The 280,172-nt window shown below is 44.9% G+C and overlaps 2 protein-coding genes, 2 long non-coding RNA genes and 1 other non-coding gene across 28 annotated transcripts; 2 read left to right on the top strand and 3 right to left on the bottom strand.

The window, feature by feature from the left end:
* Positions 1 to 8,544: 8,544 nt before the first annotated feature.
* TNFSF8 (TNF superfamily member 8) lies at positions 8,545 to 38,584 on the bottom strand. Its single transcript, XM_004003977.6, has 4 exons — positions 38,165 to 38,584; positions 26,221 to 26,263; positions 13,868 to 13,939; positions 8,545 to 12,411 (listed from the first exon to the last, which is right to left on the bottom strand). Exons 1-4 carry the CDS (start codon positions 38,357 to 38,359, stop codon positions 12,017 to 12,019), a joined length of 705 nt encoding a protein of 234 aa, XP_004004026.1. The 5' UTR covers positions 38,360 to 38,584; the 3' UTR covers positions 8,545 to 12,016.
* Positions 38,585 to 39,788: 1,204 nt separating this feature from the next.
* Positions 39,789 to 44,221, top strand: LOC132659278 (uncharacterized). The gene is made up of 2 exons (XR_009599508.1): positions 39,789 to 40,345; positions 41,772 to 44,221. It is a non-coding gene; the product is annotated as an uncharacterized LOC132659278 (long non-coding RNA).
* A 61,355-nt stretch (positions 44,222 to 105,576) lies between these two features.
* LOC121818580 (uncharacterized) lies at positions 105,577 to 135,559 on the top strand. 5 transcript variants are annotated; one of them, XR_009599506.1, is made up of 7 exons: positions 105,577 to 106,041; positions 116,136 to 125,108; positions 125,718 to 125,926; positions 126,552 to 126,683; positions 131,414 to 131,598; positions 131,875 to 134,500; positions 135,000 to 135,559. It is a non-coding gene; the product is annotated as an uncharacterized LOC121818580 (long non-coding RNA). The 5 variants fall into 5 exon arrangements; XR_009599507.1 differs by having other exon boundaries at positions 116,136 to 116,272; positions 123,936 to 125,926; positions 131,414 to 134,500; XR_009599505.1 differs by having other exon boundaries at positions 131,414 to 134,500.
* TNC (tenascin C) lies at positions 132,508 to 233,724 on the bottom strand. 20 transcript variants are annotated; one of them, XM_042242806.2, is made up of 31 exons: positions 233,529 to 233,724; positions 214,750 to 214,842; positions 202,820 to 203,413; positions 198,150 to 199,559; positions 196,660 to 196,923; positions 195,408 to 195,523; positions 194,203 to 194,359; positions 190,534 to 190,803; positions 189,603 to 189,788; positions 189,269 to 189,358; positions 187,474 to 187,737; positions 178,824 to 179,096; positions 177,990 to 178,262; positions 177,137 to 177,409; positions 173,960 to 174,232; positions 171,426 to 171,698; positions 169,883 to 170,155; positions 166,990 to 167,265; positions 163,081 to 163,353; positions 161,273 to 161,545; positions 155,287 to 155,409; positions 154,050 to 154,193; positions 151,784 to 151,903; positions 149,554 to 149,697; positions 148,433 to 148,563; positions 144,901 to 145,033; positions 143,175 to 143,326; positions 142,101 to 142,197; positions 141,085 to 141,246; positions 137,217 to 137,380; positions 132,508 to 133,218 (listed from the first exon to the last, which is right to left on the bottom strand). In XM_042242806.2, the coding sequence occupies exons 3-31, from the start codon at positions 203,274 to 203,276 to the stop codon at positions 133,108 to 133,110; spliced, it is 7,155 nt and encodes a 2,384-aa protein (XP_042098740.1). In that variant the 5' UTR covers positions 203,277 to 203,413; positions 214,750 to 214,842; positions 233,529 to 233,724; the 3' UTR covers positions 132,508 to 133,107. The 20 variants fall into 20 exon arrangements, with proteins under 20 accessions (XP_042098740.1, XP_042098739.1, XP_042098741.1 ...); XM_042242805.2 differs by lacking the exon at positions 214,750 to 214,842; XM_042242807.2 differs by lacking the exon at positions 214,750 to 214,842 and having other exon boundaries at positions 169,883 to 170,152.
* Positions 233,725 to 274,050: 40,326 nt separating this feature from the next.
* On the bottom strand, positions 274,051 to 274,122 carry TRNAS-GGA (transfer RNA serine (anticodon GGA)). Its single transcript has one exon. It is a non-coding gene; the product is annotated as a tRNA-Ser (tRNA).
* Between the last annotated feature and the right edge of the window lie 6,050 nt (positions 274,123 to 280,172).

Below are 280,172 nucleotides of genomic sequence, written 5' to 3'. Positions count from 1 at the left end.
AAGGTGCAGTGGGATATAACAAAGAAGGTACTTAACTCAAAGATCTAATGTTGCTAATACAAGGTCTACTACTTGTTTTTCTGTATACCAACTATATCTACAAATAAAGGATGTGAAAATTTGGCAGCAAATATTGACTCAACAAATGAAACCTTTAATCAGTCCTATTCTAAAGATTTTGACTCCTCGGAAGCCCCTACATTCTTAGGATGTTTTAAGCTTCCTGTGCCTCCTGCGGTCAGGAGGCCTCAAACAATCACACGCGCAGCTGTACGAGTCCTGCAGGCAGGCTAGAAAGCCATCAGAGGAGTATTTGGATTGAAACATTCTTTCAAATGCAGAAGACTAAAGCCCTGAATTGACTTTTTCCAGAAAATGTCAAAAGAGTGGAAAAGCAGAGCACAAAAGCCGGCAGATTTTTGTTGGGGTACATGCTTAGGAATTTCCAGAGGGTCCCTGAAGTCTGAGCACGCCTTGCGTATGTCAGCTTCCTTCCTCATGACCTTGTCACGGGCGGGATTCCTCACACTGGCTCCCGGCATTGAGCTAAGTGTGAACAAGGAGAATAGACAAATCAGGTCCAACTGAGACTGTGTTTCCAAGGGTAAGACTGTAACTTTGGCCATAGAAATTAAGCCTCCTTCAGCGTTTTCTTAATTTTCCTCATCTTGCTGGGTCAGCCCCATGACGGGTGCCCTTTCTTCTCTTGTCATCCTCCGTACCCAGTGCTGTGTGCATCAGGCCAGCTGGTACAAGGAAACTAACCATGAGAGCAGAAGGCAGAGTCAGGTCCTGGCAGTTCTGTCTCTGGTGCCCGTGCCCTTGGTAGAGGGAACGGAATGTTGAAATACTTGAGCTGGTTTTCCCTTGGAGCCTTCCAGTGGCAAGAAGAAGCTTCAATTCAGCATTTTCCTGCTTCAAACCAACTGCAATGATAGCCTCACCCACTGATTCCCTGTCTTGCTGCGGGTGAAATTTACTTTTTCGAGTGCTGTCTTTGTGCCAGACACAGATCCAGGTACTGGGGGTTCAGAGAAGGATTCTTGCTTTCCAGATGCTCTATACTCAATGGGGAAAAAGACTCACCGACACTGGTAGTCCAGTGCTGCCATGAGGGAGACCAGGGAAGGGACCCCCAACACTCTGTCTCCAAGTATTCCTTTGGCTTATGCAGGCCAGTTTTCCCCAAAGCAGCGGTCCACAACCTTTTTGGCACCAGGGACTGATTTCATGAGAGACAGTTTTTCCATGGACGGGGGGTGGGAGGGAGGTTTGGGGATGATTCAAGTGCATCAGGTGTATTGTGGACTTTGAAAGACGCTTACTTCTTGGAGGAAAAGTTATGACCAACCTAGATAGCATATTCAAAAGCAGAGACATGACTTTGCCGACTAAGGTCTGTCTAGTCAAGGCTATGGTTTTTCCTGTGGTCATGTATGGATGTGAGAGTTGGACTGGGAAGAAGGCTGAGCGCTGAAGAATTGATGCTTTTGAACTGTGGTGCTGGAGAAGACTCTTGAGAGTCCCTTGGACTGCAAGGAGATCCAACCAGTCCATTCTGAAGGAGATCAGCCCTGGGATTTCCTTGGAAGGAATGATGCTCAAGCTGAAACTCCAGTACTTTGGCCACCTCATGGGAAGAGCTGACTGATTGGAAAAGACTCTGATGCTGGGAGAGATTAGGGGCAGGAGAAGAAGGGGACGACCGAGGATGAGACGGCTGGATGGCATCACTGACTCCATGGACGTGAGTCTGAGTGAACTCCGGGAGTTTGTGATGGACAGGGAGGCCTGGTGTGCTGCGATTCATGGGGTCGCAAAAAGTCGGACACGACTGAGCGACTGAACTGAACTGAACTGAATGCTACCGCTGATCTGACAGGAGGTACAGGTATGTAGCCTGGAGATTGGGAACCCCTGCCCCAAAGTATAAAAGCACCCCCGGGTGTCTGTGTCACGGACACCTTTGCTGGTCAATGGCTAGCTTTTCTGGCCGCAGATGAGCGATGGCTCCGGTGAGTTTGAGGAACCTTCATTCACCTTCATTCCCCTTAAGCGTTTCCTCTCCCCACCGTCAGACGCCCCTGTGAATGTGAAATGCAATACAATTACTTCACGTTTGTGTGCTTTTCAAGCTTGTGGTGTGTTTGTTCTCCCACAGCCCTGGGAAGGATTATGCTTCTCATTTTTCAGCAGAAGAAATTTCAGTTTAAAGAGTGTTTGTAACTCATGAAGCTCCTCATGTCAATGATTGCCTGGCTCAGGATTCAGACTCAGGTTCTAAGCTGCCCTTTCTCACCTGCTGACCTCAGACTTGTTTTCTGTGTTTCCTGGCCACAGGGAAAATACGGTACATCCCCATCTCTCTACCATGGCCCGAGCTTTCGACATATTGGCCAGAACTCTGTCCCAGCTCTTGCCTAAGATTCTCGGGGGAGAGAGCTGGGCCAGAAAAGCAAATGTGAAAAACTCAGTGATAGTCATTTCAAATAAATACCGTCATAGTCACTTAATGATGCCCTTGGCAGTGTCCAGACCTTCACATTTGTCTATACAGCAGAAGGGAAGGAAGAGTTAATTTCCCAAAATCAATTTGGGGGAAACTGGGAAGCATAATGGGTTCAGAGTATTCTCCACTTACCAGGGAAAGTCATGGAAACCAGTGTTGCTCAAACCATTAGGTGCCTGTGAATCTCTTTTGGATCTTATTAAAATGCACATTCTGTTTTAATATGTCTGGTTGAGTGTGAAAGTCTGCATTTTAGTAACTATCTTGTGATGCTGAGGTTGCTAGTCCCAGGGCACAATATGGATACCATGGATTTAAACCACTGACTTTTAAACTTAGTTTACATTGTGGGAGCTCAATCCTGGGGCCTGGGGCCTAACCCTAGAGATTCTAATTTAACAGATATGAGATGTGGCTTGGGCATGAGGAGTTTAAGAAGTCTTCCGTTTGGCTCTAAGGTGCACTAAAATTTGATTTAAACTCTCTAGGCAGAGTGTCACCAGCTATGACAGGATTCCAATAGCATATAGTCTTATAGAGATAGTAAGAGAATAGCAAGAAGAGATAAGCAAGCCTTCCTCAGTGATCAGTGCAAAGAAATAGAGGAAAGCAATAGAATGGGAAAGACTAGAGATCTCTTCAAGAAAATTAGAGATAACAAGGGAACATTTCATGCAAAGATGGGTACAATAAGGGACAGAGATGGTATGGACCTAACAGAAGCCAAAGATATTAAGAAGAGGTGGCAAGAATACACAGAAGAACTATACAAAAAAGATCTTCATGACCCAGATAACCACGATGGTGTGATCACTCACCTAGAGCCAGACACCCTGGAATGCTAAGTCAAGTGGGCCTTATGAAGCATAACTACAAACAAAGCTAGTGGAGGTGATGGAATTCCAGCTGAGCTATTTCAAGTCCTAAAAGATGATACTGTGAAAGTCCTTCACTCAATATGCCAGCAAATTTGGAAAACTCAGCCGTGGCCACAGGACTGGAAAAGGTCAGTTTTCATTCCAATCCCAAAGAAAGGCAGTGCCCCAAATTTTCAAACTAACACACAATTGCGTCCATCTCACATGCTAGCAAAGTAATGCTTAAAATTCTCCAAGCCAGGCTTCAACAGTATGTGAACTGTGAACCTCCAGATGTTCAAGCTGGTTTTAGAAAAGGCAGAGGAACCAGAGATCAAATTGCCAACATCCACTGGATCATTGAAAAAGCAAGAGAGTTCCAGAAAAACATCTACTTCTGCTTAATTGACTATGCCAAAGCCTTTAATAAACTGTGGAAAATTCTTCAAGAGATGGGAATACCAGGCCACCTTGCCTGCCTTCTGAGACATCTGTATGCAGGTCAAGAAGCAACAGTGAGAACTGGACATGGAACAGCAGACTGGTTCCAAATTGGGAAAGGAGTACATCAAGGCTATATATTGTCACCCTGCTTATTTAACTTATACGTAGAGTACATCATGTGAAATGCCAGGCTAGATGAAGCACAAGCTGGAATCAAGATTTCTGGGAGAAATATCAATAACCTCAGATATTAGGTTGGACCTAACAGAAGCCAAAGATATTAAGAAGAGGTGGCAAGAATACACAGAAGAACTATACAAAAAAGATCTTCATGACCCAGATAACCACGATGGTGTGATCACTCACCTAGAGCCAGACATCCTGGAATGCTAAGTCAAGTGGGCCTTACGAAGCATAACTACAAACAAAGCTAGTGGAGGTGATGGAATTCCAGCTGACACCACCCTTATGGCAGAAAGCAATGAAAAACTAAAGAGCCTCTTGATGAAAGTGAAAGAAGAGAGTGAAAAAGTTGGCTTAATAGTTAGCATTCAGAAAACTAAGATCATGGCATGCAGTCCCATCACTTCATGGTAACTAGATGGGGAAATAATGGAAACAGTGAGAGACTTTATTTTGGGGGGGCTCCAAAATCATTGGCAGGTGGTGATTGCAGCCGTGAAATTAAAAGACACTTGCTCCTTGGAAGAAAAACTATAACCAACCCAGAGAGCATATTAAGAAGCAGAGACATTACTTTGCTGACAAACATCCCTCTAGTCAAAGCTATGGCTTTTCCAGTGGTAATGTATGGATGTGAGAGTTGGACTATAAAGAAAGCTGAGTGCTGAAGAATTGATGGTTTTGAACTGTGGTACTGGAGAAGACTCTTGAGAGTCCCTTGGACAGCAAGGAGTTCCAACCAGTCCATACTAAAGGAAATCAGTCCTGAATATTCACTGGAAGGACTGATGCTGAAGCTGAAACTCCAATACTTTGACCACCTGATGTGAAGAACTGACTCATTGTACAAGACCCCAATGCTGGGAAAGATTGAAGGTGGGAGAAGAAGGGGACAACAGAGGATGAGATGGTTGGATGACATCACCGACTCCATGGACATGAGTTTGAGCAAGCTCTGGGAGTTGGTGATGGACAGGGAAGCCTGGCATGCTGCAGTCCATGGGGTTGCAAAGAGTCGGACACGACTGAGCAACTGAACTGAACTGAACTGAAGAGATGGATTATATAGCAAATATTACACCTGACTTATAGAAAAGGTTTAATGAAATAAGTCAAGGTTTGTTTTTTCCCAAATTCTCTAATGGCAGGGGTGGATTTTGTCTTTTGAAAATTTGCCCTCTCTTTAATCAGCATTCTTGACCCTCTTGAGTGCTATATAACATTCGTAAGAGAGAAGATGGCTTTCAATCTTTTTAATTTTTTTTTTTTTGGTGGCTTATTTGGTATTTTTTCTCTAGAATAGGGCCCATGTTCGAAGAGATTTTCTTTGGTTACTTATTTAAGAAATATTGCTATGGAACAGCTGTCTGGTATATCAGGAACTGTGCTAGACTATGAGGACTGAACACTGAATAAGACTGACGGGGTCCCTGCCGTTGAGGACTTTGGATGTTGGAGAGGAGCTATAGGGAAAACCAGGGGTGGACAGTAAAGTGTCATGCAGTTAGGGTTGGGGCAAGAATGAGAGCAGACAGCCCGGGATCAGGTTCGGCCAGAAGAGCCAGAAGGACTTTGTTGAGGAGCTCAGAACAATGATAGGAGTTAATCAAGTAAAAGGGAGTGAAATGAGCATTCCAGGAAGAAGGAAAAAACATATGCAAATACTTGGTGGGAAGGCTGAACACAGAAGGTTTGAGGAATTGGGAGAAGTTCAGTGTCATTTGAGTGGAGGACGCAGGAGGTGGGAGGTGAGTATAAAAGTGTGGTGCTGAAGAGAAAGGCAGGCTCTAGAGAGAGACAGGGAGAAGGCGATGGCACCCCACTCCAGCACTCTTGCCTGGAAAATCCCGTGGATGGAGGAGCCTCGTGGGCTGCAGTCCATGGGGTCGCTAGGAGTTGGACACAACTGAGCGACTTCACTTTCACTTTCCACTTTGATGCATTGGAGGAGGAAATGGCCAACCCCTCCAGTGTTCTTGCCTGGAGAATCCCAGGGACGGGGGAGCCTGGTGGGCTGCTGTCTCTAGGGTCGCGCAGAGTCGGACATGCCTGAAGCGACTTAGCAGCAGCAGCAGCAGAGAAAGACAGAGCTGGTTTGGAAAGCCTGGATTTTAGGTAGGCTGGGCTCATAGCAGCTGGTGCGTGGATGTTGCAAAGTGAGTGTTCACAAGCCAGGGCTTGGATCCCAACTCTGCCACCCCTGGCCTGTGTGATGTTGACCACACCGCTGTGTCTCAGAGTCTCAGTGTCACTGTTGCCTGCAGTGCGGGGGTAATAATGCCTCCCTCCTAGGGCCGATTTGAGGATTGAATGAGAGAGTGCATGACAAGTGTATAACATATAAGAGCTTGATAAGTGATCATTATTGCTGTCAGTTCCAAGAACAATGGAAAGCTGTTCTGTCTGGAGGTGTAATTTGTAAAGAGTGAGACAAGGAGGTGAGTTAGGAGGGGAAGGGAATAGTGCACATGAGCTGGAACCAGAGGACCCACACATATTGGACAGATATTGATTGGATGGGAGGTAGGAAACAAGGGTCATGGGAGTCTCGGGTAGTCCTTGGAACTTGGACATGGGGATGGTGACAAGTGTGGGATGTGTATCATGAGGTCGGTGGTATACATGTTGAGTTTGTATCCATCAGGGATCAGTTGCAGGGAGCAGACTTCAGTCCAGCTTGTCTAGCAGGAAGGCATTTATCTCAGTGTATTAAACGGCTTGGGCTTCCCAGGTGGTGCTAGGGGTAAAGAACCTGCCTGTCAGTGCAGAAGACTTAAGAGATGTGGGTTCAATCCCTGGATCGGGAAGATCCCCTGGAGGAGGTCATGGCAACCCACTCCAGTATTCTTGCCTGGTGAATCCCATGGACAGAGGAGCCTGGTGGGCTACAGTCCATTTGGTCGCAAAGAGTTGGACATGACTGAAGCAACTTAGCGTTCATGCATTAAATGGCTTATGGATTGTCAAGGGCTGAGGAAGCAGAATCCAGGTTGAGCTCTCAGGAGCAACCTCTAAGGCTGCTCCTAGGAACTGAGCCTCTGTGGTCCCTACTGTCTCTTCAACAGTCTTGCAGTCATGAAGTTGCCCCCTCTACAGCCACAGCATCACCATTTCAAACAGGAAACCACCCCCAGTAAGGAAGCCGCCGGTACTGCCAGCTCTAGAACCAACGCGAATCTGGAACAGACCATGTCAGCAGAATGCATACTCCTCTCCTTACAGCCAGGCTCGCCACACCTGCAAAGCTGGACGCTGGAACCCCGGCAGACCCCTGCAGCTACAAGATAACCACAGCACTCCACAGCTGTGCGTGCTGAGTGAGTGGATGAACATTCCAAAACCTAAGACCAAACCATTCTAAAGCCTGAGCTGCAAGGGAATAAGGAAAGTCTGTTTTTAACTTTCCCACCTGTGGGGCAGGGAAAAGCAAGCTTGAACAGTTGTGGAATGTGACTCACGAGAACATTATAAAATCAATTCAGGTGATCACAACAAGATTATTTCCTTAGTCACAAATAAGGGTAAGTTTACTTAATGAAATGTTTGTCTTTGGGGTGTGTGTGTGTGTGTGTGTTGTTTATATGTACACACACACATGCAGTTGTTTGCAAAGGAAGGTGTTTTTTTTTCTCCCCCCCTGGGTCATGGTAAAAAAGTGAAACAAAGCTTGAGAGCCACTGCGCTAGTCATTGAGTTCAGCCTTCCACTGCAAGGTCTCAGAGAGAACTAGAGCGCAGTAGCTACTGTACTGGACTGGATTTTCAGAAAAGAACCAAACTGAATGTAGAGATGATGTAGTCATTGGCAAGAAAATGTCATTTGAAGGCAAGGGGGTTGGTTCAGTCACCCAGAGAGACAGTGTGGAGTGTGAAGAGAAAAGGGACTTGAGCCCAAGGAACATGGACGTTTGGTCTCGGGAGAAATTTCCTTCTGGTGTTGTGCTTACCCCTCTTGCAGACTGGATTTTTCATTCATTCTCCAGAAAGAGAACCAGGTCCAGGGGAGCCCTGGAGTGTTTTGGCAAGACGTTCCAAGCACACGCTAACTAGAGCTGATTTTGCAGTATCCTGGCAGAGCTGTGGCACACAGGCTGGCACCTGGCCTGGGGCCTGACACCACACTGGCACTCTGGACTTTGTGTGGGATGGTAGTACAAAGCAGAGAGGTTCTTAGGAAATACAGAAATGGCTCTTTAGATATCAAGGCTCCAGCTTGTGAGTTGTGACCACAGAGGAGTCTAAACCCTCACTGGTGAAGGTGAACTTAGTAGCTTTAGGGTACTGTTTCTAATTTTTAAAGAGAACTCTTTTGCTATATTGAAAAATGGCAACAAGGGATGGGAACTAGGCAGGAAGATCCTTACTGCAGCAAGATCAGAAGGCAAGCTACATCCTTATCCATAGGAGAATGAGCATACTCTGATGTATTCAAACAATGAAATAGTATAATAGCACTTAGATGAATGAGCTACTAATAGAGCTCTGTGTGTTAGCTTAGATAAATCTCAGAACCTTAATGCTATATGAAAATTTCAAGTCACAAAATGCCATATAAAGTAGGATATCATTTATTGAAAATTTAAAAAACACACAGACTTGTACTATATATTTCTATGGGAAAACAAATATAAAACTATATAAGTGAAAGTATTAGTCACTCATTTCAGTCACGTCCAACTCTTTGTGACCCCATGGACTATAGCCCCCCCAAGCTCCTCTGTCCATGGAATTCTGCAGGCAAGAATACTGGAGTGGGTAGCCATTCCCTTCTCCAGGGAATCTTCCTGACCCAGGAATCAAACCCAGGTCTCCTGCAGAATAACAGGTGGATTCTTTACCATCTGAGCCACCAAGTGAAGGGGACATGACTCCCAGGCTGTAGGGGAGGGCACAGGGATGTGAACAGAGCAGGGAGGCTTCAGCTCTACCTGTATTTTTTATTGTTTAAAAGAAGCAGAAGCAAATATAGTAAAATATTAATAGTTATTAAATATTGGTGAGTCATGGGAGAAATACTACTCTGTTCTTTTCATAATTAAAAATAAATACAAGAATATATAAATTTTGCAGTGCCCAGAGCAATAATCAGGCTTCTTCCCCTGACCCCAGGTTAAGCAGGTGTCCTGTAAAACAATTATTAGGGGAAAGTGTATACACACACACATACACATATGCATATATAGAGTATACATATATGTACATGCATACAAACATACCTACTCACACACACATATATGTACACTCACCTATCTATGTAACCTCAAATAAAACAAAAAACTTTTAATTTTTTTTACTGCAAAATATTATTCGTATCATATATTTCTTCATTTTCTGAGAGATTAAACATTTACATCATGGGACCCTAAACTTTTTCCATGATTTGACCATGTACAAAAGTCTACAGACCACCCGTCTCACATTAGAATGATGACCCTGGATTGTTTTGAGAGAGTCAGGGAGAAACACAAGAATCCCCGAGGACTGAAGCCTGCTGCAGGGCAGAGCTCCTTTGTGCTCTCAACGGCCTTGTCCCCCAGTGCCAGGAGAGTCAGTGGTGTTCCAGGGATTCCGGAAGCCTCCTCTGCTCGGTGAATCCTGCCCACTTTTTCCTGCACTCCTTTCTTTAGTGCCTGATCCTATCAGCAGCCCCCTGGACGTGCAGGGCCCTTCTCCCAGCCAAGAATTGTGTGATGCGGGGATTCTGAGAAGGAATTGGATGAGGAAGTCACAGAGGCATCCATGTGTGATGGAGAAATGGGGTGAGGAAGAAGTCACCAAATGTGGAGAAAGACAGTCCTGTGAATTCTCCCAAAGGCAGAAATACATTTACACTCACTTGTTATTATTCATCAACTTGTCCGTCACCCTCCTCTGCAAGTTCTACAAGTACAGTGTGTGTGTGTGTGTGTGTGTGTGTGTGTGTGTGTGTTGGGGATGGGAGAGGGCAGAATGAGGGAGCACCAGAGGAGTTTTTACCAAAGAGGCATACGTTTAGGCAGCCTGGAGTCCCAGTTTGAAAAATGACTTATTTTACTTGCGTAGATGGTGTCATTTGCACACAGCATTTCCAGGGGGGTTGGTAACCCTCAGGGAGCCGCAGAATTCCATTTTAAACTTTCTAGGCCATCTACTCCCTATGGGTAGCCGTTCCCTTCTCCAGGGGGTCTTCCCAACCCAAGGACTGAATCCAGGTCTCCTGCATTGCAGGCAGATTCTATACCATCTGAGCCACCAGGGATTCTCTATTATCCCTACGTTGGGTTATTAATGATTATTACTATGATTATTCTCTTATAATTGTTTGTCTTGCTACTGGATTCCTTTAAATCCTGTGTCTTCATATGCTGGCTTTCAGGCCATTGCTCGACAGAGACTGAGATTAGGAACCCCTCAGGAGGTAAATATCAGGTACCACTGCTCTGGAGTGTTGGTTAAAAATGAAAATGGAAACTTTCTCAAGTTAATTTATGAGACAGTAGAAAATTTACATAGCTTCCACACCCTTAGGTTGCAGATACTTTTTCCAGAATGCATGAGCTGGTTTAAGCAGGATACGTTTGTCCTACAGACTTAGGGTGTAAATGCCACGTGCCCCCTTATTCTGTGGCTTCAGGTCCTCAAAACCTATGTTTTTTTTATCACTGACCACTTGACTTGCTGAATTCAACATCTCTTCCAATGCCCACTCCTCCCAAAGAATCTACTCCAGAAAGTGTTGAAGAGAGATGTAGACTTTACTGAACATTTCTCAGTGGAGACCTAGGAAGCAGTCAATGTAATACCTGGCTCAGCACATTACTTTAATCTTTCCCTTAGCCATTTTTATTCTCCGAAATCCCTCTCATCCATACCACCACTGCTGTTCTTTTATTTCCCTTCTTTTAAATCATTTCTAGCCCTTCTCTGACAAACTTTCCCAAGTTGCTACTCCTTTCTCTTCTTTCCTCCTAATTGAGAAAAATGCAAATTTTACTCCCTTCCTTTACATAGCAGTTAAGGCATTCCTTTTTCCTCTGAGGCATAACTTCATGAGGGTATATTTCAAGTCAGTGGTCCTTCTCTCAAACAAACAAGGTGCTCCCTCGCAGACGGACAAATGTAAACGTAGGTTGAAATGTCCTGACGGTCCAGATCAGGAGAGGAGGCGGCCGTTCATCATAAGTCCTCACCATTTTCAGAGTTATCATTGTCTGTCAACAACACAGTGAGGCCTTAAAAACCCTCCACAGAATGGTTTCCTGTGAGCTGTTTGAAGTGGGGAAAGAGTTCATGTGGGAGACAGCAGCCGCTCTTACCAAACGGCTGATCACCTTGACGGCTGCGCGCTGAGTGCTTGCCGAACTCGCGGCACTTTCCTGACGGGAAACAAAAGCTGTCTGTTGCCTTATTGTCAGTCTCAGTTCCGGCAGAGTCAAGCCTGGCCGGGTGGTTTTCCAAATACCCACAAGGTATTAGATTCAGGATGGTCAGTTTCGCACACTTTAGATCCTACTGTTCACTCCATTTGCCAAGCAAGGTGCCCTGAACCTCGTCCCCAAATCCTGACTCTGCTGAGGTGACACGGCAGCCAGTAAGTACCATCAGTTTTATGCCAATGTGGGGGCCTTTCCTCTGGCTGGGGGCTTCGGGAACAGCGCCTGGAACCTTAGTTCTCAGGTATGTGATGAGAGAGGCTTGGCTTTTCTGACATGAAATCCAAGTTCCAGGGAAGGGAGAGGACTAGCTCCAGGTCACACAGTGAGTTAGTGATTGGGCTGGGCCTAAATCCATCCCTTCTGGTTCCCGTGTGTGGCTCTGTCCGCCAGGCCACATTGAGTCCCCGCCTTCTATCTGGAAGATACTTCACTCAGAAGTCTCTTTTTAACCCTGAGTTGGATCTTCCCAGGGGATGGAAGTGTACTATTTAATTCCCTTTGTGTTTTTCAGTCTTGGCCTAAAGTTTTCTTTTTTTCCCCCAAGTGTCTGGAAGGATAAGTGCTGTGTGGTAGGGAGTTGCTTTCTTCCCAAAGGCCAGGAGGGGTGGTTCAGTCTGAACTACTGTATAAGAAGATGGACAACACATTCTCAAGGGGAAAGGTGTTTGTATCCACATACTGGAATTTATCCACCTTGACTGATATGGTGGTGTTGACCTGGAGGTGTTCCAACAAGAACTGGGAGAGGTTCTGGTATATGTTTTTGGCTTGTGCTCCAGACTCACACACTGTCACCAGGGTCTGCTTTTTAACGTCTTTGTTGATGAGGAGCTCCAGCTTCAGGTCGACGGAATGCTCTGGGCATTTCACAAGAAACTGCAGTTGGCAGATGATGAAGTACCAACCTGGGAACTGGATCACCAGGTTCTCATCCTGATATCTGACTCCATGGATGATGCCATCTTTGTTCCAAGACAACTTGGTTTTGTTTATATGCTTTGACACTGGAAGGAGAAAGACAAAAGGACCTCAGAGTCATTAGGCAAATTTCGGATGCAGATTGGAAAATTTGAAATCTTTATTCAAGGTTCCCCATTCAAGCCCCGTGTTTTCTGTAATATTTTCCGCTGGTTCAGCCATCTGGAATATCTTCCAGATATTATGTCACTGCTAGGCACTGCTGAGTGTTCAAGGTACAGGTACAAAACCATCCCTCTGCTTTTGTAAAGCATAAAGCTGGAGGGTCAGAAAACACACAGTCCTAGACCTTTACCCCCTGCAGAGGTAACTGTTTTCCACTTAATCATTTTATCATCCTGTTATTATTATTATAAGTTCTACTGTTCCCTTTTCAGACTATAAGTTCCTGGACTGTATTCCTTATAAGTTTTGGGCTATCATGGACATATATTCAATCAATCAATGAACATTTGATCAACAGGGGACTGCTATTGGGTAAGCACTGCACAAAATATCAGAGAAAAAGCATTCAGTTTGGTTCAGTTAGTAAGCAATTCAGGCATCAAGAAGTCTAGGAGAACCTCAGTCTGTTCTTTCACATTCAGATGTGCCCCTTAACTATTCATTTTCTGAAGTTTTAAATGTCTTCCTCTCTTTAAAAGGGCAGCCAGACATCATTGTATAGAATAAGTTCACATTAAGGGATTCCTCCCAGCTGGGATTTATAGAGGAGCAGAGAATTAGCAGGCCCTCTAAACAGACATGTTGGTGTCAGAAGCCAAGTCTGAGTCTTTTCACTGACAAGTTAAAATCAGCCCTGATGGGTCCAGGTGTCTTTCAGAATTGGGAAGCTGGTGTGTTCATTTTAATTGCTTCCCTTTAAACCTCATTGCAATTCAACTGAAGAATGAGAACTAATCTAACTGCAAAATTGAATTTTGAAAATGAGCAGGATGGCTATTGCAGAGAATCTTGGCCATCTCCTCTGTACCTCATCTTTCCTAGCATAAATGCCTCTTATTATTTCGTCTCTAAGGGACCTCTTACCTGAAGCATGCTGCAATACGCAAATGGGGCCTGTGCCAACATGGTCATCAAGCTATCAGTCTGGACACCAGGAAGTTTTGTGACTCTCTTGTGAATGACTTGATAGAGGCAGAGATTAAGAGCCTGCTTCCCACGTACGAGGGAAAGGACAGTACCCTTGGCCTGCAGCCAGTAGGTGAATGAAGAGGGGTGGGGGTGGAGCACCGATTCCCCCACAGGCCAGGGAGGCAAACTTCAAGGAGTGGATGAGGCTTAGGAAGCAGGAATCTTGCCGCTTTTGAGAGTAATGCTCTCCCCTCTCCCCCAAGCCATTTAAATTCAAATTATAAAAATTATCACACAGGTTAAACAAAATACACATGCAGGTCACATTTGCCCGTGAGCCTCTGCTTGTGACCTCTGGCCATAGGAGTGACCCTCATATGGTTGGGGTTCCTGGTGTTGGTTACTGACCTTGGAGGTAGGCCCATGATTTCTTGAATGGAGCTCTTTTCAGGATACATGAGATGTCCTCTGAGCAATTCCCTAAAAGTAAGACCACATGTTAAATGCCTGTCTCTGCTCTGGTAACTGGAGACACCAGATCTTTTCCCATGACCCTTTGATGGAGACAGTTACTATTCTGTTTCCATTTGGGGGATAAAAGGAAAACCTGTTTATTTCTCATTTTGCCATCAAGTACCTTAGGAGTTTTTTTTCTTTAAACTTGATTGCTTCCACATGGACTTTTACAAAAGATTGTGGAAGTTGGAGGAAGGAAACCAACAGGGCCTGAGTTCCTGTATGTACCTGGTGCCATTCTTGTCGCTTCATGTACTCCACCTCACTGGATCTCTGCAACAGCTCTGTGAGAGAGGGCTGGCTAAGCCCCTTTGAGAGATGGAAAGGAGCATGGGCACTAGGCAAATTCAGTGCGCTGTCCTATGTCACTCAGCCAGGCAGTGTGGACAGCACACTGAGGCTGCTAGGAATTATCGCCATCCTTCCTTTAAGGGTGCATGTCTGTGTATTCCAGCTGACTGAATGCTCAGAATAGCTCTGCAAGGCTCACCCTGATGTCCAGACATGATCAGCAATACAAGGTCACTGCAAGTTGGAGGAAACCCTGATATCCACTCCCATGTCTATCTGATTTCAGAGACCAGGCTTCCTCCTCAAGGCCATTTTGCCAGACAGGAGGTAAACACATCCTAGCATTCAATTTTAAAAGGATATAAGATCATAGAGACCTAAGCAGGGAGCCTGCTATATGGAGCTTCCTTGGCTGGGAGAAAAGACAAGGTTTATGTCATTGTGGAATTTAAGAAATCAGAATATTTTAAATGCATTCACTGGTGATGGCAGCTTCATTTCTTAGTATAGTCATTATTTTGTATGCACAGAACCAAACCATACATTTCCTGCAACGACTCATGAATTCAGCTTATTCTGGGCATTTTTTCCTTCTCATTGAGTCTTGGTTTCCCTAATCTACAGAACTGGCAGATCTAGGATCTGACATTGACATCTTTTTGATGGTGTCACCAGAGATGACAAAGACGACCAATGATTCCATCTGTCAGAGACTAGGCGGCCATTCAGTCGAGGTGACCACATCCTAGCCGGCTTGCTCACGGGGATTTTAGAGTAGCATCTGTTGGACTCACAGTCTTCCCCATCGCCCTCTGTCCTGGCCTGGGAAAATCCCTCCTGGCATTCCTTACAGTGGGGGCTTGCAGTGGTAGAAAGTTAAGTGAAGAGTTCCCCCTGCTGTCTGAACATGCTCACTGCTAGAGGCACCCCCAGCAGAAGCAGGGCTCTCTCTTCACTCTTATCTCCCCTGGAGGCATGAAGAGGCTCTGGTCCACAGGTCTCTTGGGTGAGGAGGGCTGGAGGGCCAGCTGCCCTTGTTCTTTCGTTCTTTTGATTTCATCTCTCACTCATCCTCCAGCTAGGGAATCTTGTCCTGCCTGCAGCCCACACTCTTGGGGTGTGTACAGTCATAGCAAGGAGGCAATGAGGACTGCTCCTTTTTTTTTTTTTTTTTTTTTTTTTGAGCCATGCCCCACAGGGCTTGTGGAATTTCAGTTTCCTGACAAGGGATTGAACCTGGGCCAAGGTAGTGAAAGCCCGAATTCTAACCACTAGACCACCAGGGAACAGAGGGGTTCATTCTTAAATGTGCTGTGGCTATAAGTAGAAGGCCCAGCCTTCTCTTTTTGGGGCATGGAACATCAGGTCCAGAGAATTGCAGAGAGACATGTCTGGCTGTGTCTCTTTGCTCGGAACCGCTTTCTGACCCACTGTGACTTCGGGATCGGGACCAAGCTCCTCCCCATGGCATTTGTGTTCCATTGTGTTCTAATCCCTAATGAACTCTGCAGTCTCCCCGCTCGCCTTCCCTCTTCCCGCTGTTGCCTCTTGTACTTGTTCCAGCAGTAGCAGTGGTGGTGCTGGGAATAATAATGCTAGCTAGTACATAGTGACTAATGGCTATTTTCTTTTTACTCAGCTAAGCCTGTTACATGCATTATTTTATTTCAGTCTCACCATCATCCCACAAGAAAGGTGCTCTAGAAACTTCCCTCTTGTATATAAGGAAATTGAGTCTTTAAAAAGTTACGTGGCTTGTCACATTTTCAAAGCTAGTCAGTGGTAGAGGGGCAATTCAAGCTGAGGCTGTCTGACTCTTATGCCTGAGTGGATTTTTGACCATTCTACTAGAGGTTGGGCCCTTGGGATGCCCCTAGTTACACCATGCTGGTTTTCCATTTCATCTGGAATCCCCCTCTTCACTGGCAAGTTGTGCCTTGTTTAAAGCACTGCCTGGCAGCTATCTCCTCTGGGAACCCTTCTCTGACCTCTCTTTCCATTTATTTGCCTTCTCCATTGGACCATGAATCCTCAGGGCAGTGACTGGGCAGATATGTTTCCATATCCCCACTGCCAGCCCAGAAGATACTCTGTAAATGTTTGTCGAGCTGAATCATGTAGTCTGTCTCTGCTCCTTCCCTCTGTGGATGTCAGCTCAGCTCTCAGGGCTTGAGGAAGGGAATGTGGATGCTTGGCCTGGTCTCCCCTTCCGGGCTGGATGACACCTGGCCTCATTCTGTCCTTGGTTCTGCAGGTCAGGTTAGATTCCATGGGAGGTTAAGGTTCAAGCCCTTGGCTCAGGCCAGCACGTCACACCATGAACAGCTCTCCTCCTCGGCCAAGGACCCCCTCACACCTGTCACTCGTGGCAACTGTCAGATGAGCTTCTCGTAACAGGGGGATGTAGAAGTACAAGCCTGGACTCGCCTCTCACACATGTAGGTTCTTTTTCTTTTTTTTTCCTTTCCCCTTTGGTCTTTGTATGTTGTTGGGTTGACCTCAGCTGTAATTCTGAGAAACCCAAGGATGGAAAAAAAAAAAAACTTATTTTGAAGCTTTTGCATTTCCTGAAGTCAAATGCCATGCTGTATCTCAGTTTTTCTTAAAGAATCTGTTAGATGTTTCGAAAAGAAAGGAAAACAGAGGCAACTCTCTTGAAGAATGACATCACTGAGTTGGCTAAGGGAAGGGACTGGGGAAGCAGGGCTCCAGAGGAGCTCTCGGTGGAATGGAACTGCTGAACGTGGAGAGGAGCCTGGAGAAGGCACGCTGCTGGTGCCTAGTGACTTTCAAGGCTGTTAGGAGGGCCAGGGCTGATAGGGGCTGGCTCTGTGGGCCCAAACAGCATAGCTCCTGGAAGTTTAAGGAGATGATGCACTCAGCTGACGGCGAATACTGCTCTTGTCCCCGTTTCCCGGATGACGCAGTGGGAAGACTTTCATTAAGGACATACAACACACATTGCAAGTCACAGTTCTGGCAGCTCAAATACTGGACCAGTTAGTGCTGTTCAGAGATGTGTTGGGTTGGTGTGAGAGTCATGTGGCTCTTGTCCAGTCCTAGATGAATATTCCATGGGTCATCAGCCATGTGGCTTTGAGTCTCCTTATCACCCTGTGAGCCCATGATGTAATCATTTTTGGTTATGAGACAGGAATCCTATAGTATTCCTGGAAGTTTGAATTTGGGGAGCATTGGGAGCAAAACACACCTCTGTTTCATTTATTTCCCAACCAAATTAGCTACACCGAGGGGTTTAATTTGAAGAACTAAAGACTAGGGAGGGGAGGGGAGGGGAGAACAGTCCACACATCACGGCAAGTAGATCGCCTGGAGTTAAAATCTAGGACTTTTTTTCCGGTGGTTGTGTCTCAAGCTAGAGGAAGAGCAGGGTGGGCCAGATGATCCAGAAGGGCCCTTCTAGCTGATTTTAGATGGCTGGGTGGACTCAGCTGTACACTGCCAGGCCTGCTGCAGGGACACGACGAAGTCAGTCCCAGCTCCGACTATCTATCTTTTGAGCATGTTGCTCTACCCCAGCTAGGAGTCTGTCTACACGCATTAAAATTTCTGGACACCTGCAGCAGAACAGAGTGTTTTAGGTCTGGGACTAACCTAAGTTAGGGTTTTCATGGTTCATAGAACTGGAAGTTCTCTGAGAAATCATTTGGCCCAGCCTTGGTAACTACATAACACACGTGCTCCCCAATGTTACCCCCACAGCAGGCTTGTCTGAGCTCACCCCACGAATCAGTGGTGGGGCCAGGCCACAGTCTGGGACCCCTTGCTTCTGTCGGGCATTCCATCTTTCAGACAACTCAGGTTCTCTGTGAGTACTCCTGAGAACCAAGGCCTTCAGTTGGGCAAGATTTGTAAGCCATCCTCTCAAGCTTTGGTCTCTAGAAGGATCATTAAATTTTCTTGGGCTTTGTTAGGAAGCCTGGAGAGAAATTTTGTCAACAAAACCCTCCTGGTCAGGTGCATAGAAGACAGAGATAGGGAGAGAGATGTTGCTTTAGGTGGTTGGAAGGGTCATGTTCTAGATAGAAGTCAGAATAATGCAACATGAAGATGGGAACCCTCCTTGAGATCTCAAAATATTAGACCCCAAAGGACCATTGGATGCCAAGTTAACTGTGACCCTAGATTTAGGAGTGGAGAGGCTGAATCCAGAGGGACTAAGGGTCTGGCTCAAAACCCCACAGTAGGTTAAGTGGCAGAGCTGGGTTCAGAAAACAGAGTTCCTGACTCCTAGTCCTGGGCTCTGCCCTGGTTTTTAGTCTTCCCATGGAGCAGAGAAGCTTTAAATGTAGGAATAAGTGGGTTTGCAGCCACCATACACACTGGCCTGAAAACTGACTAGACAGCTATGGGTGCCTGGAAAACAAGCACTGATGAACCATCTGGACTTCCTCTTCCCAGGGGAATGCCAGCAGGTGACTTCAGGTTCATGGGCTGAACCTTGCCAAGCAATAAGTCAGGGGCTCTCAGGCTTCCATTAAGATGCAACAATGCCCAATGGGGCAAAACAAGCCACACCTACCGTTCCAGCCAGAAAGTATGTGGTCTGAGTGCCAGGTACCTTCCAGGTTAATATCGGAGCAAAACAGACACAGTGCATCTCAAAGAAAGCACCTGGGTTTTGGTCAAGGCCTCTAACGTCAGACTTGTTACTCCCCGTTACTGACCCTCAATTACTGCATCTGTTAAGTGGGGATAGTAACAGGCAACCCCAGCGTGTGCGTGTTGCGAAGATGCAGTGAGGTTATGGATGTCAAATGACCTGTACAGCACACGGCTTGGAGGAGATAACCCGGCACGCGGTAGCCCCCTCTTCCCCGACTCTCTCCTTGGTTCTTAAGTAGCACAGATTAGCAGCACTCTTAGCAGACTCATCTGGCCAATGAGATGCTCATTAAGCCAGAGCTTGGTGGACTGAAGTTTCTTAATTATGTATCTAAGTGTTTGAGGCCATTGGATGCTCTCAGGAAAGTGTGAATAGCCCTCGTCATCTGTTGAAAATATTTTAATCCTTCCAACAAGGAGAGGAATTATCCTCATGACTCTGCGTCTACCATGTCCTGGCTTCTGAGTTCCACCCTTTTGGCGCGATATCCAGGAGAGTCGCAATAGCGACATCTAGGGAAGAGCCTCGCCATTGTCAGTGGAATTCGGAATCACAGTGAATCCCTAACTTAAGGGTCATTTCAGCTGACTTCAGTGTGACGGTTTCCTTGGCTAACTCGCCATGGAGAAACTCCAGACTAGGCCCTTCGTTAAACAAAGGACTAGGTAGCCTTGGGTTTACAGATGGCATTTGAGGAGTAGCTATTCTGGCATGCTCAGTGTTAAACACATCGAAAGTCATCAGTAAATACAAGTTGAGATCAAGTGAAAATTCATTTGAATCCCTTGAAGGTTCCTTGGGATTTTGAGGGTGTGTGTGTGTTTTTTTTTTTTTTTGGCCACATGGCACAACTTGTGGGATCTTAGTTCCTGACCAGGTATTGAACAGGGCCCACAGCTGTGACGGCACAGAGGCCTATTCACTGGACCACCAGGGAATTCCCTTGGGGTCTCTTCAATCCTGACCTGTTGCAGTATGTAAGATAAAGCTATCTGACTTGATGTGTAATTCCTCGAAATTCACTTATACTAAGTGCAGATTGAATTGATATTATTGGAGGGTATTTAAGAAGCACCTTTAAAGTCTAATTGAAAAGGCAAAGAGAGATCTGCTCATGTCTAGCTCCCATTTTCTGGCCCGCGGCTTGCACAGTGGGGCTTGTAGAAATTTAAGACAACACGTGTGGCATCCAGAGAGCTTGGGTGAAACATGTAGTGAAGCCAGTTTGAGAAACAAACTTGCTTTCCTTCCCTCCTTCCCTTCTTCCTTCTGTCCTTCCCTCCTTTCCCCGCCTGTTTCTTTTTTTCTCCTCTTCCCCAAAGTGAAAGACGGGGATTTTTCTCCTGGATTTAAAGACTTGTGACATGTGTATGTGCAGAATTCAAGTATAAATGTTAGTATGCTTCTCGATGATGGAATTCTTTTCCTTTTCCTTCCCCTTCTCCTGTCCCCCACCCCCCACATCGCCCCCTCCCTCTCCTCTCCTCTGGGTGACAAGGGGCAGGGATTAGACACAGATGGCTTTAGCACTCTGATGGCCTCTCCAGGACTCTGTCTCACCTTATTCTGTGTGGCCCATTTTCTAGTTTATTTCTGTTAGAGAGAGTCCTGATCCTGGTTAGCTCTGCCTTAAGAAAAAGACACATTCAGAGTGAGCTTTGAGTGAATAGGTTTAAAGTAAACATAGAGGCAAATAAGTTCTTTGAGGCCTGTGACTACATGAAAAGCAGTGACTGCTGAGCAGTTATATCCCCACTTAGTGTGTGGTGGGGGGGAACTACGACAACCAGCGGACCGGGCAGTAGATCCAGCTCTGTCCACCTGACAGATGTGAGGTCTCTGCTGTTTTCAGCCCTTCTAGAGGAGGATGCTGCTGCACCTCCACCTGCCTCTGTGCAGCCTGCATCCAGTCCCAGCTGCACGACACCAGGCACAGCGGGCGATCGGCGAGCAGCCAGCTCCTTCGTTTAGTTTCACTGCCTTCCATGGGCAGCTTGTATTGTTTCTTTGGGGGTGGGCTCACTAGCTGCAATTAGCCAACCTTATTTGATCTCTTTTAAATGCCCACGTTTTCTTTTTAGCAGAGGGAGTGGGGGAGGAGGGTAGCTTGCAAGCCAGGCAAACATGGGACATTGTTGGAATGGTATTAATAAAGTGGTGAGAGAATCCTAAGATCCTTGTTTGCGAGATGGGGAACACACAAGAGGGGTTCAGGACTCCTCCAGGTGGTCTATCCACTATTTCCACCTCCTCAGGGCCCCCAGGAACCTCTGGATATTAGGGGGCCCGTGACACTCACAGGAAAGGCAGACTATCTTAACTGGCCCGCAGTGAGGGTGGGGGGAGGATCCTCCCAGTTCTCAGGATCCTCCACTGTGAACCTGGGGCCTGAATTTGGCCTCCAGATCCCCTGCCGTGGGCTGTTCACGCTCCCCACAGCCCTGCCTCTTGCGCAGAGCCATGTGCGGAGGTGCCCTAGTGGCCCCCTCTGGCCCGGAGCTCAACACCAGAGAGCAGGCTCCCGTGACAGCAGGACAGACAGCCACGGGAGCAGGTGTGGGGGAGGGACAGAGAGCCCTGGGGGGGTTCCTGGCCTTGGCGCCCTGGGGGGGACACTAAGGAAGCATGGTCATGTTGCACTCAGCATCTTGACCATGACATCCTGGGTAAGCCAGAGAGCTCGCAGGCACGTCAACTTGGATTTTGAGGTCAGGCCCCACTCCTTGCTAATTGTGCAATCTTAGGCAAGTCGGTAAATCTCTCTGTTTCCCTACTTACAATTATCAAGGGGCCAATAATTATCCTGGGGTTTGCTGTGAGACTGCACGAGTGAATCACAAAGCCCTCAGCCCAAAGCAAAGGCCCCATCAGTGTTTGTTATCTTCATCCCATCACATCCTCACACCTGCCTAGCTGGGGAATAAAAGAAAAACTGATTTACAAGTCATCTATGGAATTCCTCCAGCGCAGGTAAGAACTGATATTTGGTTGTTGGGATGTTGGAAATGCCTGGGGCTGAGGTGATCAAAATTATTTTGCGATGAAGTCAGGAGTTTGAATTTCTGCCGAGTTTCTGAGGGGAAACGATGGGTGGTGAAATTGGGAAGAAGGACATGGAAGCGGGTGGGGGTGGGTCAGTACGTGTGCTAGAGGGCTGAACCCAAGAGAAGAGTGCTGTCTCCTAGAGCGCAGAGGCTTCAGGATCACATAGGATCTGAAACTCCATTCTGCTTCCATATTGGAAGGCACCACCCCACCAGCCTCTCCACATTCCCTAAATCCTGCTGTCCGCTTTGCTGCACACAAACGTGGGTGCTTCTGGAATCTGGGGAGATCAGGCATGGGGGCTTGTTCTGGGGTTGGGACAAATACGGCACGTACATGAGAACACGTGGGATTCAGAGTGTGGGAGAGGCAGGAGACAGGAACGAGGATGTCGAGAGGCAGCACAGCTGCCCTCTCCTGGCCGCCCAGCCCCTGTGCCCAGCCGCGTGGCGGGTGAGGCTCATATTTGTGGTCCCATCCCGCCCTCGGAGCAGCTCCGTGAGGGAGCGCTTAGTGACTCTGTTTGCTAGAGGAAGGGAGAAGGTCCTCCTCCTGGGGCCCTGCCTGGCTGCCCGCAGTCCCAGCTGAGGCCAGGCCACTGGGTCCTAAGCACGAGGGAGTGGTGGCGAGCTGGCGGTCTGCCGGTGACAAGTCTCCTGGCCAGGAGTGAGAGGTGAGTGCTGGGACTCAGACATCCTCTCCTTACAGAAAAGGCTTGGCGTTCTGTGGTTTCCCTGCAGCTAAGTGTCGTCCTGTGTTAACGTTACTTGGGTGTGTGTGCCTGGCCCTCTTTGCCAAGCTCTGGGCTGCTGCTGGCTTCCTGGTGGACAGTTTCCACTGGCCGGTGGCACAGGGCTCCCTGGTAAGAGTCCAGTTTCCGCTCTCATCCATCCGGGGGGCAAACCACAGGCTGCCCCCTAGAGCCTCCCCCCTGGGGCCCCTGGGAGACAGCGCCCCTCTGCCTGGAGTGTCTTGCCATGGCTTTTCCAAGGGGAGTTCACTGCCTCCGTCTGCTCACAGGGGGTTTGTTGGGGAGGAGGCTATGCCTCCTGCAGGAAGCCTGCAGACTTCCTCAAGATTATTAGGAATCGTCTTTTTAGACTTTTTTTTCTGTATTTACATATATACAGGAAAGGTTAGAATATCATAAAGCATCGCAGCTGGAAGGACCCTTCCAGTTCGTTCAGTGCACCGTCCTTTTCTGTTACAGACTTGCCCTGAGAAACGCAGCCTGCTAGTGTGGAGGTCAACTCTGGAGCCCAGGTCTTGCTCCAAGGTGGTATTCTTTCCACCTCATCTGACCACTGTGTCTGTAGGTGGGCCAAGTTAAGACAGGTGGAGACTTTCATTAAAAAGCAAGAGAAAGTCAAGGACCACACACAGTAGGTCACTGACATTTTATGGCCGAAACACATCATGAAACTGTGTACAAGCCCCTGTGTCCTTGTCTTAAAATGCCGACTCAAGAGTCAGTGATTGGGAAACGTGAAGATGTAGAAGCAAGGCATAGCTGTTGGGCCAAGAAACTGGTAACAATCTATAGACTATAATTCAGCCACATGACAGAATCACTAAACTCCCAATTTCCTGAAAGATACAGATAAAGGCCTGACACGCATTCCTAAGTGCTTTTACAGGAAGCAGACCCCTTTCCAGATGAAAACTGCTGACCACAAGAACAGAGACCCTAGACTGCTTGAAACCAGAAGGTTGACGATGCTTGAAATTTCACCTTGTTGCTAACCAATCCAAAAATGAGCTGATCACGCCCTGCTCTTTGAACACAACTCCTCACTACCGCCTCCAGGGTGGGTCACATAGTCTTCAGGGCATGGACCCACTGTGGCCCACTATGCCCAGCAAAGCAGTAAAAGCTTTTCTCTTTTCTACTTCACCCAAAACTCTGTCCTCGTGTTTCTATTCAGCACCAGTGAACAGAGGCTGAGTTTCGGCAACAATCATGTGGGGGCTAGAGGGGAGCCCTGGATTCTGACTCCTGCTCTGCCATCAGTTCCCTAGACAACCTTCCAAAAGTCACCTTGATTCCCTGGGCCTCAGCTCACCACCTGCCAAACAGGACTATTAATCCCCAAGTTGTTTGCTTATAGGATGTAGGCTAAGATAAATCCACGGTAAGTGTGGGAAGGTCTTTAACAAGAGTTTCATGGCCCTAGGGAGAATTATTAGCATTTTTTAATCTGGTTGCAAAGACACTGAATTGGGAACTGTGGTTGGTTTTGAATTAGTTTGTGTTCTGATATCCACAGTGACGGCCCATTTAAGAAGGGATCTGATAAGTGTTCTAGTCCATGGCTGCCAAAATTTTAAATTTCTATGGACCAAAATAATTACTTCAAAACCAAAATTAAGGACTCCAAAATGTAAATTCAGTGACCAGTACAGAATGGGCAGCTTCTTATTTTGCCTGTTGTTGTTCAAACAGACAATATAACTGAGTAAAAAGCAAACCAACCTGATTCCCATCTGTATCAACCTTGTGTTGTAAAAGAAAGGACATTTTCACACAAAAGTAACATGGAAAAGGACATGCTCTCAGAGGAAAGTATAGTTGACTGCAGGAAAAGGGGATCACTTGTGAGACCCCCTGTAGCTGACAATCTACAATGATGGAAGTGCAGAAACCAAGACCCAGAATGACTGAGGTCACATTGCCTGGTCAAAACTGTCCTTGTCATTGAGGTCATGCTATCCTTAAAGAGCCACTCCTAACCTTGAAAAGTGAAGCTCTTGTCAAAGCTTGGAGAATCTGGATGGATGTGGAACAACGGGGCAGGGGAAGGGAAAATGACATTTACTCAGTGTGTTTGGTTTGTGCAAGGCTTCGTATTTTGATTCCAGAGCTGGTACTGTTTCCATGAAGGTGGGCGGCAAACCCTGACCTGTGGGTGAGATCCTGGCCACCACCTCACTTTGTGAATGAAGTTTGGTGGGACCGCAAATGTGCCTGCTCATTTGCACAGAGTCTGTGGCCTCTTCTGCTCTACACCAGTGGGCTCGTTGTAACAGGGACCTCGTGGCCTGCAAAGCCTAAAATGTTTACTGTCTGGTCGTTTACAGAAGCAGCTTGCTAGCTTCTGCATTATGCTGTGCTCCCTTCACCTTGATGTGACTGTCTACAAAGGCTTGGTGGAAATCAAGGTCACATGCTAAGTAATTCCAGCCAAAGTTCAGCTATTGTTGACAAAGCTGTAATTATCTGTCTGCCTTGAATTACGCAGAGTGCTACTCCATTTAGGGGATTCTGCCCTTGCTTTCCAAGTTTCTGGGTGACAGAAGGAGAAGCAGAGCTCAGGGTGTCCTGAAGGAACTCCAGTGTGCTTGCTGTTGGTGTGAGGAACTGTATCCACACACGTGTGTCCTCTGGTCCCAAGCATGCCCTGGTGTGTCTGTCCAGGTGCCTATGATGACTCACTCTTTCTTTCTTAGTTTTTCCTTCTGAGCTGGCTGGTCACCCAACTGTGCTTGCTATCTAAGTTCTAAAGGTGACAGGACTGAAGGTTAGTGTTCTGAAATGAGGACATCTGGGTTCTAAGTTTGACTCCATAATACCCTGAACAAGATCCCCTTCACTTGGTCTTACTTTTCCTTTTCTGTGCAATGAAACATACATCAGATGGTCTCAAAGTTTTTCACTTTTCCATGTTAACCTAACTCTGCATGTCACCAATCTGGGGCTAGTAGAGACAACCCATTGATTAGTGACTTTAGTGATAGAAAAATATGGGGCATGGGAAGGTCTATTTGACAAATCCTGAACTTCATTGTGCATTTTCTTCTATGTTTGATTCAGTTATTTAATGATTACTATATGTTGGTCACCATGCAAAGCAGTTTCCAGAAGAGATCTAATAGTTTCTCCAATACCTTCGTGAGGTCGTTATTATTACTCTCATTTCATAGATAAGGAACTGAGTTTCTCAGGTGGGATGTAGGGCCAAGATTCAGCTCCACACCATCTGACTCTAGATTTTAAGCTCCTAACACAATACCGCTTTGTGTTCCCCTCTGGGTCCGTGGGCCAGCCTGTCCAGAGCCAGACTTTTCACTAGTGGGAGAGCTGAGGGCTGGTGGGAGAACCTGGGGACATGAGCACAGCTCAGAAGCCGCTCAGAGCAACGCAGATGCACCAGCTTGGCCTGACAGCCCACCTCCGCCCCCACCGCCTCTGTTGGACACTCATGATGTTTCTGGTAGTTAATCATCTGTGATGTGATATGGACTATCCCCTCCTGCACAGTTACTCCTAATTCCAAAGTCTTACCTCCTTTAAGGGGGAATTGGCCTGGCGGGTTGGGAATAGAGTCCTGAAAGAGAAGAAAGAGAAAAGTTTAAAAAAAAAAAAGGATGAGGATGTCATCAGATTGAAACAGCTAGTCTTTTTCTTTTCCACTTTGGTTGCCCTCAAAGTATTGTGTAATTTAGAATTTCTGTTCCATCTGACTCTAAGATTTAAAAAAAAAAAACAACAACGAATTCACTGACTTAGTTTACATGAGCTTTACGACCTGTTTATCAGAAATAATATTGGAGGATTACTCTGCACATTTCACAGGTGAGGAACTGGAAGCTGAGAGGTAGAAAGCTTATGGCCATCGGGGCGGGAATCTGCAACTCCTAACTTTCAGGCAGTGCCTTTTTCTTTTCACCACCTATTTTTTCTTACTTTGGTTAGCATAAGGCAAACAACTATAATGTATAAATATATGTGGGCTCTTTTCTTCTATGTTTGATTCAGCAAACAGTGAGAGTGTGTTGTAAATATACCTGGGAAGGCACTATTTCTCCTGTGGTTGGAAATTCTGAATTGATAGAATGACTATGTGCCAAGCATTCTGAAGATACCATAAATGATTAAATTGGGTCCCTGTCCTTGTGGATTTATTGCAGATTTACATTTGACTCTAATATCTAAATACTTATATAACATAAATAAGCATAAATGTATATTATTTATGTTAACATTCAATATGTTTTATTTATTCTAGAATAAGCATAACTGTATATATAAATAATCACACAGTTAAGTAAGAGCTTGCTGGCAGACAATCTGAGAGCAGATTGGCTCCTGAAGAAGGACCTGCGGGGTTGGGGAATGGAGGGGAGGAAAGGAGGTCTTGTTCACATGTTCTGGGCAAGTAAGCAACAGAAGCAGACGGGCAGTTTTTCACCCCAATACATTTTTCAGAAGCTTTTCTCTATGTCTACGTCTCTATGTCTTCCCTGTAAATAGGTTAATCAGTGCTATTTTTCTAGATTCCATATATATGCCTGAATATGTGATATTTGCTTTTCTTTTTCTGACTTACCTCCCTCTGTATAACAGGCCCTATATACATCCCCTTTGCTGCAACTGGCTCAAATGGGGGAAGGAGAGGGTAGGGCAAATTGAGAAAGTAGCACGGACATATATATACACACACACAGACTCTCATGTGTAAAACAGATGGCGAGCATGGGGCTCTGTGTAATAGAGGGAGCCTAGCCTGGCACACTGTGATTGACCTAGAGGGGTATAATAGGGAGCAGGGGAAGAAGGCTCAAGAAGGAGTGGGTGTATATATATATATATATACACACATACATGCATGCTAAGGTACTTTAGTTGTGTCTGACTCTTTGTGACCCTATGGACTGTTGTAGCATACTAGGCTCCTCTGTCCATGAAATTCTCTAGGCAAGAACATTGGAGTAGGTTGCCATGCCCTTTTCCAGGGGATCTTCCTGGCCCAGGGATCGAACCTGCATCTGTCTCCTGCATTGGCAGTTGTGTTCTTCACCACTAACGCCACTTGGGAAGCCTATATATATATATAGCATATACATATATATATATATGACTGATTCTCATTGATATACAGCAGAGACCACCACAACATTGTAAAGCAATAATCCTCCAATTAAAAAAATGAAGATAAATGAAATTTAAAAAATTCTTCAGCGACTAGTTTTCCCACCTTGGGCTCTCTCCCCCTTTCCCCCACCTCAACCTTGGAGACACTCCTCATTGTCCTGCCAATAAGGAATGAAGTGTCTCATTTGTCTTTTGACCTACCCAGATTGAGGTCTCCTGTACTGTATTGGATTGAGATATTAATAAAGCCCTAAAAAATGTAAGCATTTTCATGGATGAAAACAACTTCCCAGCATCTAATGGAGCAAGCAATTAGTTGCTGCCTGCATCTTATTTTCTTAGTGTTGTGTCAGAACACCTAGGACCACCTAGAGTTCTCTTTTTATTCTGCCACTGCCCTAGGGACTCTGTCCTTTTCCTTCCACTGACAGCTCTTCCGATCAGTGACTCTCCTCTTTAGCCCAAGTGGATGGTCCTGAGTCGAGGAGGTCTCCTGAGGCACAGCCCTGCAGAGCACTGATCTGGAGGAGGAAGTCAATATAAACTCGGGGGGTTCAGCTTATCAGGGGAAAAGAAATGAACTTGGCTTGGAAGGTCCTTTCCTATTTGCTCCCCTAGTCTATGATTTTATTGCCTTGGCTGAAAGCTCTTAACCTAATAAACAGTGCTGTACCTCTGTGATCTCTCAAGTACACACACACAGTTCAAAGGAAAATCTGATGTTATAGAGTCCCCTCCTGGTTGCCTCCTGAGAAAACAAACAGCCTTTCATAAGTTAATAAACATCTGGCTTACTGCCAAGCACGTCCATCGATTAGTACGATGTGCACACACATGAAGAAAAAAATCTACATTTAAGTGTGGTGCTAAGATGGTGGACTTCATTGGCTGCCCTGGAACATATCCAGGGACAAGGAGAGAATGCCAGAGCAACAACCCCTGAGGAGCCGTTGCCGTGGCTCCTGGCAATTGGGAAATACCAGAGAATTGTACATTCAGCACGTGTCAAATGGGCACACAGTGTGTGCCGAGCTCTAAGTCACCGGAAGACATCCTGCGGGTTTATGGCTCAATTGTAAAGCAGTTGTTCAGAACATATAGATAAATATAGACTAGAATTACAAGGCAAGAGCTACGGGGGAGGCAGGCAGCATGTTTCCAGATAGCACTTGAACATGTGTACGAATCACTTGGGCAGTTGTTAAAATAAAAATTCTGATTCAGCAGGTGTGGGTGGAGCCTGAGAGTCTATTTCTGATAAACTCCCAAGTGACAGCAGAGCTCCTGGCCCACAGAACACAATTTGAGTAGCAAGGTTGTAAGAAATACGATCTGAGAAGAGATCTAATTTACATGGGGTGTCTGGGTTGGTGAGGTGGGGGTGTGGTCATTTGAAGGCTTTCTGGTTTTCTAGCTTCAGACAGAGGATGTCAAAAACAAAGCATCATAGTACAGGGAAGAATCCTGTTGCTTAAACCTTAGCCCAGGACCCATGGCATCTAAGACAGAAGTGTGACTATTGCTGCCTTGAAGAGCTCCTGGCATGAGGGCATGAGAACAGGTCTCCATAGCTTTCCTTAGCTACCCCCAGTAGACAGGATCAAAGGATCAGGGCCAGAGGGGAGCCAAGGCATCCTTTAGTCCATCAAGCCAATTTTCACAGACAAGGAGACTGAGATACTCGTGAGTTGGTGGCAGATCCTAGAATGAAATTCTCTAGTGCTCCTTCTATGCCCCAAGAGAGATGCTGTCTTCAGAAGCCAAGGATAGACCTGCTCCTTCTCCTCCCCTGCCACCCCATGCGCCCTACTGTTGGCAGTCTTTGCATTTGGAGGTGGAGAAGTAGGGTATAAAGAGATGACAAATTAAACTTTGTTGAGGACCCTCTATGCCCTTGACACTATGCTGAGTGCTGTCCATTTATCTACTCCTCTTTAGTAAGGTACCTCCCAGTCTAAGAATTCTTTCCCAAACCTAGCCTGGGGATCTGGGTCTTGGCTGGAGAAATGTGAACCACCATGCTTAGCAACTTGGCTTTGAGGTAAACAGTAAACAGGCTAGACACAGACAGAAGCAAATGGGCCCTCCCAGGTTTTCATTCTCAGCTCCATTGAGTAGCTCCCTCATAAGCTCAGTTGGTAAAGAATCCGCCTGCAATGCAGGAGACCCTGATTCCATTCCTGGGTTGGGAAGATCTGCTGGAGAAGGGACAGGCTACCCACTCCAGTATTCTTGGGCTTCCTTTGTGGTTCAGCTGGTAAAGAATCCTCTGGCAATGTGGGAGACCTGGGTTCGATCCCTGGGTTGGGAAGATCCCCTGGAGAAGGGAAAGGGTACCCACTCCAGTATTCTGGCCTGGAGAATTCCAAGGACTATACAGTCCATGGGGTTGCAGAGTCAGCACGACTAAGCTACTTTCACTTACACTTGAGCTCAGGAAACTTGGTTTCCATGGATACCAACCAGCTACACTTCCTTAAGTATGCTTCTCTCTCTGTCTCTTTTGTTTTTCAGACTCTGAGTATCTCATGGGTATCCTCCACAATGTTCCTGTGTATGGAGGGAGGAACCCTCCCTACATTTAACCTTTTTGTTCCCAGGTGAAATGAGCTGTTCCAGTCATCTTCTCTGCCTAGGACTCTTTGTTTTCCCATTTCCTTTAATCACTGTGATTGCAAGGCTAATAATCCCTACCTCTGCTGGATTATTGACATAATAAGATATTATATATAAAGTTATGGACATTGTAAGATATTATGCATTAAGTGTTAGCAAGTGGTTGGAAATGGTGGCTATTTTGGTTACCCTCTTAATCCTAATGAAGTGTGTAATTTGTCGCAATACCTTGAAAGGTTTATTTCTTTTCACAGAGCAGTCCTGTGCAGGGAAATCAGCTCCTAAATCTACTTTGACAAAAGATGCCCTCTCTTATAGAAAATGGCCAAAGACAACCGATGTTTGGACTATGCCAGGTGGTCTCACATCTTGTAAGGTGAGCCATGGAGATCTTTACCAGGAAAGCCTCTCTTATTTTTGAATGTGATTAAGCACTTAATGAGGGTATTTCAGAGGGGTCGACAGAGGATGAGACGGTTGGGTGGTATCACTGACTCAATGGCTATGAGTTTGAGCAAGCTCCAGGAGTTGATGATGGACAGGGAAGCCTGGCGTGCTGCAGTCCATGGGGTCGCAAAGAGTCAGACAAGACTGAGCCACTGAACTGACTGACTGAGGGTACTGAATCATCAGGGGCTAAATGCTTTACGTGCATTATCTTATTTTATCTTTACCCCAAGAATTAGTGATTGACTGAGACTTAGAGAAATAGCTTAGTGACTATAGAAGGTCCCTTAGATGGTGAATAGGAGGGAAAGGATTCAACTGGGGCATATTGACTTCAAAGGCAATGCTCTTCAATCCCAAGCCATGTCGCCCCTCTAGGATAGGGCAGGATGCAGCTGGGGCAGGAAATTCTCCTGAGACTCCATGAGAAAGTGGATTGCGGTCCTAGAAAATTTTCCTCGGTAGTCTTGGTTTTGCTAATGTTAGTGAAAGTGGTCATTGGAATACAGGGGCTTAAAGCAGTGCTTCTCTCACTAGGGGTCTTGTTAAAATGCTAATTATGATTCTGTAGGTTTTACATTTATAATGAAATGATGAAATCATCTTCCAGATGATGCCAATGTTTTGGAACCAGGGAGCACACTTTGAATAACAAGGGCTTAAAGACAAGTGAACTCCAGGAGTTGGTGATGGACAGGGAGGCCTGGCATGCTGCAGTTCATGGGGTTGCAAAGAGTTGGACACGACTGAGCGACTGAACTGAACTGAACTGAACTGAACTGAAAGACATTACTCAACAGACAGTCGGAACACTGAGGTCTCCCTGTCCACAGGAATGGGGGAAATGGCTACTGGAGGCTAGCGTGGAGCTGAGCTTATGGATGGGTTCGGAAAACCTTCCTAGTCTGTTGATGGGGTGGCTTCCTGTCATCTTCTATCTGTGCTTCTTGCCACCTGGCTCCAAGTCCTGCCACTCCCTGGTGCAGTCTGGACTGATCTCTGTTTTGCGCCTCGCCTTACTCCGGCCCCACCTAGAATGCCTGGCACCATCTCCTCTTGCTCCCATCCTTTCAATAGTGAGCTCTTCTCCACTGACGCATGCCAGCTAGCAAATACAGAAGAAGTGAAAGAATCACTGGGTCAGGAATATCTCCTGGAGAAGGAAATGGCACCCCACTCCAGTACTCTTGCCTAGAAAAATCCCATGGATGGAGGAGCCTGGTAGGCTACAGTCCATGGGGTTGCAAAGAGACACGACTGAGTGACTGCACTTTCACTTTCACTATGAAGGCAGACAGTGGTCATGCCTTGAATCAACTGACTAAATGTTATTGCCAATAATGGAGCAACCTGACATATGCTTCTAGCTCTGCTGTGAAAAGGAAGGATATAACATTGCCTATGTCCTTTCCTTGCCCAAAATGTTTCATCTGAATATTATTGTGAGTAGACACTGACAGTCCCAAAACATGACCATAGAACTGTCCTGGATCCTTTTAAAAAGTCAGTGTCGTGAAAAGCAACAGAGAGCAGAGGAGATTGTTAGATCATTGCTTCTCAAACTTTAATGAGCATATAGATCACCAAAAAAAAAGTGAAGTTGCTCAATCGTGTCTGACTCTTTGTGACCCCATGAACTGTAGCCTGCCCAGCTCCTCCATCCATGGGATTTTCCAGGCAAGAGTACTGGAGTGGGTTGCCATTTCCTTCTCCAATAACCTTATTAAAATGCAGACTTAGATTCATCATGTCTAAGGTGGGGCCCGAGAGTCTGCATTTCTAATAAGCTCCCAGAGCCACCTTTTAAATAGTAACATTCCAAGTTAAAACAGGTGAAACCAACTCCGTATGTGACCTAAGAGTAGATTCTGGATTGAGAAACAAAAGGCACAACAGCTATAAAAACATTTTAGAACAAGTGGAGGAAATTAAAATATGGACTATGTCTTATTATAAACTGATGTTGCCAAGATAACATTAACTTTCTTGGCCATGATAATGGCACACAGTAAGTAGGAGATGGGTGCTGAAATACGTGTGGGTGAAAGGTCACCCTGACCGAACCTTACTTTCATATATATAGAAAGAAGCAGAAATATGGCAAGATGTTAACACTTATTGAATTTAGGTGAAAGATTATATGGGTATTTACCATTCTATTTTTCAGTAGGTTTAAATTTTTCCAAAACAAAACTTCGGGAATCAGACACGATCCTTTTCATTCTTGGAGGAGGTTCAGCTTCCCTTCTAACCTCTCTTGCAAACCCCTTCCTCACCCCGAGTGGCAACTGTCTTCCTCTCTTCTAGTCTATGGCACTGAGTACAGCACATGCATGCTAAGTCACTTCAGTCATGTCTGACTCTTTGTGACCTTATGGACTGTAGCCCACCCGGCTCCTCTGTCCCTGGGGATTCTCCAGGCAAAAATACTGGGGTGGGTTGCCATGCTGTCTTCCAGGGGATCTTCCCACCCAGGGATCAAACCTGCATCTCTTGCATCTGCTGCATTGGCAGGTGGGTTCTTCACCGCTAGCGCCACCTGGGAAGCCCACATTTAGTGCCATTCTGCCCCAGATTCAAGCACTTGAGGGTTTGGGCTCACCTCTCCAACTTAGAGACTCCCAGAAAACAGGGCTCCCACCTTGTCCACTTGGGTTCTTCCCTTACAGCTTAGCCTAGGGCTTTCCCTGGAGAAGCTGCTCAGTGGACTTCTTTGGATAAATAATTGACTGTATTGGAGAGAGTAAGCTGGGTAGAGAGAAGTATCACTGGGCATTTCAGTTCACCCTATATTTTATCTGGAGTGAAAACAAACCTAAAACCTTACCACCATCACCGCCAATCACTGCCCCTAAATTCAGCTCTTGGTGGGGAAGTTGAGTGGTATTGGAAGGGTAATTTTTTTTTGTTTGTAATAAAAGGAGTTTTCTTTGTTGATAAAGGGAAAGAAGGCAGTTGCTTTCTCTTCTTTCTAGAATACACGAGCCCTTCTTTACTCTAACATTGTGAAATGTAAATAGATATCTCCAGGGGCTAAACAAGACCAGGCTTCTGGTTTATAACAGAAACATTTCTTAAGATTGAAGGCCTCCAAGCCACCTGAACTGTGAACACCTCTAGTGTCAACCTTATTGCTGTTGTTTAGTTGCTGAGTTCTGTCTAACTCTTTTATGACCCCATAGACTGTAGCTCGCTAGGCTTCTCTGTCCATGGGATTTCACAGGTAATAATACTGGAGTGGGTTGCCATTTCCAGGGGATTGTCCTAATCCAGGGATCAAACCCTCATCTCCCACTTGGCGGGTGGATTCTTTATCACTGAACCATGTGGGAAGCCTGTCCACCTTATAGCCCATGTGCTCAGTCGGTCAGTCGTGTCCGACTCTTTGTGACCCCATGGATTGTAGCCCTCCAGGCTCCTCTGTTTACGGGACTTTCCAGGCAAGAATACGGGAGTGGGTTGCCATTTCCTTCTCTTCCTTATTATAGCCTATATATGACCTATTTATAACCCTTTGTCTCTGGAGGAGATACGAGAAATTTTTTTCTCTTTGCTTTGCTGTATAAGTTGTGTGACATTTCATTGTGACACAAACGCATATACTCTGTTGTAATTACTTCATAAGAAATCAATTTTCTTTCTTTTCCACGGAGATCTGTCTCTTTGTTGGTAGGACTTCTACTTCTTCAAGAGTACTGAGTACAATCTCTTAAAAAATACACATTGTATTCCCACTTCTAGGGGTTTATCCCACAGACAGACTTGCAGATGTGCACAGTGAGCAAAACTTCTAGAGAAAAACTCGTGTCCTTCACTAGACACAGATGAAATATGAAGTACAATAAAATGCTATGTGACTCTTCAAAAGAATGAGATAGACGTCCATGTATTGACATGGAAGGATTTCCAAGATTTATCAAGTCAATGAAGCAGGCTGCACATTTATGGGTTTGCTATAATGACATCTGTGTACTATGTATTTACAGAGCATAGATTTTTGGAAGGACAGGAAAGAATCTGTCAATTGTCCTTATCTCAGGAAAGAGGGATTGGTGGTTGGGTGGAGAGGGTGTGAGAGATTTCTACTTTTTTCTTTGCCCTTGTTTACTATTTACTTTTCTTAAACCATGTGGATATAATATTTTAAATGAATATAATGGTTTAAAGGTAAGTAAAATACAGCCACTGCAGAGACTTAAGACATCAGTAGGCAATAAGTTCCATAAGTAACATGAAAACAGAGATATTTTTGGCTTTGATCAAGGTTCTATATCCCTTACTTAGAACATTACTGTCCTGCACACAGTAGATGCTCAATAAATCTTTAAGGTTGAAACCTAAGTTCTTTGCCTCTCCCAAGGAATTTGACTTTGGAGTTATTTGGTTTTCAAACCAAAGCTCAAGGCGATCTTTGTTGATTTTCCTACCTGTCCTACACTTCTCACTTTTCTCATTCTGATCCATTGGCCAGGAATACTCTCTCCTCTGATCTCAGGAGACCTGTTTGAAATTGTGCACATTTCTCAAGCCAAACTGAGACTCCAATCTCCAGTGAAGTTTTTCTCAGATCTGCCTGTGGTTTCATGGTAGCCCTATGTGCCTACATTCCATCACATATTCCATATTATAAGTTAATTTTGGTTTACATTTTGCCTGTACATGTGTCTTTTTATTTAGAACTGTGACTTCTGGGGGCTGCCCACATGGTTGAGTGGCTAAGAATCCACCTGTCAATGCAAGAGATTCAGGAGACCTGTGTTCAATCCCTGGGTCAGGGAGATTCCCCTGAAGGGGGAAATGGCAACTCACTCCAGTATTCTTGCCTGGAAAATTTCATGGACAGAGGAGCCTGGAGGGCTACTGTCTACGGGGATGCAAAGAGTCAGACACGACCGAGCACACACACAGTAATGGTGGGGACTTCTTAGGCCAGTAGAACCAGCTCATGGTTCTCAGCCTTGCCCCCATCCACCCTCACAAGACTGCTGGGTGGCCATCAATCCATTTCACTTTTAATAATTGGGCTATGAGTTTAAGGTCCTTAGGCATCTCCCATTGATTCCTTTATCGCGGGTCCTGTTAAGAGTTGATTCATTTGTCTAACTTGTACCTGTACTAAAGCCTCTTCCCGCAGGAACCTGATAACTCAAGTTCAAGGAGATAACTCTCTCTTCTTAGCTTTTCTGACAGTTAATATCTGAATGAATTATTGGAAATGATATGTATAAAACACTTTACTTGTATATCACAATACTTTTAAGCAAGTTACTGATATTTCTCAGGCTAAGAAATCATAGGACATCAAACCCTAGAGTCAGACTGTGAAGTGAATCTTTTCATTTCCCAGAGTGAGGGGAAGTCAAGGAACTGGACGCCAGGAAGGGCACACTCCCAAGAGAAGAGGAGGAAGGGAGATTTTTTAGTGCGGCTGTGGCTGTGTCCTCAAAGGGAACAGTGGCCTCATTAAATAGCCAAGCAGTCTTGACTCCCACTTTCTCAGGACAACTTAGGTCAAGCCCTGTCCCCTTTCTGTTTCTCGTTTTCCACATTTACAAAAATGAGGCAGAAAGATCCGCTCCAGTTCCTTCATGGAAAGAATCAATTCAACCAAATGTGGGACTTGGATTAGGAGAATTCTGGAGCTCTTGCTCGCTTCCTATGTCATCACCACACCATGTACCACGACCATATATTTCTCTCTCTCTTTTCCCCTCTTTCTTTCTTTCTTTCTCTGTCTCTCTCATACCAGTTCTAGCTACAATCTAACTGAAGACATTTTCTAAGGCCACTTTAATTTCCTTTCTTTGGCTCTTGCTGTAGAATGATACACCTCTGGTTTACTTCAGATTAGAATTACAGAAGTTATAGAGTCTGTACAGAATAAAAAGGGTCCTAGAATATTCTCAAGTGTGTTATTCCCAGTAGGTGTAGATGAGCCCAATAAATGATGAGTTTCATAAACTTTACAGTCTAAGTCTCAAATGCTAGCAATTCTGTTATCTTTCACTTTTATGGAGGTATGAGTTTCAAAGCTTCATTTAAATGTCAGTTCTTGAGGACACTTGAGAAGCAGATAACCAAGCCTTTTAAAGCCTGGTTCTTTTCAGCAATCAATAAGGTAAAGAGCATTCAACCTAAGACAACTGAAGGAAGCCAGAACAAATTCTGCAGGATTGCAATACTCTGAAAAATGAGAGCTTTGAAGGAATAAATAGAAATGTACGTACTTTGAAGGGGTAGTAGTATTGGGGGTACAGTTCTTTTTTTGGGGGGTACAGTTCTTAAACTATCAAAATTACTTCATTAAAAAATTCATGAGCAATATATACTATTAGTACAGTATTTTCTTTAAAATACATCCTGGTGGATTTGCTGTAAACACCAATTTCCTAAAATATGAATAAGCTTTCTCCTTCACCTCCTCTGTTTTCATAGTAATTCTTAACCATTTACTTAAAAAAAAAAGGTAAATTTCCTGAGACCGCTCAGCTTCACAGTGTGTACCCATAATTGCTTATAGTTTTAGGGTTCTGAGCAGTCTCAGAGGGAACAGGTGTGAAAAACATTTCTACCTTCTGCTTCTATGTGTTATGTTTTTGTGACACACCAAGCTCTTCAAAGCAGTGGCTCAGGAGGAAGCTTTGAACTTGTCTTGTGAGCTTTAACACTGACATGCCCAAGCTCTAAAGAGCCCTGGTCTTCTCTCTGGCCTCCTTTCCTTGCTCCCTTTCCTTGTTTTGGCCTCTGGAACTTAACTCCTGGCTAAAAAAAGTGCCTAGCACTGGCTGAGGCCTCTGAAATCTCAGGAACATCTGGACTGAGAGTACAGAATCCTGCAATCTGGTTTGAAGTCATCAAAGACAAGACACTGGCTGTACAAATGTGTTATTAAGTCTCCTTGTCTCTTCCATCTTTAATAGAAGTCTTTAGATCAGCAACAGTTATTATTTTTTATTGCAGTATAATTTCTTTAAAAGTGTTGCATTCATTTCTGCTGTACAATGAAGTGAATCAGCTATAGGTGTATATATATCCCCTTCCTCTAGGAAAATTTCTCAAGGCTAATAGCTCCTCTCCCTTCTTTGGCTCAGGTGTATATAGAAAGTTTGGAGGTGATGGCTCAAGAAAATTTTCCCTCAAAGAGCCAAATTATTTGAGAGGACTGAGTTTCCAGTTTCTTTGCTCCCTCTCTCTGTTGATGTCGGTTCTCTGCTTCGTTTATCCCCAAGTCTCTGTGGAGAAAACTGAACATAAATCAGAAAGGAAAGGCAAAGAAGAGAAGTCCACTCACCGTCTTCTGAACTACCAGCACCATAATGGTCGCCACAGCAAAGACGAGACACAGCGCCAGCGAGGCCGTGGTGAAGCAGAAGTACCCGCGGCCCGTGGTTCCCCAGTGGCTGGTGACGGAGCCTGCGGGCACATGCATGGCTGTGTCTTGAGACGGGGCCAGTGGGTTGAGTGCTCGCTGCAGCCCTGGGTCCATTCTTATATAGGCTTCCCCACATCACACCTTATCTCTCCTCATCTGATTCGGTTCTGGGCCCATCTCTGTTCCAAGAAGGATTCTTCCCCTGCATCCTGGATCATGTGACTTGGAAAAAAACCTTCACCGGCTGCCTCACGAAGAAACTCTTCTCTGGGGGCGTGAGGCGAAAGGCAGCGGGACGGGTGGGGGACAGGCTCATTTTTCATCGCCAGGGATCAGTTTGAGTGAAAAGAAACTGTAGCTATAGAGAAGGTGGCTGATGTCAGAGGGCGAGTAGGAAAATGACGGTTTCCCTACGCTGCTCTGTGTGTGTGTGTGTGTGTGTGTGTGTGTGTGCGCGTGTGTGTGTGCGCGCGCGCTCGCGCGAGCGTACACCCAAAGCAACTGCTGTTTCAGTCAGACTCAGCCACAAAACGCCTTCCGGCTTGAGAAACTGCACATTCTCCTCAGCGGGGCCTGTGGCTCAAAAGTCCTCATCAGAAAATATCTCTTTGCTGGGGCATGGCAGCCCCTACTCCAGTATTCTTGCCTGGAGAATCCCATGGACAGAGGAGCCTGGTGGACTAGCGTCCGCGGGGTCACACAGAGTCAGACACAACTGAAGCGACTTAGCACACACAGGGAGGCTGGATCCCCTGGACCGTGGTAGAATGACTCAGAGGGGTTGATGATATTGGCTCCTCTTAAGAACTGGAAATGCTACCAGATCTCTGGCAAGGAAGAGCCCACAATCGTGGAAGTTTCTCCACAGGGAGACAAGCTTAATGGCAGGATGAAATTGGGGGACAGGTTCAAAGGTACTGTCCGGGAGCAGCAAACTGGCAGCACTGATCTCCTGAACAAAAACATCCTCCAGAGTATATTGGGATCTGTTAAATTTGCATACAAAGTTGGGCCTGCCGTGAAACTCAGAAAAAGGGGAAGCAGCTGGCAGTGAGGGTGGGGGCAGGGAAGTGGTATGGTGAAGAGCATAGGGGCGTGTGTGTCCTGGGTGGTGTGTGCATGTGGGTGGTGGGTGTGTGGTATGTGTGTGCTGTGCATGTGCGGTGTATCCGCATGCTGTGTGTGGCGAGTTGTATATTGTATGTGCTGTGTGTGTGTGTGTATGTGTGTGTGTGCGTGCGTGTGACTACTACAGTTGAGCCTCTTCTGTCTCGGATTGACACAGTGCCTCACTTCATCCTCACCTCTGGACTCTGAGGCAGCTAAGATTTTATTTTTTTACAGATATGGGAAAATTGAGAATCAGAGAGGGTAGACACTGTCTCAATCAAAGTTGCATATGTTGATCAATGGAATCACTTGGGTAAATAGTTAAACCCTGCTGGCCCCGGAATCCCTGCTACTGTCATGTACCTGAAGGTTGAAAACCTGAGGTCCTCTCTCAGCCCTCCCCCCCTCCCTTATGGTCTTCGGTCCTTGTGCAAACCCTTATGCCCCTCTCTTTTTTCCCTGTCTGCACTGACAGCCACCATACTGATCAAATGAGAGTGTGATATAAGAGTACTTCTTGAATGGGAATAGACTTGGCAGAGGGTATTGGACTATTCTAGTTAAATGTTCCAAATAGCCTGGAATTTAGACAGAGTGGATAGATTCTCAAGGCAGGCAGAGCTGGCCACATCTGTGGCTACTAAGCATCTCCATTTCAAAAGACCATTTAAAAAGTGAATTGCTGCATAACCGGTGCCTCCGGATGTAGCTCTTTGAAAAGTTCATTTGGAAGTACCCAGTCTTTGCAGCACCTCTCCCCTTTCTGCTCACTTTTCAGCTGCTGGGTATCTGCGAGCCCACAGAAATCCCAGAGCTCCCCAAGGAACTGTTCTGTGTCCAGAGCCGAACTTGGATTACTGCGACTTTGGCCTTTGCAGAGACCCCACTACTGAGCATCACCTGACTTGGGTCACTCTTAAGAACTGGATATTCCTTCCCAGTGAATCCATAAAATCATAGGGATCCTGGAGATGGAAGAGCCAAAAAGAGGTAAATTCGGGGGGGGGGGTGGTGCTACGTAGAGTGGCATAAAATGTACCATCAGTTCAGGTCAGTCGCTCAGTTGGGTCCAACTCTTTGCGACCCATGGACTGCAGCATGCTTGGCTTCCCTATCCATCACCAACTCCTGGAGCTTATTCAAACTTATGTCCATCGAGTCGGTGATGCCATCCGACCACTTCATCTTCTGTCATCCCTCTTTCCTCCCGCCTTCAAGTGCACCATAGACAAGGAAGATGAGGTCCCCTTGATCCCAAGTGGGACTTGGTTTGGGAAGAAGCGGGTGCACACATCCATTGGATCTGTCACTGAGGTGGGAATAAAGCAAGCCAGTGTCTTCGGGGGTACGCACCTGGCTGATTCAGGGAGAAGACTGTGTCCTGTGGTGGGCCCGGGGCAGTGAGTGGGAAGCAGAGGGCTCTGTCGTCCGCCCAGAGCCGCTGAGAACCGGCTGCTCCCTCGGCCTTTCTCTGCAGTCTCTTTGATGAAAGTGGAAAACTTCTGATTGTTGAATGGAAGCTGTGGGTGTTGAAAAATAAAAAGACTTTGCTTGAAGTGCAGGTCTTCCTGAAGGCCTGCGGGGCTCAGAAGGGCAGTGGAAAAAAATGTTTGTCTTACAGTCACACGTTTTGCATACAGTATAATGTCCTGGGAGGGAAGGCTGACAAGGGGGAAAAAAAATCTTTGTTTTTTATTCAAAGATTTTTATTTTGTTTTTATTCAAAACCCTTTGTTTTTATTCAAAACCTTCTGAGCAGTTGAGATTTTCACATCAGTTCGGTTCCCTGTCAGACTGTGGACCCAGTTTCGCTCCTCTCCGTGCGGCGCTCCTCTCCGTATGGCTCTCCTCTACTGTTGAACCATCCGTGGTTCTCTGTTCTCAGCCCCGCTGGTCTAAGCTCCCCTCTGCTGTCAAGCTTTGCCTGGAGCTAGCCCGGCCCACCTGGTGGTCCCATCTCTTGGGCTAACTGGCTTTTTTCTCCTCTCTATTCGGCCACCTAGTGCACAAATGGAAAGATTTTTTTACAGAGCTTCGTGTTGAGTGATTTTCAAATCCTTTCTAGAAGCACCAGCTGTACAGTGAGTGTAAAAACTCATGAAAATGGAGTTCTCCGGCTAGAGCAGAGTCAGGAGAAGAAGGGCTGACTGCAGACTGCTCATTCATCATTTAATAGCCAGAAGTCTCTCCAAGGTGGAACAACATTGGGAAACTTGTGATTTAGCTCAAAACCCTCAATCCTCAAACCAGGAAACTGAGCTAAAGGAATGGAAGTGACCGAGATGGAGTGGGGTAGGGGAGTTTCCCTGGGGAGGGGTAGACAGCTTAGAAGTCTCTGTGCTCGGTCTCATCCGCTTCCTTCTGATGTTCCAGGCACACTCAGGCTTCTTGTCACATTCTCCTCGTCCTTCCACAGCTTCATGTGCTTCCTGTCCCTGGAGGCCCCTGCCAGCCTGTCTCCATCCTCTGGGAAAGTCTATCCAGACCTCTCGGGTCCAGCATCCTCACTCCAGAGCCCACTGTCTTCATGGCACATGACACTGCGTCTCATTATCTGCTTGTCTGGACACCTGTCAAGTATGTGAACATGTGTGAATTTTGCCTCCCCCGTAAGACTGAGAGTTCCTGGGACCAGTCTGCACCTTTCTAGGCTTCTGAGTCCTTGCATCCCACCCTGTATTACTTGATGCAGGGGTTACCTATGGTCAATCTGCACTCAGTGATTGAGTTGATCTTATGTTTATAGAAAGAGAAAGTTCTAGAAGTTTGGCTTATGCGAAAGAACTGTGTGATGGCATAGGTATCCCTGACTTTTCAGTGGTCCCGCCTTTCCCTGTCCTGCTCCAGATGGCTCACCCATTGACTTTTACGTTCTACCGCACCTGCATGAAAGTCACCACCAGCCTCCTTTCAGCCTGTAGGTGCTGAGTGGCTGCAGCACCTGAGACTCAGTGAGCAAACAGACCTAATCTCTCATCCCTTCAAGAAGGAATCCCATTTAAAAACACAAATAGGAGCCAGCTGTAGGATTCCCCTACGCTTCATTGTTTCCCCATGAGAGAGACTGAGATTGTTACCATGTAGACACCTAGTCGTTCCCAAAGGGTGGTCCCTTAACCAGTGATAGCAGAACTTAGTGGCTGGCACTGCAAATTTTGGGGTTCCACTTTACACCTTCTGAGTTAGAAACTCAGGCTGGGGTATGGTAATCTGTGTTTTAACAAGCACCCAAGGGAATTCTGACTTCTGAAACCATTTGGAAATCACTGGTTTAGGGAAATAACTTCTCTAGCTTCTAGAAAGAACCTAGAAGAGATCATCTTGTCCAGACTCTGGCCTTTAGGCAGGTGAAATCCTGCCCCTATTTTGTAGATGAGAAAACTGAAGCTCATAAAGAGAAGAAGAGTGTTGCCATGAAGACTCGTTTTTTAAATCCCTTGATTGAACCCTCTTTCTAACCTCAAATATGGCTATACACTACAGAAATACTATTCCTTATGCAGATAGAGATATATTTGTAGTACTTATCTAAACTTCTCTTGTGATGATCACTGTATGTAGTAGAAACAGATCTTTAAAAAAAAAGAAAAACCCAAAACTCCTGGTGTAAAAATACCCCCAGGGTATTTTAAAGCAATAAAACTGGCAGTGAAACTACCTACTGAGGATAGTGGGTCCTGTCCTGTTAACCGGAGTGGCCTTTATCTTGCTGAAGGGAAATAACTTGAATACATCAGACACTGGTGTTGGCCAGAGTGATTGTTCCCTAAGAGGATCCAGTGATGACAGAAATAGTCAGGGTAGGTTTAGGGCAGGGTCAGCAAACTGTGGTCACTGGCCAGTTTCAACCCACCACCTATTTTAACAAATGCAGTTTTATTAAAACAGTCATGCATGTTTGTTTATGCACCATCTGTGGCTCTGTTTGCATTGTAATGGCAGAATTAAGTAGCTGTAACAGAGATCTCAGGGCCCATAAAGTCTAAATTATGGCTATCTAGCGCTTCACTGGAAAAGTTTAGTGATCCCTGGTTTAGTGTATTAAGCTCAGGGCAGGATAACCAAAGAAGGGATCTGGAGAAAGGAATAGAAATGTGTTTCCCAAGACTCCTCTATAAAATTTTCACTTATGTTTACATTATTAAGTCATGCTTGCATAAGAACTGAGTGTGAGGTGTGGCAGAAAACACCTAAGAAATACATAGATAGATATACTTTCAGTATTGGATATGTCCACATGTGTGTGTTTATAAACACTAAATAATACACATGTATACAAGAATACACACATGTTACTTCTGCCTACTTTAAAAAGGGTTTGAGGCAACTTGAAATAAATGCACAAATATGTAAGAACTGAAGCCATTACAACAAGGCAAACAGTAGGAGCCAGGATATGAAGGTAGAGTGTAAAGTGAATGGATTAAGGAATCCTGCTGATGACATTGTCATTGAGCACAACACACATACGCCTGAGCTTCCTGGTAACCAGGGCAAAGAAGAAAGAAAGCACACTGGGTTGCAGAACTCTTTGATTGTAAAAAGCAGATGAGTTCAAACGGAGACGTGGACCCTTTGCTGCTTGTATAGGTGCTTTGAAATATACACTCTCTGACTTAGGATAATTCAACTGACAATTTTTTGACTTGACGATGATGTGAAAGTAATATGAATTTAGTAGAAACCTCCCTTTGAGTTTTGGATTTTGATCTTTTCTCGGGCTAGCAACACAGTCCTGATGCTGGGCAGTGGTGGCGGCAGTTCCCAGTCGGCCTCAAGATCACCAGGGGAAACGACAATTCTGTTCTGTACTTTCAGGGTAGTTTTCAATAAATTACCTGAGATACTCAGCACTTATTATAAAATAGGCTCTGTGTCAGGTGATTTTGTCCAACTATAGGCTAATGTAAGAGTTCAAGCACGTTTAAGGTAGGCTTGTCTAAGCTATGATTCTTGGCAGGTTAGGTGTATCAAATACATTTTCGATTTTCAAATTATAAAAATTACTTTCAATTTACGATGGGTTTATCAGAGCATAATTCTACTCTAGTTCAGCAAATGATTGTAACCTATGAATTGAAAGTATGACATGGCAGTGACTTAGGATAAAAGCATTTTAACAAGTGGAAAATACTGAAATATTTAAAAAGACATGTTGTTTTATGATTTTCAGTGACACAGAACTAATGATAGGTAAATACTAGGGAAGCAAGAGATTCAAGGGAAAAAAAGAAGGAGAAGTAAATGGCAACCCACTTCAGTATTCTTGCCTAGAGAATTCTCTGGACAAAGGAGCCTTGCTGGCTACAGTCCATGGGATTGCAAAGAATCGGACACAACTGAACGACTAATGCTTTCACTTTTACTTTCCTAACCTCTAGGGTCTTCCAGTAGAGTTGAAGGACTAGAAAGCTCTTTAATTTACACGGTGCTTAACGACTCAATTATGGGCTGATGTGCTGGAGTCCAAGGGGTCGAAAAGAGATGGGACTGGGCAACTGAACAACAACAGTAAGGACTCAGTTGTCATTCAAAGAAGAGAGGTGGGTCTGTACTTTTTTGCAAAGCTGAGGAAAGGTCTTTCCATTATCAATAAAAAAGACACGAGAAGATAAAGAATGATGTGGTCCACATCATCCATTGGGTGTACGGGAGCTTACTATGCTGCCCTCAGGAAGCTTATAGTTGGGTGAGATGGCAATTAAATAAGTGATTAAAATATAACATGGCTGATGTTAATAACAGATGATTCAAGGCGCTACACGTGCACAGTGGGAATACTCGAACTCACCTGTCCCTCTCTAGGACTTCCTTGAGGTGACCTCTTTGATGTCTGCATTAGTTTAATGAGCAAAAATCCACCCAAACTCTACTAGGTTGTCTTATTGCCTTTCTTTTCCAGTTTAAAATATTTTAGCATCCCTCCTGGCCTGTGGAACCCTGGTTGTGTTTCCTTTGCAAGGCATCCCTGGCCTTCCCCTAAGTTTCATTTTCAACCTCTGATCCCACATAAACCTTCCCGCCACTCCAGGTGCAGTTTATGCTGATCCCCTGACCTGCTAATCTCTCTCCTGAATCCATTTCTCTGCAGGCAGCATCCTCACTTCAACATAAAATTCCCTGTCTTATATCTCTTGCTCCAACAATTCAACAGGTTTTTTTTTTTTTTTTTTTAAGTTGCTGTTCAAATGTTATCTCTTCTCTGAGCTTCCACTCCCAACTTCTAGTAAGAAATATTAATATATCCCTCTTTTCTCTGTAGGACTTCATAGCACACTTATATCTCCAAGCAATAATGATGAGAGTAATAATTATTTTATGATTACAACTACCACTTACACTTAATGAGTTCATATTGTATGCCACACACATTACATTGATAATGTCATATGTTAGTTTTTACAACTATCCCATAAATGGTGTTATTCCCATTTGGCAGATAAGGAAGCTTAGACTTGGAGCTGGCATTCTGACACAGGTCTGCCTGATGGCAGAGCAAGTTGCTGTAAGCACTGTGTGATTATATTGCCTGTACTCTAGGAAGCTAGGCTTCCCTGATGGCTCAGAGGCTTCCCTGATGGCTCAGTGGGTAAATAATCTGTCTGCAGTGCAGAAGACTCAAGGAGATGTGAGTTAGATCCCTGGGTCAGGAAGATTCCTGGAGGAGGAAATGGCAACCAGCTCCAGTATTCTTGCCTGAAAAATTCCGTGGACATAGTAGACTGGCAGGCTACAGCCCAAAACGGTCACAAAGAGTTGGACACGACTGAGCATCTGAGCACTCTGGGTAGCTACCGAGGGCTTCGTTCCCCTAGATGGACTGTAATCACCTTGAGAACACAGCGTGTCCCTGCAGGAAATGACTTACACGTGTCCGCAACTAGCAGGCACCCAATAAATGCTTAATCTATGATCTACCTACCCAACCCATTTAAAATACATAATATTGCTGAAAAACACCATTTAAAAAGTTTTTCGTAAATGAGTTCTAAACATGAGCCTGTCTCAGAGAAGAGATCCCAGGCCTGGTCCCCTCCCCAGTTCTTGCTGCCTTCCGTCTTCCAAATTCCTGCCTCTCTCCCTACCCCAGTCCTTGCTTCTAAGCATATGTGTCTAGAAATGGAAGCAGAGAGAAACTCTGACGTAGAGATGTCAAAGGACATTAGGGAGTTCTTGGAATGTACTCGGTGAATGAAGAATCAGATGAACAGATGTTATTTGGAGGAAAGGAGAAAGAGAAAGTGTGGAGAGGGAGCAGCAGAAGTCTGGAAACTTTTCAGAAGGTCAGGATCTGTTCTTTTGAAGAGAAGAATGCCTTGTTTCTGAGATAGTCAAACTTTTTTCATGTAAGTCCAGCCCCTATTCTGATTGTGTTAGATTTTCGGACTTCACTGAGGGTGGAGATTGACACTGAAAGATGTCCCAAAGTGTTGTTTCCTGATGTTAACAAAACCAGGAAATGACCTTTTCTTTTCTCTTTAAAGTGAGCTAACTTTTTTTTTTTCAATTTCTACGAAATCTGCAGCTCAATTGGTCTTTGTTTTGAAGTAAAAATCGATTTATCCCTGGAATAAACAATTCAAATTAAATAGGTGCTTTAACCGGTGCAGTGCTGCATACTTTTAGTTGTAAAGAGCCAAGCAAAGGAGAAAAGATGTGGACCACAGCAGAATGCACCAATCCATTTTTTGTGGCTGTTATTTTTACTAGAAAGGAGAGCAGAGAAGTCCGAACCTAATCTAACTTCTCAACACCAACTTTTCAGTTGTGCAAAGAAAGAGGGTATTGGCAGATGAAAAATGCCAAAATGTGAGTGCTTGCACAGGGCATAATCCAGGAAGTGGGGCGATAAGGGTGTGAAAAAACAGAAAAGTGGGTAGTGGAGCACTCTCCGGGAAAGGCATTGACGGTGAAGCTACAGAGGAGGGCAGATGTTTGGAGAGGGCTTAGAGAAGTGTCCTGAAAACACATGCCCGACTTCAAATCCCTTCTCCTTCCTTCTACTCAAAAATGAACATCTGTTGAGCACTTGCAGTAAGATGCTTGTGATTTTTGAGAGGGAGCCTACGTAGTCACCCCAAGTCTCAGCTGTTTTTGTTGGTAATATGACAATAATCATTGTCACTTTTAGGGTAGTTAAAAGATCTTGGAACACCTCCTGGTACACAGCGGGTACTTGGTTTACATTTGTTGGAAAGATCTGAACTTTTCTTCTGTTGACTTGAAGTGTTAGATGCTAGTTTAGTGAAATACACCACTGGGTGCATAGGCAGGCAACAGAACTCTTCCTCCATCGTCCCCCGTCCCTCACCAAAGATGTCTATTCTCTTTCCTTTCTTCTGCTTTCTCTCCTCCCAAACTCTTTCCCTTTCTTTTCTCATCTGTCCTTGTGCCCTTCTTGGTTTAACTTCCCAGCTGCAATTTAACCAAGCATATTTTATCTCTTTTATTTTCATGTTGCGTGTCTTTTTGTTGGTCCCTAATTGTTTATAATGAATATGTATTGCTTTTTGTAAAGAAGATACTGGAAACAACCTATAATCCACATCCATAGGGAGATCACTAGCAGTACTTGGGATTGTATTAAATATATATTATACTGTTGTTTGCTTTTTAAATGTGTGTAGTTTCCCATAGGTCATAGGAAATATGTTATTTTCTTGTCTGAATATCATACTATCTTTCACTACCTCTTTCCAGGGAATGTGGAATATATAAAAAATAAAATTAAGTTTCTCCCTCTGAAACCAGCCTACAAGGTGGTTAGCATCTGCTCTGTGCCCTTTCCTTCCTGACTTGTACAGTTGCTCTCTGGGATATCCCATTCTGTCCTTCAGGTCAAGAAATGTAGGCAGTAACTGACAAATAGCTGGACAAGCTGAAAATCTTCTATAGGAACTGAGAAAGCACAGTGCATCAGTATAAGGGGGCTTCCCAGGTGGCACTAGTGGTAAAGAATCTGCCTGCCAATGCAGGAGGCGTAAGGGACTCTGGTTCAGTCCCTGGGACAGAAAAATCCCTTGGAGGAGGGCATGGCAACCTACTCCAGTATTCTTGCCTGGAGAATTCCATGGACAGAGGAGCCTGGCAAGCTACAGACCATAGGGTCACAAAGAACCAGGCATGACTAAAGTGACTTAGCACACACACACACATAGGTACAAGAGACTCATCTGCCAGTTTGGCAAAACTTTAGAATATGCCCTACACTTAAAGGACTGATACCCAGGTGTGGCTTGGTAAGGTGTACTTAATGGTAAGCTCCTCCCATGAGGTCCTGCCTTTGATTTCCCTGTGAATGCCCGTTGGAGCATCCAGACTGAGCAAAATCAGCCCAGCTCTCCTGGACTTTCATGGGACCAGAGAGGCCTGTACCCCAGAGGCCATATGGCTTTGCCTTTCTTTCCTCTTTTTCTTCTTTGAAGTGATGGAACTTGATAAGCACTTTTGGGGGGAGAAAATAAAGCTCCGAATTGGATACATTTAAAACACTGTGGAAGCTGTAGTCCCTGTTGCATTGGGCAAAGAGTTACTTGATTAATTAGGTGAAAATAAAAGGACCTCATCATTCTTATAGGGTTATCTGGAAAACATCATAATGTTGTGATTAAAGAATTACAAATAAAAAGTGGAAACAACAAGGGGAAAATATGCACGGATGTTGATTTGATCTGGGAATGTATAAGAGCTTCTTAGAAGCGGCAGCAATTGGTTATGACCGTGCTACCTGACCACTGGTTCTAGTCCTGGGCTCATCTGTACTACTGCTTCTCAAACTTTAATTATGCATAGGAATTGCCAGAGGATTTTGTTAAAATGCTGATTCTAATTCAGGAGATCTGGACTGGGGCTGACTCTTAACGAGTTCTGGGTAATGTTGATGCTATCTCTCCAAGGGCCATGCTTTGAATAGCAAGGAAAAATAACCGGATCTACACAACCACAGAGACATGCCTCAGCTAGAATATAGCAGAGGAAATATAGCAGGCTGAGAGGCGGCACCATATGTCTCTTCACTAAGCCTTCATGGCAGCTCCCCAGCAACACCAGTATTGGCCCTGTAATGACTGCACAGTTGGGTATAGGGGCCACTCTGGTTTAAAAGCCCAAAGCTCCACCGGAACCAGTGTCTGTACGCACAGCTTCCACGTCCCACATGGTGAGAAGCCTAAATCTATGGCTTTCCACCCAGCATTCATAGCTCGTTCACAGTTGCCCCAGTCTAGAGGCAGTTTATCATTTAAAGATCATTTTCCCATTCACAGTGTCATTCCGCCTTCATCGGGGAGTAGTGCTTTGAAGTTAATGTGTAGTCACTTTCCTGTGGAGAAAACAAAGGCATTTTGTTAAACGTTTGCTCATGCTCCCCAAATTGTTTTTGTTTCTGAAGATCGTCATGAAGTCTATGACAGTCTGTTGCCCTTACAGAGAGAGTGGAGCCATGTGGCTAGTTTGAAGCGATGAAATATGATGAGGAGGTACGAGTTGGCATATTTCTCTGAGCTCCTTCTTAGCTACTGGGGTGGGGACAGAGGATACAGCAAAGGACCCCAGGGAAGATGTTGGGGGTGGGGTGGAAGATGGTGGAGTCTCAAGGTGAAAGGAGAATAAAAGTTTGAACAGAGAGATGTCTGGTAAGTGTTGCTTTATATTGTGTGAGATATAACCAGCTTACCCTGCAATGTATTGTTTAAACCAGGAAACCTAACAGGAAAAGGGGGTCTTCTAATATTAATTTCACTGAAATACACTGGGACAATAGGTCTAAAGGAGCACTGTCCTAGCTAAACCTCAATACATATGGTCTGTCTAGATATAATCCATTTTGTGATCAGCCAACAGATTTGTCGATAAAGCAGTATGGTTAAGCATTGCTTTTGGAGCTGTGTGAATGTGTGGGAGTGAGGAATTTAATGAAATGCTGAGTTCAGCTTCCAGGTAATATGCAAAGTCAAGGACCGTCCATGGTAATCTGTTCATGTTTGAGAAAATGCAGAGCTAAACAGGTGAATTTCCCATGTCATCTCATAAGCTAAGGGAGGAGTAGGGCCTCAAACACTTGTTGCCTTCATTTCTTTTCCTGTTGTTCTACTCTGCCTCTCTGTATTAGCAGGATACTACTCGGATATGCAGCAGGAACAAGTTAGCCCCAGACTGTCAGGAACTTAACAAAATCAGAATTTCTCACTTATGTGAACTCTTATGAGTGACAGATGGCCCTCGCGGCCTCCAAGCACTGGAAGATTGCACACGGGATATTGATGGGTCAGGCCAGGGAGTGGCTTATGCCACTGCTGCCTGCAATTCTGTCGGTCAGAACTCAGTCATAGGACCACAATCTAAATACAGGGGAGGCTGAAAAATGTAGCCTTTCTGTGTGTACAGGAAGTAGAGTGGCGAACAAAAAGCCTTTTCTCCACACACTCTCTCAGAACTATGTTTAACAGTTGGTGTTAACAGTTGCACAGGAAACTATATAGATGAGACCGAAGGCCTCATGAGTATAGCCTGGTATCCCCCATTTCCACTCCTGCTCTCCATAGAAGACTGTATTAGTCTGCTCTGGCTGCTAAAACAAAACACCACAGACTGCGAGGCTTAAACACCAGGCATCTATTTCTTACATCTCTGGAGACTGGGAAGTCCAAAATCAAGGTGCCACCAAGGTTGGGTCTGATGAGAGCACCCTTCCTGTACTGCAGATGGCTGCTTTTTTGCTGTGCCTCACACAGCAGAGAGAAAGAGAAAACCCGCTGTTCTCGTCTTAAAAGATCACTAATCCCATCATAAGGAACCTGCCCACATAGTCTCATCTCAATCTAATTATCTCCAAAGTTCCCATCTCCTAATAGTATCACACTTAGGGTTAGGACTTCAACATATTAATTTTGGGAGGACATAAACATTCAGTCCAGGGCTTCCCAGGTGGCTCAGTGGTAAAGAATCCACCTGCCAATGCAGGAGACACAGGTTCGATCCCTAGTCCAGGAAAATCCCCTGGAGAAGGAAATGGCAATGCACTTCAGTATTACTGCCTGGGAAATCCCATGGACAGAGGAGCCTGGCAGGCTAAGGTTCATGGGGTAGCAAAAGAGCTGGACACAGACTTAATCACTAAACAGCAACACAACAAACATTCAGTCCATAACAGAGACCTTCTGCCAAGACCCAGGATATACAGTTGGAAATAGAGATATGTGGGTTCTGGCCCACTTGTGACTCTGGGAACTGGGATCTCTGGTCATGTGGTACTCAATGCATCAACTTCCTCAAATACTTACTTTTAGAGCTCTGGAAATAATGAACGTGAAAAAGTGTAAGGAAAGGAGTGGTGATTACTGTGCCACAGAGGAGGCAAGATTGTCTGTTCATCTTTTCCTTTAACATGTCTTTTGACCACTAAGTGTGAAACAGTTTGCCTAGAAACTAGGAATACAATGGTGATTAACAATAAATTCGCTTGCTGCTCAAATCCTCACAGAATTTCTTTTGCCTATTTAGAGCACATGCATTGTTTTGTGATGACAGTTGACCCTTGAAAAACTCAGCTTTGAGCTGCATGGTCCGCTTACATGCAGAGTTTTAAATACTGCAGTGCTACATGCTTTCCGGTTGGGTGACTCTGAGGATGCAGAACAGCAGATATGGAGGAACTGGATTCTAGAGGGTGCACCACAAGCTGTACTCGGATTTTCAACTGCACATTGGATTGGCGCCTCCATCCCTTCGTGTTGTCCAAGGGTTAATGATATTCGGATCATACCGATTGTGGTTAGTGCAGTGAGAGAAAGTTACCCAGTTACATGAATGGGCGTGCTTGGGTCACTTGATCTTGTTTAGGGGACATAAAATCTTCCTGGAGCAAGTGATATATGATTAGAGATCTGAAGGATAATTTGGAAGTAATCACTAATGATGATGATAATACTTCTTGAGCTTTTACTGTGTGTCAGGAGCTATTGTATGTGCCTTACATGTATGATATCAGTTATCTTACTGCCTTGATTCTTCCTCCAACCAATTTAAGATTCAGGTGTTAACTTTAGCCTGTTTTTTACAGAACAAGTTGGAGAAAAGAGGGGTGCATCTTCCAGTAAAATGGGCCCCAAACACAAGAATCTTGTGGTTGCAGAGAATTGGCACATGAGTCATTTGAGGAGCTGAGAGAAAGATGAAGTGTTTGGAATCATATTGTGTAAAATGCTATCAGGAAAAAGACCTCTCCTCTTCTCATGAAAGTGTGAATGTGTTGGGGGATAGGGGAGAGAAGCAAATGTGAACATTTGTGTTTTGGTATCAGATTCAGCTATCAATAAAATACACTTACCAGGTAATATGTAGAACTCCATTTAAAAGCTTTGTCTGTGTTCTTCAGAATGGGACTGCAAGAGCTCAGAGAAATTGAGGCTTTTGGAAGATGCAGAAAACCCTTAGGCCAGGAGGAGGGAATTTAGAGTTTTCTACCACTTACCTTCTTTTGAAGCTATTAAGCTGGATATGGGAGCTACTGACTTTTATTGAGAAGAAAGGGTGGCAGGGAGGAATTCTTCCACTTGACCTTATTTCAATCTGCAATGTGGATTGGGGGTGATAACAATTTTGAATAATACAGCGATAGCTTATCTAGTCTGGCTCAGCTTGTTTTCACAGCAAGTTAATAGGAAGGACATTTTTTCTTCTCTTCTTAGAAAATGATCAGCTCTTTTTGAAGTTAGAGTGATTTTTCTATGCTAGGCAGCATTTTGTTTTCATCGAATTGACTTTGATGTGAAATTTCCTGGCATTTCTTAATTCTGTAAAGAAGGTTTCTCCCTTTGAAATTGAAATGTGTACGTGCGTAATTATATGTGCTACCGTGTCTCTGGCTGATGAATGCGTTCACACATTCACTAGCAAGTATTTATTCAGCACCTCCTATATGTTAGATTTTGAGAGTGCTGCAGTGGGCACAAGGGATTTCCGTGGCCATGGAGTTTACCATCTGAAAGTGCTTATAGACATTCAGCAAAAAGATATGAAAGTGAAAATTGTATCAAACACTAAAAAGGAAAAGAATGTATTTCTATGAGGCAGAATAAAATAGGAGGATCTACCTGAGAATGGATGGCATGCTGGTTAGTTTCTGCTCATCTCTGCCATCTTTTTTCCCACCTTTCTTCATCCTTCTGGGGAGGCTAGCCTTCAGGGACTGCCTTAAAAGGCTCCTTTGCTCCCAGTGGGAGGCTGGCTATTTGGATGGTGGGAGAAGAATGAAGCTGGGGTATTTACTTCCTTAGTTGCTTTCTCTACAGACCCCCCTGCTTAGTTGTGGCTCTCTACAGAGGGCCACCAAAACTTTAAGGTAACCTTCTCTTACCTCCTCTCTCCAGGTTCTGGTACATCCTCCCTTCCTGCGTCCGGCCTGAGAGAGGTAATGGACCCCTCCTGTTGGTGTCCCTAAAGCCTGTCCAGACCTCTGGATTGTTGTTGTTCAGTTGCTCAGTTGTGTTTGACTCTTTGAGATTCCATGGACTGCAGCATGCCAGGCTTCCCTGTCCTTCACCATCTCCTGGAGCTTGCTCCAACTCATGTCCATGGAGTCAGTGATGCCATCCAACCATCTCATCCTCTGTTGTCCCCTTCTCCTCCTGCCTTCAATCTTTCCCAGCGTCAGGGTCTTTTCCAATAAGTTGACTCTTCGCATCAGGTAGCCAAAGTATTGGAGCTTCAGCTTCACCATCAGTTCTTCTAATGAATATTCAGGATTGATTTCCTTTAGGATTGACTAGTTTGATCTCCTTGCAGGCCAAGGGACTCTGTATAGAGCCCCTCTATCACCTTTTTAGCTGCCTTAACATGTGACACCTGCTTCCTGCCAGGGTCCAGACTGATAGGTATCCAAAAGGGTTTTTCTGAGGATGTGGCTTTTAAGTTGAAACCTGAAGTGCCAAAAACTGTGGACTAGGAAATTAATGGGAGGAAGTGGGTTTTAGAAGAGGGAAGAGTGTGTGTGAAAGCCCTGAAGCCAGACAGAGTTTTATATGCTCAAGGGACTTATCAGGGAGAGACACACATATAAGGCAAAGGGAAGGTAGCACCAAATGAGGCTGGAGAAGTGAACAGGGACAATCACTCCTGGCTTTATAGCTGCTATTAGGGAGTTTGGGTTTAATCTGAGTGCAGTGGAAGTCATTGATGGAGTTTAGTCAGGGATCAGATATGTCAGGATCAGATACGGTATACCTGTCTGTTAGTTTGTTTGAGGCCATTAGTTGACGCTAACACTAACTGTATGCCAGGACCTGTGCAGAGGGTGGGGGTGAGAGAGGCAGGTGTAGAGGCATAAAGACATAGCCCTTCCCTCAGGTAGGAAGAGGACTGGGAACACTGGCAGAGTTATTTGTACATGTTCGTGAGTGTATGCTGAGTCGCTTCAGTTGTGTCTGACTCTTTAAAACCCCATGGGCTGGAGCCAGCCAGGCTCCTCTGTCCATGGGATTCTCCAAGCAAGAAGATTGGAGTGGGTTGCCGTTTCCTCTTCCAGGGGTTCTTCTCAGCCCAGGAATTGAACCTGTGTCTCCTGTGGCTCCTGCCTTGCAGACGGACTCTACCGCTGGGCCACCGAGAAAACCCAGAATATGTACATACAGAATGATAATAAGAAGACATGATTCAAGTAGTGTAAGAGGGCGCACCAGAGACAGTGGAGATGAGTAGAGAAGAATTCCTGGGGATGGTAGCATTTGAATGGGGCTTTAAAGAATAGATAGATCTTAGATATTGATGATGGGGAGGCATTCCAGGGAAAGAGAACTGTATTGGCAATACTGTTCAAAGTAGCTAGTATGTGTACCAGTGACAGAGAAACTTCTGTCTGAATGTAAACCAATCCTTTGCTTCTTTCATAAAGAGAGTTTTGCGATGGACTGCATGAATCGCAAGTTGGAATCAATCAATCAAATCTTGCCAGGAGAAATATCAATAACCTCAGATATGCAGATGACACCACTCTATATAATGGTTGAAAGTAAAAAGGAACTGAAGAGCCTCTTGCTGAGGGTAAAAGAGGAGAGTGAAAATGCTGGCTTGAAATTCAACATCAAAAAAACAAAGATCATGTCATCCAATCCCATCACTTCATGGCAAATAGAAGGAGAAAAAGTGGAAGCTGTGACAGATTTTATTTCCTTGGACTCCAAAATCTGTGCAGATGATGACTGCTGTCATGAAATTAAAAGATGCTCCTCAGAAGAACAAGCTATGACAAAGCTAGACAGTGTATTAAAAAACAGAAACATCACTTTGCTGAAAAAGTCCCTATAGTCAAAGCTATGATTTTTCCAGTTGTCACGTACAGATATGAGAGTTGGGCCATAAAGAAGACCGAAGACTGAAGAACTGATGTTTTTGAATTGTGGTGCTGGAGAAGACTCTTGAGAGTCCCTTGGACAGCAAGGAGATCAAAGTGGTCAATCCTAAAGAAAATCAACCCTGAATATGCATTGGAAGGACTGATGCTGAAGCTAAAGCTCCAATACTTTGGCAACCTGATGTGAAGAGTCATTAGATAGCATCGCAGACTCAATGGACATGAATTTAAGCAAACTGAGAGATAGTGGAGGACAGAGTGGCCTGGTGTACTACAGTCCATGGGGTCACAAAGAGTCAGACACGACTTAGCGACTGAACGGCAACAACACCTCTGGCATTCGGAAGTAAAGGAGTTTGGTAAAGTGGGCTGTAGCCAGATCACAGAAAGACGCAAACAGCAGGGTAAAGAGTTGGGATTCTAGGCTGTGGACAGGGATGGGATGGACACTGGGCATTTTTGAGAAGAATGGCAAGTTTAGAGCTGTGTTTAGAAACGTAGTGAAGCAGAACAAGGCAGGATAACTCTAAGGGGAAAAGTGTGAGGCAGTGATTAGAGATCCAGTTCTCTCTTATGTGGTCTTATTAATTTTTTAATAGTTGATTTGCAAAATTCTGAGTTAGTTTCTGCTGTACAGCAAATTGATTCTGTTAATTTCAGAAATCACAGCAAATTGATTCATATAAATACATTCTTTTCTATGTTCTTTTCCATTATGGTTTACGCCAGGACGTTGAATGTAGTTCCCTGCACTGTACAGTTCAGTTCAGTTCAGTTGCTCAGTTGTGTTCGACTCTTTGCGACCCCATGAATCGCAGCACGCCAGGCCTCCCTGTTCATCACCAACTCCCGGAGTTCACTCAGACTCACGTCCATCGAGTCCGTGATGCCATCCAGCCATCTCATCCTCGGTCATCCTCTTCTCCTCCTGCCCTCAATCCCTCCCAGCATCAGAGTCTTTTCCAATGAGTCAACTCTTCGCATGAGGTGGCCAAAGTAATGGAGTTTCAGCTTTAGCATCATTCCCTCCAAAAGAAATCCCAGGGCTGATCTCCTTCAGAATGGACTGGTTGGATCTCCTTGCGGTCCAAGGGACTCTCAAGAGTCTTCTCCAATATCACAGTTCAAAAGCATCAATTCTTTGGCACTCTGCCTTCTTCCCAGTCCAACTCTCACATCCATACATGACCACAGGAAAAACCATAGCCTTGACTAGACGGATCTTAGTCGGCAAAGTCATGTCTCTGCTTTTGAATATGCTGTCTAGGTTGATCATAACTTTTCTTCCAAGGAGTAAGCGTCTTTTAATTTCACAGCTGCAATCACCATCTGCAGTGATTTTGGAGCCCCCAAAAATAAAGTCTGACACCATTTCCACTGTTTCCCCATCTATTTCCCATGAAATGATGGGACCAGATGCCATGATCTTCGTTTTCCGAATGTTGAGCTTTAGGTCAACTTTTTCACTCTCCACTTTCACTTTCATCAAGTGGCTTTTTAATTCCTCTTCACTTTCTGCCGTAAGGGTGGTGTCATCTGCATATCTGAGGTTATTGATATTTCTCCCGGCCATCTTGATTCCAGCTTGTGTTTCTTCCAGTCCAGCGTTTCTCATGATGTACTCTGCATAGAAGTTAAATAAGCAGGATGACAATATACAGCCTTGACGTACTCCTTTTCCTATTTGGAACCAGTCTGTTCCGTGTCCAGTTCTAACTGCTGCTTCCTGGCCCACTGCACAGTAGCGCCTCGCTTTCCATCCGTTCTATTGTGCATAACAGTTTGCGTTCGCTATCCCCCAAACTCCCAGTCTGCTCCTCTCCCAACCTCCTCCCCGCTGGCTACCATTCTGTTAGTCTGTTTCTCCTTTGTAGACCTGTTCATTTGTGTCGTATTTTAGGTTCCATATACACGTGATTTCATGCGGTATTTGTCTTTATCTGACTTGCGTGATGACCTCTAGTTGCATGCATGTTGCTGCAGGTGGCATCATTCAGCTCTTCTTCGTGGCTGAGCAGTATTCCATTATACACATAGGCACTGCCTCTTCTTTATCCACCCACCTGTCGATGGACTTTAGGTTGTCTCCACATCTTGGCTACTGTGAATAGTGCTGCCAGAAACATAGGTGGGAACGTATCTTATCAAATTATAGTTTCGTCTGGGTATATGCCTAGGAGTGGGATTGCTGGGTCATATGGTAATTCTGTTTTTTATCTTCTGAGGAACCTCCACAATATTTTACACAGTGGTGAGACCAAATTAAATTCTTATCAATAGTGTCAGAGGGTTCCCTTTTCTCCACATCCTCTCCAGAGTGTGTTATTAATAGGCATTTTAATGATGGCCATTCTGACTGGTGTGAGGTGATACCTAACTGTAGTTTTGATTTATATTTATCTAATGATTATTGATGTTGACCGTCTTTTCATGTACCTCCTGGCCATATGTATGTCTTCTTTGGAGAAATGTCTATTTAGGTGTTCTGCCCATTTTTTGATTGAGTTGTTTGGGTTTTTTGGTAGTTGTGGAGTTGTATGAGCTGTCTGTATATTTTGGAAGTTAAACCTTGGTCGGTCGCATCATTTGCAAGTAATTTCTCTCATTCTGTAGGTTGTCTTTTCTTTGTTTATGGCTTCCTTTTCAGTACAGAAGTTTGTAAGTTTGATTATGTCCCACTTGTTAATTTTTGCTGTTATTTCTATTGCCTTTGGAGACTGACCTAAGAAAACTTTGGTACAACTTATGTTTTGCCTATCATCTCGTCTAAGAATTTTAACATGTGATATATTTCGGTCTTTAAGCCACTTCGTGTTTATTTCTGTATACAGTGTGAGGATGTGTTCTAACTTCATTGATTTACATGCAGCTGGCTGACTTTCCCAACACCATTTGCTGAAGAAACTACCTTGTTCCCATTTTATATTCTTTCCTCCTCCAAGATTAATTGCCCACAGGTGTGCGGATATGTTTCTGGGCTCTCTGCTCTATTCCACTGATCCATGTGTCTATTTTTGTGCCAATACTATAATGTTTTGATTACTGTTGTTGTTGTTTATTTTTTTGAATGATGTTAACATAATTTATTCATCTGATAGTTTATGCAGCACAGTTTCTTACTAAGTCATGTCCAACTCTTTTGTGACCCCATGGACTATAGCCCACCAGGCTCCTCTGTCCATGGGATTTCACAGGGAAGGATACTTTAGATGCCCTTCTCCAGGGGATCTTCCTGACCCAGGGATCAAACTTGAGTTTCCTGCATTGGCAGGTGGATTCTTTACTGATGAACCATTCGGGAAGTCCCTTTGATTACTATAGCTTTGTAGTTTTATCTGAGGTCTGGGAAGGTTATGCCTCCTGCCTTATTCTTCTCCTCAGGATTGCCTTGACAATTTTGTGTTGTTTATGGTTCCATATAAATTTTAGGATTATCTGTTCTAGTTCTGTGAAAAATGTCATGAGTGATTTAATAGGGATCATGTTAAATCTGTAGATTGCTTCAGTATTATGGCCATTTTAACAATATTATTTCTTCCGATCCAAGATCATGGCATATCTTTCCATGTATGAATCATCTTCAGTTTCCTCCATCACTGTTTTATAGTTCTCAGCACATATGTCTTTCACCTCTTTGGTCAGATTTATTCCTAATTTTTAATTCCTAATTTTTTAAAAAAATTTTTTCTTTATTTTTTATTAACATTCCCTTTCTAATATATCATTGTTAGTGTAAAAAATGCAACTGATTTCTGTATCCTGCTACCTTGCTGAATTAATTTATCAAGTTTTATTCATTTAACAACAGTTGTTTCTATCTTTGAAATGATGGCTGTGGCCTAAAATGTGGTGTTATTTTCTCAGTCCTTTTTCCATGCTAATTTTTGATATTCTGGAACAAAGTGAGATATCTTCAATGAAATAAAACAATATTCTTGATGGCAAAAGTGAATTGTAGTCGCTAATTTTTGGCTTGTTAATTTGGTGGCGAGAAGGAGGGTATAGTGCTCTATTCTGTAACCTTTGTGAACTTTGGCACTTTACAGAATTTTACTAGAACCCATCACTTCCTAAGCAATGTCAGAGAATCATGCAGAGAAACTTGGTGGATTAACAGCACTGTGCTTATTTGTAGATAAAAGGGAGCAGTCATTTTAATTAACAAAGGTCCAGAGTAGGATTTATAGAAGAGAAGGAAGAGAGGGGGAGGGAAACAGAAGCAAGCAAAACTGCAGGCAATCTAGGAAAGAGAACTCAGGGGCACATTTTCTGGGCAAACTGATTGGCTGGCATCAAGCAGATAGTCAGTGTGAACGGTATCCTTGAGAAGACTGGGTAGGGATGACCAAAAAAAAAAACCCCAAAAAACCAAACCCAAAACCCCTTCCAGTTGTTGACAAATTCTCTGGAAAACCTAAAGAGTTTAGCTGTGGAACATACACGACAGACTGGGTGCCTGTGCGTTTGGAGTGATTCAGAGTGCTTCTGAGCAGAGGCAATAGCATTTACGAAAGCACTGAGGCTGGGATGAACCTGGCATGATTGAGGATCTGAAAGATGGCTCTGTGGCAGGAATACAGGGAGAGGAGGAAGGCTATAGCTTCAGCCTGGAGGCCCCTCTGTGGGTCCTGGAATCAACTGGCTGCCAACATCATCATTACTATGGTCCACATCATCACAGCTGCCGTTTTTGGAGCTCTCAGTATATCAGGCTCAGCGGTAGTACTTTCCATATATTATCCTATATGAACTTCCCTCAAACCCATGGAGACTGCCATTGTCATCCCCATTTTGCCAGTGAAGATACTGAGGTTCACAGAAGATACTGAGATTCGCTCACTTGCCCAGGTTCCACAGTTAGTAAGTGGCAGAAAGGAACCAATTCCAACTTAATGTACAACCTCAGACTTTATACGCATTGCTTATTGCCATGGTCCTCTATTCCTCCTTGACTCCAGCTCTCAGCTAAGTGTAAATCCATGTTTATTCAGCTGATTATTGCTCTGATTATCATTTTGCTCAGCAGATGCCAGTTTTAGGTCAGTGCTTTCCCCAAAAGTGGCACCCAAATAAGACACTCTGCTTCCTTAAATAGGAATCTATATTCTAGACAATGAAATAGAACTGAGCTAAGCTATTGAATGAATGATGGAGCCAAATGAATTGCTCACAGATGACTATTCAAGAACAGGGAGAACTGCTTCCTTTTTTTAACTTTTTATTTTGTATTGGGATGTAGATAATTAACAATGTTGTGAGAGTTTCCAGTGAACGTGTAGAGACTGGGCCATACATATACATGTATCCCTTCTTCCCTCAAACTCCCCTCCCGTCCAGGATGCCACATAGCATTGCCCAGGCTGCCACATAGCATTGAGCAGAGCTCGCGAGAATAGGATGAACCACTTCTGAAGTCTAGCACCTTCCTTTGCAGCTCATCACTTTGGCCATTGGCTGTCCCAGTGAGTCCTGCAGACCCTGAGATATGGCTTATGCATCTAAATGCTTTGAAACAAATTTGCCAATGTCCTTACTTACTAACAAACACTTTCTTATGTGGAATAGGCTTTAAACATACCTTCTGCTTGCTTGATTGGTAATATTAAGACAAACTTCTCATGTGAAAACACTAGCATTTGAATAAATAAATATATTTTGCTTTTAAAATTTTAATTAAGCCAGCAGTTCTCAAAGTGTGGTCCAGGACTACTGAGGTCAGTAAGGTGCCCGTGAAGACAGAGCTCCTCTCATGACCATACCAAGATGACTTTGGGCTTTTCCCAGCTCTTTTTATCATCAGTGTAAGTGGAGCATTCCAGAGACCACATGATGCGTTTTATTCACATCCCAATGAAGAAACAGATGTGAGAATCCAACTGACAACTATTAATCCAGACACGAGAGAGATTTGCAAAAATGTAAAACCAATGTGACTCTTCTCAGTACTTTCTTTTTTACATATAGTTTTTTTTTAATAAAAAATATAATTTATATTTGTATGGAGTGGGATTTACTGTTGGCATTTTAGAAGAAATTAATAAGATTCTTAAAGTTTCTCAGGTTTTACTTCTAAGAATGTTTATAAATAAACGCATACAAACACACACTTTGGGGTCTTTGGTTTTTGAAAACCTGAGGAGTTTTGAGATAAAGTGACTGAGAACCACAGACTAATAAATGTTTCAGTTCAGTTCAGCCGCTCAGTCGTGTCCAATTCTTTGTGATCTTATGAATTGCAGCATGCCAGGCCTCCCTGTCCATCACCAACTCCTGGAGTTCACTCAGACTCAGGTCCATCAGTCAGAGATGCCATCCACCATCTCATCTTCTGCCATCTCCTTCTCCTCCTGCCCCCAATCCCTCCCAGCATCAGAGTCTTTTCCAATGAGTCAACTCTTCACATGAGGTGGCCAAAGTATTGGAGTTTCAGCTTTAACATCAGTCCTATCAAAGGACACCAAGGACTGATCTCCTTTAGAATGGACTGGTTGGATCTCCTTGCAGGCCAAGGGACTCTCAAGAGTCTTCTCCAACACCACAGTTCAACAGCATCAATTCTTCAGTGCTCAGCTTTCTTTACAGTTCAACTCTCACATCCATACATGACCACAGGAAAAACCATAGCCTTGACTAGATGGACATTTCTTGGCAAAGTAATGTCTCTGATTTTCAATATGCTATCTAGGTTGGTCATAACTTTCCTTCCAAAGAGTAAGTGTCTTTTAATTTCATGGCTGCAGTCACTGTCTGCAGTGATTTTGGAGCCCCCAAAATAAAGTCTGACACTGTTTCCCCATTTATATCCCATGAAGTGATGGGACCAGATGCCATGATCTTCGTTTTCTGAATGTTGAGCTTTAAGCCAACGTTTTCACTCTCCTCTTTCACTTTCATCAAGAGGCTCTTTTGCTCCTCTTCACTTTCTGCCATAAGGATGGTGTCATCTGCATATCTGAGGTGATTGATATTTCTCCCGGCAATCTTGATTCCAGATTGTGTTTCTTCCAGCCCAGCGTTTCTCATGATGTACTCTGCATAGAAGTTAAATAAGCAGGGTGACAATAAACAGCCTTGACGTACTCCTTTTCCTATTTGGAACCAGTCTGTGGTTCCATGTCCAGTTCTAACTGTTGCTTCCTGACCTGCATACAAATTTCTCAAGAGGCAGGTCAGGTGGTCTGTATTCCCATCTCTTTCAGAATTTTCCACAGTTTATTATGGTCCACACAGTCAAAGCCTTTGGCAGTCAATAAAGCAGAATTAGATGTTTTTCTGGAGCTCTCTTTCTTATTCCATGATCCAGCGGATGTCGGCAAATTGATCTCTGGTTCCTCTGCCTTCTCTAAAACCAGGTTGAACATCTGGAAGTTCATGGTTCAGGTATTGCTGAAGCCTGGCTTGGAGAATTTTGAGCATTTCTTTACTAGTGCGTGAGATGAGTGCAATTGTGCGGTAGTTTGAGCATTCTTTGGCATTGCCTTTCTTTGGGATTGGAATGAAAACTGACCTTTTCCAGTCCTGTGGCCACTGCTGAGTTTTCCAAATTTGCTGGCATATTGAGTGCAGCACTTTCACAGCATCATCTCTTAGGATTTGAAATAGCTCCACTGGAATTCCATCACCTCCACTAGCTTTGATGATGATGCTTTCTAAGGCCCACTTGACTTCACATTCCAGGATGTCTGGCTCTAGGTGAGTGATAACACCATCGTGATTATCTGGGTCATGAAGCTCTTTTTTGTACAATTCTTCTGTGTATTCTTGCCACCTCTTCTTAATATCTTCTGCTTCTGTTAGGTCCATACCATTTCTGTCCTTTCTCGAGCCCATCTTTGCATGAAATATTCCCTTGGAATCTGTAATTTTCTTGAAGAGATCTCTAGTCTTTCCCATTCTTTTGTTTTCCTCTATTTCTTTGCATTGATCGCTGAGGAAGGCTTTCTTATCTCTCCTTGCTATTCTTTGGAACTCTGCATTCAGATGCTTATATCTTTCCTTTTCTCTTTCGCTTTTCACTTCTCTTTTCACAGCTATTTGTAAGGGCTCCTTGGACAGTCATTATGCTTTTTAGCGTTTCTTTTCCATGGGGATGGTCTTGATCCCTGTCTCCTGTACAATGTCACGAACCACTGTCCATAGTTCATCAGGCACTCTATCTATCAGATCTAGTCCCTTAAATCTATTTCTCACTTCTACTGTATAATCATAAGGGATTTGATTTAGGTCATACCTGAATGGTCTAGTGGTTTTCCCTACACTCCCAGCTGTGACGGATCGCGCAGAAGCCTGGCCGAGAGGAGCTACCCCCTACCCAAAGCCAGGGGCAGTGGCCGGGAGGAGCAACCCCACGCCTGAAGTCAAGGGCGGCAACCGAGAGAAGCAACTCCACATCCAAGCAGTGGTGGCTGCGCGGGCACAGGAGGGCCAAGAGGAGCTACTCCACGTTTAAGGTCAGGAGGGGTGGCGGTGAGGAGATACCCCTCGTCCAAGGTAAGGAGCAGTGGCTGCGTTTTGGTGGAGCAGCTGTGAAGAGATACCCCATGTCCAAGGTAAGAGAAACCCAAGTAAGAAGGTAGGTGTTGTGAGAGGGCATCAGAGGGCAGACACACTGAAACCATAATCACAGAAAAATAGTCAATCTAATCACACTAGGACCACAGCCTTGTCTAACTCAATGAAACTAAGCCATGCTGTGTGGGACCACCCAAGATGGGCAGGTCATGGTGGAGAGGTCTGACAGAATGTGGTCCACTGGAGAAGGGAATGGCAAACCACTTCAGTATTCTTGCCTTGAGAACCCCATGAACAGTATGAAAAGGCAAAATGATAGGATACTGAAGGAGGAACTCCCCAGGTCGGCAGGTGCCCAATATGTTACTGGAGATCAGTGGAGAAATAACTCCAGAAAGAATGAAGGGATGGAGCCAAAGCAAAAACAATAACCAGCTGTGGATGTGACTGGTGATAGAAGCAAGGTCCGATGCTGTAAAGAGCAATATTGCATAGGAACCTGGAATGTCAGGTCCATGAATCAAGGCAAATTGGAAGTGGTCAAACAAGAGATGGCAAGAGTGAATGTCGACATTTTAGGAATCAATGAACTAAAATGGACTGGAATGGGTGAATTTAACTCAGATGACCATTATATCTACTACTGCGGGCAGGAATCTCTCAGAAGAAATGGAGTAGCCATCATGGTCAACAAAAGAGTCCAAAATGCAGTACTTGGATGCAGTCTCAAAGATGACAGAATGATCTCTGTTCATTTCCAAGGCAAACCACTCAATATCATAGTAATCCAGGTCTATGCCCCAACCAGTAACGATGAAGAAGCTGAAGTTGAATACCTCTATGAAGACGTACAAGACCTTTTAGAACTAACACCCCCCAAAGATGTCCTTTTCATTATAGGGGACTGGAATGCAAAAGTAGGAAGTCAAGAAACACCTGGGGTAACAGGCAAATTTGGCCTTGGAATACGGAATGAAGCAGGGCAAAGGCTAATAGAGTTTTCCAAGAGAACGCACTGGTCATAGCAAACACCCTCTTGCAACAACACAAGAGAAGACTCTACACATGGACATCACCAAATGGGCAACACTGAAATCAGATTGATTATATTCTTTGCAGCCAAAGATGGAGAAGCTCTATACAGTCAGCAAAAACAATACCGAGAGCTGACTGTGGCTCAGATCATGAGTTCCTTATTGCCAAATTCAGACTTAAATTGAAGAAAGTAGGGCAAACCACTAGACCAACTTAATGTTTAGGACATATTATTAATTCAGTGCTGTACAATAAAAATAACTTGTAATTAATCTTTAGTAATGACTTCAAGAAAATGTGAGCAGCAATAATGTAGAGGCTTCCTGATGCTTCTTAGAAGGTGAGTTAGTGCATGGAGAATAATTGCTATTAAACAAGAACATTTAAATCTGGGTCCATGTTAACAGAAGGGCATGAACTGCAGAATGTAATTAGAACAGGTTTCCTTATTATTAATCATAATTTTTAAAATAAAATCCTCTATTAATAGAGGCTACAAAAAGGAAATTTCTCCTCTTAAAATTTCATAGTTCAGGCGCCTGCTCATAGATGTGTAGTATCTGTGTTTGGGGTTTTTTAAGAATTATTCCTATAAGGTCTTGGAAGAAGGACCTCACCAACCTAAAGAGATGAAGTCTGCTTTGTGTCCTGGTTTTCTGTCATCAGCTTGTTGCCTGAGGTTGCGAAGATGCATCCAGGGTCCATTTTCCTCATGACAATATGGAGAAAGCATCTCTTGGGTCCTTCCTTGGAAATCCAAATCTGTTTCGTGACATTTGGGACAGAATGTTGAGAGGGTGGAGAATAGGGCACTTAAGAAGTCAATCACGTGATGGCAAACCCCAAGACTTTGGAATTTGATTAAAGAGAGATAAATAGGAGCCAGAGAAGAGATTAGAGAAAACTTTGCACCCAGAATTCCTGGAGGGATTGAGGGAATTGAATAGGAAGATATAGGAGCAGAAGTTTAGTGGAGAAAGGCTGGTCACTTGCAAAGCCCACAGGGACATAGGAAAGTCACCTTACTCCTTGTGGGTGAGTCTAACACATCATCTTGAAGGAAACAGATACAGTCTGGCTCCACTTTCTGACTGCCCAGTAGCTTCTTCTATCAGGTTGTGGATTTGAATCTGTTTTTTTTTTTTTTATACAAAAATAATGAAAAGAAGAAATGTGCTCCAAGTGTTTGTCATGGTCTTGCAACACATTCTTATGAATGAATTGATGGTATCATCAATCAGTGAGTCAACAATCTCTTTGCCAGACTTCATGGGGGCTTTATGATCTCCTTCTTGCTGTCTTGGTTAGTTGCTCCTAAACATTTTTGACCCTCAGCCAATCATGTCCACTTCAAGTCTTTTAAATCATCCTGCTTGATCTTACCCTGGTCCTTTGCTTATGCTGGTCCATTACCCGGGAGTCCCCTTTGCCTAAATTGGCTGGCTGGCTAGCTTGCAAGTTCTCAGTGTAAAGTGCAGCTTCTTAGAACCCACTTCTCTGAAGATGAATGTAAATGTATATAGTTTATCCTCGTTCATTATTCTTTTTCATGACATCTAGTTTGGGGGCTTTATAACACCTATTATCTTCTGTAATTTTTGAGACTGTGTTTTTGAAAGTTAACTGTCATTTTATTAAATAATATAACCTCAGATATGCAGATGACACCACCCTAATGGCGGAAAGAGAAGAGGAACTAAAGACCCTTTTGATGAATGTGAAAGAGGAGAGTGAAACAGCTGGCCTAAAACTCAAAATTCAAAAAACTAAGATCATGGCATATGGCCCCATCAGGTCAGTTCAGTTCAGTTCAGTCACTCAGTCGTGTCCGACTCTTTGAGACCCCATGAATTGCAGCATGCCAGGCCTCCCTGTCCATCACCAACTCCCGGAGTTCACTCAGACTCACATCCATCGAGTCAGTGATGCCCTCCAACCATCTCATCCTCTGTCTTCCCCTTCTTCTCTTGCCCCCAGTCCCTCCCAGCATCAGAGTCTTTTCCAATGAGTCAACTCTTCACATGAGGTGTCCAAAGCACTGGACTTTCAGCTTCAGCATCATTCCTTCCAAAGGACACCCAGGACTGATCTCCTTCAGAATGGACTGGTTGGATCTCCCTGCAGTCCAAGGGACTCTCAAGAGTCTTCTCCAACACCACAGTTCAAAAGCATCAATTCTTCAGTGCTCAGCTTTCTTCACAGTCCGACTGTCACATCCATACATGACCACAGGAAAAACCATAGCCTTGACTAGACAAACCTTAGTCGACAAAGTAATGTCTCTGCTTTTCAATATGCTATCTAGGTTGGTCTTAACTTTTCTTCCAAGGAGTAAGCGTCTTTTAATTTCATGGCTGCAGTCACTGTCTGCAGTGATTTTGGAGCCCCCCAAAATAAAGTCTAACACTGTTTCCACTGTTTCCCATCTATTTCCCATGAAGTGATGGGACCAGATGCCATGATCTTTGTTTTCTGAATGTTGAGCTTTAAGCTAACTTTTTCACTCTCTTCTTTCATTTTCATTGAGAGGTTTTTTAGTTCTTCACTTTCTGCCATAAGGGTGGTGTCATCTGCATATCTGAGGTGATTGATATTTCTCCCGGCAATCTTGATTCCAGCTTGTGCTTCTTCCAGTCCAGCATTTCTCATGATGTACTCTGCATAGAAGTTAAATAAGCAGGATGACAATATACAGCCTTGACGTACTCCTTTTCCTATTTGGAACCAGTCTGTGATTCCATGTTCAGTTCTAACTGTTGCTTCCTGACCTGCACACAAATTTCTCAAGAGGCAGGTCAGGTGGTCTGTATTCCCATCTCTTTCAGAATTTTCCACAGTTTATTGTGATCCACACAGTCAAAGGCTTTGGCATAGTCAATAAAGCAGAAATAGATGTTTTCTGGAACTCTCTTGCTTTTTCCATGATCCAGCGGATGTTGGCAATTTGCTCTCTGGTTCCTCTGCCTTTTCTAAAACCAGCTTGGACATCTGGAAGTTCATGGTTCAGGTATTGCTGAAGCCTGGCTTGGAGAATTTTGAGCATTATCTTACTAGTGTGTGAAATGAGTGCAATTGTGCGGTAGTTTGAGCATTCTTTAGCACGGCCTTTCTTTTGGACTGGAATGAAAACTGACCTTTCCCAGTCCTATGGCCACTGCTGAGTTTGCCAAATTTGTTGGTATATTGAGTGCAACACTTTCACAGCATCATCTTTCAGGATTTGAAATAGCTCCACTGGAATTCCATCACCTCCACTAGCTTTGATGATAGTGATGCTTTCTATGGCCCAGTTGACTTCACATTCCAGGATGTCTGGCTTTAGGTGGCCCCAGTGTCTAGCCCCATCACTTCATGGCAAATAGATGGGGAAAAATGGAAACAATGACAGACTTTATTTTCCTGGACTCCAAAATCTCTATGGCCGATGATTGCGGCCATAAAACTACAAGACGCTTGTTCCTTGGAAGAAAAACTATGACAAACCTAGACAGAGTATTAAAAGCAGAGACATCACTTTGCCGACAAAGGTCAGTCTAGTCAAAGCTATGGTGTTTCCAGTAGATGTGAGAGCTGGACCACAAAGAAGGCTGAATGCCAAAGAATTGATGCTTTTGAACTGTGGTGCTGGAAGACTCTTGAGAGTCCCTTGGACAGCAAGGAAATCAAAATGGTCAATCAGGACATCAACCCTAAAGGAAATTTACTAAAGGAAATCAATCCTGAACATTCTTTGGAAGGACTGTTGCTGAAGCTGAAGCTCCAATACTTTGGCCACCTGATGCAAAGAGCTGACTCATTGGAAAAGACCCTGATGTTGGGAAAGATTGAGGGCAGGAAGAGAAGGAGGTGACAGAGGTTGAGATGGTTGGATGGCATCATCGACTCAATGGATAGGAGTTTGAGCAAACTTCGGGAGATAGTGAAGGACAGTGAAGCCTGGCGTACTGCAGTCCTGGGGTCACAAAGAGACGGACACAACTGAGCGACTGAACAACAACAACACACAGGTAAAAGCAGAAAACAATGTTGAAAGGTTTATAATGAAAATAGCGATGCCTGTTTCTAAACCCTTCCTTATGTTGTTCTGCTCACCAGACAAATCACTTTTTAACTCTTTTAGTTGTTCCTTATGACAGATAGTTCTAACATTTCTAGCAAATATACTTACATTGTTGTCTATTGATTGTTTTTTTTTTTTCCTTTTTAAATCTGGATTGGCAAACATCTTCTTAGTAAAGGAGTCAAGGCTATGGTTTTTCCTGTGATCATGTATGGTTGTGAGAGTTGGACTGGGAAGAAGGCTGAGTGCCGAAGAATTGATGCTTTTGAACTGTGGTGTTGGAGAAGACTCTTGAGAGTCCCTTGGACTGCAAGGAGATCCAACCAGTCCATTCTGAAGGAAATCAACCCTGGGAGTTCTTTGGAAGGAATGATGCTGAAGCTGAAGCTCCAGTACTTTGGCCACCTCATGCGAAGAGTTGACTCATTGGAAAAGACTCTGATGCTGGGAGGGATTGGGGGCAGGAGGAGAAGAGGACGACCGAGGATGAGATGGCTGGATGGCATCACTGACTCCATGGATGTGAGTCTGAGTGAACTCCGGGAGTTGGTGATGGACAGGGAGGCCTGGCGTGCTGCAATTCATGTGATCGCAAGGAGTCAGACACGACTGAGCAACTGAACTGAACTGAACTGATATAGTCAAAATTTTACACTTTTCAGTCTAGACAATCTCTGTCGCAATGGCTCAACTCAGCTGTTACAGAGGAAGAGGTCATGGGCAATATGTAAATGAACGGGTAGGGCTGTGTGTCAATGCAACTTTATTTATAAAAGTAAGTGGCAGGCAAAATTGGGTCCATGATCTGGTGTTTGCAATGCCCTGTTCTAATTGGTAAATATATATTGGATTTTAGTGTATGCCATTTTCAATTTTCTTGCAGCCCTTGTCCTGAAGCCCTCCACCCTATGCTGACTGTACAGCTTGTTTTCTTTATGTCTTGCTCTGCTGGTGTCCTGGAACTTCCCTTCCTTGCTTTCCTGTTTTGGACCCCTTATTTCTTGGGTCTCTACATCTTCCTCTTTTTTGGGTTATTCCTCTGCTGAGCAGGAGGAGGTTCTCAAGTAACTTCCTAAAACAGAGGGTTTGTATGGGAGAAAATATTTTTGAGCCTTCATATGCCTGAAAATGATATACATCCCCTGATGTTTGTTGATAAGGCAGCAAAGTGATGGATTCTAGATGAACAATTTCCTTAGAACCTGAAGGCTTTCTCCAGTTCTTTTCCACCTTCTAGCATTTCTGGTAGAAGCCTCGTTGCACGTGTGATTCCTGCTTGTTTGTATACAATCATCTTCTCTCCCTACCAACCCTACCTGGAGCTTTTAGGATCATCTTGTTTTCCATGGACTTCTGGAGTGTCGCAGCGCTGGGCCCTGGCACAGTCATCTTCAGACCCACGCATCTCTGCTCTGCTCTGTGCCTAATGCTCATGAGTCTGGATAGTCTTCAGGAAATTTCTCCAGACACTCACTCTTCTGTCTTCTGCCTAGAGGGTGGCTGTCAGGCTCTGCAGGGCAAAAGGGGAACCTAAGTGTTTAATCCTCTCTGTCTCCAGATGTGGAGCCTTATGACTCTGCAGAAGATAGGTCTGTGAGAGCCTCAACTTGCCAGTTATTCTAGAGAGTCCATGACTGATCACATTCTTAATATGCCTCTCCAGGTTGTGAAGGCTACAGTTTTTTGTTTTTTTTTTCCCACTCTGTTAACAATCACTGCTCATCTATCTATAACCTGTCTTCCAAAGTTTCATTATGATGTGTTGTTATACTCTAAACAGGTTTTTGTTATTCTTGTTGTTATTTATTTTATTGGAGGAAGAAAAATATAAATGCTGTGGTCAATTTGTCCTGCTTAACCAAGAGTTCACAATTTGTCATCAAGCATGTATTTACATGTATGAAGATTGTTCTACTACAGAGAGACACTGTCTGTCTATTTACTCCCTGTATCTTCATGACCCAGATAGTCATGATGGTGTGATCACTCACCTAGAGCCAGACATCCTGGAATGTGAAGTCAAATGTCCCTTAGGAGGCATCACTACGAACAAGGCTAGTGGAGGTTATGGAATTCTAATTGAGCTATTTCAAATCCTAAAAGATGATGCTGTGAAAGTGCTGCACTCAATATGCCAGCACATTTGGAAAACTTAGCAGTGGCCAGAGGACTGGAAAAGGTCAGTTTTCATTCCAATCCCAAAGAAAGGCAATGCCAAAGAATGCTCAAACTACCACACAATTGAACTCATCTCACATGCTAGCAAAGTAATGCTCAAAATTCTCCAAGCCAGGCTTCAACAGTACATGAGCCATGGACTTCCAGATGTTCAAGCTGGAGTTAGGAAGGCAGGGGAACCAGAGATCAAATTCCCAACATCTGCTGGATCATTGAAAAAGCAAGAGTGTTCCAGGAAAAACATCTCTTTCTGCTTTATTGACTATACCAAAGCCTTTGACTGTGTGGATCACAAGTTGTGAAAAATTCTTCAAGAGATGGGAATACCAGACCACCTGACCTGCCTCCTGCAAAACCTGTATACAGATCAAGAAGCAACGGTTAGAACCGGACATGGAACAACAGACTGGTTCCAAATCGGGAAAGGAGCACGCCAAGGCTGTATATTGTCACCCTGCTTATTTAACTTATATGCAGAGTACATCATGAGAAATGCTTGGCTGGATGAAGCACAAGCTGGAATCAAGATTTCTGGGAGAAATAGCAATAATCTCAGATACTAAGATGACACCACCCTTACAGCAGAAAGTGAAGAACTAAAGAGCCTCTTGATGAAAGTGAAAAAGGAGAGTGAAAAAGCTGACTTAAAACTCAGTATTCAAAAAGCTAAGATCATGGCACCTGGTCCCATCACTTCATGGCAAATAGATGGGGAAACAATGGAAACAATGACAGATTTTATTTGGGGGATCTCTAAAATCACTGCAGATGGTGACTGCAGCCTTGAAATTAAAAGATGCTTGCTCCTTGAAAGAAAAGATATGACCAACGTAGACAACAGATTAAGAAGCAGAGATATTACTTTGCCAACAAAGGTCCATATAGTCAAAGCTATGGGTTTTCCAGTAGTCATGTATGGATATGAGATTTGGCCTATAAAGGAAGCTGAGTGCCTAAGAATTGATGCTTTTGAACTGTGGTATTGGAGAAGACTCTTGAGAGTCCCTTGGGCTGTAAGGAGATCAAACCAATCAATCCTAAAGGAAATCAGTCCTGAATATTCATTGAAAGGACTGATGCTGAAGCTGAAACTCCATTACTTTGGCCACCTGATGCAAAGAACTGACTTATTTGAAAAGACCCTCATGCTGGGAAAGATAGAAGGCAGTAAGAGAAAGGCTTGATAGAGGATGAGATTGTTGGATGGTATCACTGGCTCGATATACATGAGTTTGAGCGACCTCCAGGAGTTGGTGATGGACAGGGTGCTGCAGTGCATGGGGTCGCAAAGAGTCAGACCTGACAACAAATGAACTGAACTGATCCCTAATACTTGGCTCAATGTGGGCATTCCACTAATATTTAGTGAATGGAATGTGTATGTGATGAGTGAAATATCTGATGGGAGAAGAGGCCTTAGGTGGGGTGCCCTGGGAGATGCTGGAAAAAATTGAGCCCAGATATGGAGACCCTTGAGTAGCAGGCTTAGGAGTATGTACTTTTCCAGTTGGAATTTTGTTGATGGCTCTTCAATGGTGGTGAAGGCGGTGATGGAAGGGTAGTTTTGTCAAGGTGATTTCAGAAAAAATTTTTCTAGTTGTGGAATAAAGGTTGGTCTGAAAGTGAAACTGGGTAACTTAGACTGAGACTTGAATCCAGGTGCCAGGACTCAAACCTGGACAAATCCAGGTTGGGACTTGAACTTATGGCCATTTAATTGAGATCATACACCTGGTCTCAAGACTTAAAGAAACTCAGACTCTTGATGTCTTGTTGCAGAAAGAATTCAGTGAGAGACAAAGTCATAGGTAAGAATGAATCTTTTTTACCGAGAAACACACTCCAAAGACAGAGTGTAGGCTGTCTCTGAAGGTGAGAGACTCCAAAGTATAAGTTCAAAAGTTCAGTTGCTCAGTCATGTCCAACTATTTGCAACCCCATGAATCGCAGCACACCAGGCCTCCCTGTTCATCACCAACTCCCGGAGTTCACTCAGACTCACGTCCATCAAGTCCGTGATGCCATCCACCATCTCATCTTCAGTCGTCCCCTTCTCCTCCTGCCCCCAATCCCTCCCAGCATCAGAGTCTTTTCCAATGAGTCAACTATTCTCATGAGGTGGCCAAAGTACTGGAGTTTCAGCTTTAGCATCATTCCTTCCAAGGAAATCCCAGGGTTGATCTCCTTCAGAATGGACTGGTTGGATCTCCTTGCAGTCCAAGGGACTCTCAAGAGTCTTCTCCAACACCACAGTTCAAAAGCATCAATTCTTTGGCATTCTGCCTTCTTCACAGTCCAACTCTCACATCCGTACGAGACTACAGGAAAAACCATAGCCTTGACTAGACGGACCTTAGTCGGCAAAGTAACGTCCCTACTTTTGAATACGCTATCTAGGCTGGTCATAACTTTTCTTCCAAGGAGTAAGCATCTTTTAATTTCATGGCTGCAGTCACCATCTGCAGTGATTCTGGAGCCCCAAGAAATAAAGTCTGACACCGTTTCCACTGTTTCCCCATCTATTTCCCATGAAGTGATGGGACCAGATGCCATGATCTTCGTTTTCTGAATGTTGAGCTTTAAGCCAACTTTTCGCTCTCCTCTTTCACTTTCATCAAGAGGCTTTTTAGCTCCTCTTCGCTTTCTGCCATAAGGGTGGTGTCATCTGCATATCTGAGGTCATTGATATTTCTCCCGGCAATCTTGATTCCAGCTTGTGTTTCTTCCAGCCCAGCGTTTCTCATGATGTACTCTGCATAGAAGTTTGATAAGCAGGGTGACAATATACAGCCTTGACATACTCCTTTTCCTATTTGGAACCAGTCTGTTGTTCCATGTCCAGTTCTAACTGTTGCTTCCTGACCTGCATACAGATTTCTCAAGAGGCAGGTCAGGTGGTCTGTATTCCCATCTCTTGAAGAATTTTCCACAGTTTATTGTAATCCACACAGTCAAAGGTTTTGGCATATTCAATAAAGCAGAAATAGATGTTTTTCTGGAACTCTCTTGCTTTTTCCATGATCCAGTGGATGTTGGCAATTTGATCTCTGGTTCCTCTGCCTTTTCTAAAACCAGCTTGAATGTCAGGGAGTTCATGGTTCACGTATTGCTGAAGCCTGGCTTGGAGAATTTAGAGCATTACTTTACTAGCATGTGAGATGAGTGCAATTGTGCGGTAGTTTGAGCATTCTCTGGCATTGCCTTTCTTTTCGATTGGAATGGAAACTGACCTTTTCCAGTCCTCTGGCCACTGCTGAGTTTTCCAAATTTGCTGGCATATTGAGTGCAGCACTTTCACAGCATCATCTTTCAGGATTTGAAACAGCTCAACTGGAATTCCATCACCTCCACTAGCTTTGTTCATAGTGATGCTTTCTAAGGCCCACTTGACTTCACGTTCCAAGATGTCTGGTTCTAGATTAGTGATCACATTATCATGACTATCTGGGTCATGAAGATCTTTTTGTACAGTTCTTCTGTGTATTCTTGCCACCTCTTCTTAATATCTTCTGCTTCTGTTAGGTCCATACCATTTCTGTCCTTTATCAAGCCCATCCTTGCATGAAATGTTCCCTTGGTATCTCTAATTTTCTTGAAGAGATCTCTAGTCTTTCCCAATCTGTTGTTTTCCTCTATTTCTTTGCATTGATCACTGAAGAAGGCTATCTTATCTCTTCTTGCTATTCTTTGGAACTCTGCATTTAGATGCCTATATCTTTCCTTTTCTCCTTTGTTTTTCACCTCTCTTCTCTTCACAGCTATTTGTAAGGCCTCCCCAGACAGCCATTTTGCTTTTTTGCATTTCTTCTCCAAAGTATAGCATGGTTAATTTTCACAGACTGTGTAATTTCATAGGCTAATGAGTGGGAGGATTATTCCAACTATTTCAGAGAAGGGGCAGGAATTTCTAAGAATTGAACCATGGTCCACTTTTGGGCCTTTTATTGTTATCCTTACAACTGTCATGGTACTGAGAGGTGTGTTATTTAGATAGTAATGTATTACAGCGGAGAAGGCAATGGCACCCCACTCCAATACTCTTGCCTGGAAAATCCCATGGATGGAGGAGCTTGGAAGGCTGCAGTCCATGGGGTCACTAAGAGTCGGACACGAGTGAGTGACTTCACTTTCACTTTTCACTTTCCTGCATTGGAGAAGGAAATGGCAACCCACTCCAGTGTTCTTCCCTGGAGAATCCCAGGGACAGGGGAGCCTGGTGGGCTGCTGTCTATGGGGTTGCACAGAGTCAGACAGGACTGAAGTGACTTAGCATGTATTAGTGAATGAGCAGATAATGAGGCTCAAGATCCACTGGAAGTCAAATGTTTTGCCATCTTGAACCTAGTTGGTTCTAAACAGTTTTTTGTTCTGTCCTATAGCTACATCATTCTTTTGAAGGTTGTGCCCTGCCGCTTTCCCTCCTATGTCAAAGGGAGTACACATATAGGGCAGTAACATGTCATAAACTGACCCAAACCTGTGAGGAAGGAAGAGTTGGACTGAAGAAAACTATATGGAGCAAGAATCAAAAAGATTTATGTTCTAATTCAATATGGAAAGTTAAAAATGGATCTCAAGGACTGGTGGTTTCATTAGCAGAAAGAAAGAACAGTACAAAGGCTTTGGGGAGATGGGGAAGTATAAGAGAAGCTTTCAGTTCATCATATGTAAGGCAATCAAGAAATATCTAAGTAGAAGTGTTTAGAAGGCAGTTGGTTATATTAAACGTAGGGAATAAAAACATAGATTAGGGTGTTCTCACAGAGAAGTCAAAGGAGAGACTGACATGAAGAAAGATCTCTAGTTGCTTAAAAGCACATGGATGTCAATAGACAGACCTAGAATTTGAAGTCAGATCTTCTTAAATCCACAGCCCATGTTCAACCACAATAGTATACTAACTTGCCAAGATCCAGCCCAGAAGAGTAGAGGTTTAGGGATTGCTCTTGGAAAAGACTAACATTTAATGGGACATGTGACTTTTTAAGAATGAAGGTAAAATTTAATAGGAAGCTAATGAGGTGTGAGAGAAGAACACTGATGCTACAAACCTCCTCCTCCCCCATCCCAAGACTGGATGGGGGCAGGCTTGACAGCCTTGCTTAGCTGGTCACCTTGGGCTTGGCCTTTACTAGAGCTGAGGTCGCCTGCAGACCCCACTAAGTTTGACTCCCCCAAGGACATCAGTTGCCCTGACGTAAAACTTTCCACCTTGCCTGCTGTTATGGTTCAAGCCGGAGAAAACTATGGCCAAGTAGCAATTCTCAGAACCCAAGTGGGGCTAACATCCTGCCTGGTTTCCTTGTCTTCTTGCTTAGACCAGAGCTGCTTGAGAGAATCGTAGAGAGGTGGTATTTAGAGAGTCTCAGAAGCGCCACATGCAGGGAAGGACTCCGGGGCCCCTCCCTGCTGGCCCCTCCCTGTAGCATGCCTTCGGGTTCATGGCATGGAGGAAGAGGAAGCAGACTCATGAGAGTGGGGGCGTGGGGAGTGTAGGTTGTGAAACAATACGAGAAACCTCCAGAGCTAGCAAAGAAAGTTTTGTTTCTGGAATTTCAAATTCAAACTTTTTTCACAGTCAACATTTCTGTGACTAGAAGGTGAGATAAAAATCTATGTCATTCCACTGGTTTTCACCTTTGTTTTAAATTATCAGATTTTAAACAGAAATTATTATCAGTCTGATATTGTTTCCTTTTCTAAAATGTGGTTTAATTTTGTAAAGAGCCGAGTAAGACGGCAGAGCTGAATCATAGGAAGTGTCAGCAGGCAAGCTCTACACCCGTGATTACAAAACCATGGCCGAGTAACCTTTTTCATTCTCCTTGAAAAGTGTTTTTTAATCCTGTTGGTTTTTTAGCTAGGGGAATTTCCTCTTCCTTTCTCCTACCATTATGGCTTCTTTGATTTCACGTGACAAAGTGTTTAATCCAGTTGAGAAAGTATGTGCCTTGAATTTGAATCTCACCTTCTTTTCCTTACTGAGTAGTACTGGGACAGTCACTTAACCTCTCTGAGCCTCAGTGGTCTTCCTCTAATTGCAGATAATAAGAGGAGGATATTTGATTAATTAATGACTGAGGGACTAACACTTTCACATTTGATTAATTATTAATATACAATTAATTATTGTGCTAGTTGCTCAGTTGTGTCCGACTCTTTGTGACCCCATGAACTGTAGCCCACCAGGCCCCTCTGTCTATGGAGTTCTCTAGGAAGAATACTGGAATGAGTAGATATAGGTAGCCTTCTCCAGAGGATCTTCATGACCCAGGGATCCAAACCATTGCAGACCAATTCTTTACTGTCTGAGCCACCAGGGAAGCCTAATTATTAGTATACAATTAATGTTTAATATATATTAATAATCATTGTATATTTATGAATCATGCATTGCTGGTACTTAGTAGGTGCTGAAATCATTAATTCCTACCATCAAACAGGGTTGGATCATTTTTTCCCTATTGATAGTCACTGACTCACCAAAAAATGAAAAAAAAAAAGAATTTAATTCAAGGGAGAGAGTTGTGGGTGTTTTTGTTTTGGATCTTATTTTTAGACATTACAAATATGTTCCATCCACTTTATTTTGAATTTAAGAATGGGGAACATTATTTATATCTGAATCATATATTATAACAAATGAAAATATTACATGAATGATTTCAGCTCTATATTATAGGCATTTAAAAGAAAGAGAGAGACACAGAGAGGAAGGGAGGGAGAGGGAAAAGGAAGGGAAGAGAATAAAGGAAAGGAGAAATGGGGGTGGTAGGAGATATGCAAAACTGGCAGAGATATAAAAGAAATAGTGACAGCAAGATTCAGTGGGCTTAAGCACCAGTGTTTTTAGATAAATAGCTTTTGTTTATCCCTGATTAACACTTGAGCTATGTATACTAAAATCATGCATTTCAGGGGGTTTCCCATTCATCTATCCATCCATCAACAGACAGCTACTAAATTCACCCTATGTGTTTAGCCCTGCACTAGGTGGTAGTGATGCAGGCGATCAAGCCAACCTTATCTTCTAAGAGCTCACAGTTTTGTGGGAGACATGTACAGGTAAACAGATAAACTAAGTGACTGACTCAGATTTGGGGTGGTGGGAAAGCTTCATAAAGGAGGTGATACATTACTGTGCCTTGAAGAAAATGCAATAATTTGTTAGGCAGATAAGATTGCTTGGTGGGTGGGCAGAGATTAAGGTGTATTCTGGGCAGAGTAAAGCTCTGGATAGCTTGTAGAGTAACCCAGTTCTGTCTGAACTGGGAACTGGTTTCTCTGAAACATAGCTCTGTGTGTTCATGGAGCCAGTGTGGCTGGTGGTTAAGGTCAGGAATGATTCAGGCAGATAAACATGGGTTTAATCTTGATTTACTAGCTGTGTAACCTCGATTTACTTGATCTACTAGCTTTGGTCAAGCTGTTCATCCTTTCTGAAACCTAGCTTCCTCATATTTGAAAGGAGGACAAAACTGATGAATGTTTTAAACTTTAAGTGAATCGACAGAATGCATGTAAAAGCTTTGCACGTTTTTGGGCACACTGTAGACCCTCAAACTGAAGACATTATTTTCCTTTCAAAATATTGGATCTTTGGTATACTAGAATCTTAGTGGCTCTCTGAGCAAGTTGGGTTGGGGATGAGAAGCAATGCCCTTATGACAAAAAGATTTTTTTATATATGACTTTTAAACTGTCCTCTTGGAACTTCTTTTTAAATTGTCCTCTTGGAACTTCTTAGAAACTTTTCTGAATCATAATAACTCAGGTATCAATCAAAATTAAATTTTTTCTTTGGGTTGTCCCTCCCTCTATATTTTCTTTTTTTTTCCTTCTTTCTTTTTTTTTTCAGTTTAAATGCACTTTATTTTAGAGAATAAAATAGATAATACAGTGAGAATATAATGTATGACATTTAAGTCTTCTCGATATTAATTTTAAAGTTTTAATCAATTATTTTCAGACTGTGGGGAAAATATAACAGCCTTTCAAACTACATGGTTGTTAATGCATTCAAAAACTCTGGAGAAATTAAAGATAACATCACAGACAACATCACTTATTTATTTATTTATTAAATATTAATTTATTTATTTTAATTGGAAGCTAATTACTTTACAATATTGTATTGGTTTTGCCATATATTGACATGAATCTGCCACGGGTGTACACGTGTTCTCCATCCTGAACCCCCCTCCCACCTCCCTCCCCATACCATCCCTCTGGGTCATCCCAATGCACCAGCCCTGAGCATCCTGTATCCTGCATCGAACCTGGACTGGTGATTGGTTCATTTCACATATGATAATATACATGTTTCAATGCCATTCTCCCAAATCATCCCACCCTCGCCCTCTCCCACAGAGTACGAAAGACTGTTCTATACATCTGTGTCTCTTTTGCTGTCTCGTATTCGGGGTTATCGTTACCATCTTTCTAAATTCCATATATATGCGTTAGTATACTGTATTGGTGTTTTTCTTTTTGGCTTACTTTACTCTGTATAGTAGGCTCCAGTTTCATCCACCTCATTAGAACTGATTCAAACGTATTCTTTTTAATGGCTGAGTAATACTTCATTGTGTATATGTACCACAGCTTTCTTATCCATTCATCTGTTGATGGACGTCTAGGTTGCTTCCACATCCTGGCTATTATAAACAGTGCTGCGATGAACACTGGGGTACGTGTGTCTCTTTCAATTTTGGTTTCCTTGGTGTGTATGCCCAGCAGTGGGATTGCTGGGTCATATGGCCATTCTATTTCCAATTTGTTAAGGAATCTCCACACTAAGTCAAACCAAAGATAAGAGATTCACTGTCTTTGTTGTAGATTGTTGTTGTTGTTTAGTCCCTAAGCCGTGTCTGACGCTTTGACACCTTATGGACTCTGGAGTCTGCCAGGCTTCCCATGGAAGTCCATGGGATTTCCCAGCTAAGAATGGAGTGGGTTGCCATTTCCTTCACCAGGGGATCTTCCCAACCCAGGATCGAGCCTGTGTTTCCTGCATTGGCAGGCAGATTCTCTACCACTGAGCCACCAGGGAAATCTTTGCTATAGATTATCTTACTAAAAAAAAAAAAAAAAAACAAAAAACAAAACAAAACATTAAACCACTAGCTTCTGAGAGCAAAACTCTTTGGAAGGCTATCAGCCATACCTTCAGTGCAAAGCTGCTTTTTAAGGCTGTATTATTAATAGCACCATGGATGCCCCGTGGTGAGAATGCTGTAGACTTGGGTCAGCTCTTTTAGGATAGACACAGGATATAGAGAGAACAAGTGAAAAACAAGACTAAAATGTGATGGATGGAAGTCATTTTCAACACAGATCAACTAGAAGTTAGCTGTCTCTTCCATAGAACTACTATTTATGACTGGTGGTTGGAGTGTAATTCATATCAACTTGCATATCAACTTGGAGATTGACTCTCCGATTTATAATCAGTTTTTCTCTGGGAACACAATGGCCTGCAACACTGTGGCCAGATTTGTTCTTGATCCCCCTGTGCCCTTGGCCATAACTAATCCTAAGGCAGTTGTTTCCAGACTTGAGTGTCTCTCAGAACCTTCCTGTTAATGGGATTGCTGGGTCCCAAACCCCAGACTTTCTGTAGGTCTAGGGTGGGGCTTAAGAATTTGCGGTTCAGCAAGTTCTCAAGTATGCTGCTGCTGCTGCTCTGGGAGCATGTGTTGAAAACTACTGACCTGTGGAGTAGGCAGCTGTAAGCTATCTCAGTATTCTTGCTTCCAATGCACTGGTCTCCTCTCAACCTTTTTTTGTGTGTCTGCTGGCTGTTGTTTCTATCTCACACAAATAAAAAATTGGGTTGGCCAAAAAGTTCATTTGGGTTTTTCCATAGCATCTTATGGAAAACCCAAATATACTTTTGACCAATGAATCCAGTACTTTTAATGAATACTGTAGGGGAGTTTGTCTTTATCCTGAAGAGAGGAATCAAAGTGTAAAGGAGATGTGAAGGTGTTTTCTGAATAACTGAAGATTTGCTGTGTCAAAACAAGAATAGGAGATGGATCTTGTCAGGTTGATTGTTTTCCTCAAACTAAGACATTTTCAACTATTTAAATTGTTTGAGAATGGGTGGCTTTTGCTTAAAGATAATAAATTGAACACACTCATTTATCCCTGTTCTCTCCTACAACACCAATAAAATGACAGTGACTGGACTTTTAACATAATGTATGGTCTCAAGGATGCCAGGTATAATGGGAAGCAAGATTATCTAGAAAATGCATGGTGGGGGGAATTCAGTGGGAATCAACACATGGAACCTTTATACTTCAGTCTTCTGTCCATACTGAACTCCAAGGATCTGAACCTTCAAGTGAGTACCTTCTACTTAGTAGTATAGTGTTGGGATTTAGAAGGCACTCAATAACTGGTAGCTGTCAACACAGGAAGGTTGGGAAAGGAGGACATGCAAGGAGCTCTACTGAGGGTGTCTAAGCTGAGTTCAAGTCAACAGTATGTACTGAGCAGCTACGCAGCACCAAATAGCAAGCTGCAAATTCTGATGATTCAGTAGAGAGTAAGGTTCAGTGTGCCCATCCCTCAGTGAACCAGATGGCAGGGTTGGGCGAAGGAGGAGCATGTACAGAGGCAGAGACAGTGAAACAGCGTGCTGAGTTTGTGGAACTACAAGAGATTCAGTATTGTTGGCATGGAAAGTGTAGACACACAAGGAGTGTGGGAGGAGGAAAGGCCAAAGAGATGCTGTTGGGTTTATGTCACTCTCTTCTCTTGTGTGAATTCTCTCAAAATGCATATTCTTTTATATGCATGAATTTTGGATTTTTATAAACATATCTATTCTGGTTTTCCCTTTTTTTTCCCCCATCAAGGGCAATGTGTTTTAAGATCCATCAGTGTGCTCTACCAATCACACAAGCCATTCCTATGAACTCCTATCTGATATTTCATGGAATTTCATGCTGTGTCTTTCTGTACTTTTGTCTATTCAGTCTCTCAGGAGTGAGCATCACAATTATTTTCCATCCCATATTCCCACTTGCTCCAAAAAAGAAATGCAACAATAAACATCCCCAGGCATGTGCTCTGATGAACCTTTGTGAGAATTTCTTGTGCTTTATGCCCTGGAGGGAGATTGGTGGGTATGTGTGGATATAATGGGAGTAAGTATTGTGAGTCTGCCTCCCAGGATGACCCACCATTGGGACACGATGCCATTACATTCCTACATTGTTGCTAATTCACTTTTTTTGTTGTTCTGCTTTGTTTTAATTCACTTGACTGTGCTGGGTCTTAGTTGCAGCATGCAGGATTTTCAGTTGCAGCGTGTGGACTCTTAGCTGTGACATGTGGGGACTAGTTTCCTGACCAGGGATCCAACCTGGGAGCCTTGCATTGGGAGCATGGAGTCTTAGCCACTGAATCACCAGGGACGTCCTGCTGCTAATTCAGTTTTATTTTTTTGTTTTTCTTTCATCCGCAAAAGTTTCCTTGTGCCTCTTGGTATTATTATAATTATTGTGAGAATACTTACTATATGGGATCTACCTTCCTAACAAATCTTTAAATATATAACCCTGATGCTGGGAAAGACTGAGGCCAGAAGAAGAAGTGGGTAACAGAGGATAAGAGAGTTGGGGTGCTTCACTGAGTCAATGGACGTGAGTGTCAGCAAACTCCAGGAGTTAGTAAAGGACAGGGAAGCCTGGCACAGCAGTCCATGGGGTCACCAAGAGTCAGACATGACTTAGTTAACTGAACAGCAAAAACAAGAACAGCAGAACTGTTGACTGTGTTGTACAGCAGAGCTCTAGAACTTACCCATCCTTCACAACTGAAACTTTATCCCCACTGAATAGCTCTTTGTTTCCCCCTCTCCCCAACCTCTGGCAACCATCATTCTAGTATCTGCTTCTGAGTCTGGCCTTGTTTTTGGCCACACCATGCAGCTTATGCAATCTTAGTTCCCCAGCCAGGGATTGAACTCACACCCTTGACAGTGAAAGCAAGGAGTCCTAACCATTGGGCAACCCGGGGATTCCCCAAGTTTGACTGTTTTAAATACTTCATATAAGCAGCATCCTGCAGCATTTGTTCTGTGACTGGCTTATTTCATTTAGCATGATGTAGTCCAGGTTCGTCCATGTTACCATGTGTGGCAGGATTTCCTTCTTTTGTTAATGCTGAATAATGTTTTATTGCATGTTTATGCCATGTTTTCCTTACCTATTCACGTGTCAGTGAATGTGTAGGTTGTCCCCATGTCTTAGTTTTTGTGAATAATGTTGCCTTGAACATGGGACAGCAGATAATTCTTCCAGATCCTGATTTCAGTTCTTTCTGTTATAAACCCAGAAGCGGGACTCCTGGACCATATGCTACTTTATATTTTTAATTTTTTGAGGGACCTCCATCTTCTTTTCCATAGTGGCTGCACCATTTTGCATTCCAACCAACAATGTAGAGTTCCAGTTTCTGCACATCCTCACCAACAAAGTTTTTAACACAGTTTTGTTAAATCATTTTTGTTAGTGCAAAATGTCTGTAATTTTTCTTAGGTTCAAAATGTCATTTGTATTTCTTTAATTGCTGATGATTTTGAACCTCTCTTTACAAGCTTGTTAGCTTTTGAGGCTTCCTCTTCTGTAAATTGACTCTTTGTATCCTGTTACCTTATTTCTCTTGGGGCAACTTTCTGTTTCTTGATTTGCATGATTTTGTGATATATTTTACATCCGAATCTCGTGTTGGCTGCTTATTTTAGAGCTGAGGGGTTCCCTTCAATTGCAAGCCCAGCCTCAAGATGTAGCCACAGATTCTCAGAAACAGAAAAACAACCTTAGGACTTGAGACAGAATGAACTGGCAGTGATCCCTATCGGTGACATATACTTTCTTATGTCCCTAAGGACCACTGGAATTATCTTGTCATTAAATTTCCAAAAATCAGACGTCCCCAATCATTAGTTCCTTCAACTAGAGACATGACATTCTGTTATCATTATTATATTACTTTTATTACACTGATGAAAAATGTTTCCCTGCTGAAAAATTGTAAAATGCCAAACTAATAATGAAATTATTAAAACCCACGTACAACTCTGCCACCTAGCAATGACCACAGTTAATCTTTTAGAATGTGTTCCAGTCCCTGAAATGGAATGGCTGAGATGTACACCATCATGACAAATGAACCTCCCCTGTCCACCCCAGGGCTCTATATTAATCTCTCTTGTAGAACTTTGTGCATTTTAGTATAGCTACTTGTTCAGGGATTATTAGAAAAGGAGTCAGTTGACTTATGTTTGAATTCCATCTTGAATTTGCCAAAGCTTCTTTAAAAAAAAAAATTAAGAAAGACCTTGAAAAGCATGCTGAGGTCTTGGACTTTCTTTTGTAAGTAATTGGGAGCCATTAACAGAGTTGAGGTGGTGAATCATCCAATATAGTTCTGGTAAAACATGTTTTTCCTGGAAGCAATGATACGTGAAGTTAAGTGAATAAAAGTTTCATTTATCAAGGAGCAGGTACTGTGCTCAAGGTATTATCTGTGGTATTTCACTAGATTATTTTAGTGCTATAGCATAGGATTGATCACCCTCAAGTGAGAGGTAAGAAATTTGAAATTCAGTGGAGTTAAGCCGTGTACTCCCAAAGAAATGGCACTGCTAAAGAATACTCAAACTACCACACAATTACACTCATCTTACATGCTAGTAAAGTAATGCTCAAAATTCTCCAAGCCAGGCTTCAGCAATATGTGAACTGTGAACTTCCAGATGTTCAAGCTGGATTTAGAAAAGGCAGAGGAACCAGAGATCAAATTGCCAACATCCACTGAGTCATCAAAAAATCAAGAGAGTTCCAGAAAAACATCTATTTCTGCTTTATTGACTATGCCAAAGCCTTTGACTGTGTGGATCACAATAAACTGTGGAAAATTCTTCAAGAGATGGGAATATCAGACCACCTGACCTGCCTCTTAAGAAACCTGTATGCAGGTCAGGAAGCAACAGTTAGAACTGGACATGGAACAACAGACTGGTTCCAAATAGGAAAAGGAGTACGTCAAGGCTGTATATTGTCACCCTACTTATTAACTTATATGCAGAGTACATCATGAGAAACCCTGGGCTGGATGAAGCACAAGCTGGAATCAAGATTGCCGGGAGAAGTATCAATCACCTCAGATATACTGATGACACCACCCTTATGGCAGAAAGCGAAGAAGAACTAAAGAGCCTCTTGATGAAAGTGAAAAAGGAGAGTGAAAAAGCTGGCTTAAAACTTAACATTCAGAAAACTAAGATCATGGCATCTGGTCCCATCACTTCATGGCAAATAGATGGGAAAACAGTGGAAACAGTGTCAGAATTTATTTTGGGGGGCTCAAAAATCACTGCAGATGGTGATTGCAGCCATGAAATTAAAAGATGCTTGCTCCTTGGAAGAAAAGTTATGACCAACCTAGACAGCATATTAAAAAATAAAGACATTATTTTGCCAACAAAGGTCTGTCTAGTCAAAGCTGTGCTTTTTCCAGTAGTCAGGTATGGGTGTGAGAGTTGCCCTATAAAGAAAGCTGAGCACTGAAGAATTGATGCTTTTGAACTGTGATGTTGGAGGAAACTCTTGAGGCTCCTTGGACAGGAGCCATCCTAGAGGAAATCAGTCCTGCATATTCATTGGAAGGACCGATGCTGAATCTGAAACTCCAATACTTTGGCCACCTGATGCAAAGAACTGACTCATTGAAAAGACCCTGATTCTGGGGAAGATTGAGGGCAGGAGGAAAAGGGGACGACAGAGGATGAGCTGGTTGGGTGGCATCACTGACTCAATGAACATGAGTTTGAGTAAATAAACTCCAGGAGTTGGTGATGGACAGGGAGGCCTGGCGTGTTGCATCCATGGGGTCGCAAAGAATCAGACACACCTGAAGGACTGAACTGAACTAAGCCGTGTACTCAAGGACACGCAGCTACTGTGGGATCAGGGAGTTAAATCCAGCACATCCCTTTAACTGGTTTCTTTCCAGGTACAGATGCTCGTATGATAGATACCTCGGCAGTCTAGGTGGGATCAATTTCCATTTAATTATGAGAAGTTCAAGCACCTAGCAAGCTACTTTCTTACAGCAGCAGCTTTGTTATTTGCTGACTGTCCCCAGGGGGTTTTCTCTATGACTCATACAGCAGGGGAATCCTGAGGGAAGCTCAGCTTTTACTTCTTGAATTTCAGAGTCCCAACAAACTCTGTAGTGATTGCAGATAGAGATCTGAGTTCTTGCCAACAAAGAGACTGAAGCAGGGATCTTGGGTAAGTCCCTTGTTTCTGGATCTCAGTTTTCTTAACCACAAAGGATTAAACGATCTCTGAGGTTTTCTTTCATTCTAACACTCAAGGATCTCTCTTGGTGCGTGATGCAGTGCTGAGTCCTCTGTGGAGCTTAGTAATGGTGATTAGTAGGAACTAAACCAACAAAATCTAATTACACGAACTAGCTAAAAATAGACTGTAGGCAGGGAATAAGAGATATGTGTTCTCAACATTGCTAATCTGCAATACTCCAATATAATAGAAAAAGTTTGTTAAATAAAGATATGTGTTCTTAGTTCATGTGGGAGGAACTGCATGTTCATTCTTACAGTCTGTCACTAGTGCCTTTTATATTGGTGGCAAGACAGTTTTGTTGAAGGAAAGAATGAGCCAGGAGGAAACAAAGGCTGTTTGTCCCCTAATATCTGTCTCCCTCGGTTGTCAATAATGGAGGGTCTAAAAGTCACTTGGAAGCAGTAACCTGGGACAAAAACCTCATTTCCCAGACTTCCTTGTAGTTAATGTGACCGTGTTATTACATTCTGACTGACAGGGTGTAAATGGAATTAGTATGGACATTTTTTCAGGACATATTTTTAAAGGCAGGTGCATGATTTTCTCCTCCTGACTGTCATGGAGTCTGTGGGTATGTCATATAGCTTACTGATATGTTATAGTGAGTGTGTACTGAGGCTCAAGGTCTAGAGGAAAATGACTCATCCACCATCTTGGACCTATTTGGTTCTGATCAGTTTATGTCGTTTCCTCTGGCTATGTCATTCTTTTAAAGGTTGTGCCCTGCCCCTTCTCCTCCTGTTTCAGTTCCAAATCATTTATCTCATAGGATATATGATTGCCAGGAGAAATATCAACAACCTCAGAGATGCAGATGATAACACTCTAAGGGCAGAAAGTGATGAGGAACTGAAGAGCCTCTTGATGAGGGTGAAAGAGGAGAGTGAAAAAACTACCTTGAGACTCAACATTAAAGAAAAACAAAAAAGACCATGGCATCCAGTCCCATCACTTCATGGCAAACAGAAGGGGGAAAAATGGAAACAGCGGCAGATTTTATTTTCTTGCCTACAAAGTCACTGCTGACAGTGACTTCAGCCATGAAATTAAAAGACACTTGCTCCTTGGAAGGAAAGCTATGAAAAACCTAGGCAGCATATTAAGAAGCAGAGGTGTCACTTTACTAACAAAGGTCTGTATAGTCCAAGCTATGGTTTTTCCAGGAACCATGTATGGATGTAAAAGTATGGATCATAAAGAAGACAGAGTCCCAAAGACTTGATGCTTTCAAGCTGCGGTGCTGGAGAAGACTCTTGAGAGTCCCTTGGACTGCAAGGAAATCAAACCACTCAATCCTAAGTGAAATTAATCCTGAATATTCGTTGGAGGGTCTGATGCTGAAGCTGAAACTCCAATACTTTGGCCACCTGATGCGAAGAGCTGACTCGTTTGAAAAGACCCCGATGCAGGGAAAGAATGAAGGCAAAAGGAGAAGAGAGCAGCAGAGGATGAGATGGTTAGATAGCATTACCAATTCAATGGACATGAATCTGAGCAAGCTCTGGGAGATAGGGAAAGACAGGGGACCCTGATGGGCTGCAGTCCACGGGGGCCTCAAAAAGTTGGATGGTACTTAGCAACTGAACATCAACAGTGTTTGCCACTGATTTAACAAAAACATTTGTCATATATTAAATTCATATCTATACAGAAACATTAGAAGAATAATGACGAGAAACTTCACAAATATGATTTAAAAATAAATATCTACAGATCCAATACGTTCATCAAATCTCAAGCTGGAAAAACACAGAGAAAACCACAAAAAGGAGCATATTAATTTAATTTCTGAAAACAAAAGATACAGAGAAAAATCTTAAAAACATCCAAAAAAGTTTGAATAAATGGACAAATATATTAATACAATTTCTCCTGAAAGACTAATGATGTCAGAAGAAGAGAAAAAAAATTTCAAGGTGTTGAAAGAAAAAAAGAAACTGTAAAACTAGATTTACATATCTGAGAAAATATTCTTCAATAGTGAAAGGAAAATAAAGACTTTTTCAGGAAAAAAACAGTAAAATTTTGGCTAACAAATCCGGATTATAAGAAGTATTAAAAATAAAGTTCTTCACATGAAAGGAATATGATGAAAATTTGGATCTACAGAGAGAAATGAAAAGCTGCAGAAATGGTATATATAAAATAATTTTTATTTAAGTATGTTAAATTTCTAAAACTATTGATTAATGAAAGCAAAATCAAACCAATATATTGTGGATTTTAATCTATGTACAAATACGGTTTACCATAAAATAGCACAAAGTACGTGAAGAGGTGAATGGAAGAATACTATTACAAGGTTTTTAATTTGTATGTGAATTAGAATATATATTGAAGATAGATTGCAGAGGAGCTAGAGATCAAATTGCCAATATCCATTGGATCATCGAAAAAGCAAGAGTTCCAGAAAAACATCTACTTCTGCTTTATTGACTATGCCAAAGCCTTTAACTGTGTGGATCACAATAAACTATGGAAAATTCTTCAGTTCAGTTCAGTTCAGTCGCTCAGTCACGTCCGACTCTTTGCGACCCCACGAACTGCAGCATGCCAGGCCTCCTGTCCATCACCAACTCCTGGAGTCCGCCCAAACCCATGTCCATCGAGTCAATGATGCCATCCAACCATCTCATCCTCTGTCGTCCCCTTCTCCTCCTGCCCTCAATCTTTCCCAGCATCAGGGTCTTTTCCAATGAGTCAGCTCTTTGCATCAGGTGGCCAAAGTATTGGAGTTTCAGCTTCAACATCAGTCCTTCCAAAGAAATCCCAGGGCCGATCTCCTTCAGGATGGACTGGTTGGATCTCCTTGCAGTCTAAGGGACTCTCAAGAGTCTTCTCCAACACCACAGTTCAAAAGCATCAATTCTTCGGCATTCAGCTTCCTTTATAGTCCAACTCTCACACCCATACATGACCACTGGAAAAACCATAGCCTTGACTAGATGGACCTTTGTTGGCAAAGTAATGTCTCTGCTTTTTAATATGCTGTCTAGATTGGTCATAATTTTCCTTCCAAGGAGTAAGCGTCTTTTAATTTCATGGCTGCAATCACCATCTACAGTGATTTTGGAGCCCAGAAAAATAAAGTCAGCCACTGTTTCCAGTGTTTCCCCATCTATTTGCCCTGAAGTGATGGGACTGGATGCCATGATCTTAGTTTTCTGAATGTTGAGACAAGGGATGGGAATACTAGACCACCTGACCTGCCTCCTGTGAAATCTGTATGCAGGTCAGGAAGCACCAGTTAGAACTGGACATGGGACAACAAACTGGTTTCAAATCAGGAAAGGAGTGTATCAAAGCTGTATATTGTCACCCTGCTTATTTAACTTCTATGCAGAGTACATTATGCAAAATGCTGGGCTGGATGAAGCACAAGCTGGAATCAAGATTTCTGGGAGAAATATCAATAACCTCAGATACACAGATGACACCACCCTTATGGCAGAAAGGGAATAAGAACTGAAGAGCCTCTTGATGAAAGTGAAAGAGGAGAGTGAAAAAAGTAGGCTTAAAACTCAACAGTCAGAAAACTAAGATCATGGCATCCGGTCCCATCACTTCATGGCAAATAGAGGGGGAAACAGTGACAGACTTAATTTTGGGGGGGTTCCAAAATCACTGCAGATGGTGACTGCAGCAATGAAATTAAAAGATGCTTGCTTCTTGGAAGAAAAGTTATGACCAACCTAGACAGCATACTAAGAAGCAGAGACATTACTTTGCCAACAAATATCCGTCTACTCAAAGCTATGGTTTTTCCAGTAGTCATGTATGGATGTGAGATTTGGACTACAAAGAAAGTTGAATGCCAAAGAATTGATGCTTTTGAACTGTGATGTTGGAGAAGACTCTTGAGAGTCCCTTGAACTGCAAGATCAAACCAATCAATCCTAAAAGAAATCAGCCCTGAATATTCATTGAAAGGACTGATGCTGAAGCTGAAACGCCATTACTTTGGCCACCTGATGCGAAGAACTGACTTATTTGAAAAGACCCTGAAGCTGGGAAAGATTGAAGGCGCTAGGAGAAGAGGCTAACAGGATGAGATGTTTGGATGGCATCCCAGCTCGATGGATATGAGTTTGAGCAAGCTCTGGGAGTTGGTGATGAACAGGGAAAGCTGGTGTGCTGCAGTCCGTGGGGTCGCAAAGAGGCGGACACAACTGAGTGACTGAGCTGAACTGAAGCTTTGCTCTTCCTATGACTGATAGAAATTTAGACAGAAAGTGACTAAAGATATAGAAGAACCAAACAGCATCAACGAAACTGACCTATAAATAACAGTTATAGATGTTATGACATTCTATAAATGACATTTATAGAACACTACCCACGACAGCAGAATTTACATTTAAGAACTTACGGCGCATTTACCAAGATAGTCTTGTCTGTATGCTGAATCATGAAACAGTTCTCAATAAAATTGAAAGGACTGAAGTTGTGCAGGGTATATTAATTGATGATAGAAGAAATAAATTAGAAATCAGTAACAAAATGGTAATTCCTGAATATTTGGGAATTAAACAACATACTTCTAAATAATCCATAGTTCCAAAAAGATAATACCAAGTAAACTTAAGAACAGCAGTTGATCTGGAAAGTAGAGGGAAGTTCTACCTTTAAATACTTACATTAGAGAATCAAAAAGATTAAAAATTAATGATCTGATATTTTACCCCTAAGCACCGTGTCAGTTATTTCTCACAAATTATCATAAGTTGTGTTTATTGTCATTCCATGAAAAATGTTTTCTAGCTTCCCTTATGTTGTTAGAACAATATTTTATGCTGTGGGAAGCGACAGAGATCAGGCCACCTTCAAGACCTAAACCACAAAGGGTTGGTTGTCTTTACTTCCTTTAATTCATTAGTGTGACCCTTACAAAAGTCACAAGGTTCCTGGAGAAATCTGCTGCAGACTCAACCCAGATGGAACGCCAGTTGCAGCTGTTATGCAAGACATGGTATCTTTAATAGGGTAGTTAACAGAGTCTTAAATACATGACATATGGCCACTTGTATGAAAAATATGTTCTTCCCATCTCTAACAGAAAAGGGAGTGATATACAGTTTGTATTTACTCAGAGCATGTGACAACCTACGTTAGTCATGCCCCAGGGTTATTTTAACTTTCTTTCCTTCTGTCATAATGTATTCTGAGGAGATGTGAACTGTCTGAACAGTAGGAAGAATATCACACTTATATTCATGATGTCAGGATTATTGGACCATATACGGAAGGACAGTTAGGTACATTAGACATGTTGATAAGACATATGCCCTCTTCCTAGGGGTAAGAAATAAACCCTATGAAGATTCACTTTGAATGAGCAGTGATTCCTTTTGACAGGAGTAGACACATAAGTGAGGTGTGGCCTTGCCTTTCTTGCCTGAAGAGTCCCACCGAATAGCATCACTGTCTGGGAGCTTAAAAGACTCTACTGTTCACTGCCAGAGGATCCCACATGACATTGTATCAGACAAGGGGACCCATTTTATTTTTAATTGATTAATTAACGCCTTCACCGTGTCATGTAGATTGTTTTGTGGCACTGCACAGGCTCTCGAGTTGTGGCTTGCGGGCTCAGTAGTTGCAGTACTAGGGCGTAGTTGTGCCGTGGTATGTGGGGTCATAGTTCACTAACCAGGGATCAAACCCATATCCCCAGCATTGCAAGGTGGATTCTCAACCACTGGATCACAGGGAAGTCCCAAGGACCCACTTTATAGTGAAGGAGGCATTGGAGATTCACTTATCATATCATCCACTCCGTCCAGACACTGACAACCTAATAGCGTGATGGAATGGGTTCCTGAAGACACGGCTGAGGCATTAGTGTGAGAACAATGTGTCATCTTCCAGGACACAGTGTGTACTCGAGACTGATGATCTTTGTACGTTACTGCGCCCTCAAAAAGTAGAATATATGGACTAGCAACCAGGGGGTATGACTGTGGGAGTATCCTTACTTGGGGAATTTATGAATCCCTTATGGAAAATCTGAATTCTGAGTGTTCAGAGGTTTTGGTTAACAAAAGGGAGTACTTTCAAGAGAACATGGCGAGAGACCATGGAAATATGGTTTATTACTGTTTCCAGGGTGCTTTGGGCTCCTTGTCCCAAGAGAACATCACTCAAGAAGTGGAGTCACCATCCGGAAAAAGGTAATTGTTTCTGATTGTGGGGAGGAGAAAGTGTTTAGTACTGACAAGAAGAAATGTTTGGTCTCTGCGGGATCCACTTTGGCCTTCTTTTGGTGTTCCTCTACCCCTGTTGATAGTAAATGGATGACAGCATCAGTCACAGTCTAAGGTGGGCGGGTGACTGTGGCCTCAGACTTCTCCCCAGTGAATGGGCCATGCTGCCCTGTTCCAGCTGGGAACGAGGGGGAGTCTAGCACAGTGGCACAGGAATGACTATGACTTAAAGCCCCAAGGCAAGTTCCAGTATGGTTTCTCCATAAACACACAGTGTAGTTTCTCCATAAAACTTTTAGAATCCTGAAGGCATGTTTCCAGAACTAATATGAAGTGGGTCCAAGCAACACAGGCAGTGGACTCTGTAGTCCACTGGTAAAGTAGTCCAGGCAGTAGTTGCTGTAATATGCTGCCCTGGTGATTATGGAGGCAGCATCCTAGCCCTGGAGAGAGAACTAACACATAACCTTGTTGGCACCATTGCTAATTTGAGTCTATATTACATCAGCCAAACCTACAGCCTATCTCTCCAGTGCAGCCATAAAGCAGGTAATACCTCTGTCATGTTGGGACGCCGAGGGTGTTTATAGGAGATCAGATTGTGGGGCTAGCACTTTACCATTATAAGTGGAACTCTGCCTAGAGAGTCATAACTTCCGCTCTGTCTCCCCAGTTACATGTCTCCGCAGATGCATTCCTGTGGCTCAGGGCTTGCCCCATCGTTTTTGCTTAGCGCTTTGGCAGATATAACTCATGGTGGAGAAGAAGATGGAAAAGAGCACACGGAGCTGTTTCCCTAAAGCTTTCAGGTTTCAGTTCAAAAACCATCATTCTTTGTTTTTTTCTCCTTTTTGAGAACGTTTGAAATAATCTCTCAATCAGTTTATACAGAATTGAATTGCTTTGCAAGTGTGTGACTCACTCACATAATTTCACATCTTTAAATGCCTCTTCAAAGATGTAAAGCTCTTCATTATCCCTCTGTCTGCTAGAAAGAGGGGACATGGCAAGAAATTCCAGGGGTGCCTCTATTTCTGACTCCTCACCTGTTCTTCTAGGGTCCTGAGTGCAAAGGTCATTATTTGAATAAGTCACATCAAGTCAGGGCCAAATGTTTTTCACTTGTACGATGGGACACTTTGTCTTAGTGCAAAAATTACCATTGACAGTCACACAGAGGAGCTGAGTGAACTGACCAAGATTACATAGTGTGTGACAGAGATGTAGCTTGAGCAGAAGTCTCTTGAGACAAAGTTCAGTGCTCCCCCTCAAATTCCTTGAAGGAGGCTACCCATAGCTTAGAGAAGCAGAGGAGCTCTCTGTGAAGTCACTTGACTGGAGTGAAGGGTGGCTGGATAAAGGCAAATGTGAGATGATGCTGCCCGTGTGGGAGCTTCAGAGCAGAGCTTGAGATAGCCTAGAGTTGAATTTGAAAAAACCAAATGTTAGAACCTTCAAATAAGAACCAGAGAAGTACTTTAAAAGGTTCTATGTTCTTTAGGCAAACAATTCTCTTCTTGGGATTCATCTAAAGGTGAGTTTAATGGGTATGAGCAGCTGTATCCACAAAAACAGCCAGGGTAGAGTTGCTTATAGTATTGATGTGATGGGAACAGCCTAAATATTCAACAGTAGGCAAGTGTTAAAATAAAGCATGACACAATTGTATAGTGGAATATTGTGTGTCCTATAGCAATGATGATGGGTTGTTCTTAATTTTTGGCTCATGGACCCTTTCGAGTTTCCAGGAACCATAGATCTTCTCCCCGTAAAAAGCCATATATGCACATACACACACACTTCAACTTTCAGTTTTAGAAATCTTCCCAATTTCTATGTGACACTATGTTAAGAATCCCTCTGTTAGATTTTTTTTAATAACCTAGAAAGGTGTTTGTACACAGTATATGTTTTGCATGAAGAAAACAGTTTACAAAATAGCATGTGTGAGATAACAAAATTGTATAAGAAAAGTGTGAACATCCTTCTAGCTATGCAGAAAAAAATCTGCAAGTTGGCCGTTGGGCAAGTAGAGAACACAAGACAGAGCTCACAGCTCCGAGGACTCTGGGGGAAGCCAAGTGTGTGGCAAGTGTACCCAGGGGCCCCATCTTCTGTTGAGGTAGATCAAGCGCCTGGGCTTCCCTGGTGGTTGAGTAGTAAAGAATCTGCCTGCAATGCAGGAGACCCGGGTTTGATCCCTGGGTAAGGAAGGTTCCCTACAGGAGGACATGGCAGGCAACCCAATCCAGTATTCTTGCCTGGAAAATCCTGTGAAGAGGGGAGTCTGGCAGGCTACAGTCCCTGGGGTCACAAAATAGTCAGACATGACTGAGCAACTGAGCACACAGGCACGCATGCATACTCACTCTAAGGGCCTGGCACTGCCTGATCCGAGGGGCCCCATCCCTGCTCTTGCAGAGAGTATATTCCTGAATATTTGCATGGTCACAATCACTTCTTCCAGGTACCATTTCTTGAGAACCTGCAGGGATCTCCTAAAAGTATGACACTGAGTCCCAAGTGTCAGACCTTGGGGAATGGAAACATATACAAGGGAGAGAGACAAAGAGGGAAAGGGAGCCAGGGTCCCTGTGAAGGGAAGATTAGTGAAAGATTCAAGGAGTCTAACCTGGAGAAGAGATGACTAAGAACGATCAAGGTCCTTGTCTTCATGCATTTGAAGACTGTCACAGGGAAGTGGAGATGCAGTTTTTGTGCAGGAATTCAGACCAGTGTCTATTATGCCCAGTGGCCTAGGCTTTGTGTTAAAAGCAGGAGAAATCGCTGATGAATTTTCTGTTATGCAATAGGGAAAGGCGGAGGGTTCAATGAACATCCAGTATGGTCAGCTGTGGGCTACACAGGAAAGATATGCCAGTTCCACTCAGTCGCTCAGTCGTGTCCGACTCTTTGTGACCCCGTGAATCGCAGCACGCCAGGCCTCCTCGTCCATCACCAACTCCCGGAGTTCACTCAGACTCACATCCGTCGAGTCCGTGACGCCATCCAGCCATCTCATCCTCGGTCGTCCCCTTCTCCTCCTGCCCCCAATCCCTCCCAGCATCAGAGTCTTTTCCAATGAGTCAACTCTTCTCATGAAGTGGCCAAAGTACTGGAGTTTCAGCTTCAGCATCACTCCTTCCAAAGAAATCCCAGGGCTGATTTCCTTCACAATGGACTGGTTGGATCTCCCTGCAGGCCAAGGGACTCTCAAGAGCCTTCTCCAACACCACAGTTCAAAAGCATCAATTCTTCGGCGAACAGCTTTTTTCACAGTCCAACTCTCACATCCATACATGACCACAGGAAAAACCATAGCCTTGACTAGATGGACCTTTCTTGGCAAAGGAATGTCCCTGCTTTTGAATATGCTATCTAGGTTGGTCATAACTTTTCTTCCAAGGAGTAAGCGTCTTTTAATTTCATGGCTGCAGTCACCATCTCCAGTGATTTTGGAGCCCAAAAAAATAGTCTGATACTGTTTCCACTGTTTCCCATGAAGTGATGGGACCAGATGCCATGATCTTCGTTTTCTGAATGTTGAGCTTTAAGCCAACTTTTTCACTTTCCTCCTTCACTTTCATCAAGAGGCTCTTTAGTTCCTCTTCACTTTCTGCCATACGGGTGGTGTCATCTGCATATCTGAGATTATTGATATTTCTCCCGGAAATCTTGATTCCAGCTTGTGCTTCTTCCAGCCCAGCGTTTCTCATGATGTACTCTGCATATAAGTTAAATAAGCAGGATGACAATATACAGCCTTGACGTACTCCTTTTCCTATCTGGAACGAGTCTGTTGTTCCATGTCCAGTTCAAATTGTTGCTTCCTGACCTGCATACAGGTTTCTCAAGAGGCAGGTCAAGTGGTTTGGTATTCCCATCTCTTGAAGAATTTTCCACAGTTTATTGTAATCCACACAGTCAAAGGCTTTGGCATAGTCAATAAAGCAGAAATAGATGTTTTTCTGGAACTCTCTTGCTTTTTCGATGATCCAGCAGATGTTGGCAATTTGATCTCTGGTTCCTCTGCCTTTTCTAAAACCAGCTTGAACATCTGGAAGTTCACAGTTCACGTATTGCTGAAGCCTGGCTTGGAGAATTTTGAGCATCACTTTACTAGCATGTGAGATGAGTGCAATTGTGCGGTAGTTTGAGCATTCTTTGGCATTGCCTTTCTTTGGGATTGGAATGAAAACTGACCTTTTCCAGTCCTGTGGCCACTGCTGAGTTTTCCAAATTTGCTGGCATATTGAGTGCAGCACTTTCACAGCATCATCTCTTAGGATTTGAAATAGCTCAACTGGAATTCCATCACCTCTACTAGCTTTGTTCGTAGTGATGCTTTCTAAGGCCCACTTGACTTCACATTCCAGGGTGTCTGGCTCTAGATGAGTGATCACACCATCGTGATTATCCGGGTCGTGAAGATCTTTTTGGTACAATTCTTCTGTGTATTCTTGCCACCTCTTCTTAATATCTTCTGCTTCTGTTAAGTCCACACCATTTCTGTTCTTTATAGAGCCTATCTTTGCATGAAATGTTCTCTTGGTATCTCTCATTTTCTTGAAGAAATCTCTAGTCTTTCCCATTCTGTTGTTTTCCTCTATTTCTTTGCATTGATGACTGAGAAAGGCTCTCTTATCTTTCCTTGCTATTCTTTGGAACTCTGCATTCAGATGCTTATATCTTTCCTTTTCTCCTTTGCTTTTCACTTCTCTTCTTTTCACAGCTATTTGTAAGGCCTCCCCAGACAGCCATTTTGCTTTTTTGCATTTCTTTTCCATGGGGATGGTCTTTATCCCTGTCTCCTGTACAATGTCACGAACCTCATTCCATAGTTCATCAAGTACTCTATCAGATCTAGTTCCTTAAATCTATTTCTCACTTCCACTGTATAATCATAAGGGATTTGATTTAGGTCATACCTGAATGGTCTTGTGATTTTCCCTACTTTCTTCAATTTAAGTCTGAATTTGGCAATAAGGAGTTCATGATCTGAGCCACAGTCAGCTTCTGGTCTTGTTTTTGTTGACTGTATACAGCTTCTCCATCTTTGGCTGCAAAGAATATAATCAATCTGATTTTGGTGTTGATATCTGGTGATGTCCATGTGTAGAGTCTTCTCTTGTGTTGTTGGAAGACGGTGTTGGTTATGACCAGTACATTTTCTTGGTAAAACTCTATTAGTCTTTGTCCTGCTTCATTCCGTATTCCAAGGTCAAATTTGCCTGTTACCCCAGGTGTTTCTTGACTTCCTACTTTTGCATTCCAGTCCCCTATAATGAAAAGGACATCTTTTTGTGTTAGTTCTAAAAGGTCTTGTAGGTCTTCATAGAGGTATTCAACTTCAGCTTCTTCATCGTTACTGGTTGGGGCATAGACTTGGATTACTGTGATATTGAGTGGTTTGCCTTGGAAATGAACAGAGATCATTCTGTCGTTTTTGAGATTGCATCCAAGTACTGCAATCGGACTCGTTTGTTGACCATGATGGCTACTCCATTTCTTCTAAGGGATTCCTGCCCACAGTAGTAGATATAATGATCATCTGAGTTAAATTCACCCATTCCAGTCCATTTTAGTTCACTGATTCCTAGAATGTCAACGTTCACCCTTGCCATCTCTTGTTTGACCACTTCCAGTTTGCCTTGATTCATGGACCTGACATTCCAGATTCCTATGCAATATTGCTCTTTACAGCACTGGACCTTGCTTCTATCACCAGTCACATCCACAGCTGGGTATTGTTTTTGCTTTGGCTCCATCCCTTCATTCTTTTTGGAGTTATTTCTTCACTGATCTCCAGTAGCATATTGGGCACCTACCAACCTGGGGAGTTCCTCCTTCAGTATCCTATCATTTTGTCTTTTCATACTGTTCATGGGGTTCTTAAGGCAAGAATACTGAAGTGGTTTGCCATTCCCTTCTCCAGTGGACCATATTTTGTCAGACCTCTCCACCATGACCCGCCCGTCTTGGGTGGCCCCACACGGCATGGCTTAGTTTCATTGAGTTAGACAAGGCTGTTGTCCTAGTGTGATTAGATCTAATTAGACTGAAATCATTGATTATGATTTCATAGTTTTCTGTGATTATGATTTCATTCACACTTCATATTAATTAACACAGTATCATTTGTAGAAATTGTTAATTAGTATGAAGTGTGAATGAAAAGAATTGTGATTGCATCTCCTTTTTTCCCCTTTGCATTTCTTTAACCATCTCAAGGTTACTAGAAAATGCACTGATGAGTGAGATGGAATGGGTAACCTCCGGGGCATATGACATGGTACCTTAACCAGCAGTAAAATAAGTCACACTGCTAACACTCAGAGAGATGGATGGATATAAAAACAGGATATCCTTGACCCAGTAGGTCACTATAAAGATGAACTTTCTAGGTTTGGCTTCAACTCTGGTTGTTGTAATTGCTGTTTAGTTGCTAAGTCATATGACTTTAGCCGCTAAGTCAAGTCTTTGCAACCCCATGGACTGTAGCCCTCCACGCTCCTCTGTCCATGGGGTTTCCCAGGTTATAATTCTAGTGGGTTGCCATTTCCTTCTCCAGGAGATCTTCCTGGCTTTTCCTCTACCACTTACCAGCTGTGAAACCACAAGCAAAATGCTTCACTTTTTAGCTGCATGTTATTCGCCTGCTAAGATATCTATACCTGCCCAATGAGCCTCATGAATTTGTTGTAAAAACCAAAAGAGATACTGCATAAAAACATGTTTAGGAACCAGTTCAAATTCATTTTATTATGAGACTACCTCTTAATTTTTCAAATTGATATAACCATTGGTTAACATAAACTCTCTGGAGAAGGAAGTGTCGACCCAGTATTCTTGCCTGGGAAGTCCTGGACAGACGAGCCTGGTGGGCTTGCAGTGCACGGGGTCACGAAAAGTCGGACACGATGCAGCGACTAAACACCACCGCTGCCACCACCACCAACATAAACTCCCACACCTGGTGTGAACTCTAGAGCTATTCAGTTCAACGGGATTGCTCCAGGCAGACACAGGCATTTGGGGATCTCCATCTTATCTTAGAACACTGTGGCCTGGCACTGTAGCAGGAACCTGGCTGGAGACCCCAGCTTGCAGCCTAGTTCCCCTAGTGCAGGTGCTGGGTGCACCCACTGAGAGAATCCCTAGCTGGAATGCGGAGGATTGCTTGCATCACTGTCCTTCAGCCTAGCCTGTAATCCACAAATTGAATTTTCTAGGGTAGAGCCTATGGGTTTTCCTAGTGGCTCAGCCAGTAAAGAACCTGCCTGCAATGTGGGAAACCTGGGTTCGATCCCTGGGTCAGGAAGATGCCCTAGAGAAGGTAATGGGTGGTAATGGCAACCCACTCCAGTATTTATTCTTGCCTGGAGAGTTCCATGGACAGATGAGCCGGAGGGCTACAGTGCATAGGGTTGCAGAGAGTCGGACATGACTGAGCAAGCAGCGCTTTCACTTTCAGGGTGGAGTCAGAGGAATGGAAGGAATGAGGGAGGAACAGATAAATAAGTATGTCTTATTGTCTTATAAGTATGTCTTATATGTCCACTACCGTGTTCTCACCAGCTTCTAGTAAGTGTTATCTCATATAATACCCAGACTCAATACACGTATATAGTCTATGTGATTGTGCCCATTACAAATTTCAAGAGCTTAAGTAATTTGCCCCAGGTCACAGAATTCATCAATAGCAGAGCAAATATTCACATCCAGCTGCATAAATTCCATTCTGCTTTACTCCAGAGTAAGGAAAGACTTTGGGGATTTGCAGATTAGTGCTGTGGGGTAGGACAGCATCAGTACTAGAAGTCAGTTGTGCTAATATCAGGCAGTTCCTAGACCTTGATGCCTTCGATTTTCTTTTCCTCTTCCACACTCTTTGATTCCAAGAATCAAGTAATCCAAGAATATCGTAATCCAATGTTAATGAGACGTGCATGGAATTCACAAAAATAGCTAAGTATTGTTTTCTTTTTCTCTCTTTCTTAAGGCTATTTTTGAGTGGTGGGTGAGAATGGCTTTAGGCAACAGCTTCCCACTTTTTTGTCTTTTGAAATATGAACTGGAGAAAGTAGGTGAAAACAGAATTTGATAGCTTGCAGGAAAGGTTTTTCTAAAATACACGCTGCTGCTGCTGCTCCTGCTGCTGCTAAGTCGCTTCAGTCGTGTCCAACTCTGTGTGACCCCATAGACGGCAGCCCACCAGGCTCCCCAGTCCCTGGGATTCTCCAGGCAAGAACACTGGAGTGGGTTGCCATTTCCTTTTCCAATGCAGGAAAGTGAAAAGTGAAAGTGAAGTCGCTCAGTCATGTCCGACTCTTAGTGACCCCATGGACTGCAGCCTTCCAGGCTCCTCCGTCCATGGGATTTTCCAGGCAAGAGAACTGGAGTGGGGTGCCATTGCCTTCTCTGTCTAAAATACCTACAACTTGCTTAAGAAATGAATAGTGATGCTCACACTCATCGTTGCTTGCCAGCCTACTTGCCCACTAGAAGGAAATGTAGTATTTCCTTTCTATTTCCAGACTCTAGCCACTTCTCCAGATTTTCTAGGAACATTAGATGTTTACTCAGATCAAAGTGAGTCAGTCCTTTTCTAGACGTCAAGCCCAGAAAAAAGGCTGGGTTCTGAGCATCGGCTTCTCCCTGCTACACAGTGGCACTGTGTGGATGGGCCCTGCAGAGCCCTGTGGTGGGTTTTCCTGTCTGCAGTAAAGTGGTTACTGGTCCAGATTCTTGTCCAGGCTGAAAATATCACTTTGTCTCCAAAGTGGTGGTTCTTTATAAATTGTGTCCACAAGCCCAGGCATTTCTACCCACCTCACTTCACTCTACCTGAACAAGCTAGCATGCACATGCATAGGTTTCCTTTGTGCTTCCTTTCCCTAAAGGCAATTTTATTTCTGGTATCTGTTACCCTGGACCTCTGATAAGACTCTCACTGAGCAAAGGTGGAGTCCTCTTGTTACTTCTCTCCCAGAAGACCCACCCTGTACCCCTTATATAACTTCACCCCTATTTCTCAGTGAGTGACTTTGTATACCATTGGTCTCCAGAAGTAACAGCTCTGGTGCAATAATACGAGATTCTGTTCCTGATTCTCCTTGCTCCCGAGTATCACCTACATTTATATAATTCAGGGATCCCAGAAGGTGTTTTTTCCTAAGTAATTTGATTTTTCATATCTAAACAGAAGAATGGTTTAGCATAACTTTAAAATCAACCCCTTCAACATATACCCTGTTTAATGTCTTGACAGGGATACGACACCTTGAAAAAAAGGTTGAGGTTTGCAGTCTGAGAGAAACTGGGCTTTGAAGCCTGGCTCCCAGTCATCACTTGTGTGACCAGGTTATTGCTGTCTCAAACTAGGATTCTTTCTCTTGCCTCCTGCCTCTGCCCCCAACCTCCATGATACAGACTGATTCCAGACTGATTCATTGAAATCACCGTTCTGTGTAACAGGCCTTTAAAAAAAAAAATCCCCTCTTGTATAGTCCAACTTTTCTGTATTGATCATGCATTCTTTTTGTATTTTAGAGAAAAATAAGACCAGGAATGCATAAATGAAACATGATGGCCTGCATGCATGCATGCTCGGTTGCTTCTGACTCTTTGCAACCCACTGGACTATAGCCCAACAGCTTCCTCTGTCCATGGGATTCTCCAGGCAAGAATACTGGAGTGCGTTGCTGTGCCCTCTTTTAGGGGATCTTCCCGACTTAGGGATCTAACCCAAGTGTCCTGAGACTCCTGCATTGCAGGCAGATTCTTTACCCTTGAGCCACCAAGAAAGCCCAATGGTATGCCGTACAGCACTTAAAATTGAACGAACTGATCTATGTATACAGCAGCAAGGATAAACCTCCAAATCCCTCAAAGGAGAGAGAAAAGCATGCTGTACATATATTCTATTTATGGTCAACTTTAGACATGCAAAGACTAAAATAAGTTGAGATTTGAAGGATTTGGTAGGTAGTTTTCCCTTCCCTACCAGAGTTCAGTGACCTCAGGTGGAGTGCCCTGCGTAGCTTCTGGAAAGACCCTTTGTTTAGATTGAGGTTGGGTGGGGGTGGGGGGTGAATGAATCCTCTTCATTCCCTTTGATGGGATGGGGTGAAGGAAAGCTGAACGCCTGGCAAATTCCTTCTCTAAAAAAGCCCTGGTTCTTTGATCTCTTCATCCTTTGGAAGAATGTATTGCAAGCCCTTTCATAAAGGCTGAAGGTGAGTGATGGAGTCAGCTTGGCCACCTCTCCTCAAGTCTTGATCTAGAATGTCTGTGCTTGAGAATATGGGGTATTTAAGAGGCACTGATTTATAAGTGGTCTTTGGTTGGGGGTGGAGGTGGATTTCTACATAGAGTCCAGGGTAGTAGCAGATGACATTGTTACGTTTTCATGTATCATTAAGGCCCCAGGGTTTCACAGTCAGGCCCCAAAGCTGTTCATTCAGTGCCTGGTTCTTCTGTGCTCAGCCCTGTATGGGGTAGTTGGCCATGAACAAGGCCAGGTTTCCGGCTGTGGGGGTTTCAGGGCTGGTTGGAATTACCTTCCTAGTTGGTTCTTTGCCACTGTCTCCTGCAAACAAGCTAAGCGTCATCACAGTGGTGACTCACCAGGATGTACTGCGTACTTCCCCACCTTGGGGCCGTTGCTGTGTGTATCCCTCTGTTGGTGGTGACCTTTCTTTCTCCAGTGAACGCATGCTCACTCCATGGAAGTCTTCGCTGATTTCCAGGCCGCCACATCTCTCCCGTTCTCACCGTCCTTCCTTCCACCTCTAACCCACTCCCGGTGGGCCTGACATTGGCTTGAGCTGTGAATATAGCTGGCTGCCCCATGGACTGGGAGCTTTGGGAGGGCACAGCTCTTGGCTTTTTCATTTCCGTGTTCACTACGAGGCCCGATGCAGTGACTGGCACCCGGCAGAGTGGAGGACATCTAAGTACGCTTTGCTATGAACTGCTCAGTCCCCAGTGCATGAAGCTGCCTCTCCACTTCCCTCTGGGGTCTCAGGAAGAGTGGCTGTCAGTATGTGTGGCAAGAGCTTTGGGCAAGGCATCTTGAAGCCTGGATTCTCCTTCCTGAGCTTTCAGCCTCCTGGTCCTTGGGCTGTTATTGTCCCTCTCTGGGCACAAGGCTCTGCTTCTCAGAAGAGGGGCTCAGGGCTCATTGCTCAGAAAGTGTAAGAATCTGTTGCTATTTGCTGTGCTTCTTTCAGATCTGACCTCCGCTATCTGTCTGTCTGTCTCTCTTTCCCCTTGTCCTTCCTTTTAGGTGTGTAATAAACCAAGGGTTTACAGTAAAAGCACAGGAAAAGACGAATGATGTGTTCTCTTCAGGAAAGTACCCGGTCCCCCCAGGTAGCCAGCGGCTGCCTCAAGAACCCGGAGCCTCCCTGAGCTGTGGCTCCTGAGGACTTTCAGTGTAGACCCGGTAACCCACCTCAAGCCTTTGATGTGGCTTTGACAGGGCATGATACACAAGCAGCCCTGATTCAGAGCTGCAGAAACACTTGCTGCTTGCCACCACCAGCCCCAGGGATCAAACAGTGGTGGGGGTCAGTCGGGGAAATGGCGGAGAGCATGAACCTCAGTGATCATACCCGCCTGCTCCCCAAACTTCAGGTGGAGCCAACGGTTTTTTCCACCAAAGCTCTCCTAAAGAGGGAAATAGACATGCCCTTTGAATCTGCGTGCATCATGGGAAGCCAGGCGATGTTCAAAGGAAGTCCCTGGAGAGACAACAGATTGAGTAGTCAGTCCCCGAGTATTCAGAGACGTCTGTGCTCTTATAAAGAACTGAGGAATCCCCAATTGGTTTATTCACATCTTCTTAGTAGAAATGAAGATGAGAGAGGAGCCTGAAGATATGGTTTCTACTGATGGCTTTCATTCATGTATTCACTTACTTAGCAAAGATTTGAAGACTGATATACATAGCACTATGCTGGCACCGGGAACACAATGGTTTTAGGCAGATAGATGGTAGATATGTAGATATCAATATGGCTATAGACATGGCTGTGGATGTGGATATAAAGAGAGACAGAGATAATGACTGGACCCTTGCAAAGCTCAGAATCCAGTAATGGACACAGGCATTTATATCAACAGTGGCGCCGATAATTGTGGTAACTGCCCGGGGTGAAAAGAGTGGTGAGCCACAAACCTACTAAATGGGGGACTCTTGATTTTTTTTTTTGGTTCAAGCAAAGATTCCTGCATAGAGTCATTTGAGAACTGACCTCCAGAGGAAGGAGACCATCATCCCCCAGCCTCCCCACCACACACACTGGTCAAATGAATCACAGTGTGGATTCTGGAGGCTGCTTGAGTTTCCATCTGCCTCCACGATAATACAGTCGGTCGTTCTACACAGCCATCGAGGGACCCAGGCTCCTTCCTTCTACCCTCCCATCTGCAGCTCTAGAATGTTGCTTTCGGTTTCAGGTGACAGGATGCCTGCCGCTCCTGTAGGCGTTAAGACCGCTTTCAGATGCCAAGAAAGGAAGGACCAGATGCCAAAGGGGGCATTTTCTTTCAAAGAGGTTACCCACAAGCCCCAGCCATTGGATTCTGCCCACGTCTCATTGGCCAGAAATGGATCTCACAGCTACTCCTGGTTACAAGAGTGTCTGGGAGGAAGGGAGGGGTGGTGTGTGTTAAACTGGGCACTTGGCCTCTTTGAACCAAATCAGAGGAGACGAGGTGGTAAACTAGCTGTGTCTGCCCGAACTGTAGCCAGTGTTTATTTTTCCTTGGCCATCTATGTCTTTTTCTCACTTTAGGCAACAGTGACCAGATTTTCTTTCTGGAAATGAACCTGCTTCTATGATGAGCATTCCTCTTTTCCTGCCTTCCTGAAACCAAAGGATGGTCCTTCAGGACTTTGCATCCTGAACAAAGAGACAAAGACGGGAAAGTAGTTGGAGTACATTCATTCCAAGGTATGGTCAAAGCTGTTGGTTATTTCCTGCCACCTAGAACCCTGGAATTGCCCACTTTCTGCTGTTTTCACACTTGGCTTTCTAGTCTTCTCTCAGATTCAGTAAGCTGAACTCCTGGAGCCTCTGTTCTTTCTTCCTGAGGCCTTTTATTTGGTGCCTGCTCCTCCCTTGGACCTGTCCCCTCTCCTCTCCTCCCCCCTTCCCTCCAGCACCCGGCTCTTCACTTGAAGCTCAACCTAGTAGTCTGGTGTTCAACTCTCCTGCCCCAGGTGGCTGTCCGGGTGTCTGTGCCTCTCTCCCCAGCCGCACCCTCCAGGGTGCAGACTCCTTGAGGGCAGGGATAAGATCTAGTTCACTTTGGGATTTGACTTCCAGCCCCTAGTGCTGTGTACGGCTTGTGCAGTTCAGGTCCAGCAAGGTACTGGGAACTATTGCAAAATTATTACAGAACAGACAAAGTAGAAGGCAAAGTGGAGAGATTCCTAACACATCTTCAGACTTTCTCAGAATCCTGCCAGCTGGACAGAGAGAGTCCTCATTCTTCAGCAAGTCCTGGCTCCTGCAGCCACCCTCTCCTCTGTGTCTCATTTTTTACTGCTCCGTCATCCTCCTCTCCTTCTTCCCTCTTCCTTGCTGTCCTCACCACCCTTTTCTTCATCATCATCATGATCTTCATCACTGTTAGCTCTTGTTGTGTACTTATTGATACTACATGCCAGGCCTGTTATAAGTAATATCTAAGAGGATAAGCTTCTTGCCCAAGATTATAGCTAATTTCATAGCAAGGTTAGGACTCAAACAGAAGTCAGCTTGACCCCAAACCTATGTTCTTGACCCTTCCCTCTCTGAGTCACAGGGGTCTATGGCGGAGGACAGGGAATTGCTCAAGCCATTCTCCACCTTAAAGCCCCTCCACTGAACCCTGCAGTGCCCGTGGTGATGCTCATAGACCCCTCAACCTGCCGCCAGTGCTTCCCTCCACCTTGGGAGCCATCCTTCACACCCACTGACCTGCCCCTGCTCCACCCCTCCCCCCAGCTTCTAGAACTACCACAGCTCAGTGCACCAAGCATGCCCTGTGCTTTTGCAGCCCTGCTTTCTCTCCAGCTGAAACACCCTCCCCAGTCCGCCTGTGCTGATCATAGTTGTCATTTAAGACCTCTGTCAAGTGGTGGAGACGTGTGAAATCCTTTTGGGTCCCCACCCTCCTCGCTTCAAACCTTAACTCCTTCTCTAAACCTCCTTGGAACCTCTTACTGTCTTTTGGGGGTCTAAGAGAGCAGTTTAGGGTGGGAAGTGGGGAACCCAGGTTTTGGAGATAGACATCCTCTGTGAAATCCCTTTTTAGCCTCCCACTAGCTTTATGAACAATTCCGGCAAGTTGCTTAGCCTTTCGAAGTCTCTTAGTTTCTCTAAGAAGGAGATGAAAGTGTACACTTTGGGAATCTGAAACAGCGCTCATAAAATGACATATGCCCCCACCCCCCTCCCGACCACCCCTTTTATTGTATCTGCCACCCACCCTTTCTCTGAGTCAAAGACGCCGGCAGCCTCTCCATCGTTTCTGGTGATCGTCTTCGGTGGTTAGACAGGAAGGGGTGACACCCTTGGCAGTCATCGCTTCTTTCTGTCTAGTCTGCTAGGATATTCACGGACTCCTGATGTCAGTCCCCCAGTGGCTGGTGAGCAGCACCCTAGACAGGAATAGCTGCCACATCAAGGATGGAAATTCTATCTCAGTAGCCTTGTCACTGGTTTATGTGGGCAGGTTGGATAAAGGGCACTGTGGACTGTGTGTGGAGGAGAGGAGGTGTGCATGCAAGGAAGGGAAGAGCTGCTTCCAGTCACAGGACTGCCTCTTACTGTGTGATTCCATCACGTCTCTGTCTCTCTCTGGCCTCAGTTTCCCATCTGCAATATCTGATACTGGAGCTCAGTCCCTTAGCAGTGTCCGCCTGGATCAACTCTTCAGTCTGGAAGACTGTTTCGGAGAAATCAGCTTGGCTTCAGAAACCCCATGGTGTTGGGGAAGAGTGATTGTCGGTGGTGGGTCATCCTGAACTAGAGGAGTCCAGGGTGTGTGTGTGTGTGTGTGTGTGTGTGTGTGTGTGTGTGTGTGTGTGTGTGTGTGTCTGTATGCCTGCATGCACAGGGGGGCTGCTCAGAGGATGTGTGGCATCAACCTAGAAACAGCTACTGGGAATTCAGGACCACTTGGAATTCTTGAAGACACTCCAGACTGTCTTTGTAGATTATCCTAAAGTCAAGCAATTAGCATTCACCGAGTACCTACTGTATACTCTACAATACTGATAGGAGTTTTACATTTGGAGTTATATTTTTATAAGGATAGCTGAGTTATCCCTATATTCTTTCTCAGAGCTAAGGAACATCATTGGTCCAAACAGCCTTTCATTTTGTTTTCATTTTATTTATATTATTTTCCTCCTTGCCCTCTTGGTTCCCTCTCCCAGTCTCTTCATCCTCCATCATAAAGATGTGTATGTTTTTAAAAATGTGTACTGTTTATGGTGAATCTATAAGCTCTTAATTTACGTATATGATGCCATGATACATATCTTATTCAGTTTCCTCTTCCTTCACTCAATAGTTTATTTTGAGACCCTATCCACCTTCTAGTTGACTTTTCTAATTGCTACACAGTATCTCTATTGACTGACTACCCTGCACCCTTCTATTCTGCTAGGGGTGGCAAGTGTATCATCTCTAATTCCCAGAAGCAGTGAGTCAGGTTTTATCTGCTGCGTTACTCACTGCTTTTTTTTCAACCTTAAAAAAAATTGGAATATAGATGCTTTACAATGTTGCGTTAGTTTCTATTATACAACAAAGTGAATCAGCTGTAGGTATACACATATGCCCTCTGTCTTGAGCCTCCCTCCCACCCTACCCCCACCCCACCCTGCTAGGTCCTCACGGAACCCCAGGCACCGAGCTGAGCTCCCCGTGTCACACAGAAGCTCCCACTCGCTGTCTGTCCCACGTGCGCTCTGCAGATGCGCCAGCGCCGCTCTCTCAAGTCCTGCCGCCCTCCCTTTCCCCACCCTATGCCCACATGTCCATTTGCCATGCCTGCACCTCTATTTCTGCCCTGCAAATAGTTTCAACAGTGCCGTTTTTCTGGATTCCATACACATGCTCTAATATACAATATTTGCTTTTCTCTTTCTGGCTTACTTCACTCTGAATGACAGGCTCTAGGTTCATCCACATCCCTGCAATTGATTCAAGTCAGACACTTGCTGCTAATGGAGATATTTAGGTGCTGCACAGTGGAACTATTAGCAGCATGGAATTATATACTATATTACATCATGGAGATCCTATCAGTTTAGTGATAGTAAGTCATTACTAACCCATTTTGCTCTCTACATTTTCCTTTTAAATAGATCAGGAGCAGGCCTCAGGCTAACATGTTTGCAGGCAGCACACTCTGGCTGAAATTTAATTATGTTGGAAATTCAATTAAAAGGTAACTTAATAAAAACCTATCTATTTAAATGTTTCCATCTATTTTAAATAAACAACCTGTATTTCCACTTAAAGAAATGACTTTCCATATATAAGAGAATCTAAATGTTGCTGATTATATACACATCATTATTGTGTGTTCTGTTAAGAAAGAAAAAAATTTATACTGATTGACTGTCATACACCATTGAGCATGAACATGCTGCCTTCAAAGATGTTAAAATGTGAACAAACATTTATCTTTTTTGTTTCCTTTGACAAACAAGGGTAGTTACATAAAGAAGACAGTTGATTTAATGGGAAAAAAAAGTAAATAAATGACAATTCTTGAATTAACTGAATTTGGTAAAAATGAAGATGCCGGTGCAGGAATGACTGGAGTTTGGGAAACACTGAATTATCTCATGTAGGTGATGCTCAGACCAGCTTTGTGAGGAAGGCATAGCTATTCCTGCTTTGCAGACAGGGAGGTTTAGAGTAAATTTATATTCAGGCAAGTGGGTCAAAAGTCCTCACCTCCAGGTACTAAGAATCCATCACTTGCGTCTTCATTTCGGGGTGGCCTCTCCTTGCCCCTCCTTGCCCCTCCTTTTGGAGAGGCTTTGAAGAGTGCCTGGATCTTGGTTGTTTCCTCCCAATCTTGAGCCCTTCAAAACACTTGAATGCTTTGGGGTTAGTAACCACCATCACTCCACCCCAAATATGAAGTAACATGTTCTGGTATCTTTTTTACAATGGCTACATTATCAACAGAGAAGTCAAATGATGATGAGTGAACTTTTCTGATATTGAAGCACTCACTAGGGATGTATGTTGAGGGCAGAGAACGTTCTAGTAATGGCTGAGGCATGGGCAGTAGCAGCAGCAGCAGTTGTGATGCTTTGTTAGTTACAAGGGTTTTTTTCACTTAAAAAATTTTTGATCCTTACCACCATCATGAGTAGATATTATCCCCATTTTACAGGTGGAAAAACTGACAATGTTAATTTGCCCCAAATCACACAATTAATAACTGGTAGAAATGTAAGTAGATCTGTGAAGGAACTGCCTTTTCCTCTCTCTTTTTAAATTACATTCCCTTCTGAGTTAGCTGTAGATTCACTACTATTAGAAATAATGTAGACAAGTCTAAGAGATCTGGTGTGCTACTGGATTTATCTTTTCCCCCTACTGGTAACATTTTGAAAAATTGTTACGCCATATCACAACCAGGGCGCAGGACATCGATACAATTAAGACATAGGGTCTGCCCAGTGGTCTTGCCTTTTTCTATTCACATCCACTTTCCTCTCCTGCACTGCATCCCATTCCTGACAGCTGACAATCACTACTCTGTTCTCCATTTCTGCAATTTTGTCATTTCCAAAATGTTACATAAATGTCGTTATACAGTACATAACCTTTAGAGGCTGTTTTTCCACCCAGCTTTACCCTCTGAAGACTCACCCAGGTTGTTCAGTGTGTCGATAGCTTGTTGCTCTTACCCTGACTAGTTGTTCTGTGGTTTGTCCATCCAGCTTTTTAATGGGTTGGTTTCAGTTTTCAACTATTACGCATAAGGCTTCTGTGAATGACCTTACATAGGTTTTTGCGTGAACATAAAGGCTCTTGGTGATGGACAGGGAGGCCTGGCGTGCTGCGATTCATGGGGTCACCAAGAGTCAGACACGACTGAGCGACTGACCTGAACTGAACTGAGAGGTTCGTTTCTCTGGAATAAATGCCTAAGAATGTGATCACTGGTTTTGGGGGCGGTTGCACACTTTTCACAAGAAACGGCCAGACGGTTTTCCAGAATGGTTAAGTTGTCTATGTCTCTCACCAGCAATGTATGTGACCCAGTTTCTCTTCATCTTTGCTCTCATTTGGTTTTGTCATTAATTTTTATTTTGGGCAATTTGGCAGGTATGTAGTTATATCCCACTGTAGCTTTCATTTACTTTTCCCTAATGGCTCATAATGTCAAGCATCTTTTATGTGCTTGATAGCCATCTGTATATCCTCTTTGTTGAAACTTGGCTGCTTTTTTTCACCTGAGTATCCTTTCATTTTCCCCAATATTCTTTCTTTTAAAAAACTAAATTTTGTATTGAGATAACTGTAGATTCCTAACACTATGGCAGTGTTAGAAACAATCCAGAGATGAATACTATGAACAACTAAAAAAGTGGACAAATGATATGAAAAGACATTGATCCAGAGAAAATATCCAAAAGACCAACAAGCACATGAAAAGATGGGGCAGCCTCACGAGCCACCAGGGGATAACAGATCAAAACCACGGAGAGACTCCACTTCACATCCACTAGAATGGTTGTAAGAAAAAAAGGGAGATAGATAGAAAATGACAAGTGCTGGCAAAGACATGGAGAAACTGGAAACTTCCCACACTGCTGATGGAAATGTAAAATGGTGGAGCTGTTTTAAAACAGTCTGGCAGGCTGTCAAAAGATTAAGCTCAAACACAGCAGTTCCGTTCTTAGGTGTATGTTTAAGAGACCTGAAAGCATATGTTCTGCCAAAGACTCATACATAAATATTTACAGTAGCGGTATTCATAACAGCAGAAAGGCAAACAACCCAACGTCCATCAGCTGATGAACAGATAATAAAATGCAGTATAGCCATACGATGGGATATTGTTCATCAAGCTAAAGAAATGAAATATTGATACATGCTACAACAAATGTGTGAAAAAGCCAGGCACAAAGGACCACCTATTGTATTATTTCAATTCTATGAAACACCCAAAAAGACCAGTCTACAGAGACAGAAAGCAGATTAGCAGTTTCCTAGGGCTTTGGGGTAGAGGGGTATGGAAGAATCATAGATAAAAGATGCAGGATTTATTTTGGTGGATAATTGAAATGTTCTAAACTGTGATGGATATGCAATTCTGTGAATACACTAAAAGCTATTGAATTGTACAAGTCACATGAGCTAATTTTATATGATGTATATCTCTATAAACTTTTTTTCTTAAAGAGATAATGAGGGATATTCTGTGTACCCTTTACCCAATTTCTGCCAATGGAATTAGTTTGCAAAACTATGGTATGAGGGACTATTGACCCCAGGACGTTGACATTGATACAACCCACTCTATTATTTAGATTTCCCCAAAGTTGCCTGTACTTCTCTGCTCGTCTGTCTCATTCTCTCTGACTCTGTGCCTGTGTGTATTGTTCTGTATATTTTGATCACAAATACTGGTTTGTGATATTTGTGATAATATCATAGTCAAGACACCAAATGAAATATTGCCTCTTTGAAAGCTCTGTTCACTTTAGTTTCTGTCTAAGGAAGTGCTCCAAAGACCTCTCATTTGCCCTCAGTTAATAACCCAAAGCAGAGCAGATACCGCCCCCCCCTCCTTTGTCCCCAAGCATACCCCTTCTTGTTGTCAAAGGGCAGAGGTCATGATGGAGCATGAATTCCCACCCACACTGGAGACAGAACGTTGGGATTGCAGGCACAATTCATCTAGATTCTAGAATCACCCACACTTCTGAAAGAGTAGGAAATTATCTTACCAAAAGGAGGAACATGAATTCTGGAAGGGGGATACGCCCCCATGTCTCCACTCCCGCTTTCTCCTCCCACCAATTTCGGAAGCGATCTCTAACTCCCAGGCCCAGTGGGTGACTCGTCAGCGCTTTCGGAGATCCGGTCTTTATTGGGTTGCCACTAGCAAATGCTCTCAGGGAGAGGACTGGCAATGATTCATCTGTACTAATCCCTGTGTTTTCATCAGCCCTGCTTCTGTGAGAGGGGACAGCCCCGGTCGCTCTTCCACATCATCATGTTTGGTTTCTCTCAAAATGTTTGCTCAGAAAAAAGCCCAGAGTTTGGCCTGGGCTCATTCTGGGCTTCCAGGGGAATTCCCCATCCGCAGGCTCCAGGCGTGTAGTTGCTAGAACATTCGCTCCTCACCTGGCAGGGCAGAAGGTGAAGCTGGCTTTAGCACAGAGGTTTTTAGGGGGGGATCAAAGACAAACTTACTGGAATCCCATCTTCCAAGACAAGAGATGAGGAAGAAATAGCTGCTGTTGCTCTCTGTGTCTCCACTGTGATCCCACTGCCTCCACAGCGCGGGTCCTATTACAGCTGACCACGTGCTAGCCTCAGCTCTACCCTCCATCTGGATCTTAGAATTCAGCCATGACTGGGCCACCTAATACTTCCCTTGTGCACTTCTGGTCTCTGCAAGCCTCACTGTGGTCCCGGAACGCTGACTTCATCATCTGATCCCCACCTCTGCAAAACCTCAAACTCCAACAGTCACCATCCCAAGATCCCAGGAAAACTTTGCCCTGTGACTGGTATGTGGTAGAATCTCCAAAAACAAATACTACCACAAAGGATGATAATATCTTGATCATATCTTGATTAGCAGAGGAACTTTGTGAGACTAATAGAAGCTCAGAGATGTGAAAAGGCCACATCATGTATGAGCGATGAGAATCTGTAAAAACACATTTAAATGTCTCTCTTTTAACCATGGTTTCCTTAAAGTCTCCTAACTCTTTCAAGCCCTTCATCCCAGGTCCTGTCTTCCTTAGTAAGACCATAGCCTCGCAAACCAGAGGCAAAAAAAGGTGATCAGCTGGCCCTGGGAGACCCAAGGTAGAGCTGGTGTTGCAGCTTGAGTCTGATGCCCAGCTGCCTGAAGAACTCCCTTTTCTTTGAGGGAGGTCAGTTTTTTCCTTGAGGCTTTCACATGGTTGGTTGAGGCCCACCTGCATTAAGGAGAGCCCTATTCTTTCCTCAAAGTTGACTGATTTAAATGCTTATTGCTGTTCAGTCCCTCAGTTTTGTCTGACTCTTTGCGACCCCATGGACTGCAGCACGCCAGGCTTCCCTGTCCTTCACTATCTCCCGAAGTTAGTTCAAACTCATGTCCACTGAGTCAATGATGCTATCCAACCATCTCATCCTATGCTGACCTCATCTAAAAAAATACCTCCGCAGCAACATCCAGACATGCTTGATCAAATACCTGGGTATCAGAGCCTGGCTAAATTGACACACAGAATTAACCATCAGCCAAGGCTTTTCTGGAAAGGAGACTAGGAGGGAAGGAGAGGGGACTGAATCATTTGTGTGGGTATTTGACCAAGAAAACAGAAGTACTTCAGATAAACGAAAGAAACAGCTAGAACAGAATGCTGCTCTTGTTTCCCCTCTCTGGTTGGGGAGCTGCCAACAGAACTGCCTCGCGGGGTATCAGACAAACACAAGGGCAGACATCTGCCGGGGAGCACAGCAGGGCGGCGTCTGGGAGGCCCCGGGGCCCAGTTCTCTCACGCTGCCTTCGGTTCCCGCGTGCTCCGGTTCCCGCGGGTCCTGTGTGCTGTTCACCAGCTCCCAGTAGCTAGCTGCTGGGGCTGGGGACCGGTTAGCAGATCCATCAGAGAAGGACGAGTATCGTTCTGTGAAGAACTGCAGAGATAACAAACCAGTGGATCTGAGGTCCGGTGGACTCACAGCCAGACCTCAGAAAGGTGTAGAGGTGGCAGGGCTGAGTTACCAGACTTTGCCCAAGCAGGGAAAGAGAGAGAGAGACACTCAGACCTCCAACTGCACGTGTTTCGTACTTTGGTTGTAAGTGCTAGAAGGTCAGTCTGGAACCAGGGAGATCAATGGTGTTCTGACACGAGCCTCCAGCAGGCTTTGTGCCTTGGGGCTCCAGCGTTTCCCTTCCATCCTGAGGTTCCATAAGCTGCACCTAAGCATCATCCTGAAGAATAATTGGGCATGGCAGGGTCAAGCCATCACTTTAGAGATTGGACCTTTCTCTTGTAGAGAAACAGAAGTTTCTAAAGCATTTATTAATATTTCAATTACCGGTGCAAATTAATGTAAATTATATAAAAGTTAAAGTCCGCATTTTTATCTGGCTCACTGGCTTGAAGATTAGATCTCTGGGTTCGTTAGAGAAAGCAACACATTTCAAAGCTGATGTTCACTCCAAGGTCAGCGTAGGCAAACTGAAGGAGGGACACGCCCATCATTCTTCTACAATGTTGCTACACTTCCATTACTTTTATTTTGAGAAATTAAAAAAATATATTGAAAGGTATAAAGAATAATATCACATGCATTACCACTACCCAGATGTACGAATACTAAGGCCTTGTCATATTTGTTTCTTGATTTCTAGACACACGTGAAACACCACAGATGAAATTACAGTCCCGCTTTACCCTTATCCCTAGACCCGTTTTCTTCCTGTCTTCCCCAGCCCAGAAGCAACCAGGTTCACGAGTTTGATGTGTGTTCTTGTCCACTGGAAAATATCTTTATCTATACAAATGCACACCTCCATGAAAAATACAAAATATTGTGTATGTGTTTTAAAATACAACCAGATGGTACCCAGCTGTACATATAATTCAATAACTGCATTTTTCATTCATTCTCAATGAGACTGCCTTCTAATGATTCTAGTTATTCAGCTGCTACATTTTATTTCCTTTCCTGTTGACAGGCATTTTGTTTTCTTCCTTGCTTTAAAATGAGCAGCCGGACTTCAGTGGACATCTCTGTATGTAGTCTGCCTTGACCTGTGGTTTTGCTTTCTGTGGTTTCACTTTCTGCAGATTCACTTTGCCTGTGTTCCATGATGGTCCAAAAACTACTAGATGGAAAATTCCAGAAATGCACAATTTATATAAGTTTTCGTTTGCTCGCCATGATGATGAAACCTCTCACTGTCCTGCTCCGTCCCAGCCAGGATGTGAGTCATCCCTTTGTCCAGCGCTTCTCACTTATTAGTCACTTTGTAGACAGATTAGTTGTCAGTCAGCTATTGCGGTGTCTCAGCGCTTCTGTTCAAGTCACCCTTACGGGCCCGATGTGCAAGAGTAGCGTCCCCGCAGCCTGTGGCCCTGCCACTCTTCCTCTGCCTCTCCGACACTGGGGCTTGCTAATATGAAGCCGGTCTGATCCTTTGCCTTCATCAGCATGACATCAGCTGACAGTTCTCTCCACCTCAACTCAATCCCTCAAAGCCTGGGGAAATCACCTTCATTAATTATCCCGCAGCTTTGACTAATTAACCTACATCTTTCTGTCTTGGGCCTTCAGTATACATCTTAGGATTTAAAATGTGAGCAAGATGCTTTGGTATCAGTGAAGCTAACCCTGTAATTTCCATAATAATGGGAAAGCTAGACCAAGGAGCCAAGGAAACAGGCTGCAAGTGACGTGGTGAATTAGAAGCCAGGCTAAAGTCAATACCAGTCTCTTGCGTGTAGGTCTGGAGCCCTTTGATCTGACTTTTGGCTCTTCGCTGACAGTGGGGAGAGCGGGCGGTGAATGGCTATACAGTCTCGCTGATCTTAGGGCCGAAGCAGAAGGGCACGGGGAAAGGCCTGGGCAGGAGCAAATACCACAGGAGCTGGGGAACACTCTGTAGGAGCGTCCGGCTCGTAAGTGCCAGATGCCCACGTAAGTGCCAGATGCTCTGGACTCAGGTCAGAGGAGAACGCGGTCTTGGCGGCGTGAGACTGCACTGGCCAGGGCTGGCGCACTGCCACAGCCGACACCATGACACCATGTGGCAAAATGCTGCACCGGCTTACGGCTAGATCACATCATGGCCCGATGCTCCTGCTGGGTGGGCTTGGTCTCCGCTGTCCGGGGTTGGTGGGGGAGTCAGGCTCCTTCATCTGCAGATTATTCTGTCTCCCGCCCCCAGCCTGCAACATCAGTGTCCAAGGTGAGTAGAGGGAGCCGTGAGTCCGGGCCAGTCAGGGGCATAGCAGGGCTGGAGGAGGCGTTCCTGGCCCCATGGCCCAGGGCTAGTATTTCAACCACACTGTCCTGCCTCTCAGTGTCCTTGATCCTGTTCACTCCTCTCAGGAATGGGAACCATGCAGCCTGTTCTTCCCACCTGCAGCCCTGGATTTCAAGCCCTGGAATATGTTTTATAAATGGGTGTGTGCCCTGCAGATGGAAGCCTGGCTGTGGTTTCTTCTTCAAGTGACAGAGAACTCAGCAGCCCGTCCACCCTGACCTGGAACCTCTTTACTTCAGACCCTGAAAGGAGATCTGAGAAGCCTCACTCATGGATGGAAAGAGCTGCAGTGTGACCGCCTAGGGCAGGGTCACCACACTGCATTTGAGGCACAGGGGGTCATCTCTGCCCAGATGCTGTGCGCCTGTGTGCTGTGTGTGTGCATGTGGGCACAGGCAATCAGTTCCCCCCTCTCCCCGCCCCTGCCACCTGGAGCCATCAAGCTTCCAGCTGCGGGGTCAGTGGTTGACCTTGAAGCCTGGCTATCATTCCCTTGGAGGCTGGAAGGGTAGTTGGTTGGCCTGTTGCATGGAATTGGGGATCCAGAGTCTCAGGCTGTAGCGCTCAGCGGGCTCACTTTCCTCAGCTACACCGCAGGGAGAATGCCTTACACGGCCGTTATGAGAACGAAAGAGTCTCATTATGAAAACTGCTGAGCAGAGTGAAAAGAGGCGGCAGTCAGAAAAGCTGCGGTTCTTTTTATGCCATGTCCAACATGCTAGAGACACACGTTCTGGGCACTTGTAGAAGGGCTGAGTCAGAACGTTACCTTGTGGCTTCCCGGGTGGCCCCATTTCAACAAGCGGACTTTTGCCTCAGTGTCCCCTCCCTGTCTGCCCCAATTCCTTCCCTGCATCTCAGCGGGCTTCTCAGAGGATCCAGTCAAGGCGGGACCTCCCAGCCACCACGGCTGGTGGGCTGATTCTCAGGCGGAGCTCCTCTGTCCTGACCACCGGGCAGCTCAGCCTGAAATCTAGAGCCTCCCCACGGCCCTTTCACGGGCCAGCTTGTGCCAAGCTCACGGACCCAGTCTGAGATGGCCCTCCTGCTCCTCATTACAGCCACCCTGAGCTTCACCGCCTCAGTCTGGCAGGCCTGAGGCTGAGCCTGAGAGGAGAGCTCTGCAGCTGGTCCCGGGATGCAGGCGTGAGGGCGTGGGCAGGATGTGGCAGGGAGGACCAGCGCGGGCTCTGGTCTGCAGTTCTTGCGCTGGGCAGCTGTGGCTCTATCCCACCAGGGCTCCTGTGAGAAGCCTTGCCAGTCACGCCTCCAAATTGTCCCGGGGAAGGAGAGGTTGTAGCGCTCTCTTAATCCCGCTTGGGATGTCAGAGCTTCTCAGGGCAGTCCCACTTCCCACTTTGGAAACATCCCTGAGTTAGACCCCAGGAGGCTTCCCAGGTTCTGAAGAAAGCCCTGAGGCAGAGGGTGGGGAGACTTAGAGGCACGTGCTTGAGGGACAGCAGCCCACTGCAGCCACCCTGATAGCCGGAGGATGTCGGATACAGGCAGAGTCTGCGGGAGCAGCTCGGCAAGCTGCTTCTCACTCGGGGCCTTCCACTCCGCCCATGACCTGCTCACTCTATGGCCTAGGTTCAAAAGTCACCTTCTCGAAAGGGGCTTTCCTTGCATTCTATCTGAAGGTGTGATTACTCCACTCCCCATTTTCCCTCCCAGACCCTTCTCTGGCAGACTGGCCAGTGGAGCTGAAAACCTACTAGCCTAGATAGGTCGTCTGGGTGTTGGGACAGGTTCACACAAGACCTGCACCAGGCTTGGGTTGGGGTGGTTACAAAAGCACATGTGGGCTAAATCCCTTCAGTCGTGTCTGACTCTTTGCGACCCTCTGAACTGTAACCCACCAGGCTCCTCCACCCATGGGGTTTTCCCGGCAAGACTACTGGAGCGGGTTGCTGTGCCCTCTTCCAGGGGATCTTCCTGATGCAGGGACTGAAACCATGCCTCTTATGTCTCCTGCATTTGCAGATGGGTTCTTTACCACTAGCAGCACTGCCTGGGAAGCCCTCTTTACAGAAGTGTGTGCGTGTGCTAAGTTGCTTCAGTCGCGTCCAACTCTTTGCGACCCTATGGATTGTAGCCCACCAGGCTCCTCTGCCCATGGGATACTGGAGTGGGTTGCCATTTCCTTCTTCATCTTTACAGAAAACTAGGGGTCAAATGTCAGTGCTGGTCCAGGGAGAAGGTGCCAACGGAGTGCTAAAGCTTTGATTGACTGCCAGATATTGGGGTAGGAAATGTCAGAGTCAGGAACGCAGGCGAGGCAAGCACCTAGCAAAAACTAACCAGGCAGGAGGAAGTGGGAACTCAGGAGGAGACTGAAGGTCCGGTGTTATTTCCACAGACAGTGCCAGGCGGGCAGGAGTCTCTTGGGGAAGGACAAGACGTACTTCTAGTTCTGCTTTGTCATTTGAAGGGCACTTTCCCATCTCTGGGTTTGTCTGCCTCAATGTAACCACACCAGTGATGTCATTCAAGGTTGGGAGAAGTGACGACTTATGTACACACCTCAGTGAAGACACATTTCTATCCTGTAGGTCATTTTGAAATTCTGAAGGTAATCGGATTTTAAGACAGGAAAGAGTCTCTTTTTGAGTCTTGGTCCAAAGGGGAAGTGGCCTGAAGTGGCCCCTAGAATTCTGTAATGCAGAAGAGCAGGACCCTGCCATCTAGTGACCATAGATTTCCAAGCCCCAGATGAGAGCGGTCAGTGCTCTGTAGGCCAGCTCAGGTGTTCCTTTCTCAAGGACCTCGAGATCCCTGTCTCAATACCCCACGCTGGGAGACAGGCCTCAAGTCAGGAAGAGCCTGCAGAATAATGTGTCGGCCTGGGAGACAGAGAAAACAGTAGGTCGCGGGCCCTTATGTGTGCGGACTTTCTTCCCTTCTGACTCAGTTACAACCAGCAACCTCTTTCGTTGTTTGTACAGCTGGGTTCTGCAGTTCCTCAGAGTAAGCTTGAGTGGTAGGGGAAAGACGTTCTTCTTTACCCTTAAAACCAGGGTCTACAGTATGGGCCGGCTCCCTGGCCAGCCTTGGCAGTGTATCAAGGGTCCAGCTGACCTTTGAACAACAGGAGTTTGAACTGTTCACCTCCTGTATACAGGGATTTTTTTTCCAATAAATATGTGCTGCTGGATCCGTGGTTGGCTGAATCTGGGAATGTGGAAATGTAGATACAGAGGGCAGCCATCGTCATGATTCCTGGGTGATGAGGTTCTAAGTTAAAGTGTTCCATTTTAATCCTAATTGCTTTAAGGAAACCACCGCCTCAAGAGTGTGGTTTTGAAGTTACCTAGTGTTTCTGTATCTCAGTTTCCTCCTCTGGATAATGGACATACTGGCGTTATTTATCTCCTAGGGTTTGTGTGTGTGTGTGAAAGTCACACATGTTTCTGCCCGAGAAGCACTTACAGTAGTACTTGGCATATATCCAGAGCTGTTTCAAGTGTTCGATGATATTATTTTTGGCATCATCACTCATTTAAAGACGGTGAATTTGAGGGAGAGAAATCAGGTATTATTTTCAAACTAGAGAAGCCCATGTTGGGAGCTGGGGTGCGCTTTTTTGTTTTAGTTATCTTCTGTCTTACTTTTCTGCAGAGAGATTTGTGGGGGTTTATACTTCCCCGGTGGCTCCATTGGTAAAGAATCTGCCTGCTGTGCAGGACCCCTAGGTTCAATCCCTAGCTTGGGAAGATCCCTTGGAGAGGGAAATAGCAACCCACTCCAGTATTCTTGCCTGGGAAATCCCATGGACGGGGGAGCCTGACAGGTTACAGTCCATGGGGGTCGCAAGAGTCGGACACAACTTAGCAACTAAGCCTGCCTACCTATGGGTTAAACAGAAGCAAAATTGAGTCACTGGGAAGCGAAAGGAAACAGGAAGGATCTAGAAGGAGTAGATTATGCTTCAGACCTGAGCGGTGACGATTTGAATAGTGGCCAATGAACTTGCCTTTAATTTACTCGCAGTTTAGACAGTGAGGGAACATGCCAGATGACATGTGTTTCCCTTCCTGATCACAACCTCCAGTACACATTCATTTGCAGAAATGAACTCATTGGGGGCAGGGAGGGGGGTGGGGTCAGACACAACAGGAATCTATTCTGTGGTTCCTTTACATATAAATGACTCTGAGTGGAGTTTACTATGGCTGTGTATCCAGTTTTACTAACGAAAAGCTGTCAAATTTGGGACTCTTACGTGACTCCTCTGGAAGATCCAGGGACTTTGCTTTTTGGAGCTGAAATACTAAACTAAAAATCATCCTGTAAATGAAAAACACATTACGAGTGTTAGCTGCCTCTCACCTAGCAGACGTATACTTAAATTTTAGGTTTCCTTCCCTCCCTCTGCCCCAAACTCTTCCATGGAGCAGCTGCCTGAACCTAGGGCCCGTGAACGCGCCTGTCTGCTATTCCGGAGTTAACTGCAAGAATCCACATCAGTCCCATCTGTACAGCAGCCAGGCAGATGCTCAGTAGCCAGTCGCCATGTACGTACAGTGTGGTCCTAGGGAGCAGAAGGAGGAGACCATTTACTCAGCACCGAGTCTGTGCCAGACACTTTCTGGGACACTTAATACATATTGTTGCATTTGTCGTAGTATTTGAGGTAGCTATTATTATTTCTGATTTATGGATAAAAGCGTTCGAGGCTTAGAGAAGTTATGTAGCTTAACCAAGATCACATACCTGGTTCTGTAGCAGAACTAGAACTTGAAACCATCAATCAATCGGTTCATTCATCAATTTAGCGTCTCTCTGTCTTCCGTGCCTGATTCTGCTAAGAAGTGATTCCTGCCCTCACCACATCTGCAGTCTGGTTGGGGAGGCAGTTTTTTTTAATTCCTTGCCTAGTGGCCTTGTTATAATCAATCTCAAGCCTTAGTATTAAAAACGTATTATATTCTGTCCATGAAGCCATTTACATTCCATTTGAATGCTCTTGGTGTTTAGGTTAAGTGGAGAAGAAAGAATAAAGTGTAACTGCGAAAGGGAGCTGAATGATAATGTTAAATAGTTTTTACATTGACGATCTCCTTTATGGAGACTGTGTCTCTGAACAAGCCTCCGGTAATTTCCCAAGAGAAGTTTAGAAAGTGAAATCTGGCCTGGAGCAATCCCTTGTAGCAAAGTCCTGGCCCGGGGAGGCAGTGAGCTTCTCTGGTGACAAGTCGGAGCTGGGGCTGCAGGTTTCTCTTCCTATAAGGAGCTGGCTTCAGAGAAACTAATTAAACCCAGAATTCTTAGGAGGTTCGTAGTGTTGCCAGCTTGCAAATATAGCTTCCCCACCACGGTGTTCCCTGGAGGAAGGGCCAGTCAACCCTATTTTTCTTTTCTTTTACCCCTCTGTCTCCCCAAGGGGCCACCTTCTTCATGAGACCAACATCTGTGTTTCGTGGTATCCTCACTCTTTCTTGATAGCCCTTCCTTTTGTTGTATTAGAGCCTCAGGATGGAGCCTGAAAGCCTGAAGTAGAAATATTCTAGATGCCTTGTCGCTGAACCAGAGGTGCAAAGTCCATTTGGGGGCTGAAAGGACCTTACACTAACTACTCTGTTTAATGTCTGGCCACTACCAAGACCTAGGATGCCTCCACTGTCAGGGGCTCACTGCTTCTGTGACTGCCTGTTCTCTGGGTGGCTTTGATCACTAGAATTTCTTTCCTGACATGAGGGCTATTTGTCCCCATGCAGATTTCACTGCTGGACTCTCATCCTTCTTCTGTCACCTAGCAGAGTAGGTTTGCTCTGTCCTTTCCTTGACAGACCTTTAGAGAGCTGGAAACAGAGGGTCTCTCCCTTGTTGCAGTGAGCAGGGGCTGTTCCAGTTTTCTTTGTCTAAAGAGCTGGGGATTCTAGAATTCTCAGGATCCCGATTGTCTCAATATGCAGCATTCAAAAACTGAAAGATTGATTGGGATTTCCCTGGTGGTTCGGTGGTTCAGAGTTTTGCAATCCACCTTGCAATACAGGGGACGCATGTTCCAATCCCTGGTCCTGGAAGATCCCGCAGGCCAAGGGGCACGAAAGCCCAGGCACCATGACGGCTGAGCCCACGCCCTGGAACCCGTGCTCCACCAGATGCAGTGAGAAGCCTGGCCACTGCAACTAGAGAGTAGCCTGAGCATCAGTGAAGACCCAGAACAGCCGAAAGTAAATTTAAAAAAAAAAAAGACAAATATATTAACGGAACATCTATTAATTGAGTGCAACCTTTTTGAATGGGCCTGTTTGTGACCTCACAGTTCTTGCCAATAACGTCCAGGCAGCTATTATAAATTTGCTGTTGTTCTTTAGTCACTCAGTTGTGCCTGACTCTTTACAACCCCATGGACTGTAGCCCACCAGGCTCCTCTGTCCATGGAGGCTTCCAGGCAGGAGTACTGGAGTGGGTTGCCATTTCCTTCTCTAAGGAATCTTCCCAACACAGGGATCGAACCCGCATCCCCTGCAAGTCTCCTGCATTGCAGGCAGATTCTTTACCCCTGAACCACTGGGGAAGCCCTTATTATAAATTGATTCCTTAATAAACAAACCTTAATTGTGCAGCTGCTGTGTTGAAGCTCTGTTTCCTACAGATGTGAACACAGAAGAACAGTCCATGCCCTCACAGAATTCTCAGCTTGCTCTGAAGCCAACCCTGTGAGCTAAGTGAGTTTGAAGCCCTTTGCTGCCTTGCACTGGGATTTGGGGTGGAGGTGGATGCCTTTGCAAAGCTGATTCTAATGCTCACCTGAAGGGCGTCCAGGTGGAGTGGAGTCTTTTGCCTCCACTGAGCTGGGTCTGCTGTGTCCTTGTCTCTCAAATTCTGTTTCCACACCACTCTGCCTTCTGCCAACGGCTTAGAAGTCCTTGCTTGTGGGAAAGTACAGCTATGGAGACGCTCAGTGCCCTGGGGGCATGGAGGTAATTGGGATAATCCAGGCCTCATTTTGCTCTGGGAAGCAGAGGCACTTTTGGATGAGCATTTGTACTCACACCGAGGTCAATTCAATTCAGTGATGTTCCAGCCATACCTGGAAATTTCCCTGTCTTTCTTTCTTTCTATTTCAGTAACCCTTCAAAGTTAATGCTTGTAAATAAAAAAAACTTGAGAGGTCAGCTGCTTTTGCTTACTTCCCATCAGCCCTTGAGAAAGGAAGGTTCTCAGTGTGGTGCGGTGGTGGGGCCTCTGTCCAAAACTGGAGGATGCTCTCCAGGAGGCCCGTGTGGGGAAAGTCCCTGGAGAAGTCATTTTCACGGGGCATGTGTAGTACTCTGACTTTGAAATGACTGATATTTATGGTGGTTTTTTCCTCTGAATGTCCTGATGGATTTCTCCCTCCCTGGCTTTGAGTCAGTCTCATCCCATAATCACAAGAGAGGCTGCTGTCTGGGGCTCCTGATAGAGCAGTTCCTTTCCTGTTTCTTAAAATCCCACCATTAGTTTCTGACCCAGTGAGATAAAGAGGTGGGTGAATGGGAATTGAGTTCAAATCCATATTGACTATCTGGCCACTTGGGAGAAATTACTTCTTTTCTGAGTTTGTTTGTTTGTTTCCACTTATAATGATGATCTGGAAACAAAGTCAGTGAACTGAATAGCAAAATAAGATGAGGCTTAAAGACCTCTCCTCCTAGGTCTGAGCAAATGTATTCCATTAACATGTAATGATTGAGAAAGAACGGAACAGGCTCCATTCTAGGTGCTGAAATACAGCATCTGAAGTCCCTGTTGTCATGAGGCTTGATTTCTGGAAACATGTATACAAGTAAGTAGACCAGTAGCATGTTCAGTGGAAATATACGCTATGGAGAAAAATAGAGTCCTGGGGATGGGAGAGCATATGTGTGTTTATGTAGGAGACGAGGGAAAGGCTCATTGAGATGACATTGGGAGGACACTTGAAGGATGTGCGCCAGTGGGCCATGCCTGGGTGGGTGGGGAACATTCCAGGCCAAGGGTCTACAGTGAGAGCGATTGCTGATTGCTGGATTCACAGAGCAGCAGGAGGCCAGTGTGTCAGAATATCTTGTGATCAGGATAAAAGAGTTGAGGCCGGGGAAGCATCAGGACACAGATCACTCAGGGCTTCGAAGGCCACTGTGACACCTTGGCTCTGCTCTAGGCCAGAAGGTGAGCTCTGGAGGGTTTTAAGCAGAGGAACTCAACCCAGCATTTCAGGAAGATGGCCCTGGGAAGCCAGGCCTTGGGACAGAGGGTCCTTGGCTTCCTTTTCAACACTGCCCAAGCTGCTCAGGATAATCTGGAGCGATTGCTGTCTAAACCAGGCTTTAGAGGCGAAGAGAAAGTAAAGCAATAGCGACTAAGGGCAGCAGGTGTTAGGCTGCAGTCTAGATGAGCCTCCCTCTGTCCGCAGGGAGAAGTGGTCAGGAAGGAGGAGAGGTGTTGTAGCTGCAAGGCCTGGGACAAACCAAAGGCATGCTGCTGCTGCTGCTGCTGCAGCTAAGTCGCTTCAGTCGTGTCCGTCTCTGTGCGACCCCATAGACGGCAGCCCACCAGGCACAGGGAAGTAGAAGACACGAGCTCGGCCTTCACAAGCAGCAATCAGGGATTAGCACGCAAAAGGTAATTAGCGATGGGACATCCACACATATGGGTGCGTGCCGGGAAAGTGGGGTCCTCGCCAGGGGTCCCGGCAGAGTCTGAGTGGGGACTGGGCACATGGGACATAACCTTCCCTCCCTGTCCCCACCCTGTTCTGCCCATCTCCCCACACAGTGTACTTTACAAGAGGTGATGAGCAAGAGGGTTTGTAGTTGTTGATGGGAGGCTCTGTGTAGCAGAAGGGGAGGCGAGGGCAGAAGGGGTGCCTGCCGTGCCTTGCTGCTTTGGACTGGGTGTGAACCCCTCCTGGAAAGAGGGACTAGAGTAATAGTAGAGAAGGAGTTTTCCTGAGGGTGTCCTGTGAGTCTGGGAGCCCCTAGCCCCATCAACACATCTACAAGGAAGCACTCTCCTAAAGCCGGGGGAGGCTGCCATCTGCTGGTTGACTGCAGTATTTCACCCAGGTGCTTGGCTTTGGACAAAAATCTTTCAATGTTAAAGAATCATCTGCGTGGGCATTTTCTCCAGGTCAGGCGCTGGCCATAAAACATTGTAGGCAGATTCTTTATCATCTGAGCCATCAGGGAAGCCCTTTGAATAGTCACCAATTCTCATCAGCATATGTCCTCTTTATTCTCGTTTTTAGGGATGCTCAAAAAAATTTAAGTACCTAAATCCAGGTCATTCAGGAACTGGAAAACTTGGAATTCAAGCTCAGCCCTGACTACAAACATGACTACTTGAAGAAGTCGTTATGTTCACATCAGCTCTGCAAGCTGTGAGTGTTGTGAGGGACCTGGCAAATGGCATGTGTTCTGTGTGTGCTGAGGGGAAAAGTGGAGGCAGGATAGATCCGCGGATGGATGGATGGATAGATGGATGGATGCGCCTCAAGGTCCTGCATCCCAGGGGCCCACGGACTCAGGTTCCAGTCCCAGCTCTGGCCTTTCAGGTCTGGTGACTTGGTCATCTCAGAGCTCTGACACACAACTTTATCTGTAACTGCAAATGTACTGGGCTAATTGTGGGAGCTACTTGTTTTGACTGTGTGTATGTGTGTCTCTGTGTATGTTTTCTTTCTGTAACATCTTGCAATCTATTTTCCATTCTTGGTGAGGCTGGAGCGATTCTCAAGAGCACAGCTTCTCCCTGTTCCCCTTCCCAGCTCTATCTACATTCTTCTGCTCAGACGGTAAAGAATCTGCCTATAATTCAGGAGACCCAGGTTGATCCCTGGGTTGGGAAGATCCCCTGGAGAAGGGGATGGCTACCCACTCCAGTATTCTTGCCTGAAGAATTTGATGGACAGAGGACCCTGGCGGGCTACTCTGGGGTCGAAAAGAGTTGGACACAACTGAGCGACTAACGCTTTCTGGGCAGGGAAGAGGACGAGGGAGTGAGCCCTCTGCTGGCTCCTGATATACCACAGCACCCAAATCCTCGCAAGGTGCAGGCAGCAGCAGTCCAGGGCCCCAGTGGACAAAAGTGGACAGACAGATGCCTCTCTAGTGCAGGAGTGAGTTTTCTCAAGGGTGACGCTGGTTATGTATCTCTTGGCCTAAACACCTTCGGCACTCTCAGCTCTGCCCAGAAGATGCAAACCCTTCAAGGTGAGGCCCTGTATGCTTTCACCCGTGGTGTCTAGCCTCAGCTTGCCCTGGCATCACCACAGTCCCCATGCTAGCCACAGCAACCTCGAGGGGCCTCCCTGATTCTTCTACCCAAATGCTGAAGAGCAATGCCCTAGCGCTCCCAGGCTCTGCAGCCCTCCCTGTACCAGGAGCTAATGGGACCTTGACTCCAGCTCGCCACATCCTTAATTAGTCTGGCTTCACTGAGACCACAGGGAAAATCCCCTGTAGGAATTGAAGGCACCTCAAAATCAGGGGTGTAGACATGAATAACACGCCTGTTTTTGAGCTGCCCTCAATCCCTACAGGGGATTTCCCCTGTTGTCTCAGTGAAGCAGAGTTTCTGTGGTGGCTCAGTGGTAAAGAATCTACCTCCCAAGCAGGAGACACAAGTTGCCTGGGTTGGGAAGATTCCCCTGAAGAAGGAAATGGCAACCCACTCCAGTATTCTCGCCTGGGAAATTCTATTTACAGAGGAGCCTGGCAGGCTACAATCCATGGGGGCTGCAAAGAGTCAGACAGGACTTAGTGACTAAACAGCAGCAGCAGCAGACATGGATAAACTTGCTAAGACGTCAAGACCTATGGATTTTCCCTTCTAAACATCTCTCAGAACCATATGCTTCGTGTCTATTAATAGGAACACACTTAGGCAAACTCCATCACCTTTAACCTGGCCTCCTGCAGTGACCTTCTTACAGCTCTCTCCCATCTGTACTTCCAGCCCAAATACAAACTGCAGCAAAAAGATTTTTTTCTTTAATTGAAGAATAATTGATTTACAGTATTTTGTTAATTCTAGGTGCACAGCACGGCGATTCACACATTTACTCATTCATTTACACGTGTGTGTTCTCTTTCATATTCTTTTCCCTTATAGGTCATCACAGAATATTGAGGAGAGTTCCCTGTGCTATACAGTAGGCCCTGTTGTTTATCTATTTTGTACAGAGCTGTGTGCTTGTGTTAATCCCAACCTCTTAATTTATCCCTCCCTCCACTCCTGTTGCCCCTTTGATAACCATACATTTGTCTTCTATGTCTGTGAGTCTCTTTCTGTTTTGGAAAAAAGTTCTTTCTTTTTTTTTGATTCCACATATAAGTGACATCATGTGATATTTGTCGTTGTCTAATTTACTTTGTGCAGTATGATAATCTCTAAGTCCATTCAGGTTGCTGCACATGGCAATATTTTATTCTCAAAAAGATATTTTAAAAAAAAGGCATGAAGATTATACTCCCCTGCTTAAAATTTCTTGTTAGCTTCCCATTGCATTCAGGGAAAAGAGCGAAATCCTTATTCTGAACCCAAAGAACCTGTGGAATTGGGTTCTTGTTGCTGCCACAGCCTCCCTTGCTCCCGGGCCTCTGGCTTTCTTTCTGAGTAGCCTGGCAACCTCGGGGCCTCTAGGAATCCGCTGCCCTCTGCCTCCGCCCCCTCTCTCACTGGTCAACTCCTGCTCATCATGTAGGTTGTGATTCACGGGCCCTTCCTCAGGGAAGCCATCCTAGTCCGGTCCCGGTTAGATGTTCTGCTAGTCTCTTGTATTTGCTTCCAAAGCGTGCCTTCCGTGTGCAGTAACACATTTGCTTGTCTGATGTGAATGTATAACCCATAATGCCAGCCTCTTCCTGGCATGAAGGTTGCATGCAGACTGCGTGAGGGCGGGACGCGTGCTGGTTTGTTCATTTATCGCCGGGCACGTCTGGGTTACTCAGCATGGACTTTTAAATAAAAAGGGAAACAAGAATCTCCGGAGACGAGAGCCCATCAGCCCCTGGATACTCTGGGGCCGGCCGGGTGTGCTGGGAAGGAGGGTGGCGGGGGCGGGGCAAGCTGAGAAGGGGAGAAGGTGGGCTGGATCATGGTCCCAAAGGATGGGGCTCTGTGGGCAGATGCTGAAGGTGGTTGTGGGGAAGCAGCTCAGAGGCTCCAGGCCTGCATTCCTTGCTGAAGGGCAGATGTCCGTACATAGGTGTCCAGGGGGCCGTGCTCAGGTTGCGTGGCCAAACCCTGCTCCCACAGGGAGGAGGGCAGAGTATTTCCCCCCGTGGTTTCCATGGTGGGAGGTAGGGTTCGCATTCAGAGGGAGATTCTCCAAAACTAGAAAGGAGCTGAGATTCTGGGGAGTCATTAAATGACCGGAGTCCACTACAGGGCATGAGTAGAAATGGCCGGGCGACTGTAGCGGTGGTGCAGGGTGTCCGCGTGACCCCAGAGTGGGCGTGCCTGTCACGGCGCCCCAGAAAAGTTGAAGCAGGGGGACTATTTCCAATGGCCAGCTGGAGGAGAACCACAGGGGCCAGCACGACTCCCCAGGTCTAGTAGCAGCTGATAGTCAGAGACCATCACTGCCGGAAGGGACTAGAACGGGGAGCAGTTATCTGAAACTCATAGAGGGATTTGTGTGGAGATAGTTGACACGGGGCTGAGACTCCTCTAGGGGAAACTCGCATCCATCTGGATGGCCAGCCCTCCACGATGGCCTAGAGATGGCTCTGGAAAAGGAATTCCCTGACTCATCCCCCACCCCATCTCCACCAGTCTCCTTCCGTGTCCCTGTGCTGCCTGCTGGAAGCCTGGGGGCATGGGAGTCCATTGGTCTCCTTCTTGAAGGGTGGTCTATAGGATGCAGAGCAGGAAGCAGGGAGCAGAGCAGATGGGGAAGGGCAAAGAGAAGACCCAACACCCTGGAAATGGGTTTTTGATGGAGAGCTACAGAGTGCATCATGGGAGTGGAAGCGGGCTTGCGCTTTGAGAGGGGAATAGGACTTCACAGGACCTTTCAAGATGGAGGTGGGTGCTTGAACCACCGAGCCAGTCATTGAAAGATGTGTTTAAGAAATACTGAACTCACACTTCGGACCAGTACTTGTGGAGTGCACAGACCCACTGCAGAGGTTTTGAATGCCATGGCCTCAGGCCTTCTGCCCACCTAGTCCCTGTGTGGACACAACTGCAATCTTCCGAAGGCCATGAATAAGGACTCTTGTTTGATGTGGCCTCTTCACCAAGAGACTTTGACTCTTGTGTAGCTTCTGGGGAACACCTTATCAACTTACTGTATCTATCTTTCTTGGGAGGGGTAGGCTGAGGCTCAGGGACTTCCGAGTCGGCAGTCAGTAGAGGGTTAAACCCCCGACGTAAGGCTTGGTTGTTCTAGGGAGCCGGTTTATTTGGGTTTACACAGCAAGGATAGTGTTGCTATGGCTGGCTTGCAGGCAACAAGTCTTATGATCTGGAAGAGCAAACTGTGTATATAACATGACAGCATTTATTAAAGCAAGATAAACTCAGCAGCAAAGGATCTGGCTGGAGCCATAAATTCCTCTGATTCTCCTTTCTGAACCATCACATTCCATTTGAGTGAGGCCTATCAGCCCAAACATTTCCATTAAATAAAGTCGATTTGTTGAAAATCCCTAAGAGAATGAACGGAGAATCGCCCCCTCCCTCCACCCCCAATCCCTGTTTGAAAAGAGAAATGTGTAATGTGTGGTTCTGACTCACACTGTCTGAGTACAAACGGGTCTGCTGTTCTGGGCAGTGAGTCCCCTCCGTCACTAGAGGTATTCAGACCAAACTGGGTGACGCAGGGCTCTCTTCCTTTTAGGGGGCGTCGAGCGGGGGAGAAGGGGGCATTCCTAGGAGACATTGTCCCTAAGACTTCCGCTCATATGAGCCTAATGACGGATCCTGGTGTCTTCCCCACACCCCTCATTCTGTACCGCGGCACGTGTATCCCAGGGAAGGAGGGAGTGTCATCAGGGACTTGGGGGAGAGCGAGGACATGGGGACCAGAAAACCTGAGTTTAAATCCTAGTTCTACTATTAACTGGGCCAGTAGCCACTGAAATCAACCCTGAATCTTCACAGGAAGGATTGATGCTGAAGCTGAAGCTCCAATACTTCGGCCACCTGATGCAGAGCTCACCTGACCCAAAGACTCATTGGAAAAGACCCTGATGCGCAAAAGACCCTGATGCGCAAAAGACCCTGATGCGCAAAAGACCCTGATGCTGGAAAAGACTGAAGGCAGGAGGAGAAGGGGACGACAGAGGGTGAGATGGTTGGATGGCATCACCGACTCAATGAACATGAGTTCGAGCAAACTGGGAGATGGTGAGGGATAGGGAAGCCTGGCGTGCTGCTGTCCATGGGGTCACAAAGAGTTGGACACAACTGAGAGCCGAACAGTAACAATAGAGTCGCCACAGGTCATTCCATCCTACGACCCCTGAAGTCCACCATACATCGAGTGATAGTAGCCATCACCCACGCTTCTGCTGGGCACCTTGCAAAGGGCCTCATAGGATGATATCTTTTATTTTCCACAGAAATGCTGTGAAATTAAGAAGTCCGTGTGTACCCACTTTATTGATCAGAAAACTGAGGCCTGGAGAGGTTAAGGAACTAAGGAATGGTGGAGCCAAGGTTAGAACTTAAGCCTCCGGGGACTTTCACCCTTGCTCGATCACAGTTGCTACCTCATCTGTGGCATGTAGGAGATTACTTTAGAAAACAGGTATAAAGGTATCTTTTACAATAATAAACTGCTAGGAGGTTTGGAAGTGTTGAGCAGGAAGCTGAATCTTTTATTTTTTGATATTAATTTATTTGGCTGCTCCAGGTCTTAGTTGCAGCTCATGGGATTTTTAATTGAGGCATGGGGGTTCTGGTTCCCTGGGCAGGAACTGAACCCAGGTTCCCTGCACGGGAAGTGTGCCGTCCCAGCCACGGGACCACCAGGGAAGTCCCTGAATCTTAAGTTACAAGCATTTTCCAAACTTGTTCAAATTCAAAAATATTCTCCTCTCTCCCAGCCCGCAGGCTCCCTTTCCTTCTTCCGCTCCTTCTTGGCCACCACCCTTCCTTTCTTCTCCCTTCCCTCCTCTCCCACTTTGTTCAGATACATTGTCTTTGGTGGAATTCAGGCTTGACAATCAGTGAAAGGAAAACCAACAGTCAAGTTTAAAAGTACTTGTGCTTTTATTAAAAAAAAAATACAATCAGGTACTGTCCAGATGTGTTTTGGAAAGGAAGATCTCTTTAAAAATCCTTAGTTTACATCATCATCATCATTATTATTATATTAATAATATTAATTGTATCCTTAAAATTGAAACAGCATTGCTTTTCTGAACGTAAAAAAAGGGACGGCTTCGAGACACACATTGAATCACTGCTAACAAAAATAATGATAATTAATTATACAGCTTTGTGTAAAATCCAACTGGTTCTAAGACAAACTACCACTGTACAGCTTACCCCGCTCCCATCCCCAGAGCCGCCCGAGAGAAGGAAAATCACTGTGATGCTGTCACTGCAAGACTTTTGCTGAATCAAACAACAGAATGGAAACCTGCTGGACACTGTGGTCTTTGGTGTGAAGGAAGTCATCGTGGAGTGGCGGAGGCCAGCTGCTGCAGGCCCCGACGATCCGTGGTCAACTTTAGCTCCCGCCAGACGCCCAGGTGTGGCTTCACGGTCGGACTGCTCGCATTGATGCTTTGGTAAAATTATCTTCGATCTCTGGGCCCTTCTCCTCTCCCCAAGTTGTCCCCGGAAACTTATGCCCTTTTGCGCCTGCCTTCGAGGTTTCGGAAGTTGCTGGGTCTCAGCTTCATCTCAGCAAACTGGATTGAATGCTCGTGGCCCTTCCAGTGGAACCAGTTAACACCCTGTGAAGGAGAGAAGACCTTCAGATTGGTTTCCATCAGATAAGGTATCCACTGACCATTGCTATTTAGTTAGGGGGACAAAATGAGCCCCACTTCAAACATATGGATCCCAAGGGGGAAGGGGAGGATGAATTGGGAGGCTGGGATTGTCATGTATACACTATTGAAAACTATGCATAAAATAGGTAACTATTTATCTAGTTAATAGTAGGTTCTATTAACTAGAACCTACTGTAGAGCACAGGGAACTCTTCTCAATGCTCTGTGATGATGTAAATGGGAAGGAAATCCAAAAATGAGTGGAGATATATATACGTGGGGCTTCCCTGGTGGCTCAACAGTGAAGAATCCACCTGCCAATGCAGGAGATGTGGGTTTGATCCCTGGGTCAGGAAGATACCCTGGAGAAGGAGATGGCAACCCACTCCAGAATTCTTGCCTGGGAAATCCCATGGACAGAGGAGCCTGGCTGGCTACAGTTAGTGGGGCGGCAAAGAGTCAGATATGACTTAGCAACTAAATAACAACAGCAGCATATGTGTGTGTGTGTGTGTGTGTGTGTGTGTGTGCACGTGTGCACGTGCGTGTGCCTGTGGGCGCATGTGCACATGTAGCTGATTCACTTTGTTGTACAGTAGAAACTAACACGACGTTCTAAAACAACTATACGCCAATAAAAATTGATTTAAAGGAAGATCAGCTCTGTTTCAGCTTGACCATTTGGAAGCTCACGGCTGTATCCTGCTGATCTGATTATTGATTTGTATAATGAAAACTTTCAAAAGACCTGGCTGAATCAGTTGTTTTTCTTTTCTTTTTTTTTTTTTTTTTAACTTTAGGCAGAAGTCACCTGAGTTTGCACTGAACTTTGATCTGCCACCTTGAGATAAAGTGGTGGCTGATGCAACTGGCCATCAATAGGATTACGTGCTGCAGGAATTTGGGTCATGATCTGATCAGAGATTAGGGAATGGGTGGCTATATGGAGCGGGGCGGTGTCTATACTTCACAGGATTCCTACGATGTGTTTTATTAATAACGGGTTGGTATGGTACGGCACAAAGAACACAGGTGGACACAAGTTTTGCAGCCTGACACAGTTGAATCTTTGTGTTCTTACTCGAGAGATAAACGTCTTAAACAGGTTATCAAAAGGTTCTGGGCCTTGGTTTTACTATTTTTCTTCTTTAGGGCTAATAATGCTAACCTTGGAAGGATACTGTGAAGATTAAATGAGTCTGTATGGGAGCTGCCACGGTGCTGGGCCCATCATAGGCGCTCGGTAAATATTACTCCCCTATCTCAAGTATGGAGGCACAGCCTCAGAACTCTGGCCAAAGATTTTCCTCAAGAAAAGACTGTGCTTAGCTCAGGGCCTCCTGATTCTGGGTTTGGCTCTTCAGCAAAGTCAGCAGGTGGTTGGCTCTGCCTGCTGAGTCCCACAGACCCCTTGTCCTAGGGTGGGGGTCAGCTTCAGAAAGTCCTATCGGGTCTCCCCTACCCCCTCCCACCCCACTCCGTGCACTGAGCCCTCTTCTCTTCAGGGTTCGTAGGGCTGGGATGGAACATGTCCACAGAGAAGATAGTGGCTGGTGAAATGGGGGAAAATATAGCTGCTTTGTTTAATGCTATTTTTTGGCATTGATTGATACTGGACAGCCTCTGAAACTGACAGGGGGATGGGGTCTGAGAATACCCAACTCAGTTTAGGGGCAGATGTGTTTGTCATGAACTCAGCTTGGTCCTGTGCTCCCTTCCTCTGCCCTCGTCCTCTCCTCCAGCTGAGGTTCAGAGCTGGAAGTGAGTCCTCCTCATGCTACGGTGGAGACTGAAGACAGAGACGGCAAGTGACTTCACGGAGGCCACACGGCCGCCAGAGCAGAGCCAGCGCTGGGACTGAGCTCCTGTGACTGCTCTGCGGCCTTTTATGTCAGCTCCTTCTTCTAAAGCTGGATGGAAGGGTGGAAGAAGAAGTTTCCTTCCGGCATGTAGCTTTTTTTTCCCCTCCCAGAGGACCTTGTCTTATACTGATGTTAGGGACCAGGAGATAAAGGAGTGCAGTAGTTCTCAGAATGGGTGCATTATTGAGGCCACATATAGGGTGGGGAAAATACGAGACTGGTGTTCAGATGTGCCCTTCAAGCCTTGCCTCCTCTATAAGATAGGCACAAAAAGCCACGTTCTGGTCCCCTCACAGAGCCAAGGTGATGCACACGGGAGAGAGAAGGCGATAATGCTTTGACAAGTGTCAGAAATTGTCAAGATAAGGTGTGCATTTAAGGTCACAGCAATCACTTGCAGGCAGTTAACCCAACATAAACACATCTATCGAAACCATTAATAGCAGAGCTGTTGTTCTTGTTTAGTCATTAAGTCGTGTCTGACTCTTTTGCAACCCCGTGGACTGTAGCCCGCCAGGCTCCTCTGTCCATACAGCTGGGAAACAAACAAACAAACAAACAAACAAAAACCCCAAACCAAACAACCCAACAGCTGCCAAAAAAAGCCCAAGAGCAAAAGTATAAGTAAGCAAGATGATGAGATGCTGCGTCCTGCCTAGGACACCCGATCGGAATCCCTGGGGCCATTTGGTGTGATTTGGACCTTTGCCTTCTTACAAACGCATCCCAGATCGCTGGGAGAAATACCAGCAACCTCAGATATGCAGATGATTTGACTCTACTGGCAGAAAGTGAACAGGAACTACAGTCTCTTGATGAGAGTGAAAGAGGAGAGTGAAAAAGCTGGCTTAAAACTTAACATTAAAAGCTAAGATCATGGCATCAGGTCCCATCACTTCATGGCAAATAGAAGGGGGAATAGTGGAAACAATGGCAGATTTTATCTTTTGGGTCTCTAAAATCACTGCTGACGGTGACTGCAGCCATGAAATTAAAAGACACTTGTTCCTTGGAAGGAAAGTTATGACAAATTAAGACAGTGGATTAAAAAGCAGAGACATCACTTTGCCGACAAAGGTCAAAGCTGTGGTTTTGCAGTAGTCAGGTACGGATGTGAGAGTTGGACCATAAGAAGGCTGAGTGCTGAGGATTGATACTTTCAAACTGTGGTGTTGGAGAAGACTCTTGAGAGTCCCTTGGACTGCAAGGAGATCAAACCAGTCCATCCTAAAGGAAATCAACCCTGCATCTACATTGGAAGGATTATTGCTAAAGTTGAAGCTCCTATACTTTGGCCACCTGGTGCAAAGAGCACCAGTGACTGAACACCCACCAGCTCCCGGGTTGCAGGCTGGGTGAGGCTCCCTGAGACCCAGCCCACGGATCAGTCTGGAAGGCTCTGTGTGAATACTGTTCCCTCCTGTGTGGTGCAGGGACGGCTGTGAGAAGGGGCCATCATGGTTAAGTAGCTGGGCCCACTTGACTCTGTCCACTTTTCAAATGCCTGCTCACGTAGGCAGGGCTCAGTGTGGAAAAATGGTTGCATTTGGTTTTGTTTACCCATTTCCACAGAAACTGTAAAAAAAAAAAAATCTGTCTCTATGATTGCAGAAATTCTGTCACAGCATCCCGTATGGTGCAGGGAAATCTGGGGGCGGGGTGTGGCCTGGAGGATTTCTGTCTGTCCCCAGCTTTGGTCCATGACCTCAGGAAAGTCACCTTTTTCTGGACCTCAGTCTCATGATTCATAATAGGAAGGAACTTAAAATCTGGGATCTTCATTCTAAGATGTTCTTGGGGCTCTGGAGGTGCCTCCAGGCCAGGGCCTGCATCCCCCCTGCTTTACCCAAACAGCCTCCACTGCCTGTTTACTTGTGGGGTTCAGACACAGATAATCCGGCGAAAGCTTTGTATGCCTGGCATCCCCTTGGCCAGTGGTTCTCCTCAGGATCTTCATGGGCTAATACATGCTGTCTCTGTGGTTTACCTGGCCCAGGCTGCCATGGACTTCTCCCTGATGTGAAGACACCTGAGGTCTTGCCCCTGAGGTCCCTGCCTCCCCGTCTCAGCCCTGCTCGGGCCCTTGCAGGCGCTCACCTGACTGTGGCTGTTGTCCCCGTATCTCCCCATCAGATTGACGCGGTGGCAGTTCTTGTACCAGAAAGCCCCCTTGTAGGACAGGGCACAGTTGGTGATGGCCGAGTCTGTGTCCTTGTCGAAGGTGGAGAAGGATCTGCCATTGTGGTAAGCCATGGAGTCACCTGGGAGAGAGAACATACCGACTGAGAGCTGGAGCTGCTGGTGGGCTGTGGAAGCACCAGGGCGACAACCCAAGGGCCTTGGGGTGGGCCGGTCTCGAACGATAGGCCCAGAATTAGGATCCAACACGGGCCTGGATAGAACATGAGTGCCACCGGGAGCCTCATTTCTGATAGAAGCAGCACAAAGTGGTAGAAAGAGGGCTGCAGGTATGTTTGGAGGGTCTCACTCCAATCCCACCTCTTTCATACCCTAGTTGTGTCCTTGCACAAGTCAAGCCACTTGTGGAACCTCAGTTTTCCGCTCTGTAGAATGGAACTAGCATAGCACATTGATTTGATTCACCTTGGGGGGCTGTTGGAACAACTGATACGAAAGTGTACGCTGAACAGGTGGTGTGGTGTGCGAACAGCTATGATTGTTGTTACTTTCATGACTGTTTCTGCATTCACTTGATGTAAAGGAACTCAGAGAGTAAGGTGGGAAATCTGTATTTAATAATGATGTGCTTTTCCCCCAACTGCAAGTATTTAGACTTCACTTTTTTTTTCATGTATTTATTTATGCTTAGTTGCTCAGTCGTGTCCGACTCTTGGAGACCCATGGACTGCAGCCCACCAGGCTCCTCTGTCCATGGGATTCTCCAGGCAAGAATACGGGAGTGGGTTGCCATGCCCACCTCCAGGGATGTATTCATTTATTACCTATTTATTCCTAGGTAGCGTTAGTGGTAAAGGACTTGACTGCCAATACAGGAGACATCGGAGATACAGGTTCAGTCCCCGGGTGGGGAAGATCCCCTGAAGGAGGAAATGGCAAGCCACTCCAGTATTCTTGCCTGGAGAATCCCATGGACAGAGGAGCCTGGTGGGCTACAGCTGGACATGGTGAAGTGACTTAGCACACACACACTTATTCATTAACTCACACTCACTCATTCATTTACACATCTAATATTTAGCAAGTTCTAATGAGTTTAGTTTACCACTCTCTCATGCTGTTTTTCCAGAGCTAGCCAGTCTCCCTTAAGTCTCGGCCTACAGAGCCATACTTAAAAACAAACCTTTCAGGTTTTAGATGTCACTAAATAGCTTGTATATTGTACATTTATTTTTCAAAGCGTTGATGGGACCAATTTTCCCTGATTCTTAGACAAAAAGCCTGTTTACATGTAGTGCTACATGGGAATCTAGCTTGTAATTTAATATATTGAATTTAGGAGTATTTAAGCGCCATTTCTGTGTTCTCTCACTTCCAACCCTGGCCAATGCTGGGCAGAAAAGTTTCAAGACATTGAGGCATTCTATCCTGATATATGGGAGCAAGTTATCATAGGGACTTGATAGGGATCTTCCCAACCTAGGGATTGGACCTGGGTCTCCTGCATTGCAGGCAGGTTCTTTATCCATAGGGACTTGAGTGCCTTGTTAACTGATGAAGCCCCCAAGAGCAAGAGGCTGGAAGCTAGATATGATGAAACAAGATGCTCTCCTGGGGAGGGGCTGGCTGCCCTCAGTATACACAGGAGGAGGCGGTTCCAAGGGTGAGCTTCTGAAATGAAGGGGCAGATTATGGCTCAACTTCTGTTGGAAAGACAGAGAGATGGGTGGAGGCCGCATTCCTGCTGCCTTCTTGCCCAAGGTGCCTTTGTTTGCCCTGTAACAAGATCTTCCTTGCCTGAAGTCATCTCAACAAAAGAGGTATTTGTTGCTAGGTAAGAAAAAGTCAGAATTCCCTGATGGATGCAAGAATGAAAACAATGCTCCAGGTCTCTCTTCATTACCACCAGCCTGATGGCTAAAGAGCTCTGACTCTCCTTAGGTTGAGACCTGCTTCTGGCAAATCGTACCTGGAGACTTTTCCCATTATGGGTGTGTTCTTTCAGGGCCCAGAGCTTGGGAATGTGCATAGCATCTGTCTCCTCTGTTCTCATAAATGTAATGGGGAGCCACCCCAAAGCAGGCAGGGCTTGGCATGGGGTGGTCACGCTCTTACACTTGATCTCCCTTGTTACCAAAACCACCTGTGAGCAGCCAGGCTTGTCCCCTGGGCCCACCTTCCTCAAGCTGTTACATCTTGGGCAAATCGCCAAACTTCTCTGAGCCTCAGTTTCCTCACCTGTATATTAGCAATATCTCCCTGGATATATATATATATATGATATGTATCATATATGTATCATTTATAATATAATATATAAGGCAAATGAAATGAGGTTTCCTGGTGGCTCAAATGGTAAAGAATCTGCTTGCAATGCAGGAGACCCAGGTTTGATCCCTGGGTCGGGAAGATCCCCTGGAAAAGGAAATAGCGCCCCACTCCAGTGTTCTTGCTGGAGAATTCCATGGACGGAGGAGCCTGGTGGGCTACAGTCCATGGTGTCACTAAGAGTTGGACGCGACTGAGTGACGAACACTTTCACTTTCACAATGCATATGAAATATCAGCAAAAAGAGGCTGCCACCTCATTTGCCTGAATGCCAATGGTTTCCTTGTTTGCTTCTCTTGTAACATGGTGCCAGAAAACCACACAAAGATCATTTCAAGTCAAAGACATCTTCGAAACCTGAGCTAGGTTCTGTACTGGTCAAAGAGTGAAGGAGAGAGGTAGGGAGCATCTCTGGTCACGGGGATGTGCCAGCTGAGGGTGGAGGGCCGTATGGCAGGAAAGCCTTAGAAAAGATTCAGCCGGGTGGGTAATGAAGTGGACTGTTTGCTACTCAAGGTGCAGGCCGAGGACCAGCAGTGCCACCAACACTGGTATCATGAGGGCCCGTATCAGAAATGGGGCATCTCCGTTTCACCCCAGACACACTGTGTCAGCTCACCAGCAGGATCCCGCAGAGGTCATATGTGTGTAATAAACAGAGAGGCATGGGAGTGCATGAGGATTAAGGCTCCCGAGACACTGCCTGCCTCTCTGTCTAAAACTGGTATCTAAACGTGAGTAGGGCTTCCCTGGTGGTTCAGAGGGTAAAGCGTCTGCCTGCAATGTGGGAAACCTGGGTTCAATCCCTGGGTCGGGAGGATCCCCTGGAGAAGGGAATGGCAACCCACTCCAGTAGTCTTGCCTGGAGAATCCCATGGACGGAGGAGCCTGGTGGGCTTCAGTCCACGGGTCGCAAAGAGTCGGACAGGACTGAGCGACTTCACTTTCACTTTTAGGTAGCTATAAATTCATCTTAAATGTCCTATTTCCCAACCTACCCTAGGTTTTGGTGACCAAGTATCTACCTGCTGCTGCTGTTAAGTTGCTTCAGTCATGTCTGACCCAGCGCGACCCCATAGATGGCAGCCCACCAGGCCTCCCGTCCCTGGGATTCTCTAGGCAAGAACACTGGAGTGGGGTGCCATTTCCTTCGCCAGCACATGAGTGAAAAGTGAAAGTGAAGTCACTCAGTCATATCCGACTCTTTCTGACCGCATGGACTGTTGCTTACCAGGCTTCTCCATCCATGGGAGTTTCCAGGCAAAAGTACTGGAGTGGGGTGCCATTCCCTTCTCCCAAGTATCTACGTAGCCTTCTTTACCATTGAGTTAAATTGTAGCTCTGCCAGATTAGCACCTATCAAATGTTTGTGGTAAGTGGATGGGCCGATGCAGGAAGGACTGCTGAGTGGGGGAACTAGCTGAAAGCCCGAGATGTGTTCGACGTCCTGTGGGCTCCGCGAGTGGCTGTGCGTACCCGCCGCGCCACTGTACCCACCTGCCGTGCCGCTGTACCCCTCCACCTTCAGCCGGTAGCGCGTCCGGGCGTCTCCCACGCTGAACTTATCGTAGACGGCGTAGGCCGACTGCCCGTGGTCCCGCAGGTCCACCCGGAGCTCGTACTGCCCCTGGGCTGTGATTTTGCTCAAAGTGTCCAGCCCTGTGGATGACAGGCGAGGGTTATCGAAGAAGCACAGTGACCGAGGCATTCACTCCTCCTCACCGCGTGAGAGCGGCGGCTCCGTGTGTACTAAAGAGCTTTGCGTGATGCACCTGCTCGGCTCCTTGCTGTTGCAACACCAGGGGATACATATGCAGTGTCTGAGCCTCAGCTAAGATTGGGTTGACCTCTTTGCCCTGCCCGTCTCCTAGTGTGTTGTGAATATCAAAGGAAATAAGGTGGAGAGGGTACCTTTTCCACTCTAAGGCTCGTTACCTGTGAAAGGCAATGGGGCAGATATTCCCAGGCTCAGATGCTGGAATGTATGATGGTGTGCTGTGCCAGGGGCAGGTTATGGCAAAGTGTGAGTCACAGTGGGGGATGGGTGATGCCACTGTAGTGCTGGCTGAGAGAATTCAAGAGCCACTCACGTCTTTATTGGCTAGATCCCTGCGGTCAGCAGCTTAATCTCTTTGGGGCTATTTTCCCAGGTGCAAGATGGGAACTTTGTACACTGTGGGGCTGCTGGGAGGCTTGGAGGGTGTGGCTCTGAGGGACCCAGTCAGCACAGGTGAAGGACATCAGTGAGGATAATGCTCTAAGTGGCCCAGGGGTTGACTTAAGGCTAGGCTTATTCTTAGGGTCAGGCTGTTGGCTCTCCTCTGATCAGATTTTTATTTTTAATGACCCAGAGAATCTCAAGTTTTTTCCATTGAGAATCTGGTATTCTGTGTTGACCAACAGAGCTATCGTTTTCTCCTAATCCGTTTCTCTCCCACGTTTCGCTGTGGGTTAGGACAGACGACAGGGGGTCCGAATGGGCATTTGGGGCATGAACACGCAGGCTGTATTACCAAGCCAGAACTCTTCTTTTAAGTCCCCAAATCCAGCAGCGTAGGCCTTCCAGTTGCGATAGAAGTCCTCACGTCCATTTTTGCGTCTCAGGAACACCTATAAACACAAGCAGTGAATCCGGGTGAGCTGAAGCCACTGAGGGAACGAGAAGGCATCTTTCTGAGAGGAGGCAATGCTCACTGTGGGAAAGACACCTGACCCCACCTCTGTCCTCACTGATCTGGCATGCAATTCAGTGCACACACGCCGCCTCCCCTCTCGGAGTCTCAGCGTTCTCCCCCGAGAAACAGGGATGAATAAGACCACCACCCAGCTTTGGGTGATTGTGATGTGTCTGGGTAGGCCATACATGTGGGGACTCAGTGAACCTCCTGCTCAATTCTGCTGCCAATCTAAAACTTCTCTAAAAAATAAAGTTTAATAATTAAATATTCATTGGAAGGACTGATGCTGAAACTGAAGCTCCAATACTTTGGGCACATGATGTGAAGAGCCGACTCACTGGAAAAGACCCTGCTGCTGGGAAAGACTAAAGGCAGGAGGAGAAGCGGGCAACAGAGGATGAGATGGTTGGATGGCATCACCGACTCAATGGACATGAGTTTATGCAAACTCTGGAAGACGGTGAAGGACAGGGAAGCCTGGTGTGCTGCGGTCCATGGGGTCGCAGAGAGTGACTGAATGACAGCAATAATTTTAAAAAGTACTACTTAGCTCACACGGCAATGGCACTGAAATCACTCTTGGAAAACTCCTAGCACGGCAATGCCTGGCAGATAGCCAGTGTCCATCAGTAAACTTAGTGGGCTCGAGGACCATTGCCATTTATATATCACAGAGCTGTTTGAGGATCAACTAAGATAAATGATGAGAAAATGAGGAACAGCTTTTTATCCTCAGCTTCTTTCCCATTACTTTAAGAGAGAATTCCTGAGTGTTTCCATGTGACAGGCACTGTCTTGCAAACCCTCAGGCACATTAGGGTCAGAGGGCATGGAGGGGACCTCCCCGCCTCTCCTCTGCTCCCACCCCTCCTGTCTGAGAGGCCTGGAGCCTGTCTCCATGATACTCACGATCCATCCACCCCCATCAGAGGTCATGTCGCAGAAGACTTCCTGCTTCTGGGTCTTGTCGTTGTTCAGATAAATGGTGTAGACGCCAGAGGTCGTGTCTCCATTCAGCATTGCCTGGGAGCAGTCCCTGGGGAATCGGTACAGGACTCCAGCTGCAGGATGAGAAGGAGGAGTGATTCTCAGAGCAGGAGCTTTGAAGTCACAGGCTAAGTGCTTGTTGGGTAGACGCCTAAGGACAAGCAGCTTCACCTCTCGTGTGCAAGGGGGAGGATAAAAACTATTCTGTGGGAGTGCAGCGAGGCGCAGAGGTTATTGATAAAAGGGACCCATTTCAGCCTTTTATACTGATGGAAGCCACATGATATCAGTGGCAGGAGCCCTGCCCTGCTTGAGGGCTGTGTGTCAGGTTGATTGTGATCAATCAGGAGCATGCAGGTAGCACCTCATGGACACCTGATGGACACCCCCGTGTTGGCCAGGATGACTGGGTCTCTGGCACCCAGGGCGTGGCTCACTGTGGGTCAGGATACTCTGGCAGGCTGCATGCATCTCAGACTCTTCAGAGGATTCTGAGGCCAAAGACGAGGGAGGGTTCTAGTCCTGAACTTGCTGCTTCCTTGCCTTCGGACACTGGAGTAGTCATATAACTACTCTGAGCCTGGGAATCTTAGAAGGCTAACATAGGAATATCTGGGGAATTTCTATTTGTGGTAACGTGGTGCAAAAAATTCAACAATGGATAGAAACAGATGATCTTGGGACTGTGCTTATTAGCAGGTAGACTGGAGAAGTGATGGTCATAGCAGCTCTTTTTTGTTGTTGTTCTGACCTCCTCAATGTATGTTACCTTCCTCTGAGGTTGTCTCATTAGGTATTTTCTTGTCTGTTTCACAACCTGGTCTGAGAGCATCTTTAGGGCACATTTGCACCTGGCATGAGATCTGGAAGACAGGTGCTTAAGCATCGCCCCTCCTTCAGCAGGTGTGTGCGGAGTGACCAAAGTGAGGTGTGAAGGGCAGGAAGCAGCGCTGGGATACAGTCCGTATACCCAGTTCAAGGCTCTCCAAAGCCCCCCTCCTCCCTTCCTCTTCTCCATTGGCTGGGTTTGGGTGTGGTTCCCTGCTCCTGGAACACCAGAGCCCAGACCAGACTCTAACTCATGGTATAACCCTGAGCGGGTCATTTAGTCTCTGGGGGCCTCTGTTCTCCACCAGAAAACTGGGCAGGATAATCCTGGCCCACATGGGAGGCCTGTTTGTGATTTTAGAGGATGAGCAGGCTTTATAAATGCCCACATGCTGAAGAAGAACACTGAGCTTATAAGGAGCCCCAACAATGGCTACCCACTGGGCTAGGAGTTCAATGCAGAGATTCTCCCAAGGTCCTTATGAAGAAGGGCTCATTACTAATCCCATTATATGGATAAAGAAACAGACTTGCAGAATGGCAGTAACTCTCCTCCGCCACACAGAGCAGGTGGAGATGGGGAGTGAATCCAGCTGTTCCCCCTGCTGGCCCTCCTTCCCTCCCACCACGAGTCCTGTAACCTGCTACATCCACATTCTTCTGGCTTTTCAGGTAATTGCAGGTAACTGATTTTTATCAAAATGTGATAGAAGCATTTAAAGTAGCAGTCAGAGAGAAGTGGAGGGTTGGTTCAGTCTCACAGAGTGTGATCTCAAGGCCTGGCTGCCCTCCGCTCCCCCAGCCCCCCAGAGCCCCTTACTCGTGGTGAAGATGGTCTTGACTGTCTTGCTCCTTAGGGTCCCATTCAGTGCCTGAATCCTGGCTGTGTAGTAGGTGGATGGGCTCAGATCCGTCAGGCTGTAAGAGGTGGTGTCTGGATCCACAACGACTTCCTAAGGGCAGAAGAAGGATAAAATAGCCTTTGGCCACATAAATCCGCAGGGTATGGATGATGTATTCCTTTATTCACCCATCCATTCATTTCTTTGTTCAGCAAGAATCCACTGAGCCCCACTCTGTGCCAGGCTCCATGCTCATGTCAGGGACTTAAACACGAGGAGAGTGCCCTGTGAGCAAAGCTCCTGGGGCCGGAAGGGGCAGAGCAAATTCAAGTCATAGGAGGAGGCAATGAGCTGCCTCAACCATACTTTACTGAGGGGAGAAGCACAAGAGGTGGGCAGACACCAGATTATAAAAGACCTTCAGTGTCAACCTACGGACTTTGAAGTTTATCATGATAAGGAATGGAGGTTCCTAGAAAGTTCTTTGAAAAAGTGAATGCCGTGATCTCAGCTTAATCTGGTAGGAATAATCACACAAAGGGCAAAGGTTTAGACTTTGAGACCAGCTAAGTCAGTCGTCTCTAACATGGCTCTTTTTCACAGCCCTCTGGGAAGCTTTAAAATCACGCAGTGCCTGGGCCCCATCCTAGCGTGACTGAATCATCAGAGCCTGATGCAGGCGTGGTGATGGCGTGAGCTGACCCGGCAGGCCTCTGGTCTGGAATGGACGTATCCAGGAGAGGCCTCAGGCCCGCTGCAACTCCACGTGCAGTCTGTGACGCGCCACCGTGCTGCTGCCCAGAGGAGGGGATCGCTTTCAGCTTTGCAGGAGACCCTTGTTCTTGTCAGGCATTGGAATTCCACCTGCATTCCTAGCAAACCAAATACAACAATGCTCTCTACAACCTGCAAACACAGCTGCTCAGATTTAGGCAGTAAGGAGTCAGTGTGGAGGCCCCTGGAAGGTTCACTGGCATCCTCACCACCAGTAATATGATATTATTCTGATTTTTCCAATATGGGAGTGGGTGGTGGGTGTGGAGGGCTGAGTAGTTTCAGAGAAGCTAAGTGACCTGCACTCACTCCCTAATGTGTCAGTGGTGGGGTGGGCTTGCATCTGTCTCCTAACTCCCTGTCCCGGACTCTTTCCTCCTCTGCCAGGCTGATTTTCTTGAGTGAAATAGATAAAGCTGGGGATTGGACATGCAGGGAAATAGACCCAGGTGAGAACCCATTTGATGTCAGTGACCTGGTGTAGCTCCCAGGTCTGGTACAAAGCTGGCTTCCTTCAATTACCTGGGGGTACAATTACCTATCAGCTTTCTAAGCTGCTGCACAAAGTCTGTTGCTAAGCAATTAGGGTAGATTGAAATGAGACTCATGGCTTCAGGCAAACAGGATGCCTGGCCAGGAAGGGCCCTCACAGACTGGGGAGCACAACGCACTCGGTTTACAGATGTGAACACTGACAACCAGAGAATGCAGGGGACTTGTCTGCTCACGCAGTGAGCTGGTTTACTGCTACACTGACTCCTCGAAGGGCCATGACGGTAACCAGAGATGTGTGTCCACTTCTGGTTAACCATATTGAATGCGCCAGTTTATTTCTGCTTGCTTCTGATACCCACGGACATGAGAGGGAGAGATATAAAGTATAAACCCACAGGATGAGGGGAGTGGCAGAGGAGACAGCAACAGGCATGTGACGTCACCAGAATCTTGATCGGCGAGAAGTGTGGGGTGGTGGACAGAACAGAGGAGGCCTCAGTGGATGGAGTCGTTCAGAGGCTGCTTGATGAACGCTGCAGAGCCCAGCAAAGGCTCAGGAATGGAATGCACCCAAAAGCAAAGATGCCTTTGAAGGCCAAGGTGGGGTGTGGTTGAACAAAGGTTTGTTTAAAACTTTGTACAAGAAACAGATTCCCAGTTCCCTCTATTCCCCAGCAGTCTGGACGACTGTCCTTCCCAGCCCAGGTGAAAGGCTGAGGTTTCCTCTCTGGACAGGCTGAGCTAGAGAGGAGACTCTGGATCCACATCCATCACGCCCAGTTGCAGGGGAGCCTCAGGTGCCACACTGGCTAGAGGAGAACTGAAGGTGTACACACAGTGGAGCCCAGGCCTCTTTTCCAGCGAGGCTTCTGGCAGCCTGGTGTGAAGTTTTGTGGAGGATCCTCCAAGGAGAGTGATGAGCTTGAGAAATAGAGCTTGCAGTCCTGATGCTTGGGAATCCTCCCATGAAAATTTCTGGGTATGTGCTGAAGAACTGATGTTTTTGCACTGTGGTGTTGGAGTAGACTCTTGAGAGTCCCTTGGCCTGCAAGGAGATCCAACCAGTCCATCCTAAAGGAAATCAGTCCTGAATATTCTTTGGAAGGACTGATGCTGAAGCTGAAACTCTAATACTTTGGCCACCTGATGCGAAGAACTGACTCATTTGAAAAGACCCTGATGCTGGGAGAGATTGAGGGCAGGAGGAGAAGGGATCGATAGAGGATGAGATGGTTGGATGGCATCACTGAAGCAATGGACATGAGTTTGAGTAGGGTCCAGGAGTTGATGATGGACAGGGAAGCCTGGTGTGCTTCAGTCCATGAGGTCACAAAGAGTCAGACATGAGTGAACTGAACTGACTGTGCCTAATTGCTCTATAGCGAGCTCCAAAGTTGACAAGCCCTTTCTGTGCTCTTAGACCTCCCAATCAGCTATTTCATTCTTGGCTCCAGTACAAAAAAGGTCAACCGACATTAGGGGCAAGTCTCCAACATGAAACATGGTGACCCAAATCAAACCAAACAGCAGCAAACCAGAAAAGAGACCTTGGAGGAAACACTCTGTAGGCGGAGGAAGAAAATCCCAAGAACATATATTCTTAGAAGCAAAGAGAAGAAGATACAGGATATAGAAACAATGTGCTAGAAAAAGGTCAACATGCAGAAAATAAGGAAAAGATCTTGGAAATTTAAAGGATGGTGACCAACATTAAGACATCAATAACATGTTTAGAAGGTAAAGGTCGGGAAACTTCTTTCACTTTCTAAAGTTATTTCAAGTTAAAAAGTAGAAGAAAAAAAATTCATGGGTAGAGAATATAAATAAAAACTGCTGTAAACAGTTGATGTCATAATGCACATGGTGATTTACATATCATTATATAACGGAACGATGCCGTCTGTGAGATATATGGCAAAGATGCAGAAGAAGCTTTTGGCCTTTGCTCAATAAAACACTAAAGGACAAACAGTCCAGCTCCTAAAATGCCCTCAAGTCTTGTGAGCAGTAGTTCTTGACCTTGGGTGGCTATCAAAACTGGAGTCTGGTTAAAATGAGACTGGAGGCTACAAACTTACGATTCAGAAAGTCTGGCATGGTGTCCAGTTCCTACTAATTTCTTTCCAGCTCCCCAGTCACACTAGCATAGGAGGGACAGACTTCAGATAATTCTTCCTGACTTTGAGAGTCATGTAACTGTTTCATTCAGTCACAGGGATTTGTTTATATACATCAAGATACCTTGATTGTACCATCCACGGATTCATACACCAATAGGTAACCAGTGACAGACGCCCGGGGAGGTCTCCAGGTGAGGAGGGCAGATTCCGACTGAACCTCCGTAGCAGTGAAGTCTCTTGGAGAATCAAGGTCTGGAGAAGAGAAGACATTTAATATCAAATAAGTCAGCAGGTGTGGGCTTCCCTGTGGCTCAGACAGTAAATAATCCGCCTGCAATGTGGGAGACCTGGGTTTGATTCCTGGGTTGGGAAGATCCCCTGGAGGAGGGCATGGCAACTCACTTCAGTATTGTTGCCTGGAGAATCCCCATGGGCAGAGGAGCCTGGTAGGCTAGTCCATGGGGTCACAAAGAGTCAGACACGCCTGAGTGACTGAGAACAGGTCATCAGCTGTGGGATAAAGTCCCTGGCTGGGTACCGGGAGGCCTGAGTTCAAGTCCTTTCCCTAGCATTGACCCATATGAATGACCTCAGGTGAAGCCTTCCCCGTCTGTAAACGAAGAGCTTGAGCCACGTGACCTCTAAAGACACATGTTCTCTGTGTTTCAGCTCGTCCTAAGGGCCATGTTTTCCTGAGCCCAAGAGGATCGCAACTGGCTTTAGCTGAATTGGGGAGAAAGACACAGCCGTGAACATAATTAGAATGCCTCCCTTTGTTTCTAAAGAGGACAGATGAATGCTGGTATTGCCCTCCCCCCTACTCAGTGGACACCGCTTCCATTCCTTTGCCTGTTGCAGTCTGAAAAAAAGATCTCAATGTATATAAAAAACCCAGCAGACATCTAGGAAAATTTGCCTTTAAAATCTTTCTCTTAAAAATATTTCCCTGCCCAGAACATGGATCATTAACTACTGGGTTTAGGGCCAGTGGGGACTGGTTTTCCACTTAAAAAGCCCTCCTCTTAAAATCATTTCCTAGTCTGTGGGGAGAGCAAGGTCATTTCAGTTCAAAAGGAAATGGTGTGTTTCTTAAGGTCTTGATTGAGGGGGCATTGGTGGATTGAGTTGCTGCTGATGTCATCACATTGCAGGGAGCTGACTTGAGAAATAAGAGATGGAGAGGGATACTGTTAAAGATAGAGGCAGTGGGTAGGCTTTTTCCAGCCCCTGGTGTCTTTGTACCTGTGGTGAACTTGGTGGTGATGGTTGAGCTCTTCTGGGGCCCTTTCTCAGCAAAGATCCTCAGCGTGTATTCCGTGGCAGGCTCGAGATTGGTCAGTGCGTACTCCACCGTGTTCCCGGACACCATGCGGGTAATTTCTGGCACTATACAGGAAATATACACACCATGGCAGTTACCTCTCCCCGTCTGGGCCATCAGTGGGCATGGCCAACAGTGCACACACCTCCTAACACAAGCTTTCAGTGGTCCTACCGAAAACCAGGTTTGATTTCTGAGATGACTCGCACTCTTTTCTCTCTCTTGAGCACTCACTTGGTATACAAAGGATTTATCCTATGGTGACTGGATTTTTCCAGGCACCAAATCAGAAGGAAGAAGAACTAGGGGTCAGAAGACTTTGCACATGGTACCCTCGGGACAGCGTTGCACAGAATCCAGCTAGAGGAGCGTTGCAGGTAACATCCTCATGCCTCAGGCTACCCAGATTTAATTTGTCCCATTGCTTGCTCTCCCATTTTTTCCCACTTACTCTCATGTCCTTTCATAACTTGCCAAATGTCATATCTTTAGGCTGGGGAACCAGAAAAATCAGGTGACGTAGACAGACCAAAACCTGATTACTGGCTCTCAATCCCATTGGGACAGGACCAAGGGTGGACCCCACGCCATGGTGTCCAGGTGTCACCGTCCTCATCACAGGTGACCAGCTGGCCTGGCTGGCCAAGGCCTAAGAGGTTTCCCAGGGTATGGGATTCAAAAGGCTAAAACTGGGAAAGTTCGGGGCAAACTGGGATGAGATGCTCACCCCCCTTGTCATTCATGATCCCCCTCCACACACACTCTTCTGGATGAGGACATGTCTATGCCTGCATCCACAGTTTCCATGATTCCCGTGAACTATACTCTGGTTTATTTTAGGTGAGACAACATCATCTTCCCTGACTTGCAAGAGTTTGCTCACGGGGAATATTTAAAAATAAAAAAAAAAGTAGAAAAAAAGAAACCCAAGAATTCCTTTAGCCCCACTCCACCTTTCCTCCAAACCTCACAAGGAACTCTCTCTCATAAGAGGTCGCCAGGGCTGAGTTAAGATGTTCAGAGACCCCCCGCACAGCTTATGCTGTGCTCTCATGTTGTTACTGAAAGTAAAACAATACTGAACCATCAGATATGAAACTCACATATACTGTGAAATTAAAATAACATATTTTTTCCTAATCTAGTTCCTGAAAAATAGGGATTTGTTCACTGACAAGGAATCTTTCTTTTCTCTCTTATTTGTATTTAATTTTATGTGCTAGTGGCTGTAATTCACTGGTGCCCCAAACAAGTTATCAATATTGAATCTGCCAGCTGAGTAAATGAGCACAGATGGTTGAAGAGGCAAGGAGAGATCATTTCTGATTTCTTAATCAGATCAGCTCTAACTGGCCCCGTCTGCGGCATGCAGGAAATTCAGTCTCCCCAAAGCTGTCTGAAGTAGTCCATTTAAGATTTCAGATTGTGGACTCCTTTGTAAGAGGTGAGAGCTGTGCCTGTAGAGGGCACAGATGGTGACGGCAGAGACCAGCAGGAGGGGAGGAACAGGCTGGAGATGCACCCTCTGCTTTTCTTTAAGTGGCCTGTTGGCCTCCTTGATACAATTGTGCTGTTGACGCTCTTCCATTTGACCACAGCAGGTAGATACAGGTTGGGCCCCTCTCGCCACCACTTGCACAGGCCCCTTCACACCCATCCATTCACCAGCCCCTGTCCCAGCCCACGAGTCTGTTCTCAGGTGGCAACTGAGAACCATAAGGATGTTGCTGGACTCACCAACCTACCCTGGCATCTCTGTACATCAGTCCTAAAGGAAATCAACACTGAATATTCACTGAAAGAACTGACGCTGAAGCTGAAGCTCCCGTACTGTGGCCACCTGATGCAAAGAGATGACCCCCTGAAAAAGGCCCTGAGGCTAGGAAAGGTTGAAAGCTGGAGGAGAAGGGGATGACAGAGGATGAGATGGTTAGTTGGCATCACTGACTCAATGGACATGAGTCTGAGCAAACTCTGGGAGATGATGAAGGAAGGGAAGCCTGGCACGTGCAGTCCATGGAGTCACAAAGAGTCGGCCATGAATAAGTGACTAAATAAAAGCAACGAGAGAGGCAGAAAGAAAGAAGAACAGGAAGTTTCGAGCTGGACAGACACTCCTCAGAGAGGGGAGCGTCTTGGACATGACCTTACCTCTCTCCCCTGTGTAGGAGATGACATAATTATCCACAGGGGCGATGGCTGGCTGCCACATGGCCAAGGCTTCTGAGTCAGTGATGTTGGCTGTCACCAAGCTAGATGGGCCATCCAGAGCTGCAAGGAAAGATAGTGATGTGTTGGAGAGAGAGTCAGCCATGGGGTAGGACATCAGACCACAGCTACTCTGCTGTCTATCCGGCTCCTGGACTCCTGGTGTGGGACACAGTGTCAGAAGCATGGAAGAGTTCTGACCTTGGAGCCAGGATGACCTGACTTTGAGAAATGACTCCTTCCCTTGCTGTCTGGGTCATCTTGGGCCTCTGTTTCTCATCTGTAAAATGGGTATAGAAGCTCTGCTTGGCTTTGTCTTCAGTGATACTTTGGTTTTCACATGATATTATAGGTGGAAAGGTGCTCTGTGAACTGCAAAAAGCTGAACATATGACAAGGATTTATATTTATAGTTCACGTTACTTTCTCCAGGGAAAGGCTTTACAAAACCAGGATAGGTACAGAGTGGAGGCTGCCGGTGACGTCTTTGGTTTTAAGTAATAGCTCTGGTTCGGTGGGCTATGGAGAACATGGAGACAGGCTCTGGGGGCCGGTGGTCCCAGGCTCTCCCTTGGATCCCCTGTTGTGGGTCTGTGTGCCTTTGGGTCATTTTCCTTCTCCACACCTCACTCTCCTCAGCTGTCACAGAGTGGCTGCTATAAGGACGAACTAGATGATGTGTGTGAAATGTGCTCGGGGCAGCACTCAATAACTGCAGTTGGTCTTAACATGACTATTAAAGTTATTTGGAGTCTTCAGAATGATTCCTAAGTGACTTGTGCTGAGAAGGGCTGGAGAGTGTCATAGTTCTTGGCCCTTTGAACTGACCACTGCTACAACCCAACACCCTCTCTGTAGAAACCAACCTACATGTGACTAGTTTCCGATGTTGTTCACGTCTGTGATTCAGTTACTCCGGGAACACAGCCCTGGGAAGATGCAGGCAGGCAGCCATCATCAGCTGACTGCACAGCTGAGGTGCCTGAGCCCCGGGAGATGGAACGACTGGCCTGAGGGTCTCAGGAAGTGGTGGAGTACTTTGGGGGCACCCACCCTGTCCACCCGGAGGTCCTTCCTGTCTCATCTTACATGGACAGAATCTCCTTTAACAATGAGGACAATGGGGCCTCCGGAGGAAAAAGATCCAGGCTTTGCAATCAGTTGCCATGGAGAAGCCACAAATGAAAGATTTCTAGGCGGGGGATGAGGATCTGTGTGGCAGGGTGGGCAGGACTCTGGGTTGAGACGGGAAGTTTTAATTGCATATTAGCAAGCCTTTTAGACTATTAGGATATTTTTTAAATTTCCTGTGAGGCCCATTCTTCAGATCCCTTAATGGATTAGGCTGGATAATTGCTCATATATCAAAGGATAAATTGTTTAGAGGCATGGGAGCCTGAAGAGAAATTTTCCACTTCATTCTCCTTCAGTCAATTCATTATTTTTTCCCTGTGTACACTGTGCTGTACAAATCAGGTTATAATAGGAAAATCATCCTTTATCTAAGAGGAACGCACAGTTTGGAGGCAGGCTGACCTAAGATCAGGTGTGCTTCCAGCATTTACTAGCTATGTGGACTTGGCCAAGGCATGTAATTGCCCTGACTTCAGTTTTTTCCTCTGTAAAATGGGAAGGATATTAGCTATGAGAAGGAAGTTAGCTATATTAGTTTACATGGGAATGGTTGAGTAACAGCCCAAATACAAGTTGTTACTGTATAGCTATAGCCATTCACGTGTCTGTGTGAAGCATCTGCTTGGAAGGGTCCTTGTGGTGGTCCCTGCACCGCGGAGGAAGGGAAGGAGGTGGATCAATGCGTGCAATGATCTATATTTACAGATGCTTTACATACAGTTTCCTAAGGTTCTTATAGCATCCTGCAAAGGAAGAAGAACTGCACCCATTTTACAGAGAAGGAAACTAGCTCCTCAGGACATTAACTGATAGCTCTGTATCTAGAAGTGGTAGAGCCTGGGATTCACACCAGGTCAGTATGATTCCCCAGCTTGTGCCCTTTTCCCCACAATTCCCTGGGACATGGCGGCCCAGGGAGGCTGAGGATGAAGCTCAGAAGAGGCTACAACTGCGTCAGAAATAAGACCTCTGGTGCTCCCAAGCCAGCCCACTTTCCACTAGAATTTCCTAAACAAAAACATTTTTCTTCTAATTGCTGAATCATGAGCAATGATGCTGAAGGTGAGAAAAACACCTGTGGTGAGCGTCCCTGAGACAGGCTCGCTTTCCTCAAAGCCCTTCAGGGCGATGACGCTGACCAGGTAATCCGCTCCAGGTAAGAGTCTCAGCAGCCTGGTCTGGGTCTTGGTCCCATCCACAGTCACCGCTGAGGGCGTACCTGGAACACAGGAAAAGCAGGCGGGAACGGTGAACCTCACTGGCACTTAAGCACACCTGCCCCAAGGATGGGTGTAACCAGTTTATCCAGCACCATTTTCTTCACTTCTCATTTGCTCCTACCCTCTGGCATAAGAGAAGAGGTTTTACTCTTTGTATAATGTTTTTTTCCATCCATGCAGAGGCCAAAATCTAAGCCAGGGGAGGAAAAATTATGAGGTCACAATGTGCTAAAAATGGCAAGTTTCCATTCAGTAGAGAGCTGGCATGTTGTATAAATTTTGTTCATCTATTTCTTCCCACAAAGGATACGGGAAGCTCACTGTGTAATATATATCTGATATATTTAATCCGTTGTGTTTGCTTAACTATATATAAACTTATCTCTTACTAGCAGATACACTACTATTGAAGAAGATGATCATGGTCTAATTTGTACTCTTATATCTATTAACAAGTCCAAAATTTATGTTTTTTAGAATCTAGGGGCTGGTGAGGAGCTTGTGTGTCAGTTGACCAAACTCCCTACAGAGATGCTACAGCGTGTCTCTGAAGAGATAGTCACCTTTGTATATACTTTGTATATACTTATCAACTAGCATCTTTGTATACACTTGTGCTAACAGGGAGCTCATTGCCTCCCAGAATGTCTTTAGATAGATTTGAATGTGTTTCCTCCCCCCACCCCCACTCTGTGGTCTTGTGGTCTCTGTTATGGCCCATGTGCCTGAACCAGAACTTTCAACTCTCGAAGTCACAGCTTCCCATCCTTTGCTGAGACAGACAGATTTGGGGGCCAAGAGGCAAAGATCAGTTTTGCCAAACAAAAATGGTCAATGGGTTTAGAGTCTTTTGTCCTTGTGTGAAAACATTAGTGGGGATCTACTGCTCATAGAATTTTAGAATTATGAGACTGGAAATGATCTTTATAACATGATCCCTCACAGTATAGTTTCTTTCAAGGATCTCGTAGCACTTTACAAATGAAGTCTATTCAGATGGTCTCAAAGATGAAGAAGGAGGATGGAATTGTCTGAGTCACAATTCCACCCAAACACTCCAGATCCCTTCCCTCTCCCCACCAAGTGCCCTACCTCCTGCAATGGGTACATAGGTAATCCGGAAGCTCTCCACTTGGGTAGTGGGTGCCGTCCAGCTGACAGTGGCTGCGTTTTCGGTGATGTCTGAGAAAATTATTTCCTTCGGGGAGCCCATGGCTGTTGAGGAGAAAGCACAGGAGAAACCCAGAAACAGTTAACTCTCGTTCATCAGTGATTCTTCCCGAATTCCTTATCCATGAAAACTCAGTTTATGTCTGAGCCAAGCCTTTAGGATGGAGGATGTGGTGATCTGTGGTCAAGTTATGACTTGATGGAAACAATTGCTCTTTCATTCAGGTACAGGGCCCAGAGCTGCAGAGCTGCCGTTTGGTTTCATCCAAAAAGAATGTTTAGCACCATAGCTGACAAAAGTGAGGGAAAGTGTGTAGTTTCACAGTTTGAAATAACCCTCCTTTCATTTTTGATGTTTATCATTTTTTTTCAAATCTTTGCCTTTTAATTCCTTTTATGATTAAAGAAAATTTTATATTAAATGATACCAAGTCTTGATGGGTCTTTCCTGGTGGCTCAGATGGTGGACAATCTGCCTGCAATATGAGAGGCCCAAGTTTGATCCCTGGGTCTGGAATATCCTCCGAAGAAGGGAATACTACCCACTCCAGTGTTCTTGCCTGGAGGATTCCACGGTCAGAGGAGCCTGGTGGGCTACAGTCCATGGGGTCACAAATGAGTTGGACATGACTGAGCGACTAACACTTTCACTTTCAAGACTTGATAAGCGCTCAGTCCTTTCACTTTATAAGGATTAACCCTCACTTAGAAACCACTGAGAAGAAGGTATGGTTGCAGCCAGTTTACAGGAGACTAAACTGAGGCTCCATTTTCACTTTTCACTTTCATGCACTGGAGAAGGAAATGGCAACCCACTCCAGTGTTCTTGCCTGGAGAATCCCAGGGACGGGGGAGCCTGGTGGGCTGCCATCTATGGGGTCGCACAGAGTCGGACACGACTGACGCGACTTAGCAGCAGCAGCAGCAGCAAACTGAGGCTCAGTTCTCCAGTGAATATCCTTGTGATGTGATCTCAGTCCCAGGACTGGGCAGCAGAGCTGGGCATAGCCCTGGGATTCTGGAAATAATGTTTACGTGGAAGCTGACCTCGACAAACTCATTCCCAGAATTGAGTGGATATTCAGAGCCAGAGGAGCCAGCTCAGAACCATCCCCAAGGCAAGCCCGCCTTGGATACTGGGTCTACCTGCAGGGAAAGCCATGCCCTGGGGGACAGTTTTTGCTTCGTAAATACCTCCCCTGCAAACCCAGTTTCCTTTGGTTTTTCTCTGTGTATTTTTTGGCTTAGCTTTTTGCCCTCTTCAGCTGACCAGGCTTAACCATACAATCCAGGAAACAATTTTCGGGTCTCCAGGGAGCTCATTTCCTCATCTTTTTCCCTCTGTAGCCCACGTTGATCATTAAGTTCTGAAACCCACAGCCCACTTTGGGGAACTTTTTTTTCCCTCTCCGTTTCTGCTCTTTCTCCCTCCTCCGACGGCGTTCTCTTGTGATCTGCTAGCCACCCCCAGATTCTGTGGCTGCCTGGGGTTTTGCCTTCTCCTTGGAGGGCTTTGGAAGCCGCATGGCTCTGGAGTGGGATGATCTTGATTGTCCAAACACCATGGAGAGGCTGGGCAACTAGGGGCAGCTCCTGTGACTTATAGGAGCCTCCCTTGCTCCATCTCAGTGGGAAAAGTGGTGCCCACTTTCAGGAATGTTTTGAGGATTAGTAGAGATGATTGATGTAAAACCCTAGCACAGAACTTGGCACACAGCGAGAATTCAGTGAACATGCTTGCTTTTTTTTTTCCTTTCCCATGTGACTCTCCCCCACCCCGCCCCCGCCCCTGCCGCCATGGGCAACCTGAATTTTGAAGTTGTCACCCAGGAAAGATCTAGATGAGGCAGAATGAGAAAACAAAACAAAACAAAACAATCCAGTGAGGTGTGTAAACTCAGGCACAGGGGCTCTCTTGCTGCAAGCCTGGTCCACTCTGACCTTCACTCTGTGAAACTCATCGGGCCTGGTCCTGGCACATTTTAGAAGGTGCGTCTTGCCACAGCTCCCCTATCTAGATCCCAGTTTTCTCAATTGCAAAATGGCAATATTATCTGCCCTGTCTTAAAAAAAAAAAAAAAAAACCATGAGAATTAGTACCCTCATCTGTCATGCACTCCCGAGGGATGTGCTTGATGAAAGTGCCAGCAGGCGGAGAGCCGTGTGTCATCTGAAGAATGGCACAGCAGTGGTGAAAGTCCAGGGTCAGTGGTATTTTTAGACAACAGACCTTCCTAGGTGTGGAAGACACTTTGTTATTTTAGCATGCGCCCTGCTGCCCGGCCCACTAGTCTCCAGCACCAAAGTGGAAAAGACGGCCAATGGGGACCTGAAGGCTGAGCCTCATAGAATAACTAAATTTTGCCTATTGAAAAACTAGGGAGACTCAGGAACCCTCTGAGTAGACTCTTGGTTTTCAATAAAAGCTCCATTAGGGAAACATTGGAAATTGCTAGAAATTCTCAGGGAGGTTGAAGAGGACTTCTGTTTGTTCTCTGCATAAAATGTTGCCTCCCCAAACCTGGAGCAAATGTCTTTAATAATGTCTCCATTCACAATCATTTAAAAAACCTTTTACCTTCAACATATTTTTATAAATACTTAATATCCGTGAATCCTGTGAGAAGCCAAGGAGACGGTTATTGTAGCCAGTATGATTTAAGGGCAAGGACTTGGGGGTACACTGCCCTGTTTTGAATTCCATTCTGGCTTTACTAGGTAACAACCCCTTAGCCCCTTAGGCCTCTGTGAAATGGGGCTGAATGTGGCGCTCAGCTGGGCTGTCCGTGTCCTGTGAGTCAGTGGGGTAAAGTGTGTCAGTAGCACTGCCGTGGGTGGCGTGAAGTGCAGTCTATAATAGGTGGCTATCATCTTTACACTTAATGAGAGTCAGAGCCACAGGCACTCGGCACAGAGAACCTGGCTCCTGCAGAAGGAAGGACTGCTGAGCACGTGGCTCTGTAGACCCGCCGACCCAGGGCCCTAGACAGGATGCTGCTGCAGCTCTGTGGTTTGTGGTTCAAGTGCATCCGACCTGGAACTGAGTGGAGGGGCTGGGAGGCTGCCTGGCTGGGAAGAGTGAGATGGGGTTAGAGGGGGCACATTCTGGCCCTTGGAGAGGGGCTGCCCCCTTGGCTTCAGGGTGTGGAAAGGGTGTACAATTAGGGTGGTGATGGGGCGGGTTAAAAGAAACATTTGAAGGTCCTCACTATCCCCAAGGTAGGCAGTAGGAACCTCCAGAAGAGAATGACAGAGTCATCTTACTCTGGTTTCGGATTTTGAAGTATTTTCTTTTCTATTCTAGGGACCATCCAGATGGTCCCCAGAGGCTTGTTGGCATTTAACTTCCCAGAGACAAGAGAAGCTCCTCTGGGCTTCCCAAAGGGGGACCAAGTCCATTGTCAAGAAGTGGCTCGATCCAGGAAGTGGAAGAGCAGCCGCTGGAGATGCAGAGATTGGCAGAGGAGAGAACAACCCATAACCTAAGGTCTGGCAGTAGGGGAATAGTTAAATAAACAAGACATGTGGGAGTAAATCTGAGATCTATTAATAAGCAAGGAACACACACACACACACACACACACACACACACACACCAATGTGTGGAAGAGTGGGTGTGTTAATCACTGTGCCAGAAAAAAAAAAAAAAAGCTGGAAAAAAGAGAGAACACAGACTTTGGTCTAATCTTGTCTGTTTGTAAGAGTATTTCTGCAGAGATTCAGAAGACAGTAGTCATGCTGACTGCTTCTAGACAGAGCAACATGGTAGTGAGGACAGCAGAAGAGAGACCTCATTGTATGTTCTTTTTAACTTTTAAATTTTCAACCAAGTGGACCATTAAAAAATGTACATTAAATCACCCAAACATAGTATCAGCTAAAATTGTTATAATGGGCAAGGAAAAATACTCAAGGTTCCTGGTCTGATGGGAACCTGATAGCTGACCTTTGAGTTAGAGCCTATCGGCCAAGTGAGGGGACAGACGCTCAGAGGGGGAAGGATACTTGCTCAGGAGCAGGGATCAGATGCTACGAGATCTGCCCAGAGGCTATAGGCTTAACCACTTGGCTACACTGCCTTAAGCTACCTTCTCCGCTATGGGGGCACTCGGGGCTGCCAGCCTGTGCTCAGGGAGTGAGAGGAGATGCTGCAGCAGCTTTTATAAAGAAAAAGAGGAGCAGAAAGAAGGATTTACAAGGAGAAAGACTGAAAAAACAAAAGGGAAACTTTCTGAAGCTGATGAGGTGACTGAGATGTCATCTGGGCTCCAGAGCCACCTCTCCACTCCATCCAAGTACCAGAGCACACGTGTGCACACGTACACACGCAGACACAGACACATCTCTTCAGCTGTGAAATACAATGACAGACACAGACGCATCTCTTCAGCTGTGAAATACAATGCCCCCGAGAAAGAAACCAAAGAAAGGGCTATCTTACAGAGCCTTTTCTTCTGTTCTTAAAAAAAAAGAGCTCATGATTATTCATTCTCTTTTTTGCTTTAAAACTTCAGAGCCTCTGGGAAAAAATAAAAAGATCAGCAAAACAAAATCGGCGATCAGAAGTAAACTTTGAAAAGCAGTGTTTATAAACCAGGGTCAAACCAGCCTCTGCCTCTGATCTAGAGTTGTTTTGTGGGAAGCCACAGGCAGGAGGAGACAGGCACTCATGTCCTGGGAGATGGGGCATCTATGTTAATAAGAAACAGGGCATTTCCTCTGGCTGAATTACTGCCTGGATCTCAGCATTTCCTCCACGTCTACAAATACCAATTTTTATTTCTACAGGTGGCTTCTCAGCTCACTTGGTCCTGAAAGTTGGCATCATAAGATACTCTGGACAAAGGGAAGGTGTTGTCTAGTGTTGTGCTCTTTGGGTGTCAGAGGCGGCAAGCGTGTATAGTAATTGGTTATGTTATGTAGCCTGCCTCTATTTCTAGTAGTAAAATAGCTTGGTATTTAGGTTCTACTCCAAATCTGGCTGTGTGACCTTAGGCCAATCACTTCACCCTCTGAGTCACAGATTCTTCATGTACAAACAGAAGGGTCTGGGATACATCACTCCTCAGGTCCCTTTACTTCTGCTTGTGGTTTTACGATTGTTTCCCCTGGTTCCTCTGAAGCAGCTGTCTCTAGCAAATGCTCCAATTCTGTACCTCCCTTGGTTTCCTGAAGGAATTCACCCTACCTTACCATTGAAGGTCTGTCCTTTTCTCTTTAAAGAATCATGTTAATGTTATCATTTTAAACCACCTTGTAATGGCCATCTTTCTTTATTCTTCTGGAAAGAACTCATATTGAATAGAATTTTCATTTCTGCCTCTAGTGCTTTTCAGAGTTGCTATGAGTACAAAATAAAATGCGTGAACCTGCCAAACCTGCTAACCTCTTCTTTTTTCCTTCTCGATCAAGGTACTGACTATTTACATGTAGAATTTTAAAAGTATTAATCTTTAGAGGTAGAGGTACCACTTCTCCATTATACCCTGCATAGCTTAAACATCTGACCAAAGAACATGGAAGTATATCTCCGGATAAAACATGATAACAGGCAGAAAGAAGGGTCTTTGGAATTGGAAGAAAAAGCAATGATTATAATGATTATCTTAATGACAATAATGAAAATGTACTCGCTCTCACTAGCTCAGCCCTAGCTGTGTGCCAGGCCCTCCCTATGGGCTTTCCATGAATCATCTCATTCAATCCTCACAACACTATTAGGTAAGTTGCATCACGCTCTTTTTGCATAAACACTTAGCCACAATCACACTCACAATCATCCGGTCTATAATCAAGAGTCATGGTTCAAACCCAAGCTTGTCTGCATGCAAATCTCTAATAATTTCCCAGCGCTGTGAGAAGAGGAACAGAGAGCTTTTCTCTAGTCTCTCCCATTTATATATGGTACCTGTTGTTGCTATGGCAGTGACTGGCTGGGATCGCCTTCCACTGCTTATTCCATAGAGTTCAATTTCATATTCAGTGGCCTCTCTGAGACCTGTTATGTCCCTGGTTCGTTCGGGGGCAAGGAGGGTTATCTCCAGTGGCTCGGACTGCTTTTTGGTATCTCTGATTTTGAGAACAAAACTGTCGAAGACTCCTTCATCAGCTGTCCAGGACAGGCGGAAACCATCTGGGGTGGCGTCTGAAACCAGAAGGTTGTCAACTTCCGGCTCGGCTTCTAGAAGGGAAGAGAATGGTGGAAGGAGGAGAAGATCACTGAGCAGCCCGTGCCATAGTTGCTCCACTGGGGGTATTGATATGCAGTCGTGTCCCGGCTCTCAGAGCGAGAAGTGTCCTGAGATACCGAAAATGAAATGGTTCAACGTGGACATGTCTAGTAGGTTGAGGAGAGGAAAAAGAGAGTTGATACATTCAGTACAAGTCAAGTGGGTGCTTACGTGTGTGAGTTTTGTCTAAAAGCAATTCTATAAATCCACATCTGGACTCAGCAAAGACCCCTTCCCTGCATTATTAAACAAGTTCAAAGCCAGTAACTTGTTTACATTTGCTCTCTGTCTGCCAGTGGCTGAACGCCCATGTCTGTGAGACCTTCTTCTTTTCTTTTTGCAAAGACAAATAAACCAGCATTAACGATCTGTAGAGCTGCCCATGATGATACGGCTGATTATGTTTCCCTTGATCTTGAGCATTTGGCTTTTAAAACATTATAAATGTAATGCTCTTTTTCTTGGAGCTGCTATACTAAGGGAGGCTCCTACTCTTGACTGGCTTGCTTTTTGTTAACCATTCAGTAAGTGTTCAGATGGTGGAACCAAGCCTTGGAACCTCTTGTACTACATACTTTAAACCCAAAGTTGCTATCTCGGATTGCCTTAACTAGACAAAACTCAATGTCGAGGTAGATTTAGAGCTGAGTTTCCCAAAGTACACTCAGAGCAAACTATATCTGTTTGATCATCATCCATTGTCAAATAAATGTGGGAAATATTTCCTGGGTAAGCCCCTCTTGGAGAGAAGCATGTACTTTACAGTGTTCTCTAGAGCCTTGTGGTCAAGGATCTTGTTAGACTTACATTTAACTCAGTGTTTCAGAAATTAATTTGAACATGGAACTTCTTTGTTAAGTAGGACCTCTGAATATGGGGTTAGTCCCCTCTAGAAAGACTCTGGGAAACACAGATTTTTGACTGTTAAAGTTGTTCGTGCTATATTTCTCTAGGAATTATGAGTGTGCAGAAAATTAACGGATTTAGTCTGTGTTGAAGAATCTCAGTGATATTAGTGTTTACCAGTATAAGTTCACAGTTGGTTTTCCAATGACAAGTATACCTGGCAAGTTTGGCAAGACCACAGTTGAGGCTTTGAGATGACAAATGCAGTAAATTAGTTTCTGAAATATACTCCTTGGTATATTTCTTTTGAGAAGGCTGAAACGTAGCTGGGGACCAGCCGGATGAACACAGAGGAGGGTAACACACAAGAGCTACAGACAAGATGCGGTCAGAGGATTTGGGACACCTAGTGGAGACATTTCGACCTTCTCGTTTCTGGAGTGGGAGGAAAGGAGCACTCGTTAGAGACGTGAGACGAGAGAGTGCTGGGGGTAGGGTGGGGGGGGACACAAAGACTAGGCCACATCTATGGATTAAGTAGGAAGCATGGACAAGAGTGTTAAAACCATGGCGGTCTCATAGATGGATTACATGGAGGGAACCGGGAAGAGGAGAAAATGGCTCACTTGAGCCAAAATACCTGTAATAATCTCAGCCCTCAAGGGCTTGGTTTGGTGCCCTTGGGTGAAGCCAGAGACCATGACCTCATAGCCAATGCCAGTTATAAGGCCTCTGAGCTCCAGCTTCCTCTGGGTTCCTGAAAGGGTGAATTCCTGGGGGTCCAGCAGCTTCCCAGAATCGACCACCGTGACTAGGAAGCTGTCAAAGGCATTCTCCGATGCCATCCAGGAAACTGTGAACCCGTAAGGATTAATGTCGGAAATGGTTAGGTTTTCCAGAAGGGGCAGGGCCTCTGAAAGAAGGGAGGGGTGAAAAGAGCTCAGGTTAGCGGCGCTGACTCTGCTGGGACAGCACAAGTCTCCACAAAATCTGATGAGATGCACAATCAATCATCAAACGTGTTAATGTGCTCAGAATACGCATTTTTGGTAAGAGCTTATCAGATGCCAGGTGACGTTGTCTTGTGTAGATCTCTTAACAAGTCTCTGAGATGGACATTATTCCCAAGATACAGGTAAGAAAACCGAGCTTCAAAAGAAGTTGACTGACTTGGCCAAAGTCGCAGGTCTAGTATGTGATAGCACAAGGTTCTAGCTAGGTCTGACTCCAAAGGCCATGAATTTTTCCCAAGAAAACTGAATATCTTGTAATGGGTTTAGACTCCTTTGTCTATTTCCCACTAACTTGTGGTCTTGAAGAAAATCAGCTTATTTATTTTTAAAGCATACTCCCTTTTCAGTGTATTTTATATGTTTCTATTCCACTTCTAGATCTTATTTAGAATTAAGTTGACCAGGCCAATTAGTGATGTACATCCTCACCAGCTGAGATAAAGGGATGAGGTAAGATTTTTTTGTGTGTGTCCAAATTTAACCAATTATGATTATGGCCTAGTAAGGAATACTAAGATTTGCTAATTTTGTTTTCCTGGAGAAAGGTAGGATCGTCAGTAAATTCTGACATTATTTGTTCATTCATTCACCAAACATCTGTGTCTCAGGTACTCTTATTCAATAGGTACCAAAGGGTCTTTTTCCACATTGGGATTCCCCACAGGAGTGAGCTTGTATCAGCTGGACTTCTGTTAATTCTCAACTGACAAGGCTTCACATCCGTTATCCTACTGAACCCTCATAATGACACTCTGGGGCTTCCCTTGTAGCTCAGTCAGTAAGGAATCTGCCTGCAGTGCAAGAGACCCAGGTTCGATCCCTGGGTTAGGAAGATCCCCTGGAGAAGGAAATGGCAACCCACTCCAGCATCCTTCCCTGGAAAATCTCATGGACAGAAGAGCCTGGTGGGCTGCAGTCCATTGGGTCACAAAGAGTCGGGCACAACTGAGCGACTAACACTTACATGCTAATGACACTGTAAGTAGATATTACTATCCTCTCTTTATATGCATGACAACAAAGGAAGCAGAGAGGTCAGAGATTTCTCCATGACTCAGTAGTGAAGGGACTTCCCAGGTGGTGCAGTGGTGAAGAACCCGCCTGCCAGTGCAGGAGACGTAGAAGACATGAGTTCAATCCCTGGGTCAGGAAGATCCCCTGGAGGAGGGCATGGCAACCCACTCCAGTATTCTTGCCTGGAGAATCCCATGGACGGAAGAGCCTGGAAGGGTATGGTTCATAGGGTCACAAAGAGCTGGACACGACTAGACGACTAAGTGAGTGACATATCCACTAGGTGGCTGAGCTGAGATCCAACCTGGGTCATCTGACTCCAGGTTCAATGTGTTTTCCATACCCTAAGCCAAAGTCTAATTAGTCAACCCCATAGGTGCTGGCAAGACGTGAGGCATAAGCATGAGCACTGGAGAAGGTCCAGGGCTGTCCCTCTAGTAAAACAAAACACAGTAAGAGCGTGTGTTTATTTTTGTCAGAGTGGGTACGGGGGTGGGAATTCCATGGCCAAGGCTGCTTTAGCCACATCTAGTTTAGAGCCTGCTATTTCACTGAAGCTAAATGGAAATATTCAAAGAGATAAATGACCTTATACTAATGCCCAGAGTCTAATACATGGAATGTAAAGGAAAACGTTTTAAAAAGACACGTTTGGTGACTGAATGAACAAGTGAATGAATGCCCTCACCCCGTAAGCAGAGATTAGATTTTGTCACAGCTTGGATTTCCTGTACTTATTTTGAACTGAGTGGTGTTTGTCTTGGGGCTTTTTTTTTAAAAAAAAAAAACAACAAATGAAGGTCTACTCTAAATCATAACTCTATCAAAGGCAAAGATGAAATCACATATACTGTGCTGACAGGCTCCTTTGTCTGCAAGACAAGGATCTCAAATTCTGCTGCAGAACTTTGTTTGGATATGTGGCGCCTTTCTCTGATAACTGGCCTCCGTGAACTTCCAGGCCATCAAAGCAGAGAATTCCAATGAACAGGAGGGCGTTCAGGCTAATTAGTCCATCAGGGGCTTGCTATTTATAGTCCCTCGTGTTCAGGGTTTTTTTTTTAATCTCTTTTAAAAATATGCTTCTTTTAAACAGCAGAGTCTTTTCACATCCAGGATTAGCCGAGACAATACTGTAACTGGATCCAGGATTACCTAAACCAGCTCTCCCAGCCCCTTTTTCTTCTCTCTGTTCTGTGGGAGACCCTGCAAGAAGCTACAAGTAAGGGCCTGAGGATCTGCACCCGGCCATGCTTTCCCTCCTGGGCAGTGAGATTCTCAACCATGTTCTGCATTTGAAGACAGGACAGTTGAATTCACATTAGACAACTGTACAGAAAACATTACCTCTTCTCTTAAAAAATAATAGGAAAAGACTGCCAGATCTACTGTTTCTATCTAGGCTGTTGCTTTTATTTATTTATTGTACTGTTGTTGAGGCTCATCTTTAAGAACCCTACTTTCCTCAGACTGTTGGGAGACAGAGGAAGGACTCAGCATCTGTAAAATGCCTCCTGGACACCAGGCAGTTGCATTTCACCATATCCATTAAATCCTGAAACTGCCAGAGGTGCCTGTTAGTATTCTCTTTTCATATGTACGAGAGTGGGGTTTCGGAGAAGTTAAGAGCTGGTCAAGGTTATATAGTTAAAAAGATGTGGGAGAGAATTAGAAACCACACAGTCCTGATCTCAAGATCCTCACTCTTCTAGGAAACCTATGCTGCCTCCCATTAAATACTTAGCTGATGTTATTTATATATCTTATTTATAATAAACAGTAATTTATAGCAATTTAGACCTCAAGAGATGCCTGGTTTCATGTGTAAATCAGCCAGCAAAGTTGGTCTCATAAAAATGATCATTAGTGGAAAGCAAGAAACTTCTAAATATTTTCTGAGGCTTTGCAGGTTAGAGATTTGGTAAACTGATTTCACTTTCAGCCTTTGCCATTGACTTAGGATAATTTCAGGGAAGGGAACAGAAAACCATTTCTTTATGTAATTCAAAGAGAAGAAGTCGAGTTCAATAAATAGATCAGGTTTAATTAAAATTGGGATTTATCTGCTGTAATGTTGAACCTTCCTTAATCTGTTGTAGATGTCAATTTTAAAAAGCAACCCCTTTATGGAAGAAAAAGTAAATCATTTTATTTCTGGGGCAGGTAGTTTATGGGCTGCTTTACCTAGCATGATTTATGGGCAAAATTCCTACCTTGGGCCATTACAAACTTAAAACTCACTCTCCAGCCAGAATCTCCAAACTGTGAATCAGACAGCCTATAAAACTGGGCACAGAATTCCTCGGCAGCTTTATACGACTGTTGAGTCTACCGTCTTCATTTCCTAAGAGTGGCTGTGAAGGGTCTCTCTTGGAAATAGCACTTGCTCTCTTTTCATGTAGAAGTTCACATATGGAATGAAGACTATACTGGGGGTTGAGTTTCCCTTTAGAATGCCTACCCCCTTTCTTCCCTTCCCCAGTTTAGAATTCCGAACAAAACCAGAGCCTTTGAAAGAGTACCTGTCACGACAAAGGCAGTGAGGGGCTTGGTGGAGCCCCCAGCCCAGGTGGTCCCTGCCACACTAACGTCATAGCCAGTGCTTTCCACCAAGCCCGTGACGTGAGCGTGCTGTGCGTTTCCTGAGACTGTGAACTGCTGGGGCTCATGCAGCGAGTGAGAATCACTGACATTGATAACAATCTTTGCAAAAGGCCCAGCTTGAGTGGTCCATGACACGTTGAAGCTGTCAGGAGTGATATCGCTAAGGACTAGCGTGCCCAACTGTGGCTCTGGCTCTAGGGGGAAAGGAACAGGGGCAGAGAGAAAGAGAGACACGTTATTAGAGGGAGCAGACGATTTGTCCAGCATGTAGCCATGGAACATGAAAGTATCAATCCCTCCAAATATTTGCTGAAAGGTAGTGTATCGAGCTTTGTCCACACCTGCATCGGTTATAATGCTAGAAAATATACCGCTTTCTCTGCAGGTGTGGATTTGCATTTTTTTTTTTTTTTTGAGTAGAGACGTGACCATTTGCTGGTCATGTATAAAGAGAAGCGAAGTAGCCATTATGCCAGTAGAGAATTATTGTAAGATGTATTAAGAGTGCATCTTCTAAGGGTTGTGATGGGACACTAGCTCTGTGAGATGTTCCAAGACAAGATAGCTTCACATTATATTGAATAATATATCTCACCCTAGGGATTCTTGAAGTGTACTAGCATTTTAAAGGGATGCTGGTTCTGTAGAGAAACCTACTTAATTTCATTTAGCCCAGCATTTCAAAGGGCTTCCCTGGTGGCTCAGATGGTAAAGAATCCACCCGAAATGGGGGAGACCTGAGTTTGATCCCTGGGTGGGGAAGATCCCCTGGAGGAGGGCATGGCAGTCCACTCCAATATTGCCTGGAGAATCCTCATGGACAGAGCCTTGCAGGCTACAGTCTATGGGGTCGCAAAGAGTCAGACATGACTGAGTGACTAAGCATAGCACTTATGAACTTATTGATGAATGGATACCCTATCTGAGGAATAGTCTCTGAACATCTCAAGTTGCTGGTGTGCCACTGAGCATGCCTTAGAAAATGCTATTTTGGAATTTCCTGATTTTGTCTTTGATCTGTTTGGATTGTAGAAATTAAAGGTTAATATCCACACAAGAGAAATTCTTTGTAGTATTCAGAAACCCAAATGTATGCACCACGTAGAAAATCTGCATCTCACTCTGAATACTATAAAGGTGAAGCTGTCTTCCACTCAAAAATCCCTGGTATATGTAAAAGTTAAAGGAAGACCTGAAGTTAGACTTTGCATTTTCTGATATGAAATTCACTTATTGGTTAATTTGGAAGGGTGGATGGTTCCACTGAGGTTAAGTTTCTCTCACTGCTTAAAATCTAGATGGTCTGTGATGAGAGCGACTCATTTTTAATGTAGGGGAACCACACTACTAGTTTCAGCTGAGACATATGTGGTCTGGCCACCTAAATGCACATTTATTAAATAATACTAACATTAAAATAAGTTCAACCCAGACATATTATAGAGAGAACCGACAGTCCAGGATAATTGAGATACTAGGATTAGGATTTAGTGTTGGGAAGAAGCAAACTTCTTCTTCCAAGGGCTCAGACATTGTTTTGCTGCAGCTCCAGGATTTGGAGGCAAGAAGGGGCTCATCTGGATAAACTTTAAGTGGACAACTGCAGAGCATAACTTGAAGCCATGAAGTCTCAAAGGACAAATGGATATGGCTCAGAGGCAGAGTGTAGACAGAAGTAATGTCATGGGATTTCCTACTTAGCAATTAGATTGGGAATTAATGATGCTATAGCCTTTAGCTACAGCATTGGCAAATTACCTCAACCACAGAAATAGTGAAATCCTCCAATGAATCTCTGTCTGCTTTTTCCTTATATGTTGCTGTGGAAGGAATCTCCCGAATTAAGGATGAATGTTAGGACTCTTCCTATGCTACCGGATGGAAACTGGCTATGCCAACAGGCATGAACAATCATGCAGAATAAGACTTGGGTTTTCAAGGTCAGCTGAACCTCTAAATGTCTCCCAAAGGATGCAACCAGGTTGAAAAGTGAGATGCAAGAAGAAACTCAGAGAATGGTACTGAGGGTCCAGTCAGTGTTCCATGCAAGCTAGGGATGTTTTTCTGTTACCACTTCAAACCCTTTGAAACAACTTCTTGGCATGCTGTCCCCTTCTGGGAAAAACAAACATTTCCAAAAGCCTCATACTCAGAATGTTTACTGCATGCACCAAGATTTGGATAAGATGACAGATGAAAGGAAGACTCTGACACTCTGTTATAGATATCAGTGGATGACAAAACATGCTTGACAGAGTCAGTGTCAAAAAGGAGCAGTCTCTAGGGAACACAAGCAAATAAAAGTTCTTAAGAACAAGATGAGACGACTGGGTCATCTCATGTGAGTCGGGGTGTGCTTTGGGGTGTTTTTCTCCGCATGCTGGTAACACCACTTTTAAAAGCTTGGTGGAGAGAAAGAGAATGTGGATCTCTGTGACCAAGGAATCAACAATGGCATGCACACGCTCCTTTAAACAAGACATGGGAAAACTGATTAGAAAGACCACAAGCAGACGATCATGTTCAAGGCCAGATCAAAGGATGGCTTAGAAATTCAACCAAAGCGCATCAGGTTAACTCTACACAGACAACGCCAGATGTGAGCAGACTTTTAGGAAAAAGAGGTTGACACCGAAGTTCCTTAATTTGGGGTGAGAGATTTTCTTTTAAAGCTCTAGTTGGGGTGGTTCTCTCAAATTTGAGAAGGATCTGGAGGAACAGAAGGGTGAAAAGTGGGTCGAAGGTGGTTTTGGGCGGAATCCTCTTCAGAGGAAGTTCAGCGGACAGTGAAGAACGCAGCATGGGAAATACCTGTGGTTGCTTGGACCATCAGAGTCTGAGCATGCTGCCTGCCAATCAGCCCGTGGAGGTGGGCAGTGTAATCAGAAGAAGCTTTGAGGTTGGTGATGACAAAGCTGCGAGACGCCGCAGGCAGAGAATGGACCACCGTCTCCTGGAGGGGGTCAGAATTCCTAACTTCTACAAGGAAGCTATCAAAGGCAGACTCCTGAGCTTTCCATGAGATGGCCACACTGCCCGAAGTCACATTTGAGACAGTGAGGTGGCTAAGGAGAGGCTCAGCTACTAAAGTGAGAAGAAAAACAGAAAATACAAACAGCATGTCAATGTAAAACTCTACTAGGTCAAAATCAAAACATGTAAGACTAAATCCATCAAGTTTTAACCTTTACCCTTACCCTCTGATAAAGCAGCTTGCCCTCTTTTGAAAACCAACTTGAGCCATGAGAAAGAAATACATGCGTTTGATTTCTGTAGGTTTCGATGAACTTTCATCTGGTTGGGGTGAGAATGAGATACTGCTGGCTAGCTCACTGTTTTTCCTGAGGTCCACGCTGATAACAATTTGCAGTCTCATGCAGAATGAGGACAGACCCTCCCTCAGCCTTGGGCAACTTAAAATGAGGGAGTTTGGATACTGCAATGTTAATCCTTTTCTTGAATTCTCCCAGAATATGGGAACCATTTTTGTGAGAAGAAGAGAATCTCCTGTTTACTCCACAAATGACTTTTAATTTCAGTCTGTGATGTCTAATTTTATCTGTCAGGAAAAGGCATTGTCCAAACATGTGCTAAGAATGCTATTTGGAAATGGACAAGGCTCTCCCTGTTGAATTCATGTAGAACTGTCTTTTGCTACATTCCACAGAGCATCTCTGATAGTGTGCATGTCACAGATAACACGGACTTGCTGAGGGCGGTTCACTCTTCAGCTAACCAAGTTCCTGGTATAAACATGCCTGCTCTGATTCTGCCATCTGCCATTCACTGTTCTGGGAGCAAGCCAGCATGTTCTGGTCTTTTTTCCTAGAGGTGGCCTTGGAATTGGGGTGGTCTGAATAGCGTGACTTCCTCCTACACTCATCTGATGAATAACTTTTGCTGACTGTCATCACTTTCCCAATTCATTGTCATTCAATCATTGGAATATTGGGGTTTGGGGAACTCAAAGTCACTCGGAAGACAAAAACCATCATATAACACACAATATAATTTTTAAGACCTCTTTGACCAATGTAGACATCTTCCCAAGTCAAGAACAGCTCTCATCAGAGTTTTTTAGTTACTGAGGAAGAGAATTCTTTTTTCCAGATTCAGCGTGGCAATCTGGACCACACTCTATATTATGCTGTAAATGGCTTGGTCAGTGATAAAGTAGGAAAGTCACCATATGGGCTGCTGCTGGAAGAGAGGCATGGTCAACAGCGCTCCAGGCTAGTGTCAGGGAACAGTTGCTGCCCTGTGACCTGGGCTTCCGTGGGAGTGAAGGAGTGGCTTCATCCTGCAAAAAAGACTCTGGAGAGAGGGCGTTAGGAATGGGCAAATGTGCGTGTACCTGTGGTGGCCGTGGCGCTGATGGTTTTGGTCTGTATGCTGGGAGCGAGTCCAGAGAGGTAGACAATAAAGTCATTACTAGGGCGGAGCCCTGAGATGTGGGCTGTTCGTTCAGCGCCAGAAACGTTATATTCCACGGTCTCCAAGAACCTATTGGAATCAATAATTTCAACGGTAAAGGTCTCGAAGGCACCATCAGTAGCGGTCCAGGAGAGATTGAAACTCTCAGAAGTGATGTCGGAAACACTTAAGTTTCCAAGTTCAGGTTCTCCGGCTGAAAAAGGAGGGGTAGCAGAGAAGAAACAAATAAATCCGAATTAATCACGGGGCTTGGGTTTTAAGACTGTAGTTGTTAATAGCTGAATAGAAAGATCTGACAGTGCAGGGTCAGGGCAAAACGAAGCAATGTTACCAATCAGTGCCAGTAGGAGAGGAAAGGGGGGTTTGTTAAAAGGAGAAATACACAAAGGAAGGTGTAGTAAGCAGATTTGCCTGCTCTGGAGCTGCCACACCTGGTCAGGGCCTGCCTGAGATCTGGCCTGAGCGAGGAGGCAGGCTGAGTGTCGGCGGCAGGAACTGCTCTGCCAAAGCCCCGGTGCTCCTGGGAGCCGCACCTCAGGGATGCTGGCCGTCAGTCAAAAGATACTAGTGCTGGCAGCTTTCAGTATCTTAAATTGCACTCAGGAGACCATCTGTGCTTGCTTCCCGCAGGCAGGCAGATATCCTCTGCTTTGAGGGAGTTCCCATCTATTCAGATGATGACTAAATAATTCTGATGCCATTCCCCTCCCACGGTGGTACCTTGAGGCTTCTGATTTTGTGACTTAAAGGGAATTGGAAATTTGTCAGTGTGATTCTTCTGACTTCTGACAAGGGCCAGCTGTTCTCAGATTCTGTTAAAATAGCTTGTCCTTTCTTAACTGCTTCTCTGGGGGCCAAGAAGGCTAGTATTGCCTTGCCAACCGAGAGAGCTGAGCCAGGATGAGGCCATCAGGCAGCCCTGTCCGGCCAGGAAGTAACATTTTGTCTCAATGCTTTTCTGAGCAACAGGAATAAAACATGCAGAGGGCAGGCAGGAGCAGGGTTTGCAAAGCTAGTATTGTCTCTCTAGCAGGGCAGGAGAAAGCGCTCCCTTCCCAAGAGATCTGATGGAATGCAGACCAGATGGAATTATGGCTCTTCCTCCCCACAGACCAACTCATCAGGAGCAAGCATGTTGTATCATTATGAAGAAATAAAAAAGCAAAAACCACACAAACACTAAGAACACCCAAACCACATGATCTACAGGCAAGATGAAAAGTGGTGGGTGATTCTCTGCCTTCTGAGAGGGAATGGTTCATGGATGTTAGATAAAAGGGCCCCGGGTCCATCCAGGGAAGGCTCAGCTGCAATTCTTAGGCATTTCAGGGGCACCATTCACCCATCAGTTGTCTGTGCTGAATGTTTGTATCAGCAAGAGTTACTGAAATGACGCGGGCTGAAAAGGAGAGCTATGTTTTTAGTAGAATCAACTCGGACATAAAAGTTCACACAAAATTTAAGTTGCAATAAGTATCGAAAAATGGGAAAGGCATATTCAAAACCAAACCAACCAGCCTCTGCTCAACTTCAGACCAATGGAGGCACAAACCAGGGCCAGGGAGGGCTGTGCTCTTGAGCAAGGTCCAGGGAAACACTGAATGCTCTGTCATTGGCACAGACTGATGAGTACACTAAGATGCACCCTCCTGGGTCTGGGCTGAGAGTGCGCCATCCAAAGGCCAACAGTCCAGGGAGCAACTCTTCATTAAAAGAACAAAAAGGGCATCGGATCTTTGACATTCATAGCCTGGGACATTCATCGCTTCAAACGCTGCTGGCTGTGCTTCTGCTAATGAATGGCTTTTTCTTTGGTACAGTCTCCAGTCATAATTATGTGATCTTTTTTTTTTTTTTTTTTCTGGTCTAGCTATTTGCTAATTTGATGTTCTAACAATGACTCAGTATCTGAGAGAACTGCTCAGAGGAGGGTAATTCAGTTCTCTTATTATACTCCGTTCATTTTAGAGAAACATTTAAATTTAAACATTTCTTTTTAAATGCAAGAACCATGGTGCCCATATCCTTGAGGGATTTGGGATAGTAAAGCACCATTTTCAACTTCCAACAAAAAGACTCTAAAGTAAATAACATGTGCTCCATCAGAACTCACACATGGGGAGGTTGGCTTCTGGTTTCATCCAACCACGAGGGACGAGAATGGAGACCATCAAGCTGGCTCATGAAATGGAAAGCTGTCATTCAAAAGAGATGCAGTTACAGGACTAGACAGGTAAGGTCTGGGAGAGGTTAGAGGTCAGAAAAGGCCACATCTGCACGTACATTCCTGAGATGTCAAAGGCATCTGGACCAAGGCACAGCCCACGAGCAGGTCTCTGAGCATGCAAGGTCAGCAGCTAATGGGCACATGGGAAGGATTTAGGTATGGATGCAAGCTGACCCCTCGCATGATCTCTTGGAGAGAAATCCCCCTGGACAGGGAGAACAAGGTACCTGTGGAGGCCTCAGCAGAGAGCATTGGGGTCCTATAGCCCCGGATCACCCCATGGATGGTGACTCTGTAAGGGGTGGCGGCCTTCAGGCCCGGGACATCCACAGTCCGCAGGTTCCCGGGCACCGTGAGGTTCTGAGCTGCCTCCACCCTGTTGGCCTCCTGCACCTGAATGACAAAGTGCTCAAAGGCCTGGTCAGCTGCGGTCCAGTTGAGTCTGAGGCCATCCCAGCCAGCCTCGGTCACGACTAAGTCTCCCAGCTGGGGGAGCTCCGCTGAAGAAGGACAGAGAGGAATTTGTCAGTCCTGCCAACAAAACATGAGGAAGGAACACCCCACAGCCCAGCTCTAGGGAAGAGAGAAAGGGGCAAAAGGTTTTCTTGTGTTTGTGTGTGTGTGGTCATTTCTGATCTCAGGAAATTTTCAGTTTGAACTGCAGCAACTGGCCTCAGCTTTCTTAGGGAGATGAAGACGGTCACAAAGGGGATCATCTGTGTTGCTTATCCTTGACTTGGTGATGCCAAGATTTCCCCGAATATTTTCAACCATTGACAACCCACTGGGAGGTCTCTGAGGATCATGCATGACTAGCACCTAAAAGGCCATGGAAAAGGTGGCATTGTGGGTCAGGGTAAGGGAAGTAAGAATTGGTTAAAAGCACAGGGACTTCTCTCATGGCTCAGATGGTAAAGAATCCGCTTGCAATGCAGGAGACCTGGGCTCCATCCCTGGGTCAGAAAGATCCCCTGGAAGAGGAAGTGGCAACCCACTCCAGTGTTCTTGCCTGGAGAATCCCAGGGACGGGGGAGCCTTGTGGGCTGCCGTCTATGGAGTTGCACAGAGTCGGACATGACTGAAGCGACTTAGCAGGAGCAGCAGCACCTGCATCCTCCTGTATACTTTAAAAATCGTCTCTAGATTACTTATAATACCTAATGCAGTGTAAATGCTATGCATGCAGTTACCAGCACATGGCAAATTCAAGTTTTGCTTTTTGCTCCCCGGAATTCTTTCCCCTAATATTTTTGATATTGGTTAGTTGAATTTGAGAGTGTGGAACCCACGGATACACAGATGTTTTGATGTTTCTCCTTGAAACTTCTTGGTCACGTGGGAGAGAATTCCCTGCTTCATTCTCATTACTGAACTCTGGAGAGATCCTCTCTTTGCTGGCCACAGGCTAGCTGACTGGGTGCACAAAGCATGTGCTGAATCAGGTTTGGACAAGTCTGATGTTTTATCTCCAGACTTTTCTCATCTGTCAGGGATTAAAGTTTCCGTACTGGGTTCTTGGCTTGGCACATTCCCTCCCGGCTTCTCCTGACAGCACTCTGTGTCTGAATGAAGAATGCTTGCTTCACAAAGCGAGGCCCTGTGTGTGAAATGAGTGTCTACTCTTAATTAAAAGTGATTATGTTTTGCTCTGCAGATGGCGCAGAGCAGTACCCACTATTCATTTTTCTACAATGTAGGACAGGGAGGCCTGGCGTGCTGTGGTTCAAGGGGTCACAAAGAGTCGGACATGACTGAGTGACTGAACTGAACAATGCGGGAAGGAAATTTAATGTAGTCATTACTGATATAGAAAGTTTGGGTTCCAGATAAGGAAAAACTCACTGCTGCTCAGGGTTCAGTGTAATCTCCCAGCTCCCTCCCCACCTTTTTTTTTTTTTTTTTCCTGAGGCTGAAGTGACCATGAATTCAAAGTTTAAAAAGAAAATATCTGCAAGATTTCCATCAGAAAAAGTATGAGGTACTGGTTCTCAGGTATTCCTGGCTTCGGCGCTCATGGGGCATCTGTCCAAACCAGACCTTTTGGAGGGGCTGCATTTAGACAGTAGAACTGGTCCTTCTATGGAAGAACTGGGTTGGAGACATGGGTGCAGATGGCCCTCTCCTCCTTCCCAGCTCACCAAGAAGGGCTGTTCATTTACTGGTCATATAGCGGGTCTCCTTGTAAGACTGCCCACGCAAAAGGAATTCTACTGCTAAAAACACAAAGTTTATAAACTACAAATGTAGATCACTATATTCTGCTCTGAGATCTCATGTGTCCCAAAGGCCCCTTTTGCTCCTGTTTGGTTTGATAATATTTCAGGAAACACAGGCCATTGATAATCTGGCCAGGTAAGGTATACTGCCACATAACTTTTCTTATACCGTTTCTAGCAAGGACCAGGTTTATTCAATATATCTCAGCAAGAAAGACAACTCATTTGATTAGGTTATTTGGCTGGGATTAAAACACAGGGTGTGTAGAGAAGGGCATGGGCTTAGAGCCCAGCATAAAAACACTCCAGGCCAGAATACTGGAGTTGGTAGCCTTTCCCTTCTCCAGGGGATCTTCCCAACCCAGGGATCAAACCCAGGTCTCCCTCATTGCAGGCAGATCCTTTACCAGCTGAGCCACAAGGGAAGCCCATAAAAACCCTAATCCTCCAAATCAGACCCATTTCTCCATGATCCTTTTAAAGCTGTTTCTAGCAACCTTATGACCAGCACAGTTTTTTGCAACAGATGGAGTTGCATATTTTCAGGGGACAAATTGAGATGAATTGTTTTTCCTCTCCAAACTGAATCTAAAACATTGAAGTCCAACATGACTGTCCTTTCTTGGAAATAGCCCTGCTTCAAGGATCTGCTAAGGAGAAAGAGACAGACTTGGCTAACTTCTGCAGATGAGGATAGGTCATTCCAGAGGTTATTCTGCAGTGGTGTGACTACCAGATGGATGGCCATCAGTGACTCTGAGGCCACTAATGCTAAGATTTCTCTAGAATCTTCTGACCGTATTCTGTCACAACCCTGCTGCGTATGTTAATTAGACTATGATATGTTGCTATTGGATAAATTTAGCTATTTGCCATTCAAAATTTACTACAGAATGAGTGCCTTGCCAAGTACTTTCATCCATTACCTCATTTACTGCTCATGGCAGTGTTCTGAAGGCAGAGTATTATCTCTGATTCAAAGGTGAGAAAAGAAGGCTCAGAGATATAAAATGAGATACCCAAGAATATTCAGCCAGTAAGGTGGAATTCCAACTCAGACCCTCTGGAGTTAGAGCTTGCATTCATGTTGACTGCCAACAGCTTTGAGAGCAGTCCCTGACTCCTGGGGAATTTTCTCTATTCCAATGACAAGCTGGGGTCCCTGGCGTGGGAAAGAGGGTTGTATACCTGTGATGACCTCCACAGCAAGGGGTTGAGTGCTGTGGTCCCTGACCTCGCCACGCAGGGTGATTGTGTAAGAGGTACCAGCCTTGAGGCCTGGAATCTCCACGGAGTGCTGGCTTCCAGGAACCGTGAGACTGTGAACTTCTTGGGGCTGATCAGTCTCCCGGATCTTAATGACAAACTGCTCATAGATCCCATCGGGGCTGGTCCACTGCAGTCTGAGGGCATCCCAGTTAACCTCGGTCACTGTGAGGTTCCCCAGAACTGGAACCTCCTCTGCACAAGGAGACAGAGTTGCCAGGTTACTAAAAAAAAAGGCAATGGCATTCTGGGATTCAGGTGAGGTCAGGAGAGTTGTCTGGTTGGTGTTGATCACAGATGTGTGATTTACAGCACGTGTTGAGCACATTCCAGCTGTTGGCACTGAAGCCAGGGCATTTCTAGTCAGCCTTTGTCTTTCATAGACAGTCCTCAGAACTGTTCACAACTTCCATTCTGACATACAGATGGGGCTTCAGGGAGGGAGTCCTTTGGTGCGTTCTTAAAATGAGCTCAGATCAATTTTTTATTTTTTTTCCCACTCGCCAAGTGTGCTTTCCAACTTCTTAGATAATACGGCTGAAACTTGCTTTGAGAGAAAAGTCATCGCTTAATTTATGCAAGAGAAGAGAACATGGAGCTTTCCACGGAATTGGCTCCCATGCTAGGACTAGGACCTGGCCAAACAAGGGACAGGACCTCTGGGTGAATCATGGCACTCCTCGTTGGGGTAGGAGTGGAGCCCAGTTTAGATGAGGGAAGAGCGTGGATCCCTCCCAAGCGGGAGGAAGCAAGTTAGTGAAGCAGTCTAGAGTACCTGTTAAGACTTCAACAGAGTGAGGGGCTGTGCTGAAGTCCCGAGTGACCCCGCGGATGGTGATGCTATAGTGAGTGGCTGCCTTGAGCCCAGGCAGGTCCACGGACCTCAGCCCTCCTGGGACAGTGAGGTTCTGGGCTGCCTCCTCCATGCCAGGCTCCTGCACCTGAATGAGAAACTGCTCGTAGACTCCTTCCGGAGCCGTCCAGTTGAGTTTGAGGGCCTCCCAGCCCACCTTGGACACCGTGACCTCTCCCAGGTGGGGAGTGTCTCCTGGAGAAGGACAAAGAACTCGTTTAATGATCAAATCACACACGCTGATCCAGGGACTCTGTAATGGAAAAGCAGGCCTGACATTACTTTTTTAAAGGAATGTGACTTTCTTTAGAGAGCCGTGCATCACGCAGCTTCCTAAATTTGAGAAATAGAGCCGACGGGGTGAGGTGTAGGAAAACATTCCTGATCTTATTTTATTAAGGAATTGCCCTCTTCTCCAGAAGACAAGAAGATTATTATGATTGTTTTTCCTTTTACATATAATGCCTTAGCCTCCCTCCCCAGGAGGAAGCCTGTGAAGCCAAAGGGCCCTGCCATAGGGGCTCAGCGCATAGTCCCCAGGCTGGGCGTTGCAGAGCCCCAAAGGCTGTGGTTCACATGACGGGTACTGTGAAAGCCGCCCCGGGAGTTGTGCAGCCTTATTTGTTCCATTATTAGGCATCACCGTGCTATAACTTGGGGAATTCAAGTCTGTTCAAAAACGAGTTGCGTCTGATTATCCTTGGGCAGTTTCCTGTTGGGAAAAACAGAAGCTAGAGACAGAAAGGTTAGAGGTACCTGTGGAGGCCTCAGCAGAGAGCACTGGAGTCCTGTAGCCCCGGATCACCCCGTGGATGGTGACTCTGTAAGGGGTGGCGGCCTTCAGGCCTGGGATGTCCACAGCCCGCAGGTTCCCAGGCACCGTGAGGTTCTGAGCCGCCTCCACCCCGTTGGCCTCCTGCACCTGAATGATAAAGTGCTCATAGGCCTGGTCAGCTGCGGTCCAGTTGAGTCTGAGGCCATCCCAGCCAGCCTCGGTCACGGTGAGGTTTCCCAGTTCAGGGCTGTAGTCTGAATAATGACAGAGACGGGGTCCATTAAACTGTGCCAAATGCTTTCCATTTGGGAACTCAGAAATGCAAGCCCGCTTCGGGTGCTGAGGGGCCGTAGGGCCCGGCCTCATGCTTCACTCCCCGCACCCCTGAGCCGTGCTGTTGCCATCAAAACATAAGCAGGAAAGTCAGTATAATACTCATTTTGCCCTGTTGCATATTGGGGTTTGTCTTTTGAAAATGTTTTTCCATTGACCAGCGTCCTGTGGATTTAGAAAATGTTACACGTCTGTGTTAGCACTGCTCTAGGCTGCAGTTTCCATTTTGAAAAGCGTCTCTCATCTTAAGGATGAGATCATAAAGAAGAGCCTTCAGCTGCTCCTCTTGGGATCCTTAGTCTGAGCTGGCCAGCCTGTTGTATTTTGAGAAAATTGGCTCCTCTTAGATTCCCTTCCTTTCTGTGCTTCCTCCATCTCCCTGGGAAGGCATGTTTCACAGTCTCTTTGTGCTGGGATTTTTGTCAGTTTTGTGGGGCTCAAATCAGTTTACATAAACCACTGTGGACAGATCAGAGATAAATTAACACGGGACAAGTAAGGCTGTCCTGAACAAACAGCTGAGTCTCTGCAAAGCTCTCCCTCATTGGACAGAAAGAAATGCCCTGGGAGAACAGTTATTAAGTTCAATTAAAGCTGAATTTGCTGTCTTTATTCATCTCTGGAATGAGCACAGCACAGAACACTCACATGTCTCACTTCAAGGTGATAATTTTCCCAGGACTGAGCCTAAGTGGTTTTTGCATCACCTGGGAAGAAAGGATTTTATCTGGAAACATCCTCTAAACAACAGAGTAAGAAATGACTTGAGCTTATATAAGTGAATACATTGTTTCTCTCCATATATACTTTATATTGTTGCTTATTTCAAATCACCCTCGTGTGTCCATTAAAGCTGACTTCTCATTTGAAAATCTTAGCCTGCTGTTAGATTGAAGATATCTGTTCAGAAGGGAAAACATTTCTTCTCCAGAATCTATTTGATTCAGACTTCTCTACTTTCTGGGGAATGTTCTTCCTGATTGTTCTAGTTTGACAAAATCTGACATACTTCAAATCCTGTTTGATCTACAACAGGGGACTGCTAACTAGGATCTGAGGGTCAGATCTAGCCTGCTGCCTATTTGGGTAATCAGTGAGCTAACAACACTTTTAATTTTTTTAAATGGTTAGAAAAATCTAAAGAAGAACACTTCATGAAGATGAAATGTCTGAGATTCAAATTTTGATGTCATAAGTAAACTGTCACTGGGACTCAGCCATGCCCATGCATCCACGTTCTGCTGATGGCTGCTTATGGGCTGCCGTGGTGCAACAGAGGAGCTGAGCCCATATGGCCTGAAAAGTCTAAAATACTGACTGTCCTTACAGAAAGCATACGGCATGCCTGACCTTGACTGTCATTCTTACGGACACTTCCTTTAACCCAAATCTGTGTCCTGGAGCCCTTGTCCGAGACCACATAGCAGTTCTTAACCACACAAACATGGTCCAGGTGAGGAAGAGAGGGCTCCAAGCTCAAAGGGATGTATCTATCCATACTTGTGGGGAAAGAAAGGAAAAATGGTCAGCCATCTTTCAGCCCAGTGGCCTCTGTGCAGCCGGGCACAGAGCTCCAGGAGCAGCAATTATTCCCTTGAACTTGGCCTTTCAGCACAACTAGACTCAGGAGTGTGACCTTTTCAGATATGCCAAGAGCCCTCATCCATAAAGAGACGTGGGACAAAAACCAGTCTACATCAGACTGCAAAGTTTAGGGAATCAGTGCTGTGGCTCATGGATTCTCCTTTTTCATCCCACTTTCTTCTTCCTTTTTTCCTCCTGCCGCTGTCAAAACTGCTTGTCAGGGACTTAGCTGACATTGACAGTTGATCCCCTTCATGTGAATTAAGTCTGTGTTTCCTCTCAGGTAACTGCTTTTTAAGCTCTCTCTCTAAAGTATGACATAAAATATATACATTTTTCCCCATGGAAGAAATTTAAGATACCAGGTTGCAAGAGACGTGGGGGAGACTTACCTAATTGGGGAAGGGATTAGGATTGTCCCTTCAGTTGCTACAGATGTCTATTAAGCTGTTGCAGTAAAGATGATTGGAAAGAGGAGATCCACCTTAGAAAATGTCTCTTTCTCATGAGAACCATCTTTTCTCTCTGCATCAGCTTTTGTACATGCCTCAGACACTACTATACAATGTGCCTCACAGTCTGCTTCATCACTTGGTACAGCTGATAGAGTAATTTTCATATAATGTCATGTCGCTCAGCAAATGACAATAGTCACTTACTATTATAATAGTCCACCAAAATTTTTGGCTATTGGTGCCCTACCCAAACACTTCACTAAACAAATGCCTGACAGATCAGTAAAAGTGTAATTCCAATGAATAAAACCAGTAGTTAAAAGGAGGTGGGTAAGAATATGAAAAGAGAGGGAATGATATGAATAAAACACAGCAAACAACACTCAAGATGGAGACCAAGAGGCTTCATGTAAACGCGGACTCTGCATTTCAGCAGCAAATGACACACTTGTGGGCTGACTGCCTCAGAGGCCCAGTATTTCCGTGGTATATCCCACACTGAATTTCTTGGCCTTTCTTTATGAAAAGGCTGTTGTCTTTTTTCCTTACAGCTGTGCACTGGCATCTACCCTCTGAACAATGTCAGTGGGCCTGGGAAATCAGAATTTCAAAATCCCATTTCTGGGCTCACGGTGAGTTGACCAGCTGGCCTGGAGGAATTTCTGGCTGTGCCAACTTTAAATCTTTAGATTTCCACCATCATGTAGATGGTCATTACCAAGTGCTGACTGACGAGGCATCCACTTTTCATGCTCACTGCTGGGAAACATTCTCCTGCAGCAGCGGAATGGCCAAATTCAAGCCCGAGGACCACCCAAGGGAAGATTAAATTGTTTTGATCTCCTCTTGTAAAGTAAATGGAAATTCAAAGCTTTGCCTGCTCTCACAGTTTTGGGGGACTTAACACTGTCAAGAATGAAACCCAAGCCCCTCAGCATGATCTTCACTGCCCTTTGTAGAAGATATTGATGATGTCCGTGACCTTGAGCCCTGTTCTCTCCAGCTCCATCATACAGCAGACTGTCTGGCTGGCGTTGCACTAACATAACGTTTCACATCTTTTTGCACTTCCCACATGCTGTTCTTCTAGCTGGAAATGTCATCACTCCCTTCTCCACTTGCCCAATTCTTGTTTCTTTTTGAGGACTCGGTAAAGTACCACCTCTCCCAAGAAGCCTTCTCTGATACCCTGCCTTCACTTTGCTCAAGTCTGGGATGGGTATTTGCCTCTGTGCTCCTGTAGCTTCCCACACTTGCCTCTAAACAAACTAGTCACAATCTTATAATTTTGGTTTCCATTCTCTCATTCTCATTGCAGGATGCTTCATTTCCTGGGGGGAGGGGTTGTGTCTTTCTGTTCTCTATGCCAGTGCTGCCTGACCCATGGCAGGTAAGAAATAAATATTTATTGGATGGATAAATATTTGACTAAATTTCAGTTTGCTCCATGAGAAAAATCAAAGAGGCCAATTAGAGCAGAGTGTTCTCTATTACTTGCAGCTGTTGCTAAAAACAAAATTCCACCTCTCTGCTTCCCCAGACCCTTGAGAATGATGGGGGTATCGCTGTTGAGTCTTACATGGCGTGGAAAGATGCTTTGCCGGTCTCGTGTATCTGCACATTCTCCCTGCTTTGTGTCCCTTACTGCTCACAGCAAATCACGGCCTCCCCTTCAAGCAGGGTTTTGTTGAGTTTATTAGAATACAGATGCTGGGTGTGGGACAGACACGTGGCACACACTAATTTTGTTTAGTGCTAACAGGGATGTGTGCATGCTAAGGTGCTCCAGTGGTGTCTGACTCTGCGGCCCTATGAACTGTAGCCCGCCAGGCTCCTCTGTCCGTGGGATGCTCCAGGCAAGAATCCTGGAGTGGGTTGCCACGCCCGCCTCCAGGGGATCCTCCCGCCCCAGGAACTGGCTCTGCCTCTCTCCGGTCTCCTGCACTGGCAGGCAGGTTCTTTACCACTAGCGCCTTTTAAAATTTCTTTCCTTCCTTTACTCCCTCTTTCTTTCTCCCTCCCTCCTATCTTCCCTTCTTTCTTTCCTCTCAGTTTTACCCAGAGTAAGATTAATTATGGATAAGGAAATGGTAGCCCACTCCAGCGTTCTTGCCTGGAAAATCCCGTAAACAGAGGAGCCTGGTGGGCTGCAGGTCATGGGGCTGCAAAGAGCCGGACACGACTGGGCACAAGCTTAATTAAAGACTCCAGGAGACTGGCTTCCCTTCCCTTCACTCTTAAGGGAGAGAATTTGGGCTGTTGCTGCAGGGGTAAAAGCAGAAGACCAGGAGATCCCATGGAAATGCTGCCTTTGGAGGAGCTGGGGTCCGCAGAGGCTCCTGAAGCCTGTGCTACGTATTCAAGGCGCTGAGGTTGCAGCACGGAGTAAAAGAGACAGAGTCCTTACATTCCTGTTGGAAGCAGGAGGCAGGCCATGGAGCAGGGCGTGGCAACCCACTCCAGGATTCTTGCCTGAAGAATCCCATGGACAGAGGAGCCTGCGGGCTACAGTTCATCGGGTCGCAAAGAGCTTGAGATGACTGAAGCGACTTAGCACGCATGCACGCAGGAGGCAGGCCATAGATAAGTAAACCAAGTAGTGAGCGCTATCAGGCCAGGCAAGTGTCCTAAGGAACTCTGGAGCAGTCTGGGTGAATGAGGACAGGGCACCCTTTTAGACTGGCAGACAGAGAGGTCTTTTGAGATGACACCTGAGCTGAATGAAATGAGGGAGGTGCAGGGTGGAGACCTGGGAGAGGAGGGGTATATAGGCAGCAGGAGAAACATATGCAAAGGCCCTCAGGTAGGAGCCAGCTTGGCACATGTAAGGAGCGGCAAGAGGGCCAGGGTGACCACAGTGAAATGAGCAAGTGGACCAGTGGTGGGAGCGAGCCAAGTCAGAGCGATGGGAGGGACCAGATTCTTTAGGGCTATGTAGCCTGGGGTAGGGTCCCTGCATTATATCTCAGCTATGATGGGCAGTCAGGTAATGCACACTTTTAACCTGATGCTGCATCCAGGAAAAGGCTGGTGCTTTGGCTCAGTGCTATGACTAGAGTCCTGGAATTCTCTGGGGAAGATGCTTTGGAGCAGCCGATTTGTCATTTTCTCTGTAAAGCTCAGACAGTGAGCAGCATTTTTCAGACTTCTGCTATTAAGAATCTAGGATGCAGAGCTGGGAACCCCTTTCTTCTGAGTTTGAACCTACAGCCCTTTGACATTTCAATCTCATAGCCACATGGTATATTCCCCCGAGGACTTTCACTTTTTCTGTTTCATTTTTCTCCCCATGTATTCAGCAAGGCCAGGTGCCTGGACTTCTACTTCCTTACGTATTCCACAACACAGTCCTGCCTTCCTCCTCTGTGTCTGTCCAAAGGATTTGTCCCATATTAAGCCTTTCTTGATACTTAGAAGGTATCCTTTGCTCCCACTGCACCCCTACACCCCCAGTTACAGCAATGAAAGTGTCTGTTTACTAGTGAGTTCCCTGGAAACACAGACCTGTCTTCATTGCCCTAGTATCCCAGAACTTAGCATGGAACATGGCTGTAGTACATTACCGACTGAGTAAATGTGGGAGATATTTACTGGGAAGATATTGTATGAGATGCTTATTGGGAAGATAGACTTCAGGAGACAGAGAGAAATGTCCACCTCACTCTTAAAGAAATAAAATAGTTCTATGGAGAGAGCTATAGAGAGAAATATTCCAGAGACAGTAGGGGAAGAACCCATACAAGGAACTTTGCACATTTTTTCTGTAATGAGTGAGGAATGTCTTTAAATATACAACATGATTTCTTTGAAACGGTGTTAAAAAGGCACGGCTGGGAAAATGAAACCACTGAGCCTCTGGGATGCCAAACTGGGCTCTTAGTCAGAGGCAAAGTAATTCCAGCCTGCGATTCACTTGAAAGCTTTCATCTCCCTGAGCTGCTGAAGCCTGGGGATTCCCTGCTGGAGATAAGAGATAAAGTAGTCCTGGCCAGAGGGTAAGATGACTGAGAGGAGCCAGGAAATCCTCTGTAATCCAGCATTTGTGAAACTGAGGGGGAAGGAAAGAGAGAGGGAGACAGAGAGGGAGGAAGGAAGGAGGAAGAGGAAGAAGAGGAAGAATAGGAAGGAGAAGAAGAGGAGGAAGGAAAGAAGAAATTATTCTCTTGTTTCTCTGATTCATTTGTTGCCCTTTCACATCTTAATGGCAACCCTCTCCAGTACTCTTGCCTAGAAAATTCCATGGATGGAGGAGCCTGGTGGGCTACAGTCCATGGGATCACAAAGAGTCGGACACGACTGAGCGACTTCACATCTTTACAACAAGCTCATGTTCTACAAACTGAACCATTCAAATCTCTACCATTGATTTATTTCTTTCCAATTTATTCTCCCCACCTCATCTGTGATTAAGCTACCCTTGCCCCATCCAAGGATCCTTGATGCTCATCTCCTAACTGGCTGGAAGCAGTCCATGCTTAGAGTGAATAGCAGTGACCACCTAAGTTCACTTTAGCAAATGGATCTATAGCTCAACTGGTGAAACAAACAAACAAAAGCAACTCTCCTGCCAGTGCAGCAGACACTGAAGACACAGGTTCAGTCCCTGGGGCAGGGAGATCTGCTGGAGGAAGAAAAGGGCGACCCACTCCAATATCCTTGCCTGGGAAACTCATGAGCAGAGGAGCCTGGCAGGCTGACGTCCTTTCTGAAGAGGCTATTCTTTGTCTACCAAATACCCATCCCTTCTTCCTTACAAACTCCCACAATTTTATGTGGGCAGCAATGCACACAGCTCAAAGGCTACCTTTCCTAGACTTACTTATAGCTAGAAGTGGCCAGTAAAACGTAAGAAGTCATTGGTGAGGATTCCAGAAAGACTCGTCTGGGAGGCACCACCTTTTGTTCTTGTTTCTTTCTCCCTCATGCTGCCTGTAACACAGACGTGAAGGCTGCACTGAAGCAGCCATATTGTGACATGGAGGTGGCTTTGAGAATGCAGGCCAAGGACTAAGACTCGTGGAACAGAAGGACAGAAGGAGCCCAGATCCCTGATAATCGGGAATTGCTGGGCCAGCACTGAACTACCTAACCTCTGATTTGCTTTATGAGAGAGGAAACCGCCCTGTGTCTTGCTAGAGTTCTGTAACTTGAGATTTCTGTTATGTGTAGGTGAAAGTATTTATAAATGACTAAGACTTTTCAAGGCATTTCCAAATATGCCCATCACTGCAACCCGTTTTCTGCTTATGGAGATTCAGCTGAAATAGTGTCTCTGTCAAGACACTTTCTTTGGCTTATCCTGATTACCCCAATTACTTCCTTTCCTTGGGTGAGTTTCATCTAACACTCTGACTACCTGGTCTTCCCCACAGACTAAGACTAGGAGCACATGAGCCAAAATAACAGTGCTCAGTCCATGATTAATTTTTCGTCAAATATCGGCATAATACCATGTATTCAATGGGTTCTCAATAAATACTAATTAAATTGAAACTAAGCCTTTATCACATTCTGAAGAATTAACATTTTCCACCTATACCTCTTGACTATTTGGGAGCCAAAATTAAATATGCATATTCATAAAAGAAGAACTGATTTTTTTCCCCCCAGTTTAGCCATTGAAGAAACATGGGGGCAGGTACAAAGAACAGGATACTTGGGCTGGAAGGATACTGGAGGTCAGGATTAAGCTGTCATGGATAAACAAAATTCATCACTTAATGAGTAAGAGCAAAAGGAGAAGGGCTCTGTGACAGGCTCACAGGACTGTGTACAGCATTTCAGGTAACCTGAGAGGATGGCAAAAGACCTGGAATAAAAATATTTAATGGGTCATAACCAAAGAATTGCTCTGAACCTCTTGGTCATCTTGAAAAGAAATAAAATGAAAAGTTAATGGATTGTGCTAAAGAGGGGGAAAACAAGGAAAAAAAATATAACATTCATTTCTATGAATACATGAAATTAAAATAAAACGAACCAAAGACAAGCACAAACTCTCATGCTTTAAGTTCTCCTAGGAAGAAATATTTAAAAGCCATTATTGATTGTCCAGCTAGGGAACTTCGCTATGGACACATCAGTGGACAAGAGGAAAAGATGTGTAAGTGACTCAAGCGGCGTTTAGAGGACTCATGAGTGGAGAAAGTCCCTCGTCTTCCCATCTGCTCTTCTCATTTGAAGACAACCCGGCTGATGGGCCTGCCAGCCTCAAGGTCATCAGAGGGTCTGGAGAGAGCTCAGAGCTCATCCACCTCACCTGTGGACGCCTGCAGCCGTGCCGGCTTGCTCTTGTGTCTGCCTTTCTCTGCTGTGAGCAGGACGGTGTATTCCTGCCCAGGTTCCAGGCCTCTCAGGACGTAGGAGGTGGTGTCTCTGGGGAGCTGCACCTCCACCGGCTGGCCCGAGGGAAGACTGTAGTTGAGGCGGTAACGGTCAAACTTGGCCACCGGCGTCCGCCAGAGGAGGGTCAGGCTGGTCTCCGTAGGTTCAGAAACCCGAAGGTCCTTGGGTGTGTCCAACTCTGGGAGGAAAACAGAGAGTTGGACACCCTTCAGGCTTCCGGGCAGGGCTGCTTCTGGGACTGACGGGTGGCTGTGGGCCACAATCTGCTGTAGAGCTGTGTGGCTTCAGGCATCTCACCTGAGTCCCAGTTATCACTTGTGTGAAATGCCATTGTACAGTACCTCATTGTGTTTGGGGAAGATTAAAAATATTATAGTGATATATGCATACCATGAGATGATACGCAAAAGCATTTAGAAGGAGCGGATTACTGATACAAGGCACAACTTGGATGGATCTCAAGAGAATTAGTGGGGCTTCCCTGGTGGCTCAGATGATAAAGCATCTGCCTACAAAGCGGGAAACTCAGGCTCAGTTCCTGGGTTGGGAAGATCTCCTGGAGAAGGAAATGGAAACCCATTCCAATACTCTTGCCTGGAAAATCCCAAGGACCAACGAGCCTGGTAGGCTACAGTCCATGGGGTTGCAGAGAGTCGGACACGACTGAGTGACTTCACTTTCCTTTCTTTTCTTTCCCTGGTTGCTCAGATGGTAAAGAATCTGCCTCTAATGCAGGAGATCCAGGTTCAATCACTGGGTCAGAAAGATCCCCTAGAGAAGGAAATGGCAACCCACCCCAGTATTCTTGCTTGGAAAATTCCATGGACAGAGGAGTCTAGTCAGTTACAGTTCATGGGATCACAAAGAATCAGACACAATTGAGGGACCTTCATACTGTCTCACACTCTTGCTGAGAATTATGGGGCTTCCCTGGTGGCTAAAGAGAATTATTCTGAGTGAATAAGCCAGTCTCTAAAGTTTGTGTGCCGCAAGGTTCCTTTTATGTAGCATTCCTGAAACTAGACAAAGACCAGATCAGTGACCGCCAAGGATTAAGGTGAAGTGGAGGGAGGGTGGTGATCATGGTGATAGAAAAGTATACAAGAAGGACTCAGTGTGATGCAATTATTGGTTGTTGACTGACGTGGTGGACTCAGAATCTACAGGTGATAAATTATATAGAACTAAATGTTGTCGTTCAGTCACTAAGTCATATCCGACCCTTTGAGACCCCATGGACTGCAGCACGCCAGGCCTCCCTGTCCCTTACCATCTCCCGGAATTCGCACAAGTTCATGTTCCAAGTTCACAGAACCAAATATACACACACATAGTCGAGTGAAATCTGAATAAACTTGATAGATTATATCAGTGTCAATTTCCTGGTTGTGATAGTGTTCTTAAGTTACACAAATGTTACATTGGGAGGAACTAGACAAAGGGCACAGATCTCTCTGTATTCTTTCTTAGAGTGCATGTGAATGTACCATCACCTCCAAATAAAAAGATTAAAAAAAGGATATGTATAAGTGGTCAGCATTGGATCCTGGGTCCTTATGCTTCTCTTGAATGTGAACATCTGGGCTGGGTGATCCTAGAAGCCTTGTTTCCCACTGGGCATCTACACTTTAGGCTGGTTTCCTGCCTCCTGGTCCCGGTTGTGTCTGTTAGTGCCTGTCCCGCGGTGGTGGGAAGCCAGGTCAGCTCACCTGTGGCCGCATTGATGGTGGCTGGGTCACTCTCCTTGTCCCCCTTCACAGCGGACACTCCAATCCCATATTCAGTTCCTGGCCTCAGCCCTAGGAGAGAACGAGCAGGTTGAGATTCAGTCCAAAACTGGACAAACTTTCAGAGGACCATAAAAAGCCCCCTGAGCTGGGCCCTGAAGGCTACCATTTCTCCATGGCTGGACTGTTCCACAGCCTGTCTCACTGACATCCAGGAGAGAGGGACAATGGGGAGCTGGCTACTTTTCTCTCTCTGGAGGGTTGCCAGGTGGGGATATGCCCCCAGGGCCGGTCAGGTCGGGGATGTGGAGCTCACCTGTGAGCGTGGTTCTGGTTGTAGTCTGTCGGCTCCTGGGGACTTCTACCTCTGCATGGTCACCTCCAGAGATGGGCGCGTACTTAATTCTGTAACTGTCGGCGGCCGCCTTGACGTTCCTCCACTCCAGGGTGATGCTGTTGTCTGTCTGGGAGATGCGGCGGAGATTCCTGGGAGCATCCAGGCCTGTTTGGGAGAGAAAAGGGCACTGGTACTGAGAGCGCCAGGCACAGGAGACTGGAGTCCTTGATAGTTCATGTTGAGACGCGAAAGGTGTCTGCCATTGGAGAGAAATGACCCACTCACCCCTCTGGCTCAATAGCTGAAGCACACATCTGGACAAATGCTACACACTGGACACCTTCCTCATTATTAAATCGCCGTGACACCTCAATCGTTTATGTTTGCCAACAATTTTGTACTTAATAAAAACTATACAAAAGCTTGCAACTTGGCTCTCTGACTGGAAGAACGGGTTTGCTGTCTTCATCACTGGATTTTTAATGATTTACAGAGAGCTTACCGAGCTTTAGAAAATATTTAGTGACTGAATGATTGGTACTCTGGTACCTTGAAAATAGCACCCTAGAATAAGAGGTTAGAAGGCATCTCTGTCATTCACGCTTTCCGTACACTACATTTTACTATTACAGTATTTATTTGAATTTTATTTTAGCCAAAATGTCTGAGAATCTCAGACTAGCATCTTCTATGCAGGCAAAGTTTTCTTTATCCTTAGAAGGTTATTGGGGGGTAATTATTTTTCTTTGAAAAATCAATCAATCGCTATAGTACTCTAAAATAAAAATCTTCTTTCCATTTTTTTCTATAGTAAAAGGAGCTTGGGAGACACACTGCCATGCAATGGGGGAGGAGTCTGGCGATCCTTCCTTTTCTGGGGCTGTTAGCAGCCGGGAGTGGGGCGCATTACCTGTTGTGAAGGTCTCTTTGGCGGGGTTGCTGGACATGTCGACCCTGCGGGAGATGAGGGCCACCTCATACTCGGTGTCCGGCTTCAGGTTCCCAATGGAGTACTGGTTCTCCTCGTGTGTGAGGTCAATGCTGGTGCGATCTCCTGGCACATCTTTGACCCCATACGTGAGCTCGATGCTATCGATCTCGGCCAGGGGCTTGGACCAAGTGATCAGCGCGGTGGTGTCTGTGACATCTTTCACTTCGATCTGGCTGGGGGCGTCCAAGCCTGTGACAGGCAGAGGAGACAGCAGTTTTAGAGACTGGGGCCAGTGCCAAGGGCTGAGCAGAGAGGGGGCTTGCCGTCTTCCAAGTGCATGAGCATACATTTAGGTGTATACTGGCCAGTTGACTTATTTTGTCTTTTGGAATCTCAGTTTCCTATCTGATAAGCTGTAAGTAGGGAGGATGACTGCTGCCTTGTAGATTTTGTTTTGTTTGTTTGGTTTTTCAAATGTTGATGGAAATAATGCGTGCAAAGCATCCAGCACAGAGCCTCCTACATAGTAGTTATGTGACAGAGAGCCGTGATTACTACCATCATGATGACTAGCATCATTACCGTGAGCTGAAGAAACACACAGCGGGAGTTTCACTTGAGAAACACTGACTCAGTCTCTCCCTAAATTAGGGAGACAAAACTGCCTACTTGGTGACTTCTCCATCAGAATGATGGAGCAGAAAACTGATAATGTACAGAAAGTTGGCTTTGATGGAAATAACTCAAGCAAGAAGGTCATGGCTATCTCAAGCCTTGTCAGTCTCTGAGTCCTCATCTCGGTCTTCCTCCTGCCCCACCGGCCTTGTGCTTCCTGCTCCGACAGCGTACCTCTCCTCCAAGAGTGTATTGCTGCCTCTGAACTTCTGGTTCCCCTGTTTCTTCTTCCTGAGATTGCTCCTCTCCCTAGAAATCTCCTCGTCATCCTTCAAAATCCCTCTTATATGTCACTTTCTAACACAAACCCTTCTCTGACCCTGTTGCAAACAGATAAACACACGCTCCCTTCCCTATGGGTAAAAAGTCTCAGTTTGCAGGATGACTGACTTCTAAAGATGTGTAGTATACCACTGTCCCTCTAGTTGACAATACTGTATTACACACTTGAAAGCGTGTTTCCATTGAGTCGGTGATGCTATCCAACCATCTCATCCTCTGTCATCCCCTTCTCCTCTTGCCCTCAATTTTTCCCAGCATCAGGATTAAGAGGATAGAGCTCAGCATAAGTGTTCTTATCAAAATAAAAAAGAAGAGCTTCTGAATATTGTACTTTTCTAACTATTCCAAAACAGATTTCTCTTCAGTTTATTCAAACTGCATCATACCATCTATATAGTCATTCATTCATTCAGAGAGTAGGTCTTTGACCTTTCTGAATCCACAGCATAGCATCAGGCTTTGTCATCTGTGTTTTACCTTTTTTCTAATTATGTAAAAATTTTAATGCATTAAAACATACCAAGCCTAAAATTAAGACATTAAGGCATCCAGTTTCTTTCTTCATTTTTAAGCATAGTTAGGTTTGAACATGGGTTTGTGTTTTCAGCATTCATGTGTAAACGATATTGAATGAAAGGAACTTGGTTTTATAAAGGGAATGAGAAGGAGGAAAAATTCAGAGCTGATCGTGAGAAACCTGCAGTGCCTAGTTTTGAACCCTAGGTGTTGATCCACAAGTCTCGGCTCACAGACGATGAAACTATAAAACGCATAATGAAAACGATGTGCAATTCAACAGTGGAGCTCGTGTTCTATGTTCTTCGAGGTGCTGGGAAACACTCAAGTCATACCCACTATCTTGCTTAACAGCCGTTTCATTAAAGAGATAGAGATTCAATTAAGGACACAGATCTTCTCCTAGATTGGGATCCCTTCAATCCAGAAGATTAACACGGTCTTGAGTTCCTGTGTGCCAAACACAGCACTGTGTCACTCTAAGTCTTAACTCTCATGACTATGCCATAGGAAGATACTACGAACCCAGTTTCCAGATGGTAAGTCTGAGTCTTAAAGAAGTGAATCTGCCTAAAGTGGTGAGTCGTGAAGCTAGAATTCAAACTCAGGACTGTTTGGATCCAAAACCCATGTTTCTTCTCCTTAAATGTCAGTGCCTCTCAAAAACATTTACACATCAGAAATGGTTGTTTACAATCCCTGTATAGAGCTGAGAGGGAAGGAGCTGAGAATGAAAACATTAAGATACTTTCTTTAAATTTGGAAAAAGATCAGGCATCAGCAAAATAAACAGGTAAGAATCCGCCTCTCAGTGTCAGTATTTATGTGATTATGAAACTTCAGATGTTGGGGTGTTTGTCCTGCAAGAAGAAGAAAATAAAGCAACCAGTCCCCAAATTCAGATTAAAAAGAAAAGGGCAGATGAAAGAAATGCCTTTTGTATTTTCAGTGTACTGTCTGTGTGTTTGATCTTTTCTATGCCTTTCTGGTGATCTAATGATTTTTTTTCTTGTTGGTACCCGTCTTCTACCTACCACAGTGGGATGTTGTCAAGATGATGGAAAACACTTGCTTATAAAAAAAGACAGTCTTATGAATTGAATTGTTGGATCTGAGTTAAGCAAAATGTGCAAATATTTAAATGCAAGATGTTCTTTCTTGTCATTAAACAGATGTAAATTTTCCAATCACTCCCTGCCAAGAAGAGTCAATTCCTTAAGCAGTTGGCATACATGCTATCTTGAAAAAGATAAAGAGATTTTCCCAAATGTCAGCACAAAATAATTTTATTTATTTCTTTATAAAAATTTGCTTCTCTGTAGAACAATTCCAAATTCAGGATTTTTATTCCGCCCACCAAATGATCTAACAGTGCCACATCGACCCTCAAGAAGTTCTGACATCTTTAGCACTGAATTACATTTTATTTAGGCTCCTGTTGAAGACATGGAATTAACACTACATAATCCAGAGCCTAGTCAATGTTATTGGGAATGGGGTTAAAGTCATAAAACTAAACCTGGGCTTAAAAATTCTTGCCCTGATAGGATTAACCACATGGTGTTAGTTAAATTGATTCCGTTTCTCTAAGCCTCAGTTTCTACTCTTGAAAAAGAACAGCATTAATATTTGCCTTACCTCTTTCATTAAGACTGGTTACTAATATTAAATCGGATGGTTGTGGTAGCTCATTTGCTAGAACCTCAGCTATTTTCATGTATCAGTGCCCCCTTTGAAATGTCACACTGAAGCGCCTCATAAAGAGATGGGTCTGTTTCCCAACCCTTTCCATCTGGACTGGCCCTGAGATTTGCTTTGGTGGAAGTGACCCAGTGCTGGTTGTGAACTTGCTCAGCTGCTGTGAGGCCAGGTCCAGGCTAGCCTGTGGGAGGCTGGGGGACTGCGTGGGGCAGAAGGACACCATCCTGGCTGAGGCCATCCCAGGTCAACCGTCCCCCAGCCCACACAGATGCTTTAAGTGAGTCCAGTGGAGAACAGGAAGATTGTCCAACCCCCGATCACAAACGTGCAATCGTTTTAAGCTACCAAGTTTGGAGCTTGTTTTTTAGGGAGCAAAGGTGAATTGATACTGCTGGTCTGTAGGAGAGCATGCTATCAACTAGAGGTGCTTTGCAGTACGACAAGCTTTACGGTGGTGTTAAAGGTAATACTCACGGGTAGTTGTCACTCTCTTCAGGCCAGGGCCCCGGGTATTGTTTTTCACGATGTGCAAGGATATCTCATACTCCTGCCCGGGAGCCAGGCCAGTTTGCCGGTACGTGGTCTCCGGCCTCCGCAGGCTCTTGGTGATCTCTCCCTCATCGTCTTTATTCTGAAATAGAGAGGCACCTTCGTAAGACCTAAGGCAATGCCAGACCCTTCGTTTATGTGATTCATTTCATTCTGTGTTCCTTCTTTCCTTCTTCCATCTGTCCACGAGGCACTTGCTAAGCATCTGATCAGTGTGGTGGGTGCTGAGGATAGAGAGATGATAAAGACGCCCTCCCACAGACCTCTCTACTCACCCTTTGACACTCGAGAAAACTGGGAAGTGTGAGAAGCACAGGCACCCTGGAGCCACGAAATCAACCCTTCCTTTCATAGATGAAGGAACTGGCACCCTAAAAGTCAGGTGATTGTCCCATCGTCACATGGTTGTAAGTGGCAGGGCCTGGCTTTGAACTCAGGGACCCACTTTCCTATCTCATATGTGCTTTTAGGCACAGAGAGAAAGGATGCTCAATCTCAGATATGCCTGGAAGCATTTGAGACAGAGACCATTTAATTTTCTTTGTTTAAAACATTATTGGAGTATAGTTGATTTACAATGTTGCATTAGTTTCTGCTCTATAGAATCAGTTACTACATATACCATTATTATATATACATTATTGCCTCTGCGTGGAGATTTGCAAGACTGTAACAGGCAATCAGAACCTAGAGATGACTTGCCATCTATTTGTCTAGGCACTCAGTCCTAAATGCCATGCTTTTTGATTTCTTAAAGTCAAGTGAAATATATGCAAATACGCAGGGTCTAATTAGAGCCTTGAGTGTCTGTGTGCTTAGTCATGTCTAACTCTTTGCAACCCCATGGACTGTTGCCCACCTGGCTCCTCTGTCTACAGTATATCCCAGGCAAGAACACTGGAATGGGTTGCCTTTCCTTCTCCAGGGAACCTTCCGGACCCAGAGATAGAACCCACATCTCTTGTGTCTCCTGCATTCGCAGGAAGATTCTTTACCACTGTGCCACCTGGGAAGCCCTTTTAATTAGAGCCTTGTCCCCCACCCAAAGCCAAGGAAGCGGAGTTGACGGAAAAGTCTGCAAAGCCCCATGAGCACATTTCTGGTTCCCACTCCTCTTCTGTGCTCCTTACCATATTCCGGAAGATGACCTCCCATGTTTCAAAAGCGATGTCCAGAGGATCCCACTCCACTTCCACAGATGTCTCCTTGATGGACTTGAATTTTAGACCTTCAGGTGTAGGCAGGTCTGTCAGGAAGAGCACAGAGAGGAAGTAAGAATGAGTCCATGTGTGATGGGGAAGGACAGACATCATTCCACCAAACCCCACGGGGCTGACAGTCAGAGCTGGAGTCTTTTTAAGGGTTCTTCTGGGATGCTGTTGACTTTGAGGCATCATGAAAATTAATATAAGGGTCAGCCATATGATTGAATATTTATAATTTCATATGCTTAAACTTAATATGAGCATAGACTTTAGAATCAGACATATTGGCTGATCATATGTAATGATCATAAGCTCGATCATTACAACTTTTGTGTGCTTGGTTGAGTTGAGCACAATGCCCTGAACCTTAGTTTCTTCACCCAAAAGAAGGAGGGTAAGTATGCCTGCCCCTGGGGAATGTTTTGAGACTAAATGATGTATTCCACAATGACTGCTGGCCGCGTGGTTCCTGGCCTGAAGCACAAGTTTAATAAAAAGCAGCCAAGGTTATTCTTACGAAGCAAAAAAGGACCAATTTCTAACCACAACTTGCTTTTTAAGAGTGGAGGTAATTTTTCTGATGTTGAACTCTTAAAGGAAGAATAACTTGAAACCTAATGTTTCCACTTTTGAATATTTTAAATATTTCTACAGTGAGTTCCACAGAAAAGTAATAGTAGGACAGAGTACTTAAGACTGCCAGGGTTCAAATTCCATCTCGACCACTTATTAACTGTTTGGTTTGGAATAAGAGGCTTAACCATTTGGGGGTCTCAGTTTCCTCATCTGTAAAGTGGGTTAACAATAGCTCCTGTCTCACAGGGTTATTGTGAGTTATATGAGTCAGCATGTGAGGAGTGTCTTTAAAAATATTCAGTAAGCTGTAGGAAAATGTATATGTGTGTGTGTGTGTGTGTGTGTGTGTGTGTGTGTATGTATAGCTGAATCACTTTGCCATATGGCAGAAATTAACATTGTAAATCAACTATATTTTAACTTTTTTTTTTAATTCAGTGGACGTCACTGGATTCCAGAGTTTTAGCTGGCGTAACTGTATGAAGTCAGCCATTGACCTGTGGGGCAAAGGTGAGGCAGTAAGACATGCCGGTGGGGGTGGGTTATGCACTGGACAGGCAGGAGGCAGCTGAGACTGCCAAAAGGGGTTCTGTGCGCTCACATGTGGCCACCCTGGCGCTGACTGGAATGCTCTTCTTGTTCTCCAGGATGGCGAACACGCGGATAAAGTACTCCACGCCTGGCTCCAGCTCCCGGATGGTGGCGGACGTCTGGTCTCCAGGGACCCGGAACTGCATTTCCAGGCCATCCTCGTGGGTGGGCGTGTACACAATGAGGTACTCCGTGACTCGCATCTCATTGTCCCAGGCCAGGTTTACGGTCTCTTCAGTCACTTCTGTCACGATGAGGTCTTTGGGAGGGGACACTGTCAGGGATAAAAAAGGATGGCTTGGGTCAGATGGTGTCAGTAACACACTCTATGGGTCACAGCAGGGGAGTACTTGATGAGTCTGCATTTTAGACGATTTGAGGCCTCTGTGATTGGCAGCGGAAGAGACAGGTCCAGCCTACTGTGTCTGATCTTCAAAACTTTTGGGGGCCACCCCTTGCCTTCAGGGTCAAGTTCCAGGTCTGCAGCGTGGCTTTCAACTTGTTTCTATTCCTTGGACCTCAGTTCAGATTCAGGCCATCTGCCGGAGAAAGTGCAGCCTGAGCTTGGCTTTCTGCTCTGAACTTCAAGCCATATATCCTTAGCCCTTGAAGGGTGTTTTAGGCTCATCTAGTCCAACTCTTTCCTTTTCTTAGAGGTGAGTGGGACTTGCTCAACTTCGCTTACTCACCAGATTTGGAACTCCCTTCTCCTCCCTGCCAGACTGGTGTTCCTTCCATACAGGCATCCCTGGCTTGGCCATGTCAAACACAGAGCCCCATGATTATTCTTATGCGCTGATGGCTTTAATCAAGCTGAAATTCTCCATTACAAGTATATATGGTGGATAAGGGAAGTACAAAGACCCTCGTTAAACATGAACATTATTGGTCTTTGTGTGTTTCTCTTCACTTGAATAAATGCCCTGTGCTAACTGCTGGGCTAATGCTCCTCTAAGGCACTCAGAGTCCTTGGGATCAAGGACAGCAACAAAAAGATGATTTAAGAGTCAAGTCTGCTTCCTAGGTGATCAACACTGATCTTTAGCTGAGCATGCATTTAAACCAGTTTGTTTATGTAATCTCACTGTCCATTCAATTGAGTTGAATTTTAACTCCATCCAAATAGAGGGATTTAGTTTATGATGGCGTGTCAGTTTTACATGTCAGTGTGTAGAGTAGGAAAGAAGGTTGATGTTTAGCAAAAGGGAGGTAATCGTTTCATCTACCTTATCTTGGGCACCAGTTGTGAAACTCAGCATGGAGTAACTACCCAGATTCAGGTACCAGCTGTGTGATCTATAAGCTGTGTGTCCTTGGGACAATTCCAGAACCTCTCTGAGCCTCTGACCCCCAAATAGGAAGCTCTGAAACAGGTGAGAGACCAGGGCTCCTTCAGAGAGCATGTGCTTGTGTGTGTGTGTGTGTGTGTGTTTAGTGTAACACAGAGATCTCCAGCACATGCCAACCCCTGACGCCAGTTCGCTGGAGGCTGCTACTCACCCTGGGAGCAGTCTTCCCCGGTGTATCCCTCATTGCAAATGCAGCGGCCAGAGACGCACTGCCCCCAGTTGCTGCAGTCGTTGGGACAGGAGCGCTGTGCACAGTCGGGTCCGGTGAAGCCCTCCTGGCACACGCACTGGCCGTCCACGCAGCGGCCCTGGCCATGACAGTCGCCGGGACACCTGCGCTGTGCGCAGTCAGGCCCGCTGAAGCCCTCGAGGCACACGCACTGGCCGTCCACACAGCGCCCGCGGCCGTGGCAGTCGCCGGGACAGGCGAGGTCTGCGCAGTCGGGGCCGGTGAAGCCATCCTCGCACACGCAGCGCCCATCCACGCAGCGGCCGCGCTGGCTGCAGTCCCGGGGGCAGCGGAGCTCGCGACAGTCCTCGCCCGTGTAGGCGTCGTCACACACACACATGCCGTTCACGCAGCGCCCGTGCTGGTGGCAGTCGTGCGGGCAGCTCATTTCGCCGCAGTCGTCACCCTGGAAGCCGGGCTGGCACTCACAGCGCCCGTCCACGCAGCGCCCACGGCCGTGGCAGTCAGAAGGACACCGCCGCTGTGCGCAGTCCTCGCCGGTGTGGCCCTCGTCGCACACGCACTGCCCGTTCACGCAGCGCCCGTGGCCGCTGCAGTCGCGGGGACACCGCAGCTCTCCGCAGTCTGCGCCTGTGAAGCCGTCGTTGCACTCGCAACGCCCGTCCACGCAGCGGCCGCGCTCATGGCAGTCGGAGGGGCAGCGCCGCTCGCTGCAGTCCGGGCCCGCAAAGCCCTCGTCGCACACGCACTGGCCCTCGTCACAGCGGCCGCGGCCGTGGCAGGCGTGGGGACAGGCCAGCTGGCCGCAGTCCTCACCCGTGAAGCCCTCATCGCAGGAGCAGGTGCCGTTGAGGCAGCGGCCCCGGTCGAAGCAGTCGTTGGGGCAGACGAGCTCCCCGCAGTCCTCGCCCGTGAAGCCCTCGTCGCACACGCACTCATTCTCCACACAGCGCCCGCGGCCGTGGCAGTTGTGCAGACACAGGGGCTCCCTGCAGTCCTCTCCCGCGAAGCCCTCCTGGCACACGCAGCGGCCGTCCACGCAGCGGCCGTGCTCCTCGCTGCAGGGCACCGGGCATGCCTCCTGACTGCAGTCGAGCCCAGAGTAGCCTTCGAAGCAGACGCAGGCCCCGTCCACGCACTTGCCCTGGTCGTTGCAGTCGTTGGGACAGGCCAGCAGGCTGCAGTCCTCGCCGGTGAAGCCCTCATCACACACGCACTGGCCGTCCAGACACTGGCCGCGCAGGTGACAGTTCCCCGGGCACTCGGGCTCAGAGCAGTTGGGGCCTTTCCAGCCGGGTTCGCACACGCAACCGCAGCCTTCCGTGCTGAAGTTGCCCCGGCCGCTGCAGAAGGGCCTGGTGTCCACGCGGCCTGCAGGGAAAAGAATAGAGTCTCTCACTGAGCAGGGGCAGCTTGCTTTCTTGGCTTCTACCCACAAAACCCAGATTTAAATTCCCTTAGAGCAAGGTGGCCTCTCAGGCCCTGTCTGGCTTGAAAATCAATTGCTTATTGTGTGAAATCTGGTGAGGCTGCCTGGCTAGCTCAGTCTGTTAAAGCATGCGACTCTTAATCTCAGGGTCATAGGTTGGAGCCCCACATTGGGCTGGTCTTCCACTTTGGGTTTCCCTGGTGGCTCAGATGGTAAAGGATCTGCCTGCAATGCAGGAGACCTGGGTTCGATCCCTGGGTCAGGAAGATCCCCTGGAGAAAGGGAATGGCAAGCCTCTCCAGTATTCTGGCCTGGAGAATTCCATGGACAGAGGAGCCTGGTAGGCTACAGTCCATAGGGCTGCAAAGAGTTGGATATGACTGAGTGACTAACACTTTCACAACCAATGACACTAGGTAGGCATTCTTACGCTATACTCCCTGAAACTGTGTGTATACGTGTGTGTGTGTGTGTGTGTGTGTTTCCATCCCTGGGGAGGAGACTCATTTTCATCAAGTTTTCAGGTATTCCTGGGACTCCAAGGGTTACGAACCATTGCCTGTGGAACGCATCTTGCTGGGCTGTGTTTTTACTTCTCCCATAGTTAGCCGAGGTTAGCCATGTAAGAAAATAAGTGTTTCACCAAGAAATAACTGTTGAACTGAACTCAGTTCTGATGCCTTGACTCAATCACTGTGCTGCATTTGCAAAATGACTTAGACACTCTGGACCTCAGCTTCTCCGTCGGTCAGGTGGGACCCATGGCCCACTCACCTGGGGTCGATTGGGTTAAATGAGGACATTAAGGACCCACCGTTGTGCTGATTCTGATTTCCTCTTGCGGAGGGTCTTGGTTGACTTAAGTCGGTATAGGTGCTTATGTGACCAAAGGTTTCTAAATTTTCAGTAACTGAAATGAGGCAGCTAAGGAGTGGCTTTCTAATTCTGCTAGGACAACTTTCCATTAGACTCAGAATCCCAGGGACGGGGGAGCCTGGTGGGCTGCCCTCTGTGGGGTCGCACAGAGCCAGACACGACTAATATGACTTAGCAGCAGCAGCAGCAGCAGCAGCAACAGCCGCCCCCACAAAGCTCATGTGCATCCATCTTTTTCCATAATGTCTTGGCTTAAGTTGCAGCAGTGGCAGGTGTGGCCTCCATGCAATCAAGGGAAAGAAACAAAACTTGCTCCATTTTATCTGCATCTAAATACAGTTGCATTAATACACTGTATCTCCTTCCTGACAGCAGGAATGAAGTCAATTTTAAGAAAAACGTTGGCTTGAAAAGTGAGAATCTAAAACTATGTCATCTAGTATGGTAGCTGTTAGACACGTTTGGCCTCTAAACCATTAAACTGTGGCTAGCCTGAATTTTGATGTGCTCTAAATGTGAACTACAAACACTCTGGATTTCAAAGTGAGCATACAAGAAAAGAATGTAAAATATCCATTAATAATTTTTGTATAGTTTCCAAGCTGAAAGATTATTTACTTATATTGGATGAATGATTAAAATAATTTTACCTGTTCCTTTTTCATTTAATTAGTATGACTACTGGAAAAGTTATGATTAATTACATAAGTGGCTCATAGTTCTAACGGATAGCACTGCATTAATGAGTTTTTTAAGCCATTCCTTTGGGTTCTATTAGTCCTATTCTGTAAATCCCCTCTGCATTTTACTAGGGGTTGAAAGAAGTGGAAGATGAACTAATTTGTACATAAACTTTTTTTTTGCCTTGGAAACCTAAAGGATGTCCTACAGTACTCTCAATTTATGATGATTAGAGTTTATTTTTATGATGATTAGCCTTTCCCACCGGGTTCCCACATGTAGCCACAGCCTTCAGTGCTGAAGTTGCCCCGGCCGCTGCAGAAGGGCCTGGTGTCCATGCAGTTACAGTAGCCTCAATTTATGATGATTCAGGTTGCTCTTGATTGGAGCTGCTCTTGGAATAATCTGTAAAATACTTTCTAGTATTTTTTGTTTGTTTGTTTTATGAGTGGCAGAAATAGATATTTTCGCCTCTGATTTAGCCTTGTTGAAACCCGTGTATTTCTATCAACTTTAGGGAATGGAAATGAAGACAAACTTCTCAAGTGGCAAAATTCCTTAAAAAAAGATGTACCTAGAGACAGGCAGAGTTCTGGAGAAACACAGGCACCTCCAAAGCTCCTGTTTCTTATCACTCTTTGTGTCTTCTTGCGCCAGTTGCTTAACTTTTTTGAGTCTCGTTTCTTAGATCTATAGAATGGGGGTATTAAACTTTATCTCAAAGGGTTGTTGGGAGGATTAAATGAGACAGTGAATTATAGTGCATGGTGTTGGATTGGCCAAAAAGTTCATTTGGGTTTTCTGTAGGCTACAAGCCAGCCCAATACATAAAGGACTTAGTTCACATGTGATCATCATCATTGTTGCCTTTAAACTGGAACGTGTTTTCCTATTTCCCCCAAATTTTACATCACTGTAGGCTGTAACTTTGTGAGAACACCAGGGTATGGAATACTGTCATTTAAGTCCTAACTTGGCCACTTATGTCAGGACCTTGGGGAATCCCAACTTCCTTTTTGGCTTTAGTTTCCTTATTTATACAACAGGGTGATGGGGGTATGTTACTACCTTTCAGAGAATGATCTTTGGGTGAGGGATTTCAAAATACATTATTAGGGTTTCAGAGTATGGAATGAGCAGATGTCATTGTCAAAGAAGTTTTAGAAATGAAGTGAAAGTCGCTCAGTCATGTCTGACTCTTTGCGACCCCATGGACCATACAGTCCATGGAATTCTCCAGGCCAGAATACTGCAGTGTATAGCCTTTCCCTTCTCCAGTGGATCTTCCCAACCCAGGGATCAAACCCAGGTCTCCGGCCTTGCAGGCAGATTCTTTACCAGCTGAGACACCAGGGAAGCCCTCGTTTTAGAAACTAGTACTTAAAAGTAAGATAGGGTTTTTCAAAGCAAGATCTCTCAGAGGCCTGAAAATTCCTCTGAAACATTTGTCACCATGACTCTCCAAGAGCCTACTAGATATGGTTACATTCTCCATAGTCGTTTGTCCATTAAATCTCTTTTGAATGAATACCTTCTGAGGTTGGTTCCCCAGGGAACCTACTCTAGAAACAACTGATGGATCCTGCCTGGCTCACTGTTCCTCCCATCCATACAGTGAGGGGCTGGACCCGTCACCACCTCCTACCTTCGGCAGACTGGAGGCAGCAGCCGGCTCCCGAGGTGCACTGTTCCCGCAGGGAAGACACCAGGTTCTCCAGCTCCTCCAGTCTGCTCAGAAGCTCCTTGACATCAGGAGCAGCTGCACAGCCACAGGCCCGGCGGGGGATGTTGATGCGGTGAGTGAAGACGATCTGGTTTTCCCCATCCACTGTATGCTCCTGGAAGCTTTCCTGGGGCTCTGATGGTGGGGCCAAGTCTTTCTCCCCACTGGCAGATTCCAGATCCACTGAACACTGGGACCCCACAGGCAGCTTGATATTGTAGACGTGATTAAACACCACTGGCTGGTTTTCCTCTGGCAGGGTGACATTCACTCCACTCTGTCGCTTGTGCCGGATGACTTTCTTGAGGACGCCACCTTCGGCCGGAAGGGCAAGCAGAGCTAGGAAGAGGCCTGCCCATAGCTGAGTCATGACCCCCATGGTGGAGGTGAGTTTTGCTGAATGTCTCAGGGTGCTTGTGGTCCTAGGGTATCTCACTCTTAGGTAGAATTGGGGATTCGGAAGCAGAGAGCAGAATCCAAATCAGTTGTTCCCGATCTTCTTGAAGGAGTTCTCTCCTATGAGTAAACAAAGGAAAGCCAAAGCTTGTTAGTGTCTATTGCTATTTGAATCTGTTGAATATCTGCAGTTCTTAGTTAATTTTGATGTTCTGTTTCCTGTGTTTGAAGATCTCCTTTTATTCCTTCAGTATGTGCTGAAGTGTGGTCATAAAATGGTCACTAAAAGAATTTTGCAATCATGAAAGAATGATTTCACTCACAATTCAGTATTTGGAAATATAAGGAGACAGGAGAAAGGACGAAACTTTGGAATAAGACAGATCAGATGTGGTTTGGATCTAAGCCCTAACTCTGGGCCTTTGGGTAAGTTATATAACTTTCATTTGTTTTATTTTACTTCTGTACAGTGAAGATCATAATATCAGATCAAAGTAACGATGTAAGTGAAAACATTAAGGAATTCATTCATATATTCCCGAATCCCTTCAATATTTGCTGAGTGAGCACACTGAGTGATATGAAGGTCACAGTCCCATAGATGTTGAAGAATTTCTCCCTTCATTATTGACTCTCCAATCTGAAATTAACTCCATCTGCTGCTTTGCCCCTGCTGTGGGAAGCAAAGGTTAAAATGCTAGACTTTAGAAGGCAAATTGAGTTTTTATTCTAGCTTAACATCTTACTTGTAATGTGACGGTTGAAACAATATTCTATATCTTTGAACTTTAGTTTCTCTTCCTTTTATTTCTAAAACTTTAAAATATCAGGTTTTTAGAAGAACCTGACAGAATGTTCCAGGACCAGTTATCCAAGCTATGGCCAAGGGAAAGAGATGACTCAGAAAAGGTATCCATGAGCCCTTGCTGTCTTCTGTAATCAACAAGTACTTAAACTATTCTTACTTAGTGATTTTTCTTCCCCTCCCCTCAAACTCATGATTGAAGCCTCAACCCTCAGTGTGAGTATATTTGGAGATAAGGCTCTTAGGGAGGTAATCAAGGTTAACCGAAGGTCATGAGGGCTGCATCCTAATCTGATGACAGTATTGGTGTCCTTATAGAAGAGGCTCCACATTTCTCTCTGACTTGGCTTTTCTGTCTTGTGCACAGAGGAAAGGCCATATGAGGACACAGAGAGAAGGTGGCTGTCAGTATGCTTTATTATTCAAATTAGGTTCCTAAGAAGAATTTGTGGATCTTTGATGTAGGCAAGCCCACTGGATGAAAATTATTATGAAGAGGAGAACTTGGCAAGTTGTCTTCTTTCAACCATAGCCCATCTTAGTTGTTTACTGGACAAATATTTATTGATTGGGTATTCTATTACAATTGTTTGAACTCTCTTAGCCTTCCAGAGTCCTTCTTTCTCACCCTCTTCCCATCAATTCTTCGCTTTTTTTTTTTTTTTTTTTTTTGAGGAAGGGCCATGGGCCAAGTTTGAAATGCTTTTGGACTTTTACCCAAGACTTTTGTGTGTGTTGCTAAACGACTTAAATTTCCATCTAAAAGGCTGTTAGAATCACTGGTTGAGACTTAAAGGCAACGGGTCTCGGAAAACACTGACCGGAGCATGAGTTGAGTGAGGATTTCTCACTCTGTATGTAAGAGACACGCACTGGCACAGCCAAAGGCTCTACTGTTTGGAGGAAGGAAATGTGATTCTTGAGGGTTGTGGATTTCCCATATTGGCTCTTGGTGGTCTGAGGGCAGGGGGATATTTTTGCACTTCAAAGACTCATTATACCTTCAGCATGGTGGAAAATGTCTAGCCTTTGGAACTAGACATACCAGAGTACAAATGCCACTCACTAACTCTATGACTTGGGCAAACTACCTGTCCGTCCATCCTAAGTCGCTCCAGTCGTGTCCTACTGTTTGAGACCCTATGGATCATAGCCCACCAGGCTCCTCTGTCCATGGAATTCTCCAGGCAAGAGTATTTGAGTGGGTTGCCATTTCCTTCTCCAGGGGATCTTCCCGACTCAGGGACTGAACCTGTGTCTCTTAGTTCTCGTGCACTGGAGGGTGGGTTCTTTACCACTAGCGCCACCTAGGAAGCTGGGCAAGCTATTAATCCTCTCTAAACCATGACCTCACTTGTACAATGAGGGATCAAAATCCTTCCAGAGGGAATTATGAATTAAAGATCGGCACAGAAAACACCCAAAAAGGTATCAGGGCACACATTAAAAAGTAGCTGCTATTTTTTTTGTACTCTGAGAAACAAAACTTAGCATGAGTCCAAGCTAATAGCCTGCTTTTGCTTCAGTTCAACCTCCTCATTGAATCCAGTCCTAAGCCCAGCAGCAACTTGGATCTAGATCAAAGAGGAGCTGCAGAAATCACTGATGTGTAAGGGGGTAAACCGTACGAAGATAAATTTACTAGAACTGGAAATATTTACACCAGAGAAGCAAACATTCAAAGCAAATAACAACCTTTAAAAATGTAAAATATTCTCATACAGATAGCTGACTGATTCATGTCTTCTCTGAGGATAGAGCTGGGGAAAATTACTTTAGGCTACAGTTTGTTACATATAAGTTAGACATGAAGGATCATGTTCTGATAGTAGGGCTTTTAAAATCAGAGAATGAGTCTTTAGAAAGCACAAGCAGAAGCACTTCTTATCTTCCTAGGAAGTGATCAGGTGATGGAAGGTCTGGAAGAGATCTCGCAGGAGGAAAGAATGCAGACCTGTGCATATTTATTCTGTAGTTGAGAAAGCCAAGGTGGAGAGGAACAGGATTACTCTGTATAAACCCTGGAGAACCAGGAGCTGGCTTGTCCCCTGTGGCCTCAAAGGACAGAACAAGCACCAATATATGTGTACACTGCAGGTGGAGAGGAGGATTGGTTATAAGGAGGCAAATTTCAGCACAATAGGAAAAATACATTTCTTTTTCTAAATTTTTTTTTAAATTGGAGGATAACTGTTTTACAATGTTGCATTAGTTTCTGCATACAACAACACAAATCAGTAATAATCGTAACTATATATGTGTGTGTCTGTGTGTGTGTCCACTCCCTCTTGAGACTGACTCCCACCACGCGAGGTCATCACAGAGCACCAGGCTGGGATCCCTGTGTTATACAGCAGCTTCCCATTAGCTCTCTATTTTATACATGATAGTGTATATATAGCAATGCTACTTTCTCAGGTCATCCCATCCTTTCCTTCTCCCGCTGTGTCCATAAGTGCAGCAGGAATAGAGATCCAGATGTAGAGAAAGGACTTGAAATACATTTCTAATCGGAATTACCCGATAGAAAGGGCTTTGGATAATATAGCAAACTCCAAGTCACTGGTATATAAAATGAAGAGCACAGATATACAGACAAATTGTCTTGAGTTCGAGTCATTGTTCAACCGCTTCCTTGGACAAACTGTTAGCCATAATGCAAGCCAGAATCATGTCATCAGTAACATTGCTATGGGTGTTCTTGTGGGGCTGCTGTGGAGTCTGTGTGAGATGCTGTGAGATGCTGTGTGTAGAAGGGACAGGATAGGCTTTGGCAGGAGTGAGAGCTTTTGTAGTGAAACATATGGACTTCAGTGACCATTTTTTCCAGGATTTTCTTTTTCCCAACTCTTGAAAATCCTATCTTGGCATATGTAAGTCTGTTTTTTTTTTTTTTTAAAAGCAAGGATGGGTTCTGCAGTGAAGTGAAGCTCTTTCTCAGAACTCCCAGGAGAATATGTCTTGGGAGATCGTCTCTCTTTCTTTATATCCACACATCTACACCTTCACCTTTATGTCTGCATCTATACCCACACCTACACCTACACCCAAGTCTGTATCTCTGCCTGTACCTAAAACTCTTGTCTATCTCCCATCTATCAAGTCATCTTTGTTCTGTCTTCTACGGCCTAAAGACTAAAGGAGCTGTTTGCCAAGGAGGGCTGCAGGAAGACACACAGCCTTTGTACTGGCTCAATACATAGATTCTTGGGGTCCATATCCAGGACAAAGTGCTCTATCCAAGACATGCATGTTGCCACGCTCTGTAACCTGTCTTGGCATATATGCTAAATGCAGAAAAATGTACATGTGGATCATTCTCTGCTTTCTATTTTTATCAAAAGAAAATGTTAGAGCCAGATTAACTGTTGTGATTGTGCTGATGATTCTTTAGATGCCTCCTTTCTTGTTAACTTCTTAAGCATGATTCATCTGGAGAATAATGACAACAACAACAACAACAAAAGCACCTTAAAGATTTATTCATGAGAGAAAAGGGTTAAGAGGAAGAAAATTCTTTTAATTCATTGGTCTGGAGCTGCACTGTTCAGTATGGAGGTCACTAGCCACAAGTGGTTATTAAAATCAAATACAACTGAAAATGCCATCCTCAGTGGCTCTACTCACATTTCAAATGCTTAATAATAGTGTGATGAGTGGCCATGATATCAGACAATGTGGCTAAGGACCAATTCCATCACTGTAGGAAGTTCTATTCACCAGTTCTAGTTAGAAGTCTGCTTGGTAATATTAAGCCCATAGTACAAATGAGGAAACTGAAGCTTAGAGAGGTCAAAGAAAGTCTAAAAAAGAGAGTTAGGATAGTTGTTAAGTCTCCTATATTATTATAATACAATTGTGTGTACCTCACATATGGTGCCAGGAGGCTAGAGAAGATGACTCCTTTTCAGTAACATAAACAAGTATGTATGTGCACTAATTTCAGACTTTCTATATTCAAACATATCCAGGTACAAGTATATGTACCTGGATACATATGTGATCTTTATGGCTATTGTCCTCCTTGAATCTGAAAAGACATAGATCTTGCCTCAGGTTATCATCCTGTCCGCCTCCTACACTTGCAATACAGGGTGTTTTTTCTTTTTCTTTCTGCATACGTTACAGCCCCAAGTGCTCCATGAGATTCTTCTCAAATCAAACCAGAGATAACTTGCCCAGGAACCACTCTGACTCTGTCTAACATCCTGCCCTGCCCAGCCTCCCCTTTCTCGGGAGCTGGTAGAGCTGGTCAAGATCCACTGGCTCTCCTGCTTCTGTTGACTCTGCAATGCCTTGCTCCAGACTTTTTGAGGGGATGCAGTCCATTTCCTTCAGCTGTCTGAAGAGTTCTATCAATGAAGGAGCTAGTATGAGAGAAAGAGTCTGGTCTTTGCAGAGAAGTAGACCTATGTTAGAATCCAAGTCTTCCGCTTAGTAGCTGATACCTGTGGCCATTCACTTCCCCCCCTCTAAGTATCACTTGCCTCATCTCCTACAAGGCTATGGATTTTCCAGGCAGGGGTACTGGAGTGGGTTGCCATTTCCTTCTCCAGGGGATCTTCCTGACCCAGGAATCGAACCCGGGTCTCCTGTACTGCAGGCAGATGCTCTTGCCTCTGAGCCACCAGGGAAGCCCCCATATATGTGCCTATTTCATAGAGTTATGAGAAGATGGGATAAGATGAGAAGGTGTACTTAAAGCTACTAGCATGTGCCTGGATCATAGTAGGTACTTAATATGGTACCTAATGATAACAGAAACAGCAGTAATGACAGTGGCCAAGTAGATAGTAGATTAGAAAGTTTGCATTCAGACAGCACGGGAGAATCGGGGAGTTACAGTGTGGCTATGATTGTGATATAATGGTAATAAAGGAGATTTGGTAACCTAAGTCTGTTAAGTTTCAAATTGGAGTGTGACTATGTTTTTTTGAGGGGCTGAAAAAAGACACCTTAAAAGAGGTAGCACCTGAGCTGAGCCTGAAGAGTTGGGTGGGATTCTAAAAAGTGGTTGGATGCAATTGAGTAGGTGGGTTGAATGTGCTCCTCACTCAGCCACCTTTCTTGATTAGGTGTCTAGAAAGCGGGAGCAGCATGAGGAAAGGCAAAGGAGTGTGTGGGTGAGGAGGAGATGAAGGAAGATGGCAGCAGCAGCAGCAGCCTCCCTTCGTGACTCCCTGATGTGGGCCAAAGCGCGATCACGCGGACGGAATACTGACACCCTGGTTCCACGGGGCTGTGTACGATCTGTGCAGGAGCGGAAAGAAGACGGCACGTGGAATTGACAGAACCAGTAAGGAGAGAAGTAATGGTCAGCATGGAGGGCTGGGACTGAGCTGGATGAGCACTGCTGTATCTTTTTGAGGCCAGATGCCTAACTGCTCAGTGTCATCCATGCGGATTAGGCAAGACATAGGCTGCTGTATTTGGTCCCTTGGTCTGCAAATTCCTGGCACACTTATGGTGCCTGCTATTAAAGAAATAAAAAAAAAAAAAAAAAAAGAAAAAACCAGAAAAGAAAAAAAAAAAAGATGAAAACAATGGTCTTGAAAGCTCTTTTTTTTTTCCTTTTTTTTTTGAGGGGGTGAGTGTTAATATGTCAGGATTTTATCACTGATGGAAGATAAAAATTAGTTCTTGTTTCAGCGTCTTCATTATTAGATGTTGCCAGCATAGGGTGTATTTCCAAGTTTCGGCATTATAGGTTTTTATTTGGAGCATTGCTCTGAGGTACCACTGCATCCAGTGGGTGGGGAAACCACGGTGTGGTCATGGCAGCTATGTCCCAGGAGATTTTGGTTTATAATCATATATTCTGAGGTGCCTCAGCAGAGCTGTTTCATAGCTAACCTTTTGGAAGCAGCATGTAATAAACCAACGGTTATTTTTAGGCACTTCATCACAGGACAAAGACCACTGCTTAGATGAAGGAGTCAACAATCTTTGAATTTTTTCTGGGTCACAGCTAGAGAGTAAACAGTTTCATTTCTAGATAAAGATAAAACTTCCAACTGGCTAGAATCATATTTCAGAATACTTATGACTTCACTCTTAGTAACTCACAGAATATATTTATCTTGTTGACTTAGGCATTTACGTCAAATAGCCTGGGCTTGAGAGAACAAGGAAGATTCCTGATGGTTTAAAAATCCAGATGAATTTCTTTCCACATCATTTTGGCAACACCTGAGGCAGATCACATTTTTCTTCCTGCTTACAGGAAAGAGAATTTTATTGTGCACAGCCAGTTAAGCATGGAGCTGCTTACATGGGCGTTCTTAAAGGTTCTAGAAATTCCTCACCCCTTGTCCTTCCCAACATCCATAAATTCCTTCTTGGACTGTGTCAGGAAGGGAGAGGAGCCAAGAAACAGCCTGAAGTGTGGATTTTTTTCCGAGGACATCTGATCCTTCCACTTGAGGGAGTCCAGTACAACCTGTGTCTTAAAGGAATTGAGCAGACACTGCCTGCCAAACCAAAAGCCCTCCAAGCCCTAGGTGTAGGAGTTCCAGCACTGAGAAGCACTTATCCATTTGGGTAGTACGGTGGCGCGTAGCTGGCACCCAGTTAGGATGCTTGTGGGCTAGCAATCATTTCACAGCCCTGGGAATTAAATTGCTTTTAAAATCATTCATTCTTGCATTCAACAGAGAGGAGTTGAATGATGATTAAGACCAGGCTATGGGACAGCTCAAGAGGTAGTCAGGTGTTTCAGAGCCCAGTGATGGATAGTTCCTGTTCTCAGAGACCTCACAGCTCAGGAAAGGAAACAGACAGGTAAACAGATGCTTACAGGGAAGAATGATAGGTGCTAAAACTGACGAATCTCCAAGGAGAGTCTGTGCAGTTTTTGAGAGTATCTGCTCTAGAATCAGCCAAATACCATGGATTCTGGTCCTGCCACTGGCTATTAATTTGAATTTAACGGAATTGTCAGTTTCAAGGTCAAATATGGTTGGATAGGGGTGACAACATATGACTCCATCTAGTGGCTTTGACCTTAGATGTGTAATACTACCTCTGTGAGCCTCAACCTGGGGCTTCCCAAGTGGCGCGGTGGTAGAGAATGCCCCTGGAAGAGAGGCAAGAGACACAGTTCCATCCCTGGGTCAGGAAGTAGGAAACGGCAAACCACTCCAGTATTCTTGGCTGGAGAATTCCATAGACAGAGGAGCCTGGTGGGATGCCAGTCCATGGGATGGCAAAGAGTTGGATATGATGGAACACACACACACACACACACACACACACACACAAGCCTCAACTTTCTTATCTATAAGATGGCAGTACTCATAAGAACCCCACAATAAAGTTCTTTCAACTGAAAGTGAGAAAAAAGTGAGACCAAATGGGATAACACATGGAAATATTTAGGACAGTGGGTGAGAGGAAGAAGGTCTTAGTTGCTGGTGTGTTGTTATTGTGTGGTGATTTGCGTCTTTTGGTTGGAGAAGGCAGTTTGCGGAAGGCTAGTCTCGGAAGGATGAGGGATTCCTGCGAGAATTTTGGGGAGCCACCTCATGCCCACTGTTTGCTTTTTCCATGGAAATGCATAATTTGTAATATTTCAGGTTGCCAAATGACAGAGACACGCTGAAATCCTTAGGAGAAGAGGAGGCTGGCTCTATCGTCCTGGTTTTCCTCCTCACCTATGTATTCTCATTCAGTAGCAAGAAAAGCAAGCCCACGACCCCAGGGTGGAGCTCTTTTCTGGCAGGTCTTGGCCAAGAGGCGGTGCTGCTACTGGGATGGCTGTCCATGCTGCTCAGCCAGGGCTTTCTCCACAACAGACTGCCTGTGGTTTAGTTTTTCAAGACACTGCTTCTGACGGGAAACGTTTGGCTCAGATTTTCAGTACTTTCCATAGACACAAACAGACATTGGATTAGAGAATCTAAATCAGACTTCAGAAGGCTTAGAGGCAACTGAGAAAATCACCGCGTCCTTGGTGGCAAATCTGAGGCACCCACGCACATCCTTAGCATGTACGTGGCAGACATTGCTAATCGATGCCTGCACAATTCCTTGGCGCTCCACTTCACGGTTATGACTAGACACTTCAGGCAGCCAAAAGGAGTTGAGTAAAAGTAACTCATGTCATCAAAGAGAATGCCTGGACCTAAACACCCAAAGAGGATCACTGGCTATTCAGTTCAGTTCAGTTCAGTTCAGTTCAGTGGTGCAGTGGTTAAAGCATCTGCCTGCAATGTGGGAGACCTGGGTTCGATCCCTGGGTCGGGAAGATCCCCTGGAGAAGGACATGGCAACCCACTCCAGTATTCTTGCCTGGAGAATCCCATGGACAGAGGAGCTTGGAGGGCTACAGTCCAGGGGCCGCAAAGAGTCGGACACGACTGAGCGACTTCACTTTCACTTTCAGTCCCTCAGTCGTGTCCGACTCTTGGCGACCCCATGAATCGCAGCATGCCAGGCCTCCCTGTCCATCACCAACTCCCGGAGTTCACTCAGACTCACGTCCATCGAGTCGGTATGCCATACAGACATCTCATCCTCTGTCGTCCCTTTCTCCTCCTGCCCGCAATCCCTCCCAGCATCAGAGTCTTTTCCAATGAGTCAACTCTTCGCATGAGGTGGCCAAAGTACTGGATTTTCACTGGCTATTAGTGTGAGGCAAACATTAAATCCCAGATATCCCATCTATTTTGTCAATGAATTTGATTAAGGTTTACCTATTTGCTGAGACCCTTGGGAGGGGGTCAACAAAGACTTCTAGTAATTCTTAGTCTGAGGTCACTGTAATGGTCCCCAGAAAGAAAGATCTGTAATGGGATCTTAGAGCACATCTGTGTTGAGATGTTTAGATTTCTTGGTCCTATAGGATTTCTTCAGTTGCCATCCATCCATTCATCCATCCAATTATATATCTTTTTAGCATGCCTTTATTAAGTACCTACCATATGCCAAGCCCTGAGTTAAGCACAAGGGATACAAAAGTGAAGAAGATAAGCATGTTCTCTGTTGTCAAAAAGCTTATAGTTTCCTCTGGAAAGATCATGAAATAGAATCAACTTTATTTTTTATGCATTTCCAATGATTATTTATTGATAGCCACATTTCATTGGAAGACTTGACTTTAAATCCTTGTACTGTGGATCGAATATATGTGATATTCTTAAGTGTCCCAGCACACTCTAAGCCAGTAGCAGGGGTAGAAATGTTAAGCCTCTTTCAGGAGCTACCCGCAGTTTACTTATAATGTGCCTCCTGATGTATTGTTGGGTCTTCTTCTATGTTTCCAGAAATCTCAGAAATTAGAACATACACAAGGTTCAGTAGCAGTGATAGTATGAATGAAGGCATTGGGAGAAGAGGTGTCACTCTGAGCTTGGAAGTTCACAGAGGACTTCCTGGAGGAGGAAGTGCCTAGGATCCCCAAATACCAATTGAAGAGGCCTTGTAAGATCAAGACAAGATTGGAATGATGACAATGATAATAAAATGTAATAAACTATCATTCACTGAGTGCTTAATTGCCAGAGCTTGTGCCAAGCATTTTAAATCTCCAGTTTAAATTCCTACAAAGTGATATGAGGTGGTATCTTTATTCTCACTTTGCAGATGAGGAAACTGAGTCAGAGGACAATTAAGTGGCTATGCCAATTCAGATATTCATTAAGTAGTGGAGTCAGGACTTGAACATGGATCCATCCAAGTCCAAAGTAAGTGCTCTGAGCCACCGTCTTATAAAGTCTTTTGTGCTGGGCCAAGGAAAGGACTTATAATTCAAGACCAAACCCAAGCTCTGTCTATATAACTTCCAAACACCTGGCTTAAGGGGGGAATACTATCAGTATCCTGGGATTGGGGCCTTAAGATGCCACATAACCTGCCAGTTCTGTAGAAACAAAGCATGCTGACAGACATGTTGGAGATGCTGTTAAGCTCAGTTATCACCAAGGAAGGATTTCAGATGCCTTGAAGTCTCCTCAGTAGCCCTGTTCCCATCTGAGCAGGTACATTTCTCTATCCTTCAACATCCAGCTCCAAAAAAATCATCTATTATTAGAAGCTTTCTCAGGTAACTTTTTTTCCCTCTTCTGAATTCTCTGAGTATTGATCTGACATTATTTCCGTCACATGTCATTCCAGAAATGATTTGGGTAGCTTTATCATATATGTGTATCTTCCTCTTTTAGAGCAATGAGCAAATTCTGTCTTGTACTTACATTCAACTAAGCAGTTCATCTCCATACAGCTAGACTGTATGTATCCTGCAAGCCCCATGAGGGGGGGGGAGCCATATCTGTGTCATTCATCTCTTAATACCCAACACCAAGTATTGTGTTCTGAATATCATAAATGCACAGTATAATTATATTTGAATAACATGTAGCTAAATATATCTCTTGATTTGAGCTTACATACAGTTAGCTGATGCTTATTTTCATGGAATTAATGAACAAATCATCTTTGTTTCGTAATGGCCTTAATGTAATTGGCTCTCCTGTGATCTCTTTTAAGACACGACATATTGAGGAATTCATCATAGCTCCACTCTTGGATAGTTCATTTTGCTCATCTGGCTATTCACTGAGTTTGCATCAGTTCTATGTGCCAGATGCCATAAGCAGAAGTGTTACAAAAAATATCCGAGACAGGCCTCTTTCCATGAGATTCTAATCAATACCTTAAGAGTTCTGGAGGCCCCAGTACTGCCTGCTTTCTGTCTGACGGACGTATACTCAGCTGGACCTTTGGCAGGAGGTGGACTTCACCAGGCCTGTAAGACAGTGTAAAACTCTGATTTCAATGCAAAGGCAACATCCTGGGTTACTAGGAATCCTTCCAGTTTCATTGTAGTGTTATTTGTTAAATTTAGGTCACACTCTCTCTCCTTTTGTAGTTTGAATTTTCATTATTTATTTTTAAGCTCCTGGAGATCAGAGGCTCTCCTGGGGCCACAGAGTAGCACATGCTGTTGACTGAAAAGCTACACAATGAACCACGGGCCACGCTTCTGCCAATCACTGTGGGCAAGTCACAGCCCCTCTAGGGGCTGCAGACTCTCCTGGGAAACAAGGAGTCGTGTCTGGTTTCAATTCTAGAGTCTCTTTTGTTCTAGCACCGTGTGGTCCGCTGCTGATTCGGCAATATTTCTGCTGAACCTAATTTTGGATTTCATGTTTTTAGACCCAAGTCACACGGCCAATATTAAGAATACCTCCCACCCCCAACCCCTGCCCAATCCTGAGTGTTTCTTTCTTTAGAGTTTGGCCTAAGCACTGGAAGTGCTTCGTGGCTTCCTCCCTCCCTCCCATCCCTTGAACATACGTTTCATTACCAACCAAGTTAAGCCCACAAATCTTAATCCATAAAGTAGTTCCACCCAGACACAATAATGAGATTCATACTTGTGGTTTAGTATACCTAAGAAAAGCTCAGATGAAATATGACTAGATCCATTGATACATTCAGACCACAAACTGCCCTGGTATGGTCTGGTTTCAATTTTTGAAATAAAAATTCTGCAGAGCACTTGCTTTCTCTGTCCTATTTCTTTGCCTAGACAGAAAAGAAAATAAAAAAAAAGTGGATCTGACCACGTGGCAATAATATAGGCTCCTATAAAATTCTGGAAAACTGTTTCAAAAATAGATTTGAATTCATTTCCCAGTGGAACAATGACCTCCTCTGTTTCGGCTTTCATCCAGAATTTTAAGAAATCTCGTTTACTCTTGCACAAGTATTGGAAAGTGGGTTCCTGAACTCTTGAGCAGGGTACAAAAATAAAGAGATTTATCTAGGAAGGGCAGGTTATAGATGGACTCATAACTCAACCCTAAAAAAAGAGATTTTTCTAAAAAGAGCTGCATAACACGGTGGCCTTTGTCAACTTGTTATCAGCCACCCAAGGCCGGAGATGGAGCCTTGAGAGGGGATATGGGAATTCCTTAAGGGGAATTATGCTGGGAGAGAGAAGGAAATTGTCTTCTTAGTTAGGTAGACCTGAAATCAAATTGTTTACCTGCTGGGAGCCCTTGACAAAGTCCTATAACTTTTATGAATTGTGGCTTCTTCAGTGTAACATATAGATTTTTCCAGGGTTTTTGGAGACAGAGTGTGATAAGGGGTTATAAATGCCTGGTGTATTAATAATATATTAATAATAAGTGCTACCCAGAAGTTAGTATTTATTCTCCTTGTCTCTCCTTTTCCTTCTTGTCCTCCCCTATTAGGAAGCTCTACAACCCTGAACATATTTTTTAAAAAAATAATAATAATATTGTAGAGGTCACTCAAGCATTGGTTAAGAGGCTGAATCCGGTTTGAGATGACAAGTTTCAGTTTATGTGTCAATTTCAATCAGCTGATAATGGATGCCTGGAGCCTCTTTGCAGAGAAGGTGATGGCACCTCACTCCAGTACTCTTGCCTGGAAAATCCCATGGACAGAGGAGCCTGGTAGGCTGCGGTCCATGGGGTCGCGAAGAGTCTGACACGACTGAGCGACTTCGCTTTCATTTTTCACTTTCCTGCATTGGAGAAGGAAATGGCAACCCACTCCAGTGTTCTTGCTTGGAGAATCCCAGGGATGGGGCAGCCTGGTGGGCTGCCATCTATGGGGTCACACAGAGTTGGACACTACTGAAGTGACTTAGCAGCAGCAGGAGCCTCTTTGAGAAAGATTCTATGGCCGTATTTGAACTCAAGGGAAAAAGGCATTGTGATGGATTAGCAATGTCTGCCATGGGTCTACAAGTGGGGGCTGGTGTTAGTATGTGTGCAAATATTTGGCATAGCAAGACTACCTAGCTTTGGCAATCTTTCCCAACTCTATGTGCTGATATTTATGACCAAGTTTAACCTCATATGCTTAGGTTACTTAGGTGAAGTTGCTCAGTCGTGTCCGACTCTTTGCGACCCCGTGGACTGTAACCTACTAGGCTTCTCCGCCCATGGGATTCTGGAGCGGATTGCCATTTCCTTCTCCAGGGGATCTTCCCGACCCAGGGATCGAACCTAGGTCTCCCACATTGGAGGCAGATGCTTTCACCTCTGAGCCACCAGGGATGCATCTTGACTGATGCCTGTGTCAGAGGGAGCCAGATGGAGTCACTGACCACTAACGATTACAAAAGCCTATATGAATCAACTTCAATAATGTTTGATACATTTTGATGAAAGTTGACTCCTGAAATGGAAATATGCCTCTAAGACTAGAAGCAGGAAACTAGACTCTCAGATAAAAACTCAAACTGCTGTAGTAATTAATGAATATGAGCCCAGGCAAGGCAGACATACCTTCATTGTCTACTTTTTCTTTCTCTAAAAAGGGGTGATTTAAATGCTGCAATAATAACTAAGACTGAATGAACACATTTGAGCCAGGAATTGCATAAAGTGTCTTATGTGGATTATCTTATTGCATCTTCTCCAAGACCTTTGAGGTGACTGACTTTATTTTCCTCAGTTTATAGATGAGGAAACAGGCTTGCACAGCTCAAGGCCACAAAGCAAAAAAAGGGGAAATAGGAGTTTAATTCGGGTAGACTGCCATCAAGCCAGAGACTCCATTCCTAACCATTGGCTCTGCAGCTTTCCTTTAATGATGTCCAGGAGTGGTTTGCATGACTGAATTAAAAGGACTAATTGTAAAAGGACTCAGTGATAAAGGTCCAGAATAATTACTGGCAATGAAAGACCTTTATGACTTACACAGAGAACAGGAGAAGCTTCACATAGCCTGAAAAATAGAGATTATTTCCAACCGTTGCCTTGAGTTTAATCTAGCTGGGTAACTTTAAGCAGCCTTTTCTAGAGTGTTATTTACAACATGTTGACAGTTATTAACGCAAAGAGAAGAGATTCCTAATTCAACCTACTTGGAAAATGTTATTTTAAACCAAACAAATTAGCCCCGGCTTCTTTACTTCAGGATCTTCTAGGGTCTTTCATATGTTTGTGTTTATCTGAAATCTCCAGGAAAGGGAACGTCCATAGTGTTTCCCAAACTTACTTGATTATTCTGTTTGAATTATTATTATGTTTGATGGCACAGAGTGGGGAAAGTGAAGATTTGGAAGCAATCCTAAACCTTCTCCTCTTTCATTTCCTTGCATGTTAGGTGAGAGTAATGACATACCCAGTGATGGCTGGTCCATGATAAGTGTGTAGCTCCAGGATGGAGCCTCTCTAGCAACTGAACATTTGTCCTGTGCCAGGAACATTAGTGAGGCCATTTAACTTTGACACCAATCTTATGACTTAGGAACCACTGTTTGTATTTTACTGTTAAGAGAATTGAAGGCTTAAGGACTTCCCTGGTGACCCAGTGGTTACGAACTGGCTTTCCAATGCAGGGTATGCACATTTGATCCCTGGTCAGAGAACTAAGATCCCACACGCTATAGAGCACCTAAGCCCGTGCCCCACATAATGAGCCCACACGCTCTGGAGCCTGCATACCACAACTAGAGAGAAACCCGCATGTGACAGTGAAGCCATGAATGAATAATAAATCAACTTTAAAACACAAGAGAGAGAACTGAAGATTTGAGAAGGTTAAATAAGTTGCCCGGTCAGTAATCAGTTGACTCGGAATAAAGAGCTGAGCCTTACAATTCCAAAGCCTAGGCTTTTCTGCCGTTGCTAAGTTATCTTTCTCAACAAGATCCATTGTTCAGTTTAATGATTTAGTATTCATGCAATAAATATCAGCAGGGTCTCCACCATCGTTGATATAAAGAGAGTCACTGAAATTCTAAAACGGGACCGTTAGGGAAGGTGATACTGGGGATGTGGGGCGCACATCACTCTTATACAGTTTTGAACTGGAAGGGGAGGCACAAAGCCAAATGCATTGTAGTATCTATATCTCAGGCCAATCTCTGAAGTCCCTGGAAACAGCCTATTCTCCATGTGTCTGGCCTGGAGAGAAAGTGAGTAAGTGCGAGGGAGATAAAGTGAGAAGTAGCAGACAGGGGAGCTTAAAAATCTCTCCTGGATGGAAGCTTGGCCTCATGCTATGCGCTTTCCAAAAAAAAAAAAGTATGACTTCTAAGATATTAGTTAAGACACGAGAGCATTTTAGAGGGTCTATAAGTTACAGCTCTCATTTTTGAAAGAATGGACTTATATGAACAAACGACCGACAGATAAATAAGGAAACAGAGGGGGCAGGGGAGGGAACCTTTCCATACAGGATCATTTAGTTCAGCATATACTTTGGCCACTTGATGTGAAGAGCCAGCTCATTGGAAAAAGATCCTGATGCTGGGAGAGACTGAGGGAAGAAGGAGAAGGGGGCGACAGAGGATGAGATGGTGGGATGGCATCACCAACTCAATGGACATGAGTTTGAACAAACTCCAGGCAATAGTGAAGGACAGGGAAGCCTGGTGTGCTGCAGTCCATGGGGTCGCAAAGAGTCGGAGACAACTTAGCAGCTGAGCAACAACAGTAGGCAAAAGGTTAAGAAATTTAGCCTGAGAGACATAAAAGTCAGAGGTAGGAGCAAATCAAGGCTGGATCATACAAATGAATAACTTTTCTACCATTTTTCTAAGCGTCCTTTAGGTCTAGAATTTGGCTTCAAGTTCTTGGAGGAAGACTTACTAGATGAACCTTTATTTCTGCTTCAATTTCTTCATTTGTATAAATATAATATATCCAATTTTCAGCATTGTAGTGATTGGAAATTACATGTATAAATTTAACACACTGACTAGTCAATAAGCTTTTTCTTAAGTAAATATGTTTGAGTAGATAGTAAATGTGTTTGGCTTTGCAGCCAGATGGTCTGTCACAACTATTCAACTCTATAATAGTAAAGAAGCCCCAATCATGACATAAACGAGTGAGCATGGATGTGTTCGAGTAAAACTTTATTTACAAAGTAGGCTGTCACCCCAGTTCCCTGGTGCTGTCGAAGCTCCCCTAGACAGCATCTAGTTTCCTGATGCTTACTGGAATATAGCAATTAGTTAATAAATTATAAACCTTATTATAAAAGCAAATACAGATTGAAATGGGCAAAAAGGAAACTAACATTTTGTTGAAAGCCTGTATGTTCAATAACTTCAGCTGTGTCCCATTCTCTGTGACCCAATGGACTGTAACCTAACCTGCCAGGCTCCTCTGTCCATGGGATTTTCTCAGCAAGAATACTGGAGTGGTTGCCATGCCCGCTACAGGGATCTTCCCGACCTAGGGATTGAACCTGCATCTCCTGCATTAGCAGGCGGATTCTTTACCACTGAGCCACTGGGGAAGCCTGCTGCTGCTGCTGCTTCATCGCTTCAGTCGTGTCCGACTCTGTGCGACCCCATGGACTGCAGCCCTCCAGGCTCCTCCGTCCATGGGACTCTCCAGGCAAGAGTACTTGAGTGGGTTGCCATTTCCTTGGCAGATTCTTTACCATTGAGCCACTGGGGAAGACAACTATATACTTATTTTGTTCCAAGCCTTATCCTGACTGCTTTTTAAAAACATACAGTCATTTATCTTGTCATTTGTCATGACAACCTGGTGAGACAGGTATTAATAGACCTATTCAGAAATTAAATCTAGACTCAGGGAGGTTCAGCGGCTGACAGAAGAAGCAAAGGCACTTTTGGACCCTGATTTGCAACTCTAAAATATGTGTTTCCAACCATTTCTGGGTAACGCACCAAGAAACGTCCTGCAGTTCATATAAGGTGAAAATGAAATTAGCACTTCTAGATAAGGGGAGCAGACACTGTCAGCTTCCATTTCCCAGAGCTTCGACAGCTAGCTGGTGGCTGTCCGTGTGTAAGCGCAGAAATATTTGACCTGTCTTTCTTTCAGAGCGTCTGGCTGGACCTCAAGTTTCATAACCCCCCTCCCCACCCGCCTTGGAGAATGCTTAAGCCAAGGTGTATTGTTTGCAAATGCTTATTAGATGCTAGACAGATGTTGGCAAGTTTTATTTGGCCTGAGATGGAGTTCCAGAGTCTGCTGAAGCCTGTCTGTGCTCACTGACCATCTTAGCCAAAAAGAGCTGTTAATTAGAGTGACGCTCTGCTTGTCTCTACCTCTGGAGCTCGGTTTTCCCACTCTGAACTTGCCTGTTTCAGCCTGAGTTTGGTTTTTTACTATAGATCTAGAGAGCAAATTTACAGTCCTTTTAAAATCTATGAAGCCTGGTACACCAATGCAGTGTTTACCAGACTATGTTCCAAGACATTCTTAGGTAGCTGGGCTAAGGTTTAAGGGCTCGGTAAGGGTTAAGAGTATGGCTTTGGCATCAGAAAGCTCCAGGTCTGAGAGTGGGAAAGGGTGTTTGTGTTCGTATAAGTCTGAAGGTACTGGGTTAAATGAAGCTGAACATTAACTGCTACAAAACGCCTCACCTCATACACACTTCTACCTCAAATCTCCCGCTGGCTTCCTATCACAATGAATAAAATCCTAACTCTTCACCACTGCCTACAGAGCTCATTTCCTCATTGCATTCAGATCTCTGCTCAAAGATCATCTCCATGTCTTATGCTAGTTAAAAGAACAAGCCCCCTCACCACCAGCTGTTGTCTGGTCCCTTGCCTTGTTTTAGGCTTCTTAGCAAGTATCTTGGAGAAGGCAATGGCAACCCACTCCAGTACTCTTGCCTGGAAAATCCCATGGACAGAGGAGCCTGGAGGGCTCCAAGAGTCAGCCTCTAAGAGTTAGACACGACTGAATGTCTTCACTTTCACTTTTCACTTTCATGCATTGGAGAAGGAAATGGCAACCCACTCCAGTGTTCTTGCCTGGAGAATCCCAGGGATGGGGGAGCCTGGTGGGCTGCCATCTATGGGGTCGCACAGAGTCGGACACGACTGAAGCAACTTAGCAGCAGCATCAAGTATCTACTGGAGACTATCCCATAAGTTTGATTTCCTTTTTTCCGCCTACCTCTTTCACCATAAGTTCCACGAATAAAAGCACCTCAAGTGTCTTGTCTTCTGTTGTATTTCTAGCCCTTGGAATTACATATTGAATGAACACATGAGCCATGAATTTCCAAGAACAGGACAGTGTCAAGTGTTCTCCACTCTTTTGGCCAGAGACACTTTTTAAACTTATTTTTTAAATTTTTTTTTAATCCTGGAGTATAGATTATTAACAGTGTTGTGATAGTTTCAGTTGGAGAGCAAAGGGACTCAGCCATACCCATACGTGTATCCATTCTCCCCCAAATTTCCCCTTCCATCCAGGCTACTGCGTAATATTGAGCAGAGTTCCCTGTGAGTAGGTCCTTGTTGGTAATCCATCTTAAATGTAGCAGTGTGTACACATCCATCCCAAACTCCCTAACTATCCCTTCCCCCCACCCTCCCCCCCGGCATAAGTTTGTTCTCTCAGCCTGAGTCTGTATGGAACACTTTTTTGAGGTGCACCTCATGGGGAGACTGTCCCACAAGACACACTTTGGGGAACTGCTTCTCTAGTGCAGTCTTATTGCCAAGAACTACTTCGGTGATAGATAACAAAAGCAGCAATAACAATAGGATGTTGATACCGAGTGCATTTCTGGGCTAAGCAATGCAGTTGCACTATATCATTTAATCATTACAATAACTTTATAGAGTAGGTGTTACTAATGTTTTGCCTTTAATAAAGATGAAAAAAATGAGGCTTAGAGCAAAGAGCAAACTCTCAGACCTGGAGCTTTCTGATGCCAGAACCATACTCTTAACCCTAACCCAGCCCTTTCCCTGGGCTGTGGATTTCTTCATGCCCTAAGACAGAGAAACTCCTTATCTTCATCCCTTCTCTGCCCTCTCCCCGCTCCCACTAGTTGTAGACAGGTCCTTGCTATAGCTGCCAGATTTTCCGCTGTCTCTAGTGACTCAGCCTCAGATCCCTAGACGGGCCTCCTCTGTCCTTGGTACTGGTTTTTCAAAATCCAGGCAATGCAAACTTTGATCCTGGGGGCAACCTCTGAAAGCAAGGACATTTCCTGAAGTCTGCATCCTGAGACGGTTTCCTGACTCAGGGCTGGGCTGGCTTCCCCCTGTCATGTATTATGACATCACTTTGCGCAGTTGAGAGCCTAGAGGGCTAAGCATGAAAACAAGTTCCAGTTGTAGGCTTTCTGAACACGCTCTGATGAGGAAGGAAAATCCAAATCTGGAACACAATGGATTTTATTCCAGTTGTATTTGATTTTAGAAAAACTAGATAGACAGATCCTTATTCTTAAAACTTTAAAGGAAGAGTTGACCTATGAGCCGACGAGAATTCCATAATGATAAAGTGTTGACAGAAACATGCCATGGAATGGGATGACAGCAAAGGGACATTCACTCTGTCTAGAGGAGGTGGGTCTTGAACTGAATTTTGACAAAAGAATATGAGTAGGTAACAAACAGAGGGAAGGACATTATGGGAAAGAAGGAATGGCATTTGGAAAAACATAAAAAGCACAAAATGCTTGGTGTGGAAAGCACGGATTACAGCTGAAGTTACAAGGTTCATTTGGAGACCTGGGCCAGATCATGGGGAAAACTGATGCCTTCCTAGGGATTCTTTAGTGGCCAAAAGAGAATCATTTGGCAAAAGCTTTATGCCTGGGAATCTTGATTTCTATAATCCAAAGTTGAGGGACAGATTGAAAGGAAAGGCTGGGAAGTAACAGGGAAATGCTGCAGTCATCCATCTGTGAGACATCACATTCTGAGCTAGCATGATGATGGGGAGGGTGGGAGGCAGTGAACTGATTTACAGGTCAAGGCAGTAGAGTCCACAGAATTGGTATATGACAGGATAGTAACAAAAATGTGGAAAAGAGAAGGAGTTAATCCTAAAGTTAAGTTTTCATTATAATATCTGCTAAGAGAGAAACAGGTCAGGGAAGGGGGACGATGGCTGAGTTTCAATTTGGGTCACTTTGAATTGTCTTGGCCTTTAGTAAAATGCATTATGAAGTCATTCCTTGGAAGATCCTACCCTGGGCTTATATTCAAGAAGACTCATGGCTCTCCTATGACATCTAATGCAGCATATCAGGCTCCACCTGGTATTGAATGGATAAGGAGTTTAAATAAGACAAAGTCCACGCTAGTGTTTGCTATAAGTACTGACTGCTCATCCATATGACAGCAAGTGGGTTGGATGAACTTACTGATAAGAAGTTGTTAGACACTGGTGACATTGGAGTGATGGAGGCCGTAGCAGGTGAATAGGAGGTAAGGGATTGGCTCCGATTTCTATCTCCTGCTGTTTACATTCTTTTTTTTTTTTTTTCTGTTTACATTCTTGTGTAATTCCTTGCTACGTGTGGGGTGGCTAGAGGCTTCCTTTGAACCAATAGAACATGGCTAAGATAAAGTGATGTTACATCCACCATTAGGCTACTCAAGATTGTGATATCTATCTTGTTTGCGAGTTCTCTCTCTCTCTCTTGCTGGCTTTGATGAAGCAGCTATGCTGGAGGCTATGCTGGAGAGGCCCACGTGGCAATAAAGTGAGGGTGGCCTCAGACCAACAGCTAGGAAGGAACTGAATCTAGCCAACAACCACAAAAGTGAGCTTTAATCATTCCCCAGTTGACCCTTCAGACGAGACCCCAATCCTGGCCAACCCTGTGATTGCAGCCTCATGAGAGACCATGATGCAGGACGTCCATCTAAGCTGTGCTTGAAATCCTGACCTACAGCAACTTGCAGGATAATTAATGTGTGTTGTTCTAAACGATCAAATTTTGTGGGAATTTGTTATGTAACGATAGACCGCTAATACAGAGGACTCCTTGGCTCAGCCCATGTGCGCTAAAGCTGTTCAGGGAATAAAACCCTGCTGATTTTTCCTTTCTAAAGAATGTATTAGCTCTGACACTTTTTATATTGCCCCCCGTCTTCCAAGAGCATGAGTTAGAAGACCTCAGATTCAGTGCTGACCCTGTTGCCAACTGGCATGAGGTCTTAGAAGGACTTTTTCCTTTTCCATGTCTCTGTTTCACCATCTTTAAAATTGGGGAAGATAAATTATGTCAGCAATTTCCAAAACCTTTTGCTTCTCCTTGGCCATGGAACTATTTCATCAAATGACATTTCATGAGGAAGCTAGTGCCCCAAAGAGATGGGTGGAAGGGTTTTAGAATGAAATAATGCCATCTGCAGCAACATGGATGGGCCTAGAGATTGTCTTACTGAGGGAAGGTAAGTCAGACAGAGAAGGAGAAATATCATATGACATCCTTATATGCAGAATATAAAAAGAAATGATACAAATAAACTTATTTACAAGACAGAAACAGACTCACAGACTTAGGGAAAAACTTATGGTTGCCGGGGAGATGAATTGGGGAAAGAGATAGGGAGTTTGGCATGGACATGTACACACTGCTTATTTAAAATGGATAACCAACAAAGACCTACTGTAGAGCACAGGGAACTCTATTCAATGTTATGTGCCAGCCTGGATGGGAGGGGAGTTCCGAGGAGAATGGATACATGTGTATGCATGGCTGAGTCCCTTTGCTGTTCACCTGAACCTATCACAACACTGTTAATCAGCTACACTCTAATAGAAAATAATTTTTAAAAAAAAAGAGCGGAAAGGCTTTGGTTGAAATAAGGTGCTTGGCCTTTCCACCTCTACCCGGCAGCCCCCAGAACACCTCAGAGGAGCCTCTCAAGTCTATTGTCTGGGACCCTGGCTTGGAGGCTACCAACAAGCCCTTTTAGTTTCAACATTCTATGGGCTGAAGGGAAATTCTTTTTACCCCTACTCCCCGCCCCCACCTATCAATTGGAACATCCTTCTGTGACATCTCTGCATAGAGCTACCTCTGTGCATCCACCCCAGGACCCAGGGCATAAGGATCTCAGAGAGCAGGCCACTTCCTTGGGGGCGGCTCTGCAGGTATCCCTGCCCACTGCGAGCCACCTCCCCCGCAGGTGCATTTCTCCTGCTCCATCAGAGCTTGTCAGTTATGTGCTCCCCGCAGCTGGCTCTTCCCTGGGTGGACAGTCATGGCGTCCTCGGCCGGAGGTCCTCACAAGCTTTATTGCTATTGTTGCTGTTGTTGGTTGGTTGGTTTCTTGGCGCCAGCCTACCCTGGACGCAGTATTCCTGAGGGTCTCTGGCCCTCTTCCTGAGGGTCTCTGCTGAGGGTCTCTGGCTGGCAGGGAGTCCAGTGTTGCTCTCAGGTCTCTTGTGCTGGCTGTGGTGTGTCGCTTTCTGCAGCAAGGTTATGCATATGCTTATCGCACGGCATGCTTAGCAGAGTTCCCCAGGGCACTGCTATTAGCCAGGCTTTCCCTATGCGGCATCCGTAGGCATAGAGCTAATCCAGAATATACTTGCACTTGCACTCAGTATTCAATCTACTTTGAACCAAAATATACTGCCTTGCACTCAGTGTTCCATCTCTTTCTTTTCTTGTGTGCGTCCATGCTCAGTCATGACCGACTCTTTGCAACCCCATGGACTGTAGCCTGCCATGCTTCTCCATCCATGGGATTTCCCAGGCAAGAATAATGAAGAGGGTTGCCATTTCCTCCTCCAGGGGATCTTCCCAATCCAGGGATCAAACCCACATCTCCTGCATTGGCCAGGAAGAGAAGCCTCATTTTTTCCTGCCTACCACCAAGTGCGGTTTTATCCTGAACACATCCCTGGGAGATTAAATTTAAGTTATCTGATATATCTCTTTATCTAAAGCCTACCATTGGAAAGTCTTGCATTCGTATGAAGCATTACTCTCTCTGTTGAATACTCTTTAAAAATGTGGCTGTTCCTCTAGCAAGTATCCTGTTACCTCTAACCTCTTTTCTCATCTGGAAAATGGAAATAATACCTGAATGTCCAATGACACAGTGAGAGAAGCGAAGTTTTGGGAGTTCCTGGAGAAGAATCCCAATGCCACCACTTTCTACTTTGTGCAGGCGATAACCTTTTGTGGCCTCAGTTTGCTTAACTGTGAAATAACATTTGGTTGCTGGGAAGATCTGAGAGTGACACACAGAAAACTTATTTTACACCTTTGTAAATGTATGAGAATTCTGCTTTATTGAAACTATGTCTGGCGCGTGAAAATGCTTCTGTCACCGTAGGACCCAGTTTGGAAGCCAAGCGGTGTTGTGCTTTTTGTCCATTTCCATTAGGGCAGCAGAGTTTCTTCAGCAATACTTTACTGAGGGCCTGCCACTTGCCAGCAGGTGGCTAAGCTCTGGGGAGAATGAGCTTCCAGCAGACAGGGTTCCCGCCTCTCTGATGACTTTGTCCTCAAAGCTGTGCAGTCAGGTGGTGGGGGGAGGAGATCATCAGGGCAGTTATGATGCACAGAGGTGTGTGGGGAAAGTGCAGAGCTCTGTGGGAACTGTCAGAGGGGTGTGAGCCCGCCAGCAGGGTGAGCATTTGCTTACCTGCGCATGTCCCTGCGTCATGTCTTAGACTGGCATCAGGGGTGAGGCCTGGATCAGGCTTCACCCTCCTGCATTTTCCAGCCTGGTAGGGGCAACATGCGTGTGCACGCTTACTAAGTCACTCCAGTTGTGTCTGGCTCTTTCAGACCTGGTGGACTGTAGCCCGCCAGGCTCCTCTATCCATGGGATTTTCCAGGCCAGAAATACTGGAGTGGGTTGCCATGCCCTCCTCCAGGGGATCTTTCCAACCCATGGATCAAACCCGTGTCTCCTGAGGCTCCTGCATTGACAGGTGTATTCTTTACCACTGAGCCACCAGGAAAGCCCCACGCCACTAGTAATAGGCCCTAATAAATAACTGTAGACTACAGGGAAGGTGGTGGTGGTGTAGTTGTTCCGTCGTATCTGACTCTTGTGGCCCCATGCACTGTAGCTCACCAGGCTCCCCTGTCCATGGGATTCTCCAGGCAAGAATACTGGAGTGGGTTGCCATTTCCTTCTCCAGGGGATCTTCCTGACTCAGGGATCAAGCCCAAGTCTCTTGTTTCCTGCATTGGTAGGCTGGTTCTTTACCACTAGTGCCACCTGGGAAGCCCCTAGGGGAAACATATTATGCTAGAAATCACACACTACTAATTTCATTACAGTTTCTGCAGGGAGTGGGCCCTGAAGGAATGAGCTGAAGAGAGCAGCCGCAGCCACCTGCTGAAGAGAACACTAAGGTCAGAAAGACACATCTCTGACTCTTTCTGGGCCCTGCTCTCTGTCCAGCCTTGTCTGCTGTCAGAGATGAATAGAATTTCAGTGTGGAGTGTGAAGGTTATAACCACGTGCTCAGGACTTGGAACTGCCTTTGAGTTCTGACTCCGGCAATCACTATCTGCGTGGCCTTGGGGAAGCCACTTAAACTTTTCCAGCCTCGGGTCCCCTAGGTTTGAACTGAGAGGCATTTCTACTTGCTGGAAGCAACTGTTGTGGATTAAATGGCACAATGCCTGTAGAGTCCTCAGTAAATATTAGTTATTACCATTGTCAGTGCCTCCTAGAAGAACTTTTTGGACACGTTCGTGTAGAAGTTAGTAGCTGCCAACTCACCTTCTCCAGGGTAACAGTTGGTCAATGGTTAATTCTGAAACAAGCCGTCTACTTTCAGAGCTTATGAAATATTTCTGGCTCTTGACAGAGGGGAGGTTAAAGGACCATCCAGAGCTATTCGAGTTACCATGGCTGCATAATTAAGGGCCTGTGAATTTCAGGATATTTAAAAAATCTGAAACAACTTGGCATGAAATGATTTTTTTTTCATTTTCACTCACAAATAGACTAAAAATACACATGAAAGGGATTTTCCATTCCCGATCTGCTTTCAGTGTGGGCATCTGACTTTTTTTCCATGATGGAGGGTCAAAGGGAGTGATGAGGTGTTGAACTTACGTTGCTGCTAAAGTTAAGGAGATAGCAGATAAATGAGACAACAGAGCAGGGAACACAAAAAGGATTTCTAGGCTTCAGGGCATAACTAAAATAAGCAATCTGGTCACCAGGATGAGAATCAGGCAGGCATGTAGGTGTGTACAGTCCCTTTTGATAGTAAGGCCACCGCTCTTTGTTTTGAATGGAATTATTGCCTAGAGTTTACAAGAGTTCAGAGGGGCTTTCCTTCTTGGAAAGGAACCTTCACCTAACGTTTCCCACATGTCAAAGGTGTGTATACTAGCCTGGGATTAGATTCAAGGGGATTCCCTGTGATCTTCTCAAAGTGAGATGTGATTGAACCATGCTGTTTTTTAGTCACTAAGCTGTGTTCCACTCTTTTTTTGACCCCATGGACTACAGCCTGCCAGGCTCCTCTGTCCATGGGATTTCTTAGACAAGGAAACTGAAGTGGGTTGCCGTTTCCTTTTCCAGGGGATCTTCCCGACCCGGGGATCAAACCTGCGTCTCCTGCATTGCAGGTGGATGCCTTACCACTGAGCCACCAGGGAAGCCTGGAGGGCTTTCAGAGGGGTTCTAAAAGTCAGGAAGAAATAGAGGAGGCTTGGTGCAGCCAAGGAGGACCTGAGGACATAGACCAACATAGGTAGCGATGGAAACACCCAGGGAAGAGGGGTCGGGGAGGAGCACACCTGAGGGGTTATGGTCCAGGACAGCATCACACACACTGATCTTCAGGATGAAGGCTTGGAGCAGCTGCTCCATGTGAGACAGCAGGGAGTCTGAGCTGAACCATAACCCAGGGGAATGTGCGGCTCAGAGCTTACAACTATTTCCTGATCTCCTGGGATTCACTGCCCCGAGGCTGGCCATACTGACTTCACTTCATCTTACAATAAGCCCTTTTGAAAACAGATACTCTCAAATACCTGGCTCTCGAGAGGATGCAGGCACAGGTACAGCCCGGCTTCCCCAGTCAGAGCTCCCACCTGTCCAACAAGGCAAAGGGCGTGCCTACTTCTCTAGGATGAAACTCAGCAATAATGACCTGATCTCTGCCTCTAGGGTCATCCTTCTCTCTCCCAGGCATGAAATTTGAACGTTTCTGTCTCCAGGCAGAGCATTTCAACACCGGGAGCTGACCTTTTCTGAGCACCATGAAAAATGATATACGCAGGGCTATTCTGCAAAATCAATAGACACCAGAGCCAGCTGAGGGCTTCTCTGCCACCTTGGCCAACCACTAAAAGACATCCTTCAGGGTTTCATGGAAGTCTGCCCAGCCTGACTGCTGGAGGTGATACTGCCTAGTGGAAAGAATAGTAGGGTTGTTGGTCCAAAAGTTTGGGTTCAAAGCCAGCTCTGCCCTCACTTATGGAAACCCTCAGATGCATCATTTCAACCTCCTTGGGTCTCAATTTCTCTGGCCACGAAATGGGCCAGTAATTCACAACGTGCAGTGTTGGAGTGAGAAATCGATGAGGAACCAAAGGCAAACCCTCCTATCACATATGTGATATGTAGTTCCGCATTAACTCTTTTGAGTGTGTGTGTGTTATCATCGCAGAGAGCTTGTATACGGAGTTAACTTAAATGTCTGTTCCCTACTCTGCATTCCAAACCACAGTGACTTCAGCGTGACTCGTGTACTAAGCCAGCTGGATACTTTTTCCTCTAAGAAAGCACGGCTGTTTGTAGAAATCCAGGGGGAGGTGAGAATAGGTGTTCGCAGTCCATTGTGAGCATTAGAAAGGGTAGGATTAAGGGGGATATGTTTTTCATTCTGTCAGCTTGAATTCCCTTTCCAAATTCCATTCTGGTTATATGATCAGGCTACTGCTGTATTTATGGGTGGCCACAGTCTGGCTGGAGGGGCAGATTTAGTCAGAAAGAAATTTTTTTTTTTTTTTCCTTCTAAAGGCAGTTCAAGAAGCAGCAGCATTCAGCAGGAATGTGGCAGAACGGGTCCTGGTTTGAGGGTCGCGGGACCTGGGTCTGAAACAAGGCTCCATCCCTCTGAGCTCTGTTACTCATCCTCTCTGCTTTTCAAGCTTTGTCCAGTAGGTATGGTCCCTTTCTGACACATGCGGATATTCAGTGAGATGAGGTCTACAAAGATTTAGAGAGTGGGCTTTCCTTGTGTTTTGGCTGTTGCTGTCATGACTGTTAATTAAAAACTCGTACTTTACTAAACATTTAACACGTTCCCCCTGCCCCCACCCCCCGACCCTGCCCCGGCATATATGTCTATCTACAGTGTGACCTGGGAAACTTCTTTGGAATTCCACTGGATCGCGAGGGGCACAAATCCTTGTCAAAGTGCAAAACTGCAGCCTGAACACACAGTACCCAGCTTCCTAATTTTAAACTGTACTCTGCATGTTCAAGATTTTGTGGAAATGTCCCAGATGCCAAGGGCCCTGGGGTGAGTTTTGGAACCGCCAACCCTGCTGCAATCAAATCAGCCCACATTTACCTGCCATATAGCAGGATTTTGCCTGATTCATTTCCATTTCAGTTGGTGAATATTTCCACTGCCTTTTGAAAACCACTGTCTCAGAACATTAATCTTGGCCAAGTCCTTGCAAACTGATAAACAGGAAAACCAAGGAAAACCTCCATTTATTGAGCTCTTACTACATGCCAGGTGCTGTGCCAAGTTTGATATATATTATCTCACCGAGGGTCAGAAGAGCCCTGTGAGATACAGATGGCCCTCCTCTCTGTGGGTGATAAAGCCAGTGTTTGGAAGGCTGGTTCCTTTGGGTGAGGGAGGGAGTTGGTGAAAGGAGAAGGGGAGCTAGGTTTTTGAAAGCATAGAAAAAAGAAATGTTAACACCTGAAGAGCTTGGCAACATACTTCTCAATCCTTATCCAGTTCACACTGCTTGTGCAGATCAGAGAATAGGCATATTCGTTTTCTTCCCCCAAACGCCATCACCTCCCAGCGACACACAGTTTCAACGCAACACTCACTGCTGTCTGCTGCAAAGGGCTGGATGCCCACAATGCCAGCAGACTTCCCACAGGTTTCAACAGCACCCAGCAAAGCTTTCCCTCACTCCTGAGTTAGCCTCGCCACATCTCAGGACAAGGCAGGAAGCCGGCTGGGGCAGGCAGCAGGTTTTATTTCTAAAGCACAGATGGGAAAACACCATCAAAAGGGGGAAAGTTCACAAAAACATGAAAAAGAGGCATTCATTCTTCAAGGGAGGCTCCCTGTCCTGCTCTCCCTCTGGACGGAACACATTCCAAGGACTCCCTCGCGGCAGCATGGCACTTTATAACCGACAGCTTCAGAATCCGCAAAGGCCCAGACTCGAAACCTGCGCCTTCTGGCATCAATGCTCGACATTTCACATCCAACCCAGGCTGCTCCCTTTTTTCCCAAGCTGTGCCAACATAACCTCCTGCTTGTAAAATACAGCCAAGAGTCTGACCTGCCAGCTAGAGAGGTGCCTTCAGACCTGGTGGGACAGAAAGTCAGGGAGTAGGAGTCGGGATGGGGTGAAGAACGCACGAGAAACAATCCAAGATGGACTTAGTGCCTCTCTCTACCCCCAATGTGGTAGCAGTCTGGGGCAATGACAGTGATTACCCAGACTTCCAGTTCTGGTACCCTTGCTCCTCCAATCTCTTTATATTTCATTTCCTCACAATGACAACAGAAGGTATTGTCCCCATTTTAAAGAAGTGAAAACTGAGGCTCGGAGAGGTTACACATTTTTACCAGGGTCCTGTGTGTGGTGTGGTGGTTATCGGGATACTAAAGGGATCCTTGGCTTCAAAATCCAAGTTCCTAATCCCCTTACAACACTGCTGGGACCAAGAAATCCCCCTGTGTTCTTCCCATGCTGCCAGGGGAGCTGTGCTTCCCATGCCCAGGGGCAGCTGTTTCTCAGGGCTTTCTGCAATGAGAGGTGAGAAGGGAGAGGTGATTTGAGAAAGATATGGGATGCTGCTGACTGAGCACCTCAACTATACCCAGGTGCCCAGCCCAGGGATCAAAGAGTCAGGAGGCATCCTTGGGGAGTCCCCCTGCCCCAGCCCTTCAGAACAGAAGCCCGTGTCTACCACTCCCGTCACTGCACTTGTCCACCAGAGCCTAGGAGTTACCTTCTCTGTTCACCCAGCCTGCATCCCTTGCCAAGTCTGACCACAGGGTGGATGGCGTAGGGACAAACGGATGGTACACAACTCTGTAAACTGTAAAGTAAGTGTTGCTGAGATGTAAAATCTTATTGTTCTTCCACCATCCTCTATGAATCTCCTCCTAACCTACCCCATGGAAACGCCACGAGGAAACTCCACTGTAAAACTCTGCTACCTGAACCAGAAATATTCACAGGGGAGTCGCCAGGTGGCAAGCTGAGAGTGAATTCTTACTCTCCCTCCGAAGAATGGCAGTGATAACAACTTCCTAAAAAGTTCCCTGCACGTGGAACTCTTCATAGAACTGAAACAAGCAGACAGAAATCTCCAAGACTGGAAGGGGGCAAGTAGAAAACACGTCAAGGTGCTTCCGATCATAGCAAATACTTTCTGCCAGCAATCAAAAGAAAGCCAAAGTTTTATCATTTAGGAAACCACAACCCATTTGGTACCGGAAATGCAAGCAGTCTATCATAGTGATCTTCGGTAATGGGGTGAAACAGACTTACCTTTCTGGAGTTGGGAAAGCCCTAGATTCTTGAGTGAACCAGCTCCATGGAACAAGTACCTGGATGTGAGCAGCGGGGCTCCCTGTGCGCGGCCCCCCAGTGTCAGCGCGAGCCCGCTGTCTTTGTGCAGAGGACCGGCGGCGCGGAGTGTATGCCTGCGCGCGGGAGAGCTTGTGACAGTAGGCAGACTGTGGCCGGTGTAGCCAGCTTTGGCTGGCTTATATAGCGAGCTCCTTCCTCTGAAATGGGACGCCTCGCCTCCAGACATCCTTTCCCACTTTTTCAGTTGGTGAGTTAAAGGAACAGCCCTCCCAGCGGAACAGCATTAGCTCATGAAAGACGCACTCACTCCCTGCTCTCGGTCAGGGAAAGAACCTATTTGCATACAATTTATTGCAAAAGTAGGAATTCCCTTTTTCCTTTTCTCCTGCCCCCGACCGGGAGCAGCTGTTAGTAAAGTGTGACTTTTGCTTTGCTCCCCAAAAGGATTTTCTAATTGTGAGACAGCAGCGCAGGGAGCGAGGGGGAACTCTGGCTCTCTCCCCAGGCAGGCTGGAAACGTGAAAACGAGACCGAGACCAGGGCTCGCCAGCCCCGTGTGCTCACTGGGCAGCAGCTGCTCAGTGGCACCTTGGAGAGAGCGGAGGGCCTGTGCTGAATTCCTGGAAAGAGGAGATAAAGCCTTTCAAAAGCCTGGGGTGTTCGGGGTTTCTGGGGGCCAGCAGAGAGATAAGGGATTAGTTGTCAGCAGGTGGGAACAGCGCTGGGCTCACGGATCAGTTCCCAGTGTCTTTTGGCGGGGGAAGCAGCCTTGCCCAGCTGCTTACAAGCAGTATTGTCCCAGCCCTGGTATCCTACAGGGGAGTAGCTTTTTGATACCATTCATGCTCTGTGCAGTGATCCTGTCTTCTAAGCTGGGTCTTCTAAGAGAGTTCCCTGAGGTTTCTTCTCAATTGCTGAAAGGTATCCATCATAAGGGAAAAAAAAAGTAGCTAGTTAATCTTTGAAGCATAAGCTGTGCCTTTGCTCTCCAGCCTGCCGTGGATTCTTTCCAAGCTCTGAGTCATTGGTGAGTTTGGTGGTTAGCATGCAGTGGGAATCCTCAGGGCACACACAGGCATGGGAGGGAGGGGGGAAGCAGCCAGTACAGGGCACCCAGGCTTGAGCTGTCACAACTCTTAGTACTTTGGGGGATCCTGGAGGGAAATGAGGCATCACTTAACCTGCAGCTACTGCCAGACCCTCCTTTATGAAGTCTGTATTAGGTGTCACGCAAAGTGCTTTATGGACGTTGTTTCACTACATCCTCTAACCAGAAAGTGTAATAGGCACACCTAGTGTCCCCTTTTTACAAAGAAACTGAGGTTCAGAGAAGTACTGGAATACACCCTGGGAGCATTTTAATGACAGCCCTGGGATCCACAGTTTTATTGCAGCTACAGCCCAGGAACACTGTTCAGATGATATGTAGACAATGTTTTATGCCCTGTTAGACTGTAACACTGCTTATATAAAAATTATGCTGTATTTGTATATGGAAGCTATATGTCTTTGTTCCGCAGGGCTAATTCAGAGATCCTTAACGTTTTTAGAATTAAGCACTAATAACAGAGATTTCAATAATTCAGCTGTTTTCAGTACTGAAGATATCACCCCACACCTATCATTATTGCTGTGGGCCTCAGTTTCCCCATCTGAACAAAGTGGGACCAGATTACGGTCATTCCTATGGTTTCTCTGGCCCTGGTATTCTAGGATTCTTTGCTTTAGTGCCCTTCCCAGATGGCAAGAAAGCCCATAAATAGTCATGTCATTAAACAGTTCATTTGAACTTTTGAACCATTTTGGCTGATTCAAATGTTGGTTGTTTTGGAAGTTTTTAATTCTGCGTTTTAGCCAAAGCATATTGTTATAGCATGAGGCCATGTCTTCTTACCATTAGTGAGTGCTTCCATTTCTCTTAGCTTTCCAATGTCTGCTCACTTTATCTCCTGGGGTAGGGAATACAATATTAGAATAGTATATTATACACGTTATTTGGCATAAAGACTATATTTACATGTAATACATAATCCATACATATTTGTCACCATGTGTATATTTAAATGGGAAAAGAGTGTGTGCTGTAAAGCTGGGTGATACCTATGGCTTCTTCTGGGAAACTCCCCAGCCCGGCCCCCATCCTTATAGTGACTTTCCCAGTGGGTGGCTCAGCAGTAAAGAATCCCACCTGCCAATACAGGAGGTGTGCATTTGATCCCTGGGGAAGGAAGAGCCCCTGGAGCAGGAAGTGGCAACCCGCTTCAGTATTCTTGCCTGGAGAATTCCATGGACAGAGGAGCCTGGCAGGCTCCATGGGGTCGCAAACAGTCTGACTCGACTGAAGCGACTTGGCATGCATTACAAGTGGCTCCTGCAATTGCAGGGGAAAAAAAAAAAGCCAAATGTAATCAGACTGGTCCTCAAGGCAGGAAACAGGCTGGTGGAAAAACAAATAAGAACACTATAAAGCATAGCTTTATAATATAATATAATACAATAGTTAGCTGTCATAGAAGTATATTCCTGTAACATAAAAATGAGATGTTTAGCTTTATTTGTGTATTTTTAGAAGAGGCTACTTATAAAAGGAGTTTTCTCCAAAACCTTTGTGGTATCTTAAGCCATACCTTGGCTTTTAAGTAAGAGGAACCCAGATAAGACACTTGTTTTCATCTTTCTCTGGGGCTTTTGCAGCCTCCCTTCCAGGGAAATGGGTCTGCATACACCATATGCTCTCTGATACCGGAGATGGTACACTAATGCTACCGTTGCTAATGGTACACTCTGCCTGGAGTCTTCACCTCTACCTTCGCACATCCACTTGGCATCTAGTTTGGATCTAACTTCACCATGAAAGTGTAAGAAAGTGTTTATTGCTAGGTCATGTCTGACTTTGTGACCCCTTGGACTCTAGCCCTCCAGGCTGCTCTGTCCATGGAATTCTCCAGGCAAGAATACTGGAGTGGGTTGCCATTTCCTTCTCCAGGGGATCTTCCTGACCCAGGGATGAAACCCAGGTCTTCCACATTCCAGGCAGATTCTTTACCATCTGAGGCACCGGAGAAGCCCAACTTCACCATGGAGCTCTCTAGATGTCTCCCACAAGAAATGCTTCCATGCACCATAGCCTGTTACAACTCTTCAGGGCAGTCATTGCCTGTACATGGTGTAACTGTATGTGTACATGTCTAGTTTCTCCTCCTACTCACCAGGCTCCCAGAGGACAGTAGTGATACCTGCTCTTCCTTGCCTGGCAGAGAACCTTGGGGATTGTGGGAGCTCAGCAAATGTTTATTGAATGAAAGAAGCAATGGAGGGACAAGTGAACGTTTGACACGCTGTGTCTTATGCTTGAATTCTTCTTGTTTCACTCTTAGAACAGAAGAGGGAAACTAGATTGCCCAACACGTCCATTTCACAGATGAGGAGAGGGGACCTGGGGAGGCTAAATGACTTACCCAAGGCCATCTTGGCTGCGCTCCATGTAGATGGTCATCAAGGTCAGAATTGAGCAACCAAACCATGTTAGACATCACAGCAGAAGATGTTAATGGAATTCATAACCATTCAGCCTCCTGTTTGGCAGAGGCAGCGCCTCTTGGCGTCCCACCTCTAATAGCTGCATTCTTCTCCCTACAGTAAGCACTTTTTCCCACGTGAGAGGGTAGAGTGAATGTGTGAACACATCACCTCAGCACGGAGTCCTCAGCCTAAGCCTGGTTTTGTTGTTGCTTGCTTGCTATGTTCACAGGTTGCCAGTGGAGGATGTGGTTTGGAGTCTGAGGGTTATAGGGGTTCACCTCAGGTGAAATCATTCTCACTTCCTTGAAGGTCTGTTAGATGCAATACATTTTTTTTCCCCGAGATAAAACATCCAGTGAGTGGAATATTGGCCGGGACCAGTACTGTCTGAGGAAGCTGAGTGTCCATTTCTTTAAGTCTAGCATTCACTTCCCATAGGACCCCTTGACTCCTCTGCTGCTCCCAACCTCTTCCTCCTCCCCTTCTGGGGATTCATCTAATGTTTTAACTCCTTCCAAAAGTCCCACGTGAGTCTGTATCTGCCAGAAATCTCTCCCAAAGCAGTGGAGGAGCTCGGGTCCCACACAGTGGGCTACCCATTCAGTTAGATGCACTTGCTTAGGGTCAGGGTTCCCTGCCTTGCTGTCTGCAAAGCTTTCTTCAGCGCTCTTCCTCTCCATCTCGTCTCACTCAGACAACTAAAGACAGAAAATCTCAGAGACATCATTGATCAGTGAGTGAGTGCGAGGACAGAGGAGAGCTTCCCTGCCTGCTGGAATACGGTGAATCAACTAAAGTAGGTTGTCTGGTCAGCAGAGCAAAGTGGAAAGAGCTTTGGTGTAGAGTAAGTTTGAGTCCTGAAGCTGCAGACCTTAGTGTGTGACTCTGAGCAAATCTCCTCTCTTTTATGGCTATCAGGGTATGGGTTACCAAATGAGAGATCCCTGAGGATATTAGCAACTTAAAAATGTTAAGTGAAAAATTAAAAAAATAATTTAGAGGCCTTTAAGCTTTTGTACGTCAAATATACGTCAAGACTGTATATTGTCACCCTGCTTATTTAACTTCTATGCAGAGTACATCATGAGAAACGCTGGGCTGGAAGCAGCACAAGCTGGAATCAAGATTACTGGGAGAAATATCAATAACCTCAGATATGCAGATGACACCACCCTTATGGCAGAAAGTGAAGAGGAACTAAAAGGCCTGTTAATGAAAGTGAAAGAGGAGAGTGAAAAAGTTGGCTTAAAGCTCAACATGCAGAAAACGAAGATCATGGCGTCTGGTCCATGGGAAATAGATGGGGAAACAGTGTCGGACTTTATCTTTTTGGGCTCCAAAATCACTGCAGACGGTGACTGAAGCCATGAAATTAAAAGACGCTTACTCCTTAAAAGAAAAGTTATGACCAACCTAGATAGCATATTCAAAAGCAGAGATATTACTTTGCCAATAAAGGTCCGTCTAGTCAAGGCTATGGTTTTTCCTGTGGTCATGTATGGATGTGAGAGTTGGACTGTGAAGAAAGCTGAGTGCCAAGAATTGATGCTTTTGAACTGTGGTGTTGGAGAAGACTCTTGAGTGTCCCTTGGACTGAAAGGAGATCCACCCAGTCCATTCTGAAGGAGGTCAGCCCTGGGTGTTCTTTGGAAGGAATGATGCTAAAGCTGAAACTCCAGTACTTTGGCCACCTCATGCGAAGAGTTGACTCATTGGAAAAGACTCTGATGCTGGGAGGGATTGAGGGCAGGAGGGAAAGGGGACGACAGAGGATGAGATGGCTGGATGGCATCACCGACTCGATGGACGTGAGTTTGAGTGAACTCTGGGAGATGGTGATGGACAGAGAGGCCTGGCATGCTGCAATTCATGGGGTCGCAGCGAGTCGGACACGACTGAGCGACTGAACTGACTGACTGAATCCTTTGTACATTCCTAGTCCCTTAAATAACCTGCCCTGGACTTTAGCCTCATGGCAAGTTCTTATATTATGTTTCAAGATTTACTTCTAAGACAGCTTCCATGACCTTACCTTCAGAGAGAAGGATGTCTCATCTGTGCTCATTTAGGCTTATATTTTTTTATTTTTAGCACACTGTATACTGGCCTTTTTTAGCTCTTTAGGTCATAAATACTTTGAGGGTAGGCACCATACCTTTTCACATGCTTACTAACAGATCTGTCTGTAGCCAGCATCTGTTTATTGTTGCCACCTATGCCATACCCCTAGTTAATTATTTTGAATATTGCTCCTGCATATCATGATTTTCAGAATGGCTTCTGATCTGTGGCAGAATTTTTAGGTAAACCATAAAGCTTTCTTGAAACGATTTCTTAGGTGGTGAGAGCCTTTGCCGTTATTGTTATCATTGACTTACTCGTCCATTTCCTCAAAGGCACTGTGAGAGTTCCCCGTGGTCAAGAATTGTGCCTTCCATCTTGAAGCACTGAGAAGCCAATTAATGTCCCCGTGAAAAGACTGAATGATGAGTTGAATGATGGAAAAGGTGGAAAAGGCATAAGACTGGCATGAGCAGTTTTGGATTCCAGCCATCTTAACCATTTTCAAGGTGAATTATCTTGAGAAAATCATGTCTCTTCTCCGAAACTCAGAATCCTCATTAGTGAGACCAAGAGCTGTCTTGTCTGCTAATTCTTCCTTCCTTCCTTTCCTTCTTGTATTTTTTTAAACTGAATTTTCTTTTATTTATTTTAAAAATTTTTATTGGAGTTGATTTACTCCAGTAGTTGATTTACAATGTTGTGTTAGCTTCAAGAGTGCAACAAAGTGAACCAGTTGTGCATACGCATATATCCACTCTGGTTTAGATTCTTTTCCTGTATAGGCTGTTGCAGAGTATTGGGTGGAGTTCCTTGTGCTATGCAGTAGGTCTTGATTAGTTATCTGTTTTGTACACGGTTGTATGTATGTGTCAATCCAGACCTTCCATTTTATCCCTCCCCCTCTCCCTCCTCTGGTAACCATACATTTGTGTTCTACATCTGTGACTCTGCTTCTTACAGATAAGCTCACTTGTAGCCTTTTACAAGGTTCTACATATAAGCCATAGCATGTAATATTTGTCTTTCTCCATCTGACCTGCTTCACTTAGAATAACTGTTAATACTTTCTGAGGATGACCTCTTGGCTGGAACTGAAGAAGAGGGGAGAGGGAAGGAGTCAAAGACAAGCACTGACCGGTGCTCAGTTGGAGGGTCTGGTTTTGTGGGAGGGCTGGGGGCTGGTTTTGGTCATGTGTACTGGTGTGTGTGCAGGCAGCTGTGATGAATACAAGTGAGTCAAACCATCTCAAGACTCAATGCAAATGGCAGAGGGAATGCACAGCTCTGAGTCAGTGAAGATTGATTTTTTTGTTTTTTTTTGACTGATTTGTCAGAACTGAGTTAGATACTAGCAGGGATGTTTAATCTGTCCCTTTTCCTTTTTCTCTTCTTGGTTTCTCTTAGATTTCTTTTGTGGATAACGATGGATAGCAGTGGCTCGTGTTGACTGAGTGGTTCCTACTAGGCACATAAGAAGTACAGTGACCTTTACAGTGAGCACATTGAGTAGATGTTATCATTATTCCTGTTTCACAGATGGAGGGAGGAGTGAGGAATAGAGAGCTTAAGTAAATCGTCCAAGACACATGGGTAATAAATGGCAGCAGGAAGATCTAAATCCAAGCAGTGGACTTGATCCCCAACCTCCTGTGATTGGGGGTGCTTCCTTACATATTTAACAGTTACCTAAAGGCAAAGATGTCATTCTTGGACTCAGGTGGACCACCCTGAACGATTACAGAGTTTGTGCATAACAGTCTAATGAGGAAAGAAGAGCTTTGCTTATATTTCTTCAGGCCCTGTGACCACAGGAAACAGTGAGAAGTCTACATCTTCAGTGCTAATGCAGGAATTGTGAAAGTTTCTGGCATGCATCTGGTTCCATTGCAATTAACCACTGACTAGTTAGGAAAAGGCTTGGAGTCTTAGACAAATTATTTAACTTCTTTGTTATCATTCCCTCTTTTGTAAGATGGGTACATTAATAACCAATACTTCTGAAAGTTATTCTCAAGTTTAAATAAAATACACTTAATCAAATATTTATGCTTGCCTCACTCTTAAGTAATCTCAAAATGATGGCTATTGGCTATTCTAGGCCTTTATTTTCTCATTTTTTAAATGATGGAAAGTTAACCTCAAGCTAGGTTAACACATTTAGTGCACATTTCCAGAAATGTGCTCACTAAAATAAAAAGGGTTAAGGAAAAAAATATGTAAGCATATAAAAAATACTAGCACCTTTTGTTACAGGCCTTGGGATTCTAGGCTGACCAAACTGAGGGTACTTGTTACTCTGTTTAATCAAATATCTTTCATTGATTCCCCCTCCATCTTGCTGTGCACCTGCAATCAATAGCAGTCTTTATGGGTCCTGTTCTTCCATTTCCCCAGTCATCATGCATTATATGTCTTTGGGTGATGCTGGAAAATTCTCACTATTCAGAGTCAGATGGATGGTATTGCTTGCCTCAGAGCTAGAGGCTTTCCTAGCAGGGCCTCGAGGTTGATGTACAGCTATTATAGAGGTGTGGGAATCACTTTCCTCCCTGGGAAGTTCCCCTGGGCTGGCCTTGGTCCTGAGAAGCAGTCTCACCTATACTCCTTTCCTACTCCACAAAGGAGCTCCAGCTTTCCAGGCACCAATTATTGACAAGACGGTCTTTTCTCCATTGTCTATTCTTGCCTCCTTTGTTACAGATTAATTGAACATAGGTGCCTGGGTTTAGCTCTGGATTTTGTATCCTGTTCCATTGACCTGTGTTTCCATTTGTGTGCCTGTGCCAGTATTATACTGTCTTGCTTACTGTAGGTTTGTAGTATCCTTTGAAGTCAAGCAGCCTGATTCATTCAGCTCTTTTTCTTTCTCAGAATAGTTTTGACTATTCAGAGTCTATTGTATTTCTATATAAATAAAAAAAATTTTTTTTGGTTATAGTTCTTGAAAAATGCCATTGGTAACTTCAAAGGGATTGTGTTGGAACTGAGGGATTCCCCAGGTGATACAGTGGTGAAGAATCCACCTGCCAATGCAGGAGACTTGCGAGGCACAGGATATGTGGGTTTGATCCCTGGGTCTGGAAGACCCCTTGGAGTAGGAAATGGCAACCCACTCCAGTATTCTTGCCTGGAAAAATTCCATGGGGTCACAAAGGGCCAAACACGACTGAGCACATACACATTGAATCTATAGACTGCTTTGAGTATCACAGTCGTTTTGACAGTATTGATGCTTCTAGTCCAAGAGCATGGCATATCTTTCCATCTGTCTCTGTCATCTTTGGTGCTTTTCATCAGCAGCTTATAGTTTTCAGAGCACAGGTCTTTTGCCTCCTTCAGTAAGTTTATTCCTAGGTATTTCATTCTTTTTGATGCAATGATAAATGGGATTATTTCCTTAATTTCTCTTTCTGATCTTGTGTTGTTAGTGTATAGAAATGCAAGAGATTTCTGTATATTAATTTTGTATTGTGGAACTTTACCAAATTTATTGAAAAGCTCTAGTAGCTTTTGGTAGCATCTTTAAGAATGTCTATGTATAGTATCATGTTATCTGCAAACAGTCACAGTTTTACTTCTTTTCCAGTTTGGATTTCTTTTATTTCTTTTTCTTCTCTGAATGCCATGGCTAGACTTCCAAAACTATGTTGAATAAACGTGGTGAGAGAAGACATCCTTGTCTTGCTCCTGATCTTAGAGGAAGTGCTTTCAGCTTCTCACCGTTGAGCATGTTAGCTACAGGTTTGTCACGTATGGTCTATATTATGTTGAGGTAGGTTCCCTCTATGCCCACTTTCTGAAAAGTTTTTATCATAAATGGGTGTTGAATTTTGTCAAAAACTTTTTCAGCATCTATTATCATATGGTTTTTATTCTTCAGTTTGTTAATATGGTACATCACAATGTTTAATTTGCAGATATTAAAAAAATATTTGCATCCCTGTGATAAATCCCACTTGATTGTGATGTATCATTTTAAATGTATTGTTGGATTCAGCTAGCTAGCATTTTGTTGAGGATTTTTGCACCCATGTTAACCAGAGCTATTGATCTGTAATTTCTTAAAAGTACAAGAAACAAAAAAGCTGTAAAAATCACAGACTCTTGGAGGCTAAACAATATGCCACTAAACAACCAATGGACCACTGAAAAAATCGAAGAGGAAATTTAAAAAATGGAAATGAAAGTATAACGATCCAAAACCTATGGGATGCAGTAAAAGCAGTGCTAAGAGGGGACATATTAGTGATCAGTGCAAAGAAATAGAGGAAAACAATAGAATGGGAAAGACTAGAGAGCTCTTCAAGAAAACTGGAGATACTAAGGGAACATTTCATGCAAAGATGGGCTCAATAAAGGACAGAAATGGTATGAACTTAACAAAAGCAGATATTAAGAAGAGGTGGTAAGAATACACAGAACTATACAGACAAGATCTTCATGACCTGATAACCACCATGGTGTGTTCACTCATCTAGAGCCAGACATCCTGGAATGAGAAGTCAAATGGGCCTTAGGAAGCATCACTACGAACAAAGCTAGTGGAGGTGATAGAATTCCAGTTGAGGTCTTTCAAATCCTTAAAGATGATGCTGTGAAAGTGCTGTACTCAATATGCCAGCAAATTTGGAAAACTCAGCAGTGGCCACAGGACTGGAAAAGGTGAGTTTTCATTCCAGTCCCAAAGAAAGGTAATGCCAAAGCATGCTCATACTACGGCACAATTGCACTCATCTCACATGCTAGCAAAGTAATGCTCAAAATTCTCCAAGCCAGGCTTCAACAGTATGTGAACTGTGAACTTCTAGATGTTCAAGCTGGTTTTAGAAAAGGCAGAGGAACCAGAGATCAAATTGCCAACATCGGTTGGATCATCGAAAAAGCAACAGAGTTCCAGAAAAACATCTATTTCTGCTTTATTGACTATGCCAAAGCCTTTGACTGTGTGGATCGCAACAAACTGTGGAAAATTCAAGAGATTGGAATACCAGACCACCTGACCTGCCTCCTGAGAAATCTGCAAGGAGGTCAAGAAGCAACAGTTAGAACTGGACATGGAATAACAGACTGGTTCCAAATTGGGAAAGGAGTACATCAAGGCTGTATATTGTCACCCTGCTTATTCAACTTATATGCAGAGTACATCATGTGAAATGCTGGACTGGATGAAACACAAGGTGGAATCACGATTGCTGGGAGAAATATCAATAACCTCAGATATGCAGATGACACCACGCTTATGGCAAAAAGTGTAGAGGAACTAAAGAGACTCTTGAAAGTGAAAGAAGAGAGTGAAAAAGTTGGCTTAAAGCTCAACATTCAGAAAACGAAGATCATGGCATCTGGTCCCATCACTTCATGGCATAGATGGAGAAGCAATGGAAACAGTGAGAGACTTTATTTTTCTGAGCTCCAAAATCACTGCAGATGGTGACTGCAGCCCTGAAATTAAAAGACCCTTGCTCCTTGAAAGAAAAGTTGTGACCAACCTAGACAGCATATTAAAAAGCAGAGACATTACTTTGCCCACAAATGTCCGTCTAGTCAAAGCTATGGTTTTTCCAGTAGTCATCTATAGATGTGAGAGTTGGAATATAAAAAAAGCTGAGTGCTGAAGAATTGATGCTTTTGAACTGTGATGTTGGAGAAGACTCTTGATAAACCTTTAGCCAGATACACCAGAAAAAAATGGAGAGTGCTCAAATCAATAAAATCAGAAACGGAAAAGGGGAAGTTACAACTGATAGCACAAAAAATACAAAGAATCATAAGAAACTATTACAAGCAATTCTGTGCCGATGAAATGGAGAACCTAGAAGAAGTGGATTAGTTCTTAGAAAGGTACAGTCTTCTAAGACTGAACAAAGAAGAAATAGAAAATATCAACAGACTAATCACTTCAGTAATGAAACTGAAACTGTTATTAATAAACTAAAAGTCCAGGACCTGATGGCTTCACAGGCAAATCCTATCAGACATTTAGAGAGGAGGTAACACCTATCCTTCTGAAACTGTTCCAAAATATTGCAGAGGAAGGAACACTCCTAGTCTCATTCCATGAGGCCACCATCACCTGATACCAAAGCCAGACAAAGATATCAAAAATACCTTCTGGTTTTATCTCCTTTAATATGACTTTTAGGTGTTTGCTGGAAGATAGGCAGGGAAAGGGAAGTCAGAAGGAGCTGCAACCCCCACCATCAGCCTGACAGTTTTGAAGTGGCCTCTTGATGTGGAAGCTCTGCAGTGCTGAGTGATTCAGCCCAGCGAGAAGAGTGAAACTGGACTTAAGACACTACATCCTTATCCTCCCACAGTCAGCCTGACCCTAATAAATGTCAAGCTTATCTGAGTAGCTGCTCGTCCATAACTCAGGATTCATCCACAGCACACTTTGTCAAGTTGAAAAGAGCTAAGAGATCATCCTGCTCAAATCAGAGATAAGAAACGGAGGCCCAGGGTGTTGCCTTCTCTGCCCACACACTATGAATCGTGGTTAGCTGGGGCTAAACTCCAGGTCTGCTCAGTCTATACTGTTTCTCATAGTGGCAGCAGCTTGTTGAGATTTCTGTAAGACCCACAGACATCAAAGAAGTTTATAGCCTCAAAAATTCTTCACATAGATCGAGAGTTTTCTCCTTAGGAAAGACTCAGAAAGGTGCTTGGGAGGGGCAAGCAGACACTTGATTTACAAACTCTGTATCTCTTTCTCCTGTTTCCCTCTGGTTTTCATTTGCCTCAGTGATCTCACCCAAGGGAGTTTTGGTGTGTCGGGACCAGAGGCTCCCTGTAGTGAGATGTCAAGCAACTTTTCCCGACACTGTCTCAAAGAGTGGCCTCCGTAGGGGAAGTTCAAAGGCTTTCTAAAGGCCTTGGAACACCTGCCCAGGCTAGGACTGACTTGGCTTGCAGATGAGTGGTATACAGGAGTGTTCTTCTGAGAGTATAGGTACATGACTCACAGCTAGAGGCAGATGATAGATGATTTCCTCCATGAAAATACTTTATAAGGAAATTACGGTGAAGACTTGATAATCCCCATGGACAGGAGGGAGCGGGGGCTGGGATGAGTCAGTGAGACAGCTGCATTGTAGCAGACTAGCTGAGGGGTGCTTGCCCTGAAGTCTGTTCTGCCAGGAGCTCCTCTAAGCTAGTATAGTATTGCCAGTGCGGATTCTTCCGGGAGCCTGGTGTAGTGAGCAGAAATTAGTAGTACACGATTGTTTTCCAAAGAAGAAGTGCTTTGGCTCTCTGGCAAGTTGCAATCTTGTCTGCACACTTAATCAGTAGGTGATTCATATAAAGTTACTGGTATTTGATGATGTTTTACCTACAAAAATGGCACTTACCTATTAGTGCAACTGATGAGCTCAGACCTTGCTAAGATCTCTGCACCATGATGGGGTACGGAAGGAGCAGAGCCACTCACTTCCAGGGCCGTGGGCTTGCACAGTAAGAATACCTGTCATGGCCAGAGAGGAACGAGGCATGTAACTGGTTCTCAGATGGTCTGGGCCATGTAAGAGCCCCTTAACTCCTGAAGAAGCCAGCAGGTAAGAGAAACAATGTCCAACACAGCTGAAATTAAGTTTTGCCAGTTATTTGGGTTTTATATTTTGTCAGTTACTTTGGTGAAAACTTAGCACAGAAAGGCATGCTTGAGAGACATGAAGAGAAATAGAGAAATGTTTCTTATGCTCCAGTACTATGTTGCACCTCCTACTGGGTTATATACGTAAACCTGTCAACTTATGGCCAGCCACAGAAATGCTAGTTGTCTAGTTTCTTCCCATGGAGAATAATCACAAATGACATAATAGACTCTTCCTGTTTTCAGGGAAGTCGCATGATAATTAGAGAGAGAAAACCTACAGGTATGCCATCCTTTCCAGTGCCTGAACATTCTGCTTTGAAGGATCTTTCTCTTTAGCTAGGAAGTATTTGTTGCTTAATTAACTGTTTCCTTTAAGCACCAGTTCCCTTCTTCACAGGTGCTGAGACCAGAGGATGAAGAGTTTATCTCCAAGATTTCTGAGCCCCTCTTTTTTGTCTCTCTAACCCAAAGAATCCAATAGGAACATCTGGCTTCCTTTGGGAAACTGAGAAGAATGCCCAGTGTCAAAATCATTCTCTCAGTCTTAAATGGCCCAACAGGATTTAACTATCATGTTTAACCAGAAAGGAAATCAGTCCTGAATATTCAGTGGAAGGACTGATGTCGAAGCTGAAACTCCAGTACTTTGGCCACCTGATGTGAAGAGCTGACTCATTTGAAAAGACCCTGATGCTGGGAAAGATTGAGGACAGGAGGAGAAGGGGATGACAGAGGATGAGATGGTTGGATGGCATCACCGACTCAATGGACATGAGTTTGAGTGAACTCTGGAAGCTGGTGATGGACAGAGAGGCCTAGTGTGCTGTAGTCCATGGGGTCACAAAGAGTTGGACACGACTGAGCAACTGAACTGAACTGAACTTAAACAGTTGTTGGCACTCCATAGATATTTATTTTATGAAAGGTTGAATTTAATTATCTTTGAAGTGCAAAGTCAGAAATGGAAAATCTGGCTCACAATTTTTCTTTGTAAATGCGGCCAATTTAATTTAATACAGTTATTGATTGCCTGCGTTTGTCTGAAACAGCAGAAGTAACAACTTGAATCTTCTGTTTCTGATGGTTGGATGTTGTGTGAGCAGAGTTGGCAACCACTAGGGTTTCTGAGGCTTAGAACTTGTGACATGGAAGAAAACTGAGTGGCGACTTTGTCTGAGTTCTAATTTGGCCGATGGATGCCCTCTAGGGCCTTGATATCTTTATTTTACACATTTTATTGATCAGACTTGGGCATGTATCCCACCTTGGGACCATTCATGGGGATTAAAAGGTGATCCATTCAGCTCTGAAGTAGTTTATAGACTCACAGGGAAGACAGGTACAGAATTGGGTAATTGCAAAACAGTGTGATGTATGCTTAGGGTGAAAGGCCCCCTAAGAGACGATGATAGGGACACAGAAGAATAGAGAATCTAATCACTCCATTGCTTGAATATCTCCAGTGTCAGGAAACTCATTATCTTAGAAGAAAATAGAAAGAATGCATTGATGTCTATGATTCACTCAACATTTTTAAAATGAGTGCCTACTATGTGCTGGGCTTCCTGGGTAGTGCTAGTGGTAAAGAACCTGCTTGCCAGTACAAGAGATGTAAGAGACATGGGTTCAATCCTTGAGTCAGGAAGATCCCGGGAGGAGGGCATGGAAACCGGCATCAGTATTCTTGCCTGGAGAATCGCTTGGACAGAGGAGCATGGTGGACTACAGTCCATGGGGTCACTAAGAGCGGGGCATGACTGAAGTGACTTAGCACACAGGTACTACTATGTGCCAAGTACTATGTCAAGTGCTGGAGAGGCAGCGAATAGAAGAGATACAGCTCCCACTCTTAAAGGGCTTTCAAAATCATGGGTAAGAGCTCCATTAAACATGTAAATATACAAATAAGCACAAACTTACAAACAGTCGTGACTGTGATGAAAGAAAAGTCAGGTAGCTGTAGGACATTCTAAGTTGGTTCCTATTACCTGGTCTCAGTTCACTGTTGAGAGGTGAGTGTCTTAACCTCTATCCTGCTGAGGAGTTAGCTGAGGATCCCAGCTGTAAATTGCCTTGCCCCAAACCACACAACTGGTAAGTGTCAGAGGCAGGGATTAGAACCCAGGATTGTCCAATGTCAAGTACATGCTTTCAACTCCAAGTCTTCACTGAGGAGCCTCACGGTATATGGGCCACCTCACTTGGGGACAGATAATTGGAAACAGAGTCATCAAAGCTTATTCTTTTTCTTCAGCATGCTGTTATGTGCCTTTAACATGTGCCACCAATTAAGGGGTTAATTATGTACTTTTCTGGTGGTGATTTATAAGTGGGATTTGTTTAAGTAAAGCATGGAAAGTCTGATTCTTTCACTCAAATCCACCTACCTTCTGTCTAGGCTGATGCTGAATGTAGACAGTCTCATTAAATACTCACTGGTTTAAATCACAGGCTTTGGAATTTTTATAACATTGCATACAGATTCTGCAATAATGGACTGAGATAACACAATGGCTCTGAATTCGGGCTTTAAATCATGCAAACCTGGGTTCAAATCCCAGCTCAGTCACTTGTAAGCTGTATGCTCCTGGGAAAGACTTTTCACCTCCCCAGGTCCCAGTGTCTTCATGTGTAAAGCAGAGATAAGAACACCTATGCTCAGGCCTGTCATTAGGAGTCCATGAGATGCCCTGCTTAGACACATGTTAGGATATAGAACTGCTGAATAGTTGGCGATGATCATTACGTTTGTATTTGCCTATTTATTGAACATGTATCAACTGAATGAACAAACGAAGCTAACTCCCAGCTTTTTATTTCACTTCTAAAACTAGAAAAGGAGTTGGAGACTTACTGTATTTTACTTTTTCCCTGAATTCTTACCCCTGCCTTTAATAGGAAGAGGTCCGGTTTGTTTCATTCTTCAGTTTATGCCCATGGTTTTCTGTAGGGGGTGATCTTGCACCCAGGGGGCTTTTGGAAATGACTGGAGACACGTTTGGCTGTCACACCTTGGGGAGAAAGTGTTACTGGAAACTAATGGGTAGAAACTGGAGATGCTAGTGAATATCTTGCAAGGTACAAGACAGCCCCCTACTAATAGCAAAGAATTATCCAAACCAAATATGTCAGTACTGGCGAGACTGGGAAATCCTGGTTTATGCTCTCCAGCAGCATACACACACACACACACGCCCCACCATATGCACACTTACACACACCCACGTCTCTGCTTGGGAGCTCCAGGATGATGTCATGCCGGGGAGACCCACACGAGCCTGCGGTGAGACACAGTGCGCATGGGGAACCTCACCATTTCCGTGCAGACCCCTCACCTCCCCGTCGCCGCCGTCTCATATCCTGCTCTGGTCCCCTGTGGGACCAGAGGGAAACCTCACAGCAGATGGGGTTTCGCTTAGTCACATTCTCTGTGGCCAGATCCGATTACATCAACAGCAGCTCTGGGTCAGACACCCACAGTTGCCTGATGCTCCCCAGGCTGGCCTTTCACCTTCCAAGGTCCGAACTCATCCCAAGACAGGCTAGGAGACGAGTACCTTTGCAACTCTATCTATTGAAAGGAAGAAAGCTGAGAAATAGAAGCAAGTCAAAACGTATCATTATCCTCTTTTGAAGGGCAAGACATTTCTGTCTGTGTATTTTTTTGTGTTTGTCGTGACAGGGACGTATTCAGCAACTTTTAAAAAATAAGTATATGAAAGATAGAAATCTTGAAGGTATTTGTATTTCATAGGAAAGAGAATGAATGGGTACTAGTTATGAGCATTCATAATATTCCAAGAGCTGTGTTATGTGTTTAACAAATGCTGTCTCCTGTAATTCTAAGACAGTGATGTGCAGATTAGCATCTCCACTTGAGAGCTGAAAAAATAGGTAGAAATTCAGAAGCTACCAAGAGGCAAAGCCTGGATTCCAGCCTCACTTCCTTTGAGGGCTGAGTCTTGACAACTTAGCCAGATGCTGCTCTTTAATGAGGAGAGAGCTGATTTCTGGCAGAAAACATGGCTAGTCCAGGGCTTCCCAAGTGGCGCCAGTGGTAAGGAACCTGCCGACTAATGCAGGAGATGCATGAGATATAGGTTCGATCCTTGGGTTGGGGAGATCTCCTAAAGAAGGGAATGGCAACCTGCTCCAGTATCCTTGCCTGAAAAACTCCATGGACAGAAGAGCCTGGCCCTGGATAGAGGAGCCTGGCTGGCTACAGTCAGTGGGGTCGCCAAAGAGTCGGATAGGACACAGCAACTAAACAACAGTGACGACTGCATGCTCACCTATGGTGCGTGCATTTATTCAGACCTTCTGACCTTCCAAAAATGACACTGTCCACTTGGGAGCAGGGGGTTTCATGGCATGTCATGGCAGCGCCCATGACTGGCCGTGGTGAGAACACGCTGTTTGTCCATGGTGACCGGAGCACCACCGGTACCCCCTGTGCGTGTCACTAGGCACTTCCCCAATCACCTGCCCTCCTGGCTGCAGTCCACATACGATCTCTGCCACCTGTTCTCACAGAAAAATGGGAGCCACAGAGGGCTCTGAGCTCTACCCTCGTGAGGACCACTCTCTGATTCCCACAGGCTCTCTGATTCCCACAGGCTCTCTGATACAAGGATGTCCTTGCCTCCCTCTCTCCGAGGAGAAACTATCGATGGGCTGTTTCCACTCTTCACAGAAGGAGGCTGAGTCCCCGGAGCAGCCCCTCCCGTCTTACCTCTCTCTAGCTTTCAGCATTCTCGGGAGAGACTGAAGATGAAGATGCGCTGGGAACTAGAATCTCAGGCTCTCGTTTGTACTCTATTTTTGGATAGGAAGCAGAGCCACATGGAAAAGATTTGATAATGTTAACAAATGACACAATAGCAACTTGATGAGCCAGTAAGTGTTTCTTTCCAGGCTCAAATGATGTGCCTCAGTTACACAGACTTCAGGGAAAACGGCTTTCTCACCGTATCTAAAATGCCACTTCATCTTCTGATGCTCAGGGCAAATGCCACCTGCTCTGTAAATTATTCCTCAGTATTCAGTTCAGAACGTTTCTCCCTATTTAACTTGTCTCTATTCCTTGATGAGGATTCTCTAGGCAAGAACATTGGAGTGAGCTGCCATGCCCTCCTCCAGGGGATCTTTCCAATCCAGGGATTGAACCCAGCTCTCCCGAATAGCAGGCGGATTCTTTACTGTCTGAGCCACCAGAGAAGCCCAAGAATACACCTGGATCCTCAGTGATGATTTCCAGATGTGTCTCTCTCATGAGATTAGAAAATAAGGTAACACTTATTACGAGCCCACAGGTGTCAGGCACTGAGATAATTCTTCTACACATTGTTTCATGGAATCTTCTCAAATTGACTGTGGATAAACAGTAGAAGCTTCCATGGTGGCTTAGTGGTAAAGAATCTGCCTATAACACAGGACGCTTGGGTTCGATCCCTGGTTGGGGAAGATCCCTGGGAGAAGGAAATGGCAACCCACTCCAGTATTTTTGCCCAGGAAATCCCATGGACGGAAGAGCCTGGTGGTCTACAGTCCATGGGATTGCAAGAGTCAGACACAACTTAGCGACTAAACCACCACCACAGACATTACTAGATCCGTATAAATGGAAGTTCCTAGGTGTTAAACTCCATGAAGACTTTAAAAAGTATGTCTTCATCTAGATCTGTGTACTCCACCAGTATGGCACAACGGGTCCTCAAAATGGTAGGAACAAAATATGTTTTCCTGAAATCCTTGGAATTCTTCCTTTCCTTACTCCCTAGCCTTACAACATCCATCAAAGCCCATTTTATATTTAGAAAATGGTGCTAGGAAAGCTCAACAGTGGGGTAATCAAGGAGTCAGAACACTCAACATCTTGGACCACTGCCAGGGCATTTCCCACAGGAGGTGCATTGTTCTGTGCTTCATCATGATAGAAAGAACGTTCAGTGACATCATGATATATTTTAGAATCAGATTTGCAAAACTTCTTCCAAACAGCTGTGTGTCACAGTGTAGGAAGGGCCTGGACATCTGGACCACCTTGTGTTCAACCTCTGTTCATCTTCTTTCCTGACCTTTAGCGAGCCCAGTGTCTTTCTCTTGATGAAATGGCTCATGAAACACAAGCCCTCCCCAGTTTCGGAAAATCCTCAAACATCTGCTTCTAAGTGTGTGAGTGTCTGCGTGCGTACGTGTGTTTTCGGGAAAGGGAGGGAAGAGTGAGGAAATGATTTCCACTCAGTAGTCTGGGGTCCAATGTATTGGAAAACTGCACCCCCCTCCCAAGAAATATTACAAGAACTCTTCCTTTGTAGAGTTTGGAGTAGATTTCTTTCTGAATTTGGAAAAGCGGGTGTGAAAAATCCATCATGTTCTCATCCATAGTCAGAGGCCTGTTCAGACCTTCAAAACTGCAGAGGGAGTGTTTGTTAGCCCCTGTTTTCAATTAGATGAGTTAGTTCCCCTGCTAAGGGAATGCGTTCCCATAGAGGAGATGAAGCTGCTTTTACCATCCCTGGGAGAGGGAGGCTGGGGTGGTCCTGATGAGTTGAAAGTGAAAGTGAAATTCACTCAATCATGTCCATCTCTTTGCGACTCCATGGACTATACAGTCCATGCAATTCTCTAGGCCAGAATACGGGAGTGGGTAGCCATTCCCTTCTCCGGGGGATCTTCTCAACACAGGAATTGAAGCCAGGTCTCCCGCATTGCAGGCAGATTCTTTACCAACTGAGCCACCAAGGAAGCCCAATGCAAGTTTATCAATGCAAGTACACAGCATCCATTGTGAGAACACAGAGCATCCATTGGGCTACCCAAGTGGCTCAGCAGTAAAGAATCTGCCTGCCACTGTGAGAGACACAGGAGATGAGGGTTTGATCTCTGGATCAGGAAGATCCCTGCAGGAGGAAAAGGCAACCCACTCCAGTATTCTTGCCTGGAAAATTCCATGGACAGAGGAGCCTGGTGGGCCAGAAGTACATGGGGTCAGAAAGAATTGGACACGACTCAGTGACAAAGGACATGTAGCATCCATTATGAGGTGAACTTGACAATGAAGGTATTTATCCATTTATTTAATTCATATTTGCTGATCACAGGCAGTGTGTTTAGCATTGTTCTAGGTGGTAGAGAATTTAGATGAACGGAGGGGCTTGTCCTTAACAGGCATCTAGCCCAGAAGAGGAGACAAATAAGTAACAATTGTAATTCATGGGACAGGGCACCATGAGAGAGCAAGCAGAGGTTGTAGATGCAAGGGGGAGAAGTCTTACTAGAGAGGGTGACACCTGAACAGAATCTTGACTATGCTTTAGAGTATGGAGGAGAGGGGAAGAAGGCAGAGGGATGGGCCCACCAGGTATGGAGCTGAGAAACAGCAACACCTTCTAGGAATCTTAGACGAGTGAGGGTAGGGGGAAGACTGGTGGGGAGGCTAGTTGGCAGGCTCTCATGCAGGGCTCTTGAGAGCCAAGTGAAGGATTTCCAACTCTTCTCCTGCAAGTGAAATTCACTCAGTCATGTCCATCTCTTTGCAACTCCATGCAATTCTCTAGGCCAGAATGCTGGAGTGGGTAGCCGTTCCCTTCTCCAGAGCTGATGATGGGCCATTCCAGGGTGTCAACAGGAAAAGGATAAGGGGAAAGTCAGGCTGTAGAAACATCATCCTGGCTGCAGAGTGAAGGGAGATCAGTGAGGGGCAGTCATAGTCAAGTAAGAAGAGGTGATGGCTGTCTGGACCAGAGTGGGAGCTGTGGAGATGGAGGACATTGGGAAGATTTTATTTATGCTCTCTCTCTTTAGTCCCTCAGTCATGTCCGACTCTTGTGACCACATGGACTGTAGCCTGCCAGGCTCCTCTGTCCATGGGATTCTTCAGGCAAGAATGCTAGAGTGGGTTGCCATTTTCTTCTCCAGGGCATCTTCCTGACCCAGGTATTGAACCTGGGTCTCCTGCACTGCAGGCAGATTCTTTACCAAGTGAGCTATTATTTACACTAAAGACATGCTTATCAGGACTTGGTGACTGAACGGATGTGGGGGATAAAGTAGAGAGAAGCAGCATCCTGGACTGGGGGCCCAGCGGATGGTGATGCCATTCACCAAAATGGGATCAGGAAAAGAGCAACAATGACCTCTGTGTGGGTCTGGTCATTTCAGGTCAGTGTGGCAAAGGGTTTCTCAGTGAGCCTGGCCTGAGCCAGACACATGCCCACGCTCCATTCTTCTCCAGAAGAGGCCTGTGAGAACATACACAGAACTGCTTCACTTGACTTGGAGCCAAGGATAAACCACATTGATCTCTAGAGACACTCACTCTCCCCACTGGTTTGGTGTGTTTTTCTTCTCATGGTGTGTAACAGGCATCCTGATAGTCATAGAGAGACACTTGGTGGTTACGTGCATGTAAGCCAGACTGCTTGGGTTTGTAAATAGTCTAATTCTTATCTAGTTCTTATTGCTATGTGACCTCAGGCAAGTTACTCAACCCATCTGTAACTCAGGGACCACATCATTAATGTGGGGATCTAGTTTCTACTTGGCAGATTAGTTATATAGAAAAAAAAAAAAATTTAGAAACACATGTAAGGGAGTAGGTACCTGATAAACACTGATGAAACAGATAAATAGTTCTAACCTATTTTTGGCTCATTTTCTTTTCTTCTCAGTATAAAACATGAATATTTTATTTTATACTGGATATATGCATTTCATGTATTCAGAGTTCTGCTTTTTTTTTTTTGTAAGAGAGGGAAAGGAGTTGAGAGGTCAATTAAGGGGTTTTTTCTTGCGGAGAATCTGCTTGTTTGCAGTGCTGGGTTAGGCCTTCGTTCACATTTCCAACCCGTGGTGACCTAGAATTATCACACACAAATTCTGAGCTAGGCATGCCTTTTCCCCCAGCTTGAAAGATCAAATCCAAACTCCAGATGCCTGAGGAGGGCTTTCAACGCCATTTGCAACCTATTGTCAGTGTGTTTCTTGTTCTTCATCTCCTGTTCTTGCCTCCTACATGCATGTTCTACTCTCTACTTTAGCCATGATAGAATCTCCATTCTTCAAATGACACAACCCTACAGGCTTTCATGTCAAAATGTGTTCTATGCCGTATACCAGGACCGCCCTTACTTCTCACTTCTTCATTAAGATCGTGCTCAGATATCAACGACCTCTTGTTGAATTAATCACCCCACCTCCTCTGATCCCCAGCATTTTGAGGATTCTTCTACTATAATGCTTACTAAGAATATCTTGGGGCTTCCCTGGTGGCTCAGATGGTAAAGAATCTGCCTGCAGTGAAGAAGACCTGGGTGCAATTCCTAGGTCATGAAGATCCCCTGGAGGAGGGCATGGCAACCCACTCCAGTATTCTTGCCTGGACAATCCCATGGACAGAGGAGCAGGGCAGGCTACAGTCCACCAGGTCGCGAAGAGTCAGACATGACTAAGTGACTAAGCATGCACATACAGAGTATCCTAATTTGTTCACAGGTTTGTCTTCCCCTAAGTAAACCATTAGCACTTCAAGGGCAGAACCTAAGTCTGCTTGGCCTTGAAGTAACATATCCTAAGCTAAAACTCGGAACAAAGTGAGTGTTGGGGTACGCTTACTGAATATGAGCAGTGGATAAATAAACTCCATTTTAAAATAGAAACAACTTACTTTGCCTTCACCCCAGCTCTACAATCTGCCAAGAAAAGGAGAGTATCTGGAATTGACCTAAGAAGGAAAGGAGATCCTAAGATATAGTACAGATATTTACTGCTTTACTTGTGTTTCCAGATAAGGCATTGAATCTAAGACACTGACATTATTTACTGTATCTAAGGAGATATTTTTTAACCTCTCAACAAAGACCCAGGGCTTAAAAATCTTAATTTTTCTAATGCAAGTTGTTGTTGATATTCAGTTGCTCGGTTATGTATGACTCTGCGACCCCATGGACTGCAGCACGCCAGGCTTCCTTGTCCATCACCAACTCCTGGAGCTTACTCAAATTCGTGTCCATTGAGTCAGTGATGCCATCCAACCATCTCATCCTCTGTTGTCCCCTTCTTCTCCTGCCTTCAATCTTTCCCAGCATCAGGGTCTTTTCTAATGAGTCAGTTCTTCGCATCAGGTGGCCAAAGTATTGGAGCTTCAGCTTCAGCATCAATCATTCTAATGAATATTCAGGACTGATTTCCTTTAGGATGGACTGGCTGGATCTCCTTGCAGTCCAAAGGACTCTCAAGAGTCTTCTCCAACACCACAGTTCAAAAGCATCAATTCTTCAGTGTTCAGCCTTCTTCACAGTCCAACTCTCACATCCATACACGACTACTGGGAAAACTATAGTTTTGACTAGATAGACTTTGTTGGCAAAGTAATGTCTCTGCTTTTTAATACACTGTCTGAGTTTGTCATAGCTTTTCTTCCAAGGAGCAAGCATCTTTTAATTTCAGGGCTGCAGTCACCATCTGCAGTGATTTTGGAGCTCAAAAAAATAAAGTCTCTCACTGTTTCCATTGTTTCCCCATCTATTTGCCATGAAGTGATGGGACCAGATGCCATGATCTTAGTTTTCTAAATGTTGAGTTTTAAGCCAGCTTTTTCATGTTCCTCTTTCACTTTCATCAAGAGGCTCTTTAGTCTTTCTTAGCTTTCTGCCATAAGGGTGGTGTCATCTGCATATCTGAGCTTATCAATATTTCTCCCAGCAATCTTGATTCCAACTTGTGCTTCATCCAGCCTGACATTTTGCCTGATATACTCTAAGTTAAACAAGCAGGGTGGCAATATACAGCCTTGACATACTCCTTTCCCAATTTGGAAAAGTGAAAGTGAAGTCACTCAGTCGTGTCCGACTCTTTGCGACCCGTGGACTGTAGCCCACCAAGCTCCTCCGTCCATGGGATTCTCCAGGCAAGAATACTGAAGTGGGTTGCCATTAATTGGAACCAGTCCATTGTTCCATGTCCAGTTCTAACTGTTGCTTCTTGACCTGCATGTAGGTTTTTCAGAAAGCAGGTAAGATGGTCTGGTATTCCCATCTCTTAAAGAATTTTCCAGTTTGTTTTGATCCACACAGTCAAAGGCTTTCACTTAGTCAATGAAGCAGAAGTAGATGTGTTTCTGGAATTCTCTTGCTTTTTCTATGATCCAATGGATGTTGGCAATTTGATCACTGATTCGTCTGCCTTTTCTAAATTCATCTTGAGCATCTGGAATTTCTCAGTTCATGTACTGTTGAATCCTGGCTTGGAGAATTTTGAGCATTAGTTTGCTAGCATGTAAAATGAATGCAATTGTGCAGTAGTTTGAACATTCTTTGGCATTGCCCTTCTTTGGGGTTGGAATGAAAACTGACCTTTTCCAATGCAAGTTAGGGCACCCAGTTACAAAGGGTGACATGTGTCCAGAGTTAGAAACACTGGACTGGGATAGACAAATAGGCTCAGATTGAGTCCAATCTCAGCCCAACTTGACAAATAACATTTATGCTTAGAAAATGTGACATCCTCACTCTCCTCTTTACACAAGGCTAGTTCACTAGCAAATCATATCCCCTTGAACACCTAACATTTGATTTGACCCTATTATAATTAATGAAGAGTATTCACTCTAGTAAAATACAATGGTCTTTAGGAGTTTGTGAAAACTATGTACCTTTTAAAGTTGACAGATGTTTTTATTGTACATTTAAATAGTTGCAAAGGATAGAGCTTCAAATATATTAAAAATATGGTCATTTAAAAACAAAACTGTCATATCACTGTTTTAAATAGACTTAATGAAATCTAAATTCCATGGTGATTTGATACTATCATTCACCCATTATAAATATATGAATAAGATCTTCTTTAACATTTCAACATTTATGTATTTCCTTTTTCTCCTTAAATATGTATTTCAATTCCATTTCCTCCACAGGAATTGATCCTAATGTAGTATATTTTTATACATGAATGTCTTTCACTGACCATTTTATTATATCCTCTGAAATAAAATGTGTATAGATCAATATTAAAATTTTTTTAATGTTCTATAAGTGTAAGGTCCTAGCATAAAATTATTTCTTTTGGATTGAATTGTCTTAACAATTATTAGAAGTACTCAGTTGATCAATTTGCTATATTTATTGAAATTTTGATAAATGCTTATGACATGAAACAAAATTTTATTGGAAATGCTTTTCCAAGAGATGAATTTTTTCAATTAGATCATTTATCTGTTTATCCCAACTAGAGCCCTTGGAAAATCCTTGGGTACCTCTGACAGTATAGTACATAGCAGTTTGAAAATTGCTATATAAGATATGTTTTCTATAACTATATTCAGTCTCCCCAGAGAAGCAGCATGGTTGTAGACATATCAACAATAAGACAGCAATATTTACTATTGCTAGCACGAGATGGTATTATACAAATTCTACTCCTAGTTTTCATTTTTTGGCGGTAACTGTGAAGAAAGCTGAGTGCTGAAGAATTGATGCTTTTGAACTGTGGTGTTGGAGAAGACACTTGAGAGTCCCTTGGACTGCGAGGAGATCCAACCAGTCCATTCTAAAGGAGATCAACCCTGGGTGTTCTTTGGAAGGAATGATGCTAAAGCTGAAACTCCAGTACTTTGGCCACCTCATGTGAAGAGTTGACTCATTGGAAAGGACTCTCATGCTGGGGGGGATTGGAGGCAGGAGGAAAAGGGGACGACAGAGGATGAGATGGCTGGATGGCATCATCAACTCGATGGACATGAGTTTGAGTGAACTCCGGGAGATGGTGATGGACAGGGAGGCCTGGCATGCTGTGATTCATGGGGTCGCAAAGAGTCGGACATGACTGGGCGACTGAACTGAACTGAACTGAACTAAGAAACCTATTCACCAAAATAAATAAAAGAGAAAGGAGGATTTTTGTTAGAGCAGAGTTATAACCACCAACCTGGTTATATGCCCAAACTGAATAAGGATAATCATCAAAAAAAGCATTTTTAAGTAATTTCTCAACTGATATTTTAATTAGATTTTCATTCAGTTTCATTTTAACCAAAGCACTGAAAGTCATCTGATTTGCAAAATTTTACTGGATCATGAGTCATTCACTTTCAACAGTTACAACAGAATTTTGAATTGTACCTTTGTTTGGTCCCCTGGGTTTTTGATACCCCAAGGCAACTCAAGATGAATGAAACTTATGACTTCCTTTTGTAAAGTGGGAAAAAGGCATTTATGAAAAGGAAAATCCTTATCCTCAGATTCTCAACAGGGAATGAAAATGGAAGTTGAGAATCTGAAAATGTCCTTAAACCCAACTAGAGCCCTTGGAAAATCCTTGGGTACCTCTGACAGTATAGTACATAGCAGTTTGAAAATTGCTATATAAGATATGTTTCCTATAACTATATTCAGTCTCCCCAGAGAAGCAGCATGGTTGTAGAGATATCAACAATAAGACAGGAGTGCAAAGCAGCCAGAGGTCAAGTTCACATTGATTAATATGAACCAGTTTCTTTAACTCAGAAGTGGGAAAAACTAAACTGTGTTTTAACAATCTAGGTTGATGTCATGAATGAGCTAGGACTCAAATAAATCTGTGAATTATGGAAACATAAAATCAAATCTGGAATAAACTTCAGAGGTCATCTAGTCTGGAGAAGGTGATTAAACCTTATCTTTTATATCAACTTGTATTAACTGTAGGTGAACTGATCATATAACCATATCAGGAAGGATTCAGAGGATCTGTAGGAAAGAATGGCATGAGTGATTGGTTGTATCTGTTGGAGGAAGCAAGAAGATAAATGGTACTGATGCTCTGTATCTGCCATCCTTGAGTTGATCTGAGTACACATGGTCCCTATCATATAGACCCCAGGGAGAGCTGAAGCCGAGTAAGAGCAGGAAGATTGATCAAAATTTCACAGCTGAAAGATCTTCACGACCCAGATCATCATGATGGTGTAATCATGAACCTAGAGCCAGACATCCTGGAGTACAAAGTTGAGTGGGCCTTAGGAAGCATCACTAGGAACAAAGCTAGTGGAAGTGATGGAATTCCAGTTGAGCTGTTTCAAATCCTAAAAAAATGATGCTGTGAAAGTGCTGCACTCAATATGCCAGCAAATTTGGAAAACTCAGCAGTGGCCACAGGGTTGGAAAAGGTCAGTTTTCATTCTAATCCCTAAGAAAGGCAGTGCCAAAGAATGCTCAAACTACCACACAATTGCTCTCATCTCACATGCTAGCAAAGTAATACTCAAAATTCTCCAAGCCAGGCTTCAAAAGTACGTGAACCATGAACTCCCAGATGTTCAAGATGGATTTAGAAAAGGCAGAGGAACCAGAGATCAAATTGCCAACATCTATTGGATCATCGCAAAAGCAAGAGAGTTCCAGAAAAACATCTACTTCTGCTTTATTGACTATGCCAAAGCCTTTAACTGTGTGGATCACAATAAACTGTGGACAATTCTGAAAGAGATGGGAATACCAGACCACCTGACCTGCCTCCTGAGAAATCTGCATGCAGGTCAGGAAGCAACAGTTAGAACTGGACATGGAACAACAGACTGGTTCCAAATAGGAAAAGGAGTCCATCAAGGCTGTATATTGTCACCCTGCTTATTTAACTTCTATGCAGAGTACATCAGGAGAAACATTGGCTGGATGAAGCACAAGCTGGAATCATGGTTTTCAGGAGAAATGTCAGTAACCTCAGATATTCAGATGACACCACACTTACGGCAAAAAGGAAGAAGAAATAAAGAGCCTCTTGATGAAAGTTAAAGATGAGAGTGAAAAAGTTGGCTTAAAGCTCAACACTCAGAAAACGAAGATCATGGCATCTGGTCCCATCACTTCATGGCAAATAGATGGGGAAACAATGGAAACAGTGATGGATTTATTTTGGGGGGCTTCAAAATTATGGCAGATGGTGACTGCAGCCATGAAATTAAAAGACACTTGCTCCTTGGAAGAAAAGCTATGACCAACCTAGACAGCATATTAAAAAGCAGAGACATTTCCTTACCAACAAAGGTCTGTCTAGTCAAAGCTATGATTTTTCTAGTAGTCATGTATGGATGTGAGAGTTGGACTATAAAGTGAGCTTTGTGTTGAAGAAATGATGCTTTTGAACTGTGGTGTTAGAGAAGACTCTTTGGAGTCCTTTGGATGGCAAGGAGATCCAATTAGTCCATCTTAAAGAAAATCAGTCCTGAATATTCATTGGAAGGACTGATGTTGAAGCTGAAACTCCAACACTTTGGCCACCTCATGCGAAGAACTGACTCATTTGAAAAGACCTTGATGCTGGGAAAGATTGAAGGAGGGAGGAGAAGGGATGACAGAGAATGAGATGGTTGGATGGCATCAGCGACTCAATGGACATGAGTTTGAGTAAACTCCGGCAGTTGGTGATGGACAGGAATGCCTGGTGTGCTGGAGTCCATGGGGTCACAAAGAGTCTGACATTACTGAGTGACTAAAATGAACTGATCTAGGGCAGGATGAACAGAATTACTCATTTTTTCTTTAATATTTGGTGTTCACCATGAACTTGGTAACATTGGTGACTAGAAAAATTCTGAACGTTTTAGGGCTCAAAGGGAGAAAATTCTGATTGTGCCAGTAGGAACTGGTGTTTTCATTTAGGGAGTTATTAAGCTCCTTTATGTTTGTTCTCTGTGCTGTTTGCTGAAAGAAGGAAATAGGCCGTCCATTATGAAGAGACTGAAAACCTGAAAATACTGAGAGTCGAGTTTTAGTTATCCATTCAAATGAAGCTCAGAAAAAGTCATAAACTGTCTAAGCAAATTACCACCTATCTGGCTACTGAGTCTTAATCAGCCTGGTGCAGAAAAACAGATCTATAGGCAGAGCGGACTGAACCTTGCAGGACCTTTTATTCTGCCGTCTACCTGTGATACGGGTTAATCCCTAGCATTTTGCACACCTGTAGGACCCTACATGGGTCCTTTTGCCATTTGAGATGATCACATCTTGGGATCTAGAGGGAACTATAAACAAAAGTACAGCAGGATGTCTGCACTGGGAGAGGAGTTAACTTTATAACAGATTGACTTTCCCATACATAGAAAGTTACATTTTGCTTCACTCCTTTTTCTTGTGGATCTCCTTCCAGTTAAATCCACATGTGCGTGTATGCGTGCTAAGTCACTTCAGTCGTGTCCGACTCTTTGTGACCCTATGGACTGTAGCCCGCCAGGCTCCTCTGTCCATAGGATTCTCCAGGTAAGAATACTGGAGTGGGTTGCCATACCCTCCCCCAGGGGATCTCCCCAACCCAGGGATCAAACCTATGTCTTTGAGGTCTTCCTGCATTGACAGGCGAGTTCTTTACCACTAGCACTACCTGGGAATCTCAAATCTACAAGTACCTCATTTTTTTATTATTATTTTTTTTTTAGCTACAACATAATATTCAGTTGATTTCAGATGTTGGCTAGTTCAAATGATGCTGCATTAAAGATGCCCCCTGCAATTATCTTGGTGCACTTCTGAGGATTTATCTAAAGGATAAATTCCTAGAAACAGACTGCTGTACCAAATTTTCAGTTTCCATGAATACTGTCACATGGGTCTGTGAAAAGGCTGCATCAGTTTAGAGGTTACTCCTAATTATGGTATATGGGGGTGCTGGTTCTCCCACATCCAGCTAACACGTGTTTTCTCATGAGAAGAAGAGGAGGATTTGAATAGCTACAGTTTTGAATCAGAAAGGAGACATCCCTCTTGGCTATACCAACCTGTGTCTCACCAATACAGCTGGCTGGTGGCTGATGCCACAGACTCTGTTCAGAAGGCTGAATGCTCCTGCTTCAGTGGGAACAGGGGGTGTTTCTTCAGTCTGTGCCCTACTTGGCGTCTGTCCCTGACAGAGCCAGCCTGTGTCGGGGAGCCAGCCTCTCTGACGGTAAGAGAAATTGGATTGGAAACAAATTGAACTTCTCACAGCTGGCTGTTCCCTTCATTCCCTTCGACTTGGACCCAGCTCAGAACAAGGTCGCTGATGTTCTCCAGCAACAAAGATGACATTATTGAAGACTGCCTTCTTTGCGGGGAAGTCTCATGCCCCAAGAATTGTCTCTGTCGTGTCAGCTATGACAAGTCCGGAGACAGCATAGCTGCAAGTCTCCAAGGGTCTCCAAAGAGACACCCAGGCTGTGCAGCCTGTTGACCATGTTCTTGTCTATTGGTGTCTACCACTTTATTTCAAAGATGTCAGATTACTCAGCTCAGCAGACTCTAACTTTTTACTCATGCTTCCTGGAGGCCGAGATCAGAGGGTGGGAGAGTTTGGAATTCTAAAGGAGAAGAAATGTGTGAACAAAGGGGGAAAAAATCTTGTGTTTATTTCCGGCACCATCAGTCTTACCACTGAACATCCTGCTTCTGTTCCTTCTTTACGGCTGGGAGAAATCTATTTGTTTATCTTTTAATTGCCCGTCTTCTCTACAGTTCGTGAGGGCAAAGGCAGGGCTTAGCTCACGACTGCATCACAGGTCCCTAGGGTACCTCTGGACCCTCTGGAAGTGTTTGATGCCCATTTGTCCCAGGAATGAGTGAAAGACAGAAGGAAATTGAATGAGCAAATGAAAGATTGAAGTTGCTGAGCACTTCCTGTGCAATTTCATATATTTGATAACTTCTAATGTTTAAACTTTAGGAGGTATAGATATTATCTTCATTTATGGCAAAGGAAATGGGGTTTCAGAGATTAACACTTTCAGAACTACACGTGGGTAATTGGTAGAACTGAGATTTTTGTCCTAGGCATGACTGACCTCAAAACTGTCATCTAGACCTAATTCTGAATTTTCAAAGTTCAGTTTAAAAAGTATTGATGATTTTGCAAGCAGTGTGGGGCACAGCCATCAGGACACTTCCAGGTTGGCACGATGCCCTCACCATGAGCAGATGTTCCTCCTTGCCCTCACCAACATGGGCCGTTCCTGAAGGCTGTGCTTATTAAATCCTTGTTCCCTTGAGGACAATAGTAGAGCTCATTTATGCTCATTTGCCCAAATTTTGGAACATCTGAACTGAGTAACAGTTCAGTTCAGTTGCTCAGTCATGTCCAACTCTTTGTGACCCCATGGACTGCGGCACACCAGGCTTCCCTGTCCATCACCAACTCTTGGAGCTTGTTCAAACTCATGTCCATTGAGTCAGTGATGCCATCCAACCATTTCAGCCTCTCTCTTCCCCTTCTCCTCCTGCCTTCAATCTTTCCCAGCAACAGGGTCTTTTCCAATGAGTCTGAGTTACAAGAGGACTTTAAAAGGCCCTTCTGTTGACAGTGAGCAAGTGTAAGGAAGGGCACTAGTCATGTTGTGGGCAAGGAATTGTGCTTTCAATATGTGATTTTGTTTCATTCTCACAGCAGCATATTTCTGTTTGATGTTCTTTCCTCCTTTCTTTCTCTTCCTTCCTTCTCTCCTTCATTCTATCCTTTATAACTTTCTTTCTTTTTTTTTTTTTAATTTCCAGACAAAATTTGGAAGATTTAGCTTGGGTAAGCAATGCATAATGGTAGGACCAGCAATTGAAGGTACATCTTAATGTCTGTAACGACTCTTCTCTTTCTACCCACCATGCTGTGAGTGGTGGGCACGGACTGTTGTCTCAGTACAGTCATAGGCACAGAGGGTGCTGGGTAAATAATTGATTGGCCTGATTCTTAGCCAGTGACCCTTAGGGCTACTTGGTGTTTGGCACCATGCCTGGTATGACTCTATCCTTTAACTGTTTCTTTCTTCTGCCAGCCAACCCCCAAAGGGAGCCTTATCTCCTTGAAACCCTGGTCTGGAATGAACGGTCTCCATAGGATCCCAGAAGCCCACACTCAGTGCTGTGGTTTTCTTCTGAGAACTGGCTGCAAGGTAGTGCTCTGAGGTCAGTCCTTCCAGCTCCCAACTTAACGATCTACAAGCTCCAGGCCCCCAGGCGCATTGAACTGCCAGCTGTGATGAAATAATAGCACAAAAGAAAATCACTTTTTTCTATTTTGGGATTCTAATCAGGACAACATGACTCTGGATGATTTATGTACTTCTGTGTATTTTCAAAAAGTTCCGTTTAATGTTGTTCCTTCTCTACTCAACCCTCTTATCACTTGGGCTCAGAGTGATGCTTACTCAGAATCTTCCTTTTTTTTTCCTCCCATTTGTAAAATGACAAACACATGTCCCCATTCTGGCTCCCTGGAACTGGAAATCTTTGGGGATTTGTTTCGAAAAAGTTCTATCAATTGTGTTCTGGACACAGTGAGCCCTGGATAGTCTGTACCTGGAGAGTCTGGGGATAGAATTGTTCCTCTCAAATATTAGAAATCCTTAAAAATAAACAAAAGGAGTTTCTACAAAGTCCTAAAAGCATTCTGCTCTTTATCCATAGCTTGTTCATTCAAGTAATCATTTGAAGAATACTCATGGGGCTTCCCTAGTAGCTGAGATGATAAAGAATCTGCCCACGATGCAAGAGACCCCAGTTCAATCCCTGAGATGGAAAGATCCCCTAGAGAAAGAAATGACAACCAACTCCAGTGTTCTTGCTTGGAGAATTCCATGGACAGACTATGGGGTTGCAAAGAGTCAGACATGACTGAGTGACTCACACACACACGCACACACGCACGCGCACGCACACACACACACACACACACGGTACATAATCTGTGCTGGATGTTGTGCTGGGTAATGAGGAACACGGAAGTAAATGAGACGACAGCATCCCTTTCTCAGGTGTCCCGAGTCACCTGAGTGATGAGGCCAGTGGAGCCCTCCCTCCTGACCGTCCCTCTTTGGCAGCCCTTCCTTCCTGACTCTACTATCCTCCCCATCTCATTCCCCAACTTTTCTGGCCTATATTCTCATTCTGTCTTTTGATCATGCCCTTCTCTCCACTCTAGATTTTTACAACTTTTCTCCATCCAAATAACCCATTCTTCAAGTCCAAACCTAGATGCCACATCCCCCAAGAAGGCTTCTCTTTGCCCCCTCCCAGGTTGGGTTTGTGCCCCTTCTATTTGCTCTCAGGGCCTCTCCTATGATGAGACTTGGTCTATTGTACTGAAATGAGCTGCTTCCTTGCCTATCTCTCCAGTTAGATTGTAAGCATCTTGAGGACAGAGGCAACACTGAGTTCAACACTGTGAACATTTCTTGTTCACAGAAATGACAGAAATGGGCCTAACGCATGGCCATAAGTAGGTGCTCCACAATTGTTTCTGAACAAACAAGTGGCCTAGAAAACAGATAAAGCAAATACATGTAAAGAACTTCATAGGGATTATGAGGATTAAATGAATTAATATTTGTAAACTACAATAATGCCTGTTCTTAAGAAATGGATTTCAACTCTGTACAATAAATGCTAGGATAAACCATGTTAGAAGAAACAAACAAACAAAAAAAGCTGCTCTAATGCAGCCCATGGATCAGGATGGAAAGAAGACTTAAGAAACAATTTAAAAAGGAGATGAGGGGATGACCCTGAGGGATGGGATGGGGAGGGAGGTGGGAGGGGATTCAGGATGGGGAACACATGTATACCCATGGCTGATTCATGTCAGTGTATGGCAAAACCACTATAATATTGTAAAGTAATTAGTCTCCAATTAAAATAAATTAATTAATTAAAAAATAGAAAAACACAAAGGAGATGAATGTCAAAGGAAGAGTAGGCCTTACTGATTTGGGCAGAGAGGTAGGGTCTCGAAGGTGGAAGAAATGGCATATGTAGAGCCGCAGAGGTAGCAGGGAGCCTGGCTTATCTGGGGAGGTGTAGCTGTTGTGGGTGGGAGGAAAGTGGATTTGGGTAGGTGTGAGTAGGTAGATGGAAGAGGAGGTTTGTAAGTGACTGGCTATGGTTCAGTGGCTAAAGTACTGGTGGGAGAATGAGGGGACTAGAGCTTGAGCCCACACTGGCATTGACTCCAGGAGATCTCGCGTTGGCCACTTCGCTCTCTTGGCCTTAGTGTTCTCACGGCTATGATGTGGGCCGTGCCCTAGATGACCCCCAAAGCCCCCTTTCATCTTGGACATTCAGAGAATCTGGGGAGGGTGGGTAGGAGCTCCTTGTGTTCAAGGGCCCATGTCTGGTGCCTGTCAAATACTACTACTGTTACTGCCATGCTTTAATACTATTACTTCTGCCAGTACGACTTTAAAACTGTATTTCTGATGTTTTACTAGCTTGATACTGCTACCATTGCTACTATATAACTATACCTACCTTTCCTACTACTATGAAAACGACACCGCTATAGTATAGTGCTATTAAAATACTGCCACACCATTACTATGACGTGACTACTCCTGCTCTTATGTCATGCTACTATGAATACTATACCACTAGTGTTGGTAGGCTCCTCTGTTACGGTACTGGGCTTCCCAGGTAACTCAGTGGGTAAAAGAACCTGCCTGCAATGCAGGAGACACCAGAGATAAGAGTTTGATTCCCGGGTCAGGAAGATCCCCTGGAGAAGGGTATGGAAACCCACTCCAATATTTTGCTTGGAGAATCCCATGGACAGAGGAATCTGGTGGGCTACAGTCCACAGGTTGCAAAGAATCAGACACGACTGAAGTGACTGCACACAGCACATTACTGTACTATCCTAACTACTAGTACTATCATTACTGTTGCATAGCCACTATTTCTATACTTCAACCGCTAGTCTCAGAAATAGTGGCTAACATCCATTGAGAGCCTACTCCATGGCCAGCAGCACCTTCCACGTGTTGACCCTTACTCCCCCCAATAAGCCTAGGAGACAGATTCTCTTATTATTGACATTTTATGACTTTTCTAAGAGAAAAGTCTCTAGATTCAGAGACATTAGGAAACTTGCTCAGAAGGCTGGGGCTGAAGTTCAGCTTCAGGAACCAAGAAGCTCCAGGAAGATCCCCTGGAGTAAGGAATGGCAACCCACTCTAGTATTCTTGCCTGGGAAATCCTATGGACACAGGAGCCTGGAGGGTTATAGTCACAAAGTGTCGGACACAACGGAAGCAACTGAGCACACACATCGAAAGAGAAAGGAATAGCCATTTCCTAAGTCAGGTTGGCCAAGAGTCTTTATTTTAATAATCTATTCGGCACTCACCTCTGCATTCATCATGAATCAAGCATTAGCTAGCTATATGAAATGGAGGATGAAGTGATTTATCAAATTTATTCTTGATTCAGCAGTATGAAAACATGTGCATGCCTGACATTCCCTGAGACTTTGTGGTCCCCTTGAAGAAAGAAGAGGGGGAGATTTACACGAAAGCCCTCATGCCTGGTGGAGGGGCCTGCTGGCAGGCTGTCAAGTAAGGAGTTATTTGCACTGTGCAGTGTGCTTAGCTGAAGTCCTTTTAAGGGTTGCCAACATTTGGGAAGTCTAGTGAGAAGGAACATCATTTGTGGCATCAGGGGGCTGCTGATGAGTGAAAGTGTCTATGAGAGGACAGGCGTTAATACTTTCACATTTGATCCATTTCCAAATCCTCTAGAAGTGTATCTAGGATCTTCTCATTTTTTAATTAAATTTATTTGTTTTTAGTTGGAAGATACTTGCTTTATGATACTGTGTTGGTTTCTGGCATACATCAGTATGAATCAGTCACAGGTATACATATGTCCCTTCCCTCCTGAACCTCCCTCCCAGAACTTCTCATTAACTGTACTGCAAGGCTATGCCATCTGCTGACTTGGAATTTCCCCTAATGGATTTGGAGCCTGTGTGTTATCTCCCTGGATCCCCTCAGCTCTGTCTTAGGCTGCTGGAATGGTTTGCTCCCACAGCTGTTGGAAACAACCCCTTGATGTAGCCAGAGACAGTTGCTCAGCATCTTAACAGCAAGACCAAAAGGGGTGAAAAAAAATGGAAGTCTCGGATAGTGAGCAACTGACCTCATTCTGTAGGAATCCTTTCTGGAAAGGGAGCTGCAGAGTGTTGTGACAGGCGGTAAGTCATCTGTAAGAATGTTTACTGTGGAATTCTAGCGAAGAAATGGCTCCAGAAACTTCCCGGGTAACACAGATGGAGTCTGCTCAGGGGCCCCAAGGGGAAGATCTGGAAAACTTCAGCCTTGTGAGGGGGTCTCTCTCTTCCCGTTTTGGGGTCGGCTGACTCTGAAGCAGCGTTTGAAATCTTCATACTGCCAAGTGGTGTTTATAGAAGAATTTTCTAGTTCTTAAGGCAACTTGACCTAAAAGGCTCATCATAGGACATATGAGGAAGGGTAAAACATGGTACCCTTTACTGAGCTCTGCTCTGCTTAGTCGCTCAGTCGTGTCCAAGTCTTTATGACAGCATGGACTATAGCCTGCCATGGTGCTCGTCTGTGAAATTTTCCAGGCAAGAAGGCTGGAGTGGGTTGCCATTTCCTTCTCCAGGAGATCTTCCTGACCCAGGGATTGAACTAATGTCTCCTGCATTAGCAGGTGGATTCTCTACCACTGTGCCACACAGGGAAGCCCCTCGACTAATTAATGCATTTTCCTAAATTCACAGAGTTTGTAAATTCCAGCATCTGGGGTCAAATCCAGTTGGCTTTGGCTCCAAATCCTTGCATGGTTGCCTTTTCTGAGGGCAGGATGCATGAATTATATATATATATATATATATATATATATATATATATATATTTTTTTTTTTACTCCATTGCAATGTTTTCTGTCCTAGGTATATCGAATCTTGAAAGAACACGGTCACTTTTAGATATTGCCCGGCCTAATCTCCTCACTGTTTGGATGGGAATGGCCCATGACATAAATGACATGGCTAGAACAGAGACTGACTGTCCCTCAATTCAAAATGCGGCTTTCTGATCAAGGATATCACTCTGAATAGTTATTTAATATATTTTGTTGATTGATTTAAATGTCATTTATGGCAGTACTATCTCTCCTTCTTCTAGGTGAATCATTGCTAAATCCCACGAATTCACCTTTTGTCCCACTGCTCGGTTATTGGAATTTAGTGTGTAAAACCTTTCCCCTTCAGTCCAGTGAAGAATGACACCATGTGAGATGCCAGAGAGACAAAGATAAATCAGCCATGATTCATGAGCTTCAAGAACTTACCAACACCTGGGAGAGCCAGACACGAGAACATTTTAGTCTAATACATCATATAATCATGTGACATAGACACCTGGAAGGTGTGGAAGCTGGGATGAGAGGCACCTACCCAAGCCTGGGAGAATAGAACTGCCTTCCTGGAGGATTAATGGATTAAATCAATTCACGATTTCACCCATTCACCAAATATTTATTGGGCACCTCTTCTGTGCCAGGTACTCATATTAGGGGATACAGTACTAAGGCAAAATACTCCTCTATTTGGGAGAGATGAAACACATAGCTATTCAAGTAGCAGTATTGTGAAGAATATAACAAGGCAAAGGTCTAAAGAATGATACAGGGTTAGGATTCATTTTTTATGTATGTATGTCTTGTATTGAAGTATAGTTCTTTACAGCATTGTGCTAGTTTCTGCTGTCCGACAACGTGAGTTATGTCCTGAATTTTATGCATGCATATGTGAGTTGTATGTATGCAGACGACCCCTCCCTCCTAGACCCCCCTCCCACCGCTCCATCCGTCTCATCTAGGTCATCACAGGGCATTGAGCTGAGCCCCCTGTGCTATCCAGTAGGTTCCCAGTAGGATTTATTTTAAAAAGAGTCGTCACAGAAGGCCTTTTCAGGGGCATATCTTTGGATCAAAGAAGAGATGGAGAAAGAACCTTGAAAATACCTTCTAGACAGAGCAAAAACAAGACTCATGTCTTGAGCCCAGTCCAGTTTGACGTATTTAAACAACAGTGAAAGCCAGTGTGGGTGGAGCTGGGTTAGTGAGGGTTACTGTTGAAAGTGATGGAGATGGAGATTTGGCCAGAACCAGGTCACGGGCTGTGTGGGTCAGAGTTAAGTGAATGGCAGTCAAATGGAGAAGGGCTTTTCCATCCTTTCCTTCCCAGGAGTCATCACTGACAGTATCTCAACATTAACACACAGAAAGACAGATCTAACAGCAAATGAATCCTTCTGATGGCCCATCTTGAGATGTTCCTACAGGTTATGATTAATGTGTCCCTGCCCATAAGGTCAAATTCCATCCAAACATCTCTCTGGAAAATGCAGTGCTCAGAAACCTCTGCCCCGGGCACTCCCACCCACCTCACCATGCATCCTGTGTTCATCATCTCGCTCTTGTTCTTTGTCATGTGGCTAAGATCCCTTGAAGGAGATGGTCCAACTCCAAGTAAAGCTCTCTCCATAAATATTTAGACTGAATAGAAGATGTGCCAGAGATGCAAATAATCTGTCTGGAGGGAAAAGAGACCTTTCCCTTTGTTGTCTCTTCAGTCTTGTAATTTAATTCATGGATACATGTCTTTGAATAATACATAAGCATCAATTTACCACAAAGAGTTCCGCAGAAACCTTAGCTTCTCGTCCTTCTGCTGTGCACTGTGGCATTTTCTTCTCATCCTGGAATATACATTCCTCTGGTTTACCTTCATCACTTTCTTCTCTACTCCCACGTTTCTGATCACATACTGTGTGTTGGGCTCCGTTAAATGTACCATTGCAGAGTCTATATCCAGTTCAGTTCAGTCACTCAGTCGTGTCCGACTCTGCGACCCCATGAACTGCAGCACACCAGGCCTCCCTGTCCATCACCGACTCCTGGAGTTCACCCAAACCTATGTCCATCGAGTCGGTGATGCCATCCATCCATCTTATCTTATTCAGTCCCTCCCCTCTTCTCAGAGTCACTTGTCAGTTCATTTTGTTCAGGCTTCTCCCTCTGTCCCGGCATCCCTGTCCATTCCCACTGAGGTCAGTTCAGTCTCCATGTTACTAAACCAGCGGCCTTCTTTCTTGTTCTTATTTTGCTAGAACTCATCACTTACATGGACAGTGTTAACTGGTCCTTGCTGAGGCTCACATCTCTTTTGGTGTCTGTTTGTGCCACCCTTTTGCTTGCACTCCTCTGACCGGTCCTTCTTTGTCTCTCAAATTTTTGGCTCCTGGCGGTTGTGTCTTTGGCAGACTTCTTTCTCTCGCTCCATCCATCTTCGCCACCAGGCTCTCAACCATGGCTTCGGCTCTAATGGCTTCCAACCCTCTATGCACCCCTGCTCAGACTTGAGAGCTGGTTACCATCTGTGGGCTTGGGATGCTAAGCCTAGCCAACCAACACTCGCAGCTGGCGGATGGGTTGTAACATGACCCCTGATGAATCTGCCTCGCTCTATTCCAAGGCTGGTACTCTTCCAGCTCCAGCCAGCTTCCTGAATGAGCTTGAGTAAGTGCCTTCCCCTCTCTAGGCTTCAGTGGCCTTAAGTGTAGAGTGAGTGAGCTGGACCCCTTCAAATCTCCTTCAGCTCTACATGGGCATGACATCTGGCCATAAGGAAACAGAAATAACTGTTGTGGTTATAAGGGACCCAATAAATGATACCCCACCCTTCTCCCCAAATTCAGGACCAACAGCATAATGGAAATTAAAGCCATATTTAAACAAGAGAATTCAAATGTCAGCTTCAACAGATACAAGGAGACCCATCTACCAGGTCCTCTTTCAGTTCAGTTCAGTTGCTCAGTCGTGTCCAACTCTGCGACCCCATGAATTGCAACATGTCAGGCCTCCCTGTCCATCACCAACTCCTGGAGTTCACTCAAACTCATGTCCATCGAGTTGGTGATGCCATCCAGCCATCTCATCCTCTGTCGTCCCCTTCTCCTCCTGCCCTCAATCGCTCCTAGAATCAGAGTCTTTTCCAATGAGTCAACTCTTCGCAGGAGGTGGCCAAAGTACTGGAGTTTCAGCTTTAGCATCATTCCTTCCAAAGAACACCCAGGGCTGACCTCCTTCAGAATGGACTGGTTGGATCTCCTTGCAGTCCAAGGGACTCTCAAGAGTCTTCTCCAACACCACAGTTCAAAAGCATCAATTCTTCGGTGCTCAGCTTTCTTCACAGTCCAACTCTCACATCCATACATGACCACTGGAAAAACCATAGCCTTGACTAGACGGACCTTTGTTGGCAAAGTAATGTCTCTGCTTTTGAATATGCTATCTAGGGTGGTCATAACTTTCCTTCCAAGGAGTAAGCGTCTTTTAATTTCATGGCTGCAGTCACCATCTTCAGTGATTTTGTGTGTGAAGTCACTCAGTTGTGTCTGACTCTTTGCGACTCCATGGACTGTAGCCTACCAGGCTCCTCCCTCCATGGGATCCTCCAGGCAAGAGTACTGGAGTGGGTTGCCATTTCCTTCTCCAGGGGATCTTCCCAACCCAGGGATCGAACCTGGGTCTCCTGCATTCCAGGCAGATGCTTTAACCTCTGAGCCACCAAGGAGCCACCTGTCTCCAAATCCTAGCAGATATTTCCCCAAGCAGGCAGAGAAACCACACTCTCCTGGCATGATGAAAGTTATTCCTAGACACATTTTGATTTGATTTGATTTAGCTTTTTCAAGCTTGGGAGATATTCTAAGGCTGGAGGAATGTTTAAACTCCTTCTGGCTGCTTATTTAGCATAAAGATCTCTTCTCTAGACCCAAGGGTGGGAGTCACTCTTATCTTCTCCTTTAATCAGATCAGTTCAGGCTGAAAAGAAGTCCAAGTTGACAGCATTTCACCAGCCTTCTACCTTCCTAGTAGCCACTTTTTTGTTTGTTTGTTTTCATTTTTCTGCTTTACTGAATGAGATGTGTTACCTGATTTCAAGAGTTCTCAATCAGCAAGAACCAGATGAACTTGTATCCTGCAGAAATACAAAGTACTCAAGGCTGAACAGAGGAAGATAAGAGGGTAAAGACCTTTTTGTTGTCTTTTACAGATAAGGAAAGTGGGTCAGGAAGAGGATGTGACACCCTCAAGGTCAATGAACTTAAAAAATAGCCAAGGTGTACAACAGTCCTGATCCCATTAGCTCCTAGTACGACTTTTGCCAGCACACAGTGTAGCAGAAGATACTAATCCCCTCAATGTTTCCTTTAATGAAGATTGCCAACTGTTTAAATCAGTAGCACAAGTGTAAAGTCTAGAGCAACTTTCAATTCAACATTACTTATAACTTCAAGGAGAAGAATTATAAGAATTCTCCCCTTGTCCCATCTGTTATGCTGTTTCATTTTAGACCAACACATTGAAAATGATGAAACTTTATCTAGAAGAATAATATAACTATTCTTGGGAATTATACTGGTATTGTAACAAAGGATCTTGTAGTTAATACAATAAAGTACAATTATAATATCATTGCTTTTATTTTTGTCAGTAAATCAGTAAGTACTCCATGAACAAGAATCACGAAAGATGCAACAGGCTGGGGTTGTGGGGGGCACCCATGCCTCACTCCATGCAGAAAGCTATCTGCCTGGGTCTCTGGAGACTCTGTATTTCCTTCCTCCTCCCTGCTGCCCCTCAGCAGGGGAGCAGTGACTTGATCAGGTTGCTGAGTTTGAGAGAAGTTGTTGGGGATACCTAGCTTAGATCAGCAGCTCTCAACTGAAAATACTTAGCTTTGATTAGAGGCTTCCTGGATAGTACAACTTGTAAGGAAATCGCCTGCAATGCAGGAGCCCCTGGTTTGAGTCCTGGGTCAGAAAGTTCCTCCGGAGAAGGGATAAGCTACCCACTCCAGTATTCTTGGACTACCCTGGTGGCTCAGATGCTTAAGAATCTGCCCACAGTGCGGGAGAACTGGGTTTGATCCCTGGGTTGAGAAGATCCCCTGAAGGAGGGCATGGCAACCTACTCCAGCATTCTTGCCTGGAGAATCCCTATGGACAGAGGAGCCTGGCTGACTACAGTCCATGAGGTCACAAAGAGTTGGACACAGCTAAGCGACTAAGCATAGCACAGCTTAGATTAGAGGTCCCAAGACCTGCAGCATCAGTATCATTAGGAAAGATATTCGATATGCAAGTTATCAGGACACAGCCCAGCCTATTGAATCAGGAGCTCCTTAGGATGGGCCCATGCATCTTTGTGTTAAGACCACTAGGAAGTTGTGATGCCCACTCAAGTTTGAGAGCCACTGGTTAGTTGATTTCTCCTTTCTCTCTTTGGATCTGCCTGCCTGCAGAGGGGTGATGTTCCGGTCTGTTTTCTGCCATGTGGTTAAGAAAACTGGCCTCATGGGACTGAGGAGGGTACACAGTTATGTAGAACTGCCCTTGACTGGGTGCTTTCAGATGCTAGTTTCAGGTGAAGTGTTAGGAAGCCCATGATTTCACAGACTTACATGCTCAAACCAAACTTTTATCTGATAATCTGACATTTGGATTCCCTTATTTAAATATGACTCCAATTCCATTGTGCAGTTGGTTCTGAATTTGGGGAGAGGAATGGGGTGTGGTTTATTTGTTGTTGTTCAGTTGCTAAGTTGTGTCCAACTCTTTGCAGCCTCTTGAACTGTAGCACACCAGCCTTCCCTGTTCTTCACTATCTTCCAGAGTTTGCTTAAACACATGTCAATTGAGTTGATGATGCCATCCAACCATCTCTTCCTCTGTCACCCCCTTTTCCTCCTGCCTTCAATCTTTCCCAGCATCAGAGTCTTTTCCAATGAGTCAGTTCTTTGTATCAAGTGACCAAGGTATTAGAGCTTCAGCATCAGTTTTTCCAATGAATATTCAGGGTTTATTTCCTTTAGGATTGACTGGTTTGATCTCCTTACTGTCAAAGTGACTCTCAAGAGTCTTCTCCAGCACCACAGTTTGAAGCATCAATTCTTTGGTGCCTCAGCCTTCTTTATGGTCATTTATTGGACTGAAGGATTGACGTTTCTGAACTGTGGTGTGGTATTGGAGAAGACTCTTGAGAGTCCCTTAGACTTTAAGGAGATCAAACCAGTCAATCCTAGAGGAAATCAGTTCTGAATATTCATCAGAAGGGCTGATGTTGAAGCTGAAGCTCCAATATCTCAGCCACCTGATGCAAAGAACTGACTCACTGGAAAAGACCCTGATACTGGGAAAGACTAAGGGCAGGAGGAGAAGGGGACAGAGGATGAGACAGTTGTATGGCACCACTGACTTGATGGGACATGAATTTGAGCAAGCTCCGGGAGCTTGTGGTGGACAGGGAAGCCTGGTGTGCTGCAAGTCCAAAGGGTCACAAAGAGTCAGACACAACTGAGTGAACTGAACTGATTGGGCCCCTTAGGATGACGAGTCAGTTATTTATGTTTCCTTATGGTCACATGTCACGTCCATCTAAAACTGAAGGAGATTTTGAGTGGTCCATTCACTTCACACTTAACTGAAACTCAGAAAATGTAGCAAGTGAGCCTGAGTAAGAAGCTCCCAGCCGTACACGTCTAGTTAACATAACCACTATGCACCTTAACCAAGTTCCAAGTTGAAACAGAAGAAATTCATATTCAGAGAAATTGATCTCACCACGTTGAGGATTTCCTAGTTTACATTTCAGCCTGGGAATCATTGATGCCTCTGTATCTACCTCATGGCCCCCCCTGGTGAATATGGCCTCTCTGGATGTCACGTCCTTGCATTCCTGCCCTTGCTTCTCACAACCAACTGTCTTGATAGGAATTGAAAATGAATTGCAGCTGTTCAGCATCTCCATGGAGAAGACCAAATTCTTAATCCTGAACTGAGCTCATTCCCAGGAAAACAGAAGTGCAATGAGGAAGTGCGCTCAGCTGTGATACTCTGCTACCCTCTTTTCCTTTTAGTCATTGTTGTTTCCAGTCTGCAGTTGAATTATTTCTCCATATTGGGTTACTTGATCCACTGCCAGAGACATTTCCTATGAATTAACAAATCTGGCTTTCAGAAATGTGTTTTGGCCAATCGAATTTTGATTGGCCTTATGCCTTTCTGATTCCTTTCCTTGGCCATCTGCTCTCATGCAGTTTTCATGTTCAAAAGGTTCACAGAAGCTCCCAGCTTTGGTGATAGAGACAAACCAATTTACCTTTATCTTCCTAGCTTGATAGTGTACTAGCTAAAATTTATTGAGCAATTATTATGTGCCAGACAATGTGGTAAACATTCAGTATATGTTAGCTAAGCTTACTCTCACTGTAATCTATGCGGTAGCTAGTGTTATAATCCCCACTTTTCAGATGAGAAACCACTTCAGTGTGACATTATTTAACTCTTTCAAGGTCACACAGTCATTGAGTGGTAGACCCAACATTTGAGTCCCGGTTATCCAAATCCATGAGCTGTGCTTTAGCCCTGGTTACACCATGATCTGTACACACAAGGGTCTGGAAGATATTCTTTACACTGCAAACCCCTTTTTGAGATGCTATTCTTTTCTTTGTTCTGCTGTGGTAGAGGTTTGAATCTAGGGCTTGAGCTCCCCAGACAGTTCTACACCATGAGATGTGATGGTTTTCTGGGAATGACCCAACCGGGCAGGGTAGGGGGAGGGTTTGCTGAGTTAAAGAGCAGTGTAATTGACAGCCTTTGAAAAAGCCAAAGAGGGGGCACGTTTAGTTCAAATCCTGTGCCAAGAAAAACTTGAAAGTGATGTTCTTGGGGAAGTATTCAGGAATTTGTCAGTAGTGTACAGAGACCAAGGCCCTTCCGCATGGACATTTTTGGGTCTGAAATACCCAGGAACCTGAGTGTGTAATAGATCCTGGAGACCTTGCTGCTGACCTGCTGTCCCATGTTGTCCCCAGGTGACAGCCAGCCCCTGGGATTTTACAGAAGGGACCCTCAAGTCCCTAAAACAAACAAACAAAGAAACCTACAACAGCAAAACAAACAAACAAACAAGCATGATGTTTGTGTTGGACGAGAAATTTCTAGTAGACAATATGTGCCATATATTTTTTATATAGATTGAAAACAAATAAAAATTTACCATAAATTATTTATGCATTAATTATATATGTGAAAATAATGAAGAAGAGACAGTAATAGTAGCTATGTCTGAAGGGAAGACTTAGGAAGGAATCAGGAAAGGCTTATAGAATTAACTATGCTTCACCGTCTGAGCTGCCAGAGAAGCCCAATAAAGAATGTAGGGCTTTCCATTCCCAGGTGGTGCAAGTGGTCAAGACGATGCCTGCCAATGCAGGAGACACCAGAGATGCGGGTTTGATCCCTGGGTCCAGAAAAATCCTCTGAAAATCCTCATGCACTACTCTTGCTTGGAAAATTCCTTGGATAGAGCCTGGCTGGCTACAGTCCATGGGGTCACAAAGAGTCAGACATGACTAAACATACACACACACAGCAGAGAGTATAACTAGTTTCGAGGTTGGATAGTAGGTGTGATGATTTAATATATTATGAGGTTTGTGAGTGCAATTGCATAAAACTGACCGTTAAGAAAAACTGTAAGTATATCCACAATGATGATGTCATGAACTGAAGATGGTGATAAATTCAATTTTATGTATCTAAGTTTCAGTTAAGGGAAAAAGCAATCAAGGGAACAAATAAACTCATTTGTGTTTTCAAATTCTTGGTGTTTTGCTAATTAAAAATAAACTTTTTTCTTTCAATCTGAAAAAAAAAAATGGGGAGAGGAAGGTAAAAATTTGCAATCCCAGAAGAATGAATTAGTTGGGGACACCTGCTGCTGCTGCTAAGTCACTTCAGTCATGGCAGCCCACCAGGTTCCCCCATCCCTCGGATTCTCCAGGCAAGAACACTAGAGTGGGTTGCCATTTCCTTCTCCAATACATGAAATTGAAAAGTGAAAGTGAAGTCACTCTTAGAGACCCCATGGACTACAGCCTACCAGGCTCCTCTGTCCATGGGATTTTCCAGGCAAGAGTACTGGAGTAGGGTGCCATCGCCTTCTCTGGGGAGACCTAGCAGACATCAAAGATCTGAGCAGCATTTATCATTAGGAAGAAGTGTAGGGATAAAGCAACTACTTTTTCGTAGGAACTTCACTTGGCAAACATATCCACTTATAAATGAGCTTGTTTGCCTGATCCAGGCAAGCTAGATCTAGGGTTTTGTAAATAGACCTTAGAAGGATTAAATAACCAAGCTGAGTCTAAAACGGTCAGTAAGAGCTAGACAATGAAGGCAAATGACAAAGGTTGGTGTTCCAAAAATAACCAACTTATTTCCTGTAATGTTTAGGATGTAATTGGTTGCTAGTGACAGAAACCTAACAATGGGAAAAAACAAGTCTGAATTTATTTGTTTTTCACCTATCAGGAAGTCCAGCCTTAACAATGTCAAGGCAGGTTTCTGCGTTTTTTGTTGTTTTTTGCTTTGTTTTCCCTAAACCCTATAACCATGTTAAGTAGGCCGTCAGAGCTCTAGGCATCTTACTCACCTTCAGATCATTATTGACACTCAATCCTTTTATCAGTGGAAAGACAGTTTTCCTGGAATAGTCAGAAAATTTCCACATATTTTTCATTGTCTGGAACCAAGTTATATGACCATTCTTGGG

Source organism: Ovis aries, chromosome 2 (assembly GCF_016772045.2).
Source record: "Ovis aries strain OAR_USU_Benz2616 breed Rambouillet chromosome 2, ARS-UI_Ramb_v3.0, whole genome shotgun sequence".
NCBI classification, from domain to species: domain Eukaryota; kingdom Metazoa; phylum Chordata; class Mammalia; order Artiodactyla; family Bovidae; genus Ovis; species Ovis aries.
Note: the sequence above shows the minus strand (reverse complement) of the source record. Positions and strands in the feature narration are given on the sequence as shown.

Coding starts and splice junctions, on each gene's coding strand:
- TNFSF8 (XM_004003977.6), bottom strand. CDS start 38,359: ATGGACCCAGGGCTGCAGCGAGCACTCAACCCACTGGCCCCGTCTCAA. Junction 26,264..38,164: donor TGCTGGTAGTTCAGAAGACG/GTGAGTGGACTT, acceptor CTTCTCTTTCAG/GACTCTATTCCCAACCCGCC. Junction 13,940..26,220: donor CCAATTCCCCCTTAAAGGAG/GTAAGACTTTGG, acceptor TCTTACTTTTAG/GGAATTGCTCAGAGGACATC.
- TNC (XM_042242806.2), bottom strand. CDS start 203,276: ATGGGGGTCATGACTCAGCTATGGGCAGGCCTCTTCCTAGCTCTGCTT. Junction 177,410..177,989: donor CTCTGTTGAAGTCTTAACAG/GTACTCTAGACT, acceptor CTCCTTGTGCAG/AGGAGGTTCCAGTTCTGGGG. Junction 148,564..149,553: donor CACCACCAAGTTCACCACAG/GTACAAAGACAC, acceptor TCTCTTCTCCAG/ACCTTGATTCTCCAAGAGAC.